The following is a 240902-nucleotide window of genomic DNA, read 5'->3' on the forward strand; positions in this document are numbered from 1 at the left end:
AGCCCCAGGATTGGCGCGCGCGCGCACACACACACACACACACGTGCACATACACACACGTGAACACACACACACACACACACACACACACACACAAAGCAACTGCAATGTTCAGGTTCTATCCTTGCCCAGTCTTCCATATCATCCAGCCAAAATTATCTCCACAAGATTTCCAAATAATCTTAACCTGAGTGGTTCTGGAACTGGATATAGTATCAGTTAGGGTGAGCTAAGATGTGCTGCAGTAGTATCAGTCTCAGATCTTAGTATTACTGATGGATGGTCATGGAGGTGAAGATCCCAGATTCCTGGCATCTCCAGCAAAAAATTGAATGAACACACACACACACACACACACACACACACACACACACACACACACACAGAGCAAAATGGCAAAGCAAGGCATTCAAGAGAGAAACTACACTACCAAAGGAAACAATATACTAAAAACTCAACATGGCTAAAAATTCAGTTTTCTAAGGTTTGGGAGTGTGGGAGGAGTTCATGGTCATGATAGTAGGGAAATTAGAGATCATGACTTTGGCAGATTTTTGAACAGGATCTGTGCATACACAAGACTGCTGTCCCACGGGTGTAAGCACATGTGTGAAATGCAATGCATATGCATGAAGCCTTACATAGGAATTTGCCATGCAAAGGTCAGGCCGAGGCTGCGAAGGCTTCCAATGGCACAGGTGTCTCAGACTGGCCAGGGCTAGCCAGGAGTATGGAACACGGAGATCTCTAACATTCTATTTCTCTCTTCCTTTCTTGCCTTCCCTCTAAAAAGTATCAGGGTGAGGAGGGACATGATTAGATACAAGATGGGGTTTATCAAGCTCAGGCAAAACGTGCCATTGAACCTGGAGCAAGGGACAAAACTTAACCTCAGAGTAGATAAAACACTGACTGAAGGGACTGGGAAGGTGGCTCAGTGGCAGAGCGCTTGCCTTGCATGCCTGAAGCCCTGGGTTCAAGTCCTCAGCACCACATAAGCAAAAAGAAAAAAGCTGGAAGTGGCACTGTGGCTCAAGTGGTAGAGCGCTAGCCTTGAGCTGAAGAGCTGAGGGACAGCGCCCAGGCCCAGAGTTCAGGCCCCATGACCTGACCCCAAAAAACAAACAACAACAACAAAACAACAACACTGACTGAATTGCAAAGTGCCAAGCCAAAAAACAAAATACCCTGAACCCTGGGAAGTTATTGAAAGCCATAAAGATCCCAGCTCTTGCAAGTGAGGCTGTTGGTGAGTGGAACTGAGAAAATCAATCCTGTTATGCTTCTCACCCAGATCAAAATACTTAGGTATTAGCCACCAAGTAAGAGCCGGATAATGTCCATTTCAGTCAATCACTGTCCTGGTTGATGCCATAGCCAGCCTGGAGTTTTAAAAACAGAAAAGCAGTTAATCAGAGTTTGGAGCCATTGTAGATTCTGAAGGATAATTACTCAGCACTGTGGCAGAAAAGAAGATGGGAGAAAGGATCCAGTGGAGGTCTGGGCCTATTTAAATGAATGCTTATTTCATAACTCCAAAGAACTCTCAGGTACAACAGGAGGGTGTTATTTTCAACCCATTCTTACTGTAGATTAAAACAATAATGACAACAAAAATCCTCTTAGTTTCATTTAGAATCAATTTATATGTCTTATACAACTGGTGGTGGTCCTATGTCCATGAGCAACTTTTTCTATAGCAAACAGAACCTCTGGTTTCTAACTAGGTTCATGCTAAGTAGAATAAAACTACATTTCCCAGGCTCCCTTCCAGCTGGATATAATCATGTGACTAAGATCCAGCTAATGGGAATGTATAGGGCTAGCATCCAGAATTTCATATGTTTCCATTCCTTTCACAGAGGGCTGGGATATAGAATTACACCAGTAAGATGGGAGGAACCTGGGATTTATTACACCATAAAGCCCCTATTCCAAACTTGGGCAGCTTATTCCTACCTACACTCTTGAAATTAGAGGAATAAAATTCGATCAATCGCCGTTATTCAGGAGTTCTTTGTTTCACCAGCCAATTTGTATCCTGGAATCATATGATTTGCATAGGCATTGCAAGACACACAGCACATAGTAGGTGCTCCTAATTCATCACTATACTGCTTAATTTTTACAGTACAAGCACCTGAGTGGTGATTCGCAGCGATAAGCCTTCAAGGAAGCTTCTTCATGGGGGTGGGAACAGTATTGGATTAAGATAGATCATTATGGGAAAATTTAATTTTTTTAATGAAAAAAAATCAGTAATACATTTGGTAAATTTGTACAGCTACATGAGGCAGATTGTATGACACATTGGGGATTTCAATGTGAATTTTAGCCCCAGCCAACGGAGGGGGAGTGGGACTCTCTAGGACTTTTGAGCTTAAAAGCGTCAGCCTCCTCTCTCTGCTGTATCTGATACTATAGCCCTCACCATGCCCTGTTTGCTCCTGATTAGAAGCTAGGAGATGCCATTTTGGTGACATTGACTTCGTTTTATCATGGGAGCTGATGGTTCACGAGACACTCAGCAGCATAAGAGGAGCCATGATAATGCTAAAAAGCCAGGGCAGGGGCTGGGATGATGCTGGGAAGCCATGGCAAAGAAACTGTTAGACCAACTGACAAAAGCCCCTAAAAAGAAGAACTTAGGACAGCAGGTAGTTTGTGGGCAGCCGATTTCTATTCTGAGTGGTGGGCCTGGAGCCTACATTTTTTTTTTCTGACAACCAGATATTTAGCTTCTGTATTCTGCTTCTGTATTTTGCTTGGCTTGCAAAGGAGAGTTGGAAAGAGTCCATTTACATGACACCCCCCCCTCCCATTTGGGGATATAAAACCTCTGCTTGTTGCTATTTAGGGCTTCTTCTGGGTTCTCGATACCTAGGAGTAGTCTCGGCTGGTTATAATTGGCTATTGACAAATTTCCTTTTACTAATACATTTCCATATAACCAAAATTCAGTTTTTAAGTTGGTGGTCTGTATCTTGGGGATTTTTCAACTCGTTGCAATGACAGAGCTTAGGTTTGCCTGATAGGTTCTGTTCCCTTTCCCCCAAGGGAAAGAACAAAGAATGGGCTTGAAATCCTGCAAGTACCTATGATGCTGCGTAGCTTTCAAATCAGCCAGTCCCTTATTACCTCCAGACCCAAGTCTTCTGTCCTGGGACCCATTGTGAGGGATAAAATCCCTGTCATCCAATTGGACCTGGCACCTTAAAGTTTCTTGACTCAGTGTCCCCTCTGAACTCCTAACTGCACGGGGTTTGATTTCAGGAAGATTTGAGCTCTGATCTGCTCTCTACAACATTCCTTCCAGGTCAGGGGATGTAGTTAAGTTGATTCAGTTGTTCAGGACTCAGTTTCATCATGGATCACAGAGGATTCTTACCCTCTTCATATCATGGTCATTCTGGGGCCACCCAGCCCTGGTTTGGAAGGAGGATGGCCCAAGATGGATCGACGTGCTCCTTGGAAACGAATGTGCAAGCTTGCTAAGGGAGAGCGGATGCAAGGTCTTGCCACGCTGCCTATCCTTCATTGATCTGCCCTGTGAGAAATCAGGCAGGAAAGGAGCTCTGGATTGACTATGTTGTTAATGCAATGTCTATATTCAAGGCATCCTTCACTTTCTCTGCTGGTCAGCAACAGTGGCCATCAAAGCAGGACTTGGCCAGGGGCCCGGAGTGAATCAGCACAGGCCAGAGGGGAAGGGGGATCTTAATCGGCAGTTTCTTCAAGCTTTGTGTGTGTGTGTACGTTTGCATCTGTACGTATGCTGGTCCTGAGGCTTGAACTCAGAGCTTGGGCACTCTCCCTAAGCTTTTGTGCTCAAGGGTAGTGCTCTACCACTTGAGCCATGATTTCACTTTTGGCTTTTGAGAGGTTCATTAGAGATAAGAGTCTCATGGACTTTCCTGCCCAGGCTGGCTTTGAACTTCCATCCTCAGATCTCAGTCCCCTGTGTAGCTAAGATTATAGGCATGAACCACCACCAGTACGCACATCTGATCTTTAAACATCAGAATTCTGGGCTCATCTGAGAATTGGAGGTTTCTTCCCCAAAGCCTTCAAATGCATGGGAGTTGTGGGGTCTTCTGGCCCATTCATGTTGAGAAGTTTTTTGGCAAGTGCCTTCTCTTAGTCCAGGACTGTGAAGACTGCTGGTTCTCCATCTGTGATCAATGAAGATAAGATCCCTGTCCACAAGAAGAGCAAATTCTAGCTGGCAAGGCTTCCAATAAACAAAGATGCAACAAATTAAGAGTGACAAATTCCAGGAAGGGAAATAGCAGGGAAGGTGAGAACAGGTTTTTTTTTTGGGAGGTGGGTAGGAATGGGATTGTTTTATTTAGACATTCATGAACAAGGAAGATGAGTGGGGGTGGGGGAAACACTTCTTAGAAAATGGAATCAAATATGCAAGTTCACGAAAGTTCAGGAATACTGGCAGATTCTAGGAGCTGAAAGGAGATTTTTGTGGGTGGAGGGGGTTTGTGGAGAGGTTTCTGCTTGATTCCTGTCCACCAGGTTGGAAAGATTCTGCTGTTTCCTTCCATAAGAAGACATTGTGGCTACAGCTGGCCTGTTTTCCTTTGCATTACCTGATAAAATGATGCTTGTTAATGTTTATCGAACATTGTATTATCCTACTGCTCTATTCGATCATTCTCTAAAGCTCAGCAAAGATTTTTTTATGAAATACACACTGCTCTCTCTCTCTCTCTCTCTCTCTCTCTCTCTCTCTCTCTCTCTCTGTGTGTGTGTGTGTGTGTGTGTGTGTGTGTGTGTGTGTGTGTGTGTGTCTGTCCTGAGGCTTTAAACTCAGGGTCTGGGCACTGTCCCTTAATTTTTTGCTCAAGGCTCGCACCCTACCACTTGAGCTACAGCTCCATTTCCAACTTTTTGGTGGTCAGTTGGAGACAAGAGTTTCAGGCTTTCTTGCCCGGACTGGCTTTGACCAGATCTCAGCTCTTGACTGGCTAGGATTATAGGTGGGAACCACGAGTTCACTGCTGTTTTGACTCCTATTTTGTCAGTGAGGAAATAGACCAAGAGAAACTTAACTTGCTCAAAACACCAAGTGGCTGGCCTGAGATTTGAATCCACGGAGCATGGGTAGCTGTGTTTGCCACTATAAACTTAGTGGGACCATTCCACCTCCCTTTGCCTATGCTAATACCAAACCGATTAGAGGAGCTCATATTTTCTAACTTCTCAAAGCTGAGAGCATAAAGAAGTTCTGTCTAATAGACGCCATCCACTCACCCTTGCTCACCCAAGATCCTTCACCCAGGAGCTCACAAAATGGTCCCTCCATGATATATTTGCTCCACATTTCTCCCCAGTGGCCATTTCTCATCAGCTTTTGTTGGGGCCCCTTGGACCATAGTAATTAGAAATCAAGACTGGGGTTTCCCGAGCTGTAATCCAAGACAACAAGCACAACGTCAGCGACCACAAATGGCATGTAACCAGTAGCAAATGCAGTCTCTCTACCCATGTAATTACTCTCTAGGTATGAACATTCATTCGAAAACATGGCAAGCAGCCTCAGTGAATATATCCATTAGGCAGATGAGAAAGCCAAGGTGCAGACAGTTGAGATCATGTGCTTAAGGAAAGAGAGAAGGCTGGTATATGAACCCCAAATCATCTCAACCATGGGGTAAAGGCAGTGCTGCATGCCTACCACCCGTCCTGAGCAAAGCCACATTGTGTGCTGTGCCCAAACCAGTCAGAGGCTTCTCTCTCCCTGCACGTGCTCTCCCCGCACCATCTCTGCAGGGGTGAGACCTCAAGCCCATGAGCTAAATAAACCTCTTTTCTTTATACCTCGCCCAGCATCAGGTATGCTGTTATGGCGACACACAAGGTGGGCAGAGTCGGTCCTTGAGCCCCCAGAACTGAGTTGATATTCCTTTTTCCACCCTCAGTTTATGTCAATCAACTCATTTGCCTGGATACTGGGTCTGTCTCCTCCCTCTCCATCACACCTGTAAAGCAGCCTCAGTTTCCCTTTTCTCAGTTCAGATTCCCCATTATATCCAAATTAAAAACTCCTAGAGGAAAAACCTGCCTACTTGGCTGGTCACCTTCTCTATGTCCTTTTTCTTTGCAGAAAGGAATATTTACCCCCAAATCTAAGATGCTCTCAATTTTGTCCACTTGGTTTTGTTGCATTTTTTTTTTCTCCCCAGAGGACACTGTTCAATTGAGGGCATCAGGGATTGACTTGAGAAGCCAAAATTATCTCCCAGGACCAATATCAATTTCATGCTACAAAAGACTTCTGAGAACAGCCACTCATTTTTTCCTCCTGGGGGAGGCAGAGGGGCAGGGCGGAGGCAGGCCATTCCCGGAGGTTCTCACCTGGAGGTCACCTGCTCCCAGGGTGAAGGCATTCAAACAAGAGCCAAGCGGTTCCTGGGGCAACGCAGGAGATAAAAGTCTTCAAGCTTCTCACAGATGCGGCAGGAGCTCAGACAGCCTCTGAGTCATGTCGCTCCTCATGGTAATAAAGATTGGAAACCTGAATCGAGGCCCAGCTTAGCAGGAGCTGAGATCGAGGGCTCTGAGGCCGGGGTTTCCAGACATCTAATGTTGGGGGTGATAACAGGTAGAGGATCACCAATGGGGGCCAGGATTAGCAGCTTTAAGTTGTTTTGTTAGCTGTGGGCTTTTGTTTTTCTTTCTGTTGTTGTTTAGTCTGTGTGTGTGTGTGTGTGTGTGTGTGTGTGTGTGTGTGCGCCTGTCCCAGGACTGGAACTCAGGGCCTAGGTGCTATCTCTGAGTTTTTTTTCTTCAAAGCTAGCATCCTACCACTTGAACCACAACTGCTCTTCTAGATTTTTTTTTTTGTGTGTGTGTGTGGTTAATTGGAGGTAAGAGTCTCATGGACTCTCCTGCCTAGCCTGGCTTTGAACCATGATCCTCAAATCACAGCCTCCAGAGTAGCTCATCCACTGGCACCTAGCTTGTTAGTTTGCTTCTTCGTGCCAGTATTGGGGCTTGAACTCAGGGCCTCAGATTTTCCCTTTACTTTTTCACTGAAAGCCGGCACTCTACCACTTGAGCCACACCTCTACTTCTGGCTTTGATGAACTTGATCATGGGAGAAGAGACACATTTTTGACCAATGTAAAGAGGAAAATAAAACTGAAGCCAAGCCGGATGCTAGTGGCTTACTCCTGTCATCCTAGCTACTCAGGAGGCTGAGATCTGAGGATCACAGTTTGAAGCCAGACCAGGTGAGGTAGTCTGTGACTCTTATGTCCAATAAACTACTCAGAAAAAGTCAGAAGTGGGGCTGTGGCTCCAGTAATAGAGCAATAACCTTGAGCAAAAAGACACAGGGATATCACCCAGGCTCTGAGTTCAAGACCCAGGTGTGTGTGTGTGTGTGTGTGTTTACTTGTCTATGAAATAGGCTTTCTCTAGAAGGACATACAAGATGTCAGTAATGGTGCTTCTCTCTGGGAAAGGGGCCAGGTTGACATGGTGGCTGGGGGTGGTTTTGCTGAACAGGTGCCCTTCCACTTGCTCTGGGATGATGCTTGACCAAGTCCATTGTAGAGCAATGATGTTGCGAAGTGGAGATGCATTCTGTCCCCTTTAAGCTCCTGCATATCGCAGCCCAGCAGTGTGGTGCACTGCCAAGCACCACAGGGTGGCCTAGCGAGAGCTACAACTTTGCTTCCAAGACCATCCAAGCATGCTGGGCTACAGATTTCCAGACTTGGGGGGAGTTCATTGGGAAGACCTTGACATCATTGTAAAGACCAAACAGAGCCACCTCTGCCCCCCCGGGGAGGGGGGGGGAGGGCGCAGGGGGGGCGTGGCTTTTGTGTTGACACTATGACGAAGAAACACAGGCAGAGCATTAGCACAGTTCACAGATGCAAGTCAGAGCAAGTCTTCCTCTTATACAAGAACTATATGAACACCTGCTGTCTGCGCTAACGGGTATGGGAGAGAGCTTTGTTCTGAGCGACTCTGCTGTTAAATCCGATCGTCTTTTGAAAGTAAAAATCAAATGTAGTATACAAGCTAGAACCACGTAGTACAAAGCTGTGTGCCACAGTGGGTCGCATACTTGTCATCATTTGTCAAAGTCCCCGAAGTCTCAGAGGGGGGGCCTGGAAAATTGAGCAAAACATTTCTCCCTATAGGGGAAATCTCTTTTCTGGATGCTTCTCCCTGACGGTGACAATTGCTCAGTTCTGCTCACACATATTTCAGAAGCAATGCAGACAAATAACGAAGCAGAAAGTGGGCCATCTTCCCCTTGGATGTTTGCTTGAGTCTCTCTGTGGGGTTGGGAGAATGTCTTAGCCTTCATATGTCTTTCCATCCCTCTACCGTTTGCCAGTCTTCCTGGAGGACCATGGGAGAATGGCTCATTTTAATAGTTACCTTTGACTTATGGCTTTGTCTGTTTCTATATTTCCTACAGTGATGTTGAATTAAAAAATTTTCCCTTCCAGTAAACTCCTACAAATAAGAATGGACGAAACAAGATTAAGTCAGCTCTAGTGTTGGGTTTGCATGGATATGATAGAATCGTGGATGAGATCCAGACGACAGAAAGCAAGAGCTGGCCATTCTAATAGATTCTGGGAAAATGCACCATGGGAATTCAGAGATTGAAAAGGTCAGAGGTTGGGGGGGGGGGGTGTCAATGCTTCCTGGAGGGAGGGGCTAAGCTGGACCTAGAACCTCAGAAAAGGCCAAAGGTGAACAGAGCCAGGAGAAATGTACTTCCAAAGGTGAGTGCAAACCAAGCAGGCTGCTTGTGGTCATCTTGGCACTGTGCTATGCCCATGCATTTAGATAGCCTGCTCTTGAGAAATCACCTGTGCCTCCTGAGGGTTTCGTCTCCTGTCGTCTCCTCTTAGACCTTGCTTTGACTTTTCCCTTCAGAACACTTATCATAGCTTATGATTCTGAATCTGTTTGTGGGGTAGTTGGGTTCATGTTCCATTCCACCCATACCACCTGCCCCCTTCCAACCCTCCATGGATTCACAAGAGCAGAAACTGTGCCTATTTTTGTTCCTGGAATATTGTAAGAGGCTGGACTTATGCTCGACGCACACTATTTTCCTGATCAGTCAATCCACCTGTCCATGTCGGTGTTTCACACTAGGTTGTCTAGCAGGGGCGGGATGGGGGGGGGGGGGGAGGAGAGGAGAGAGAACTGGGGTCCAAGGGCCTGAGTGCAAATCTCCCCACCGCAAGGATGAAATGTCATTGTGGCTTCTCTCTTATCTCCTCAGGATAATAGCAGGTGGTTTTCTGTACCATAATATATGTGTGTGTTTTCATTTGTCATGGTTTTCTATTACTCACTGGTGAGATAATTTAACTCCCCCCCCCCCCCGCCTTTTTAAAACATCTTCTGGCAAATTGACTTTCCAGGAAGATGCAGCCTCAACCCCTCCCCTCTGCATGCCCTATCTTGACAAACACATCCTTAGAGACCTGCTTCGTTTCTTAGCAGGTTTCTAGATCTGCCTACCAGTGCATGGCAGGGTGTGTGTGTGTGTGTGTGTGTGTGTGTGTGTGTGTGTGTGTGTAAAACAGGTTGCTTGGCTCAGTCTTACAATTCTGATTCTGATTCTGTAGGTTCACAGGGGGCCAAAGATGTTGCCTGCCTGCCTTCTTCCTTCCTTCCTTCCTTCCTTCCTTCCTTCCTTCCTTCCTTCCTTCCTTCCTTCTTTCCTTCCTTCCCTCCCTCCCTCGCTCCCTCTTTCTCTTCTTCCCTCCATTCCTTTCTCTTTCTTCTTTTCCTTTTCTTTCTTTGGTTATTATTATTATTTTTTGAAACAGAATCTCACTATGTAGTCCAGGCTGGTCTCAAACTCCAGATCCTACCTCAGCCTCCCAAATGCTAAGATTATCTAGCACTAGCATAGCTGGCAAGATGTTACATTTCCAATCATCCCCAGGCAACACTGATCGCTGGCCTGTTTAAGCTTCTGCTCACACATCATCTCATTTAATCCCTACAGTTCTCAAAAACAAAGCCTCCCCTCCCCAGCACCTATGTTTCAGAGGGAGACACCCCCTGGACAGATGAACAGCTAACAGGAGGTTAGACCAGGAGCTGAACCCAGGATGGATATTTTCTTGACACGTTTCCCCAGAGTAAGATCAAAGCATCCTGCTTATTAAAAACAAAATAAAACTACATTCATTCTCAAACCCAAACAGACAGCAGCAGACTGGCAGCAACAATGCCACTACTGGGCGGCCCTACTGCCTTCTTCTTGGTCTTCCTCTCAATGCAAGCCCTGTTCCCCAAGTTGCCTTCCTCCTCCCCCACCTCACCCCACCTCAACCGGAATCAGTGTCCATCCATCACCTCCCACACGTGGCAATAGATCCATCCTGGAAGTCTGATGGTAACTCCTGAGTTTCCTCTCCTGGGTACCTATGGAGGATATTCTGCTTGAAGATCACTCCCTTCTCATCTCTGAAAAGCCCCAGTCTCAGTGACAGTGTCCTGCTTTGCTCTGAGATATTTCCCTCCCTGCTGAATTCTGCAGCCCAAGGAGATCAGACCCAGAGGAAAGTTGGAAGGGGCCAAGTGAGAAGGCAGTGTCTAATTGTCTGGGTGGGCCGCTTGGAGAAATCCTGCCACTCCTGTTCATTACACTCGTCCTTCCTCCCTTCCCTTCTTCCTTTTGCTGAAATCAATAACAAATGGTTCCTAGCTAATTATGCATCCCTTTGAACTTAGGCTCATTGAGAAAGTCTCCTGCTGGGACCCACACAGCCAACATGGATAAAATCAATTGTCAGTCCCTCACCAACCTACTCCCCACCACCTGCCTTGACAAAAAAAAACAAAACCAAAAACCTCTTACATCTCTATGTTAGCAGAGCCTGTCCCCACATACACACTCCTAGCTCCCCAACCCTGGTTCTACTCAGATGGAAAACTGTGTTCTGCAGTTATAATCAATGAGGGATCTGAGAATCAGAGAGATCCTGAGTTCAAATTCCAGCTCCATTCCTGGCCTTCAGAGAAACCTTGGAAGTCTGTAAATGAGCATCTATGAGACTCAGTTTCTTCATCTTGAAAATGGGGTGATGGAAATGGAGCTGTGACTCATGTGGTAGAGCACTAATCGAGAGAGAGAGAGAGAGAGAGAGAGAGAGAGAGAGAGAGAGAGAGAGAGAGAGAGAGAGAGAGAGGCTCAGAGAGTGTGCCAGAACTGGCACAAAATAAGGGGTGCTATGACACTCAGGGCTGGTGAGGAGCCCACAGTGGATGCTGGTAGAAAGCCTGGCTCCTAGTTGGGGTTCAGGGGGGTCTCCTCATCTCCATAAAGCATTCCTCCCTGCTAGGGCTGATACATGCAGATATGAATAATGAGAGCTTAAAGTATTTACACTGTGACCTCTGCTTTTTGTGTGTGCATGCCTCTGTATGTGTGTGTGTGTGTGTGTGTGTATGCCAGACCTGGGACTTGAACTCAGGATCCAGGCTCTGGTGTGTGTGTGTGTGTGTGTGTGTGTGTGTGTGTGTGTGTGTGTGTGTGTGTGTGTGTGTGTATGCCAGTCCTGGGGACTTGAACTCAGGATCCAGGCTCTGTCCCTTAGCTTTTGCACTCAAAGCTGGCACGCTATCACTTAAGCTACAGCTCCACTTCCAGGGCTTTTGGTGATTCATTGGAGACAAGAGTCTTAGGGATTTTGCTTCCTGGGCTGGCTTCAACCTGTGATCCTCAGATCTCAGCCTCCAGAGTGGCGAGAATGATAGGCATGAGGCACTGGTGCCGAGTGAGTCCTGCTTTCAGATGTACTTTAGTTTTTATTTCCTCGTCAAATGCTCACAGCACCCTCACATTAACAGGTCCCCCAGGCCTGCTTTCAGAGGAGGGAATAAGTCTGGGGAAGTCAGCACTTGGCTGCATTACAGAGCCAGCTGATGGCGGAGACCAGTCCCTCCCCGGACCAGCATGCTCAAGAGCCCCTAGCCTGCCACTAAGTTGAGCTGTCAACACATTATCTTGCCTTGAGGTATTTGCTTCTTTATCCCACTCCCCCCCCCCCCGCCCCGTTCCACCCTGAAAGAAGCTCAAAGAAATGCCCTTTGAGAGGGATTTTGGTCCATAATGACTGGCTAGTGTGACCTGCTAAAGAAGAAAGAGACTCTACAGCATCACATGGCAGGCAGCAGTCCAGAGTGACCAAAGATGGGGTGAGGCGAGAATTGTTGATTTACCAGCTGGAAGGAGCCTGGGAGGGAAATTTCTTCCCTGCTGTGGTTGAAGACTAAACTTGAAAAGGACTCTGGCCGGCGGTGCTGGTGGCTCCTACCTGTAATCCTAGCTACTCCAGAGGCTGAGATCTGAGGATTGAGGTTTGAAGCCAGCGGGGGCAGGAAAGTCCATAAGACTCTTTTCTCCAATTAATAACCAGAAAACTCAGGAGTGGAGCTGTGGCTCAAAGTAGTAGAGCACTAGCTTTGAGTGAGTACAGCTTAAGGACAATGCCCCAGGCCCTGAGTTCAAGTCCCATGACTGACAAACTCTGGACCGTTTTGCAATCACTTGGCTCCTACACCTTGAGCCTTAGCAGCAACAGCCACAAGTTTCCTTGGAAGAGCTGCTCTTCCTCTTCCCAGTGCTTCTGGAATGTGGAGTGAAGGATCATATCCTACAACTCTTGGGCAGGACATAGCATCCTTCAGCACTGGGACATGGAGACTTCTGGACGGGGAGGGACTCTGAGGAGTGAGAAGTGACACCCCCCCCACACACACATACACAAAGGAACCACAACTTTTTCACTCCACTTTGAGGAGAGAAGGGAGGGAGGGGTGAGCTGGCAGTGACTGAGAGCTCCATCCAACATCAAGCATCGATCTAGCGCTCTTGTGTTGTCATGGCAACGGCTCCCCATGGAGAGAGATCAACTGGGTACCACGAGGCCTTCCCCAGGCCCCTGGTTCCCTGTCCATCCTCCCACCCCATAGTCACAGACACTGTGCCTTCTGCTCTTGACAGTGGTTCTCACCCCATCCTAATATGCCCCCTCCTCTCCATCAGCTTCCCCCTCCCCACAGCACGTCACTCAGTTCTCAGTACTTGACCATGTCCCATCTCCTACTCACAGAATACTCTGTGCCAGCATTCAGCCTTCATCACCGCCCCCCCCCCCCGCCCCCCCACCTCCAGCCAGCTATCTCCTGGGCATCACAGAGCAGAGCAGAAGGAATCTACCTGAGTCTGGATGCTCAAGGTAGCTTTCTCCTTCCAAGGAAGCCCTCCGTTCCCTGCTCCTCCGGCCACAGTTGCTTCTAGGCATGCATGTGCCTGATTTGTGTGTATGTGTGTGTGTGTGTGTGTGTGTGTGTGTGTGTGTGTGTGTGTGTGTGTGTGTGTGTAGCTCATTAAGTCGTCTTGTTTTCCTGAGAGAATCTGGAGAGACAGAGCTGTTCAGGCCTGGGTTCTTGTCTCTGTTCTGCTACTGAGTAACTACGTCTCCTGTGGCAAGGAACTTCTGACTCTCATTTTCTGCTCAAAAAGAAAGAAAATGAGAATACTTTGAGATTTCATCTAGTTTTGGCCAAGGCCACTAGGAATCTTGGATCCCAGATTTTGGCCTCAGGTTTGAGCTCTGGACCTACAGTAATGGGACAGCAGGAAACAGCCGCCCTGACACACAGTAGGCAGGCAGGCACACAGTAGGTAGTAAGGCAGTCAATTCATCAAATCATCATTACATCTCTAATCTGCACCAGGTGTTAGAAGTAGAATGGTGAATCAATCACATGATCTGTATTCTTGAAAACTGGGAGGAGGAGGAGATGGGAGACAGGCATGTGGCTAGGGCAGTGGGGTTCAAGGAGAAGATTCAGGACTCTGGAGATTTGAATGCAAATGGCCCCTCCCTCCCCACCTATCCCAGGGGGCTTTCCATGGTCTCTACCTTACAGAGTGGTTACAATGAGAAATAAAATAAGAAACGTCACACAAGCCAGCATGATGTGCAGGGCAGACAGACTAAGCATGGATTTTTGTTGTCTGCTCCATTATGCTGTGGCCCAGAGGGAGAAATGGTCGTTTCTGTTTGGTGAAGGGTTTTAGGAAGGTGGTGAGCCTCTTGCAGAATCTTGGATGAGTGTCTGTTTGCCAGGCTGTCTGGAAGAGGGCAGGTCATTTGAGGCAAAGATGGAGCTGAAGTAGAGAGAGGCCTCAGCCAGGCTGGTGTGTGTGTGTGTGTGTGTGTGTGTGTGTGTGTGTGTGTGTGTGTGTGTGTGTGTGTGTGTGTGTGTGTACATAGCATAAATAGAAATAGTCAACATCCACTTTCCATGGGCTTTTCACAGCTTTAGGCCAGGGGCTGGCTGACTTGGTGGCATGCGAGAAAGACCTGTAGAGATCTGGGTTCAAGCTGTTTTTATCTGAAAATTGAACTGCATCTCTGGGGATCCTTATTTAATTGGTCTGGGGTAACTGAGTGCTGGGTAAATATTTTTTTTCTCTATATAAACTCCTCAGATGATGCTGGCGTGGATGCAGGACAATGAAGCGCTGGGCCTAGGTGTTTTAAAAGATGAACTCATTTAATCTCCATGACAACTCCAAGACCCAGGCTCAAAGCTCACATAATAAGAAGGGAGCTCTAACTCCATGACCCTCTCTTTCCCTCTCTCAGGGCCACTAAGATGGAGACAAAGGCATTATTAGAAGAAAATCAGACACACCAAGACAGACAAGGTAGATGTCACATGAGGGCCACTCAGATTGCTGGCTTTGTGTCCTTGTCTTCTTCATCCATTGCCAAGCTTGGATGCATATTCCCCTACAAGCATTTCATGAGTGTGCTTCTAAAAACCAGGACCCAAACCATCTTGTCCCTGCTCCCAGGTTTCATTGACTCAACTTTCAACAGACTCCTCTGGAAAGCTTGGGGAAATGCAGAGATTCAGCCTCTATCTCTGAGTTCCTCACTCACGAGGTGTGCGCGGGACTTGAGAATGTGTCCCCCTAACACGCTCCCAGATGCCCTGTCACCATCACTCAGAGGATGGTATCTACATTTCTGTCACAACCCCTTAACTTCGTTAACCATGCCATTGTGGCAGATTCTCTGGCTTAGCTACCATCCCCATGAAAATGTTGCTCAGTATGGCATCTCTAGCTTCAAATCTTAGCCATGCCACTGCTAGCTTGTTAGAGACCCTGTCTGTGATGGATAGAAGGGAAAATCCTATTTGGATTTGTTGAAAATAGGGAGGATTTTTTTTGTCTTAATTGAACCAGAGCTAGTGTGGGAGGCCCTAGATGGCAGTTAATATTCCAGACTCTTAAATGGATGCTCTTCTCTCTTAAATATCCATGATTGCCTTCCATCATCAAGATGGCCTCATAGGCCCAGAATGAGCCCCCCCCAACACACACACACACATCACTCCCCTTCATGCTTATATTCCAGGAGAAGAGAGGGGCAAAAAGCAAAGGGCAAGCCTGCAGAGTTAGACCCTCTCTGAAAAAGATTTTCAAGAAGCTACTCCCAACAACTCCTGCCCACATCTCATTGGCCATAGTTGGGTCATGTGACCATTCCTCTCTGAAAGTGAGGCTAGGAAATGTAGTTTTATTTGTCCATGTATTCCTTGTGTGTGTGTGTGTGTGTGTGTGTGTGTGTGTGTGTGTGTGTGTGTGTGTGTGTGTGTGTTGCTGAGGATCAAACCCAGGGTTTTGTGTATTGCTAAGTAGGCATTCTACCTCTGAGCTACATCCATTTCATTTTCCAACCTGGGCATATGGCCACCAGCATCAAAATCTGGGTTCTTCTTATAAGGATAAAGAAGAGAAGGGCTTCTGCAATTATGATGCCCCGCTACCTGTTTTCTAGTCTTGGGCTCCAAATGTAAAATGAAGTTGAGCTTCATGATGAGTTTCCATGATTCGATAGCTGCGTGTATGGCTGATGACACTCAGCGGAAAGGAAAGCGGTCTGGCTATCGTCCTCATCGGTACCCCAAGGGTGCTCTGCCCAATGAATGTTTCCCATGATCATTTTTCCATTTATTGGGTCACCTATGAAAATATACAGCATTAACTACCTGCTAAGCACTAATGATACAGTGGTGAGTAACTCAGAAATGGTCCCTCCTCTCCCTGCCCTTTTTGAGTTTTCAGATTCACTGGGTAGACAGCCATTAACAGATAAGGCTGTGATTGTTCACCAAAATGCCATAACATATAAGGGTAAGTATTATTTAAACTGTTCTGTAAGTGCTTTCAGAAAGGTAGGGCAAGGCGCTGGTAGCACACACCTCTAATCTTAGCTACTCAGAGGGACTGAGATATGAGGATCATAGTTTAAAACCAACCCTGAGCAGGAAAGTTGGTGGGACTCTTATCTCTAATTAACCAGCAATAAAACCAGAAGGGCAGGTATGACTCAAGGCGCAGACATCAGCCTGGAGGGAAAAAAAAAATCTAAGGGACACAGTTCAGATCCTGAGTTCAAGCCCTATGGATTTACATTGAAGCTGAGAGTTGAAGGAGGGAGGAGTTTGCTATGCAAAGAGTTAGAGGAACTGAATTGCAGGTCGGGAGCAGCAAGTTCAGACTTAGGCCCCAAGGTACCAAAGAGCTAGGCTCATTCTTGGACATGAAAGATGGCCAGTGTGCCCAGACAGCATTGGTGAGGATGCCACTACCCATCCTTGTCTGGCCACCCAGCCTTCGTTTAACCATCCACCTACCCATCTGTCCATCCATTCTTTATCTAACTAGCCATCTACCCATTCACCCATCTATGCAACTATTGGCCTATCCATATACCTTTTGCCTACCTCCATCCACCCTTCCATCCATTTAATCACTCACCCACCCACCCATCTATCCATCTACCCCATATGGACCCATCCACCTCCCCATTTATTCACTCATCCCTCTCCATCCATGTATTGGTCTGCCCATTCAACATTTCTATGGTTTCTTTAAGTTCCAGCTCCTGCATTGCCCGTGTTAGAGGAATAATGGTTCATGTTCTAGAAGTGGACAAGTCAGAAGACAGACAGACAGACGGCTATAAATCATCACAGTCCAGCGCAGGCCACAGCAGCAGGAAGTTCCAAGAAGTAGGGGAAGAGACAGTGTGAACTGTTTGCTTAGTGTTGATGGAAAGCAAAAAGATGCCATTTATCACCCTGGCTGCCAAGAGCGAGGGCTCTTCTGGGCCACAGGGATCTGAGCCTGTTTGAAGACAAGTGGGAAGTGACAGCCTTGGAATTTAACTTGAAGATGGGGAGGGGGGGAGTTCCCAGGAGACTATGGGAAGTAGATGCACACACCCATTCAGAAGGGAAGAAGCTTTCTCATCTGTCTCTCCTCTGGGGTCCTTCAGCATGAGTTTGAAGACTTGTTGGCAGTGCACTGGTGATTTATGGGCTGGATTCCCGTGCCTGTCAGAGCAGAGTTTTCTGTCCGGGCAGAAAACTAACCACAACGGAGCAAGCTGGGGTTTGGGAGACAGACTTATTTCCAACTCTGCCCAGCTGTGTGTCCCTAGCTCCAGCTGCTTCAACTCTAAAGTCACACTGAGCTTTAGAAATCCTGGAAAAGGTGTTGGAGCCTTGTTTGCTTTGGGTTATTTTTTCAAATAGTGTCTCAAAATTTTTGCCCTGGGCCATCTTTGGACAACGATTTTTCTAGTTTCAGCCACTGGAGTCACTATGGGATCAAAGTCTTGTACCACCATACCTGATTTGTTCATTGAGATGGGCTCTCAATAACGTTTTATCCAAGCTGGCCTCAAACTGTGATCCTCTTGGTCTCCACCTCCAAATACCTGGGATTACAGATGTGAAACATCGTGCCTAATGAAAAGTGATGGGTGAATTCCCAAATCCTACTTGGTAATGACTATAATTCCTCCAACACGATCCTGGCAATTAGAAAGTTCCCAGTAACTGAGAGCTATGATGAAGGAAAGTAAACACTGGCTCAAAAACCATGGACTCAAAAAGAGTCAGTAAGTTCTTTGTCCCACCTCCCATTGTGTAGGGAGCCTTTCTGTCAGGGATGGGGGAGGGGGGGGAGGAGGTGGGCTGGGAAAGGAGAAGACCCAGGCAGCCTAGGTCTGGGCAAGCAGGGTTCTCTGTGGGGCTCAAGGCCCCTGCAGTCAGGGCCAGGCATCTCCTTCAGTGCTTGGCCGCTCCTCCAAAGAGTGGAGAAAGCCAAGGGGTTGAGAGTCATCCCCACTCCCCATGCACACAGGAACTCTACGACCTTGGGCAAGTCACATCTTCTGTCTGGGTATCTGTCTGCTCATCTGTAAAATGAAAGTTTTGGGTCGAGATGGGTTTTTAAGATCCCTTCCGGGCTCTCATAAGAATTCACACCACTGCCTTCTTTCTTTCTTCCATGGGTGCGTTCCCACAGTGCCCTCTACTGGCCGATCCATAGAGAACAAGCATAGCCCCGACCTCAGCGGCTGGCTGCTGGCCAGGGCTAAGGAAGCCAGTGGGCTAGGAGTCCCATCGAAATAAGCATGCAGGATCAGAGTCAGCAAACAAGACTTCTCAGAATCACAGTCTTGCAAGACTTCAAGACTATCGCCACAACAGTAATGTTCTATAACAGTTGTTCAGGACTAAAGGTTTCCCAAACACGGGTTCGACACTGTGTGTAAAGAGCTGAGTAGAAGAGACACAGGGCTGCCTGCCAGAGAGGGATCGCGTCTATGGAGACCTCCAGCATGAAGGCTTGTCTTGTGAGGATGCACTGGAAAGATTACAAGGGCAAAGGCCCAGCAAGAGGAAGAGGCATTCAAGGAGCCAAAGGCCTTGGAATCAGCCATGACTACTGGGACACTAAAGTATCTGGAAATGCCCAACTCATTATATCTGGCCAACGTGCCATCATCATGGAAAACTCTGTGCCAGTATTTCTAATACTATATATGCCTCTACCATCAGAAACAGGGGTGTGTGCTCGCTCAGATGGATGTATAAGAAACCAACATAGAAAGTGGAGGCAGAACCATTAGGAGTGCAAGTCATCTAGCTGTCTGCATGAGCTAGGTACACGATCCATGTCTTCTATGCCAATGTATCGTGCTGGGCATGGCCGCACACACCTGTAATCTCAGTTATTCATGAGATACCAATAGGAGGATTTTGGTCTGAGGTCAGCCCAGACAAAAGAAGGAAATCTTATCAAAGAAAAACCTAAAAGCAAAAGGACTGGGAGTATGGTTCAAGGGATAAAGCACCTGTTTAGCAAGTGCAAGGACTTGCATTCAATTCCAAGTACCAGCAATTTAGCAAGAACATTATGGCTACAATACAGTTATGTCACACTGGCCAAGGCCAGGAGACTCTCTCAGTTGCCCTGAGTTCCTGAAGGATGAAGAGAGATCAGCCAAGGAGCTGGTGACAGGGCCCCAGCCCAAAGCAATCCATCAAAGAGTCATCTTTCTGTGCTCTCAGTTTTCAAACCACCTCCCTGCCTGGCATTTCAGCACTAGAGGGGTAATTCTCCTGGCTTCGAAACCAACCAGGGGTGGGGGAGGGGGTCTGAGGCTAATTTGACTAGTGGGAATTTGTCTAGAAGTAGCCTCAGGCTGGGTAAACGAGGCCTGGACTAGGGCTGGAAGTTTGACATCCACAGTTTGTCGATGACAGAGTCATAGAGCTTCTAGCCTAGCAGCTGGGGCATCATTATGTTAATTTACAGAAGACTCGAGGGGAAGGGAAATGGTGTGTTTGAGCTCTCACATCGCATCAGACTGAAATATGAATTTCTTCGCTCCTGGCCCATTGCACTCTGGGTGTTGTTTCCCTGGGGACAGAGGAGAGGGCTAAATGATTTCATCTGTGAAGTTCTCTTCGTCTCCCAGGTCCAGTGACTTCTCTGAGCTGTGCTCAGGGTGGAAGGATCTCAAGGATGCTCAAGAAGAGTCATTTTATTATGCTTTCTTTCCCTTTATTTCATTTTCTTTTTACTGTCTTTTATTTATTTTTTGAGATAAGACTTGTTCTGTAGTGCGGGCTGCCTTTAGCCTCCTGAGTGCTGGGATTACAGGTGTGTGCTATGAACACTCAGGGAAGAATGCTTTGTTTTGTTTTGTTTTAGGCTATAGGGCTTGAACTCAGGGCCTGGGTGCTGTCCCTGAGCTTTTTTTTTTTTTTTTAGCTCAAGGCTAATGCTCTACCATTTTGAGCCACAGCTCCACTTCTGGTTTGTGGTGGTTAACTGGAGATGAGAGTCTCATGAACTTTCCTGTCTGGGCTAACTTTGAAGCACAATCTTCATATCTCAGCCTCCTGAGTGGCTAGGGTGACAGGTGTCAGCCACCAGTGCTGGGCTTGAAGAATGCTTTTTGATAGGATTTTCTCTTGGGGCAGTACTGGGATTTGAACTCAAGGCCTTGATCTTGCCAGGAAGATCCTCTACTGCTTGAGTATATCCCTAACCTGTAAGTGTGCTTTTAGTATCTTTCATCTTGACTGAAATTAACTAGAGACTGCCACTTCCCTCCTCCAACCTTACAAACATGTATATGCACAGGAACACATGTTCACACAAGCACACATAAGCTTGAAACAAAACCTGCTCTGTCTGCTTTAACCAACTTCCTGCCTTGTAATTCTTTAATGAACCCATACCACTAGGAGGTATGTGTAGGAGAAGGTAATATACACCTATATAGGTGTGTGTTGAAATAAGGAGACTAGGTTTAATTGGTGCCATCTTGGCCACACAGTGGGTGATAGAATATTGGGTTTAACAGGCATCATCTTGTCTTCATGGTAGGGGCAGGGAAGTTCCACCCCCAGGTGATGGGCATGCTTGAATTCCTAGAGGCAGGGGCAGGTACTTGGATGATAGGTTACTGGACTTGTCAGTCCTGTGCCTTGAACTTGGGAGACTCTGGAGTTGCCTGTGAGCCTGCCCCCTGGTGTTGACCCTATTTAAGCCTGGACCAGTTCAGACACCATGCCTCGTTCCTATGTCTCCTGGCTCCTGGCTCTCCAGCCTCAGCTCTCCATTGGAGTTGATCTGGTTTGTCGGTATTGGGTTTCTTTTTTTTTGGGGGGGGGGGTCCGGTCATGGGCTTGAACTCTGGGCCTGGGCGCTATCCCTCAACTATTCAGCTCAAGGCAAGCACGCCCCCACTTGAGCCATAGCGCCACTTCTGGCTTTTTTTTTCTGGTTATGTGGTGCTGAGGAATCGAACCCAGGACCTCAGCGCTCTACCACTGAGCCACCTTCCCAGCCCTCGGTATTGGGTTTCTGTTCTTTCTTTCCTCTCCTGCCCTCATGGCTCAGTTTTCTAAAACAGTGTCAAGTGTATTGGAGGGGCTGCAGGTCTTTCTGACAAGATAGCACCTGTGGTTGCCAGCTTTCCAATAAAGACTCCCTATTCAACCTCTCATAATGTGGCTTCTGTTTCTCACAACATACAACAATGTGCTCACACACATGCTCATACACACACACACACACACACACACACACACGCTTGGCACAAGTCTGAAGCACATTTTTAGACTGCTCATGTGAGAGGCGTGTGAGTACCTCTCATCTTTAAGTGATCCTGACTTCCATCCGTAGATTCTGTCACCTCCGTATGGTGCAGCCTTGAGTGAGTTTCCTAACCCTTCTGAATATCAAGTTCCTCAACTGTAAAGGGAGAAGTCAGAAGTGCTTGCCTTCCGTGGGCTAAATAAACAACAGGCATGCATTATCTGTATGCTGGGGAAGTTCTTTAAACCTCTCCGTGCCTCAGTTTCCTCCCCTGTAAATTGGAGTTTCTGTCTCAAAGGCTTCCAGGAAGACTGAATTAAAGAATCCATCAGGAAGTCTAAAATGTTTGACAGGTTGATTGGTCCGTACTGGGGGTTCATAAAGAATAATTCCATGTGTTGAAGGGAGAGGGAATTCCCATCCACAAGCCCCTGACAATATGACAGTTTTTAAGATTGGCTTTCTCTTAGAGTTTGGCTGCAGGTAGATAGAGATTTTTCAAATCGTGGACATAACACATAGTGGGCACACACAGCTTATCATGGAGCTTCTTCTTCCCATAATGCCTTGGATCCCCACTCAACCAATGGAAAGAGCCAGGGTGGTACACAGACAAGCCATTGAGCAATCAGGGCAAAAGCCACCATTGGATTCCTCTTTGGGGTGCCTTCTCTTAGGAGAGCCTCAGTACTTTCCTGTCACTTTGAAATAAACCTGTTGTGTCTGCTTTAAACACCTTCCTGCCTTGTAATTCTTTTAAGGAACCCATATGCCTGGAAGGCATATGTAGGAGGAACAGCTTTCGTCATTTAGTGGAGAAGAAATGAGTAAGGATGGTGGTAATAATGTTGGAATTATCGTCTGTACCAGCACCTCTCCACCCTCCCCCATCTCCTTTATTTCTCTAGCAAGCCTGTGGAGTTGTTTGGGGAGCAATTCTCTTTAGCACAAAAGGAAGGGGGAAAGTTGTACAATGGCACCTGGGGTCCAGGATCCAGAGATTGTACTCTTTAGAACTGAAGCTCCTCTCAGTGAACTAGAGCCGGGTTTAGACACCATCACAAAATCCATGCAAACAAGACACCCTCCCTCCACCTTCCCTACCAACCCAGTCAACCTGTAAGGTTCTTAAAATTAGAGGCTCCTAGAATCTAGCCTTTGGCTTGGTCTTCAAATAAATGTCCTATATTTGTGGTTCTGGTTCTTTGCCTGCTAGGCTTGGATTTTTAAAAAGGAAATCTCCCTTCTTGCCATTAAACAGTAACTGCTTGAGGATCTTTCCATTTGCCTTCCTCTTATGTACTGGTTCTATTACAAGCTTCTTCAGTGAAAACACACACACACACACACACACACACACACACACGCATACACACATACACACACATGTTCAGATTCCCAACCAACCAACCCTTCTTTCTTTCTTTCTTTTTTTTTTTTGTCCATTGTGGGGCTTGAACTCAGGGCTTGGGCGCTGTCCCTCAGCTCTTCAGCTCAAGGCAAGTGCTCTACCACTTGAGCCACAGCTCCACATCTGGTTTTCTAGTGGTTTATTGGAGATAAGAGTCTCACGGACTTTCCTGCCTGGGCTTTGAATCTCGATCCTCAGATCTCAACCTCCTGAGTAGCTAGGATTACAGGCGTGAGCCACCGGTGCCCGACTCAACCAATCTCTCTTGAAGCCACAGAAGCTGGAGACTAAAGGGGCAAGAACTCAGCCTTCTGTAAGACTGGCATGGGAATGCATGTCTGAGATCCAGCTCAGCATTCCTGCTTCATATTCGAACTTGGCCTGTATTTGTCCAAGTGAGAAACGCTCCTTTGCTCCTGACATTCAGCTATTCCTTTAGAACATGACAATACAGTTTAGGAGACCTGTTTGTTTGAGACCTGGCTATGGGGTCTGCCCTGTCATCTGTTTGGACTAGCTGACCCCAGTCACCTGGCTTCAAACAAATAGACTTGAGAAGCACTCTGATCTAAGCAGAGGACCAGAGCACCCTCCCTCTCCCTTGGGAAATCTGAATGTCAACCTGTGCTGGTTCTGTGTGTGTGTGTGTGTGTGTGTGTGTGTGTGTGTGTGTGTGTGTGTGTGTGTGTGTGTGTGTGTGTGTGTGTGTGTGCCTCTTCTGGGGCTTGAACTCAGGACCTAGGCACTGTCCCTGAGCTTTTGTGCTCAAGGCCAATGCTCTACCACTTAAGTCACAGCTTTACTTTTGGCTTTAGTTAGTTAGTTAGTTTTGGTGGTAGTTAATGGCAGCTAACAGTCTCACGGACTTGCCTGTCCAGGCTGGCTTTGAACTCTAATTCTCAAATCTCAGCTTCCTGAGTAGCTAGGATGACAGGCGTGAGCGATTGGTGCCTGTCTGGTTCTTAAATGAGAAGAGATGGGCAACTGGAATGTTCCTATTCAATCAAGGGATGAACAAGAAAGAAAAATAGCTCCGGAGAGATGAGCAGAGGTAGAGGTAATGGTTCCGGAAGAGTGACAGATGGAAAGGTAAACAAATGTGGGCGTCTCGTAGCCTCGGGGTGTTTTCTCCCATCCTCGATCTTCATGCTCGGTCTCCCTAGCATTGATTCCCCTTTGCTTCAGTTATTAAGAGTTTCTATTTCTCACAGCCAAGCGATCGCGTACCAAACAGGCTCCACAGCCAGGGATCCTGACCCTGCTTCCTGAGGCCATCTTGAGGGGTCTGCTGTTGGTGGCATCTTTGAGATTGCTGCCCAAACACAGGTCATCCAGGGAGATGACCACCCATCCCCCATGCTTTGTGCTAGGTCTGCACACCAGGATCCTTTTCTGCATCATTGACGGCCAGGACTCCTGATATAATAGCAGACTCTTGATATAATTAGCGGCGCAAGTGCACCGCTCTTACATGAAGAGCTGCTCCCTGGAGTCATGAAATCTCTACATCAAAATCAAGCCATTCCTCTGGCTTCCAGGTCCCCAGGGTAGCAGTGTGCATACTTCTAAGCCAATCACTGGTGTTGGATCGGAGGCAGGGAGCTAAGGGACCAGTCTTCCCTTTGAGAGTTCCCAAAGTGTCTCCTCTTAGCTGTTCCCATGGCGACTGGTGAGACCAGGATGGAAACGCATCAGAGGACACAGAGGCCAAGCAAGGGTCAATGTATGCGGTTCATCAGCAGCCAGGAGGGAAGACACGTGTAAAGGATCACCCCCACCACAACAGGACACATCTTTCTAGGAGTCATCAACCTACTCAATATTTCTAGGAAAGGCAGGAGCCACAGGATTTGCTTTCCAAGTCCCACAGATGAATGAGAAGAGGATACAGCCAGTCCAGAACCAGCTTCCACAATGAGGAAAACAAGACGTTCTCCTACATTAAAGGAAGTGAACACGCTCTTCTTTTCCCCCCAAACCTAGGCCAGGCTTGAGTCTGCCCCTGTAATGTGTGAGCAACCCAGCTGTGCTGAAAGTGAATGGTAGACATTGCTAGGAAGGGAAAAGCAAAGACTTCAAGGCCAGATGCCCTGCCAGGTTCTCAGAACAGCCAAACCAGGAGGACAGGCAGGAGGAGGCCAGGCCAGGCTGCCAGGAATCCTGAAATGCAAAAGACAGGACAGTCAGGAGTGGGGCTTTGGGACTTGGCAGCAAACATGAGTTTGGTTCATTGTCATTCTGCTGCACAGATGACAAAGACGACATCCTCACACATGATCTGGGTTACAAGGCAAGTGATATGGTAGAGGCAAAGCTATCCAATCACTAGCCACTTTTTCCACGTTGTACCAGGCATATAGGAAGGCAATTTTGTTTCCCCCAGTCTCCTTTCCAGGCCACATCTAGCCAATTAAATGTGAGTAGAAGTCACAGATGACATTTGAGGGCTGATCCTGCCTACTCCCTCAGCCACCATCCAGAATAAGAAAGCCAGGGATAAAGGAGTTTCCAGAAGTTACCAGAAGGGAGCAGGAGCCTGAGTTCTCAACAACTACATCAGAAATGCAGCCCCTCCTCCTCCCAATAAATCATATGTGTAAAAGCAGAGAGGACTTGGTGGTTGTTGGTTTTTGTTACAGCAGCTAGCATTACTTCTACTGGCCAACTCTAAAGAAGCCAGAAGACATTGGGTTAAAAAGTACTGCTACTGAGGCCCAAGTGCCTTAGAATCTTAGATCTATAACTAAGCTGGTCAGTGCCAAATAAGATTTTTTTAAAAACCAAGCAAGCAGTAACAACAACAAGAAAACTTTTACATGCCTTGGTTTCCCTATATGCAAAGCAGAAATATTAACAGAAACTGTTACTTTGCCGGAGTTTGTAAAGCTTAAAGGAGTAAAGCTATGTGAAATGTTTAGAACAGTGCCTAGCTTATAGTAGGCACTATCTATGTGTTGGTTTTGAAAAATAGGCTCTAAGATCATGCTGGGGTCATGCCTTATTTGTATCTCACAGTGTACTCAGTATACAGAAATGCAGCATTGGGTGATGATTGTGTTGTACTAGGGATTTTGAAGAAACACGTGGACCCTCTCCCATACTCCCAAATTTGAACTCAGGGCCTGGGCTCTGTCCCTTAGGTTTTCCACTCAAAGCTGGGGAGCTACCACTTGAGCCACAGCTCCACTGCCAACATCACTATCACCACCACCACCACCACCACCACCACCATCATCATCATCAACAACAACAACAACATCATCATTATTCCTGGTTAATTGGAGAAAAGAGTCTCATGGACTTTCCTGCCCAGACTGGCTTTGAAACACAATCCTTAGATCTTAGATTCTTGAGTAGCTAGGATTACTTGCAGAAGCTACAGGCTCCCAGGTGATATTCAATGATGTTTTTCTGAAACCTCAGAAGAGATTGAGGGAGATAGCAAATGATAGAGACCACGACTCCCTCTTGGGGTGATTTTCCTTCTTGTGGCCAGAAGGATCCAAGCAAAACCCACCCAAAAAATTAGTTGGTTAAACTCCACTGGTGGAAGAGTCCCCTGAGGGACTGGTAACACAAATGGGATTTAAGGTCTCTGACTTCAAGGTGTTTTTACTCTGTCCTCTGTCTTTTCATGAGCATGGTCTGAATGCTATTCTGCATACAGAGGATGTCTTGGATTCCTCTGGGAGATGTTTAGATGGCTGTCTAGCTAGATGGAAAGAAGTTCTTCATGTCTGAGTTCATTAATAGTGAACTTTTGGGTTGGGTAGTAGAATCTTAAAGCATGTTTTCTACTTTGTCCCAAATAGTTATCTTCTGTTTATCTGCCTGTTAAACCACATCATTTATCAAAACTCTTCAAAGCTAGGTAACAGAACCTCATGCCTACAATCCTGTCTACTGATGAGGGTGAGATCTGAGGATCAAAGAATGACAGCCTTGACCAAGCAAGCTAAAGGACAGTGCCCAGGTCCTGAGTTCAAACCTCAGTCCTGGCACACACGCGCGCGCACACACACACACACACACACACACACACATACACACACACACCTCTATTCAGATGTTACTGACCTGATCAAATTTTCTCTGGACCTTTTCCAATGTAGTTTGTTAGTGTTGCGTATACTTTTTCTGTACTATCTATCAGCTTCCCACTTGTTTGATCAAGTCATATCTCATTTTGGCAATGAACTGTTGCTCTCTCCATTTCCCTAGTGTTTGCCAATATCTGGTTCACTTTTTCTTTCATTTGGGTACTATCATTTCTTATGAACTTCTTCTAAACCCATGCTGATACTCACTCCTCCTTCCTACTCTGATAATAAAACCATCCAATGTTGACTGGCAGGTGGCCATCCAGGCTAATGATAACACTTTTCAGCATCCATAGTTGCCAGGTTTGGCCATGTGACTGTCTATGCACTGGTCATGGAAGAGGAAGTGGAGGTATGAGGTGCCAGTTTCCAGAATGTTCCTTAACGCTCATCAATCTCCAAGTTCCTCTGTCTTGTTGCCTAGATGAGAAGGCTGGCTTTCTGGCTGCCATCTTGGACCATAAAAATGGTGGCCACATCCTGCAGATGATGAAGGGGTATGCTGGAAAAAGCCTGGATCGCAGTCTTAATGGTGCCATTCCATTAGCCCTGGATTGTTTGTCTCTAAATTTCATTTTATGTACAAGAGAAATAAGCATTCAACCAATATTTAAGATAGTATTGTTAATACTGGTAATTTTCGATCATGCTGTCTTATTTCTAAATTAGCCTGTTCACTTGGATTTTCTGTTTCCACTGCAAATCATAAGCCGCGTGAGGGCAGGCACCTGATCTTACCATTGTACATTCAATACTTGAACAGTGCCTGATACAGCACAAGCAATATATTCTTGGTGTTCGGGGACTGTGCCCTCTGATCGACTGCAGAGCTAGTCTTGAGTCTGCGTTTAGCATCCATAGTTCCTAGTACAGGGCTTGGCACATAAGTGTGAACTGGGAAGGTTGAGAAGAGGAAGAGGAGAGAGCCAGGAGGATTCCAGGAAAGGCACGTACCTGCCATGCTAGGGGCTCCGCTCATGACGCCAAGGGTCTGGGCACCTGTGAAAGAGATTGCCGTGAGAATCCCCTAATGGTGCAGGGCAGTTGTAGCACTGGGGTTGTGACTACTCCAAAATTTCCTGTACCTAGTCATCACAACCCCTGGCAACCCACATGGTGGCCACCTCTGTTATTTGATAGTTGTATATTTGATAGTTAGTATTACTCTTTTTTTTTTTTTTTTTGCCAGTACCAGAGCTTGAATTCAGGGTCTTGCACAATCACTTGGCTGGCTGGCTTGACTGACTCTCTACTATTTTATTCACACCTTCAGTCTGGCTTTTTGCTGATTATTTTGGCGGACTTTTCTTCCAGGCTAACTCCAGATCTCAGCCTCCTGAGTAGCTTAGACTACAGGCATGAGCCACTGGTATCCAGCTTAACAGATGTCTTCCTAAATGCATTCCATGCATTTGATTTATTTATTTGTTGGTTGGTTTGTTTTTATGTTGCTAGTCCTGAAGCTTGAACTCTAGGCCTGTCGCTGTTCCTGAGCTCCTTTTGTTCAAGGCTAACATTCTACGCCTTGAGCCACAGCTCCACTTCTGGTTTTTTCTGAGATTCATTGGAGATAAGAGTCTCAGGGACGTTCCTGCCCTGGTTAGCTTTGAACCACGATCCTCAGATCTCAGACTCCTGAGTAGTTAGGATTACAGGCATGAACCATCAGTGCCTAGATTTTCCTGCATTTTAAATTTAGCCTTCCTTGTGAAGCAAGTATCTGCTTGCGCATCTGACTGATGAGAAGACCTAGGCAATGTTGAAGAACTTGCTAGGTGGACCTTCCCAGTCAGCACTGAGTTTTGAACCCTAGTATGTCCAGTTTCAAAGAGGAACTTGCTGGCTCCCATCCTCTCCTAGTAATCCTGTGACCCCACAGTTGAGGGGTCAATAAAGGTGCAGAACAACTTGGGGCAGTACCTCCTGTGTGAGCCAGACTATGGCTCCTGGAAAGGGGTTTGGTCCAATGTCAAACATAAAGATAACGTGGTTCTGTGACGATTAAACATTGCATTCTTTTTGGGTGTCTGGACTTCTCCATTCTAATGGAAATCAAAACCATGACAATCCCACGACCCCATTTGAAGGATGGATGATGGTCTGAAGCAACTGGAGAGAGGCCTCTAGGTTGTATCTCTGAAAGATTGTAGTTGCATTTTGGAAAATGCCATTACTTGTCAGAAAATCATGGTGTATTTATGCAGGGGTTGGGGTGTAGACTTCACCCACAGGCCCTGAGTTATAGGGACGGGGAGGAGGTGCAGTTAGAAGGCCCCATGCTTGGAATCAGACTGAGTGAGGTTCAATCCAAACTCTCATCATGCATGCCCAGGGTGGGGGTGGAGGGAATCTTAGCGGAGTCTTTTTTGCCTCAGTGAGTCTTGATTTCTCTTCTGTAAAATGGGCTCAGTTGTAGGAAGATTAACTAAGCCAGAAAATGGTGGGGCTCAGCCTAGTCTCTGGCATAAGGGAGGTCCCTGACAAATGGAAATGTAATTCTCCTTCATAATGGGATAGATTCACCACATGTGGCTAGACTAGAGGTAGAAAGCCCTGAGTAGCCAGGTGCTGGCAGCTCAGGACTGTAATCCTGGCTACTCAGGAGGCTGAGATCTGAGGGGTGACAGTTCAAAGCCAGCCCATGCAGAGAACCCTGAGAGATTCTGATCAACAACTAATCACCAAAAAGCCAGAAGTGGGAAGTGTGGCTCAAGTAAGTGGTAGAGCACCAGCCTTGAGCAAAAAAGCTAAAGGGGAGTGCCCAGGTCCTGAATTCAAGAGCCAGGACCTGAACACCCACATGCATACATGCACTTGCATGTGCATGTGTGCACATGCACACATACACACACATGTGTGGTTGGCATTGGTGGCCTCAGGCATCTGTGGCTGTTAGCTCTTGGACAGCTGGGCTAGTCACCAGGATGCAGACACATACCTGTCCTAGTGATGGGTCCCAAGTCTAGAACCTGGGCTAGGTCGATGGCCGCCACTTCACTCCGGAGTTGACTTCTTGAGCAGAACTGGGAGATTTAGAAAAACAAACAAAGATTCTCATATCAAGATTGAAATACACTCAGTTCAAGTACACACACACACACACACACACACATACACACGCACATGCACACACAAAGACGTAGATTCCTAAATGGACATCACTAATATTTGGAGGGAAGATGAGATCCAGAATAGCCCTTTCAAAAATTATGAAAAAGAGAAGAACTAAACCTCTAAATATTCATGTTACTTAGTACAATACAGTTATATCTAAGAGGGTTGGCTTACATAATAAGAAATTATATTAGAGAGTTCATATATGAAATAATGTTATTGCAATAGAAGACAAGATGTTTTAGGACTAAATTAGAACCAAAAAATGATGCTATTAGGAAGAATATCTTATTAGCTTGGCTGGCACAAGATCCCCAAAAGAAATTAGATTTTACACACTGAAGAATGGTCACTTTGCAATCTTTATAAACATAATGTAAATATCCTTATTCAAATGTTATTTTTCTTCCTAGTGAAGAGTTAAGTTAGAGTGACCCACCCCCTTGGAGCTTCTTTTCATGAGACTCTTTAAAACTCTATAGTGTTCTGAGGTTTCGCTAACTTCATAAATGTGGAACATAATGAGAGGAAAATTAAAATAAAAGCATGACTCAAAAGATTGAAATGCACGGTTCCTATGCAGACAGTGAGGTCATGGCCCCCTGGGCCTATGATTTGGGCCCATCCACCACAGCGGCCCACAGTCTGATGCTGTGATTTCCTTTTCTTTTCTCTCCTTCTCTTCTCTCTTTTTGTTTGTTTGTTTGTGCCAGTACTGGGGCTTGAATGCAAGGTCTGTCACTCTTGCTTGATTTTTTTTTCCTGAAGACTGATAGTCTTTCTACCACTTGAGCCATGCCTTCATCTCCAGCTTTTTGCTGGTCAATTGGGACATCAGAGCCTCTCAGGGATTTTTCTGGATGCTCCCAAATCCCAAACTTCTTTTTATTTTTTGAGACAGGCTTTCACTATGCTCAGGCTGACCTCAAACTCACTCGACAACCTAACTTGTTGGTTTTCCGGGCTCAGCCTCCTGAGTGCTGGGATCAAACGCTAGACATTTGGGGCTCAAAAAGTTTCCAACTTCAGACCCTTTGGGATTTTCAGATTTTTCTGGGGTCAGGAATGGTCAGCTTGTGTTATTATAATCATTCAGCAAAATGCCCGGTGCCATTGGCTCACGCCTGAAATGCTAGCTTCTGAGGAGTTGAGATCTAAGGATCATGGTTCAAAGTTAGCTTGGGCAGAAAAATCCATGAGACTCTTATTTCCAATTTATGACAAAAAAAAAAAAAAACTGGAAGCAGAGCTGTGGCTCAAGCAGTAAAGTCCCGACTTTGAATGAAAAAGCTAAGGTCAGCACCTAGGCCCTGAGTTCCAATACTGGCATGCGCACCATCCTCCCCCCTTCCCTCCCCCCCCTGCACACACACACAAATGTCTTGTGCCAAAGAAAACTGATCTACCTCCTGGAGACACAAGAAGTGCTCAATAAATGGGTTGTGGGGGAAAGAGGGTTTAAAATTTATCTATCCACCCTTCCTTCTCCTCTCCCTCTACCCTCACATAGTTCCATCCACCCATCTGTCTTCTCATCTCTTCCAGAATCCACCCAACCAACCAACATACCTCCTTCTATCTATCCATCCATTCATCCATCACCCATCCATCTTTCTCTCCATCTAAAATCCCATATAGAGAGAGAGAGGCGGGGGGAGGGAGGGGAAAGAGGGAGAGCTTCTTGGGTGCCAAGCCTCGTGCCAGGCTCAGAATAACCCAATCCAAAGAGATACTCACGGGCTGGCACTGTTCTTGGAGGGAATCGCAGAGGTGGACCTCACAATGCAGGTAAACAAGGTCGTGATTTCCAGCAAACATGAACATCTGGACGGAGAACCGGCTTTGCGCGGAAATGCCATTTTCCACCACGCTGATAGTGGAATCATGTTGATTTGGGCAGCTGGGAAGGTGGAAAGGTGAAGGTGTAACTTCCACAGCAACATCACTTTGGTGAGCCCTCATGAGCCACACTGCTGGGTAGCCTGTCATCATGGTAGAGTAGACTTTACTCCTCTGTGTCTATTTTGTCAGCCCACGTGCTGTAATGCTTTGAAGTTCCAGGCTAACCTAACCTAGCTAAGGGGGGTTTCTGGCAGGTTGATTAACCTGACTGAGCCTCCATGTTTCTTTTTTATTTTGTGTCAGTTTGAGGGCTCGAACTCAGGGCCTGAGCACTTGTCCCTGCGCATTTGTGTTCAAGGCAAGTGCTTTACCACTTGAGCCACAGCTCTACTTCCAGTTTTCTGGTGGTTCATTGGCAATAAGAGTCTCATAGACTTTCCTGCCTGGGCTGGCTTCAGAAATGCACTCCTCAGATCTCAATATCCTGAGTAGCTAGGATTACAGGCATGAGCCACTGGTGCCCAGCTCAAGCCTCAATATTCTTATCTGTAAAGTGAATACTCACCTTGCAGCATTGATGTGAGCATTTAATAAGACTCTGTGTATATTGCTTACCTACCACAGAGCTCAGCACACAGCAAAGCTCCATGATAAATATTATCCAGTGCTGTTACTATGATTTTAAGCATGATCTATAAATATGCATTTTCCTTTGTTTTTGTTAGTAAAGGTGTTAAAGTGATATCTGTACCATAAATATTTGTCATATCATTTTCATGTTGGTCAATGCTAATGCCCTGTAGAATAGCCCATCATTACTTAATTGAGCTGTATTTGAAACCTGATTGTATTGCCAAAGTTGTGGAGGACACTGAAAATGCCAATGCATATTCAGGTACATGCTTCTAATCTTAGCTACTCTGGAGGTAGAAATCAGAAGGAGCTCAGTTTGAAGAGAGTATGGGCAACAAAAGTTCACAAGGCCCCATCTTAACAGACAAAGCTGGTTCTCATGCAATGTGCACCTGTCATCTCAACTACTCAGGAAGTGTAAATATGAGGATCATGGTCTAGACTGACCAGGGAGAAATGCAAACAAACAAACAAACAAAAGACTGGTGGAATGGCTTGAGTGCCAGCTAGTAGCAAGCACAGGTCTGGAGTTCAAGTCCCAGTAGCACCTCCCACCAAATAGAATATCGAAATGAAAATAACTGACATTTCTTAACCCTGTTCACCTTACTTGAATGAATACATTGAGTTTAATGCGCCATTCCTGTGACATTCTTGGATCAAAAGGTATGGTTACAATATGAGGTAAGTCAGCTTAACCAACTGTCAGACATGGATGATATGAACATTTCCCCCCTCCCCCCAATTTTACTAAGGTCAAAAGCTAAGGCGGAGAGTCACCTGTTTCGGATAATGAAATACTTCACAGGGTCATCCTTGTCTTCTGTGGGAGTGGCATAGCAGTTCCTCAACAACAGGTTAAACCTGGAGGTGTCACCTTGCTCCAAGATGGCGCCCACGTATAGCATGGATTCCACTGGCAGCACCACTTTGATCCCTTCGTAAGGAACCATGTAGTTCTGGTCTTGGAAGAGAGCCATCCTGACTGTGAACTCTCCCGCCCCATCCACACTGACATTCAGGGAACTGAGACAGGGAAAGTACAAGAGGGGCACACGTCAGGTTTTGAGCAAAAGAAGAGCAACAGAAATCAAGTCCTATGCTTGTAGCAAGGCACACCTCTGCCCTTAAAGCAATTCGACCATCCATGCACACAGAGCATTTACCAGTTTCTAGGGGCTAAACCTGACAAACTGATGAGTCTTCCACTGATTTCCCCCCACAGGGCAGGTCACATCTATCCCTCACTCAAAGCCCAGGGGTTGAAGCATGTCACCACCATCTTATTATTGGGACCAATTCTAGGGATTTACAATTTTCAACCTCAAATCCCTTCTCTTCACCACATCATCTTCAATTAAAAGCCACATTTGAAGCTGGGCACCAATGGCTCAGGTCTCTCTAATCCAAGCTACTCAGGAGGTTGAGATCTAAGGATGGTGGTTCAAAGCTAGGCCAGGCAGGAAAGTTGGTTAGACTCTTATCTCCAATCAATCACCAAAAAGCTGGAAGTGGAGGTGTGGCTCAAGTGGTAGAGTGTTAGCCTTGAGCAAAAAAGCTCAGGAAGAACACACAATCCCTCAGTTCAAAAACCAACACACACACACACACACACACACACACACACACACACAGACGTCCATTTGAACAGGATGAGTGACTTTCATTTGGTCTTTATGAACTATGGATCCCAACAGGATACAATTTGAAAACCTCTAAACTCAGTCTAACTGATCTAACCCTTTTGATCCTGTCTTTCTGTATATCCAGGAGGTGGTGAGGGAATGGGACAGGCATTGTGGGTTTCTGACAGCTCAGAAAACTCCCCAGGCAAGCCTAGGAATGCCAGAGACCTGACTTCCATGGGCCTCCTTCCTGGCACAGGGGCTCACTGGTGAGTGAAATAGACAAAGGTCCCACCTAGATCAAATCTTACCCAAGGTGTTGCTTAGTTCTACTTCTAGTGTACTCAGTCAAAGGTGGTCTCCACTTAGACCTCAAGTCTGCTGCAACATCTCCCCAGCCTCCCACCTTCTCCACTCCATCAGATGAAGGCTGGGACATCGATACCCTCACTCAGTGCACACCATGTTTCTCCTACATAGCATGCACCTTGTTCATAAATCATTACTACTATAATTAGCGGTTGAATGCTTTTCTCTCTCAAGATGAACAAACTCAATCTGTGTTTTCTTATGAGTAATGCTTCCTTCTGCAGGACGACTTCCAGAATCTTAATCCCAAAGCATTCCACACGTGCTTTGGTTTACATGGACTGTCCTTCATGAACCATCCACAAATGTTTGTGGAATAAATAATGGAACAAGTAGACACTCTCAAATGAGATACAGGAGAAACTGTACTGGGAGTGTGACCGGGAGTTGGGGTATAGGTCAAAGGGCAAGGTCAACGCCATACCTCACAATGGGCTGAAGCGCAGTTTGGAGGCTGACCCTCATATCCAAGGGGTAGGCACACTGGAAGTTGATGTTGATGAAAAAGTCCCTGATGATAAAATCATTGGCCAAGGAGAGGGTGTTCTTGTAAATGGCATGGGTTCCATTTCTCTTTGGTATTAAAAAAAAAAAAAGAATGATGGGTGGGTAGATATCGAACTCAGATCTCTCTGATTCCAGAGGCAAATGCTGATAATCTTAGCTACTCTGGAGGTGGAAATCAGAAGGAGCTCAGTTTGAAGAGAGTCTGGGCAACAAAAGTTCACAAGGCCCCATCTTAACAGACAAAGCTGGTTCTCATGCAATGTGCACCTGTCATCTCAACTACTTAGGAAGTGTTAATAGGAGGATCATGGTCCAGACTGACCAGTGCAAGACACTTCCAGAGGGGGAAAAAAAAAAGCAGCCACCCTGCTTTCTGGAGGAGGAGATGAAGGAGACTTCTCCAGAATAAAACCAGGAGGAACCCAGAATAAAAATGAGAATAATAGATGACTGACCCTGGAGAGGAATCAAGGACCTCCATGATCACTTCTCTGTGTGCTCCTCCCACATCTTCCCTAAGTAAAGTTCATCAAAATCCCAGCTTACATTGATGGAGCTGCCATGTCAGATCCATCTTGGACTCTTCATATGCAGTACACCCAAAGAGGTTAAGTAACTGGCCCATGATCTCACAGCTACTAAGACAGGTTCCACTTGCCTGCCTCTGGCTCTTCTGGCAACGGTGGCATGAACAACCCTTACCTCCAGAATATTCCCACAGGCACTAGCCTGGACGGGGCTGGTGGTAGACACCCAGTTTCCATCCTCTGTCTGCATCACGCTGCTGCAGTTCCAGTCTTTCAGGTAGGCAATGATCTCCTCCCCAAAGCCCAGGGGTCCCAGCAAACACTTATCCAGCTTCACCTTGATCTCTTGAGCCCCACAGTCCAGCTGAGGCTGCAAATTGTGAACATCTGCAAAGCCAAGAGTTGGATCAAGTGGAGACATAGGACACAGCTTGTTTTCCTTGCCCTTTGGCAAAAACCACCACACCCACCAGGAGACTAAAAGGAACCTGAGACCCAGGAGGAATTTACACACAGCTTCTGCTCCAAGATTTCCCAAGCACCCTGTGTGCAGGCTTGGCTAATGTTCTTCTTGAACATTGAGGTATTAGAGTCAAAGCTAGGTGGCTCTTCTGCAGAGCCAGCATCCCTAGCCAGGTTGTTGACTGTTGTATTCATCCATACATTCATACATTCCCTCAATGTCCCTCCAATGAGTTCTTCATGGGCATCCTGTCCCGGTGGTCATAGATGAAGACTCTATAGATACTTGAACACCACTCTCAGACTTGTGGAGTTCTTGTCTTTTATTTCAGTGTTGCCCATTAGTTCCAGCCTGCTCCTCCCTGAACCATCTCCTGAAGCCGTGGTCCGGAGGCTGGCCTCTACCTTTCCTCTGCTCCTACCTTTTCTCATCTTTGCAAACCCACTGGCTTTGTGGCACTGTAGACTGGAGAACCTGTGGGATGTTCCCCATCCTCAGCTTTATTCCTCACCCCTGACTCAGACCCCTACCCTCCAAGACTCCCCTGTCCCTGCTGTGCCCACTCAAGAGAGGAGCCAGCAGCCCCCAGAACTGCTCACCAGAGTCACTGAGATCCTTTCTGCAGACACAGCTCCAGACGCCGTCTTGAGCCAGGCACTCTTCCTCAGGACGACACTCCTTCTCACATGAGCTCTGCACGGTGGAGGGATCTAGAGGATGAAGGATGAAGGAAGAGGGTCAGGATGGAGAGCGGGGTGGAGGTGAGATGCCCAGGTCCAAACTTCTCATTCCACTGGAGTGCAAGAGTTTTTCTAAGGGGGTGAAAGACCTTAAACTCAGTTTAAAGGCCAGGCCTTAAACTCAGATTATGGCTTCCAGCTTCTCAATCTGGGGTGAAGCTTTGGGCCCCCAAGCCACCACCTTTACAAGGCTTACCACACACCAAACCTTAGCTCGGCTGGTTCCCATGGTAATGGTGTGAGATGGTGCAGTACCATAGCAAAGCCCATCGAGGCCCAGAGTAGAGTGCCTGGGTTCAGATCCTCGCTTTACTACAGTAGGTGTCAGTCACTGTCATTGCTCACCTGTGCAGTATCTCAGGGCGCATTCAGGGGTGCCCTCCAACCGGTACACATGGTACCCTTCTGGGCAGGCCTTCACCAGCACCTCCGACTGCCAGAAACAGCAATTTTCGCTCCAGTGGGCACAGGCAGTGCGGTTGACAATGCCATCGCCCAGGACAGGGTGGGGCCCATCCAGCCACATGGGAGCGGCTGTCTGGCATCGATACACTGGGACGCAGGTCTCCGACATCCGGATTCCTCCTTCGCCCACAAAGCGGTACCAGCCATGCATGTCCCGATCACACAGTTCTAATTCTTCTGTGTTCTGTGTGCTGCGAGTCGGGTCATCCAGCAGGGTATAATTTTGGCAGGGGTCAAAACAGAGGTTGGCTTCTGGAGTGCCAGGGTCTCCACATACCAAGTCCACCTTATAGGAACTGGCTTCTCTGGGTTTTCTGTAATCTGAGAAATGGAAAGAAGTGTGCTTGAGAAGAGGTTATTAGGTGACTCGTAGCCTCTGGGATTTTTACACCCTATCCTTCCTCTTGTTTTAGATGTGCCAAGGACCAAATGATGCTAACAGACACAATATTCACTATTACACACCAGCGCCTGGGGACCAGATCATTTGTGAGGACTTTGTATGGTATTTAAATGCACTGAGGTCAGGGCCACTTCCCTGTCCAATGCTCCATTGCCCCTGATACCATGCAAGGCAGAACCACTTCTGTGTGTGTGTGTGTGTGTGTGTGTGTGTGTGTGTGTGTGTGTGTGTGTGCTCACACTCTCGCTTTGCTTTTTCACTCAAGGCTGGTGCTCTGCTACTTGAACCAGTCCTCCACTTCTGGTCTTTTGCTGGTCAACCAGAGCTAGAAGCCTCATGGGATTTTTCGGTTATTTTTTAGGATATTCAAGTCTCGGCCTCCTGAATAGCTAGGATTATAAGTGTGAGCCATTGGCGCCTACCTGCCCTGTTTGACCAATATGTGATTCCTGAAAGGTCCTGCAAGCCCCCTGGGAAAACCCTCAAGCATTATTTGAATAAATAAAGTAGAAATGAGAAGTTGTCCCAGAGCTTGCCTTGGAAGCACCGAAACTGAAATGAAGAAATCCTAAACCCCTCCCATTCCCAGAAACCTGAGACACGTCCCCAAATTCGCCGATACAGTTCTAACTCCAGATGTCTCAACCCTGCGCAGTTGGTGTGCCAGTGGGCCCTTCTTTCTGGTGGAGTCATCTTTACAACAGAACATAGAACATGTACCAGACTTCCTGGCCACCATCCAGCACTCCACCAGATGCCAGAAGCGGCCCCTACCCCCACCCCCAAGTTGGTTCCAGGCATTACCAAATGTCTATTGGGAGGCAAAGCCATCTGCAGTGGGGAAACACTGGTTGACTAGGACCATGTCTGATAGTTGATCTGTGATTGGTTCCTTGAGCACTTTAGGGGCTGTGATGTATAAAGAGGCAGGCAAGGGATGAAATGAGGTGGCCAGGCTGGTCCAAGGGTTTCATCCAGCTCTTCATCTGTCGTCCAGGAACCTTAGCAGGTCATGAGCTCTCCTGAGACTCACCTGCAAAAGCGCCCTGAGAACTAGTTTCCCACACCCCCATGCCTATGATTGATTGTGCCATTTCTAAACCTGGGTGTCTGCCTATCCTATTTATTGACTTACAAGGTTTCTTTCAAAGACTGTCTTTAAAAATTGGTTTTATCTTAAAAGAATGGTGTCAGTGACAACATAGGTATGGTGCACTAAATGATAGTATTTCATAGGTATGAAAACAAATAAACAAGTATTAAAAAATGGTGAACGTAGCTGGGTGCCAGCAGCTTGCACCTGTAACCCTAGCTATTCAAGAGGCTGAGAGCTGAGGATCAAGGTACAAAGCCAGCCTAGGCAGGATAGCCTGTGAAACTCTTTATCTCCAATTAGCCCCCCAAAAAGCCCAAACATAGGGCTATAGCTCAAGTTGTAGACTGACAGCCTTGAGTGAAAAAGTTCAGGGACAGCATCCAGATCCTAAGTTCAAATCCCAGGTGTGGTGCATGTATGTGGGTGCATGCACACACACACACACACACACACACACACACACACACATCGAAAGAGCTTGTCATGACTGGAGTCCTGTTGGTATGTGTACGCTGCATTTGAGAACTAAAGCCTTAAAGATTGCTAGGGGATGCATGCAGTGGGGTGACTAGTATAAAATGCCCAGTAGAACATATCCAAGGTAAGCCAGTTGACCCTAGTTCTGTTTATGTGGTTTGATTCTGGTGCCTTGAATGGACAAAGAAGGTCCGTGGGATCCCGTTCTTATGACACGTCACAGAAGCCTCTCAGAAAGCGATTTTCCCAGCTGTTTGGTTTAAGGAAACCAAAGGAAAATATGTTTGGCTTACGGTAACCAATGGCTACCTTTGTTAGTCTTGGATCACATCCCAAACACCTCTGTATCTTCTCATGGGAGGCTGGGAGCCGAGTTCTTCCAAAGCCTCCCTTCCCCCATACACACAGGGCTCACACGTGCTCTCTCTTTGGTCTAAATCCTTTCTTTGTCGGGTTACTAAGCTGCCCAGTTCATAGAGTGCTGAGAGATACCGGAGAGATGGATAAAGCTTTTCCACTCTGCCGATCAGCACTGCGATGCAGAGTTGGAGAGAATACTCGCCCAAACCAAGTAGCCTGGATGCTTGACCTCCTCAGCATCTCCAGCCTGGGACCCTACCAGACACAGGCACAGGAAACCATGGAAACTGTCTTCCCCTGCTTTCCCAGGGAATTTCCAACCGAACTCAGAGTGCCTGACGCCAGGTTCCCTTTCTGCTTTCCAAGTTCTCCTTGATCTCTATCTCTGAATCTTTGCCTTGGACCCGCCTCTTCCTCCTGCTGCCCTGAGACACCTTGTCTGTTCTTCTCCACCACCACCCCTGCCCACATCTTTGTGGGCACCCGAGATGCCAGGTGAGACTAGTACTCGCCTTGGAGCGCCTCAGATGCCAGGGTCAGAACGCAGGAGGCCAAGGCCAGCCACAGGAGGTCTGAGCCTATCATCGTTCTTTCCAAAAGGTGAGAGCTGTAGGTCACTTCAGCGCGTGCGCACTCCCCATGCAGCTGCACGAGAGGGAAACAAATGCTCTACAGAGGCAGGAGGCACATGCTCACCTTCCAGAGCAAGGGTCGGATGAGAACCCACAGCCTTCAGCACTGGCCCTGTGGCACATTTGCACCCAAGCTTCTAACCTACCTTGCAACAAGCAAGGCTCAGTGCCATCCTACAGAAAACATCTTCTAACCTCCTCACTCTAATGAGGCAAAGGTTCAAGAGTTCATGAATCCAGGCAAGATTTATCAGGCTACTTGGCTTTTATGTGTAAGCAAGCTGTTGTAGGTTAAATAGTTTGCTCAGGCCGGGCGCTGATAGCTCACACCTGTAATCCTAGCTACTCAGGAGGCTGACATCTGAGGATCATGGCTCAAAGCCAGCTGGGCAGGAAAGTTTGTGAGATTCTTATCTTCAATGAACTACTCAAAAAAAAGCCCCCAAGTGGCACTGTGGCTCAATTGGTAGAATGCTAGCCTTGAACACAAAGAAGCTCAGGGACAGAGCCCAGGCCCTGAGTTCAAGTCCTAAGACCACCAAAACACAAAGTTGTTTGCTTAAGCCCACATACCCCTGTTCTCAAAAATGGAGCCAAGGACTTCCTTCCTGAAGGGCTCCATTGCTTCAGAGCAGATATGACTTCCTTCAATGAGGTGGATCAACTACAGGAATAGGGGACTTACCAAGGGGAAGACGTTGACAGCAAGCAAAGCTGTAGAATGTTCTAGAAGGGTGTCAGGACTTCAGACGATCTGTTTCTGGAAGGGACATGGAAGACATGGCAGGAGAGAGCTGGGATGGGGGAGCACAGGGATCATACTTCCTAGAGATGTCGCCCCACCCCAGAGGAGAGCAGGTGTGTGAAACCAGGCTGAGTCCAGTCAGACAATGATTCCAGAAGTGCTCGACTGTGGCCAAGCCCCACACTCCTCCCTGGGTTCTGTTCTGTTTTCCAGAAACACACAGTCCTCCCGGATCCAGGGAGGTAAGGAGAGTCATCTCCCAAGGAGGAAGAAGAAGCTCACAGTAGCTCAGAATAGGACTTACCTTGGGGTAAGAACCCAGAACTTTCCTCTCTGTCCTGTGAGCTGTGAGAATACAGCCTGCTGTGGGCTTTTTATGGGAATTTTCCACCCATGTGGCCACTCGTGATTGGTGCTATGGTCGGACTCAGGTTAGATTCCCAGGAAAGATAAGCAATTTACCACAAAAGGTGGCGAAAGAAGGGCCCTACCCCCACCCCTCCCCTGCCCAAATCCATCCTACCCCATGTAAATGCTTCCAGAAGATTCTCCTTCATGCAAATGCTTCTCCATAAACAATCGCAATATACACAGACCGTTGAATTCATGGGACAGTGTCAATTTTCAGCCATTCCTTTTCACAGATCTAATCCTTATAATAAACCCTTGTGGTAAGTCCATGTATATTTGATTGGGGCAAATATTTATCCCTCCACCTCTGCCACCTGCCACCCGCAACCCAAATACTAATGAAAAGGAAGTTGCAATATGTAAAGGAAAGTGGTGAAAAAAATAAACAAGTACTTGTTTGCACAATGAGCTTTCAGAAGGATCATGTGTGCCAAGTTAATGACCCAACAGCCATTCTGGCCTTTATTAGCTTGGAGGCCCATGAGGGCAAGGGAATAAAGGAGGAAGAATGGATGGATGAGTGTTTCTTAGACTTGGCTCACAGAGTCTACCCAGATATTTAGTATGGAGACCTCTGCCAAGGGTCCATTTGGTCCATGGTGATTTGTCCAAAGGAAAATGGGAAGCCCCTGAACTTCCCAAGCTTTCCTCCAATCCCTGCACACAGTGCAAGACATAGAACTGATCTGAGAATGTGAATCTGCAGGCCTGACCCTAGGGTTGAACTTGTGGAGTTAATAAAGGAGTTAGAGCTTTGGTATATAACCAACAGCCTCTGTCTCTTCTCTGTTTCTCTGGGATGCGTGTGTGTGTGTATGTGTGTGTGTGAATGTGTGTGTGTGTGTGTGTGTGTGTGTGTGTGTTATATTCAGGTTTGAACTCAAGATCTGGGCTCTGTTTTTAGCTTTTCTTTTTTTTTGCTCAAGACTGATACTCTACCACTTGAACCACTTAGCTTTTTGGTGGTTAACTGAAGATCAGAGTCTCACAGATGTGCCTGCCTAAGCTGCTTTCAAACTCCAATTCTAGATCCTCAGCCCCCTGAGTAGCTGGGATTACAGGAGTGAACCACCAAGGCTGGGCTTTCTCCAGGATTCTTACAGAGCCAAGGTTATTGAGGGCTCTTGACTTTGGCAATACCTTCTAGCCAAATCTCAATCCAGAAGAGGAAAAGGTACAACAAGACACTTCTCTATGCCTTGGGCTGTTGAAGAATCCCCCCCCAAATGTGAGCTTAGGACCACTAGATCTATGACGTAGTCCATTACTCCATTCCATTTGTCCAGGTCCCACCCAGTCTCCCCAACAGTCAGTCTTAACCTCCTCTCTCCTTATACATAGGATTTGTGGCTGACTTTGTCCCTTCTCCTATTATAGAGATTTGCTTCCACCCCCACACGATCACCTTATATCAAACAGCACCATTTCTGCACTATGCTTCTTTCTTGGTTGTTTTTTAAAAAACAGTATTTTTGGGGCTGGGAAGGTGGCTCAGTAGTAGAGTGCTTGCCTTGCATGCATGAGGCCCTGGGTTCGATTCCTCAGCACCACATAAGCAAAAAGAAAAAAGCCAGAAGTGGTGCTGTGGCTCAAGTGGTAGAGCGCTAGCCTTGAGCTGAAGAGCAGGGGGACAGCACCCAGGCCCAGAGTTCAGGCCCCATGACCGGACCCAAAAAGAAACAAACAAAAAACCCAATATTTTCCACCATCTTTCACATTGCACACGGGTATTGTATAAATGTCTTTCCTCTTTTACATGTAAGTTCCTTACCAGAAAGGACTCTATTTTAATTACGTGCTGTTTCCTTGCTACCTATAAAAATGCCTGGTGAAGCTCACACCTGTAATCCTAGCTACTTGGGAGGCTGAGCTCTGAGGATCAAGGTTTGGAGCCAGCCTCGGGAAAGGAAAATCTGTGAGACTCTTATTTACATTCACCATTAAAAAGCAGGAAGTGGAGGTATGGTTCAAATGGTTACAGCACCAGCCTTGAGCAAAAAAAAAAAATCTAAGGAAGAACATAGAATCCTAAGTTCAAGCCCCAGTACCAGTGTGTGGGCATGTGTGTGCACACACACAGACTGGCATTGAACTTATGCCTCAAACCTCTGTTAGATAAACTGAGCTGAATACTAACAGATAGAAAACAAGAGAGGAAAAGAAAGGATCAGGAACAAAGAGACAAAATAATTCTGATGTGTTTTCTTCCCCCCACTCCACCCTCACCCACAGCAGTTGTTTTTTGGCCTTCAGCTTTCTTTTTCTTGGCCTAGATTCTTTTCTTTTCAGTTCAGTTGTGCCTAAGTCAAAGTCAGATGAGAGGATATCTCATCAGCTAAGTCCAGCTGACCACAGACTGACCATGGATCTGGCTTGGAACCAGCCTGGAGGCCTTTTATGTAAAGCTTTTATGGAGAGGCAGCAATTGTGCACACTGAGTGTGATAAGAAGCCCTGATTGTGAGATGGGCTGCCAGCCTGTTCTCATTTGCAGATACACACATGTGGTTTTCCCCAGGGTCCCAACGAGGCCTTGGCCTCTCCTGGAAGCCCAGAGTCCAGGGAAGCAGCTGGGCCAGGACAGAGAGTTCCCATCTAGATTCCTCTCTTTCCACCTGTTCGACAAAGACGTCCAAGGACCCTTGGGCTATCTGGGGCTCCTGGACTCAGAAACTCCATTGCTTCTGCTTTTGTCCATCCTGGAGGGCTGCCAGCAAGGCCTCTACCCGTGGGGAGATTGGACTCAATCTCCACTGTTGGTGTTTCCCTGGAAACAGACCCTCAGCTTCCAGACTGGGAGGGAGATATGCAATGGATGGAAGAATCCCAACACTGCAAGCTCACCGCTTCTCTCCGCTGATGATGAGAAGCCCCCACTTTTCCATCTCTGCTTCCCCAGTTCCCAGCACAGAGCCTGACACATCCGCGATCCTCAGAAATGTGTCTGGAAAATTCAATGAGCCCTACAAGGAGTGGGGATTTTTTTGTTTTGTTTTGTTTTGTGTCTTTTTTTTTTTTTTAATAAAAGCAGCCATTGCCTATGAAACACTGCACTTCCAAACATCTGGGCCTTGGAGTTACTTGCTCAAGTTCTCTCTTTCCAATCAGAAGAAGTGGAGTGGCCAGGGCTGTGTCTGACTTGTTCTCTGTGATAACAACTATATCCCAGCACCTAGCAATGTAGCAGTTCAGTAAAGATATTTTGGATGGATGGATGGATGGATGGATAAATGGATGGATAAATGGATGGATAAATGGACAGATGGAGAAATGGTTAAGTGAATGGGTGAGTAGATGGATAGCTAGGTGGGTGGGTGGATAGATGAATGCGTAGATGGATGGATAAGTGGATGGATGGGTGGATGTGTGAATGGATACATAGATGAGGCTCAGAAACATTGAGTATCTTATCTAAGGTCACACAGCATAATGTGGGTTGCCTTTGATTCTCTGAGCAGATACAAACTTCCTAAGGAAAGGGATAGGATCTATTTGTTTGGTTCTTCCACCCACAGCAAATATTTCTTGAATGAATGATTGACTCCAAAGGCCAGTCTTCTACCATTATTATTCTGCCGCACTCTTCAGGAGACAAGGACCTCAAGTACAGACATGTCACAAGTCCCATTAGGAGAAAGAGCATCAGTTAAAAGCAGGGCCGGTTTTCCGCAGTGAGGACTAGGGAGGGCTCAGAGCCGGCACGCAGGAGCCTCCGCCTCTTGTCTGTGGCTGAGCACTGGCTGCCTCTGCCATCCTGGCCGGCAGGGAGTGGGCTGGGAACCAGAGCCCAGGGTTTTCTGCTGCCCATCACTGAAATGACAGGGTCAAGGCAGCCGAGAGAAGCAGAGGCGGCAGGACCTTCAGGAACCCTGAAAGGAAAGCAATGGTAGGACCACCACTAGCACTAATGTGCTTTTATGCAAATTAGCAAGGCGCTTCCTGCAGATGGACGAATTAGGAAAGGATATCACCTCTGGGGTGACTGGTTAGAGAAAGGAAGCTTTGTTGTTTTTCTTTTTTTTTTCCTTCCTTCCTTCCTTCCTTCCTTTCCTTCCTTCCTTCCTTTCCTTCCTTCCTTCCTTCCTTCCTTCCTTCCTTCCTTCCTTCCTCCTTCCTTCCTTCCATCCTCTGTCTCTCTTTCTTTCTTTCTCTCTTTCTTTCTTTCTTTCTTTTTTTCTTTCATTCTGCCAGTACTGGGGTTTGAACTCAGGTTCTGGGAGTTGTCCCTGAGCTCTTTTTTTTTTTTTTTTTTTTTGCTCAAGGCTAGCACTCTACCAATTAAGCCACAGCTTAATTTGGGGGGGGGTGTAATTGGAGATAAGAGTCTCCTGGACTTTTCTGCTCTGGTTGGCTTCATACCACAATCCTCAGATCTCAGCCTCCTGAGTAACTAGGATTATAAACATGAGCCACTGGCCCCCAGTGCCTTTTCTTTTTCTTTCTCTGACCTAAAATTCAATTCAAAACAAGAAAATCTCCATCTGTCCATTCTGAATTTTTAAAAAATAGGAAAAAGTACCCTCCTGAGTGGACTTATTGACAATGTCTCTCTTCTGGCCCCCAGATTGATATCTCCTCAACAAGGTGGGGCCTATACATCCACCCTTGGTGACCACATGGGATATTTGCAGAGAGCAAACCCTATATGGAGCATCCTGACTCCTCAGTTCCAAGTTCACCGGGGCTGGATTGAACAAGTCCAGGTTGAACACTAGACTAGTGTCACAACCCCCTTGGATCCAGACACCAAAACCAAGACAGGCAAAGGCCAGACAGATTCTGTGCATTTCTAGAGTCTTCAGACAACTCCATAGCTGTGAAAAATCAAAGGCAAAAAAAAAAAAAAAGCGCCACCATTTCCTCTCCTTTGTGATCTGAGCTGTGAAGAAACCCCAGGACTCTGGTGCTCACCCCAGCACCCAGCATGCCTTCTGGAACCTAATGATTTTCAGCAAATATTTGTCAGCAATTCAGCAACTGAGCAGCTCCTGAACAGGTAGGTAAAGAAAAATGGGACGTCAGCGCTACAGGAAGCACCCAAGAGAACAGCCAAGGTGTGTGTGTGTGTGTGTGTGTGTGTGTGTGTGTGTGTGTGTGTGTGTGTGTGGTATACCTTGGGGGCACAGATATGCACTTAGTATGCTCATCTGAACTTGCATGCATGCAACTGCCACCACGTGTGCCTGAGAGTGCAGACCTGAATGTGCACATGTGGCCTCGTGTGTGCATGGTGAGCCTGTGTCCCTGCATGCCTCTGCGAGGTGGTGTGAGTGTGCATTCACATACAACCCCAGAGTCGGGCAGGCAGCTCTCCAGGAGCCTTTTGAAACTGGCTGCTGTGCAGAAAGGACCTGAACTTACCGACGCTGCTGGCAGCAGCCCTCGAGATGGAGGCCTGGACACCTGTAAGGGGAAAGAGAAGAAAGAGGAGTCTGGTGAGCAACCTGACCCAAGCCTCTTTGGCCAGTTCTTCTCACAGCCAGCTAAAGCCTAATCGGATCATGTGATTTCTCCATTTCAGACACCTTCCTCAGGTGGCCAAAGGACACCTGCTCAATGATGGGAAGGAGGAAGGGAGGGAGGGAGGGAGGGAGGGAGGGAGGGAGGGAGGGAGGGAGGGAGGGAAAAGGGAAAGAGGAAGGAGGGACAGAGGAAAGGAAGGGAAGTGAGAGGGAGAAGGGGGAAAGAACAAAGAAGGAGAGAGGGAAGAAGGAAAGGAAGGGAAGGGAAAGGGAAAGAAAAGGAAGGAAAGAAGAGAGAGAAGGAGGAAGAGAGTGAGGGAGGAAGAGAGAAGAAAGGAGGGGGAAAGGAGGGGGCGGTGCTCTAAAGAGAAGAGAGCTTGTTTCAGTCCTTGCTGTCCTGGCTGGAGAAGCAGTCCCTCTCATTCTTGGGTCCCCAGTGAGATCTGAGGTGCAAGCCCCGCTCCCCACCCCACCATCCTCTCTAGAGGGAATTCCCAGCTACAAACCACAAGGACTAAGTGGCTCTCTTACTTTGTCTCGTGATGGGGCCCAAGTTCAGTACACGGGATTTGTCTATGAAGCCCCCGCTTCGGTATCTGGTCCCAGTACAGGTCTGCGGAGAGAGGAAAACAGAGGGAAGTTTCCATGAAGGAGGGTACAGCCTTGACACTGGGGGTGGAGAGGGCTGCACCCTGAGCCGGGAGATCACGTCTTGGCCTACCACTCCTTATGACAGCAGCAAATTCACTTGATCTCTCTGACTGGTAACACCCCCCCCCCACACACACACACACAGAATTTCTGTGGAACATTAAGTTAAAAAAAAGAAAAATACAACATGGGCACAGAATTTTAAGAGTGCCAGCTTCTTCAGGGCACCAGTGGCTCACGCCTGGAATCCTAGCTACTCAGGAGGCTGAGCTTTGAGGATGGAGGTTTGAATTCAGTGTGATCAGGAAAGCCATTAAGACTCCTCTTATCTCCAATTAACACCAAGAAAGCCAGCAGGGAGCTGTGGCTCAAATGGTAAAACTCTAGCTTTGAGCAAAAGAAAAACAAAAACAAAAAACAAAATACTCAGGGACAGTGCCCAGGTCCTGAACTCCAGCCCCAGAACTGGCACGCACGCGCGCGCACACACACACACACACACACACACACACACACACACACACCAACCTCTTATTAAAAGACTCCTTCATAAACCACAGAGCTTACCAACCAGGTGTTCTCAGGTCACTGGGCCCTGTGGATTTCCCCACAGCTCAGGTGTCCCACCTGACCCCTCCCCTTGTTTCCTGGCTCTGGTCATACCTGGCTGGGGTCATCTGGTGATGGGAAGGGCTGTGGGAGGGGTGGAGACTCACCGGTTTGCACTTCTCCTTCACCGTGTCACACAGGTACACCTCACAGTGCAGGTACACCAGGTCATAGTTCCCAGCAAACCGGAACATCTGCACGGAAAACCGGCTCTGAGGGGATTCCCCGTTCTCCAGCACTTGAATGGTTTGGTCCTCTGTTTGTGGACATCTGGTGGGAAAGCAGGGTATGCAATAAGTTGTGGTGAGTTACATAAAGACTCTAAAGACAGAATCTGGAATTAAAACCACACCACCAGTACTTGTTGGCAGTGTGATGGTGTGTGTGTGTGTGTGTGTGTGTGTGTGTGTGTGTGTTGGGGGTGGGTAGCTGCTCCAAGGTTCATTACTAGAGCCCATGAGAAAAGAAAGCTATGAAGCTGGGCGCTGGTGGCTCACGCCTGTCACCTTAGCTGCTCAGGAGGCTGAGATCTGAGGATCATGGTTTGAAGCCAGTCCCAGGAGGAAAGTCCTGGAGACTCTCCAATTAACCATCAAAAAGCTAGAAGTGGAGGCGTGTCTCAGGTGGTAGAGTGCCAGTGTTGAGCAAAAAAATAAAAAGGGACAGGCCCTGAGTTAAAGCCCCAGGACACACACACACACACACACACACACACACACATACACATACACAGAAAAAAAAAGATAGTTGGAAGGATATTGTTTGTGTGTGTGTGTAGCAGTCCTAGGAACTGAACTCAGGGTCTAGCATGGCAGGCAAGTGCTTTATGACTTGAACCATGCACCCAACTCTTCTGTTTGTACTTGATTTTTGCTATAAGCACTTGCTAATTTTTCCCAGGCTGGTCTGAGATTAGAGATTTTTTTTCTCTAATAGCTATGGTCACAGACATGCCCCACTACTCCCAGCTTAAATTTTAAACTAAAAAAAAAAAAAATTGAAACACTGCCTGTGGCAACCACAGTTGATGCTAAAGCAAGAAAAAGAAAAAGAAAAAAAAATCATCAAGGCAGAGTGGATGAAAGAACATTCTGGATACCCAGGAAATGCATGCAGGAGTCAAAAAATTAGCCACCGTGCGCTAACTCCTATGGATCATCAGAGACCTGTGTTACCTTGTTGTAACAACAGAAATGGGGACCCCTGTTGTGTGGTTGTGTACATGCACCCAACAGCACCAACGCACAGCACAAAGAGAAACTTAGAACAGCCACATGCATGCTAGACTGTGTCTGGAGACCCAGGATCTCTGGGCAGGTGAAGTGGACATTGCTCAGCTATTTCACTTTGTGGTGTATGTGTGTGTGTGTGTGTGTGTGTGTGTGTGTGTGTGTATACACACGCATGTGCTTGCATGCACAATCCTGGGACTTAAACTCAGGGCCTGGGCACTGTCCCTCAGCTCTTCTGCTCAAGGCTAACATTCTACCACTTGAGCCACAGCTCCACTTCTGGTTTTTTAGTATTACTTGGTAAGTCTTAATTAATAAGAGTCCCATGGACTTCCTTGCGCAGGCTAGTGTTAAGCCATACACCTCAGAACTCAATCTCCTGAGCAGCCAGGATGACAGGCATGAGTCACTGCCAGGTGCTTCTGTAGCTTTTTGCTGTATACTCATGATGAGTGCTAAATTTCCTCCATCCAAGCTGAAAGACAATCCTCCTCTCCCCCACCTCCCAAATCCCTCCATGGTCCCCCACTTAGAGATTGCTGCCTTACCTGTCCTGGATGATGAAGTATTTCACTGGGTCTGTGGCATTGCTGCTGGGGGTGGCATAGCAGTTGGTCATCAGTACTGCAAACCGGGACAGGTCTCCGCCATCCAATATGGTACCCACGTAGAGGAAGGCCTCCGTGGACAGGGCCACTGTGGGGCCTTGGTAGGGTTGCGTGTAGGAAGGGTTCTGGAAAAGCGCCATCCGCAAGGTGAACATGCCGGTCCCCCCCACACTGATGTTCAAGACACTGCAGGGGGGAAAAGGGCTGGTGAGAGGACCAAATGGGGAACATGCCAAAAGAGGGACCTTTTTCTGCTTCATGCTCCTGGACAGAGCTTGAGATTTGTGTGCCTGGGTGAGGGGTGTGTGTGTGTGTGTGTGTGTGTGTGTGTTGAGAATCAACTACACAAACACTGAGCTACATCCCCAGCCATGAAATGAACAGATTCTTAATAGAGTCACCTCAATTCCTTCTTCCTTCTCAAGGTTAATTCCTTCCTCCTTCAAAAGGTTAAAAGGGGACAAGTTGTGGACCCCATAGACCAGCACAGTAGTCTATGTTAGAAAACTAATCCAGTCCACGTTAGAAAAGACTTTGTAACTGGATTGTTTTAAAAGCATAATTAAAGCAGCTACACAGTGAGGACTGCCCTTGGCTGACCCCTCACAGGACCTCACAAGGCTGAGATCACATGAAATAAAACCCATCAGAAATCCCAGCGACCGGGACATCCACTTCAGAGGCTTCAGAGGTGAGACCCGGATCCTCAGCTCTGATAGGAGTGAGGTTTCCAGCTCAACCTGAGAGATCTGCTCACAGACAATTGCTTTTTGACCTAAGGGAGGGCCACCAGACGCCAGAGCACTGCTTGGCCAAGTAATATTCCAACCAAACACCTGCCATGAGCAACCTCTTCCTCCATGCTGTCCAATCAGCAACCAGCTCAGAGCCCCATTGGCTAAGTCTGGTGGAAGTCATGATAGAACCTGGGAGCAGGGGGAGGTGTTGGAATCCCAGCACTGCCACTTCAATAGCCCTTTAGTAATGTCTATTACAGTCCCTTGTTGGAGTCTATTGTATTCTGTTTGTAAACAAAATACAAACCAAGGACAAAGTTCCTCAAACTTCTCTGAGCCTCAGTTTCCACCTTTGTCTAAAGGGAATGGTGATCATAAATCTCCTGGGGCATAACTGTGAAGATTTTTAGTGAGATATTCCATGCAAATCACTTTGTGAAATGCCCACCACACACTCAATAAACTGCTATTCAGGATTATGGTCTACCATTTTGTCCAATGCCAGCATCACTGGCCTGTGACATCCTATTCAAAGACTTTTTCTGTGGTCTTTAACAACAGTGTCCTTTATTTTAAAATGTCATACAAATCTCATGTGGTACCAAGGATGGGGAGAACTTCTCCAATGCATCCCTGCACGCAAGTACCCACCCCATCCCGGCAAACTCTGTAATCAGACCTCTTCCCGTTGACAAGAGGAGTTTCTAAATTCCTCATTGCATGAATTAATTTAAGGCCTCTCATCCTTCAGTCCCTCTTTCCTACCCTGCCCCTCTGAAACTCTCACATGTTCATTCACAGCTGCAGAACACAGCTGCCACATGCAGAAGACTGACAGCCAGAGAAGAGTTAGCCATCTCCCAAACCACTCTAACTAGCATGGGATGGAGCCTGGATCCTGGGTTCCAAGATCCCCTAACTCAGTTTCTCCACTGAACCATCCTAGCTCTCAGATGCCTCACTTAGCTCCCTATGGGAGGCAGGTGACAGGGAAGCTGGAGACCTCGTGGTTATGGAACTGCAAGGCAGAGCTGCCTGGGAGCCCTGGAGATCCTCGCTGACCGCACCTGACCATTGGCTGCAGGGAGGTTTTCAGGCTGACTTTCATGTCCAGCGGGTAGGAGCAGGCAAAGTTGATTTTGATGTTAACATCACGGATGATAATCTCATTGGCAAGGTAGAGGGTGTTGCTGTATGTGGCATGGGTTTCGTTCCTCTGTGTTGGAGGGAGCAGAGGAAAAAAATGGAGAATAAGAATCTGTGCAGGACAATGAAACCAGAGCCGTTTGTCTCTGGCCACCTGTATGTGCACGTGCACGCACACACACACACACACACACACACACACACACACACACACACGCTGACTTCCTGGCCTCCATGAGGACAAATTGTCAGCAGCAGGAGCCATCTCTGAGCAGGTGTCATGTAGCTGAGCTAAATGCTCCGCCTACCTCATTGCAGACATCCTTCCTCCAATGACCCTAAAAGGCAAGGCTGTTACATTCTTGCTTCCTGGAGGGGACACGGGTCCCCCATAACTGAATGACTGACTGATTCTCTCTGCTGCCTGGAAGCTAAGAAGCATGGGTCTTTTCTATCACCACATTCTTCCTTTTTTAAAGACTCTCGTCCACATGCTAAGTCTCCACTCAGGAGATTTCATGCTCTAGCCTTAGAAAGTAATCATTGCTTCTTCTTTTTGGCAAAAGTAGACAGAGTAAGTTTATTTAAAAGAGAAAGGAAAGTAGGGAAATAGAATCTCTGTAGAAAGGGGGTCCCAAAGATCAGAATCCAACAATGTCTTCCTTTCTTTTGAATCTTTTCTTTTTATTTCCTGGCATAAGAGGTGCAGGAAGGCTGGATGCTGGAGACTTACCACTTGTCATCTTAGCTGCTCAGGAGGCTGAGGTCTAAGGATGGCAATTGGAAACCAGCTGGGCAGAAAAACCTCCAATTTACTACCAAAAGAAAGCCAAGCCGGGGAGGGTGCTGGTAGCTCACACCTGTAATCCTAGCTACTCAGGAGGCTGAGATCAGAGGATCGCGGTTCAAAGCCAGCCCAGGCAGGAAAGTCTGTGAGACTCTTCTCTCCAATAAAACCACTAGAAAACCGGAAGTGGCGCTGTGGCTCAAGTGGTAGAGCGCTCACCTTGAGCTGAAGAGTTCAGGGACAGTGCCCGAGCCTGGAGTTCAAGCCCCATGATCAACAACAACAACAAAAAAGTGATAGACAACAATCTTGAGAGAAAAAGAAAAACCAAGTAAAAGTGCAAGGCCCTGAGTTCAAGCCCCAGTACCAGGACAAAAGAGAGGGCACAATGCTTCCCTTACACAAATACTTGGGGTTCCCTAAAATAAATATGGTCCCTTCTGCAGAGGCCTCTACAGGCAAACTACTGCTCCAAACATGAGTAATTCGGAAACAGGTGAAATAACTCATGCAACCCCATACAATTTCTGTAGAACCTGGGGCTGAACCTGTGAACGCTCTGACCCCTGCCCTCCAGCTGCCCGGACATACTGTCAGCACTGTCCCACAGGGACCATCTCGGGTCGGAGTCACCACAGACATCCAGTCCTGCTCCCGTCTCTCACTGAAGCCTGAGCAGTGGCTGTCCCGCAGGTACATGAAGACCTTCTTGAAGCCCAGGCTCTGTAGCTGGCACTTGCTCAGGGACATCTTGATGTCATTGGCCCCACAGATCAGCCTTTGATCCAAAAGTGAAACATCTGAAATAAGCAAGAAAGGGGCACAATGTGGAGCCTGTCTGAACCTCAAGAGCTCAGTATGCACCCCACAATCAGAAAACAGGGAGAATTCTCCAGACTGGCCACTCGCTGGGGGTTCTCAACTCTCAGAAGAGGGGAGCACAAGAATGGACTGTACACATTGCAGGATGGATCCACTAGCCAACCTTCCAGAGCCCCCCCCCCACAGACCCCTAAGAACCAACTCTACCCCAATTTCATGGCAGTGTTTGGATCTTTCACTAGCCCAGAATTAAATAGTATGGAATCCCAATTTTATAAAGGGAAAGGAAGCCAGGTGCTGGTGGCTCACACCTGTAATTCTAGCTACTGAGGGAGGCTGAGATCTGAGAATTGTGGTTCAAAGCCAGCCCAGGCAAGAAAGTCTATGAGGCACTTATCTCCAATTTACCACCAGAAAACTAGAATCAAGCTGTGGTTCAAAGTGATCGAGTGCTAGCCTTGAGCAAAAGATATCTAAGGGACAGCACCCAGGCCCTGATTTCAAGCCCCATATCCAACAACAACCAAAAAAAGGAAAGTTAACTACAATTTCTTTTCATCTATTTTGGGGTGACAGACCTAATTTGTCTTTAATGTCGTTAAGGCAACACATGCTTATTCTTTCCTCTTAAACAGAAAATTTGGGGGCAGATGTTAGCAACCAGATTTATTTTTGTAAAAGGATTTTTTAAAGTTATTTTTTAGTACTTATTATTTTAATGTTTTTAGGACATAGCTACTAGGATTATTATAATAATCTTTCTGCTGTATTTACTGTGACCTTCTAAGATATGTGTTAGCTTGCTGCAGACAAACCCAGCAGTGAACATCGACATCTCAAATTAACCTGAAAGAAGAGATTTGGGGCTGGAGGTGTGGCTCAGGTGGCAGAGCACTTTCCTAGCAACCCAGAGGCCTTGAGTTCAAACCCTAGGATGGCCAAAATCAATCAACCAACAAGTACCAATCACAGAAGGGAATTCAGTCAATTCAGAGAGCAACCAGTTAATTGTACAGTTGGAATTAGAGGAGGGGCTTGAATATAGCAACGTTGTCCAAGTGGCAGAAGATGACTGAAATCGTGACTGAAGTCTAGAAAACACTATCCACCTCCAAGGAGTGTAGACGGGGGCAAACACAGGCTCAGAGACGGCCAGTGCCCTGCCTTGCATCTACAGCGGATCAGTAATTCAGCAGGTCGGGGGGAGGAGGGAGTAGTGTTCCATAGTCTGATGCTGGCATTATTCTGTGTACCCACTGCAGTGTAGGGCGGGGGGGTGTTAAAGTAAGTTCTGGGCATAAAGTTGACCCCTGATCACCAGGAGTTTTGGAGTCAACTAAGGGGAGAACCAGGAAACACCCCCCCCCAGAGTTCTTCTTGACTAAAAGAGGTGCTAGTGAACCTTCCAACTGTGGGGGGCTTTGTATTCCTGAGTGTCTTTCTCGTCCTCTCATGTCTGCATCTCTCTCTCTCTCTCTCTCTCTCTCTCAGATTTTAAGTTTCTAGTTTGTAGTTATTTATGATTTTAATGTTTTTAGGGCATAGAGCCTGGAAGTATGATGATCATCTTTCCATTGTACTTACTTTGACCTGAGAGAGAGAGAGAGAGAGAGAGAGAGAGAGAATGCTTTCCCTGCCACTGACCACTTTGTCAACAAACAAATCAATTCCCCTCCACCGATCCCCTTCTGCCCCCCTCACCCGTGACATTGATGTCCTGTTTGCATTGGCACCGCCACATGCCATTATCTGATATGCAGTCCTCGTCAATTCCGCACTCCTCACACGTCCCCTCCACCGAGGTGGGATCTGCAGGGGCAGAAGTTCAGTCACCGTCGATCCGCCTTGACCCCCCCCCCATGGTGCCCACCAGGGGGCGTGGGAAGGAGGGGGTGGCCCCCAGCTCACCTGTGCAGTACGCCAGATTGCACTCAGGGGGCGCTGTCAGGTTGTAGACGTAGTAGCCTCTGGCACAGGCCTTTACCTGGACAGGTGTGTCCCACAGGCAGCAGTGGCCGCTCCAGTGCGCGCAGGCCGTGCGGTTCACGATGCCCTCGTTGCTGGAGGGGTGCGTGCCGTTGAGCCACAAGGGCGCGGCCGTGTTACAGCGCAGGACTGGCACACAGGTCTCTGCCATGCGGACGCCACCCTGGCCCTCGAAACGGTACCAGCCTCGCAAGTTGGTATCACAGGAGTAGCCAGAGCCATACTGAGCGCTGCGCCAGTACTCATGCAGCGTGTGGTACGCCTGGCACGGGTCAGCACACACGAGCTCACCACCGTGACCCAGGGGCAGGCAGTCCAGTCCTGGCCCACAGGATCCGGGGGTACACTCGCAGTGCCATCCATCCCCCACATAGCCCTGGGGGCACACGCAGGAGTAGTTGCCCTCCACGTTGACGCAGGTGGCCAGGGAGTGGCAGAGGGTCCCCTCTGGCTCCAGGCACTCATCCACATCGAGGCAGCCCAACCCGGGCACCAGGTAGAAGCCATCGGGACAGACGCACTCGTAGGAGCCCAGTGTGTTCACGCAGCTGGTGTTGGCCGAGCAGTTGTACTCCTCGGGAATGGCACACTCGTCTACATCCTCACACACCAGCCCGTCGCCGGTGAAGCCCTCCTGGCAGGAGCACGTGGTGACCACCCCATCCATCATGCAGGTGGCATTGCTGTGACATTCTGAGCATCTTCCTGCAGACAAGCCAGCCCAACCCAGAACACGGGCAGTCAGGGGCCAATAGCTTCGCAAAATCCCCCCACTTCCCTGAGGGAGGGATCTAAGACTCAGCTCTGTAGTCCATTCCATCCAGCACAAGCCAACCAAGGCCCTGACCCGCACCTGCCGAAGGCCACGCTTCCGACATGTATTCCATGGTAAGCATTGCCTTTAAGTTTTATCTTCTTTGGTGGTTGTTTTTTTAAAATCAATATTCTCCCATCCAGAAGAATAATTCCCAGATTCTTGATTCTTTGTTAGGATTTATGGTGAACCTGTGACCCCCCTTCCCAGCCTGTGTGTGTGTGTGTGTGTGTGTGTGTGTGTGTGTGTGTGTGTGTGTGTGTGTGTGTGTGTGTGTGTGCCAGTCCAGGGGCTTGAACTCAGGACCTGGGCACTGTCCCTGAGCTGCTTTTGCTCAAGGCTAGCATTCTGCCACTTGAACCACAGTGCCACTTCCAGCTTTTTTCTGTGTATGTGGTACTGAGGAATCGAACCCAGGGCTTCATGCATGCTAGGCAAGCGCTCTACCACTGAGCCACACTCTCAGCCACCTTTGTCTATTTTGTGGTTTCTGTGTCCAAGTCCCTTCCCCTGCCTGGTTGAGCCTTCATCAGTACATGCATGGTGTCACCTGCTCTCTGAAAACTTCCCCAAGGCCACCTTTTTGTTTGCCCACACAGCTAGTTTATGCCTGTAATCCTAGCTACTCAAAGGGCTGTGATCTGAGGATTGCAGTTCAAAGCCAGCCCAGGCAGAAAAAGTCTATGAGACTTTTATCTCCAGTTAACTACCAAAAAGCCAGAAGTAGAGCTGTGGCTTGAATGGTAGAGCAGTAACCTTGAGAAAATCAGCTCAGGGACAGCTTCTGGGCCCTGAGTTCAAGCCCCAGGACTTCCAAAAAAAAAAAGGCTTAGAATAAACACTTTGTAAATCCTAAGTGTAATAGAAAAAGAGTTAAGACTTTCCCTACAAAGGGCCATTGTTCCTGGCACACATATACACAAGCATCACACTTACTAGCTTCCAAAGAGGAGTCATTGGCTGCCACTACGATGAACCACGAGGTCATTGCCATTACCAACAGCATCCAGGGCAGGGAGAGCAGCAGCCGCCCCATCCTTTCTGCTCTCCTGCTCTTCTGTGAATACCTGCTCCAAGACAAGTGTGATTCCCTCCCTGCTGTGTTGGGATCCCAAAGTCCTGAGAACAGAAATGGGGAGGGGAAGATGCATGCTCTAATTCTCCTCCCCATGGGGAAGGATGGTTGGGGTTGCACACTGCCCCCATGGCAGTACAGCTGGGGTGCAAAACCCATGCAATACTGAGGCTCTGCAGGTGGTGGGCTTCTCTCTCCTAGGCAACAGTTATTCCCACCCATGACTCTCCACATCTCAGGACACAGCATATTCTGCCAAGTCTCTCCTTTGGGAACAGGAAGTAGGAAGATAGAGAAGTATCTTCCTGGAGATAGCCTTGGACACAGTAGATGATGGAAAGTGATTGGATGCATGAGGATACTGTAGCTATTATTAGGAAAGCTTGGGATCCATGACTAGGAAGCTGGCTTGCCAAGAATCGTGAAGCCAAGAATCATCAGACCAGAGTAGTGACTCATGGGCAACTCTGACTCCAGCGTGCAAACACCTAACTTCCTCTCCCACCTCCCTCTGGTAGATCGGGAGCCAGCGGAAGACTAGACAGAGAAGGAGGAATAGGGAAAACCACCCCAGGATAGCCTTTACCTGAAACCAGAACGGAGGACTGCTTCCCTCCCAAGTACGTGCCTCTTATAAATACACGTACACGAGCCCCTGGCTGCCAATCTCACCCCCAATTATTTCCTGTGTCTTGAGATTGTTTCCTTAGAGGGGGGCGGGCAGATATTTTCTTTTACTTTTTTTTTCTGCATAATACATGTTTGCCTTTTCCAAGCTGTGAATTTGTTGCTCCTTCCCCTACACCACCCCCTCTCCCTCTGCCACCACCAAGAGAGACACCAAATCATTGATATTGTGGGTCACACCTGTGCCCGGAAATGCAAGGTCTCTGTTTTGCACTCTTGGGCAGCAAGAGATTCCTTAGTTAGGCATTAACTGGCAAAGTGGTGCCAAGATGCTGGGTCTTTTTCTTCGTCACTGAGGAGGATGAGGTGGGCCCATGGGGCCAGGTAGCAGCTAGTATCTATAGGTAGGCTGCAGTAAAACAAAAAGGAGGTGCCTGTTGACCCTGGGGGGAGGGTCATCTATCTTGGAGAGTACCCTTTTTTTTTTTTTGTCAGTCATGGGGCCTGAACTCTGGGCCTGAGCACTGTCCCTCAGCTCTTCAGCTCAAGGCTAGTGCCCTACCACTTGAGCCAAAGCGCCACTTCCAGCTTTTTCTGCTTATGTGGTGCTGAGGAATCGAACCCAGGGCCTCATGCATGCAAGGCAAGCACTCTACCACTGAGCCACCTTCCCAGCCCCTTTTGAAGCAACCCTGTCCTCACCATGGGAGTGCCTCCTTCTTTCTATCCCCAGACACAAGCTAGAGGGGAACTGAGCAGGGCCAGAGGCCAAGCATGCAGACATGGGGAATTCAATCTACTCAGCCAAACCCATCTGAGGTTTACTAGGCTCAAGACCCTTAGAGGGTTGAATGACTCTGTGATCGAATCATCTGGCTTGGCCGTGGGCAAATCTAATCCTGGCCCTGACATATTGTGCCTAGTAGACTCCTCTCTTCACCTTCCCGATGCCATCTTCCTCAACTGCAAAACAAAATTGCTCCTCTCCCTGAGAGGCTGTGACCGTTCAACAGAGAAGATGGGAGAAAAGACACACACTCGGGGGCGATTTTATTCGGAGGAATTTTGCAAACGCTGCTTGGTTGCTGTCCAGTCACATCGAGGCAAGGAAATGCCAGGGGCCAAGTTCGAAGCCATGTTGTGGGGGAAAATGTGTGTAGCCAGGCGCTGGTGGCTCACGCCTGTCATCTTAGCTACTCAGGAGGCTGAGATCTGAGGATCACGGTTCAAAGCCAGCCCAGGCAGGAAAAGTCCATGGGACTCTTATCTCCAATAAACCATTCAGAAAACTCGAAATGGCACTGTGGCTCAAGTGGTAGAGCGCGCGCCTTGAGCTAAAGAGCTGAGGGACAGTGCCCAGGCCCAAGTTTAAGCCCTGCGACTGACCCCCCCACACACACACACACAAAAAAAGTGCATGTGAATTTAGACTGAGCAGCAAAAATAACCATGAACCCAATGTCAACATTCCTCCTCATCATTTCAGAACCAAATTTCTTGGGGTGAAGGGCAGTGGGGTGGGGGAAATCTCTGTGCTGGGCATGCCTTTAGAATAGCCAGGCTGGCTGGAGCTGTTCATCATGACTTTCAAAGGCGCTCCTGTTCCCAAAGACATTTTGAGACTTTCCTTATTAGCTTCATGGCAGTGCCCAATCAATATTTGGTTTTTTTGGTCCTTTTTTTTTTTTAAAGGACACTCAGTCACTTGAAAAGACCTTCTGTCTTCACTCCTAACAAAGGCAGGAGACTTGACAGGAGAGCTTTCACATACATCTGCGTTTCCACCTCCACTGTGTCAAAACAGGGAAACCATGGCAACAAGGGAGAAGACAAGTTCAGAGAGGTTGAGGAACTTCCTCAAGATCACACACTGCTCCACTAGGGCTAACTCCAGATTGAAGACCCAAGTCTTGCTCAGATTTGCCCCTCCAATGTACTTGAGGTATAGAGCATTCCAAGGTTTTGGGGGGAAGTGGGGAGGGTGGGGATAGAACTAAGGGATGGGGTTATTGGAGGGAAATCAGATTTGTTGGAAAGTTGCAGAAGACCCTCCCTGTCGAGGGCTATCACTCGGCCTGTCTCCCGGGGCTCCCTTCCCCACTCACGCCCCTTCCCCTGGAGATTTTGTAGGAGGCCTAGCTGTTCCCTGGACGATGGTTTTGTTCCATGTGATTCTCAGCACCCCCCCTCCGCCAACCCTACCTCCCACCTTGAGGTGGAAGCAGGTGAGCCTTGCACACGTGTCTTGAATACTAACTCCTGGCCCCTTGCTGAGCCATTGAGCTCCCGTGAGTTCCAGGGCCCCAGGGAAGGCAGGGTGGGGGAACTAGACATCTGAGCAAGCACAATGTTGGCCTTATGTGATGTGTGGCACAGGGAATAGTCCAAAAAAATTATTTAAAAGCCCTTTGTCCCAAGTCCCAGTAGCACCTGCTTGAAACACAGCTGATAAATCAGTAGTGTAACCATAAGGGACCCCCCCAAGTATGCCTATCCCCTATGCCTAGTCCCTGGAACCCATGACCAGTACCTTATAGAACAAAAAGGACTGTGCAGGTGTGGCGAAGGTGAGGAGCTTGAGAGGTGGCAATGAAGACACGTGCACGTGACCACCTTGGCTTGTGGCTCAGTCCTGGGAGATCACTTTGGCCACGTGTCTTCATTGACTTACTGCAATGTAGCATGCTGGGGACAGCTTTGGGGATGGATGTCTTTCTATGCCAATATGCAGCATAAGCCAATCCATTCAACCTGATTTGAAAGGTTTAGCCAAACCTGGGTCCCCACAACGTAGAAGGAGACAGTACATGATGCTCACAGTCCCTCAAGCCAAGACTGCAAAGGATGTAGCTCAACAGCCCCAGCTAGGTGATCACTGTACCTTGATTTTCCTACCCGTACATGGGAACAAAAACAAAGCAAAATAAAAACCAAAATGCAGCCACCAGTCATGTTACAGAACTAGAGGAAGACCCTACAGAGAGTAAACACTCTTTCAAGGTCGCCATCATGACCTCCACAGCAGCCTTGGCTGAATTCCAGGCCAAACAGCTCTCCTAAGGCAACACCAAGCAGGAAAAGGAGCTCATGGGAGGAAAACAAGGCAGGAGACATTCACGGGGTTTATTAGCCTACCCCCACTCGCCCCACCACAACAATATATAGTATTATTGGAATAAATCCATGCAGGGAATGAAAGGGCCTAGGAGATGGGCCCCCTTCTCTCCTGGCTTTGAAGAAGCTAAAGTTCTTCCTTGACTTTCGGTTTCTTCTCCTGTCTTGGAGGTCCCTTTGGCTTAGCTACCTCCTCCTTCTCCTCCTTAGCTGTTTTCTGTTGTCCTGCTGATATTTCCAGCTTGGTCATGTTCTTCAGCTCAGGGACTTTCTGCTCAGGCAACGTCTGCTCAGGTAACTCTTCCTCCTCTTGGTCCTCCACTATAACCTCCTCTTCCAGCTCTTCATTTTGTTCAAAGGGTAATAGCTATTAAGGAAAAGGGTAAAGGGAAGAGAGAGCAAGAGGGGAAACATATCACATAATTAGGTGTCCTAATTGTGCACTGTCAGGCTCTTTTTCTAGATGTGTCTAGAGAGACGGTCTTCATAGTTGAAGCAAGGTGGTACAATAGTGCCTAACTATGACACTGCTCTGGGACCATTCTTCTATTCTAAGTCCACAAGAGTGTCTGTTAAATCCCCATCTACAGGCTCAGCTACTGAGATCCTTGTCCAGGATATTTTCTGCAAATGCTAAGTCGTAGTTTGGAGCTGTAGGGTCATCTTGGGCCTCCAGGGAGTATACATGCCAGACATTCTACCAGCTACATGGAATGAATTTCCGTCGTTGCTGAAACAGTGGAATAGTGTCTTTGACCTTTACAATCGAAAGAGAATCCATACAAATGGAACCTTCCAGAAGATGGTCTCATGAGACACCCAGAGGGGACAAAGACCTTGTGGTTCCTGGAGAATAAAGGCAGAAGGTGGAAACCCCATCCAGGAACCTGGTTTGTTTACCGTTTCTGGAAAGTGGACTCTGGGTAGCAGCCTTGGGAGTTTCGTTACCTCGAAGGTTTCATTCTTCCTAGCATTTCTAAAGCCTCCCATTGCCACTCCCACGCCATCAACACCCTTGAAAGGAAGCCCAGAAAGTTCCCTTAAACTGGGGGAGGGTAGGGGTTGTCTCAGCCATCTCCAGAGAACACAAGAGCATGGAATTCTGGACACACTTTTTTTCCCCTGTGGAGTTCTTAATAATTTTGAGAGTGGGAGAAAATTGCTGTTTTCCCCGTACCTCATCCTCAATCTGAACCTTGACTTGGCTTTCCAGGAAGTCAGAAAATCCTTCCAGAGTATGCTCTCCTTGATAAAGAACAGCCTGGGAAGAGAACAAAGCAAGAGTAAAAGCATGGGTACCACTTCCTCAGCCAGTTGTGTATGAATTGCTCCTGAGTTACCTGGGTTCAAATTCCTAACAGTCTACATGATGTTGAATGGGTGCCATCATTCACATGAGTCTCTCAAAGAGAGGTAGTATTTCTCCATGTTGTCATAGTAGCATGGTAGGTGTCACAGCACAGATGTGTGTGTGTGTGTGTGTGTGTGTGTGTGTGTGTGTGTGTGTGTGTTAGTCCTAGAGCTTGAATTCAAGGCCAGGGTGCTGTCTGTGAACTTTTTTTTTTCAAGACTAGTTAGTGCTCGACAACGTGAGCCACAGCTCCACTTCTGGCTTTTTAGTGGTTAATTGGAGATAAGAGTCTCATGGACTTTCCTGCTCAAGCTTACTTCAAACCATGATCCTTAGGCCTCAGCCTCCTGAGTAGCTAGGATTACAAGCATGAACTGCTGGTTCCCGGCCCTCTTTTAGTCTTTAAGAAGGTCAAGAAGCCATTCCCTGCCACTGGTTGACTGTATTCTCTTTCAGGTAACTCAGATCATTCGCTGACTCTTCGTCTCACACTCTCCACCCAGACACATTTGCCACGATTTCCCCACTTTCATCGTCTGCACCAGAAGGGCATCATCATGACAGGTGTTCAGGTTACCTTCCTGCCCATCTCTTCATTCATACCATGTGTCCTACCTATAGATCATGGACCTGGTATGGTAACTGGTATGGTAGAAGGCAGAGCTGGAGAGAAAGGGAAGTCAACCCCCTGATGATAAACAGGGCAGCATTCCCCATTATGTTGGGTGGGAGGTCCCCCAGGGCCTTTCACCTGTTCAGAGTTGGTGGGGAAGAGCCTGAAGAATGGGTACCGGTCCGGGTTGGAGAGTTGGATGTCATTGGCTGTGATGTCGATCTTGGCAATGGTGATTGTGGTGTGGTTTTGATACTTGATGCCCAACGTCTCCAGCAGCGGGAACAGAGCTCTGCACTTCGTAGACCAGGGTGCATCTAGAAAAGAAAAGAAAGGTTGCTAGCCAGGCCTTGTAATCCTAGCTATTCAGGAGGCTAAGATCTGAGGATTGCAGTTTGAATCCAGTCTTGGCAGGAAAGTCCACAAGACTCATCTCCGGAAGCGGAACTGTGGCTCAAGGTGGTAGAGCTCTAGCCTTTAGCAAAAGAGCTCAGGGGTAGTGCCCATGTGCTGAGTTCAAGTCCTATAACTATGCCATCACTGTGTTCTTTTTACGATGGGGATGCTATGCAAATTGTATTTTTTTCTCATATACCACCTTATTTTTACAGCTCAGGTCTTAATCATTATTAAATAAACTGAAGGGGGGAAAATGACCCTAGTACCTTCTCCACCCAAGATATCAACACTTCACATGTGTTAACGTTTTTTTCTTTGTTATGTTTTCAAAATTCCTTCTTTTCTAATGTTCCACTCCAGTTGGAGGAGAAACAAGGAAAATATTTATGTTGTACCTTCTGCCATAAAGTGTGTGTGTGTGTGTGTGTGTGTGTGTGTGTGTGTATGTGTGTGTGTGGTACAATACAGGGATTTTTCAGACAGAGGCTAAGTTACTTAGCCAAGATCATCCTGTAGTTAGAGGATATCGAAGCCGTGTCACTTCAACTTAGAAAGATTTACTACTGCTGGGTATGGTGATCATGCTTATCATCCTAGCTATTCAAGAGACTTGAGATCTGAGGATCATGGCTTGAAGACAACCTGGGTAGAAAAGCCCATGAGATTCTCCTCTCCACTTATAACCAGCAATAGCCAGAAGTGGAAGGGTGGCTCAAATGGTAGAGCACCAGCTTTGAATGAAAAAGCCAAGCAAGAACAGGAGAGGCCCTGAGTTCAAGCCTCTGGACTTACTTGTGGAAAGTCCTTTAATCTCTGCATGGGGTGGGGAGAGGAGAGTGCATTGGGAAAAAAAAAAACAACAACAACAAGCCTCCATCCTTCTTTTAAAGCTCCAGGTTTCTGGCTGTGTTGGAGGAATGGTCCCCAAAGCCCCCACACTACATCATCACTTCCTTATTTCTGATCTAAGTGCCTCCATGGCCAGGCTCTCTGCCAGCAGCACCCCGGGAGCTCCACATGCCCTGGGTGGGAACAGGAAGGGGGCATAATGGCTACTGCCCCAGGGAGCCAGCCTGACAGGCTTGCTTCCAAGAAAATGAAGGTACTTTGCCTTTTAGAGAAACAATGAAGGTTCTCAGAACTCCAGGTGTCAGGACGTAGAGAAAGGCCGCCCTGGACTGTCATTGAAAGGCAGTAAATTACCCTGATTTAACTACACAGACCTCAAACACCCAGCTCTGCGGACAAGACTATGGGGCATGATTGTAAAAGGTCCATCAGACGCAATCAGTCCAGTGGCAGCACAGCCTTCCTGCTGGACCTTTGCCCTTCCTCCTTCCGGTGTGACTTTGGGTAAGGTGATGAACCTCCCTGAGGCTGGACTCCCTCAACCTGTGTCACAAAGAAAGCCACCGTCCCCAGGCACTGACTAACCACAAACATTTTGCCAAGCACCTGCCTGACGCATTGGTCAGTGACCATTCAGTAACTCTCCCTGACAAAATAAAAGATGACAGTTGAAGTTATTTCAGAGTCATCTCTATTCTCACAGGCTCTTCATCTGCCAAGCAGAAACTGTAGGAAAGGGTAATGGCCCTTAGGTGAGCTCTAGAAATAATTCTAATATAGTAATAGTCATATTAGTAGTAACGATGATGATGATGATGATAAATAGCTGTTGTTTGACAAGTGTAAACGTGGTAAATGGGAAGGTCCCCACATCAACTGGGCCACTGGATAAGTTATGTAAAAAGACCAAGGCTAAAGGAACTCTAGACACAAGAGTAGGTTTAAGTCCTCCCTCCGGCACTTATGAGCTGTGTCATACTAGAAGCGTCTGCTCCAAGAGATTCTGTGTAATGAATGGTCCATAGAAGGGAGGAGACAGCATCAAGATGATGAAATGACAGAAGATAGGCGATGCTTCCAATAAGGGACAGCCAGCCAAGCCATATGAGCTCTCCAGCATTACTATGTTTATAAATTTCCACAGACCTGGATTATCTGGGCAGCATGCCATTGTATTCTAAGAACTCACTTGGCCAGAGGAAGCGGGGTCCTGGAAAATAGCATTGTGATCCAACCTCTTGGGATTGTGGGTTCCGCCCCCCCCTTCCCCCTGGGACCATTGTTACAGTGGTACATGGTGGATTGGGGAGATGGCATTGCTTAAGAACTCAGGAATGACACTTGAACCCAAAGTCAGCTTGGGGATCCTGTGCTCTCCACCGCCCCTGGGACCCGATGCTCACAGAACATCACGAACACGTCCCTCTCCTTGTCGAAGACAACGATGTTGAAGTTCTTCCCCACTAGCTGCTTCACCGGACCCTGGTTCCAATATTTCGGGATGTTTTCACTGGGTTCGTGTTTCTAGGAAGCAAACCCCACAAGGCCCAACCATATCTCATCAGAGAACCAACACCACATGTCCCATTATTCTAGAGACAGAGACCTACACCTGAAAGGCCACCCCAGATCCACTCACCCTTCCTGGCCCTGTTAACCCAAATTTACCCTTGAGAATGATCTCAAGAGAAAATGTCTTTGATGCTCTCCAGCCCCTACCCAGGGCAGCTGAGGCCCTGTTCCTTTATCATGTAGAGTTGCTTTTCTGTCCATCTCATTCAGAGTGACTCGATCCCATGAGATGGAATGTCACAAAGGACTTCAATCATTGAGAATCCACTACCCAGTACATAATAGGACCTCAATAAATGCTTTGCCGATGGATAAGTGAGAGAATGAACTCAGCTCTTCTGTTCAAAGCAAGAGTTGAAGGTCTCAGAACGTGTTTTGTTCTCTCCTCCCACTGCCTCCTCACTATCTCTTACATCCACTCCTTTCCTGCCATTGGCCTCCTAGCTCCCCACAGCCCTGGTGGTTCCCATCAGTCCCAAAAGGGCCCTGGAGCAGATTCCTAGTTCTCTCTTCACAACGCTACCAATCCTCACCATATTTTCTACACAAAGGGGCTTTCTTTGGAATCAGGCAGATCTGGCTTCCTGTGGGGGCATAGCATGCCCAATCCACCTTAAGGTGCACATTTATGGAGCCCTTGCAATTTGGGCCTCTGTTGTAACTTCCCAGCTTTTACATTTATCAGCCATCCCTCCTCCCAGCCCAGCTAGACCGCCAGCAGAATGGCAGAGGAAGACAGGTGCATCGGAGAATACCTTCCATTTGACAAGGCCACAGCGTCCTGGGAGATGGGGAGGAAGGGCCAGACAGAAGGGAATGGAAACACTCCAGAGGTCACCATAGAGTCTGGGTGAATAATACTATGAAGAACAGCCCTGCTTTTTTCCCAAAGGCATGCCAGTTTGGAATATAAATAATATGGGTCCCTTGCTCAGGAGAGCAGTGCTGAACCAACAGAGGTGACTAGCTTGCCTGGGGCTTTCCCTCCTCTTTGCAACAGAGTCTGTTTGTCACCATTAGTTGTCTCTAAGGCCTTGGAGGCAAATCCTGATTGTTCCCTGGGCATTAACCTTTCACCTCCCCAATCCAAACATCTACCCTTGGGCCAAGTAAGTCTTTTAGGTTAGAGACATAGGGGGAGGGGAGGGGTTAGAGACGCTATCCAGATTAATTAGCTCTGCAGAATGTCTGCAGTTCTAGTCCTTTATCTCCAATAAATCAGAAAAGCCTAGAAGTAGAGTTGTGGCTCAAGTAATAGAGCATCAACCCGGGGAGAGGGGAGTTAAGGGATAACACTCAGGTTCTGAGTTCAAGCCTCAGTACCAGCACACACAAAAAAAGCCATTATGGGGCTGGGAAGGTGGCTCAGTGGTGGAGCTCTTGCCTTGCATGCATGAGGCCCTGGGTTCGATTCCTCAGCACCACATAAGCAAAAAGAAAAAAAGCCAGAAGTGGCGCCGTGGCTCAAGTGGTAGAGCACTAGCCTTGAGCTGAAGAGCTGAGGGACAGCGCCCAGGCCCAGAGTTCAAGCCCCACAACCGGACCCCAAAAAAAAAAAAAGCCATTATTACAACTAAAGACACAATGTTGATAGGATAGGCTCAGGAGAAGCCAAAAAGCTGGACAGAATCAAGATGAAGAACTAGAAAGAATTTCCCCACATTAAGCCATGAGCTATATCCTACATCTGACCAAAGCTAGTTTAAAAAAAAATACAAGGAATAATCTTGAAGTTCTGTATAAAACTTAACTAAGAACAAGCTTACCTTGGCATTTTTATTCAGGAAACTGCGGCCAAATTTCTTGAGGTTTTCATAGGTTATGTCATCTGTAGGCATTTTGTACCTGGCATCAGAGCTTAAGTTTAGGATTTGGACAGATGGAGTGTCGACTTCTGTGATCCGGAAGTACTCAAAGACAAATTTGTTTTTGGGTTCATCTGAATCCACAAGGATAAAAAGGATCTGCCAAGTAAAATAAAAAATCTTGTCTTTCAGGACCTTGTCTTTCAGAGGAGTTGTAACTAACAAGATGCGAAGCATAGGGTCTATGGAGCACCAATGACTTAATGAACGTTTCTTGCCCAAACTCCTAGGCGGGCAGCAGCCATTAGTACTTGGCTGTCATAGTTCTTAGAGAAATAAAGAGGGGTCAGACTCTGGTGGCTCACACCTGCAATCCTAACTACTCAGGAGGTGGAGATCTGAGGACTGAGGTTCAAAGCCAGCCAAGGCAGGAAAGTCCTGGAGACTCATCTCTAATTAATCACCAAAAAGCCAGAAGTGGAGCTGTGGCTCAAGCCATACAGTGTTATCTTTGAGTGAAAAAACTAAGGGATAGAACCCAGGCCCCAAGTGTGAGCACCATTACTGGCACACACACATGCACATGTACACACACACACACACACACATAAATAAATAAATTGATAAATAAAAATAAAGAGAATAAGAAGTGAATAGCCTGATAGTGCCAGTGGTGTCAGAACACTACATATAGGCACAGAGCTTAGGAAAAAAAGATTTGTTTCTAATGATGATAATGTCAGTAATATCCATAAACCTTATGAATTTGCTTTTGCTCATTGTTGTATGTGAAGATATTCTTCTTCTTTCTATTACTACTACTACTACATAGCCCAGACTGGTCTGAATTAACAATCAATCCTAACTCCGTCTCCAGGATGGCAGGATTTAGATTTTCTAGTTCTTACAATGCTGTTTTGTGCATGAGCAGTCTGGAGCCTTGAGGTCAAGAAGCTCTCCATATAGTTTGTAAAAGGAAGACAAACTTGAGGCTGGGAAGGTGGCTCAGTGGTAGAGTGCTTGCCTTGCATGCATGAGGCCCTGGGTTCAATTCCTCAGCACCACATAAGCAGAAAAAGCTGGAAGTGGCACTATGGCTCAAGGGGTAGAGCACTAGCCTTGAGCTGAAGAGCTGAGGGACAGTGCCCAGGCCCAGAGTTCAGGCCCATGACTGACAAAAAAGGAGGAGGAGGAGGAGGAGGAGGAGGAACTTGAATTCAACTCTGTGTGGTATGAGGGTCCAGGATGCCAGTGGAGACATCTGTGCTTCAGACTGCTCATATTCCTTGACCGCAGACAAGTGTGGTCGTCCTTGACCCTCACCTCTGCTACCATCCTGCCATTGCCCCCTGCCAGCAATGGGGACCTGCCGGAAACACAGCCAGCCATTACATTCCCAAAGTAGACTTGTTAAAAAAGGCACAGGAATGAAAAGTTAAAGGCTTGGCCACAAAAGGAAGAGAGGAAGGCAGCAGATGGATTTAAAAGAAAACTAGCAAATACTATAATAGCATTGATGTGCAGATCAGAAAAATAGCTATATAAATACACCTGCAGAGAAGAATGATAGGATGACACTGATCCAGAGGCGTTGCTCTCAAGTGGAAATCCCTTTGTACAACTACCTAAAAATAATTTTTTAAATTTAAATTACATATAGCTATATGTTACATAATGTTATACGTAACATATAACATAATGCATTACAAAATATACTTTTGTTATATATGTAATATATACTATGTGTATATAAGTAATATATAATATATAATTATATAACATGTAATATATTATATGACATATGCTATAGTCGTATATATTATATGTACATATAATGCATATGTATTATAAAGTATAATGCATTAGGTTATTCTATTATGTTATTTTATACATGCTATATTATATATTATGTTATATTATATTATACTATAACATATTACTGTGTATATCATATATCATATTATATACATGCAAATAAGCAGAGCAGGATAAATGGCCTTCCGGTCTGCAGGACTTATGCCCCCCAACCAGGATCCCCCAAGAGTGATGGCACACTCCACAAACCTTATTTTGGAATTCCTTTGATGCCAGTCTATAATGCTGAGTTATGGTCTCAAATGACTCAGACTTTCTGGAGACAAAGAGCAACATGTGGCTTAAGATGCGTAATTCGTAAATTAGATCCCGGTTCTGCAATTACAAGGAATACAGGTCATCCCGAGAGCGCACATGCCACCGCCCCAGCTGTCCTCCCGGGAACCCCGGGCCTGCTCACCTCAGCATTGTATTCAATCACAAAATCAGTAAGGTGCTGCTTGATGACTTGATTGAGGTCATATTTGTTGGTACTGTCATTGATAAGCTCTCGGCGTTTCACCAAATTTCCCTTGGACAAAAAGAAAGAAAAGCATTGAAGGGAAGCTTCGGCAATACGTACAATAAGCATGAGCAGCGCATACAATAAATAGCATGTACAATAAATATAAATAGCACAATTTTTCCCTGGAGGAAAGTAAAACAGTAAGGACGTTGACAGATGTAAAACATAGTCCAGGTACCTGGTCATTATAAATGCTGCGCAAATGATCATATGGGTAATTATGGCTATGTGGTAACTGTGAAATCTCAGGTTTCGAATGCCATGGTCATCTCTTAATTGACCAACATCCCCCAACTGCTATGCTCTGAAACACACTGACATATTTATGCTGAGGTTGTGTCACATGCCTGCCACCCAATGGCTGAGGGCATCAAGGAAACCAAGGCAAGCCCCTTTCTGGGAGATTCAGACCCTCTCCGATAGGCAACGCTGATGGACTTCCTTCAAAATGAACTACAATTGAAGTCCCATCCATCCATCTCCCTTCCTCCCAACATATCATCATGGTCTAACGGCTCTCTAAGTCTTCTCAACCTCTTTGCTTCCTGTCTGAGACATTTCCCCTAATAAATATTCTTACTATCCTTAAATCTTGCTAGGTAACTGCTTCTCAGAGGGATGTGGATTGCCCGAGAGAATGAAAGGATTCTTATGGCAAAATCTGTAAGGAAGAGAAGAAGTTATCTTTTCATTTCTAGCCCATTTTCTCCCTGACCCTCAACCATCCCACATTGCTGCACCCATCTCTCATCTGGGCTCTTGCAATGTTCTTCCACAGCCTTCCCATTTCCCCTGGCTTCCCTTCCAACCCACCTCCTACACTACATTCCTGCAGGGTGCTGGTGGCTGGTGCCTGTAATCCTAACTACTCAGGAGGCTGAGATCTGAGGATCCTAGTTCAAAGCCAGCCCTGGGCAGGAAGTCCATGAGACTCTTATCTCTAATTAAGTACTACAAAAGCTGGAAGCAGAGGTGTGACTCCAGTGCACCTTGAGTAAAAGAAAACTCATCCAGGCCCTGAGTTCAAGCCCCAAGACCAGCACAATATATGTACTTTTCTTGATGGTGGGTGCAATACATAATTCAGGTATCCTAAATACCTGTTCTCCACATTTGCTCTTTGGTTTTTAGGGTAGGGCTTATTCTGCAGAATAATAGGAGACAGGGAGAAAGGGATGGTTTAAGGGGCACTTTGGAGATATAATCAATAGGACTGGGATGGTATATTGGCTAGAGGGGGTGGAGAATGGTGTGTTGATGCCTAGGGCTTCTGGCTTGCTTTTCTAGATGGGAGAGAGGGTTGCACCATCCACTGTGTGAATGAGAACTCTAGGAAGGATTCAGACAGCCCATTTCCTCTGAGGGCTTAGCCACGCTGAGATGGGAGATGAGAGCTATGTCATTGATGTACGACGGTGGCGGTTGGTGGTAGGGGCTTGGGGAAACATGGACCAGCAGGAAAGAGCTACTTGGAGGTGAGCCTCAGTGAATGACACTAACTGGCTAAAGAAAGGAGGAGGTGCTCCCAAAGGCAGACAGCTGGAAATAGTAATAATAAACAATAAGGGCTGGGAAGGTAGCTCAGTGGTAGAGTGCTTGCCTTGCATGCATGAGGCCCTGGGGTCGATTCCTCAGCACCACATAAGCAAAAAGAAAAAAGCTGGAAGTGGCACTGTGGTTCAAGTGGTAGAGCACTTGAGCTGAAGAGCTGAGGGACAGCGCCCAGGCCTAGAGTTCAGGCCCCACGATCAGATAAAAAAATAAACAATAAAAACCCACCAGGAAACAGATTTCACACGAGTTGAGTGGCACGTGAGTGGTTAGAGCCAAAGTTTGTTCAGAGCTCGTACCTCTTCCTACTAACTTTGAACCAGAGCACACCGCCCTTCCTCATCCTCCACCAGCTGCAGGACTGTCTTACCTTTTTGAACACCAGGACGCTGTCCAAGACAACATGAAAACGTCCAAAGGCATTCCGGATCGCTATCACCCCAAACGTCAGCTCTGGGAAATCCTTGATCACATCGTAGAACAATTCTGCTACTTCTTCCTCTAAGTCCTGTTTGGAAAAGCATGTTGGGTAAGGCTTTGGTAAAAAGCTTATTTAAGCTTGTTTTGGTTTCTTTTGCTTGTTTCTTTGGTCAGTTGTGGGTCTTCAATACAGAGCTTGGGCACTGTCCCTGAGCTCTTTCACTCAAGGCTAGGATTCTATCACTTTGAGCCACAGCTTCGCTTCCGATTTTCTGATGGTTCATCAAAAATAAGAGTCTCACAGACTTTCTTACCCATGCTGGCTTTGAACTGTGATCCTCAGATCTCAACCTCCTAAGTAGCTAGGATTACAGGCATGAACTACTGGTGCCTAGCTTTTATTTAAGCTTATCTGGTTGAATTAAGAAGATAGAAATGGTAGACAATCTATAACCTTCCTTTTTCCAAATCCTGGGGTTTCCTTCTGCTGTCTCCCAAAAACATATGGATTCTACTTCCTATTCTAACTGCTTCTCTACCTATGGATAAAGTCCACACAGGCAAATTCTCAGAGACCAGTGGAAAGAGCTATCTTCATCTTTTCCAATTATTAACAATAAAGGTTTTTTGAGAATCATCAATAAAATAGATGAGATTCATATATAATTAAAGCCTGTCCTAACCCAAGGATTGAGAATTTTAACATTAATTCCTTAATCCTTAATTACTTTCAGAAGATGCAATGGAGTTGAACAGGTAGAAAACCAAATATGAACTTGCCATTCAAGATACAGCTAGAATTTCTGCTTTCGTTCATTAGCTTGAGAGAAAATTGGGGCCAAAAGTAGTCTAGGAGGATGAAAGTGGGGATGAGGAGGAGGAAGAGAAGAAGCACATTTTCTCCCCATTTTCTTTCCACATAAGATGTTAAAATTCTGACCTACTGGAGAGGGGGTGGTCATCCATTTAAATTAGTTAAGATTTATGAGAAGCTCATTTTTCTAAAAAGCAAATGAATTTTGTCTTTCTAAATACAAAATCTATAAATTCTAAATATTAAAAAAAAACAACGAAATCACTAGACTGTTACCCCAGGTTATTTCATAGTCATATTTAGGTTCTCCAAACACTTTCACCAACATCTGCCCTCGCTCCACCTGTGATGAGGGCTGGGGTAGTTTTCAAATGGTTGCATGCTTATAAAGCCCTAAAGGTTTTCCTTTCTAAAGATGCTTGGAAAGTCTTCAGGATGGAGCTTGGCTTGGCCAAAGCAGGCTGGCAGCTGCAATTCAGATTCATAGAAAGCTGTGGTTCCCAAACTCGAAAATGAAGGCATTCCTCCATTCTATGATGTTCTAAATGAGAATCCCCAAGACCAATTCAATAAATACATCTATCTCTTCATTCTTCCTTTCCCACCTACCATTCTACCATCTCTTAACAGTTCAACTCTCATGGCTCCGTTGTTCTTTTGACCTCAAGTAAAACCAGCTGACTGGATAGGGAAAATGGGGCTCGGAACAACCCCACCCACTTTTAGACAGAGCACTCCTCAACTGGAAAAATCATCTCCCACCTCCAGCCCCCCCACAGCCCCTCCCCCATCCCCATCCCTACCTCCACCTCCCCCCCACACACACCCCTCCCACACCCCCATACCTGGAAGAAACCCACGATGACCAGGGGCCTCGATTTCACGAAGTCTGCCACCTGCTGGCTGCTGTTGAACAAAAATGCTTTCTGGCTAATTTGTCTTCTCAACCAAACTACCAAAGCTGCAGATTCAACCACTCCTGGAGAGAGAGAGAAAGAGAAAGAGCCATAGAGAGTTTGAGAGAGAGTTAAATATACCTAACCAAGGTTTCCTCCTGAACTAGCAGCCAACCCTATCTTGTCTTGGTACCCAGCCTTGAAAGACCAAGGTCAAGACCAAGGTCACCATTTCCTCCACCCATCTAAACTATGAATGCTCACAGCAGTTCATTCCATCACTGAACCAAGGTCAAGAAAGATGCTGTACTGAGAGCTGCATTTCCATGAAATCTGCACATCAACGGCATAGTATAAGATATGCTTATTCTTCCCATTGGAGGAACAAAGACACCAATATTTAATTTGCTCCCAACCAATCAGCAAGCAGATCTGAGGATTCAGTTTAGGAGGCAGAAGCAGTCCCAACCTTCTGTCCTTAGGCACCCTCCAAGGTGACAATAAACGGATGTGATCTTGTTAAATGATCAATTAAAAGACCAGATATCATTCTGTAACCTGAGAGGAAATCCCTGTTATGTCTCTGTGACCCTAAATTCCCCCCCACACACACACACCAATCCCCTAAGAATCATAAAATCCTGATCTCCATTTCTCAGTTACACAAAAGTCTTTACTTCTAAACTGAGGGCATGCATCCCCTTCCCTGGAGAGATGCAATGGTGTGTCAGAATATATACAAGGTTACCTAGGAAGGAGACATGTTTTTTCTAGGAAGAGCCATTTCACATAATGGTCAGTGACATCAATTATGATTTTTTTTTCTCTTGATGTCTGTGGATGGGAGAGATGGGAACTTTCTTATGAGATAAATCAACGTTGGTTGTTGGATAGCTTGGGAAACCCCTCCTAGACTGCCCGTTCCTCCCTTCCTTCCCTTCTTCACATGCTTGACCAATACATCCTGCATGCCTGTTAAGTAATCAAGCACTGTCCTTTAGTCCTGGAAGTATAATGTGGAGTAGAAGCACATGCCTTCCCACCACTTCACAGCGCTCTTTGTATTGAGGAAGATGATCACCAAATCATTGCTCAAACATGTGTTGAAAAGCAATGTGCTAAGGGCCGGCCAGGCCTTCCTGGAGATGGTGATATACGAACTGCTTTTCTCACTACATTTAGCACTCTGTGAAATTGCTACACTTTTTTGTGGATCTATATCCAGGATGAAAGACGAAAGCAAATGAGCCACCAGGAACTTGATCGCAGCCCATCTTTGCACACAGTTTTTCCACCTTAGGATCCAGTTGAACCAAGGTAGCTGTGAGTTTGACCACGTTGACTGCCTGCCTTGAGAGAACTGCCCTTGCTGGCCACCGTGGTGCTGGGCTCTGATCCAGGCGGCAAGGTGACAACTGAGGTGTGAACGCTGTGTCAATGATTGACTGGGCCTGGCTCCAGGCTGCCTGTTTCCAGGCACAAATTGTGATCTCATTAATACCTCGAGACAAATCTGAGTCTCCTTCTCTGGAGAGGTGGCCAAGGCCGTCTTCTACCACCAATCCTTGGAGCTTAGAGGACAGTGGGTCTGAACTTTGGTCCAGCAAGGACGAACTTCCACCTGTCTCTGAAGAGGAGTTTTATAACAGCCATATTGCAAGACGTGTGCACAGCTCCGTCCCCTGTCAAGCAGGCAGAGCTGCCATTACTCATCCTGTCTAGAAAATGAAAAATGGGACACCCAGGTCTGCAAGACTTGTTCAAGTCTCTGTACCTCATGCATGTCCTAAACTTCAGGTGTCCTAAGTTTCTTCCATTCAAACTCAAAAACAATTTTTTTAATTCTAAATTCCAAGCACTGGTCTAGGGCCAGGGAACCAAGTCTGATCATTATACAAAGCCCATCTGCCATGCATTTAGTGAATGACACAATGGAGAGCCAGGGCTCAACAAACTAAATCTGGCCCGCTGTTTGATTTGTATAAATAAAGTTTTATTGGAACACAGCCACACCCATTCATTGACATATGGCTGCTTTTACAGTGTACCCACAGACTGGTTGGTTATGACAGAATTCCTGGCTTTTAAGGCCTAAGATATCTATCATGTAGCTCTTTGCCCAAAGCTTTGTGGTGACTCTACCGCTTGCTAGCTGAGGTGCTTTGAGGAAATTATTCCACATTTCTGTGCCTCAGTTTCTCCATGTTCCATATAAGAAGGACCTAGTCAGTTCCAGAAGGGGTGTGTGTGTTCCTTACAAACCTTGTTTTATGTTCACTGCAGCCCCAGGAGGTAGCTCTAGCTATCAGATGAGGAAACTGAGGTTGGACAAGAGGAAGCCATTGTTCCCCAGGCAGTAGTGAGGATTTAGGTTCTGCTGCCTCTTTGCTAGGCCCAGTAATGAAGGTGGCTTTGGCTCTTGCTGTTGTGCTGCTCTCCCTGCAAGGAGAGGGGCTGGATGGTGAGGGGGGGCACTCTGGAAACACAGAAAGAGGATGGGACTCTCTACCCCGGACAGTCCTGGACAGACTTTCCAGAGGAGGTGAGGATGAAACCGCCCAGATGGCAGAGGAGGCCCCGGACACTGACTTGGACCACGAAGGAGTCTGGGGAGAATCATGTGACAACCTCACATGATTGTGCCACGTGGTGGCCTTGTTGGGGCTCTGTGGATTCAGTGTCTCCTGTCCTTCAGGAGGGAGGCACAGCCAGCTGCTGGCCAGTCCATGAGCAGAAATAGCCTCTCGGTTTTTGTTTTTGTGTTGCGTTTTGGTTTTGTTTTGCCCTGAAGACAGCACACCACCAGGAGCTTCTTACTTGGGATCCGTAGATCCCACTGTTGAGAGTCAGTCCTCAGACTTTCCCCCCACCTTCCCCTTTTCTCACTCCCCTTTCTCCTTTTTCCAGGCCCACCCTGTTCCTCCCTTCCACTGACCTTGCCAGCTGTTAGGTAACTGAACTCTGTCTGCCCTATCAGCCATCCTGGGTTTCTCCTGGCCCCCTGGTGGCCATTACAGGAACTACAGTGCATCTTGCAATCCAGGTCTGAGACTCTTCCTCCTCCCTTACCTACCTACCTTGGTCTGGTTAGAAACATAGTCCCTTCCCCTCCCCCTGATGCACCCCTGCAGGAAGATTCTTTGGCCTGCTGAGCTCCTAGGCCTTTCTTGTGCTCACCGTACAGATGTGTCAGACCCAACGAAAGGCAGTCTCATTTGCCTGAGTCTTCTACAAGCATCGCAGGGCGGCCTGTTGATCAGCTTCATTACATGCATCTGTCCATCCATCCATCCATCCATCCATCCATCCATCCATCCATCCATCCATCCATCCTCTCCACCACTCCACTCTGTGTCCATTTATCCATTCACATGTGTAACTCTTTTGTTTAAAAAAATGTGCTTGCATATCATTCCAAAGCTCAAAATTCTTCAAGCATCTTCAATGTCAAGATAAAATTTGAGGGGCTGGGAAGGTGGCTCAGTAGTAGAGCGCTTGCCTTGCATTCATGAGGCCCTGGGTCTGATTCCTCAGCACCAAATAAGCAAAAAGAAAAAAGCCGGAAGTGGCACTGTGGCTCAAGTGGTAGAGCACTAGCCTTGAAGAGCTGAGACACAGCGCCCAGGCCCAGAGTTCAGGCCCCATGACCGGCCCCCCCCCCCCAAAAAAAAAGATAAAATTTGATGCATTACAGGTTGTCAAAGGGTGGGGGGGTGGGAAATGTTGCCTAAATGAATGAGTCCATGAATAAATTAAATAAGATCTGGGCCCAGTGGTACACATTTGCAATCTCAGCGCCTTAGAAGGTAGAAGTCAGGATTATGGTTCGGGAGTCTGCCTGAGCAAAAGAAGTTAATAAGACTACCACCCCACCATCTCCACAAACATACTGGACATGGTGGATCATTCCTATAATCTAACCTACACAAAGGAAGCGTAAGTAAGATGACTGCAGTACTAGGCCAGCCTAGGAAAAAAAATGAGACTTTATCCAAAGTATATAAGTAAACCCCCCAAAAAGGGGCTAGGGAGCATGGCTCAAAAGTTCAGTGCCAGGACAGGGGCTGGTAGCTCAAGCCTATAATCCTAGCTATTCAAGTGGCTGAGATCTGAGAATCATGATTTAAAGCCAGCCCAGGCAGACAAATCCAAAAGACTCCTCCACTTAATCAGCAAAAAAAGCCAGAAGTGGAGGTATGGCTCAAGTGGTAGAGCACCAGGCTTGAGTAAAAAAAAGACTCAAGGAAGAATGTGAGTCCCTGAGTTCAAACTCTCTTATGGGAAAAAAAAAAACAACAACAGTGTCTTCCTAGAAAGTGTGAGTGTGATCTCAGACTACCAACGAATCCACAAATAAATAATAGCATCTGATAGACACTCCATTCCAACCCTCTTTTGACCCATCATTTTCTGGGCTCTTTTTTTTTTCTTACAAATACTCCCTGAACCTAGGGATCCTGTCAAAATCAATCTAAAGTAGAACACCACAGAGTAAAGAGAGGAATTAGGAACTTAGTCTCTGGTGTGTTAGTTTACCAGCCCCGCACCCACACTCTGTCTCTTGCTCTCCTGGGCCCCCTTTGCTGATACGCAATCTGAGGTAGAGGCACCAAATAGCTATGGAAACCTAGTTTCCTCATGGATGCAACTGAGAGTGTTCGCACTCACAATATGGCTCTACAACTAGAAGTGATGTTTGCCACTTCTGTGAACACCACCTCGGGCCATCTCCTGCCTCCTCACTCTGGCTGCCGGCTGGGTACAGAGGAAAGAGCGGGCTGCTCCAAGATTTTAAGGGAAAGCAGGAGTGGAATGGGGGCGTCATAAGCTAGAAAGAGCTGACACATCAAAGCCTCACACCTCGGGCTGCCAACTGCGCACAAAAATCATCTCAGCGCTTTACTTCACCTGCGCACAAAATCATCACAGCACCCCAGCCCCATTACCTTTGCAGGCGATGGGCTCTGACCTGTTGCCCTCAAAGAACAGCTTCAAGTCTGGAGTCTTCTTGATGTTAAACTCCTGCTTCAGCTCCTTCTCCACAGAGATGTCAACCTTGCCGAAGCCAATCCCATTTTTGCCTTTGCCCAGGATGTCCACAGCTTTGCCCAGCTCCTTGGCCAAACTCCTGGATTGCTTTGACATGGAATTGTCTGGAAAGAACAGACACGAAAACAGAACTAGCCAGGGCCTCTCTCTGTCCTGCCCAAGGTGGACTGCTGAGTTCCTGGCTTGCTTTGTGCTCAGAAGGAGTGAGCACAAGATTACATCCTGGGTTACACCAGGATGTAACCCAATGAGTCGTGAAATGGGGCTGTTGAAGAGACGTACTCAAAAAAGGCCCTTTGGGCTCAGTAACACTGACAATATGCAAATTAATCTTTCTAAGCTGTGCTTTTCTCCTTATAGAACAGATAGCGGCCACTTCATGGAGTGAAATGAGATTTGCCAGTTAATTCCATACAGTTTATTGTCTTGTAAGAGTTCACACTCACACTTTCTAGGGTCTAGGCATGGTTTTTTGCCATGGGGGTAGATCTTATTATGACTATGTCAATTTCATACATAGGGAAACTGAGGCACAATAAAATGACCCACTTGCTCATGGTCTTATGTCGATGAGAGTCATTGCCAGGACAGAGATTAGAGAGTCTCTTCCCTCTGTTCTTCTCTGGGTGCATGCAATCACTTTGTTTAATGCCTGGTTTAGGTGAATAAATAACACTTCATAATTGCTACTACTCTTGTAAAAATTCTGTTCTTATAACAGTCAAGGCATTTGCTTCTCTGAAGGTCACTTTAGGAGGCCTGCCAGTGTTTGAGAACTCCTTTTGAATTCAACCAGGTACTGGCAGGAATCAATGACTGCCGAGTGATGAGTTTAATTGAGTGTCTTTTCCAATCTCAGCCAGTGTGGAGAGACAGCATGCCTGCACTTTCAAATGGCATGTTATCCAGGGCAATTAAGGAATATAAAACCAGGACTGGGGATGTCGCTCAGCCTTAGAGTTCAATCTCTAACTACCACTCAAGAAAGTGGGGAAGAGGACAAATCAGTTGGCTCCATCTCTCGTCCCAGATCCCTACGTCATTCAAGAGCCAGGGTTCCTTGAAAAATCCAAAACAACTTCCATATTTATAGGATACCACAGCTCGGGGAACACACACACACACACACACACACACACACAACCAAAGGGAGGAATGTCAGAATTGCAAGGAAGGATCAGCTCCTTGAGCCTGAATCGGGGAGACATTTCATGACACCCTACAAAGCCGAGACAGTGTGCCAGCCCGCCAGCACCTGGCACCAAGCTAAACCTGAGATTCCTAGAATTTGGGAGCAACACCCCATCGACATTAATACACTTTTAACATCCACCGCATGTTCTCATGTGTTTAGCAGTCGATGAAGGAGGGGGGTGTTCTTCTCCCACCTCCCCCCTTCTCCCCACTCCCATTCCCCCCCCCCCCCAAGCCAGACACTCACAGAAAAGCACCATGAGAAAGCGGGTCTGGTTCAGCGCCTGGGTCAGGCCGGCTGGGGTCAGCACCATCAGGTTGCCCTCTTGTACGATGTGCAAAGGCTTGGAAAAGTTGATGTTGGTGTCTCTGGCATCCATCTCCCGGTGACTGTGGACCACCCAGACCCTAGCAGCCAGCAACAGCAGCCCCAGTGAGGGCATCTGGCACAGTACCATGGCTGTCCTGCAGAGGGCAGCAGAGAAGACAGGGCCCGGCTCAATGCTCAAGATAGGAAGCAGGGAGCAGGCGGGGAAGGGCTTATCCCATGGTCTCCCTTCAGGGATCTTTGACAAGGCCTCACCGAAGGATTCTCAATCCATCCGTGAGGTCTCAGGACCCCTGTTAATCTGCCCAGGCTTGGATCTTGTACCTGCAAGGCTTTCTGTTAAGCAGATGATCTCCTTCTCTCCTTCCCTCCTTTCCTCCTTCCCTCCCTTTCTTTGTGCTGGTCTCTAGGACTTAAATTCAAAGCCTGGGCACTGTCCTGAGCTAAGCACTGTACCACTTGAGCCACAGCTTCACTTCTGGCCTTTTGGCAGTTGATTGGAGGTAAGAAGCTCATGGACTTCCTTGCCTAGGCTGACCTTGATCTGTGATCCTCAGATCTCAGCCTCCTGAGATTACAGGCATGAGTCACTAGTGTCCAGCCTCCTGGCTGTCTTGATCCCAATGCTGTCTTAGCCTTGGTACACTCACCAGCCCTCTCTCTTTGTCACCTGGAAGGGAATCACCTCATCTCCACGCTTGCTCCTCTGGCTAGCAGGCCCTGGGCGCTGTCCCTCAGCTCTTCAGCTCAAGGCGAGCGCTCTACCACTTGAGCTACAGCACCACTTCTGGTTTTCTGGTGGTTCATTGGAGATAGGAGTCTCACAGTCTTTCCTGCCTGGGCTGACTTTGAACCACAATCCTCAGATCTCAGCCTCCTGAGTAGCTAGGATTACAGGCGTGAGCCACTGGGGCCAGGCGGAAAGTAGCTTTGATGGGAAACTTCCACCATAACAGTAGCTGACAAGTTGCCATATCATCAGCCCAGTTTGGGCTGAGTCCTCTCTTCCCATATCCCACCAAGACTGCCATCCAAATCTGTGAACTCCTGGCAGTTCCCTCTGTCTCTACTCTTCCCCCATGGCACTAGAGATCCTCTTTACAAACATGAATTCCATCCTGTTTCTCCTCTTACCAAAAAGTCTCCCATCTTGCAAGCCCTAACCTTGGCACTGTGAACTCACAGGTCCTCATCTAATACCCACCTTCCTATCTCACCTTCCTCCCCTCCTTCTCTCTCTCTCCCCTCATAAGCTCTGGACAGCCCATCCTGGGCTCCTTCCCTTCCTTTGCCTCTGCCTACTTCGTGTTTTCTCTATGTCTTCATCTCTGCTGGTCATCAGAGGGATCTTCTCTGACTCTTTGGCTTTGCCCAATGTGCTCAGAACATTCTGCTTTGCCACGAATGTCTGCTTCCTCTTCTGTATTGTTGTTTCTGCCTTACATGTATGTAAAGACCAGATCTGACTATGTCGCCTGGGCTGTCCTCAAACCCATGACTCTCCTGCCTCTGTCATGAGCACTAAGCGTACAAAAGTGAGTAGCCCCAAGCCTGCCTGTTAAAGTTTTAAACATAAGCATGATTATCTGTAGCTCCTAGAATAGTCTGCAGATCTGATTTGGGAATCAAATCTCTTGTGGGAGTTTGGTAAAAATTAAGACTGATTCTTGATCCCAAACCTAGTAGGTTGTAATTTCACTGGTTTGGGCAGGGTTAGTTTGAGCGCCATTTTTTTTTTCCTTAAGGCCCTGTGGTTAGTGCTAATGTAAGTAGCCATCTTCAGTTAATGGTGCTGGATAGAGAAAAGGCTGCCAGGGCAGACCTGGAATTTACCTGGAGGACCGAGCTGGTGAGACAGCAAACTGCACCACTGTAGTGACCTGAACAGCAGCCTCTGGGCTTCTCCTGAGTTTTCCAATGACACTGAAAGTGGCAGAAACACAGCCCCTTTCCTAGGCACACAGAGGCCACTGCAGCCACCCACAGCAATGTTCTGAGTTCTGAGGCTCTGGAGGGCCTGGGGGGTCCTACAGAAGAATGGGCCATTGTTGAGTAAGAGGGGGCCCCTCCCAAGAGGCCTTGCCAGTGGGCACCAGGAGCAGAGTCGACAGAGTGGAGGAGTGGGGACAGAAGCAAAATGTTCTGTGGGACACAGGGTGCCTGTGGATCAGAGTCTGGAGCCCAGCTCTGTCCTAACCTGTGTGACCCTGAGCTGTCAATTACTTTGTTCAGGGGCACAGTTTCATCTCCTGTACAAAGACACACAACTCTCATGGGTGTGTAAGGGCTAGACAAGGTGGTAGGTGCAGAGGGAGAAATGGAGAAACTGGAAGGCAGTAGTACTGCTGTTGCTTAATGCCATTTCTCTTCCTTCCTTCCTTCCCTCCCTCCTTCCTTCCTTCCTTCCTCCCTCCCTCCTGTCCTCCCTTCCTTCCTTCTTCCCTCCTTCCCTCCCTCCTCTCCTTCCTTCCTTCCTTCTCTCTCCCCCTTCCTTCCTTTTCCTCTCTCTCTTTCTTCTTCTCTTTCTTTCTCTCCTCCTCCCACCTTCTCTTTCTCTCTTTCTTCTTTTCCCACCATTCTGGGAATCAAACACAGGGCCTTACACATGCTAAGCAAGCACTCTACCACTGAGGACTCTCTTTGCTCACACATTGGCCTCTTTGCCAGACCTCAAATAAAGCAGTCATAGACCTACCTCAGGGCCTTTGCACTTGCAGTTTCTGCCAGGAAGCTCTTCAGCCACGTGTAATCAATGTTCATCTTCCTGATTCCTTCAGGTCTTTGCTCACACATCATCTTTTCCTCCATCAGCCTTTTCCTGACTACTTTGTTTAAAGGAATAACAACCCATCCCCCTCTTAGACATTAACCACCTTGTAAATTTCTTCTCATTTCCTTTGCCTAGCAGATAATAGGTGTCCAATAAATATTGGTTGAGTGAACGAATGAACAGCTACTAATGTTAGTATCATGATTATTATGACCAGAGTTTGCATCCCTCAGCTCTTTGCCTCCCACCTTTTACCAAACGTGAATGGGGGGCGTGGTTAGTAATATTCACATCAGATTGCTTGAGGAAAGTGCATCCATCCACTTGAGAACAGAGATTGTGTCTTTCCGGAGATTCGGAGCAAGGACCTTGTCAATGGCTCAGCAGAAAACCTTGAAGAAGGAGCGAGCTGCCCCCATGGTGTAGGTCCCACTAATCTGAGTGGGAACTAGAGACAAGAGGCCCAGGGGAGTTGGACACAGGGAGGGGACCCTCAGCACAAGGCTGGCAGCCATTCCTGACTTTCTCTACAAGAGGACCCATGGCTGGGGCTGGGAAGGTGGCTCTGTGGGAGAATGCATGGCTATCACGCAGGAGGCCCTGGGTTCGATTCCTTGATACCACATAAATCATACACACATACACACACACACACACACACACACACACACACACCATATTCAGTCATGGGGCCTGAACTGTGGGCCTGGGCACTGTCCCTCAGCTCTTCAGCTCAAGGCTAGCGCTCTACTACTTGAGCCACAGTGCCACTTCCGGCTTTTTTCTGCTTATGTGGTGCTGAGGAGTTGAACCCAGAGCCTCATGCATGCAAGGCAAACACTCTACCACTGAGCTACCTTCCCAGCCCCCCAAAAAATATTTTTTAAAAGAGCACCCATCGCCCTTCTCATCTGACAGGACTGCTTCAATCTTAGGAATCAGGAAAATGAAGTTCCCACAGCTTCCCACAAATTGGGAATGTCACCAGATTTTTTATCAACTCAGGGAGACGGGGGAGGTATTCCAAAAGCAAAGAACACATCATACACACCCACACACACACGCACACACACACACACACACACACACACACACACACACTTTGTACCAGGAATCACTTTGTACCCAGCACAGTGCCTGACAGATAGAGAACATTGAATAAATATTTACTTGGCATAGATTCAACAAATACCCAACTCTCCCAAAGCAAAGTACTGTTCTCAATCCTCTGAGTGCCATAGGTCAGGAAGCACTAGAGCCCTGGAGATGACCTCTCTCAAGGAAGCAGGCAGGTTAAAGCTTCATAAGCTTTGGGCCCTGGTGGCTCAGGCCTGTAATCCTAGCTCCTCTGGAGGCAGAGATCTGAGGATCACAGTTCAAAGCAAGCCCAGGCAGGAAACTCTATGAGCTCCAATTAACCACCGGAAAACCAGAAGTGGTGCTGTGACTCAAAGTGGTAGAGTGCTAGCCTTGAGCAAAAAGGGCTCAGGGACAGTGCCCAGGCCCCAAGTCCAAACCCTACAACCAACCAAAAAAAAAAGCCTCACCAGCTTGAAGATTGCTCATGACAATAGTCAACACTTACAAATACATCGACAAAAGCTATTTTCACCAGCATGTCTTTTACTGCAATCATTTCCCAACAGCATCCAGTGAACCCAAACCCCAGAGGAAACAACCAGGAGACCAGTGTGGCTGGAACAGAGTGAGCTGGAAGGTGGGAGGAGAACAGAGATGACAGAAATGCTGTGTGCCATCTTTCATGCTATTGTCCTGACTTTGGCCTTGCCTCAGCAATGGGAAGCTGTAGAAAGAATTTCTGTTTCAACTGCTATTTAGACAGGGTACAATGGCTATGGTTATAATTATTTTCAGCACATTTACAGAGTGACACCGCCAGAAACACCATTTACATGTAGAACAATTCCATCTCCACAAGGATGCCTTGTGACTTTCCAAGGTCACTCTTGGCTCACCAACAACCATTTGTTCACTTTGTAACTTTATATAGTAGAAGAAATTTGAGCAGGCAATAGACAAGATCTGACTTACATTTGTTTCACTATAAAATTCCTCCTGTTAGGTCAGAATAAAGCACCCATTCTCTTTCATCCACATTTCCAGGAAACACTTCCATCCACTGGGAGCTGCCGTGTCTAACACAAGAACTGGGGTTTAATCCTACAAGTTCTGTGAGCTAAAGAAAAGCCTGGCCCAGCGGCTCACACCTGCAACTCTAGCTATTCAGAAGGTTGAGATCTGAGGAAAGTCAGCCTGGTCAGGAAAGTGCATGAGACTCTTATCTCCAATTAACCAGAAAAAGAAAAAAAGAAAACAGAAGAGCTGTGACTCATGTGATAGAGCCCAGCCTTGAATGAAAAAGCTCAGGGACAGTACCCATGCCCTGAGTTCAAGTTCCAGGGTCAGCATGAAAAGAAGGACAGGAGGGAGGGAGGGAGGGAGGGAAGGAGGGAGGGAGGGAGGGATAGAGGGAAGAAAGAAGGGAGGGAAGAGGGAGGGAGAGAGGAAGGAAGGAAGGAAGGAGAAGGGAGAAGGGAGAAAGAAAGGAAAGAAGAAAAAGAGAAAAGAAAAATAAAGAAAAGAAGGAAGGAAGAAGGAAGAAAGAAAGAAAGAAAGAGAGAGAGATGAAGGAAGGAAGGAAGGAAGGAGAAGGGAGAAAGAAAGGAAAGAAGAAAGAAAAAGAGAGAAAAGAAAAATAAAGGAAAGAAGGAAGGAAGAAAGAAAGAAAGAGAAAGAGAGAGAGGAAGGAAGGAAGGAAGGAGAAGGGAGAAGGGAGAAAGAAAGGAAAGAAGAAAGAAAAAGAGAAAAGAAAAATAAAGGAAGAAGGAAGGAAGAAGGAAGAAAGAAAGAGAAAGGAAGAGAGAGATGAAGGAAGGAAGGAAGGAAGGAAGGAGAAAGAAAGGAAAGAAGAAAGAAAAAGAGAGAAAAGAAAAATAAAGGAAGAAAGAAAGAGAGAGAGAGGAAGGAAGGAAGGAAAGAAGGAAGGAAGGAAGACAAAGAGGAAGGAAAAAGGAAAGAAGAAAAAAAGAAGAGAGAAGAAAAGAAGGAGGAAGGATATCTTGGCAGGCAGGCACTCTTGCTTACGCAAGAGTTCCCTGACCAGTGGAAAGGTTACGATGGCCTCTGGCAATGATGTGTTTTGGCAGTGATCGGGGCCAAAGTTCCCTCTGAGAGCTGGAATCAACAGCTTCCCCTCCTCAGTGTCCTGAGAAAACCTAGACAACTCTTGTGCTGAAGCGGAAGACAGATGCCTTTTTACATTTCCTGGCTTTAAGAACAAGGTAAGGGGGGGGGGGGGGGGTTGGTAAAATCTTTCAGTGGCAGGTGCCGCTGATTAGGAGGGCATGAAATGGTCCTGGGAGACAAAGAGAAAAACTGCGGGGGAATCTAGTTAACGGATGTCAAGAGATCCAGGCGTGGGAGGGCAAGGAAAAGGCTCGAGCAGAGTTTGTGGGCCATGAGGAGGAGAGAGAGGAATTGGGGGAGGGAGATCACAGCCTCAGCCAGGGCCTAGACATGCCTGGGAGATGAAACACAGAAGCCACTTCCCCCTGCCATAGGCCTTCCTGTGTCTATTAGCAAACTGGAGAAAATAGCATTGGCAACATGGAGAAGTCATATAGCTTTAATGAAATCATGTTGCTACAGTGCTTTCCACGTGTTGTTACCCAGTAACCCTTCACAAAGACAGGAGTTGTGATGTTTTTGGGTTTTTTCTTGTGGCAAGACTTTATCATCACCATTGCATTTATTATTGTTGTTATTGTTACTGTTATAGAGAATTTGGCCAAGGGAGCTCTACTTAGGGGCAGCTCTTAGATCACTACTCTTGAACTTGATAGACATGTAGGATCATGTAAAGCGTCTCATGTTCTGCACAAATTCTGCTTCCCGTCCCTAGGTCACAACTCTGAGCAGCAAGATACCAAATCAGCGATAGGTCCAACTTGACACAGGATCCTAAAAGACTCATCTTGTTTCAAGGACTTAGTGCAAAACAACAACAACAGCAAAAAAAAAAAAAAACAGTGCCTAGTTGTTTCTTCAATCATTTCTTTTCCTACAGAATCCATGTTGAAATGATAGTGCTATTTGCATACTGGTTAAATAAGATGTGTTGTTATCATTAAAGTCAGTCATTGCTTCTTGTTTGTTTTTTCTTTTCTGCATGAAGATGTGAGAAAATTCTAAGCTGCATATACAGCTCACATTTTGATTGCACAGGTCAGGGATACCCAAGGACTTCATCCCTGTTTCACCAGGACAGTTCAGAATTCACCAAAAATGTTAGAGAAAATCATTTAGCAGACAGAATTTTGAGTGTTGTGAACAGACACAAGTGATGTGTTGGAGGTGGCAGATATTTAATTACCCTGATCCTATCACAACACATCACTACAAGTGCCACTACCTCCCCACCCCCAGAAATATAGGCAATTCCCATGGGTTAGTTAAAGTTTCAAATAAGTATGTTACTTTACTTTTCTTGAAATGATTAACATGCCTTCTACTCACAGGAGATCATAAAAATCAAATTGAAATGACAAGATTCTCAGAAAAAAAAATAATCCAGTCTGCTGAAAATGCTTACCTAACTAGGTCTACTGTCCACTGACATGGATTTTCTTCACTGAGACTTGTTGTATGCCTGTGGCAATGGCACGAGACAGGCCTGCCCCCCACAGCAGGTGCACTCAATCCCACATCGTTGCCTTGCCCCCCTTCAAATTCAACCCCCTTTCCTTTAAAAAAAAAGTTACAGCGTAAGTTATGGGTTTCACCATGATATTTATACATATGCATATCATGTACTTTGGCTACATTCACTCTTTCTATATTACTTTTTCTTTAACCTGACTTTTCTCCCCCTACTTTTTAATCATTTTAGCAGGTTTCATTATGGTAGGTAGATGACAGATAGATAGATAGATAGATAGATAGATAGATAGATAGATAGATAGATAGATAGATATTTGTACCATATTCATTTCTCATTATTCTCTCTTTTCCTCCCTTCCAGTTTCTCCCACAACCCTTGCCCTATAGCAATCATATTCAATTTTTTTTTCTTTTCTTTTCTTTGTTTTTGTTTTGTTTTGAGTGAGAACAGGACTCAAACTCACAACTGACACTTTTATTCACTGGCTGGCATTCTACCATCTATGCCCTGCTTCCGACCCCTGAAATGTATTTTTTTAATTCTTTAAAATGTAACAAGAAAATTAGTGATGCTGGAGGGATTATCTTCCAAGGATGGGTACCTTGGCAGGGAGAGTTGGGAGAGCTGGACCTCAGTGCCACCAGGCAGAGCTGAGTCCATAGGGGCTCCGGCCACCTTGGGGGTTCTTCCCAATCCCCCAAAACCCAGCCTTCAGGACAACGGTCTCTCTTCTCTCTTTGGTGACAGTCAACAGGCAGCGAACACCATGAAGCTGTGGTTGAAAGGCCTGGCCCTGCGGGCACTGAGGAGCCCCTGGGGTGTCTGTGGGGTTCATGGGCAGCCCCCACCTCCACCTGCCCCTGAGATTACGGCCACCTGGGAGGCCATCAACCTTGGGAGGCAGCCTGTGCCTGAGTACTTCAACTTTGCACATGATGTGCTGGATGTGTGGAGTCGGCTGGAAAAGGTAAAGTTGAGCCTGCCTACTTGGGCGTCACAGAGAGACTCGAGACTATAGACAACTTATATGGCTGGGTGCTGGTGGCTCGCACCTGTAAATCCTGGCCACTCAGAAGGCTTGAGATCTGAGGATCACAGTTTGAAGCCAGCCTGGGCAGTAAAGTTCGTGAGACTCTTATTTCCAATTAACCACCAATAAACTGGAAGTGGAGCTGTGGTTTGTGTAGTAGAGTGCTAGCTTGAGAGAGAGAAAAAAAAACTCAGGGACTGCACACCTAAGCCCTGAGTTGAAGCCCTATGACTGATATCAGAAAAAAAAGACAACATTTGAGCATTTTTACTGGAGAACTTTGCATGTTAGCATTAAAGACTGGTGGAGGCGTGGCTAGGATCTAGTGCTAGGCGGCATGCATATCTTGCGGGATTGTGAGGTGTCTCTTATCCTGAGCCCCAACCTCACCACAAAATATGAAGCCCTCTCTTCATTCCCTCTCAACCCATCCCCTTAAATGCAGGGGAAAAAATTTGTTTTTTGCTGCTATCCTGTCTGCACTACTTTAGTGGTGCTCATGTACTTCACTTCTAAACAAGGAGGGAGCAGAGCCCCGAGTAAAGCTTCACAGGTCACAGTGGATAAACAGGTTGGCACTGAACAAACTAAGTCTGATTTTTCTATGTCTCTGTGTGGTTTTTTCCCCTCCTTTATCTATGCCTGCTGTGTGCGTGCATGTGTGTTGTATCCATGTGACATGATAGTCCTCTTTTGTTGATAATAAGGGAATGCGAAGTCCTATTTCAAATGCACTTAATGATGTCAAACTGATGATAAAGTTGTTTAAAAAGTTGTCTACTATTGCCAGAAGCTACAGTAATAACCTACAAAGCCAATGAAGCCCGTGTGAAGAGGAAGAAGACTTAAAGCAGCCTTGACAATGTACATTGGTCCCAAGTGTCCTAGATCTCAGATGCTGGGTGATCCAACATCTGTCTGCCATGTGGAACTGTGAGAGACGGGTGGAAGTGTGTGAGATGTAGAATCAGGATGCTTCTTTTTGCCATACAAGGGGACCTTTTCTTTTTCTTTTCTTTTTTTTTTTCTTTTGTTTTGCAGCAGTAAGAACAGAAGCCAAGGACTCATATGTACTAGACCAGCTCCAAAGGAAAAGTTAGTGCCAGCAAGATGTTCCACTGAGCTGAGCCTTGGAGTCTCCCTGTGTAGACTAAGCCTCCCAAGTGATGGAATTACAGGCATGAACCACCACAGTAGGCCTAAGGAACATTTTTCAGAAAACTTCTCCTCATCAGCAAAAAATGATGGGTTAAAGATTATCACCCTTTTTTTTTCTGCTTCAAAAAAGCAACAATGACAGCAACAACCCCGTAAAAGTTATGAGTAGTTTTGTTAATTTTGTTGTTGTTGCTGCTGCTGTTTGTAGAACTCTGGAAACTACCCAGAGGCTGCAGTAACCTAGAAAGTGTTTAATTAGCATTACTGGTAGGATCTCAGTAAGTACAAAGAGCTTGGTGACATGTTAACATCTTTGGTTCCAGTGCCCAGTTCCCAGATACCCCACAGCCTTGGGAAACAGTACCCCCTCATTCATTCCCACTGAAGCTGGTGGCCACAGAGGGAACACAATGGAGCCTTTGCAAAGCCTTATTTTCAAGCAGTTATGGTTTGACTGTGACCCCATTTATAAGTTATATGGATGTGGCCTAACTCAGAACTTAATCAGGAAGTAACCAAATGGCCCCAGTCATTTCCCTAAGGGCTGTGTGTGCCAATACTAGGGCTTGAACTCAGGGCCTGAGTGCTGGCCCTTAGCTGTTTGGCTCAAGTTTGGAGCTCTACCACTTGGGCCACAGTCCCGCTTCCAGCTTTTTGGTGGTTAGTTGGGACGTAAGAGTCTCACAGACTTGTCTGCCAGAGCTGGCTTTGAACTGTGATCCTCAGATCTCAGCCTCCTGAGTATCTAGGATGACAGGCGCGAGCTACCAGCAACCCAGCCAGAAACCATTTTAAGTCATTGTTTTAACTTTGTGGCTACATGAGCTGCTGGATTAGACAAACAACATACAAACAGTGACATGTAAAAACAGACTTACGTTTGTTTAAGGGACCTGAAGGAGGATATGCAGGAAACTAATAAAATTACTAGTCGCTTAGGCAAGTCAGATGAAGAGTCAGGGCATCACTCTTTATCAATCTCATTTTCTTTATCAATCTCATTTTCAAACACTATGAATTTACACCAGCATATTAACTATTGTGAAAAACAGTATTTTAAAAATCAGCAAGCAAAAAATCCTCCACAAGTGGCTTCTATTTCTTTTCTGCCTACCCCTCTGTCTAGGCTGGGCACCGGCCCTCGAACCCAGCTTTCTGGTGGGTAGGTGGCACGGGAAAGGAGATCAAGTGGAGCTTTGAAGAGCTGGGCAAACAATCCAGGAAGGCAGCCAATGTCCTGGAGAGCGCGTGCGGCCTACAGTCTGGGGACAGAATGATGGTCGTACTACCACGGCTTCCGGAGTGGTGGCTGGTCACCGTGGCTTGTATGCGGGCAGGTCAGTGAGTCGGGGCTGGAGTTCCTAGTTAGGGAGCTTTGCGATTTCCATGAGGTTCAGAGGACCAAGCGAAGTGAATCCTGGATGCCATTTTCGCTTCATCCCTTGTGCCCAGAACTTACAAGGTTGGTTGTACCTCAGGGGCCCATCAGTGATGTAATAGACAGAACTAGACCCCAGGGCATTAGGATGAAATGAAACAGAGCCTAATGTGTGTACATTCTTCCCATGTATTTTCTCAATTCCGTGAGCAATGCATCTTTCAGACCTAGCTGTCCAGCTCTCTCCAGCTCACGCTCAGATCTGATGTCTGCCCTTTCTGCATTCACCTCAGGCATCATCATGATCCCAGGTATCTCCCAGCTGACAGAGAAGGACCTCAGGTACCGACTGCAGGCATCCAGGGCCAAGTCCATCATCACCAGTGATGCCCTGGTTCCACAGGTTGATGCCATCTGCCATGACTGCCCCTCCCTCCAAACCAAGCTACTGGTGTCGGACAACAGCCATCCAGGTTGGATGAACTTCAGGGAACTCCTGCAGTGAGTTGAAGTTCTCCAGGACAATCATAACAAGAAGGAAGTCAGGGCCTTTTCCCCTTTAGGGAACAAGCCATGCAATGCATTTTGGGTTGCCCTATGGGGGAAAATGGTAATGGGAGAGTAATACTCACTGTGGGAGCTAGGCTGGCCTGGGGTCCCCAAGACTCCTCCATGCTCACAGTCACTCATTCATTCAAGATGGGATGTGTCACTCTCTTCTGGGTGCCCCACTGGTCTCTATAATGGTGACATTTGTTATATGTTTTGTTTTGTTGTCAGTCCTGGGGCTTGAACTCTGGGCCTGGGCCCTGGCCTTGAGCTTCTTTTGTCCAAGGCTAGTGCTCTACCATGTGAGCCACAACTCCACTTCTGCCTTTTTCTGAATAGTTCACCGGAGAGATGAATCTCACAGACTTTCCTGTCTAAGCTGGCTTCAAACCACAATCCTCAGATCTCAGCTACCTGAGTAGCTAAGAATTATAGGCATGAGTCACCGGCACCCAGCTTGTTATTATGGCTATTAACCAGGCTATGTGAGATAACCTATAGAAGGCATTTAATACATAGTAGGAACTCTTCCCAATGGCATCTTAGGCATGCTATTTGTTGAAATTGTAGGAGCTTTGCTGTTAAAATACTACTGGTTGGCCAGGCGCCGGTGGCTCACGCCTGTCATCCTAGCTACTCAGGAGTCTGAGGTCTGAGCATCGCAGTTCAAAGCCAGCTCAAGCAGGAAAAGCTGTGAAACTCTTATCTCCAATGAACCACCAGAAAACCGGAAGTGGCGCTGTAGCTCAAGTGATAGAGCGCTCGCCTTGAACTGAAGAGCTGAGGGACAGTGCTGAGGCCCAGAGTTCAAGCCCCACGACCAACAAAAGAAAAAAGAATACTACTGGTAGTATTCACTGGTTTGGCTGTTAAGAGTTGTTACCAGCTTAGTTGTTGCTTTTGTTTTGTTTTGTTTCTGCATTTTCCAGAAAGGCATCTTCAAAGCACAACTGTGTGAGGACCAAGAGCCAAGATCCCCTGTCCATTTACTTCACCAGTGGAACTACAGGGAACCCCAAGATGGTGGAGCATTCCCACAGCAGCTATGGTCTGGGTTTTGTGGCCAGTGGAAGGTACTGGGGACACTTGTCTAGGAGAGAGACAAACTTGGAGTAGAGCAGTAAAGAAGGAATAAACTACCAGGCACTAGTGGCTCACATGCCTATAATCCTAGCTATTCAGGAGGCTGAGATCTGAGGATCACAGTTCAAAGCCAGACAGGACAGGAAAGTCTATGAGACTGTTATCTCCAGTTGACCACTAGAAAACTGGAAATGGAGCTGTGTCTCAAAATGGTAGAGCACTAGCCTTGAATGAAAAAAATCAGGGACAGCACAGTACCCAGACCCTAAGTTCAAGCCCCATGTCTGAGAAGGAATGAACTTATGGGATAGAAAGATAGATGATAGATAGATAGATAGATAGATAGATAGATAGATAGATAGATAGATAGATAGATAGAGAGATAGATAGATAGATAGATATTCTAGAATCATGCTGAGTGACAAAAACCAATCCCACAAAGCTAAGCACTATGTGTAACCATTTATACATTGTTGTTGTTGTTACTATAAATTTTATCTACTTTTTATTACCTTTGAATAATTACACAAAATGGTTTCAAGTCTACATATCAATTAATGAGTACAATGCATCCTGATCAATGTCACCCCTCCCATCATCCTCCCTCCCCCCACCCCCATCTTTTCCAACCCTACCTACACTGTCAAGTTGTCTGCTTCCAGTTTCACACGTGGACCTTGATTACAGTGACCATTCACCCACCTTCCCTCTCTCCATTTCTCTGTTCCTCCTCCATGTAAACCATTCTTAAGTGCATCATCCAGTATCTTTTCATTACTATCGTCATTGTCCTACAACCAGCGCTGCCGTTATCTCTTGAACTTTAGGGGGAAAGAAAATCTTCCCAAACAGAAATGACACAATAACTCTCTAGCTCCCTCTCCATTTCCCTTGAGTGAAAAAGCTAAAGGCCCTAAGTTCAAGCCCCAGGGCCAACAACAACAAAAGCTTTAAACCCTATAATCAATAAATACCTTGGAGAGTAGTTGAGTTGATAGGTCTTGTGTCATTTAGGCAGGCATTAAGGGAGTACTCCATGTGGTCAGAGTTGAAGGTAAGGGGCACCGACAATATGATCCTTCTTAAAGTTAGAGGTGTTCTTTTCTCTCATTTTTTGGGGCAGGCACTGGGTAGCCTTGACTGAATCATCAATCTTCTGGAACACAACTGACACTGGTTGGGTGAAGGCAGCCTGGACTTACTTCTCTGCCTGGTCCAATGGATCTTGTATTTTTGTTCATGAGCTTCCTCGAGTGGATACCAAACTTATCCTGAATGTAAGAGACTAAAACGCCTCTCCCAGGTTGGGTGTGAATGAGATGAATGATGCAGAGGCTCCAAGGCTGCAGGAGAAAAGGCCTAGATTGGTAATCCTTAGCTCCTCCATACTTATACCAACCCAAAAGGCACCAGAGCTTCCCATAATCTAGTTCCTGCCTCAAATCTGAGGTGTAGCTTTCACAGTCAATTGTTCATCAACTTTTGGCCAGAGTTCCAGTCCTTCATGGGTACACTCATCAAGAGGACAGCTTGAGTGTCCTCACAATATGGCCACTTGTCTCCTCCCAGCGTGAGTAGAGCAAGAGAGGGAGAAAAGTCAAGAGTCATCGTCTCCATCTAACCTAATCTCACAAACGAGAGCATCACCTCCACCCCACACTATGATACAGGAACTAACCATGGTGCAGTGAGGGAATGGACCCCCACAAGGGCACTAATGTACCAGGAGATGGAGGTCACTGGACGCCATCTTGGAGGCTGAATACCATCTATGCATTGTCTTCCACTTCCCTCCTTTGAAAATGGACTCAGTTCACACTATTTCCATGAAATCCCATCCCAAAGACTCTAAGTAAAGTTCTTTTGTTGTCTGTAGACTCTCTCCAGGTTCCCAATAACCTCACTCTGCTGTGTCCCTACCCTCTTCCGGCTGCTGGTGCAGGAGGACCTGACCAGGTACCACTCATCCATTTTGTGCTTTGAGGGCCCATGTGTGTGAATGTGTGCTCTGGGATCCCACATGCAGACCCACTCTCTAACTACAACTTGATCTCTCTGCCTCTCTGCTTCTGTCTGTGTGTGCGGGCTTGCGCGAGCATGCATACATACATGCGCATGGGTGTACACACACCAGTCCTAGGGCTTGAACTCAGGGTCTAAGCTCTGTTCCTGAGCTTCTTTTGCTCAAGGCTAGTGCTCTACCACTTAAGCTGTATCCCCACTTCTGGCTTCTTTTGGTGATTAATTGGCATAAGAATCTCACGGACTTTCCTGCCTGAGTTGGTGTTAAACCATGATCTTCAGATCTCAGCCTCTTGAGTAGCTAGGATAACAGGCATGAGCCATTGGCACCTGGTTTGTCTCTGTATTCTTATGCTTTTCTTTCTCTGCCCAGCTCTCTCCGTCTTTATGTCTGTCTGTCTGGTGTCTCCTACACATGCACACAAAAGCATACATATACTTGTAGACACCCCTCAAAGATAGTTTTCAGGCCCCTAAGAATTCACACTTCACTTTAATTGCATAGATTTGACTTAAGGCCATCTGCAGTGTCAACACTGAAGTGGGCATTCTCCCTGCCACACACCCCTGGGCTAGCCCCACAAAAATGTGATGATTGCATCTATGCAATTGTGAAATGAGAAACTATGGGATTGCAACTAGCCAGTTACAAAAGGGAATTCATCACCCCTTGGACTAACAAGCCTGGCACAACAGATGTGCCATCTCCTACCTCAGACTAACCTGAGCCAGCCAATCTCTGTGTGCTTGCCTCTGGGGATGAATGAGAAGGTGATGTCACATTGGATGACTTACCTCTATGAGCCAAAGTCTTCTGTTAGCTGCGCAGGTACTGGAATGATTGTCAACATGGCTCAGGAGTCTATGGACCCTAAACTAGGCCCTTTTCTGTCCTTTCCCAAAGCATAGGGAAGTTGTCCTCATACGCCTCATCTTTTCTAAGCTGTCTTTGACCATGGAGTGCCTTTTTTAAAAGAGGGACTTCTTACATGACTCAAGGGATTAAATTACTCTGTAGGGAGAAATTCCATTCATCCCCCTTCCTGTAACCATCTCTGAATAATTCGTTCAATGGTACTTGTCCATACGGTAACTCAGCCCAACCAATTTGATCCCAAGGTACAGAAAAAAATGATTAAAAGTAAATTTGCACTCACTGATTTTTTTTTTCTTTTACACCTTGAATAATTTGTCACCCCCAAAGTTCAACAAAATAATTTGAATAGCTTGTCGAGACAACACAGTTTTACTGCTTATTTAATATCTTTAGGAATTTTGTTGGACAATTTATTAGAATTGGAAATTCTTTTTTATGATCTTTTATTGTAAAAATACTGTACAGAGGAGTTGCAGCTACATGAGTAAGGTAGTGAGTGCATTTCCTATGGAGCATTGTTACCTCCTCCTTTGTTTTTCCCCTACCTTCTCTTCCCTTCCCACCTCCCTAGCTCCTCCCTCCCCCCCCCCCAAGTTGTAAAGTTTGTTTGCAACGTAGTGTCTTGTATATCTCATTGTTACAATGGGTCAACCTGTATCCTTATTTATTTCCCTTCCCCTCCCCAAATTAGAAAAATGTATATACAAGATACAGGGCACCAGAATCAAATACAGTGAAACACAGGTTATACCTTTGGAAAAGAACATACAAAAGAAACAAACAAAAGAAATCACATAGTACATTTTAAATACATTAAAAACAATAACAAGAAAGAAAAAAAACTGCTTGTGTCCCTATCTTGGGGTTCATTTCACTTAACATCATCTTATATGGAAATTCTTAGAGGGCTAATCAAATTATCTCAAATTTTTAAATCTTCTTTTTCAATCCGATCTCCACAAATTTATAATCAGTCAGTCAGTTTGCAGATAAATTATTTTGGATCAATTGACCTGGAACTTACCAGGCCAGGCCAAAACCTACTACATGAGGTTCAATTTTATTTCAAACTCAGACAGGACTGGTTCTTTTTAACAAACCATCTGGTCTGCCCCTAAGGATCATGCCTGCGAAGTCAGAGGAGGAGGAGCCCAGGGCAGACTGGGAAGCAGGAAGTGCACTCTCTGCTGCTGTCTGGAGCGTCTGGACCCAGGCAGCAGCAGTACAGAGCGAGTAGGGTTGGGGCCCTATCTCAGGTGCTCTTGTCTTCTCCTCTGAGAAAGGTATCAGTTCCCCAGCCTGAGGCACTGTGTGACGGGAGGAGAGGCCCTCAACCCTGATGTGAGGGAACGGTGGAAGAGCCAGACCGGCCTGGAGCTGCATGAAGGCTATGGGCAGTCAGAAACTGTGAGTGCTGTGTCCAGGGACACTACACTTGAGCCCTCCGCCCTGCAGAGAGAGTCATTGCCCACCCTACCCTATCCCCTGCTGGCGCCTCTGGCCTTTCAGACTTCCCAGTCCCTGACACCTGTGAAGGATCTCCCTGCCCCAAAGGGGAAATGCTCATCATGAAACTCCACCAGTCTTTCTTCCTTTTGGCTTAAAAGTAGTTTAGCAGCCAGGCACCAGGCTCACACCTGTAATCCTGAGATCTGAGGATCATGGTTCAAAGCCAGCCTGGGTAGGAAAGTTCATGAGAGTCTTATCTCTAATTAGCTACCAGAAAACCAGGAGGGGTGCTATGGCTCACATGGTAGAGTGCTAGCCTTGAGCACAAAACTCTGGAACAGTGCCCAGGCCTGGAGTTCAAGCCCTATGACCCCCCCCCCCCACCACCACCATCACACACACACAAAGTAGTTCAGTAATTTCACAATCACATTATGACGAGCAAAGCAGCTCTCTTGGCTAAAGAGGCTGTTTTCCTCTACCAGAACAGCACAGATTTATTCCTAGTAGAACCTCAAATCTTAAGCAGTGTCCCTTATAGCTATCTGAGCAGAGATGTGGGGATCAACTACGTCTTTTGGCTTAGCGATATGTTCTGCTGATGGTGTATAAGTCTCCATTAGTGTACTAACACATGTTTACTGACTGTAGGAAGCAGAGAAGAAGCAAGGTAAAGAAGGAGGAAGGAAAGAAGGAAGGAAGGAAGGAAGGAAGGAAGGGAGAGAGGGAGGGAGGGAGGGAGGACGGAAGGAAGGAAAGAAGGAAGAGAGGGAGGGAGGGAGGAAGAAAGGGAGGGAGGGAGGAAAGGAGGGAGGGAAGGAAGGAGGGAAGGAGAACAAGGGGAAGTAGAAAAAGAAGAGAATAAAAAAATAAAGAATGAAAAAGAATAGAAAAAAAAGAGAATGAGGAAGAAAGAAAAGAAGAAGAAAGCCATTAGAAAGGAAGAGAGGGGAGTAAAGAGAAGAAAGCATCCAATGGCAAGTGAGGGAAAGGAGTGGACCAGGAAAGCAGCTACAAGGAAGAGGCTTCTCCTAATGGGTACTTGTTTTTCTCCAGGTTGTAATCTGTGCCAACCAAAAAGACATGATGATCAAGACCGGATCCATGGGGAAAGCATTTCCACCTTATGATGTGCAGGTAGGAGGCTGTGGGTGTCGTTGTGGGTACCACTGTGAGTGAGCACAGCATGGCTAGTGGCTCCAACGTCATCCTGTGATCTGTTCGTCAGATTGTGGACGATCAGGGCAATGTCCTGCCTCCTGGAGAACAGGGGAATGTTGCTGTGCGCATCAAACCCACCCGGCCATTCTGTTTCTTCCATCGCTATGTGGTAAGTGGCAGAGCGTGGGTGGTTCCACAGGCCTTCCTACATGCCAAGTCTTGGCATGCAAAGTCTATGTGAGTAGCCTATGCAGTGGCTGCATGAGGTTGGTTAGTGCTATTATTGGTAAGGTGCTATTATTGATCAATGATTAGCAACCGTTACTAATGCTTTCACGCTACCTCTGTCTCATTAAACCAGAATTTAAGGTGATGCAGGTTTACTCCTCAAGTAAGAAACGCTGATTTGTAGAAATTCTGCATCATATGTGTTCTAAGCTATCGTCTGCCACACTATGGGAAATAGCAGATAAAAACCAGCCCATTTGGATTTGGAATGATGTATTTTAGCAGAGAACTAATCTTTTGTTTTATTTTATTTAAATTCACAAACACTGTAACAAAACCTATGAGAACCCCACCACCACCACCATCAACAACACAGAAATCACACTCAGCAAGAATACTGTTAAAAATTTTTAGTTTATTTAGCCAGGTGCTGGTGGCTCGTGCTAGAATCCTAACTACTCAGAAGACTGAGATCTCAGAATTCCTGTTCAAAGCCAGCTAAAGCAGGAAAGCCCATGAGACTCTTATCTCCAATTAACCACCAAAAAGCTGCAAGTGGAACTGTGGTTCAAGTGGTAGAGTGCTAGCCTTGAACAAAAAAAAAGCTTAAGGGCAAGGCCCATGCCCTGAGTTCAAGCCCCATGACCAGCACCAAACATAAATAAATAAATGTATTTCCTTCTAATAAGATAAGCAATAATTGACATAATTCTAGGTATATAGCATAACTCATGGAACTTGCATCAGACCTCCTTGGGGGTCTGATTATTCCAAAAAGCTGGTACTAAAGTAATTTGTGAAGTTATTTTCTGGACAAGAATATGTGCTGACATCACCCTTCTCCCTTTCTATCACCAGTATCAAGAGAAAAACATCAGATCACTGTGTGAAGATTATGGGATGTAGGAAAGTTAATAGAGCCATCTGTGGAAGATGATTGGTCAGGAGATGTGATAAACTCGTACCGTTCCCCGCCCCCCTCCCCTGACAATAAGTAGGCATGTTTCACATTCACATCGGGGCATTTCCAAAACAGCTGAAACCTCTCCTGCCAATTAAATTAATCTACCCACGCCAACTTTATATCCAATGTAAGATTTCATGTCTTCTCTTAGAGAAGTGAACTATCAAACAAATGCATGGATGTGGACTGCAGCATTCTTTGTAGACAGATCAGAAAGACAGACTTTTTGTGCTTTATAGAGCAGGTGCCTCCCCCAAGTTTTCCATTCTTTCCAATTATCCATGTTCTTAGTCTTTTGTTTCTTGTTCATATACATTTTTGGAATCGATGTGGCCAGTTCCACAAGAACTTTTTGTTTTCACATTTCAATTGGAGCTCTACTGCATCTATAAATCAACTCAGACAGAATCAACCTTCTTAGTCATCCTCTTTTTCCATTTATTTTTATATTTGTTAATATTCTAAGAGTGACATGTCAGTTTTCTGGGAACATAGCTTACAGATTTTGTGTTAGATATACTACCAGGCACTAAGAGCTTACCTTTTCTTTTTACTTTTGTTTGTTCCTCTGAATGTATTTTTTTAATGGAAAGACGATTTCCCCCACTAAATCACACCCCTGCTAAATGCATAGGTCAACAATTTTTGACAAATGTATACACCACCATTAAAAGAGAGAACATTGCTATCACCCCACCTCCAAGAGATCTCTGTACCCCCTGGTAGCCAACTCTACTACCACAGACCCCCCCACAAACAAATTGATCAAATTTTCCCACTATCTGTTGATTGCTTTCTTCCAAAAACAACTTCATGTAAATGGAACATAAATACCCACTTTCCCATGCATGGGCTTGGCAGTCATCTGGATAGGGGCACCTTTAAATTTATTTATCTTTCATTGTTATTAGAAAGGTACAGAGTAGTTACCATTACGTAAAGTCAGGTAATCGATACATTTCTTTTTGGACAATGTCACCCCTTCTCTCGCTCTTTCCCCATCTTTAATTTTTTTAGCCTCACAGTTTGACCTTTGGGTTGTTTTTTTTTTTGTTTTGTTTTCATTTTTCCTCTATTCCTTGCCTGCCACCAATGGGCCTTTCAGTACCCCTCAATTTCTACCTTCTGAGGTCAGTGCCTTCTTTTTATCCGGAGCCAATGCCCCCCACATGACCCCCTTTCCCATTCAGCCTTCCTTCCTAGGAGCCCTTCTAAGGATGGGCGTGGGTGGCCACCCTGATTCCTTCTGTCATTTCCTTTCTAATTAAGCACAAATGTACAAGACTGTGGCTGCCTGTTCAGCCGGGAAGACAGAGAAGACATCGTGTTGAAGCCTCTCCAGCCTCCTGTATGACACTCCCTAGGCAGTGACCGGCCCACAGCTGTTCCCAGCTGTTCCTTCTCAGGCTTTCTGTGTCTTTCAGGACAATCCTGAGAAGACAGCTGCGTCAGAACAAGGAGACTTTTACATCACAGGGGACCGAGCCTTCATGGACAAGGATGGCTACTTTTGGTTCTTGGGGAGGAGTGACGATGTGATCAACTCCTCAAGGTCAAGACCTCGAGCTCTTCTTCCCTTTGAAGTTCTCAGGAGGACAGGAGAGGGGGAAGAAAGCCACCTGAAAGAATCTGGTTTTCTTTTCCAGCTACCGGATCGGGCCCGTCGAGGTAGAGAGTGTCCTTGCTGAGCACCCAGCTGTCCTGGAGTGTGCTGTGGTCAGCAGCCCAGACCCCATCCGGGGAGAGGTAACCAGTCCAGCCCAGGGCTATGCCTATTAGCAACCAACAGATCCTATAGGAAGCTCCAGAATCCCCGTATATCTCCCTCTTCTCCAGTGCTACCAAGTTGGACTGCCACAGTGAACACACATTTCTTTTCGTTACACTCTATTCGCCTGCCTTGCAAGGTATGAATGTTCTCTAGAGGCACGTAATGGACAAATAACCAACTTTAAATGATCCTCATGAGGCTGCCCAATGGGTAGGAGATCTCAGTGACAGACACAGATACAGATATAGATACAGAAGCAGATGCAGATGCAGATACAGACACAGATGCAGATATAAATGAAGTACAGATACAGATATAGATACAGACATGGATGCAGATACAGATGCAGATGCAGACGCAGATGCTCTGCCATACACTCTGTCCAGTCAAAGTCCTTGCTAACTTGCAGGGGAGATATAAGGAGCTCACTAGTCATGGTCACTCATGGTTCTAACTGAGGAGGGATAGTTAACCCGAGGGAATTGCCAACTATGTAAATCTACCCCGCCCCCTTATGAAATGACCTGGAAATGCCAGGGAAAAAAGGGACCAAATGTAACACGTCGAGTTTTTATAGGAGATATTTCAGCAGAGGAGACACAAGAGGAAGTTCTACTTCTAGAGAGACCTCTACATTTTTCTCTGGCTGTACATACAACATAATCCAAAAACATGAAGTTGTTATCTTGTGGAAGTTAGGGCCACATACATTTTGTATGCATAGATTCTCAGAATCTGGTCCCCGGGCTGTTCTTAGCTGTACCAGCCTACATTGTAGGTTGGTAGACTGAAGTCAGAGCTACTGAATCAGACCAGATTATGAGGGTGCACACTAAACTCTTATCCAGCAGCCCCTTGTGGAGGGGGGTTTTACTCTGGTAAAAATTGAGTGAACTATGATAGAACAAGGTGGTGTGATGCTCATCTGTGTGTTAGAGAAATCACACCGGGGGAAGTGCAACTGAATTAACCAGAGTTGGAGCCATGACCACCTGCACTCTGCTTAAAGCAGACAGCCTGTCACATAATGAGTACTCAATAAACATCTGGGGATTTTCACAGTCAAGGAAGAGCTTCTTGAAAACTAGATTCGTGTGAACACAAACTCACAGTGAGATAGTGACCCTCCCACTTCTAAAAAGTACACAAGGACAGTGAACTACACCTGAACAAGATCTTGTGGGCAAGTTTTACTGTCAGCATGAACCAACAACCAAACAAGCCCCTTGTGTGTTGGTGCTACTGGGGGTTGAACTCAGATTACTAGATTACTAGACCCATAAGTGCTCTATCACTTGAACCATGCCCCCAATCCTTTCAACTTGAGTTGGCTTTTTCAGATAGGGTCTCCTACTCACTAGCCTCAAAACAAGATTCTCCTTCTTCCACCTCCTATGGAGCTTGAATAACAAATCAACCCCTGGCTTGCCTTTGAAATACAAGTCTTGCTAACTTTGTCCAAATTGGCCTCAAACAGTGATCCTCCTTTTCCCACCTCAGAAGCTGGTATTGTAGGTTTGTACCTCCATGCTGACTTTTGATATCTATCAGAAGGTATCTTCTGTTGAGAATGAGTCTAGGACTCTTCTTCCAAGGCAGGGGGTAGCCTGCAAAAGGAGCATAGGCAGAAAAAGGTGCAGAATGTCCCTAGGATGCCTAGGACAGAAGAAAGCCACTCTATGCTTGCTAACTGCAAACATTACTTTAAAAGACCCAGCTGCCTTCAGAAGTGGTGGTGTTGTCCTCAATCTTGTCTCTCTGAACCCATATCCAATCTGGAAAAAACAGAAGGAAATGGTCAGCGGAGTGTATGAATCTCCTTTCTCCAACGTGCTTGCTTGTTAAGACAAACAACTTTGACTTCCTCCCCCCCCCAAAAAAAGTGACAGAACAAGTATAGGGAATAGAGTGGGAAATAGGTCAGGCTCTTAAATCATTCCATTAAAAAGCCAATGTTTTGCCAGGTACCAGTGGCTCATACCCATAATCCTAGCTACTCAGGAGGCTGAGATATGAGGATCATAATTCAAATCAACCCCAAGCAGGAAAGTCTGCAAGATTCTTGTGTCCAATTAATTATCGAAAGAAGCCAAAAGTGGAGATGTGGCTTAAGTGGTAGAGTACTAGCCTTGAGCACAAAGGCTCCGGGTCAGCACTCAAGCCCAGAGCTCAAGCCCCACAACTGGCATGTGCGCGTGTGCGTGTGCGTGCACGTGCGCACACACACACACACACACACACACCTCATATACAGAGAGAAAGAGAGAGACAGAGAGAGGGAGAAAGAGAGAGAGGCTAATGTTTCCAGTTGTTGGTCCTGGACAGACAAGAGAAAAATAATGTTGTCCACTTCATCGATTAGACCCAAGGACCTGGTAGATGATCATGACAGAGTGGTAGATAGATGTGAACACTTACTCACTGAGCTAGCTAAAAGGAAAATAAATGCATGGCTACCAAAGGTTTGAGCCTTTCTGGGCTTTTCTCTCTGCAGGTGGTGAAGGCGTTTATAGTCCTTACTCCTGCCTATAGCTCACACGAACCAGAGGCGCTGACAAGGGAACTCCAGGAGCATGTGAAAAAGACAACTGCCCCATACAAATACCCCAGGAAGGTAAACATCTGGAATTCTGGGACATAGAACCTGAGGAAAACAGTTGGGTACATGCTACCTACGCCCTCCTAAAGGGCCAGGCTCTGTGCCAGATCCTGGGGAGATGGAGACCCACACCAACCCTACCCACTCCATTGTTGCTTAAGTCTTCTGTTTCTTCACCAGGCTTTCCCCATAGCTCATTTTGTTCTGACTGTTAGAAGCGACAGAGAGTTGATGGGCAAAGGTAGTTGGACCACATGCTCCAGGCTCTGGCTGTCTTGATTTATTTTTTTGTCTTCTCTTATGGAAAACCCTAGAATCATGGAAGCTGTCCAATTAAGTGGACCAAGGTAGTGAGTCTGTCAAGACCGAAGGGAGGAAAAAGTCTTTCTGGGAAATGATGGTTTCTAAGTGTTTTTGCTTTTGTGGTCATTAGGTGGAGTTTATTTCAGAACTGCCCAAGACAGTTTCTGGAAAGATCCAAAGGGGTAAACTGAGAAACCAAGAATGGGGGAGATGAAGAACAACCCTAGGAAGGCTCCATCATGCCCTGAAGAGTCTAAGAGGAGGAGCCCACAGACATCGCTTCCAAATTCACATCTCCAGAGTCACAGGATGACCCTGGAAAGTTCTGGAAGAGCATGGTGGACCCAGGGCACACAGACAACTGCAGTCTAGAAAATGCTGTCTAGAAGTGTCCTCAATGTCTTCCTTTGGGTTCTATTAAGAGCTTTCAGCTGTTTCTAAGAAAAACAAGACACCATAACCCTGGTGCCCCTTACTAGCACTGGACGATTCAAAGCTTGACTCCTGGGAATGAAATCATTGGGTTATACCATCCAGGCTGTAAAATTGGCAATATTCTTTAGCTTAGACATCCCCTCTCTGAAAATCACCTCAACAGAAATGATTCAAACTGTAAAAATTGGCGCACAAAAACATTCACTGCATTAGCCAGGTGTTGGTGGCTCATGCCTATAATCCTAGCTACTCAGGAGGCTGAGATCTGAGGATCAGGGTTCGAAGCCAGCCCAGGCAGGAAAGTCCATGAGCCTCTAATCTCCAATTAATCACAGAAACAGCCATATGGTGCTGTGGTTCAAGTGGCAGAGTGCTAGCCTTGAGCAAAAGAGCTGAAAAACAGCACCCAGGCCCAGAGTTCAAGCTCAGGACTAGAAAAAAAATTCACTGCAGCATTGTTTAAATTTCTTTTTAAAAAATCAATGTCAACACAATAAGAAAAAGACTAACCAAGTGAACTAACTCAATAGCCTACATATTATACAGCTATAAAAATGTGTAAGGGAAGTTTATCATGTCTTAGAATTTTTTTTAAAAAAGCTATTTTTATGCTCAAAAACTAGTATGAAATGATTTGCACAGAACTGTGAAAAAATAAAGGAAAAGATGTAGTTGGAAAAACAACAGAAAGGAAACACACTAAATTATTAGTAGTAATGTTCCTGGGAATTGAGGAAGGAAGAAATACCAGGAGATCAATTTTCAGTTATTCTGATCAAAGCACAATTTACGCATGCATGGAAATACCACAGCGAAACTTTCTTGTACAATTAAAATATACTAATTAATAAAAAGGAAAAGTTATCTGAAAGAAAGAATCTTCCAAAACCACACTCTCTACTTTGTGATTGTCTCTCCATTCCTGGACCCATACTTCATCCTCAGAAGCTGGTGGGTTGTGAATTAAGCTGAAAGGACACAAAGACCTAGAGCCAGGTCTCAGGCCTTGAAACTAAAAGGCAAGGCTCAAGATGTCTGAGAAGAGCCAGGTAGAAGCTAACAGAAACCCAAAGCAACCCAGTACACTACCCAACCACCAGCACCAACCCTCACTTTCTAGTGAACATGTGTTGAGTGGCTACTTGGGATTGGGTCTACTAAGCAAAACCAACCCAGTCCCCACCTGTATGAGTTCTGGGGGAGGGGCTGCAGTGACCTGGAATCACCAGCCAGGGGGCCCCAGCAACAAAGGTTTGTTTCCTCAGAGTTCCAGAGGCTTGAGTCTGTGTAGTCAAGGTGTTGGCAGGTTGGTTCCATTCTCAAGTCTCCCTTACACTGCAAATGGCTGTCTCCTTCTGTTGTCTTCACGCCAGCTCTTTCCTTTTTATCTTTAAGGACACCTGTCTTGTGCTGATGAGTTAAGGCCCACCCTCAGGACCTTCAACTCAACCACCTTTTTAAAGACTCACTCTGCGAATGCAGCCACATTCTGAGTGTGTTATACCCAAGTCCCAGAGACCTTCTGATGACCACCGAGAGACCAGGCAACCCGAATTGCAAAATGCAAGGTTTATTTAACAAGCCAAGGCTCTGGCCTCGTCCTGTACCCCCAGAAACAGCAGAGGAAGGGAGGGGGTCCCCGAGCAACAATATAGCTGGGCTTATAAAGGCAAAAACCACAAAATTACAGCAATGCTATGGTTTAGGGACAAGTTCGATTCTAATTGGTCAGGGACCAGGTGTCTGCTTGACCATTGAGGCTGACATCTCCTGTGGTTAATCTTCTGCTGACTGGGTCTCCAAACCATCCTGTTCTGGGGTGTTCTGCAATCTTTAAATAACAGTTCCCAAAATTTTTGGACAGACATGTTATTGTTTAACTCATTTTTGCAACCTTTGCAGCATTAACTCAGAACAAGAATTAGGGATTGGCACAAGTTAACTGTTAGAAGCTGTCACAAAACGGCTTTAGTTTGGTTCTTACACTGAGGTCTTGGAATCCAACACTTCAACAAATGACTGGGCACTGGTAGCTCACGCCTGTAATCCTAGCTACTCAAGAGGCTGAGATTTCAGGATTGCAGGTCAAAGCCAGCCCAGGGAAGGAAAGCCTGGGAGACTCTGACCTACAATTGACCACCAAAAGGCTGGACGTGGAGATGTGGTACAAGTAGCAACCTTGAAAAAAAAACAAAATCAAAAAACTAAGATATAGCACTCAGGTCCTGAGTTCACGGACCAGCACTGGCACACACACACACGCGCACACACACACACACACACACACACACACACGCACACACACACCTCCAACATAAACATTTGGTTTATGGTGAGGGTGTGACACAATTACTACCATAATTAACCCAGTAGAGAGATTAAGGATATTATTCATCACAGAATACAAGAAAATGGAAATGAGTGTGATAAATGCCACAAAGGAAAGATTGTGGGGGTCTGAGAGGATCTTGGGGTGTCAGGGAAGATGTCTCTATAAGAAGTCTCTGGTAAGCTTGGGTTGAAGGGAAGTGGGCTTAGCTGAAAGAGAGGGGTGTATTGTCTGGATTCGGGAGGTGACAGGACAGACCAGTCTCAGAACAGCTCACCCTCTGACAACACCAGCCAAGGCCATGCGCATGCTCTGTATCTGGGCCCTCAACTTCACACATAGGTCCTCAAAGCTGGAATTCATGCTGCTAGGGACTCACCCAGAATCCAACCGGGGCTGCGCGCAGGGTGGCTGCGCGCTCCCCTTCTCCCAAATAACCCGGGATGGCCCCGCTGGTAAATGCTGCCCACCCATAAACAGAATGTTTAAACATTCCTTTAGGAAAATCACATCTACCAAAGCAATGTGGTGGTGGCTGTTTTTCTTTTTCTTTATACACTTCAGCTTTCTAGCCTTCATTTGGGCTGGGCAAATTCTCTTTTTCTATTTTTAAAGGTTAGACTTAGGTTTTGATGCTTTGTCTAAAGAGCCAACAGCAGGGGACGCCAGAGGGAATGGAGTGGGATGCAGGTGAGCTCGAATGAATGGAGCTAGATTCCTGAGTCATCCCCAAAAGAGAGAGATGGGGAGGAGGAAGAGGAGGGGGAGGAAGAGGGGGAAGAGAAAGAGGGAAAGGGAGAGGGAAGGGAAGGGAGGACGGGGAAGGAGGGAGGGAGAGGATGGATTAGAGAGTCAGAGATTCCCTCCTATTTTGCCTTGTTTCCTGGAAGCCAGCAGCTTGGAATAGAAGAGGGGGGTGGAGGTAGGGGGGAGGTGGGGGGGGCAGGGGGAGTGTTATGTGTCCTCATGGGGTCACCCTGGGTATATGGTGTCTCTGGATTCCCCCCTGATCCTTCTCCAAGAAGAAGGTGCTCCTATTTGGCTACTTGATGGTTGAAGACAGACATTTCCTGAATGGGTAAGGCTCCATAGCTTGTCTTCTGGAGCTTGTTCTAGAAGAAGCCCCAGACCAAGTGGGTCTGGTTATCCTCTTCTGTATTTCTGAGAAGACAAATGATTTCTCCCTGAGCCTCCTTCCATTGTGCAACCTTGAAATCACTCAACAAGCCAGCGTGAGCCTTGGGCCTGCACCCACCTGTCACCAGATGGAGGTGAGGTTTAGTGATGGTCCCCTTTACAAATAGGAACTCTTCACTTGGGGTCCTTGACTTTGATCTCAGAATGAGAATTTCTGGACAAATCACCGTGATAAGAAAACTTGGCGGAGCTTTATTAAATAAACAAGCAGGCAAGCAGACAAACAGACGAAAAGCAGACAAACACTCAGAAGGGTAAGGGAACACTCTAGCAGAGTGTGGGTGGTTGGTCTCACAGGGAGGGGAGAGAGAGAGCGCGCGCTCCTTGGGCTGTTGGAGCATTTATAGGGTAAAGGCAGGGGGATCCGGCTTCAAAGTTGGGTAAAGATAGTTAGTTAGGTGCTTTGTCTTTGCTGGAGTCACACCTGGTGTTACTGTCTGAGTTTGCAGATAAGAATACACCGTGCCACAAAACATCCTTATCCTTGAGATAAGTAGAGGTAGCTTAAGTTTGGGGACCCATGGTTTTCTTTCCCCTTGGGAATGCATACATGCTGTCAGACAAGTGTTCATTCTCGGAGTGAGGAACACATCCCTCAGGATGCAATGTATCCTCTTGTCTTTCTTTAAAGTCAAGCGGGCACTCCTATGTTTCTAAATACCATATTTCTGAGTTGTCTTCACCAGGCCTCATTTTCCTCAGGTTATCCTGTTTCATTTTCCCCTAAATGACTTTGTTCCCTTAAATCTTAAGGGGAAGTGCATGAAGGGATATCCTCTGTATTTGCTGTAAGTTTTCCCATTCCTCATTTTCCCTAGTCTATCCGGGCTTCACACCCATGTGTGAGTCAGGATCCCTCCGACACTCTCCTATTTGAAACTATTCATGTCAGCGATTGAGGGCAGGCAAGGTGTCAGGCACTTGTTTTAAATCTTCACTCATTTACTCTTAAAATAAACAACTTGGGTTTGAGTTGTTAAGTTTAAAAGAAAAAAAAAATACTTTGGACTAGGTCAAAGTTGAACTAGCGTCTCTGTGCATAAACATTTGAGCTTAGCAGGGATTTGAGGTGAAGAACTGAGAATTATATGCACCCATTTTGCAGTCACTAACTGCTGACTTCGCTTCTGTAACTTGCTTTTGCTAACGTTAAAGTATAAAGATAGGTCTGTGTCAACAAACTCTAAAGAATGTAACCACCGTGATAGATAATGCTGACCTCAAGCCCCAGACATTCCCAGAGTCTGGAACAATGGCTAACACATATTCCGGATCTTCCTCCGGGAACTGGACCCCGAGATAATGACCACCTATGAGAATTCCCCTAACCCTTATCATCCAAAGCAACCAGCCCCCTTGAGTCACCCCGCGCCAATCATTTTACAAAGAGTGTTACAAAATTTCCCGCGTGGCATAGTGATTTGCTGTGAGTGTCTACTGGGGCCCTGCCCCTACCTTAAAATGTATAAAAGGTGCTGTAACCCTTTGTTCAGGGCCTCTTGCTAACACCCCTACAACGGTGTGCATGAGGTCCGTGCTCGCGAGTTCGTTAATAAACGACTCTTTGCCACTTGCGTTGTCCAAGGTCTCTGGTGGTCTACAGGGGGCTCCAAGACTCTGGGTACTACAGAGGCTTGGGGGGGTTGTTTTGCTTTGTTTTTTTGCTATATGTGGTGGGGGCTCATGTGTTAGTCCTGGGGTTTGAACTCAGAGCCTAGGTGCTGTCCCTGAGCTCTTTTTTTTTTTTTTTAACCAAAAGCTAGTACTATATCACTCAAGCCACCACTCCACTTTTAACTTTTTGGTAGTTAATTGAAGAGTCTCACAGACTTTTCTTCCCCAGGCTGGCTTCAAACCTGGATTCTCAGATCTCAGGCCCCTGAATAGCTAGGTTTATAGGTGTGAGCCACAGGCCCCGACTTATTTGGTTTTTGTTGTGTTGTTTTTCTTGAGTTTTTTGTTTGGTTTGTTTGGTTTTTTACTGTTGGGAATCAAACTCAAGGCCTCATGCATGCTAGGCAAGTGTTGTGTAGCTAGCTACAACCCAGCCCTGAGGTTAGTGGTTTGGAGAACATCATATAGAGCTATTATAGGCATCTTTGTGATGGTGTTTTTACACATAGCATCAAGTTCAATGCTCACCGGAAGAAGAGGTATCTTAGAATCTTCTGCCACGTTCTAGATGAGGAGGCTGGGGATAAGGAAAGAAACTCCTCAGAGCACATAGCTCAATAGCAGGAAAGCCAAAGTCAAACTATAGATGGAGGAAAAAAAGAATAAACAACTGTGGGGGAGGAAAAGAAAAGCCTAAAGATGGATGGTTGAAAAGTGGTTGTTGTGGCTCACATATACTAATGGGGAGAAGGAAAGGAGAAAAAATGTCAAGTAAATAAAAAAGCAAGAGGAACAAAAATACCTAAAACATATATGCAAAAAAAAAATAAGATCAAAAAGACAAAGGCAAAAAGAAAAGGTAACTTATTTGCTCTCAGGAGACATTTATTCATATATGCTCTCTCTCCCTCTCCCTCCTCCCTCCCTCGCCCCCCCCACCTCTAAATCTTAACTGGTTCTTCTAGTTTGGAGCCCAGGCTGGTTCACAGGCATATCAACTTAAATTCTAATTATAGAGAGTGTAAATGAACTCCACAGTTCCCAACAACTACCCACTTCTCATGTGTCCCCCTCGCAGGATCTTGTCCACTCTCAGTCTATTGTTATGTATGCGGGTGCCTTTCTGTTCCCAGTTTAGAAACTACTGTGCTGTGCTCTGAATCTGCTGGCACCCCTCTGGCTTGTGTCATTGTGTGTGTGTGTGTGTGTGTGTGTGTGTGTGCTGGCACTGGGGCTTGAATTCAGGGCCTGAGCAACATCTCCCTGAGCTTCTGTGCTCTACCACTAGAGCCACAGCACTATTTTCTCAGTGATGGGAGATAAGACTTTCCTGCCCCAGGCTGGCTTCAACCTGGATCCTCAGATCTCAGCCTCCTGAGTAATGAGGATCACAGGTGTGAGCTGGGCTGTGCCGTTTAGATTCACACCACAGAGACTTTCCGAAAGGAGCTGTGACCAGTAGTAAAATCCTGCCCTACTCAGGGGTCTCTTTCTTGTCTATTGGGGGCAGGGTGGGGGACGGGGGCTTTGAAGGAGTTGCTGTGGTTTTCTCTGTTCCCATCATGGACTTTGACTGACTGGGGCAGAGATCTCTGCCACATGCAGCTCTTCTCACTCAGCTCTGTCTCTACCACTTTCAAAGCCTAAGGGGTCCACTCCACTCAGACTGTGCGCTGGGGCCCACGTGTGCCCACCACCACAGCCATACGCGACTCACCAGGTACGCATGCAAGCTGGTGGATGCACTAACTGGAGTACAAATAGCTAATCAGGGAGGTGAGTCGCCTTAGAAGAGCCCGTGCAGTGGGGAAAGAAAGAGAAGCATCCTAGAATATTGGTAGGGAGGGAAAAGGGTATATTATGAAAAGTTTAACTATACTGATTCTTCGGATACATGAATCAAGTGACCATTTCTATTCACTTGTGTCTTCTTTCATGTCTTTCATTAGTTTATAGCTTTTGCTATAGTTAAATGTATTCCTAATTTATCTGATTTTTTAGCATAATTTCATGGTTATGAGAGGTTATCATTTCATAAGTCAGGTAAGGAGTGTGTTTGTTTTTTGGACAATGTTACCCCTTCCTTCATTTCCTCTCAGTTCCGCCCTCCCATTACTGCCCACAAGTTACACAGTTCGTGTTCTATGTAGTGTATACTGAATAGCATGATTGTATTTGTTCACCCCTACTCCCTCCCTTTCCGCACCCCCCACTGACTTCCTTAAAAAGAAAAAAACAAACAAACAAACTCCAACAGCATCAACAACAACAAAAAATAACATGTTTCCATTTCCTGGAATTCATTTTGGTATGATTTTAGTTTTTAACTATTATGTATGGGAATACATTCCTGGATCTCTCTTTTTTTGATAGCTAATTGTATGTAGAAACGCTACTGATTTTTATAGGTTAGTTTTGCATCCTGCAGCTACAGTTTACTAAATTTGTCTTATCAGTTTTAACAGGAGTATGTGTGTGTATGTGTGTGTGTCTGTCTGTCTGTATGTATGTGTGGATGTGTGTTGAAGTCTTTAAGGTTTTCCATAAAAGCAATCAAGTCACCTGGAAGCAAAGCTAATTTACTTTAGACACCTTTTATTGTTCTCTCTCTCTCCCCCTCCCCCCCCCCCCAGTCTCTTACTAGGATTTCCACTCCTCTGTTGAGCAGGAGCCATGAGAATAGGCATCTTTGTTTCCGTCCTAGAGAAGAAGTTTTCCCAGCTTGTTTGCTTCGGGCCATGTCATCTGGTGGGTTTTCGTACTTCTCACTGAAGATGAGTCTTCAAATTCTCCTTCAGGTGATTGATTCGTGTGTCTCCAATTCTTCAGTGCTAGCTTGCTTGTGCCTCATTAATTGTCTTTGGTGGTGTCCACTTAGCCTGATTCTTGGTTATTTGTGCAGCCTTGCACTGATGTCTGTGCATTCGACAGAACTAGTACAAACTGATTTTTTTTTCTGGTTAAGGTCATCCGTTAGATCTGCTTTGAGACCCACTTGGGGATCACTGTTGATAAACCTGTGGCCAGGGGCTCCAAGTGGGGTGAGTCCTATCTGGTTCCTAAGACCAAAGCCAGGATGGAAGGGGCAGGGGGTGGGGGTGGGATAAAGGCCCACTTGGAGGCACACAGAGCTCAGGTCTGTTCCCTCATTTGCAGATGCATGCACCTTCTTCTAGGTCACTGGGAAGGAATTTTTGTCTAGGGATTGACATAATCTGAGTCTGACAGGGGTTGGAACCAAGTTGAGGGGTTGTTGCTTCTATGCCTAAGGCAGTGGCCTGTCAGTGGCACCAGGTCTCCTTATGGGCTCCTGGCCAGGCAGCTCTTTCTCCCCACAGGTGACAGGGAGTCAAGCTGAGATTCAAGGCTGTTCCAGTTCCCTTGTGCAACCAAGGCTGTCAACTCTTTCCTGAGGACTCTTGATGGCTATTTCTCTCAGCTTGTCCCTAACTAAGCAGAATGTTCCTCCCAGACTAACCATAGTTTGGGAGTTGAGTTTCAGCGGTGCCTTTATAATCTCCAGTGCAACTGAGTTTTGTGACTGTGTCTTCGAGTCACAAATAAGCCAGTCTCCCAGCAATTCCCTGCGCAGGAAGGCTTTGTTCTGGAGCTGGGAGGGAAATCCAGGAGCCTTTCAGAATCTACCACGGTGCTGAGGTTGACATCCCCGCCATAGGAATTAAGACAGGTAACCTCTGTTTGGAGGGGTGAGGGTCTATGTATAGCTATGACTAATGCAGCCCTGTGGCTAAGATAGACTGGAGGTGAGTTTAAGGGTCTGTGATTGAAACCAAGAAGGATAGGCCTTGTTTCCTAAAGTACTCATGGGTGGGACAGCCCGATCCTCTTGGGGAAGGGGATCTGGCTCTTTCTAGATCTGGAATCTGGGTCATAGGTAAGAAATCTGGCCTTGGAGTAAAGGATCATTTTCTCAGAACAACCCTTCCACAGGGCACTGGTGGCTCACACCTGTAATCCTAACTACTCAGGAGGCTGAGATCTGAGGATAGTGGTCCACAACCAACCCGGGCAAGAAACTCCATGCGATTCCTATCTCCTCTTTCCAATTAAACACCAAAAAAAGTCAAAGTGGAGCTGTGGCTCAAGTGGTAGAACACTAGCCTTGAGTAAAAAAGCTCAAAAACAGCACCAAGGCCCTGAGTTCAAGCCCCACAACCAAGACATACACACACACACATACACACACACACACACACACACACACACACCAAAATAACAAACAAAAACTCTAATGTCTTAGGATCTCTGGCTTTCATAAACTCCTCTTGAATACCAAGATTTCCACAAAAGATTGTTTTTTATCTGTGGTCTGTGGGTAGCTGAGAAATTATTGTTGTTGTGAGGGGAAGAGAGTCGGAGCAGTACCTAATCCGTCACCTTGCTAAACTTACTCCTCTCTCCCTTTGTCTTTCAGATGTCTGCTCTAACCTGTCTGCTTTCACAATTTCCTCTTCATTTTTTTTTGACCTAAGCAAATTTGTTTTGACCTAAGCAAATTTGTTTATGATATGCCTAACTATTATGATTCTCTTTTTTGTATTTCTCCTGTTTGAGACTTTCTGATATTCTAAGATATTCTAAGAGCTGTAAATTTATGTTCTTCACCAAACTCTCGAAAACTTCTGCTCATTTTTTGTGTTCTTTCTGTTCACCTGAGTTTCCCTTACTATTTTTCCATGTGTTCCCTCTGTTCTTCTGACTCGGCTCTTTTGCTCTAATTTCAAGTTCACTGACTTTCTTTGGTCATGTCCAATGTGCAAAAAAAAAAAAAAAAAAAAAAAGTCTATTCAATTAATTTTTAACTTAAGGCAATGGATTTTTTTCAGTTAATGATTCCCAATTAATCCTTTGTTTTTCCCTGCTTCATGTCTCTATTTGTTTAATTAGAGTTTATTTTTCCTTTGGTCTTCAAACATAATCATTGTAGTATAGAATACTTACCCTAGTCTACTAATTCCAACATCAGAGTCGTGAGTTTTCTTGGTAGATGACTTGCTATGGGGAGATGAGCAAATAGAACCCGGATTCAAATCCTGTCCCTGCTTTATGTTGCCTCTGTGACTTGGGAACGTTCTAGAGTCTCTTCCGCATCATTTTCTTTATATAACATAAATTGTGATCTACCATGCACTTCGCTGAAGCAGCCAAATGTCTGACTCATCCTTTCCTTCTTCTCTTTTATTATTCCCTATCGAAACCAACAGCATATGCTCCCAATTATCACTCAAAACCTCTCGTTCACCCACTTCTCTTCATCCCAGTGCGTTATTCTTGCTGCCTAACTGTACTCCTAGCCTGTAGGAGGCTGAGGCAGGAGGATGGGGAGTTCTTTCGTCTATAGGAGTTCAGGTCACAGTGATTCAGCTAGGCTGCCTTTCAGCTGTAGGTGAATATATCGTAGTGAAGTTCTGGGAAATGGGGAGCAGCACAGTCGCAGAGAACTAAATGAGGGCACGCCATTGGATTTGTTTCTTTCTTTGTGCATTTTTATTGTTGTTATAAAGGTGATATACAGAGGGGTTACAGTTACGTAATGATGCCGCCCCTTCCCTCGCTCTCTCTCTCTCTCTCTCTCTCTCTCTCTCGGGTTTTCCTTCCCATCCCCTCTCACAAGTTGTATAGTTCACTGTCAACATAGTGTCTAGTGAGCACCACTGCTGCATTTGTTCACCCTTTGTCCCTCCATTTCTGTGTCCTCCCTTACCCTCCCAAAGACAGATAAACAGACAAGACAAAAGAAAAAGAAAAGAAAAAAAAAGAAAGAAAATCCAAAATAAAAAATAAAAAAGAAAGAAAATCCCTCATTTCCATTTCCCAGAGTTCATTTCAATAAATATTATTTTATCTGATCAGATGCATATAAGCATTATGCCTTTGTGTTCCCCTCCTAAGAATATCTTTCTTTGGTCTCACCGTGTGTGAATGCCTAGATTCCAGTATTATTTATCATGCCTATTTGATTTTGACTCCAAACCATCTCATAAGAATTGGAGATGAGGGCTGGGAAGGTGGCTTGCCTTGCATGCATGAGGCCCTGGGTTTGATCCCTCAGCACCACATAAGCCGGAAGTGACGCTGTGGCTCAAGTGGTAGAGTGCTAACCTTGAGCTGAAGAGCTGAGGAACAGTGCCCAGGCCCAGAGTTCAGGCCCCACAACTGGACTCAAAAAAAAAAAAAAAAAAAAAGAATTGGCGATGACTTCATAGTGACAGCTTGTTAGGTTTTGGGGTTTTTTTTAACTGATTAATCTCCCCTTGGAGGCCTATGATAATTTTCTGATCAATTCTACCAAGCATCTCCTCCCCCCCTGCTTAATCATGCAATTCCTAACCGTTGTCTGCCCAAGGTTTCCCCAGCCAGGAGCTCAATTCTGCTTTGTCCACATTCCTGGAAAGAACCCGAGCTCAAAGAACGGACTTTGCAAAGCTTTCTGTCCTACCCCACAATATCTGGAACAGGATCAGGTAAGACAGAGGTAAATGTCAGCTTCTTTTAAGTGTGTCTGACTGTGGATTGTTGTGTGTGTGTGCATCTAACACCAATAACAAAAAGCTCTAAATGTAACCCAGTTTCAAGCTGTGGCGGTGCCATTTACCAGTTAGATTATGAGAAGCAGATCACTTCCCTTCTCTAACACTTCGTGTTCTTGGCTGCAATGTGAGGGTATTGTTATCAGGTGTGCAGAATGTCTGAGACAGAGCCATGCCATGCATGTGGTGGTATGATTGGTTGACTCACAAAAAGTGACTGATTCACACTTAGACAACTCTCAATGGGTTGTGGGTGGACGGTAGAGGAAATACAATACCAAAGGTAAAAAAAAACTTCCCATGAAGAAGTTGGTGCACTTTCTGTAAAGTTGTGTGTGTGTGTGTGTGTGTGTGTGTGTGTGTGTACATGTGCACCCATGCACATGCTGGGGCTTGGACTCAGAACCTGAGCACTCTCCCTAAGCTTTTTCTTTTCTCTCAAGACTAGTGCTCTACCACTTGAGCTACAGTTTTACTTCTGGTGTGTGTGTGTGTGTGTGTGTGTGTGTGTGTGTGTGTGTGATATTAATTGGAAATAAGAGTCTCACAGACTTTCCTCCCCCACCTTGCTTTGAACCACAGTCTTCACATCTCAGCCTCCTGAGTAGCTAGGATTACAGGCATGAGCCACCAGCACCTGGCAATGTCTTTTATTAAATTGAAAAGAAAACAAAACCATCAGATGAGGAGGGGGAACTGCTGGGGGCTGAGGGATGGCTGGACATCCATTGAGCCTTGCTGTAGACTAGTCTTAATGCTGGCAAGTCACTTACGTGACTTGTCTCACTCATGAGAATCTGGGTGTTATTGTTGTGTCCCCTTGTACAGACATGAGCTCTGCCCAAGATTGTCCAGATGGCAAATCAAGGAACCAAAAGTCAAACTCTGGGTCCATAATTCTGCCATCCTCATGCGGCTCCATCAAATAGCTTTGAGTCCGAAGGCCAGAATTTGACTGCAAGAACATTTCATGACCCCATGTACCTGTACCAAGCATGCAGTTCTGACCCCAGCAAACTCGAAAACCCATAATGCTTTGCTTTCAGAAGACACTTGAAAACACCTCAAAACAGTGCACTTTTAAACAATTTCATAGGAAGTCCTTGGACTCTATGCCCCAGGAGAGGCAAACAATCTTCCAGTCTGCTCTCTGATACTGTGTAAAAGCACACATAGCCCCTCCAACCAATTTTTGAGAAATGAAGCATCAGTTTTTTCTGTACTTCACATATCCTGTGGCCACAGTGCCTTTTTTCTCCTGGATTTTCATCTGTCTGTTTTCTGAAATTATGACAAAAAAAAGGGAAGAATCTATTTTTGATGAGTACCTACTGGATCAGAAATCTATGAAGAAAATATACATATGGATTTAGATTTAGATACAATGCAGGTGTATTTATTGATCTTTAACAATAGAATTACACTCCATTTGTTTTTTTTAGTACAAACACAGAAGCAGATATAGCTATAAAGATAAATTAACATAGGGAGTGTATATACCAAGAATATATACATATGTATAGATATAGATATAGATATATATCAACAAAGGTGAGGTGGGGTTCCTACATCTGTATATATCAGAGCAAAAACTGGACCTGTTATTTCCATGTCTAGGAATTTGTTGCAACTTCTCCTCAGGCAGTATTCCAAAGATTACAAAACCATTTCAGCTGGTCAGGCTGCATTGCTCAATGAGAGTTTCCACACAAGAAAACAGTTCAGTACCTATAGCTTCTATTTCTAAAGCAGGTATCTGTTTTCAGCTGGTGTTCTATAATTTCTACCTGTTACCACAGGTCCAAAGCAATCAGTGCTGCCAACGTTTCTGTTTGAGAGGGAGATTAAGTCAATAGCCCCAGGGTACACAGATGGAGAATTAAAGGACTAGAATCTCAACCTGCACTGTGTGAGTCCATCTCGGCTGAGCACTGCAGCCCCTTGAGCAGGAAAGAACTCAAACATATTTAGAAGATTGCTCCATAGTCATTCCTTCCCTATTTGATCACAAGAGATATCTGAATTCACTAGGGCTGCCATAGAAAATTAGAACAGAACTTCCACAGAAGTTCATTTTCTCACAGTCCTGGAGACTGAAAGTCCAAAATCTTTCTCCTCAACTTGTAGATGCCTTGGCTGTGTTCATGTGGAACTGGCATTTTCCTCTACATGAGTCAGTATCTTAATCTCCTTTTTTTTTTTCTTTTTGTTTTAATGCTGTTCCTGGGGCTTGAACTCGGGGCCTGGGTGCTTGCTGTCACAGAGCTTTTTTGCTCAAGGCTAGTGCTCTCCCACTTGAGCCACAGATCCCACTTCTGGATTCTTGCTGGCTACTTGGAGATAAGAGTCTCAGTGACTTTTCCTGCCTGGGCCAGCTTCTGTGGTCCTCAGACAGCCTCCTGAGTAGCTAGGATTACAGGTGTATGACATTAGTGCAATGCTTCTAATCTACCTTTCTTACAGGAAGAACTGTCATATTGCATTAGGGCCAACCTTAGTGACCTCATTTTTTAACTTGATTGCCTTTTTAAAGACCCCATCTCCAAATAAAATCCTATTCAGAGTGTTGGAGGCTGGGACTTCAAACAATGCACCTAGGAGAACGTAATCTAAAATATTAATAGATTTCTTCATTATAACCCTCTGTTTTGGTCTGTAGCTACTTGTTTCAGTGCCAGGGATTGAATCCAGAGCTTTCTGTATGCTAGGCAAAAGCTGTACCATTGTGTGCGTCCCAATCCTTTTAGTCAATTGCGTGTGTGTGTGTGTGTGTGTGTGTGTGTGTGTGTGTGTGTGTGTGTGTGCGCGTGCCCATCCTGAGGCTTGAGCTCAGGGCCTGGGTGCTATCCCAGAGTTTTTTTTGCTAGTGTTCTACCACTTGAGCCACAACTCCACTTCCAGCTTTTTTGGTAGTTCATTGGAGATAAGAGTTTCATGAGCCGGGCGCCGGTGGCTCATACCTGTAATCCTACTACTCAGGAGCCTGAGATCTGAGAATCAAGGTTCAAAGCCAGCCTGGGCAGGAAAGTCCGGGAAACTCTTATCTCCAATAAACCACCAGAAAACCAGAAGTGGCTTGTAGCTCAAGTGGTAGAGTGCTAGCCTTGAGCTGAAGAGCTGAGGGACAGCACCCAGGCCCAGAATTCAAGCCCCACGACCAACCAAAAAAAAAAAAAGAGTTTCATGAACTTTCCTGCTCAAGCTGGTTTCAAGCTATGATCTTTAGGTCTCAGCCTCCTGAATCATAGCTGTGATTACAGGTGTGAGCCACCAACACTCTGCCTTTCGTAGACACTTAAAAATTAGGCTGTTTGTATTGCCTTTGGAGAACTATTTAAGGAAGATCTTAACATTATAGGTAGACCCACATAAAAAAATTAGCAACTGAGTCTGGTGAGTTCCCACAAAATCAACTATGGAGGGAGACGGATCTAGGAAAATTCGAGTAGTAAGCTTCAAGAAGAACTCTGCTAGTTTAAATGTCAACAGGGAAGAAGCAGTAATTAAAGGCACACAGGTATGACAAAATAGGGAGAAGGGAAAACTGTCAGGCTGAAGGAATCCCATATATAAGACGTAGACAGGCATCAGCTCCAGCTGTCCGTGCTAATTTAAAATAAAGGCCGAGTGATGTTGGCTATTATTAGTTTTATTGATCTATTCTATACATCTATCGTCAAGCCTGTTCACAAAGTGCCTTTCTTCAGCTAACGTTTTCTTGTATACATCAAAAAAAATCACCTGGTACCCCATAAATACACAAACTTATTATGTGCCCATTAAAATTAATAATAATAAATCTAGGCATTCATGGCTCACTCTTGTAATCCCACCTACTTAGGGGGCTGAGATCTGAGGATCACGGTTAGAAGCCAGCCTAGGTAGGAACGGTTAGAAGCCAGCCTAGGTAGGAAAATCTGTGAGATTCTTATCTCCAGTGAACAAGCAAAAAGAAAAAAAAAATCAGAAGTGAAGCTATAGTTCAAGTGGTAGAGCGCTAGCCCTGAATGAAAAAGCTAAGACATAGTGACCAGGCCCTGAGTTCAAGCCCCAATATTGGCACAAAAAAAAAGAGAGAAAGAGAGCTGGGCTATGACTCCAGAGTAAGCATAACTTGGAGTATAGAACTTCCAAATAATCCATTCCAGAACAAGGATGATAGCCATAGGCCTGCCATCCTGGACTTAGATGAGAGAGAGTGGGAGGAGATATCCAGGAATGTGTACCAACCTTATGTTATAGCTACAAACCCTCCTTTCCCCTGGCAGTTTGTGCCTATAATCCCTTAGTGAGGGAGGTCAATCACCATTGAAACCAATGAGGCACGCCTTCAGATTCTGGTATGCTGACACAAAGCTATCATGACCACAATAAGAAACCAGGGAAGGACATGCATCCATCCTGCAGAGGACATACCTATTGCAGGGCCAACCTTCTTAAGGCAAATGGTGACTCTTTGTCCAATTCCTCAGGACCACAATGCAGTGCTTGGGGAGAGGCCGGGTTCTCTGGGGCGTCTTCAAATCCAACCACAGCCTCAATCTTGCCCCTCAGCAATTGCACCACCAGCATGTATCAGGAGTTGGAGCCTCAAGGTGGAACGACCAGGAAAAACCTGAAGGATTTAACTTTGCAAGCCACGTGCTAGACTACTGGGCTCAAATGGAGAAGGTAAGTCGTGGAGAAGGCTAGACATTCTCTTGGGCCTTTTCTGGCCTTTTGATTCCAGAGTCCGGTGTGCATGCTCCGCCTCTCCCCTAATTGTGCTATTTACATGGCCACTGATAAATGTCTTCATCTTCCTAAAAACCTCGATCTTTCTTCTTCTGAACAACTTCTGATTCTATATTGCGTTCTTCTGTCTCATAATCTATTTTTCCTAGCCTAGAGTTTTCACATACCAGTTTCCTTTGCTGCCGAAGAAGATTGTTTACTGGTGTCAAGAGTTCCCACAACCATTTGATTATTCTGTTGTATATTTGATGTTTTATGAAGTAAATAAGGGTCTAGACCTTCCTAGACCACTTTATTTTAACCCAAACTCTAGGAGCACCTTAATTTAAAAACCAAATGTTAAATGTTGAAAGGGATGACACTGATCAAGTTATATTGTGTTCATAGACTGCTTTGTTAAATGGCAACTCCTTTGCACAACTACTTAAAGATAATAATAAAGAATTAAACATTAAAAAAAATAATAATAAGTTAAAACCAAGCCAATGGCCCATACCTGTAACCCTAGCTACTCAGGAGGCTGAGATCTGAGGATTGCAGTTCAAAGCCAGCTGGGGTAGAAAAGTCCATGGGATTCTTAGTGACAATTAACCACCAGAAAACCAGAAGTAGAGCTGTGGCTCAAAGTGGTAGAGCACTAGCCATAAAAGAAAAAGCTCGAGCCAGGCGCTGGTAGCTCACGCCTGTAATCCTAACTATTCAGGAGGTTGAGATCTGAGAATCACGGTTCAAAGCCAGCCAGGGCAGGAAAGTCTATGAGACTATCATCTCCGATAAACCACTAGAAAACTGGAGGTGGAGCTGTGGCTCAAGTGGTAGAGAGCTCACCTAGAGCTGAAGAGTACAGGGGCAGTGCCCAGGCCCAGAGGTCAAGCCCCATGACCGGCAAAAAAAAAAAAAAAAAAAGCAGAAGAAAGAAAGAAAGAAGGAAGGAAGGAAGGAAGGAAAGAAAGAAAAAGAAAGAAAGAAAGAAAGAGAGAGAGAGAGAAAGAAAAAGCTCAGGAACAATGCCCAGGCCCTGAGATCAAACCCCTTAACTGACTAAATAAATAAATAAATACCAAGTGTTTAGCAGTTATATTGGCCTTTTTGTTTCTATTTATTTTACTTACATTTATTTTTTGATTTACTTATTTATTGTCTTCTTCGTTTTACTATTACAGTAGTAATTATTATAATATTTAATTAATATTTTTGAGCAACTGCTCTATGCAGATGAAGACATTATCGTATGTGCTTTTGCTCATGAAATAACTCCTTTAAGCACTACTATCTTCTAGGTAATATTAATGGCCCCATTTCACAGACGAGAAACAGAGAGGAACCCATGGGTTAGATGGAGTTAAGACAGAACTTGAAGTCTTCCTTAAGAGACATGAAGTCTATTCATGTCCTATAGGGTTGGGGGAGGGGGAATGTTGATGCGGCCCCATCTCACTCCCCAAGCGCTTTTAAAACTATAGATGTTGTCGATGAAATCTCAGTCCCGGGGCTGTGCTCACTGCTGGAACATTAGCATGGCCCTGGGTCCTTCAGAGAAGTGCCCTTTTCTTTGGAAACAGGTACTAACACATCGTCTACATTCTTGCCTAGGAAGGCAAGAGAGGTCCAGAACCCGCCCTCTGGTGGGTGAATGGCCAAGGCAATGAAGTAAAGTGGAGCTTCAGAGCAATGTCAGACTTAACTCAACGTACAGCCAACATCCTCACGCAGAACTGTGGCCTGCAGCAGGGTGACCATCTGGCCTTGGTGCTACCTCGAGTACCTGAGTGGTGGCTGGTGACCATGGGCTGTATCCGAACAGGTCAGTGACTGAAGGGTCCCAGGGGCCCTTGGAGCTGGCCCACCCAGTCCTGTGATGTTGGGTGCTATGCCCTCCCGCCTGGCACTGATACCATTTTGAGACGTCTGTCCAGAACACTTTTTCTTCCTGATACCTTCCTTCTGTCTTTCTGCTTCTCATGCTCTCTCATAAACACTTCTGTTTCTTCTCTCCTTCACACTGACATGCACACACACACACACACACACACACATACTTTCCCTTGTACAGTATTCTCAAACCTTTCCACTTTTATTTTCTTAAAAAGATTTTCCATTAGTATTTTCCTGCATTTGAGCTCTCTCTCTTCTCTCTTTCTCTCTCTCTCAAATAAGATTCCTTTATGTACATGGTGATATTTACAAATACCTATAAACACAGGAGCATATGAACCTGTTACACTCCAGATGTTGCCTTTATGTAGTCTTAAGGAATTGCCACACACAAGATATTGAGTGAGGTCTTTCCATTTCTTTACAAATGGTACAAATATAGTGTGTATATTTGTACACACACATGCATATCACATTTTCTTGGTCCATTCACCCATTGATCATCTCTTTTATGCCAACGTTCTCTATTTATATATTATCTGTCTATCTGTCTAGCGATCCACTTACATATCTAAACTATCTGCCTATCCACTTACATCCCTACCTGTCTATCTCTATCTCTCTTCATATTCTCTAACAAAATAGTCAGTTGACTCAACAAGATCTCGTGCAATTAACAATTAACAGCAAGGCCAAAGGACTGTAGAGAAAGAAAGCCATGTCACTCATACAGCTAAGAGATGGTGTGTGCTGATCCCTGGGAGATGAGCAGGAGGAAAGAGGCTTCAAAGCAAAGGCAGAGCAATCCAAGCCTAGGCCTGGCGTATGCAAAAGCTTCCGAGTCAGGAGCCCCTTGGTGAGGCGTGTTCATTTTGAAGTGCACCCTTGAGCTGTGAAAGAGAGAGAAGGAGAAAAGGAGCAAATGGCATCCTGGACCTTCAGGTTAGGAGTGTGATGTATTCCTGTGGCAGAAAGGTCGGTCTCGATGAATCTTGGATAGCAGGAGGATTCAGAGGAGGCATGGTGGAGGCTGCCAAAGGCTGGGGCTCACTGTTCGTGATGGGGATGGAACAGAAGGGAAGCAAGCTTAGAGAACATGGTGACTTACCTCGGTAGGAGAAGAAGATTCAAGACGACCTCAAGGGGCTGAGGGAAATGGAGGACTAGGCTCCATCTAGTCATGACACCATCCTCCCAGCTCTATTCCCAAATCTTATGTAAATTTGGCCAAAGCAAGGCCAAATTTGTCCCCGAGATGGGTGTCTCTCAAGTGAAAAGGGTAAGGCAGGAATTTCCTTTTTTTTTAATGATTTTTTAAAATTGTTTTTATAAAGGTGATGTACAGAGAGGTTACCATTTCATAAGTCAGGAAATAAACACATTTCTTTTAGGGCTTTCCTTTTTTATTTTTTTATTTTTTTTGTGCTGGTCCTGGGGCTTGAACTCAGTGCCTGGACACTGTCCCTAAGCTTCTTTGTTCCAGGCTAGTGCTTTTCCACGTAAGCCACAGCACCACTTCTGGCTTTTCTGAGTAGTTTATTGAAAATAAGAGTCTTTTTTTGGGGGGGGGGGGGTTGTCCAGTCGTGGGGCCTGAACTCTGGGCTCTTCAGCTCTTCAACTCCCTCAGCTCTTCAGCTCAAGGCTAGCGCTCTACCACTTGAGACACAGCGCCACTTCCGGCTTTTTTCTTTTTGCTTATGTGGTGCTGGGGAATCGAACCCAGGGCCTTAGGCATGCGAGGCAAGCGCTCTACCACTGAGCCACCTTCCCAGCCCCAACAATAAGAGTCTTACAGACTTTTCCTGCCCAGGCTGGCTTTGAACCCGCATCTTCAGATCTCATCCTCCTGAGTTGCTAGGGTTACAGGCATGAGCCAAGCCACCAGTGTCTGGTTTAGGGCTTTCCATTTTTTTTTAACATAGACAGGCATCACCTGGAAATCTTGTTAAGATGCAGCTGCAGTTGATTTGGCCTTGGGTGTGGGATTCTGCCTGTATGGAGCATCCTTTGGCTATCAAGTAGTTAGGGGATTTGTCTACAGGCGAGCCAGGCCCCAAACCCATGGCTGTAAACAGGATATGAAAACACACAAGGTTTCCTTTCTCCTCAACAGGGGTCGTCTTCATGCCTGGGACCAGCCAGCTGAAAGCCAAGGACATTCACTACCGACTCCAAGAGTCGAAAGCCAAAGCCATTGTAACAACAGAGACCCTTGCCCCAGAGGTAGATGCTGTAGCTTCTGAGTGCCCTGCTCTGAAATCCAAGATCCTGGTGTCAGACCAAGGCCGTGAAGGGTGGCTGGACTTCCGGTCTCTGATTAAGTGAGTTTCTGCTCTGCTGAATGTGGTTCTCGGCTATGTCACTGACTGGCTGTGGGACCCTGGGCATTTTCCTTCCCTCCCTGATTCTTAGCGTTTGACATGTAACGTGAGAACGTTGGACATATGCATCCGTCATTAATATACACTCGGTACTGAAATGGCACAAAGAAAAAGTGTAAAGTAACCATGCATTCGATATGGAATATAATTTTTATATAAAAATATACCTGTGACTTGAGGCACTTAGGGTTCATACCTGTAATCCTAGCTTACTCAGGACGCTGATATCTGAGGATCCCAGTTCAAGACCAACCCCGGGCAGGAAAATCCATATGAGACTCTTATCTCCAATGAACCACTAGAAAACCAGATGTGGCATTGTGGCTCAAAGTAGTAGAGCACTAGCCTAGAGCAAAAGAGCTCAGGGTCAGCGCCCATACCCTGAGTTCAAGCCCCACAACTGACACAAAAGAAAAAGAAAAAGAGGCTGAGAGCCAAAGAAAAGTTCCTGAGACTCTTATTTCCAATTAACCAGCAAAAAAAATCAGAAGTGCAAGTGTGGCTCAAGTGGTAGAGTACCAGCCTTGAGCGAAAAAGCGAAGCAAGAGCCCAAGGCCCTGAGTTCAAACTGTACCAGCACCAAACTAAACAAGTGTAGTGATTATATAAATCTTCCTCGATTTGTCTTTCTCATCACCCCTCAACACCAAGGCCTTAGTGTTCAATTCCTCTCACTGTAGCTTGTGGGAAACTAAGCAAAAACAGCTTAACTATGTGATTAAGGGCAAGTACCACTATAGCTCAGACTGTGTGTGGGTTTGAATCTTGGTTCTGCCCCTTGCAGGCTAGGTGTCTTCGGGTAAATTACCTACCATCTCTGAGCCTCAACTTCTTTATCTGCAAAACAGGCATGATTAAAGTATGCATACTTCCTGGAGTTGATCTTGAAGACTGAATGAGCTCCTGTCAGTAAATCACCTAGAGCATCGCCCAGAAAGATTAAGTTAAAGTTAAACCTAAAGATTTAACTACTCTTCAGGTGGTTTTTTTAATCCATTATATTTCCACAGTTTTCCAATCCTAAAGACGTGTCAATCCACTCACCCTGACCGTCAGTGTGCAGCCTGATCCTGAGAGAACCTTCTAGACTTACACACCTCCGGATTCCCAATCCTATGTCTTAGCATTTTGTCCTTTGCTTCCCTTCCCTTAAGAGGGAAAAACAACAAGCATGACTTGTTTCTTTTTCCTTGTTCCCTGAATCTCTTTGTAGATCAGCGTCCCCGGAACATACCTGTGTCAGGTCAAAGGTAGAAGATCCCATGGTCGTCTTCTTCACCAGCGGCACCACAGGCCTCCCCAAGATGGTGAAGCACAATCAAGGACTTGCCTTGCGATCCTACCTCCCTTCGTGGTAGGAAGACAGCTGTGCCTTAGAGGTTGGGTTCCAGATCTGGGTGTGAGGATGGTAGGGCAGGGAACAGAGCTCCAAATGGAAGTCTCTCCATCCTCTTTCCCCTATCTGCTCTCTGATTCTACCTCTGAGGGGGTTGAGAATTAATGATGTGGAATCCCAAAGGTTTGCTCACAGAGGCCTCGAGAAAACAGAGATTTTTAGGGGTCCTACCAGATCTCCTTCACAAGAGGGAGCATCTTGCAGCCCAAACTCATATGTGACAGTGTGTTCCTTGGCTGTGATTCTCAGGTTTTGGTGGGAAAAGACAGAATATTCTAGCAAACCTGAGTCTTGATGAGGCCTCTTCCCCTTCATTATCTTGGGAAATAAGACTTCAGAGTTTCCCAATCATGAACTGCTAAGGGAAGAAACTGGGTAACACCAAATCTGCCTCACCCTTGATCAGAGAATACATGAAGGCTGATCATCAAGCCTTGGATTCATCCTTCAATCAATTATAAGTTAACATTCTCGTCCCTCCCCTTACCCTTCCTCCTGTTCAACTAGGAATGTTCAGAACAGGTCAAGTTCTATGTGTTTTCCAACTTATAAACCAGAACAAGAGCCAAGAGTTCTGTAGGCAGGAGGTATGAGTGCTAATGGACACAGTTGAGTAGTGAGCGACCCTGGTGGTGAGAAAAGAGAAAGGATCCTGGACCCTCGCTCTGCCAGGGTATTCTAATATTTATATAATTATTGCAATGATATATGCAAAGGAAAAAAAGACATACTAAGTGATGCGATAGAATTATAGAGTTTGGAGAAGAGTGTTGAGGGTGTAGGATGAAAGACCAAGAGGAAAATGTTGAGCCACATTTTACAAGATCTGGATGTAGAGTTTGGACCTTTGTAGGAAGACATTGGGGATATATTTTAAGGGCTTCAGTAAGGGAAGGAAACATGGTCAGATACGGATTTCTCAAAAGCCATCATGGTAGCTGGACATCCGTGGCTCACCTCTGTAATCCTAGCAGCTCAGCAAGCTGAGATCTGAGGATCTCAGCTCAAAAGCCAGCTCTGGCCGGAAAGTCTGTGTGACTCTCATCTCCAAAAAAAAAAAAAAAAAAAAAAAAAGCTTGAAGTGGAGCTGTAGCTCAAGGGGTAGAGAGCTAGCCTTGAGCAAAAAAAAAAAAAAGTGCTCAGGAAAAGCACCCCAGGCCCTGAGTTCAAGCTCCAAGTAAACACACACACACACACACACACACACACACACACACACACACACACACACACACACACACACACACCATTGTGGCTGCAGAATGGGGAAGGGACAGAGCCAGAATGGAGGAAGGGACAGCAGGTGTCACAACCTCTTCAGGGGCAAGAGAGTTGGTGTTCTGGAACAGGTGACTGAAATGTGGAGGTTTAACACCTTGAGACTTGGAGATGGAGTAGGAAGGACCTGCTAGCTAAATGTGGGGAATAAGGACTGGGGTGTAGGGTTACCTTCCAGTTGTGAGGTTTGGGCAGTGATGACATCCACGGGAAAGAACACTAGAGAGGAACAGGTTTCCAGAGAGGCCAGAAAGACTAAGATCTCTAGGCTTAGGGTGCCCGAGAGCTATCAAGAAATGGTGTTCAATGGGGAGTCGGGTCTGAAGCTAAAGAGACAGGACTTCTATGCTTGTTAGTGTCCTTGCCAAGGGGGGGATAGTAATTACATCTCTTCTCTCCCTTCCTCATTCTATTGCCTTGTTGCAAACAACAGAAAGCTCATTCAGACCCCATTCAAGCCCAAAAGCAAACAAGGAAATGTACTACTAGCTGTTGAACTAGAGCCGTGTGAAGTCTGACTTCACCTGTGGGCTCCAGGTTAGACTCCAATCTGCCCATCCCTCTCTCTGCTCTGTTGCGGCTCCAAAATAGCTGCCTGCCCTGCCTGGAACTGTCCATAACAGACGCAGGTGTTGCAGAACTAACCACACACTCTGTCCTTGGCTCTCCTAGCAAAGGCCTTCGGGGCCGATAGCACTAAGTCTGTTTCAGTCCCACATAACCGGGAAGTGAGTGGCAGGGCATCTTTGGGACCCCGGTGGGTTTTCCTCTGGAGATGGCAGGCATTACATGCACTGAGGGGGAGCTGCTGGTCCCCCAGCTGAAGACCAGTTTCCCCAGCCCTGCCCCACACCCTCCCATGGTAGCACCACTGAGGCCACTGTATCTTGGAGTTAGCAGGAAATTATTTCAGTTGAGGACGACGGATGTCTTATGGTGCATGTCAGACCCAGGCTGGATTCTGGCTACCATTGGATGCCTACTGGAACCATGGACAGCGGGGTCTACAGTCTTCATCCACCACCTGCCTCAATTTGATCCCCAGGTCATTATACAGGTAAGAAGAGCAACCTTCCAGTACCAAATAGCTCCCAGTATCAAATAGCATCAGTGGCTCATGCCTGTAATCCTAGCTACTCAGGAGGCTAAGATCTGAGGATCCTAGTTGAAGGCCAACCCAGGAAAGCAAATCTGAAAGGCTCTTATCTCCAAAGAACCACCAAAATAGCCAATTGTAGCGATGTGGCTCAACTGGTAGAGATCTCGCTTTAAGGGAAAAGTAAAAGAGAGTTCAGTGTCCTGAGTTCAAGCCCAAGTACTAGCACCAAAATAAATAAATAAACCTCCTAGAAGAAACTCATGTTCACAGTCCAAAACCAAACTCCTCCTCTAAGAAGATTTTGTTAAGCAAAGAAATCCATACGCTTAAAATAATCCTGTTTCTGGGATTCTCATAGTGTAGGATACTGAATTAATAATTATAGTATCAGACTCACATTTTAAAAAAACAGAGCCCTGTGTCAGTGGCTCATGCCTGTAGTCCTAACTACTCAGAAGACAGAGATCTGAGAATTATGATTCAAAGCCAGCACAGGCAGGAAAAGTCCATGAGATTCTTATCTCTAACTACAAAAACCCACAAGTGGATCTGTAGCTCAAGTGGTAGAGCACTTGCCTTGAGTAAAAGAGTTTAGGCACAGTGTCCAGGCCCTGAGTTCAAGCCCCAGTACTGGCACCAAAAATAAAATAAAATAAACCATAGCCTGGAAGAAAAGGCATATTTCTGGGCCATTCTCTAGACCTCATAGCTCAGACTTGGTGATTATGAAACCCAGAATATGCACTATGAGATATTAAAGCAATTCCAACAAGTTTGAGTCTTCTGAATCTTGGACCCTACTCTACTCAATCCTCCTTGACAGATCCATAGGGAGGGACTTTTCATAGGGGGTGCCCTGCCCCACCCCCAAAACCAGTAAGCACCAAGAGGAGTCACAGATTACAGACCGCTTGAGCTACTGAGCCTCAGGCTCTGGGAGAGGTTCAGAGGAGTGACCTCTAATTGATCCCTAATCCTTAACTTATTCTAGAGCTGTCAGCCACAGGAATCCACTTCAAAGGAGTTTAAATAGGAAAGGAATAGAGCACCTCCTTGATTTAAGATTAGGTCCTGATAAGCCCATTAAGCAACAGAAACACCCAAAGTTGAAAGTGCAGTTAATACACCTAGCTTGGCAACCCAGCCCATCCATTGTTTTCCCCTTGGTTGCCAGGCAACGGGGAACCTCAACCCACCTTTGCCATCCAGCAGTGTTAAGACAGGTTCTTAAGTACAAGGTTCACCCCGGAAATGATCAAAATGCAAACTTCTATACGTGTGCTATTTAATTTATATATTTTTCTCACCATCATCAAGTAAGAAAAACAAAACAAAAAGTCATCAAATCATACCACCATAAGCCAGGGACTACCAGGGTATAGGAGGGGTGAGGCGGGGTGGGGCATGACCATTGGAAGAAGAAGAAAACACTGAGCTCAGTGAGTATTTGAAACAATTGCAAGCTATCAGGAATCCAGGCAGCCTCTGCACCTCCCCTGCTTTTCTCTGGGTCTCTCTGCTCTCTTCTTTCTATTTGTAGACCCTACTTTTAGGTCTTAACATGACAAAGCTGACCAGAGTGACCACAGCATTTCTGGTGGAGATCCACATGACCGGGGCAGATGGACTAGATATTCTAAACAGCCACAGCCTAAGCCAATTCTCTGCTACCAAGCCATTAATTCCACCCCATCTGCCAGGGGCTGGGGTAGAGACACCTGCACAGCTAGTGTGGGAGAAAGAGGGGTGTGAGGATCTGGAACTGCACTCCTTCAGGTGGGAGTTGCAGGTGGGTTATGGGTCAAACCAAAGGTTGCAAGGAAAAGCCATGCACGGGTGGCACAGTCCTATAACCCTAACTCTTCTGGAGGCTGAGATCTGAGGATCATGGTCCAAAGCCAGCCCAGGCAAGAAAGTCCATGAGTCTGTGAACTCCAATTAACCACCGAAAAGCCAGAAGTGGAGCTGTGGCTCAGAGTGAGAGAGCATCGGCCTTGAGTAAAAAAATGCTAAGGGAGAGTGTCTAGGCCCTGAGTTCTAGCTGAATTTTGTGCTGGCAACACACAAAAAAGGACTGATTTACCATGAGGATATGAATGTGGGATTTTTGTTGCTGAGGCTGAAGCCAGAGGTTCGAAGCTGTCCAGGTCCAGGATGACTGTGGAACCAGAATGCACCCAGGGGTCTCACTATGCCCCAGAACGACTCTGCATGGAAAATATACAGATAGTTCCGCTTTGAATGCAGGAAACAGACTTGCAGAGAAATGAAGCAACGGGAAGTCAAGGCAGACCAGATGAACCCCGAAGTCTATATTCTCTCCTCTCTGCTGTTCCTCGCTCTTTTAGTCTACCCCCATCCCGATCTGAAATTCTGGAGACTGAATTCCAGACGAACTCCAACTAACTGGAGTCTTTCTAAGCCTACCTCTTGCTTCTCTTCCCTCTATGTACGTAAGTGGATTTTATTGGACTTCACGATCTTTTTCCTGCTAGAATCTATTCTATGTAAGGCCTAGAACATTCTCTCACTCTTCCTGCATTAACCTGACTTGGTGCCCCCTGTGAAATGCCAGCTTAGTAGGCAGATGTTGAACGAATTAAAGCAGGAGTAAATGCGGTCTCCTAGAGGGGAAATCAGGATTGAGATGGTAATGATTGGTGAGGTTTTTAGCTTCAACTATAATAACAAAGTTCTCCTCTCACTTTTCAGACATTATTCAAATATCCTGTCACTCAATGCCTTGCTGCACCCACTGTGTACCGAATGATTCTTCAGCAGAAAGAAGCCAAGTACGTGGCGATGGCTGGTGATAGCAATCTCTGGGTGGGATGTGAAGGAATTGATGTGTTGTGGTTTGATTCGTTTGCCTTGGATCTTTTAAGGGCAGTGATGTGTGTGTGTGTGTGTGTGTGTGTATTTGTGTGTAAGTGTGTGTATGTGTGTGTGGTATGATAATTATCAGTCTAAGTAGGTAAATCAAAACACAACCCAGAGACCCAGAGAGACACTCAATGAGTCTTGCATTATTCTAAAAATTATTCCAGAGTTGGAGACATGGCTCAGGTGGTAAAGCGCCAGTCAGTGAGCAAAAACCAATCAGATAGTGTGAGTCCCAGCCTCAGACAAAAACTAATTAATAAATAAATAACATATATGATTCCAATGTTTTCCTCATGAAAGAACTACATGCAAAGCACTATTGGAACCAGATGCTGGCGGCTCACACCTGTAATCCTACCTACTCAGGAGGCTGAAATCTAAGGATTGCAGTTCAAAGCCAGATTTGAGCAAAAAGGAAAAAGAAAAAGTTCAGAGACAGCACCCAGACCCTGAGGTTCACACACACACACACACACACACACACATATACACACACACACACACCATTCCCTCTTAGCCACATACGATGCTTCCTTGAGTTTGGGTAAACCTAGTTTTCTCTCTCTTATTGTCATCCAACTTTAATCCAGACTTCCTTGATTTAATTCAATCCCATCTCCATCTCTACCACTCACTCACCCCCTTCCAGAAGCGCTAACCCAGACTGACAGGAAGGGAGGGACGTACACTTGACTTTGACCATCGTTAGACTGACCAGAAGGTGATAAGAAAGATAGCAGAGGATGAATGACCCGACCGCAGAGCCCTGAGCATCTGCCTGCGCTCAAACCACAGCTTACGTATTTGCTCCCCCCTCCCCAAGCCTCAAGTTTCCAACCCTGGAGCACTGCTCTACCGGTGGAGAGACCCTGTTGCCTGAGGAGCAGGAGCAGTGGAAGAGCCGCACCGGCCTTCTGCTGCATGAGATCTACGGGCAGTCCGAAACGGTAAGCAACTGATGGGAGCATGGCTGCTGCCGGGGTCATTCTTACCACACAAGTGTACACACAAGCACTGTCCATGGCCAGCAGGGGTCACCAGAGCTCAGGGCTCATTTGTCCCAAGTCAGCTCTCAGAAAGGCAATTCACGTGGCTGGGAAGGTGGCTTAGTGATAGAGTACTTGCCTAGCATGCATGAAGCCCTGGGTTCGATTCCTCAGTACCACACAAACAGAAAAGGCTGGAAGTGGCATTGTGGCTCAACTGGTAGAGTGCTCGCCCTGAGCAAAAGAAGCTCAGGGACAGTGCCCAGGCCCTGGGTTCAAGCCCCATGACTGGCAAAAAGAAAGAAAGAAAGAAAATTTACAGTATATGGGGTGGGTGGGTGTGTTTATATATTAAATATTTAATGGTATGTATTTATGTTTGTTTATATTAATTTATATTATAAATATATTTTATATTTATTATATGTAACATGTATATTGTGTGTATATATACACATATATGCCAGTTTTGATCTTGTCACTGTGTCTCTGATTGTCAGCCCATTGGCTCATGGGACAGGAGGCTCTCTCCCGAGAAGGGAAACGAGGCCAATAGATACCATCAACCCACTGTCCCTTCCCAGGGTGGCGGCACAGAGGTAGCTGGGAGCTGGGGATCTGGGTGGTTCAGTGGACAATACATCAGTTTGACTGTATAATACTAGGGGTAAGTGAGGGAATGGGCTAGCTGTGTACAGCAAACACACATACACACATGCCCCCCCCCCCACATACACACAACTGGATCCCTGATCATGAGAAGATTAGGCAGGTCTTGGATCTGAATGGCTTTATCAGTGACAGGATGAGGAAGCTTCTCCCTACACCAGGTTCCATTGCTGATTTTGTCCAGACCTACTTTGCCCAACTTGTGTGTGTGTGTGTGTGTGTGTGTGTGTGTGTGTGTGTGTGTGTGTGTGTGTGCGCACATGCATACACACTGGTACAAGGACTTGAACTCCAAGACCGGATGCTGTCCCTGAGCAACTTTGCTCAAGGCCAACACTCAATCACTCAAGCCATACCTCTACTTGTGGATTTTTGATGAAAAATTGGAGCTAAAGGTCTCGTTTTTTCTGTCTGCACTGGCTTCAAACAAGGAGCCTCAGCTCTCAGCCTACTCAGTAGCTAGAATTACAGGAATGGGCTATCCACACATTTACATGACCCCTCTAGTTAACAGAAGTGTGTCTGCCATCTCCAACCCTATAACAACAGATGGACTATTTTAGTTCCAGTTCACATCATTGAATGGCCTTGTTATTTTCAAAGACAAAAAGTTCAGTGAACTGACAGTTCACACTTCTAATCCTAGCTCCTCAAGAGGTTAAGACTTGAAGAGCATGGTTCAAAGCCAGCCCAGGCAGAAAAGTCCATGTGGTTCTTGTTTCCAATTAACCAACAAAAATTAACCAGAAGTGGAGGTGTGGCTCAAGTGGTAGAGCACCAGTCTTGAATGAAAAAGCTAAACATAGGATCTTGACTTCAAGCTCCAGTACAAGAGAAAGGAAGGAAAGAAGGAAGGAAGGAAGGAAAGAAGGAAGGAAGGAAGAAAGGAAGGAAGGAAGGAAGGAAGGAAGGAAGGAAGGAAGGAAGGAAGGAAGGAAGGAAGGAAGGAAGGAAGGAAGGAAGGACGGAAGGAAGGAAGGGCAGTTAGTTCACTGAATTGATTGGCTTCCAGGCCTGAGAAGTGATAAGATAACAAGCCTCCTGTTGAATGTTCCTGTTTATATTTGGATAAAGAGGAAGTTGGTGAGAACAGCAGGCTTTACCCAAGGCTTCAGTCCCTTTGCATCAACTATTTGTGGCAAGTGGTGCTTTCTTTCTGTTCACTCATCCTTGCAGTAATACCTGCAGGAAAAAGGAAAAAGCCTCTTCTCCCAGGAGCTCAGGTCCAAGTCTTTGTCCTGTCCATCATAGAGTTCAGCCAGAACCCTCGTTCTAACCTTTCAATCTTGGTGACTCTTAGAGTTCCCATCTCTGAAGTGGAGAGGATAAGGTCAGTCTTTCAGGACTGTGATAGGTCAGTGACATATGTCAATCACTGTCCAGCCCACAGTACCCATGTGTGGTGAAGTTATGGTGGTGTCCATTGCTTTTGCTAGATACGGTGCTAGGTGCTTGGGGGGCAGACAGATATGGGACAATCCTGTTCTTAATTCTATAAGAGAAGGACTAGACAGGGGAATTACTGTAGAAGGAGAATGCTCAAATGACTTTTAAGGGATTCGTATTATCCATTCCCTAATCATTTGGTGTGCAGAGTTGCCACCCATTAGCAGGGTGCCGGTGGCTCACACCTGTCATCCTAGCTACTCAGGAGGTTGAGAGCTGAGAATCACAGTTCAAAACCAGAGAAGTCTGTGAGACTCTTATCTCCAGTTAATTAGCAAAAAGTTAGAAGTGGGGCTGTGGTTCAAGTGGTAGGACACCAACCTTGAATGGAAAAAAACCAAGCAAGAGCACAGCCCTGAGTTCAAAACACACACACACACACACACACACACACACACACACGTGCACAACACCAGAGAAATGTTGCTATTATCGCCTCCTTGGCAGAGTTGGAGATCAGCTAGCGTTAGCACACAGAATTGGTGGGCAGTCCCCTGTGTGCTGTAGAAAGGACAACAATGAGACTGTAAAGACGGGTTCAAGTTCACGGGGAAGACACAAGGGAGGGAATCAGGGGGGCCACACAGATAGGGTCATAGCCCAGCCTTGAGAAGAAGTTGAGGCAAGATTCGGGTCATCATCCAGAAGCCAGGTACAAGCATTTGTCCAATGATCTCCTGGCCTTCCTCTCTGGCTTATAGTGGACACTACATATCCCCCATGACTAGTCACCTCCACCAATATGACACTGACAGTCCTACACACACACCCAACCCAGCCCAGCTTAATAGAGTTGGGTCAGTGTCTTGAGCCTTCTTTATTTAGCAGTCAGCGCCATCGGTTCCTTTTGGGGTGGAGGGGAGTACTGCTTCTCACTATGTTGTGATCCGTCTAGAATCTTTGGCCAACCCCAATTCCTCTTTTCTTTGTAACCAGGGCATCACCTGTGGCGTTTCCCGGGGAATGAAGACCAAGCTGGGTTCCATGGGGAAAGCCATCGCACCCTTTGAAATCCAGGTCTGTTCCTGGAGGCCTTGGCAGGTAGCAATTAGGGCTCAGCTGAGCTGGAACCCTTCTTATGTGAGATGAGGTTGCTGAACCAGCCAGTTTTCCTTCCTTCCCTCTCCCTATTCTTTCTTCTTTTTCTCTGGAAGCTTTGAGTGAGAGCTGTACTATTGTGGGTACAAACACAGCTCAGATGGTTGCCAGAGACATCATAGCATGGGGAGGAAGAGGCACTGACAATTTTCTGTATCAAATAGTGCCTTTTTCTGTCAGTCATGGGGTTTGAACTCATGGCTTGGGCACTGTCCCTGAGCTCTTTTGCTCTCTACCATTTTGAGCCACAGTGCCATTTCTGATTTTCTGGTGTTTAATTGGAGATAAGAGTCTCATGAACTTTCTTGCCCAGGCTGGCTTTGAACCACGATCCTCAGATCTCAGCCTCCAGAGTAGCTAGGATGACTGGCACCTTTTCTTTTCTTGATCAGTGTTTTCCAGTTTGAAGACACATTGGGGACAGACGCACCACCATCCCTCTCCTACCCACTTCCCATTGAAGCAAGTAAACCTTTGACTTTTATGCTTTACCAGAATCCTGATCTCATTCTATAGTCTGACATAATTCCTCTATCATTGTCCTGGTGTGATCCTACTGGTGTCTCATGAACAAGCCAGGCAATGCTCTGGTGGCACAGAAGGTATGGGGAGGGGGTGGGGATTTCTTCACACAAGCTTCTCGCTCCAGATCATCGATGACAAGGGCAATGTCCTGCCTCCCGACACCGAAGGATACATTGGCATCAGGACAAAGCCTGTCAAGCCCGTGGGCATCTTTGAAGGCTATGAGGTAAGGGCACCGCGTCCACCGCCACCCTGGCTCCAAGGATTCCTGGGAGATGGCTGTGACAAACAAGACTCCCGCTATGGTGGGAATTTTATTCTCATGTAGTGGCAGACAAAAGTGTACTGTTATTACAAATGTCTCTAAAGTTGACTTATTATCCATCACTAATCAGTCAGTGGTATACATGGAACATTTCCATGTAATGAAAGAAGACTCAAAGGAATTACAAAACGTGCGTAGGTCCCAGGTTCCATCAGGGACAGATCACCGCCTTCAAAAAAAAAATGGCGGAGGTTAATTCTTGCTGGGAGCCACTGGCTCACGCCTGTAATCCTAGCAACTCAGATGGCTGAGATCTGAGGGTCACAGTTCAAAGCCCAGCCCAGACAGGAAAGTCTATGAGACTCTTGTCTCCAATTAACCACCAAAAAAACAAAAATAGAGTTGTGGCTCCAAGTGGTAGAGTGCTAGTGTTGAGCAAAAAAAGCTCAGCAATAGCACCCAGGCTCTGAGCTCAAGCCCCAGGACCAGCACACAAAAAGGGACTCATAAAACTTACGAAAACAAATACAGGGTCATATGCATATGTACACAAACACATTGACTAAAGTATAGTCTATGCAGCAGAGGATTGCAATGGTGTAACACCTTCATACAACTGACAGCGTCACCAAGCACCAGGAGGCTGAAGCATGCGTTGTCAGAAGTGGGGAGATCAAGGAGAGGGGTACAGAGGAATAGCGAGAGGAAGGGTAGACAAATGCAGGCATAATATTCAATATGCATATGTGGAAATGGAAGCAGGTCGCTTGAGGGGAGGGATGGGGTTGGGAGAGATGGGGGAGAAGATGGAAGAGGAGGCATGGATCAAGATGCATTGAATTCACAAGCTGACATGTTGAATGGAAACCCCTTTGTGCAACTGCTGAAGGGTAATTAACTAGTTAAAGATATGAGAGAGAGAGATTCTGTTCTCTTTGCAGAATAACCCAGAGAAGAATTCAGAAGTGCAATGTGGGGACTTTTACAATAGTGGGGACCTAGCGAAGATGGATTCGGAGGGCTACATCTGGTTCAAGGGGCGGGGAGACGATATCATCAATGCTTCTGGGTAGGTGCAACTCCCTCTGCCCTGTCTTCACACCCTGCCGTCTGACAGCCTGGCCTGCCTCTGTACCTTAGTGATAAGACCCTCAGCCTGACTCTAAGCAGTCAGCTCTGTGGTTCCTTGTTCCTTTGGTATCTGGCCATGTCCCCTCCCCTTGTCCAACAGAATCAACCAAAATGAAGTTTCAAAGGCTCTGGATATAGTCAGAAGGACTAAGGAAGGAGACTGTTGAGTTGGGGAAGTTTCCAGTGTGCTTGTGTTCCAGGGGAGACACAATAATAGTCATAAGCATAGCTGGCCTTGGCTGGCCACTGGTGGCACCTGCCTGTCATCCTAGCTGCTCGGGAGGCTGAGATCTGAGGATCACAGTTTGAAGTGAGCTTGGGCAGGAAAGTCCAATTAACCACTAAAAAGCCAGAAGTGGAGCTGTGGCTCAAGTGGTACAGCACTAGCCTTGAGAAAAACAGTCTCAGGGACAGCACTCGGCCCTGAGTTCAAGCCTCAGGACTGGCACAAAAAGAAAAAAAAATAGCTCATATTTAAGGAGCTCTTATGGTATGAAAATCTTTTCCTGGGGGCTTTGAGCACTCACCTCTTAACCTGCCAGTGAGATGCTACATTGAAATACAGAACACATTATTGTCTGCCCTGCTTTAAAGTTGAACAACCAGATCCATTCTTAGCTATTCAATCTCCAATATGCTGTTACCATTTGCACTGGGAATTCATTAAGAAAGTAGATTCAGAGAGCTCTTTCTTTTTTTTTTTTTTAATTTTGGTTTTGGGTCCAGTCGTGGGGCCTGAATTCTGGGCCTGGGCGTGGTCACTCAGCTCTTCAGCTCAAGGCTAGCGCTCTACCACTTGAGCCACAGCGCCACTGCCGGCTTTTTTCTTTTTGCTTATGTGGTGCTGAGGAATAGAACACAGGGCCTCATGCATGCAAGGCAAGCACTCTACCACTGAGCCAACTTCCCAGCCCTTCAGAGAGTTCTTTCTATACGTTAGGACTCTGCATAATCTACTGCTCCCCGTTCTGTGAGAGGATGGACTATGTTCATTTGTCTGACCACAGTATAATTTCACCATTATACTTAAAACATCACTTTGTACACTTAAAATATAGATGCCAACCAGGCACCGGTAGTTCGTGCCTATAATCCTAGTTAGGAGGCTGAGATCAGAGGATCATGGTTAGAAGTCGACCTAGGGCAGAGAAATCCAAGTCCAAGAGACTCTATCTCCAAAATCAAGCAAAAACATGGACTGGAGGCATGGTCAAGTGGTAGAACACCAGCTCTGGGCTAAACAAGCAAGTTTAAGGCCCTGAGTTCAAAACCTGATACTGCCAAATATATATACACACACCACACCACACACCAGGAAAAACCTGAGGCAGGAGTTTTTAGCACAGAATGTCCACATCTTCACGTTTTGAGCCCCAGACACCTCATCCTCTGCATCAAGCAGAGATTAAGACTTGGGGCACCCCAGCCCCGGCATCTGCCCCAGAGCCCGTGCCTCTCCAGGTACCGCATTGGACCGTCGGAGGTGGAGAATGCCTTGGCTGAGCACCCAGCGGTGGCAGAGTCTGCGGTAGTGAGCAGCCCGGACCCAAGGCGAGGGGAGGTGAGAAGAACTGGACTGATATGCCCACAGCTGGGCATGCAGATGCTCCCTGACCTTCCTTGTACCTTCGGGCCCCAGGTGGAGGAAAGGCAGGGTGCACTTACAAAATATGGTCACTAGGCGGCGCGGTGGGCTCAACTGCGGTTCTGAATGTGATGACCTTGACTTTAAATGGTGATGAAATTGGCTGGTGTTCAGAAGACACAAGCCCCAGTACCCAATCTCTCCATGCTCAAAGCCCAATAACTGGGCTGGGAAAGTGGCTCAGTGGTACAGTGATTGCTTTGCATGCATGAGGCCCTGGGTTCGATTCCTCAGCACCACATAAGCAGATAAAGCTGGAAGTGGCGCTGTGGCTCAAGTGGTAGAGTGCTAGCCTTGAACAAAAGAAGCTCAGGGACAGTGCCCAGGCCCTGAGTTCAAGCCTCACAACCAAAAAAACAAAAAAAAAAAGCAACAATAACTGTACCTGTCCTTATGCTTAAAGTAAGGGAAGTAAAAAGGGGATAAAAATTGACTAACAGAACATAGAATATAGAAGGACTGCATCTTCAGAGCTTGTATCCATTGATTCTACAAGTAGCATACCTTCTATGTGTGAGAACTTGTGCAAGCAAAGAGGGAGATAATATATAATATTATACATGTTATGAATTATTATATAATATATTCATATATTTTATATGATTATATTATATCTAATTTTATATCATATATAATATGAGCATATTATATAATATAATCCCTAATATATAATTTATAAATAAAACAATGTATCATGTATAATTAATATATAATATACAGTGATATTAACATATAGCTATGTTTATATATCATAAATATATGATATAATATCAAAGTGATAATGACAATGGTGACAGTAGTACTAATTTCAGCAGCTCAGATATTTAGCATGCTTTTGGGGTTTGGGGGTGTGGGATTTGGGGATGGTGAGGTTTTGGTGTTGTTTGTGCCAATCCTGGGCTTGAATTCATAGCCTGGGGGTTGTCCCTGAGCTCTTTGCTCAATGCTAGTTCTCTACCACTTGAGCCACAAGCTCCATTTATGGCTTCTTGGTGGTTAATTAGAGATATGAGTCTCACAGACTTTCTTGCTCAGGCTGGCTTTGAACCCTGATCCTCAGATTTCAGCCTCCTGAGTAGCTAGGATTGCACCCAGCTTCTGATACATTTTCCATGAAATGTGAACAGAATCCCCCTAGGAGGGATGAACTTTATTGTTCCCATTTCTCCAAAGAGGAAATGGAGACCAGGAGAAGTCAAGATGTTTTCTAGGTCATAGATTGGCAATGGGAAAGAAAAGGATTCGACTGACCATGATCCTCTCCTTCCTGGAAGACCTTCTGCCTTTGACCATTATAGGCTCAAGCATGCATTCACATTTATTTCTTAAGATCTAGATCTCATGGCTTGGCCCATACCTAAGGCTCTGGTCCTACTTCACCTACAGGTGGTAAAGGCTTTTGTGGTCCTGACTCCCAAGTTCCAGTCCCACGACCAGGAACAGCTCACCAAGGAGCTCCAGCAGCATGTGAAGTTGGTAACGGCGCCCTACAAGTACCCCAGGAAGGTAAGCAGGGGCAGGAGGGAGGATCTGGTCTGCTGAGTGGTCCAGGCGCTGGGGCTGCTCACTGGGAACAGACAAGCTTAACCAGCCAACCTCTTTTCCTCCACAAAACAAGCATTTTGGCTGAAGGATAGATTAGATAGAGTGCATCTTATCAGCCCTGGGTTCATTACCAAGCTACCTGGCCTACAGTTATTCAATACTCACTGCGTGTGCCGGGTCCCACACTCAGTGTTCTACATGCATTATAATCTTGGACACAAACGGACCTAGAACCAGAACTGTGATAGAGATCATAGTGAGACAGTCTGTGTGCAGACAGCAGAAAGAGCTGTAACTCCCACGCCTGTGTGACACATCAGAGCAATTAGGAGAGGGGAGATAGTGAAAGTTTATGACCGTGAAGGACACTGGCTCACGCTGTATGCCTGCTGAGCCTTTTCTGGGTCCTCTGTTCCACTTTTCCTCATCCTGGGGACAGGACAATGGAGTAGCTAGCTACCTCTTAGACATCTGCCTGGCGTTCTAATCAATGGAGGAGAAACCGCCCACTGTCCACGCACGCAGTCACTTCTGCCTGGAGAAAACAGACTTCCATTGGTCAAAGTGAGTCCTATGACCACAGCCGACCTTCAGGGGTGAGAAAAAGGCCTGCAAATACCCAGCGGAGTCCATTAAGGTCACCGCAGGCTCTCAGCCTGTACTCCGGGGTCATGTGCAGAGGCAAAGTGGAGCTGAGTGGATTTTTTTGTACATTTTTTATTGTAAAAAACACAGAGGTTACAGTTACATGAGCAAGGTAATGAGTATATTTCTTATCAAGCATTGTTGCCTCCTCCTTTGTTTTTCCCCTACCATCCCATCCATCCACAACTACCTCCCCTCCCCCCCCCCACACCCTGCCAAAGTTGTAAAGTTCATTTTCAACATAGTGTCTTGTCCATCTCATTGTTACAATGGGTCAATCTGTATGCCTATTTAAGCATTTTGTTTTTTCCCTTCCCCTCCCTGAATCAGAAAGAATGACATCACCCCATTTGTTAGGAAACGGAAAGACTTGGAAACAAATTATATTAAGTGAAGTAAGCCAGGCCCAAAGAAACATAGGTCCCATGGTTTCCCTTATTTGCAATAATAATACATGTGTAGGACAAGTAGAAAAGGTTAAAAACTATGTAAATATGACCATATAAAATGTTAAGTGAAATGAACCCCAAGATAGGGACACAAATTTTTTTCTTGCTTACTATTGTTTCTAACGTATTTATAATGTATCGTGATATTTTTGTTTCTTTGTATGTTCCTCCCCTGTGGAACTGTATTTGATGTCAATGCCCTGCATCTTGTATATACACTTCTCAGAGTGGATTTTTCCAAGGCAAGGTGGATTTACTTTCTCCTAAACCAGGTGGAGTTTGTTCCAGAGCTTCCCAAAACTGTCACTGGGAAAATTAGACGAAGTGAACTCAGGAGAAAGGAGTATGGCCTGAAGTAGTCAAGAATAAACCTACCATTTGCCCTGGGACCTGAATTCCAATCCATGGCTGCCTTCGTTTCCCACTATGGGGCCAGGGTGAGATGGCTTTGGCAAGAGTTGGTTAGAAGGGTCCCCCAAAATGTTGTTCCTTCCCATTGAGTCCCTACTTTTCTTGGATAGTCTTTCGGATAGTCCTGATCAGCACTTGGATTGGGATGTGCAGATAAATAAAAGACTGATCGCAATGCCAGAGCAGCCCTGTATTGTATGTTCATCTCTGAATTCATCTTGACAAAGTGCCTTCCCTCTGTAATAATAATCCCAAACTTCAATCTGAGCTATGCCCAGGCCAGACTCTCCCCTTGGTTCCAGGGTCTGGGCAGGTTCGAGAAGCCCCAAGTATCCACTAATGAGGGAGCCCCAAGTATCCGCTAAAGATCTAAGAGCCAGAGTGGCTGATGGACTATCTGTATGACTCTACCATCTGCCTCTGCCTGTCTCTGCGTACAGCCTACAGCAGGCCGAGGATGCAGGCAATGCTCAGGGATGTCAGCTCTGAGCTGGTAACATGTGGATACCAGAGCGTCCCTACCGTCACCTTCAATGGCCCTCTGCCTTTTTGTCTCTTCATAATGCCTCTGCTCCAGCAGTGCCAGCAGTGGCTGCTGTCTTCCAGCCGCAAGCCATCACGGTTGCATCCAGGCCCCAGCCTCTGTGGACCCAGGAGTCCTGCCAGTCTCCTCTAGGCCCATGCAGAGAACTAAGTGGAAACCGAATCCCACTCTTTCCTCCTCAGACACCCAGACACCTCTTTCTCCCCAGGGCCCCAGGAGCTCTGTCCATCTTTCTGTTCAAGCAATTCCACTCATTCTTCAGCAGCTCAGGACTTCTACTCCAGAACCTCCACCCCCTACCCCACCACAGGAACCCAGAGCCCTCCCCATCTACCCAGGCTCCTGTGAATGGACCATCAATACACAGGCCTGGCCAGGGAGACCAATGGCTAAGAAGAGCAAGAACAGGAAGATCTCTTCCTATGAGGAGGATGGAGGGGAAAAGCAAACTCTCTCTTTCCATCCCAACTCTAGGAGATCATCCTAAGAGAGTCCCTTCCATATGCGCATCATTCTGGGGTACACACCTGTATGTACTCTCAGACACCTCAAATCCTGAAGGGGAACACTCACAGAACCAGCTGCACCCACAAATAGGCTCTTCCTACTCCCACTCCACTCCAGTGCACAGTTGTTTTTACGTTTTTTGCTTTTTCTATTTTCTTTGAACTCACAGCCATAAATGCTGTTTTCTTGCCATCTCTGGCTGTGATAGAATGTTTTTCTATTATTTACCATAAAATGCTTAATGATAAGAGTGATGGAATTAACCAGGCACTGGGTGGCTCATGCCTGTAATCTTAGCTATTCAGAAGGCTGAGATCTGAGGCTCACAGTCCAAATCCAAGTCGAGGAAGGAAAGTCCATGAGACTCTTATCTCCAATTAACCACCCAAAAGTTGGAAGCAGAGGTGTGGCTCAAGTGGTAGAGTGCCAGCCTTGAGAGACAAAGCTGAGTGACCATGCCTGGGCCCTGAGCTCAAGCCCCAGGACTGTCTTACCACCAACTTGGGATGTTAATACCAGTTCCTGGCTTGCGTCCTTTAGTGGTAGGAATTGGATAGTATGTGATTATATCGGAAAGATGTTGTTCTCTTTGTAAATATAATTTTCCTTATTTAGTACCAATAGCCAGGATTAGAACTATTCAGGAAATCAAAGGTGAGACACCTTCAGATTGGTGACAGATTTTTCAGCCCTTCAACCCTGGCCTCTGATCATTAGTGACCAATGGAATGCGTAAAAGCCGTCGTTTGTACTGTGACCCTTCTGGTTGACTTTTAGTAACAAAGGCTGCTCCTGAAAAAAAAAAAAAATCTGTCCACCAGCCCTGAGATACCCCTTTCAAATACATTCTTTGGGAAATTTATACAAGGAAGTGTATACAAGGAAGTTGCTTGTTGATTTTTCCAAAGCAGAAGAAGTTGACATTCAGAGGAAAGTGAAAAAAAAAATTTAAAAAGCTCGTTTCCCAATGTCAGATTTACCTTATTGTTCTGTCTCTCTCATATTGGGTGTCTCAGCATATACTTGTGGGCTTTTATTCTTCCCATGAATTTTCTGGATCTGAGACTCTGCGCTCATCAGACATTTTGAGTGATATTGAATACAATTGTCTCCTTTCTTCTCACAGGGTCCCATAAGGTATTTCAAATTATTTTTATTATTATAACAGTGATGTACAGAGGGCTTACCATTTCATAAGTCAGGGAATGAGTACATCTTTTTGGACAATGTCACCCCTTCCCTCGCTCTCTTCCAGTTTTTCCCTTCCATCCCTACCCACCATAAGTTGTATAGTTCTTTTTAGTACCACTGCTGAACTTGTTCACCCTTTGTCCCTCCATTTCTTTGCCCTTTAGACCCCTCCAAAGATAAGACAAAATAAAATAAACATTCTTGTTCCCATTTCCTGCAGTTGGATGTTATATGATCAGAGAGACAAAGGCATTGTGCCTTTGTGTTTCTCCCCTAAGAGTGTCCATCTTTGGTCTGTGTGTGCATAAGGTGTTTTTGTGTTTTGTTTTGTTTTTACTTCACAGTTTCTCTAAAGCCAGTTAGAGTTCTTCCACTTCCTTTTTTTTTTTTTTAAAGTTCTGTTTCAGTAATTTGACTTTCCAAGAATTTGCAGCTCCCCCTTGGTCAAATGGATATTGGAAACACTCTGGTGAATTTTTTTTTTTCAGATCAGTTACTGACATCTTTAATCTCATCATTTCTAAGGAGTTCTGCTAAGGAAAATTTCAGTGGATGGATAAGTCTTCGTTTTCAATTTTTTCTTAGGCGTTTTTGTTCACAGATTGCATTTGTCAGTAGTGTCATTTTGAGGATGTATGGCTTCACTGGTTTTATTTTCTCTTTCCCCTATCATTTCCTTGAGTTCCTTTAGTATCATAGTCACCAGAAATCTATACCCTCAGGCCAGCCCTCCCCCCCCCCCCACAAGCCCGGAACTCCACCTTAGCAGTCAGACCCTGACATGTCCATGCTCAACAGTCCCTTCTCCCTGGAGGAGATGGGGTTTCCTACCAATAACACATCTCAAGCTGGTGTGACACGCACAATCCCCAGCAGTATCGGCCATGCTTCCACGGGTTGTGGGATTTCTAATACCCATTTTGTGGCCTGACTGTGGTTGTAAACTCCAGGTCTGGTGAGGGGAGAGAATTTCTAGTACCTCCTGGTTTATTATCACGAAGAGAGTTAGAAAATTACAAAGCCCTTGGGGCTGGGAAGGTGGCTCAGTGGTAGAGCGCTTGCCTTGCATGCCTGAGGCCCTGGGTTCGATTCCTCAGCACCACATAAGCAAAAAGAAAAAAGCTGGAAGTGATGCTGTGGCTCAAGAGGCAGAGCGCTAGTCTTGAGCTGAAGAGCTGAGGGACAGCGCCCAGGCCCAGAGTTCAGGCCTCACAACCGGACCCAAAAAAAAAAAAAAAAAAGAAAATTACAAAGCCCGTGTTATAATTGTGAAATTTAAGTCGAATATTACCTATTTACCCCAAAACAGTATCCAAGAACTTGTGCTGATCAACATTTTTATATCACCATCTTGTAAAAAAAAAAAAAAAATTCTAGAATCCTTGACCTATACACAAGTCTTCATTGCACAAGTTTTCTCCTGCATAGGCTGGTTGCTGCCGACTCTGGACCCTGGGTTGGAAACCTGAAGGCTGGATGGACAGGCTGGCTTGCTTTAGGGGGTCCCCCAAACACAGGTCATGGCCCCATCCTGAATGCATTCTGTGTTTGAGGCTTAGATCTTGCTTTTGACTGACCCCGTATCAAATGGGTAACTGAGGCCCAGAGACCTGGCACAGGGCTAATGGGAGATGGACTAGGAAAGCCAACGCAGCCTGCGGGCTCCCAACCCCACAGCCCAGAAGCCTCCTCTTCCCACCAGGCCACAGGCACTTACTTCGTCCAGCCCTTGAAAAGCCCTCTCCTGGGCTTGGTGCTCTTGACCTTCTTAACCGAGCGGGATGGGGGCTCCAGTTCACAAGCCAGGCGGAAGCTAAGCCATGGAGGGCAAAACAGTGAACACTACACCAGCACCCACTCTCTTCCTCCCTCCCAGGGCCTTACCGGGAAACCGCAGCCCAAGTGGCCAATTAACATCAGGTGACACTGATCCTGGGGCAGGTGTCTGTCTTCAGAGTTCAACTCCAGGTCCACGCCCTTCTCCATGCCCCAACCACTCTGCCCACCTCACCTCTCAGCCTCGCTGAGCCGGGGCAGGCCCTCGAACCAGGCCCGAAAGCGCTCATCAGGCTTGATGTTGATGAAATTGCACGAAGCCTGCAGGCGCTTGAGTTCAGAAATAATCTGGTATTGCTGAGCCAAAGAAAGGACGGGATGGTGAGCGGCCTGAGGGGCAGGGCCAGCAGCTGGGTCCCGCGGTTCTCTGGTGCTGTCCTGCGCTCTCAGAACCCTCCATGGCAAGAAGCCACACCTTCCATGAGCTCTCTGAGACCCAGCTGAGGCCCACGGCACCCAGGGGCCAGTCCATGTCCCTCTGCCCATCATCCCCATGCATTAAACACAGAGCTGACTGGATAGCCCATCTGCTCCTCACCACCCCCCTGATGGGTGAGGGAGGCCTTGGCTCACCTTCCTCAGTTTCTCCACGTTTATGACTCTCCCCTAGAGACCAAAGCGAAGACAGTTAGAAAGCGACTCTTCCACCATGAGGGGACCTGGCCAGGCCCAGAGGATCTCTGCCTGCACCACCAAGGGAGCCCGCCAAGTGACAGACACCCAGCCCGTGCCAGGGCAGGCTTCCCCATCCAGGACAGGCCACAAAGCCTCAGAAGCCTTGAGCCCAAAGCTCCCTGAGGACATCCCAGACTGAGCCCTGGTGAGGAGGTCCGGGCGCATGTGCGGCCTGACCGGGGGCGGAGCTCCACACTCATGCCCACAGTCACGCTGTGGTGGACCAGCCTCACCTGCTGCTCTGCCAGGAGGAAGCTTCTGGCCTCACCCCGCAGGGTGAGTGTACGGTTGGCACACTGGGTGAGGCTCTCAGGAAAGCTTCACCTCAGGGGGTCCACAGGGCTTCTCCCTTCAAATACCATAACCCAAACCCAGAACCCAGGCGCACTCACCTGGAAGTCTGGCATCTCCTTGTTCACCTTCTCCAGTTCAGCCAGGAAGGTGCCCAGGTAGGGGACGGTGCCCTGGAGGAATCCATGTGAGATCAGGTGATGGGGGACAGCCCAGAACCTGTGAACTGGAGGCTTCTCAGCCTGGCCCAGGGCCCTGCAGAGCTGCCTACCCACAGGGCTGGAGACCTTTGTCCACTTCTGTACACAGCAGCCCTCCTGCTCCCTCAACACTGACTGTCCTCTGCTGAGCCTCAGGCTGGCATGTGGGAGGGCCTGGAGATCTGCCTGCTCCGCCCAGCCCTGCCTCATCCCCTCTGCAGGCCCTGGCTCTAGGAACCCAGCAGATGGTCAGACAGGGAGCCATGGGGCTCAGTCTCAGTCTTTTTAGTGAATCTGGAAACAGAGCAGGTTGGGAGAGTCCCGGCCATCTTGCTTCTACAGAGTCGCCATGGCCTCGGGGAGCGTCTCCCATCGTCTCCTCCTCTGCCCTCTGCCTTCCCTTGCACTTGATCCTAGGCCAGCAAATGTAGAAGAGCCCCTGGCAGGAGTGTGGATGGAGTAGAAGTTTTTCTCCTCACACCATGGCTCTGACAGTGCAGTAACTGGGCTCCTGAAACCCCCCACCTCCTTTGCTGGTCAGGGCCAACACCTCTGCCACCCATCATAGGAGTTTTACATCAACTGCATACTCCTACCAGCGCTCCCTGGGTGGGGGGGGAGTGGGAGTGCAGGGGGGGGGGCTTCATGCTGGCCTGGCCTCTCCGCCTGCTCTTCATCTACACACTACGGACAAGCATGGGGCCAGGGAGCACTCAGTGCCTCTGGGCCACTGTGTGGGTGTGACCTGCGGAAAGGCCTGCTCAGAGCTCTCCCCTGGCCTGTGATCTCCCCTCCCCTCAGATCAGCATCCAGTTTACCATACCTCCATTTGCCAAATGGGAAAACTGACACACACTGACGTCTACAAGGCCCTGCAGATGCCCAAGTCCTCCAGCCCCTATCTGGACAGTGACCAGGCCTCTGTCCTTACACGCTGTGTGTGAGCCAGAGTTCTTTTCTCAGTTGAATCACAAGGGGAGAGAGACAGGGGCTCTGAGATCCCTGGCAACCCCTCTCCTCCTTGGAGACTGTCTCCAGGTGGCCTCAAGGCCTCCTCCAATGCCTCATATCTCCAGAGCCCCGCCAGGGCCACGTCCTGGCAGGAAGCTCTGCCTGGAGAAGCAGTGTCTGAGGCTTCCTCCTGGGCTGTGTCCACACTGACCATGCGCACAGCATCCATCTCTTGGCCATGCTCTCCCTTCACATTGCCCCCACCACCCCATCTGCCCTTCCTCCCCAGACCCTGGACTGGAAGTGTCCCCACCCCTCCAGCAGGCACTGCCAGCCCCAGCTGCCTCCCCTCCTTGCTTCCCATGCTCCCCACCTGGGGCAGCTGCTCTCTGTGCAGGGCGTGGTTTGATCCAGGAGAAAAGTTCTTTGACAGCCTCTCAAATTCGTAAAAGCTGTCCCTGCACAAGGGCACACAAGGGCATGAGTGCAAGGTTTGCCAATGACAAGACTCTGCATTTTCTGTCCTAATCAGAACTCCAAGGGCCTGGCCTAGAGGTTTGTCCAGTTGCACTGAGCCCTTGGTTTGCATGGGTGCAGAATGGGCATTTCAATTGGCAACACAAGGAACCAGCTCCATTGCCACCAGGAGAACTGTGTGGCTTTCATCTGGTCAGATTTCTGTCACTACAGCATGAGATTGTGAAAACCTCCCCAGTGGCTCCATCGGTGTCTCACAGAGAAGGGAGTCAGGCGTGCCTGGCACTGGCCCCAGCCCCTGCCCTCAGGGTGTGCGGCAGTGAGGGACAGTGCCAGCCCCCGCGCCCCTTGCACTCATGGGGACAGAAGCCTGCCCACCTGGAGACCTCTTTCCACGTCTTCTTTAGGCGCTGGATGGCTTTGCTCTGCAGAGCAGAGATGATGGCGTGGAGGGAGGACAAGTTCTTCAGGGTTTCACAGTGCTGGGAGGAGAACTGTGTGAGCCCCGGGGGGAGCTCCCCCTGGGCCTGCCTTCACCCCGGGATGGAGCTGCTACTCCTGAGATGGATGCTGGGCTCAGGCAGGACACCACTGGGCCCATGTGTGACCAGAGCAAGGTTTAACCTTCCCCAGTGGATTGTGTATCCCACCCCGGGCAGTCACTCCCCTCCATGGGGAGGGGAAAGGGGAGGAGGGAACAGGCCACAGGCAGCCAAGAAGCAGGGAGCTGGGGTGTCTGAGGGTCCCTGGCCACAGTCTCTGCCCTTCAGTGTCTGCCATTCACAGACACAGGCCTGACACATACCGTGGCCACTTTGATCCAGTGCTCGATCACGCGGGCCCTGTCTGGGGCCTTCATGCTCCGGTTCCCAAGACAGGTTGTGACCACACAGGACGACACTTTGTTGGACTGGGCGATGATGGCATGGATCGTGGGTGCAGGGTGCTCCTGACCCCTCTTGTCCTGGATGAATTCCAGGCTCTGGTAAGCCGCCATGTTCTTGAAAAACACCTGAGAGGGAGAAACAGTGGACCTGCTCCTGACCAGAACACAGCCACCAGGCCCAGGCCAGAGCCCAGTGGTAGCCACTGGGCTTGGGTGTCCCTGAAGCCTTGAAGAGAGCCATGGGATGATTGTGATGTCACTATGAGTCCCCAGTGACATCAACAAAGATGGCAAAGGGAGGGTGAAGGGCATCTGCTCTCATAAAGCCTCCAATTTGCCACAAAATCCCCTGCACAAATAAAGTGCACGATCTTCATCTCCAACACACCTCCCTCCTGTGTCCTGACCCCATGCACTGCTGCATCAACCAGGGTTTGCCCTCTCTCTGCAATGGGCTCAGTTTACTTCTGGTGCCTGGTGAGGGCTGATGAAGCTGATGCCGGTGCCGGTGTGCACCTCTGCCCCCATCCCTTCACAAGCACACAAGGCCAGGGTCCCTTACCCACAGCCTAGTGACGAAGTGCGGTTTGACGTTCAGAAATTTACTCTGCGTTCTCAAACGTTTGGCACTTCCAAGGGAGGTGGGGAGGGCAGGGGTGATGTTTGCATGTGATGTGCACCATTTCCCATGCAGGGGATGGCAAGACTGGGCAGAAGATAGCAAGAAAGACCCTCTCTGCCCTGCCCTGCCCTGCCCTGCCCTGCAAAGTCACTTACCATATCCATCCGCGTCAACTGCTCTGCCAGCAGGGCCCGAGGGAAAGCCAAGAAGCGAGATGTCTCATTGAACCCACGTCCTGTGTCCACACAGAAAAGCCTGAAAGGCTTGCCTGAAGGGTCCAGCACTGGACAGGGATCCAGCTCCTGAGTGTCACAGGAATTCCATTCTGGTTCTCCAACGTGCTCTAGAGCCAGCAGTGGAACCTCTGATAGAGCTGTGGGAGGAGGTAGAACTTCCACATGACTGGCTTGTCCTAGGCCTTTCCAGAAGCAGAGCAGTCTCCTGTCTGCCTGTAATCCCAGCCTGTAATCCCACCACAAAACTCTTCTGAACTGAAGCCCACTCTACCCTCTGGGACATCCCAGACTCGTCATTTTTCCCAGCACCAGGCCAGCCTTGGAATCTTCCCTCTCTGTGGAACCAATGCCCTCCCCCTCTCGTTTGGCCTGTGCTCAGCCTCACTTCGCTGCAGCGTCTCCAGCTGGTTCAAGAGATGTTGAGCCTGCAAGTCCAGGTCCGAGCCGGGCATGTTGAGATTCAAGTAAGCCAGCAGAAGCTTGAGGCACGGGAAATCCGGAGGCTGGCAGAAATCCTCTGCGTGCTGGTCCAGCCAGGAGGCCAGGATGATGGAGATGGCTCTGTAGCACAGATGGAGGCCCGCTGTCTCCTTCATGCTGGACCCCAGATGTCTCTGACGTGGTACCCCTTCCCACTCGATGCCATTCCAGAAACCTTGCCTGCCTACCTGGCAGCGACTGGGCTTGGCTGGCACCTCCACACATGACATGTGCTGTCCGGTGTCCACAAGCTGTGCGGAGGATGTCTCCCCACTCACACCCGAGGCCCCTCACTCCAATCCCCCACTCACCATATGCCTGAGCTGAGCTATGTCTCTGTGTTTGGAGGATGTATTGGGAAATTTTCGTAGGATGGTCTGAAGTGGGGAGGAATTCTCATAGGAACCACCTCTGACCCTCAGACTCCCCACTGCCCCCCCCAGTGCCCAGGACACCCCAGCTCTCTGCCTTCCCCGCCCCATATGTGCCTCATACCTCAGCCTTCGAGAATTACTCACAAGACCTGTGGACTCCATTTGCCCAGGCTGCCTCCAAACCCACTCCTGAATGTGGACCCACACTGGACTCCTTGCTGAAGCAGAGCCCACTCACGTTCTCAGTTGGTCCTTCGGCCCTCCGCAGTCACTGGAGAAGGGGAGGATGCAGCCATACCTACAGGAGGGGCCAGAGCGTCATCTCTCCCGCACCTGCTCAGGGCTCTCCGGTCACTGGCTGACCCCTTGCTGGGAGCCCAGGCCAGGACAGCAGCGCTGTGCATGCTCCTCTCCTGAGCCAGGCCGAGTGCATGACAGTGCCTCTGCACACGTAGGTGCTTCTGATCTCTTTGTGCAAGGAAAGTGCTCAGGCAGATTCTCCCCAGCTTCCTCAGTGATCCTGGTGCCCCAAGTCTGACCCCATTCAGGACAAGACCTCTGCCCCCAAAACACAGAGGGAGCCGCCATTACAAATGGTGGTTCTCAGACTAGGGAGGACCCAGACAGACAGCTTCCTCCACACACACAGTGGGCAGCTGACTGCAAAGGAAATCAGCTTTCCCATGACCAATCTTACCTAAGATACCCAAGGCAGTCCCAGGATCAGCCAGGGGTGGGGAGACTCTGGAGACCCAAAGGCTCTGTGTTGGAGGCCCTGGGTTTGAGCTCATGCTCACCTAGCAAACAGCAAGTCCAGCACCTGCTGGGTGGTAGCGAACTTCCGGTATACACACAGGAAAGTGGAGACGAAGTTGGGGTCCCCCAGCAGTAGGGACGGCACCAGGTGGTCCACCAACTTCTCCAGCTTGCCTGCCTTGAGGGTCCCCACCCTGCAGAGCTCCCCGAGAACAGGGATGCCGTCATGTTCATCCTGAATTCGGACCAGGGAGGGAAAGCTGAGATGTGAAAACAATGTGCTGCCTTAGGGTTCAGTGAAAACAATAGGATGAATTTTCCTGCACACACGCTCACACACACACACACACACACACATGATGGTATGCTGCTTGTCTTCAGCCATCCTGGGTTTCCCTAGGGGAGTGTTTGAGTCACCTTTGAGGTCCTCTGGGGAAACTTCCAGAATCGGCATGGGCCAGCACTGACCCAGTATCTCCAGGTGGGCAGGCGGCCTCCTCTCTGGCCTCTCCTGAAGCCTCTGGAAGAGGGGAAACAGAAAGAGAACATCCTCTTTCTCGCAAGGTCTCCGGACAAGTGAGCTGGATGAGGTTGCCTGGATACAGCGTTCCACACTGTTTGGCTCTTCTTGCAGGAAGTGAGGTCGTCTCTGCTGACCACCTCACCTGGGACTCCCCGGGGACTCAAGGACATCCTCCTCCGTGACCCCTGGGGATCTTCACCATCCCGCTGCCACCTGGGCCACACGGACAACAGGACACTGCCACCCCCGCACAGCCAGACCCCGATCTCTCCAGGCCAGCCTGTGTGTCACCAGCACCCAACCTTTGAGGAGGCAGAACCTGGATCAGATGAGGCCCACAGCCTCCCCCAGCCTCCCCCGCTCCCTGGAGTAACCCTAGCATCTGCTTCCTTGAGGACTTTCCATTGTGTGTGCCTCTGTGTTCCTGGATTCCCCCTGATACTCAAGGGCAGATGCTACGCGTCATTATGTAGGAAATTAGAGATGAGGCGGGGAAAAGACCAGGAATGAAGTGAGGATTTAGTGTGTCACCTGCAATCCCAGCACTGAGGAGGCTGTAAAGAAGGCGCCCCAAGTTCAAGGCCAATCTGGGCTGCCTATGTAGACACTTCTTCCAAACGAGCACAAACTCAGAACACAACACACACACACACACACACACACACACACACACACACACACACACACTAATTTTAATGAAATGCCCAGAGAGGACCCTTTCAATGGTAAATAAAAATTCTGAACTGAAACCAAGTTGACTAACAGAAAGAAGCTTGTCTGACAGAGGGAGAAAACTGGAGGTATGTGGAGGCCATGTATGGCATGATCCAGCCCAGGGTGGTTTGGGGGAGGCCTCCTCCTTGAACTGCCCCTTGGCCTCTGGGTGCTCTCCCAGGAAGCAGAAATGCCTAGGTAGACAGACCGGTGCTTCTAACTCAATGCACCCCACTATTGCCTGCCTGTGGCTCTTAGCCACCAGCCAGAGACTCTGTCCAGGGTCCTGATCTCAGCTTCTACCTCTTCCACAGGGCATGGCCTCCTCCAAGCAGATGTCACACACTGGAGGCCTCATAGCTCACATAAAGGGTGGCAGGCTAGCTCTGGGGTCAAGCAGGAGCAGCCTAGCTCTCCATCAGCTCTGGACCTTTGTGTTGCCACTTGCTGTTTTTCCTGGTCATGGAGATACTGTCCATACTCAGGCACCATACCTGCCAGTGGTGCCTCTGCAATGCCCTTGGTCATTAAGTTGCACAGTTTGGGCTGTGTCCTGAGACCTCTACTGGTGCCCCATGCTGGCTACAGACTGAGTCCTCTCTTGATGCCCTGTGCTGACCATGGACTGAGTCCTCTACTGATTCAGGTCTGTGCTGGCCCACAGACCTGGTCCTTGCAAGATGAGAGGCTTTCCTTCCTTCCCAGCTCACAGGCCAGGCAGACCTGGCTGATTCTCCATGTCCTCCCTGCCCCCACCCCCAGAGTCCTTTAGACCATGGGCTTAAAATTAGTCCCTCAGAAACAACCTAGATGCTCCACTACAGATGAGAGGATCCATAAATTATGGTACCTATATACAATGGAATATTACGTAGCCATTAGAAAGAACAAAATAACATCATTCACAGGGAAATGGATGGAGCCAGAACAAATCATGTTGAGTGAAATAAGCCAAGATCAGAGAGACAAATGGCACATATGATATGCAGAGGTTAAAGTCAAAATGCAACAAGATATGACCAAGTAAACAGGACTCAAGAAACAAAGGACCTCTTCCTAATTTGTCATATTGTTTTTAGGTGACTCTGTGTTCTTGACCCTACATATGGTACATACATGTGCATTTATGAGGGAAATTAGGAGGAGGGTACAGAATCAGAGGGAAATGGGTGAAAAAATACAGCAGAGGGATCCATCAGCTGGACACTGATGAAAGTGAACTAAGCAGTGATGGAGGGAATGAAAGAGGGAGCAGCTTAAAATAAGCAAAAGGAAAGAAATGTACATATCACCCAATGTGGTAGAAATAGTTGTATTGTTAAAGTTTGTAGAGTTCACATGCTTTATAGACCATGATAGTGACAATTTGCCTTGTGAAGGTTAGAATGTGTGACTTTGGCTAAGTATCACTATCCCACACTATTGTGAAATGTATGTAATCACTTAATAAAGAATTTTAAAAAATAGTCTCTCGGAATGTCCCAAACATTCAGGAGTGGGTTTGGAGGCAGCCTGGGCAAATCCAGACTCCACAGGTCATGTGAATGATTCCAGAAGGCTGAGGAGTAAGGCAGCTGTGGGGACCAGGAAGGCAGAGAGCTGGGGGTATCCTCAGGAAGAGCTAGAGTACACTGAGCACAGGGAGCATGGGGAGGCTGCAGTCTCTAAGAGAATCCCTACGAGAATCCCACCCCACCTCAAGTGACTGTGAAGGTTCAGAGATGGGGACAGAGGTGCAGCCAGGCACCAGGGTCAGCTTTATCAATCAGGAGGAAAAGCCCAGCCTCAGCCCTCACCAGGCACCAGCTGTGAACTGAGCCCATTGCAGAGAGAGGGCAAACCCTGGTGGAGGCAGTAGTGTATGGAGTCAGGACACAGGAGGAAGGTGTGTTGGAGATGAAGATCGTGCACCTTTCTTGTGCAGACCTGGGGATTGTGTGGCACCACTGGGGGCTGTGGTAGAGCAAATACCCTTCACCCACCCCTTGCCATCTTTGTTGATGTCACTGGGGACTCATAGTGACATCACAATCATCCTATTGCTCTCTTCAAGGCTCCAGGGACACCCAAGCCCAGTGGCTACCACTGGGCTCTGGCCTGGGCCTGGTGGCTGTGTTCTGGTCAGGAGCAGGTCCACTGTTTCTCCCTCTCAGGTGTTTTTCAAGAACATGGCGGCTTACCAGAGCCTGGAATTCATCCAGGACAAGAAGGGTCAGGAGCACCCTGCACCCACGATCCACGCCATCATCGCCCAGTCCAACAAAGTGTCGTCCTGTGTGGTCACAACCTGTCTTGGGAACCGGAGCATGAAGGCCCCAGACAGGGCCCGCGTGATCGAGCACTGGATCAAAGTGGCCACGGTATGTGTCAGGCCTGTGTCTGTGAATGGCATACACTGAAGGGCAGAGACTGTGACCAGGGACCCTCAGACACCCCAGCTCCCTGCTTCTTGGCTGCCTGTGGCCCGTTCCCTCCTCCCCTCTCCCCTCCCCGTGGAGGGGAGTGACTGCCCGGGGTGGGATACACAATCCACTGGGGAAGGTTAAACCCTGCTCTGGTCACACATGGGCCCAGTGGTGTCCTGCCTGAGCCCAGCATCCATCTCAGGAGTAGCAGCTCCATCCCGGGGTGAAGGCAGGCCCAGGGGGAGCTCCCCCCGGGGCTCACACAGTTCTCCTCCCAGCACTGTGAAACCCTGAAGAACTTGTCCTCCCTCCACGCCATCATCTCTGCTCTGCAGAGCAAAGCCATCCAGCGCCTAAAGAAGACGTGGAAAGAGGTCTCCAGGTGGGCAGGCTTCTGTCCCCATGAGTGCAAGGGGCGCGGGGGCTGGCACTGTCCCTCACTGCCGCACACCCTGAGGGCAGGGGCTGGGGCCAGTGCCAGGCACGCCTGACTCCCTTCTCTGTGAGACACCGATAGAGCCACTGGGGAGGTTTTCACAGTCTCATGCTGTAGTGACAGAAATCTGACCAGATGAAAGCCACACAGTTCTCCTGGTGGCAATGGAGCTGGTTCCTTGTGTTGCCAATTGAAATGCCCATTCTGCACCCATGCAAACCAAGGGCTCAGTGCAACTGGACAAACCTCTAGGCCAGGCCCTTGGAGTTCTGATTAGGACAGAAAATGCAGAGTCTTGTCATTGGCAAACCTTGCACTCATGCCCTTGTGTGCCCTTGTGCAGGGACAGCTTTTACGAATTTGAGAGGCTGTCAAAGAACTCTTCTCCTGGATCAAACCACGCCCTGCACAGAGAAGAGCTGCCCCAGGTGGGGGAGCATGGGAAGCAAGGAGGGGAGGCAGCTGGGGCTGGCAGTGCCTGCTGGAGGGGTGGGGACACTTCCAGTCCAGGGTCTGGGGAGGAAGGGCAGATGGGGTGGTGGGGGCAATGTGAAGGGAGAGCATGGCCAAGAGATGGATGCTGTGCGCATGGTCAGTGTGGACACAGCCCAGGAGGAAGCCTCAGACACTGCTTCTCCAGGCAGAGCTTCCTGCCAGGACGTGGCCCTGGCGGGGCTCTGGAGATGTGAGGCATTGGAGGAGGCCTTGAGGCCACCTGGAGACAGTCTCCAAGGAGGAGAGGGGTTGCCAGGGATCCCAGAGCCCCTGTCTCTCTCCCCTTGTGATTCAACTGAGAAAAGAACTCTGGCTCACACACAGCGTGTAAGGACAGAGGCCTGGTCACTGTCCAGATAGGGGCTGGAGGACTTGGGCATCTGCAGGGCCTCGCAGACGTCAGTGTGTGCCTGTTTTCACATTGGGCAAATGGAGGTATGGTAAACTGGATGCTGACCTGAGGGGAGGGGAGATCATAGGCCAGGGGAGAGCTCTGAGCAGGCCTTTCCGCAGGCCACACCCACACAGTGGCCCAGAGGCACTGAGTGCTCCCTGGCCCCATGCTTGTCCCTAGTATGCAGATGAGGAGCAGGCGGAGAGGCCAGGCCAGCATGAAGCCCCCCCCCCCTGCACTCCCACTCCCCCCCCCCACCCAGGGAGCGCTGGTAGGAGTATGCAGTTGATGTAAAATTCCTATGATGGGTGGCAGAGGTGTTGGCCCTGACCAGCAAAGGAGGTGGGGGGTTTCAGGAGCCCAGTTACTGCACTGTCAGAGCCATGGTGTGAGGAGAAAAACTTCTACTCCATCCACACTCCTGCCAGGGGCTCTTCTACATTTGCTGGCCTAGGATCAAGTGCAAGGGAAGACAGAGGGCAGAGGAGGAGACGATGGGAGACGCTCCCCGAGGCCATGGCGACTCTGTAGAAGCAAGATGGCCGGGACTCTCCCAACCTGTTCTGTTTCCAGATTCACTAAAAAGACTGAGACTGAGCCCCATGGCTCCCTGTCTGACCATCTGCTGGGCTCTTAGAGCCAGGGCCTGCAGAGGGGATGAGGCAGCGGCTGGGCGGAGCAGGCAGATCTCCAGGCCCTCCCACATGCCAGCCTGAGGCTCAGCAGAGGACAGTCAGTGTTGAGGGAGCAGGAGGGCTGCTGTGTACAGAAGTGGACAAAGGTCTCCAGCCCTGTGGGTAGGCAGCTCTGCAGGGCCCTGGGCCAGGCTGAGAAGCATCCAGTTCACAGGTTCTGGGCTGTCCCCCATCACCTGATCTCACATGGATTCCTCCAGGGCACCGTCCCCTACCTGGGCACCTTCCTGGCTGAACTGGAGAAGGTGAACAAGGAGATGCCAGACATCCAGTGTGTGAGTGCGCCTGGGCTCTGGGTTTGGGTTGTGGTATTTGAAGGGAGAAACCCTGGGGACCCCCTGAGCTGAAGCTTTCCTGAGAGCCTCACCCAGTGTGCCAACTGTACACTCACCCTACGGGGTGAGGCGAGAAGCTTCCTCCTGGCAGAGCAGCAGGTGAGGCCGGTCCACCACAGCGTGACTGTGGGCATGAGTGTGGAGCTCCGCCCCCGGTCAGGCCGCACATGCGCCCGGACCTCCTCACCAGGGCTCAGTCTGGGATGTCCTCAGGGAGCATTGGGCTCAAGGCTTCTGAGGCTTTGTGGCCTGTCCTGGATGGGGAAGCCTGCCCTGGCACGGGCTGGGTGTCTGTCACTTGGCGGGCTCCCTTGGTGGTGCAGGCAGAGATCCTCTGGGCCTGGCCAGGTCCCTCATGGTGAAAGGGTCGCTTTCTAATGGCCTTGGCTTTGGTCTTTTAGGGGAGAATCAACATGGAGAAGATGAGGAAGGTGAGCCGAGGCCTCCCTCACCCATCAGGGGGGTGGTGAGGAGCAGATGGGCTGTCCAGTCAGCTCTGTGTTTAGTTTAATGCATGGGGATGATGGGCAGAGGGACATGGACTGGCCCTGGGTGCCGTGGGCCTCAGCTGGGTCTCAGAGAGCTCATGGAAGGTGTGGCTTCTTGCCATGGAGGGTTCTGAGTACGCAGGACAGCACCAGAGAACCGCGGGACCCAGCTGCTGGCCCTGCCCCTCAGGCCGCTCACCATCCCATCCTTCCTTTGGCTCAGCAATTCCAGATTATTTCTGAAATCGAGCGCCTGCAGGCTTCGTGCAACTTTGTCAACATCAAGCCTGATGAGCGCTTTCAGGCCTGGTTCGAGGGCCTGCCCCGGCTCAGCGAGGCTGAGAGGTGAGGTGGGCAGAGTGGTTGGGGCATGGAGAAGGGCGTGGACCTGGAGTTGAACTCTGAAGACAGACACCTGCGCCCGGGATCGGTGTCACTTGGTGTCAATTGGTCGCCACTTGGGCTCTGGTTTCCAGGCAAGTTCCTGGGTTTGAGGAAGAGCGTGGATGCTGATGTAGTGTTCACTGTTTTGTCCCCCATGGCTTAGCTACCGCCTGGCCTGTGAACTGGAGCCCCCATCCCGCTCGGTTAAGAAGGGCAAGAGCACCAAGCGCAAGAGTGGGAATTCCAAAGGCGTGAGGAAGTAAGTGTCTGTGCGAGGAAGGGGGGGAAGGTATAACAGAGGGGGTGGGTTGGGGGTCCAGAGGTAGCTTCTGATCTGGGGGAATGGGAGCCAGCATGGTCAGTTCAGGTTCCTAGCCCACCTCCAACCAACCAGCCTCGTAAGGAGAGTGACCTCAGGTCTCTGGGCTTCAGCCTGTTGATATGGGGTCAAATTGGATATGGAGAAGTGATCAAAAGCAAGATCTGAGCCTCAACCACAGAGTGCACTCGGGGTGGGGCTGTGATGTTTTCTTGGGGGACTCGTGAAGGAATCTAGCCTCTCCATCCAGCCGCCAGGCTTCCAACCCAGGGGCTAGCACCCCCAGAAGCTCCCAGTCCCCGGAAGGGAAGACTTGTGCAGAGACCACGGATGTTTGAGTATTTGGACAAAAAAAAAAAAAATCCAGTAAAATTGTTGTTTGCCGTGACTTTATATTGATTTGGCACAAATAGCAATTGTTTGCCTTAAATAAAATCGTATTGCAATTATACCATAGCCTTTTTCTTAATGTCTTCTAGAATACACAACTCTATGCTCTCTATTCATGATCATAAATCAGGAGGTGCTAGAAACTCACACCCTTCATCAGACCCGATTGTCATCCACACACAGACTACAAAATGGGGATTCGAATCCCCATAGCCTGTGGAAGCATGGCCTACACTTGCTGGGGAGTTTGAGTACCAGCCCAGCTTGGGATGTGTGCACCGTCTCCCTGTCTTCAGGGCTCCTTGTCCAGGGAAAACCCTGTGTCGTTGGTAGGAAACCCTATCTCCAACACCTCCAGGGAGAAGGGACTGTTGAGTATGGACATGCCAGGGTCTGACGGCTGAAGGGAAAGTGGGGCGGGGGGAGCTGTGGAAAGGAACAGATTTCCTAAGACAATACTATGAAAGTCCATGAGTTGAAACATTCACTAAAGAAACACCGCGGCTGACTGGCACCCCTTAGAAATGACGTCAGTCACCACGCTGAAAAGTGCACCACAGAGACTCCAGGGCCTGTTGGACCAAAAAGTTGAAACAGGACATTCCTGGGAAGTCTCAAATTACTGAAGCTGAACCCAAGGTGGGAAAACCAAGAGGAACATAGAAGAACACTGAGGGCCATTAGAGAAATTGCCAGGAGCTAGTGGCTCACACCTGTCATCCTAACTACTCAGGAGGCTGAGATCTGAGGACCACCAGCCCAGGCAGGAAAGACTCTGAAACTCTTGACTCCCAAAAAAATACTCACAAAAGCCAGAATTAGAGGTTTAGCTCAAGTAGTAGAGCACTAGACAAGCACAAAAGCTCAAGGACAATGCCCAAGCCCTGAGTTCAAGCCCCAGGACCAGAAAAAAAACAAAAAACAAAATAAAAACTCCTTATGGAACTCTCTGAGAAATAAGAGGCAAAGTATTGAAGAGTCGTACCCTATCACATGACTCAAACATTTCCCCAATCTCAGCATAAAAATGGACATAGAAATTCAAAAGGCACAAGGGAACCAATCAGGTTCAATCTCATGAACGCTAACAAAATTATTGATCTCATAGAGAACTCTGTGCACGCTGTTGCAGTTCCCAGGTGAAGATTTAAATATAGCTGGAGAAAATGGCAGACCAATCTCTCCTGGGCTATGATCAGGTTTCTCTGTAGTAGCTCTGCAGGCTAGGAGAGAAGTTCAAAGTACTGAAATGAACCAGCAGGCCAGGTGCCAGTGGCTTATGCCTGTAATCCTTGCTTCTCAAGAAGCTGAGCTCTGAAGATTCCAGTACCCGGGCAGGAAAGCCAGTGAGTCTAAGAATTTCCAATTAGTGGGGCAGGGAAGGGTTGGGGAAGAAAAGTGAGTGGGTAACATGCTTGGCAAGAAATATACTCATTACCTTACTAATGTAACTGTAACCTCTATGTACAACATCTTTACAATTAAAAAAAAAAAAATCTCCAGTTAGGCAGAAAAAGGTTGAAAGTGGATCTGTGGCTCAAGTTGGAGAGTGCTAGCCTTGAGCAAAAACAAAAAAATCTCACAGATAGTACTCAGGCCCTGAGATCAAGTCTCACTCAATATGTTCTCCCATGATTGCCTCTTTCCTACCCTGGTTAGTGAACAGACATGCCAAAACTATCTTCTGTAGCTGCCCAGGTTGTGGTATGTATCAGGTGGTGAGCTTATTAGGACGTTGGTTCTGTACCACATTACCTACCAATCCAGACGTGAGTGACCTTCCTGACACCTTTCCCCAGGTAATGCCCTGTGAATTGACGTGCCTAGTTCCAGGCCAGTGTCTCAATGAATGAAGATACTTCTATTCATAAGATTCTCCAAGACCAAGGAAGGACAGAGCGACAAATCTGCATTTCTGGATGGTCTTTGTCATTCTTTCCTTTCTCCCACAGCTATTGAGTATGAGAGTAGCTCTCACTGCTATAACCACGACTTGAACTTGTTACCTGATGCTTTCACTTGATGATTGGCTGGTGCTCTACCAACTAAGCCACACCTCTAACCCCCTCCCTTGACTAACAAGGCCATGGTCCCAGTCAGGAAGCACTGGCTGTAAACCAGGTTGTAGTTAGATATTCTCTGTGCTCTCTCACATTGGTCTGCTAACTGATTTCCTGCACCAAAAGAAACTGTTAAATGCAATGAAGTTCCGAAGAGTGTACTTTACTGCAGTATGGTGTCTCTACTCGGGTTAGGGTCTCTTTCCTTCACTTCTCTCCACTCTGAAGGTTCGAGACTTCCGGAGAGTTTCAGAAATTCTATCGGAATTCAAGAGAAGCCAAAATGAAGGTTGGTGAAGAAATATTGTGCTTAAGAGTTTTATTTATTTATTTTTTTTGCCAGTCCTGGAGCTTGGACTTGGGGCCTGGTTGCTGCCCTTGAGTATCTTTGTGCCCAAGGCTAGTGCTCTACCACTTGAGCCACAGCACCACTTCCAGATTTTTCTGAGTAGTGGAGATAAGAATCTCATGGACTTGCCAGGCGCCGGTGGCTCACACCTGTAATCCTAGCTACTCAGGAGTCTGAGATCTGAGGATTGCAGTTCAAAGACAGCCCAGGCAGGAAAGTCCGTGAGACTCTTATCACCAATAAAAACCACTGAAAAACCTGAAGTGGTGCTGTGGCTCAAGCGGTAGAGCCCTAGCCTTGAGCTGAAAAGCGCAGGGACAGCGCCCAGGCCCAGAGTTCAAGCCCCACAACCAACAAAAAAATAAATAGCAATAAGAATTAAGGAGTTTCAGACACTGGATTTAATTTGCCTGATTTCATTACTTAGATAGATGATGTGATAAAATTATGAAAAGGACAAAATTTTTCAATTGTTTTACCTTCAACTGTTTCTTCAACTTTTAGACAATTGAGATCTGTGATAAAGATAATATTATTAAGTATACCAAATATGTATACAAAGTATTGTTATTAAACCATTAAATTTTTCCTTGAAAATAATTTTCATAATCTGACATTCAATAAGACTAAGGTAAGAGAAATTCCTGCTCAGTGTGGTACAGGATGTCTCTCATGCAATTAAATGATTCTACATGCCAGCTACTCATCAGATCATGGATTAGTATCCTGAAAATATGAAAGAACTCCCCAAATTACACAACAAACAAATGAACAATCTAGCCAGGCACTGGTGGTTCACACCTGTAATTCCAGCTACTCAGGAGGCTGAGATCTAAGGACTGTGATTTGAAGCCAGCCCAGGCTGGAAAGCCCATGAGACTCTTATCTCTAATGAACTACACACACACACACACACACAAAAAAAAAAAAAAAAACAGAAGTGAAACTGTGCCTCAAATGGTAGAGCACCAGCCTTGTTCAAAAAAAAGTTCAGGGACAATGCCCAGGCCTTGAGCTCAAGCCCCAGGACTCACTCTCTCTCTCTCTCTCTCTCCCTCTCTCTCTCTCTCTCTCTCTCTCTCTCTCACACACACACACACACACACACACACACACACACGCCAGTCAGAACTGTGGCTCAGTAGTAGAGTACCATCCTTGGGCAAAAAAGCTATGGGACAATGCCTGAGTTCTAGCTTTAGTACTGGGAAAGAAAGGAAGAAAGGAAGAAAAGAAAGGAAAGCAGGCAGGAAGGAAGACACAAAAAGTACAAACCACAAAAACAAAAGCAGAATCAGCAAAGGAAGTAAATAATGAGATGCAGCTCAATGCACTGTAGCACATTTTGGGTATTGTCCTACCTGAGCACACTCTTGCATTTTGGCCACCAGAATGTAAAAATGAACAGTGTCTCCACTTCTCTCTCCAGTGGCAGATCGTTCCTGTCTTTATCCTTGACTTTTACTTAAGCCAGTCCTCATTTCCAATGTTACACTTTTCCTTTCTTACTTTTTCTCAGTTCCTTGATTTAGGAAATGGTCAAGTTGGAGCTTATTCTTTTCAGCTTCCTATGTTTAAGAAAAAGCATTTAGTTAAGCATCCTTGTCAGGGACCTTTTTTTTTCTGCCAGTACTAAAACTTTCAGAATCTATCTACATTTGTGCCCAGATTTGAAGCTAAACTATCCATGAGACTCTTATCTCTAACTATCACTAAAAAGCCAGAGGTAGAGCTGTAGCTCAAGTGGTAGACAATCGAGTGAAAAAGCCAAAGGAGAGCTTGAGGCCATAAGTTCAAGTCCCAATACCAACACCCAAAGAAAGACTTGCTCTTTTTGGTTAGGAAACCTTACTTTTCATTCCAGATTACTGTGTTTGATAAGAATATGATGCTCTATCAATATATTCATATTGTGTTTTAAAACCATGTGGTGTAATAGACAGATAGCAAGATGATAGGTAGGTAGTTAATGGATATATAAATAGATAATAGGGGCTGGGAAGGTGGCTCAATGGTAGAGTGCTTGCTTTGCATGCATGAGGCCCTGGGTTCGATTCCTCGGGACCACATAAACAGAAAAGGCCAGAAGTGGCACTGTGGCTCAAGTGGTAGCGTGCTAGCCTTGAACTGAAGAGCTGAGGGACAGTGCCCAGGCCCAGAGTTCAAGACCATGACCACCAAAAGATAGATAGATAGATAGATAGATAGATAGATAGATAGATAGATAGATAGATAGATAGATAGATAATAGATAATAGATAAATAGATAGATACAAGTAGATAATGGAGAGATGAGATACAGATGAAAGATAGATAGATAATAGGTAATAATGATGGATAGATAATAGATGATAGATATAAAGAAATATAGATAGATAATAGATATAGATAAATAACAGATAGAGAGGATGGAAGGAGGGGGAGAGGGAGGGATAAAGAAAGATCTGCTTATTTATCAGGTTACAATTACCCAAAGTCCCTTCTAGATATTCCCCTCCCTCATCATGACACCTGTACCTGCAATGCCTGCTTCAATTGTTCCTGAAGGTTTTTGTTTTCCATTTTCAAAGCATCTGCTTCTTTCTAGGAAGTAATAAGAGAAGAAAAATATCCATATTGTTTTGTCCCTTTTAATTTATTTCTATGGTTATCATTCTTCTAAATGCCATAGGCAGCCAAGATGACTTACACACACACACACACACACACACACACACACACACACACACACACTCCTAACTGCAGCTTTCTCAGCAACAAGCTAAAGGCCCTGTTCTCTACTCTTTGCAGAAAACAAGTCGGATTCTGGCTTTGCAAGCGCTGGTGGAGTCTATTACAAATGGGATTGTCTCAAGGAATTCTCCAGCTTGAGAGTCATCTCTAAAGTCCCCAGAGCTGGGTACCAGTGGTTCACATCTGTCATCCTAGCTACTCAGGAGGCTGAGATCTGAAGACTGCGGTTCAAAGCCTGCCTGAGGAGGAAAGTCCGTGAGGCTATCTCCAATATACTATTCAGAAAAAGCCAGAAGTGTTGCTGTGGCTCAAGTGATTAGAGTGATAGCCTTGGACACAAAGAAGCTGAGGGACAGTGCCCAGGCCCTGAGTTCAAGCCCCAGTACCTGCAATCAATCAATCAATCAATCAATCAAGTCCCCAAATATGTTTCTGACAGTTGTCACAGAAGATTCCTACTGGGGGAAAAAGTGAAACAATATCACACAAACAATCATTGAGGGCTGGGGATATGGCTTAATGATAGAGTGTTTGCCTAGCAGGCATGAGGCCCTGGGTTCAATTCCTTCGAACCACCTGAACAAAAAGATTCTGGACGGATGACAAATGTGAACACAGGTAACACTTGGAAGAAGAGAAGAATCCTACGTAAGATTCTTGCTTTCATGGCTTTGACAGCGAGGCCTATCTGGGCTACATGGCATATGTTGTAGTAGATTGGAGGGCAGAGCTCCAAACCACCATCGCCTCTGTAACGGTTTCAGGGAAAGTCACACAAAGAAGAAAACCATAGATAGAGAACCCCAAATTCTTCGTATGGGTTCCTCACATCTCTCTCCGACCTCTGACTGCGTATGCATGGGGTGGACCCTAAACAGCTTGGGGTTCTCCTTCTGAGTAGCTAGGGTGACAGACGTGAGCCACTGGTGCCCAGAAACACAGTTCCTCTTTTATACGTGCACTTATTATGTTGGAAATCTTTGGAGATACTATGTCTCCAGTGTGTGTCAACATAATACATTTTAGGTTCAAATTTCCTCGTTTTCTTCCTTTGGATGGGGGAGGAACTGGAGGTTGAATTCAAGACCTTGTACTTGAAAGGCTCATGCTCTACCTCTTGAGCCGCACTTCCTGCCCTTTTTGTTTTAGCTGTTTTTAAGGGAGGGTCTCATACTTGAGGACAAGCCTCAGACTATATCCTTATCGCTCTGGCTGAGATCATCAAAAGTACCACCACATTGTCCCAGCCAGCATCTTTCTTAGGGCCAAGTATGGCCGCCATCATATACCACTAGAACAAGCTCATTGAAAAATACATCCAGTGAAATTCTGTTCAGAGACCTAGAAGGGAGTGGGGCTCACTCTCCCTTTAAGACTGGCCAAAGACACCTAGGATTCTTTAGCTTTCCATTTCCCCATTTTCTTCTCTCTTAATTCTTTCTTTCTCGGCTTACTTACCATCATCTTTGGAAATTTCTTGGCTTCTACTGTTTCTACCCCATCAGCCTCGCTGCTATTGTAGTGGATAGCCTGGGTAGCACTGGTTTTCTCTTTTTTTAATATTATATTCTATATCTCATTCATTGCTACTTGTTGCTATAACTTAGTTTTCCCCTTACTACCATACTCCTTAATAATTATTTAAAAGGAAAAAAAAAAAAAAACAGAGACTTACAGACAGTGTGTCTACTTGGGCTTGAAGAAGATTTTCTCTGACTGGAGATACTCTTCTGTAATTAAAAATATTTTAAGATTTAAAAATTGCTTGCTCAAGGTAGGACTTTAAACCATTATGAAAATATGAAAAGGAGTTGGGAATGTGGCTTAGTGGTAGAGTGCTTGGCTAGCATGCATGAGGCCCTGGGTTCAATTCCTTGGTACCACATAAAAAATAAATAATTTTAAACAATAAAATTAAAATATGAGAAGATTCTAAGAATTCAATTCTAAAGCAAATAAATCATATGGCTTAAATGATATATGACTGAATAACAATTTCTCAAGCTGAATTCTCATGGCTATGATTTAATGTGAGATGACTAAGATTTTCAAAGCAAATTGGTTAAGGCTGGGCTGTGAGCTCAGTGGTACAGCATTTGTCTAGCTTGTTTGTACAAGGTCCTGGGTCCAAACCCCAGCATCACTTTTTTATAAATGTCAAAATAAAATTTCCCCCTTCTTTGATCATTTTCCTCTCTAAGTGAAAGGTCAAGCCATTTGTCCAGCATTGAAGCACACTATAAAAATTGAGTTTGTAGTTGGGTTTTTTTCCCCAATATTTTATCTTTAAGTAGTTATACAAAGGACTTTTAATGTGGGCTGGGAAGGTGGCTCAGTGGTAGAGCGCTTGCCTTGCATGCCTGAGGCCCTGGGTTCGATTCCTCAGCACCACATAAGCAGAAGAAAAAAAAAAAAAGCTGGAAGTGGCACTGTGGCTCAAGTGGTAGAGCACTAGGCTTGAGCTGAAGAGCTGAGGGATAGCGCCCAGGCCTAGAGTTCAGGCCCCATGACCAGACCAAAAAAAACAAACAAACAAACAAAGGACTTTTAATGTAATAAATGAGTTTGTAAATACAATGCATCTTGATGAATATCATACCGTCTATCATATCTGTTTATTTTGTGCCACTTGGAGGGCTGAACTCGGGGGTGCAGTCCCCAAGCTTTTTTGCTCAAGGCTGATGCTCTACCACTTGATTCATAGCTTTCTCCACAACCACATATTAAACTGCTTACATAACTATGAAATTGCAGTCCTAGCTACTCAGGAGGTTGAAACCTGGAGGATCATTTTTTTCTGCTTAGGAATCTGAGTCTCCATCTCTAACTAATGAGCAAAAGCATAAGCTGGAGGCATGGCTCAGGTGTTAGAGCACCCTGAGTTCAAGTCCTAGGATTGGCACATACTCAGGCATGCATATACATGCACACACACACACATATGTTTATGTTTTTTTAAGAAAAACTTAATGAGGCATGAGTATATGGCCAATTCATAAATAATGGGTGAAATAAGAAGAAATTAAAAGATAACCATGTATCTTTATGCTCTACCCTCCTAAGTCTTCAGCTTTTCCCTTCTCTTTTTTCTTCTCTGTTTTTCCAGTTTTCTTTGTTCGATCTCCTTTGTTTGTCGGCTTTCGCTGTGTGATTTTACATATGCCAGAAACAAAACGTTAAGGACACAATCAATTATTAAGAAGTGGAGAACAATACACATTTCTAATTTCCATCTTATTCTGAGTCACTCTGATATGTTTCAAGGGAAACAATCTGAATGGAAACAAAACAAAAATAAATGATGAAGCCAGGGACCAGGGGCTCATGCCTGTAACCTTAGCCACTCTGAGAATTGTGGTTCAAAACCAGCCCAGGCTAAAACAGTCTGTGAAACTCTTATCCCCAATTAACCACGGTTCAGGAACAGCGCCTAGGCCCTGAGTTCAAGCTCTAGTACCAGCAAATGCAAGTGCGCACACGCATGTGCATGTGTGCGCACACATACACACACACAAATCAATGATGCACTTTACAGTGTTGTAATGGCAGGCAAGACAACCTGCAGGATGGATGGAAAATGGTTTCCAAGCACACTACATAAACCATTACTAAATTTATTGGGTGTTTGAGCACTGGTTCAGGAATAAATGAGATCAATGAACCAGAATAGAAGGTTCAGAAACAAATCTTCATTTTATCTTCTAGCAACTACCTACTAAGGCAGATTCCATTTAGGAAGATACTGTATATCACTACATAATCACAGAAATGAAATGAAATCAATCAAGAGTTAGCAAACTGTAAGCCAAATCTGTCTTGCTACCAATTTTTTAAATAAAGTTTTATTGAGACACAATCGTGCTCACACATTTGCCTATTAGCTATGATTGCTTTCAGGCTACAGAAGCTGACTCAACCATTGCCACAGAAACAGAATGGCCTGCAAAGTCTGAAATGCAGCTCTAGTCCTTTAAAGAAAACATCTGTTAGTAGAAGGAATAAGAAAATGGAAAGAATAATTTATAGAAACTCCTGTCTCCCTTGATGGACTAACTTTAATTGTCTCCGGGTTAAATTTAAAGTTTTAAATTCAAAAATTCAGTTTCCTTTTCTACTAAGGGGATCTTCACTAGATCAAAGAGTATTTTCCCTGATACGGTGCATGTTTCCAAGTGGTTACTAAAAGTTCACTTGTAAATTGTGGGACTTTTCTCTGTAGTTTGAATGTATAAGCTATGTAGAAATGGCAATAAAAACATGTGAGAAGAAACAGATGTTTCTTTATTCCTGGAAGTTCTGTGTGCTCTGCTTCATATGGTCAAGTGGAATGTTTAATTGTAGATAAGCCTAAAAACTGCATTGGAAGGCCTAATTTGCAGGCAATTTCATGAAGTTAGATGTGTGTTCCAGAAACATCATTCAGAACAATTGTATATCTCTTTCTTGTGGTCTTGACAGTTGATGTGCTAAATTTAGGTATAATGTAACATTTATAAGCATACAACTAGAAGACAGTAATAGTATGACCAAGGTACAGCTAGTATAAGTCATTAATATTGACAAGAACATTATGAAACATTTAAATATAACTTCCAATGAGATCTTAAACTAAGCAAGGTTTCTGAACACCATTTTCCAGACACGAAAATTTTACTAACCTCTGCATCTTTCAGCTTTAGTAGTTCATTTTCTAGCACTGATTTCTCTTCTGTTAAGAGTTTAAGATCACCTTCTATCTGTTTGTATTTCTAAAAGAAAATGTTGCTATAATTGTAGCAATAAGGAAGGAAACATCTTTTAATACAAAAGCTACTTGGATACCTAGTTATAAGAGTAAGAAACTCTTCTTTAACAAAAGAAGGCACCACTGCTATTCATCTGCATAGCAAAGCTATTACTGCGTTGACAGTAGACAGGAGAATTGGGCTCAGTTCAGTAGCTCACCCCTGAAATCCCAAGCCACTCAGATAGCTGAAATCTGAGGATCCCAGCTCAAAACCAACCCAGGCAGGAAAGTCTGTAAGACTCTTAACTCCAATTAACCACCAAAAAGCCAAATGTGGAGGTGTGGCTCAAGTGATAGCATGCCAGCCTTGAGTGAAAAAGTCAAGCAAGGGACTGGGGCTGTGGCTGCAAGTGGTAGAGCATTAGCTTGAGTAAAAAGCTCAGGACAGTGCTCAGGAACTGAGTTCAAGCCCCACAACCAACAAAAGAGAAAAAAAAAAAAAAAACAAGCAAGAGTACTAAGCCCTGAGTGATCAAACCACAGTACCAGCGTGCATGTGTGCGCACACACACACATATACACAAAAAAACAATAACTGATAATTAATGAAACTCTTCAGAGCTCTGTGAGATATTATTACAGTTACTATTTCAAAAGTGAAGTGCCAGACAGAAGCTGGTGGCCTGTCATCCTAACTACTCAGGAGGCTGAGATCTGAAGATCGAGGTTTGAAGCCAGCCTGGACAAGAAAGTCCGTGAGACTCTTATCTCCGATTAATAACCCCCCACACACAAAAAAAAGCAGGAAGTCGGCCTATGGCTCAAGTGGTAGAGCACTAGCCTTGAGCAAAAGAATCTCAAGGACAGTGACCAGGCCCTGAGTTCAAGCCCCAGGACTGGCAAAAAAAAAAAAGTGAAGTGCTTTCTAGTGACAAGAAAGTCTAGGAATGTTGAAAGAACACACAATTTTCCAGAATGCATACACACACAGAGAAGTCTCATGAATAAACTAGGCAATCACCAACTCTCTGAGGATTATGTAAAATGACAATTCTAGACGCAAGAACAAAGACAAGGTGCAATCCCCCCAATGAAAGTGTTCTACTTACAGCTTGTAACAAATCTTGATCATTTAAAGCTCTGAAAAAGAGAGTAAAATATCTGAGTTATCATGATTTACATTTACATCTTATTTATATAACACACACTTTCTTTGTAAAGACTTTAAATGAATACAAATATAAGTTAGAGTACCTAACCATGTTGACCATGATTACAAAAAGCCAGTGTTCTCCAAAGAAATATTTTTGGTTGCTGTTATCTTTCTAGAATATTCTTGTGCATTTACATACTATGACAAGCATCTGTTTGATATAAGTTTGTGTCTCTGTGTGTCTGTGTGTCCTAGAGCTTGAACTCAGGGCCTGGGTGCTATCCCTGAGCTTTTCTACTCAAGGCTAGTATTCTATCACTTGAGTCACAGCTTCACTTCTGGCTTTTTGGTGGTTAACTAGAGATAAGAGTCTCACAGCCATTTTCTGCCTGGGTCTGGCTTTGAACTGTGATCCTCAGATCTCAGCCTCCTAAGAAGCTAGGATGACAGGCATGAGCCACTGGTTCCTGACTGTACTTCTAGTATTTCTACAGTAAGTATGCTCTCAATTTTATAACTAGGAAAAAAATAGAACCATTAATTTAAAAGCTTACCTCTCTAACATGCTTGACTTGTTTTCAAACATTTTGATTATCACATTCAACCGATTCATCATTGAGTAAGGAGATACTATGAGAAAAAATAAATCAATGTAAAGACTTTACAGTGGTTGCCATTAAAGATCTCTATCAAGGACCTCATTGCTACAGCCATGCAAACTAAACAAGGACAAGAGGAAAACAGGACAGTCACATGAGGACCAAGAACAAAATAGGTCGTTTCATTAAACACTATGAGCAAGCCACAGGCTAAGTCCTCACATTCTCTTCATCCTTAATATAACTCCAAAACCAACACACAGTCGCCATTTTGAAAGTTAAGCTCAGAGACATACTTACTATAACTTGTAGGTTGACTGCTGCGCAGTCAGTGTATTGTTTTTTGTTGTTGTTTTTAAGGTAAAAACAGGGTACGTTTATTTGGAAGGGAAAGGAAAGCTATAAAAGAAAGTAGCAAGACTCACCATCCAGGGCCTGGGAATATGGCTCAATGGTAGAGTGCTTGCCTAGCATGCATGAAGCCCTGGGTTCCATTCCTCAGTACCACATAAACAAAAAAAGGCCAGAAGTCACACTGTGGCTCAAGTGGTAGAGTGCTAGCCTTGAGCAAAAGAAGCTCAGCGACAATGCCCAGGCCTTGAGTTCAAGCCCAGGACTGGCAAAAAAAAAAAAAAGATTCATCATCCAGAGAGGGGCCCAAAGGGAATTTTTGTAAGTAACAAACTTTCCTGAGGTGACCTGCAGTGTGTGCCAGCCACCAGTGGCCCAGCCTAGCAGAAGACTACAAGATAGCAAGAGAGACTGCTTTGCCTCCTTAATTTACCACTCCTTCCAACTACATCCCAAGGCCCAGAATCTCAGAAGCTACTTAAGGGAAAAGCAAGGAATGCTGAGGAGCCATAATGATAACAACTTGGGCTGGGGGCAACCATGTGTTTCCACCAAGTGACATCACTGAAATGGGCGAACAAGACACTACTCATGCAGAAAGAACAGGAATAGGAGATGAGATGGAAGCATCTGGCAGGTCCTAAACCAAACTGTGTAATTCCTACTCCAGGTGCTTATACCAGAGTGGGGATATAATAAATGTTTAGCTATTGATAAGCTGAACCCTAAAGAATGTGTGTGATTTCATTACAAAGGAAAGGTAAGAGCCGGGCCTCGGCAGCTCGCACTTATAATCCTAGCTACCCAGGAAGCTGAGATCTGAGAATCAGGGTTCAAAGCCAGCCCAGCCAGATGAATCTGAGAGATTTTTGTCTTCAATTAATCAGCAAAAAACAAAAACACAGTAGATGTGTAGCTCTGGCTCAAGTGGTAGAGCACCAGCATGAACTGGGGGGTAGGAAGGAACAAGAAAGAGCATGAGGCTTTGTGTTCAAACCCAGTACCAGCACACACAGAAACACACACACACACCATAGATAGATTAGATAGATAGATAGATAGATAGATAGATAGATAGATAGATAGATAGATAGATAGATAGATAGATAGATAGATAGACCAGACAGATAGACAGCTAGATAGACAAGCAAATAAATATAAAAGAAATCTTAAGTGATTGGCTAAAAAATATTAGAAGCAAAAATACCCTCCCCCAAAAAAATCTCAAAATCTACCACTCATGTCCTACACTTTGCAGTGTACCATCTCCAAGGCCTGACCATACTTCAGGTATATATGCTAATCTCAACTCACAGCCTCCATCCATCCAGAGGCCTAATATGGTCTTCTGCAAAAATGAGTCCATTTTGGTCTCTGGCTGTCTTTATTAGGAATTTGGTCCTCATATGGCAGCTGCTCAGGGGCTCTGAGCGCCCACCCCCCCCCCACACACACACACACACACGCCACCCATCATCATTTCTCCCACTATACAAGCCAGCGCCCTCCCCAGTAGCGAGCAACACTTGGACACTCACGGGACTCGGATGCAGAAGTTTCTAGGGACTCTTTAGTCCTGTTGGCTTTTATGAATTCTGAAATAATCACAAGTCTCCATTATGATACATTCCAAAGAGCAATTATATGTACTGAGTTTAGCAATTACGATTTTACCTTCATAACTCACTCAAGAGAAATAAAATTAATAGCTGCCAACACAGACTCCTCCCAACCCAAACAACCCATGTTGTATCCCAAAGAATGTATTGATGAATGGTTCTGAACGTGTCACTTTCTCACTGAAACTCGCTTTTTGTCTTTCTTTCTTTCTTTTTTAGTCTCAGTGATGGAGATCCAATCCCAGTACTTTGCACGTACTAAACAAGTGCTCTACCAGTGCAGGATGCTCCCAACCCTTGCTCTTACCATCTTTTTTATTAGTTATGATACCATCACAATCTAATATCCTTTCCTTCTTTCTTTTTTTTTTCTTGTGCCTGTTCTAGGGCTTGAATTCGGGGCCTGGGCACTGTCCCTGAGCTTTTTTGCTCAAGGCTAGCACCCTACTACCTGAGCCACAACTCCATTTCTGGTGGATAATTGGAGATGAGGAGTCTCAGGGACTTTCCTGCTTGACCAGCCTTGGAATCATGATCTTCAGATCTCAGCCTCCTGAGTAGCTAGAATTGCATTACAAGAGGGAGCCACCAGTGCCCATCTCTAACTTCCTTTTCTTTAATATTCAATCACTAGGTTTTGCCAATCACATCAAATATTTTTATTTTATTTTTGTATATATACATATATATATGTATATGTGTATGTATGTGTATGTATATATATGTATATATATATACATATACATATATATAAGCCAGTATTGAGGGCTTGAACTCAGGGCCTGTGTTCTTCCTTGGCTCTTTTGCTCCAAGTTAGCACTCTGCCCCCTGAGTTACAACACCCCTTTTAGCTTTTTCCTGGTTAATTGGGTATGAGTCTCATAGATGTTTCTGCTCAAGCTGGCCTCACATCAAACTCTTCATAGATGCCTGTCTTCAAATACTTCTTAAGATTATCCCTTTTCTCTTATTTCCCAGTGTACTAATGTTGGTATTCCTCACATATCCATGATACAATTCTTTTTTTGCCAGTCCTGGGGCTTGAACTCGGGGCCTAGGCACTGTCCCTGAGCTTCTTTTGCTCAAGGCTAGCACTCTATCCCTTGAGTCACAGCGCCACTTCCAGCTTTTTCTGTGTATGTGGTACTGAGGAGTCGAACCCAGGGGTTCACGCATGCTAGACAAGCACTCTACCACTAAGCCATTCTCAGCCCCACAATTATTTTTAATTTTCTTTCCTGGCTAGATGCCAGTGGCTCATGCCTATAATCCTAGCTACTCAGGAGACTGAGATCTGAAAGACCACGATCAGCCAAGGAAGAGACACATCATTCCAAAATAACCAGAATAAAACTTGGCTGGAGACATGACTCAAGTGGCAGAGCACCAGCTGCGCAAGCAGACCAAATCTATGGCCTGAGTTCAAACCTAACTATAAAAAATGTGATCCATTTTGAAAGAATTAACCTCCTCTCTGGGATTATTATTCATTATCAATTTCTACTCCACACATTTACCTTTCTATTTGAATAATTTTAAACAGCATATTGATATGCATATGCTACTATATCACGTATAAGTTGATATATAACATATATAAGTTGATATATAATATATATGATATATATAATATATATGATTATATATATAATATATATGATATAATAATATATGATATATAATATATATGATATTATAATATATGATATATAATATATATGATATAATATCCAAGACAGTACCAATATAAAGCTTAACATTTAAGACTTTAAAATTTAAACTACAAGTGTTCATTTATCTTGGAAACACTAAAATTATTAAATTATCTATAAAGCATTTATTTTAGAAATGTATATATTTAAATATTTATATATGTATATTATTTTATATTTCTAATACATTTACATTTAAATAAGTTTTTAATATTCACAAAATGTTCTCACCTTCAATCTTATCCTTTACAGCTTCATAACTTTTCACTGTTGATGAATTCTCTGTCTCCCTGCTAAATGTTCAATAAATAAGACATAATTTAATAGCTGTTTAAATTACACATCAGAAGAAGTAGAATGTACAGGCTAGACAAGAGAAATTAGTAAAATAAAAAAAAGTTACCATGTTCCTTTAACCAATCTTTATTGTCATTAGGGTAAATTAACTGCTGATCAACAATACAAAGTGAAGGACCAAACTATGCAATTCTGTGGAGTTTTGTGTCTTCCAAGAATATATGACACCAACCATTAAAACACGAAAAAATAACAAGAAACACACTGACAGAAACATGAGGTTTTTTTCTTTGCCAACGTATTGCTATCAATGCCGTAATGACGAAGAACCCAAGTTGTAGCCTAAGCTACTGGGTCTGGGTATCATCCTTGACTTCTCTGAGTTTCAGTTTCATTCTGGACTGAAACTTGGATAGAGTAATAACATTCTCAGAGAGTAGTTACAAGCAGAGTCTACATGTCAAGTTTTACTAGAAAGATAACCTAGCACACAGCAGATACTCCAGGGCCAAGGATATAAATATTTGCACACATTCTGAGACTAGTCGTATCTAAGAGAATATACTTGAACCTTTGACACAGAGTCTCATTACACAACTCCCCATGACAGCCAAATCAAGGAATATTCTTTTCAGCCCTTGGGTCTGGTTACTGGCACACGAACACTTAGTGAAGTCATTGCATGTTAAATAGTAGCCAGTGGCTCATGGCTGTCATCCTACCTACTCACAGGACTGAGATTTGAGGACTACAGTTCAAAGTTAGTCTAGGACAAGAGACTCTTATCTCCAATTAACTAGCAAATAGCCAGAAGTACAGCTGTGGCTCAAATGGTAGAAGGCCAGCCTTGAATATAAAACCAAGCAAGAACACAAGACCCAGAATTCAAATCCCAATACTGGCACAAATATATATATATATACATATATATATATAATCTCTCTATATATAGAGAGACACACAAACAACATATATATATATATATACACACACCAGAAGTCTGTATATAGTGTAGAAGTATATATAATATAGTATAGAAGTATATATATATATATATATGTACATATATATACCTGTAAGTCCATATATATATGTAGAAGTCCATACATATATATATTTCATAGATGGATGTCCACATATATACATATATAACCTTACATACATAGCATGCACAAACTCTTGACATAAATGAAAGTTAGTTGCATCATTGTTAATATGGATACTCATGAACAGAGCAGTATTTCATTAGGCCTTATGTCATTTTTTTCTTTGTTATTGGGAGTCTCCTGGTCAAATAGGGAGATGAGCTAATGAGGCACCTATATTTCAAGGCCATCAATGTCCAATAGAGCTTTTTCATAGTAACCACATCTAGCTACTCAGCACTTGGAATGCTTTCCTGTGGCCACGAAACTGAATGGAACAGAATTTGGGTTTTAAAAGCCACATGTGTAGATGACTACTGCATGAGATCACACCATCTCAGACTAATTCTGATTGGATTTAGAAGCTCTTCTGATAGCAATTATATCTGATCTATGACTTTTTATCTGCCATTAGCTATGTGCCTCCATGCTATTGTTGCTAATTCAGCTAATATTTACATTTTACTTACACGGGTGCCAATTCTTTCAACTGTCTGGGTTCCTGTTTTAAGCGACTCCTTAGATCTTCAAGCTTTTTGACCAGCTTTGTATGTGCCATGCTTATTTTTTGAGTTGAAGTATTTTCTTCTGGAGCTTGATCTTTACTTATCTAAAATAATAAAATTAACTAATTACCTAGGAAATACCTAATTCTTGCTCCCACTCCTCACAGGCATTTTAGTATTTCCTCTGGCAAATCTAAGTAACTTTCAGACTATTACTCTTCGCAATAGCTATAGTCTAATACCAGTATGGTATTTCATAATATTTACACGGGTAGCTATCAATAGAACTGTAGTTCATGGGGGGATTTTCACATGTCAAACTGACTTCAACTCTTTGGTTTGCTATTATAAATGAACAGAGATTTCATAGCAAGTCCAATAACAATCAATACCACTCAAATATTTACCAGAAAACCTGGGTACTGGTGGCTCACACCTGTAATCCTAGCTCCTCAGGAGGCTGAGATTGCAGGAAAGCCAGCAGGAAAATGCATGGTACTTATTTCTAAGTAAACACCAGAAAACCAGAACTGGCACTATGGCTCAAGGGGGTAGAGTACTAGCCTTAAGCAAAAGAGCTCAGGGACAGTGCCAGGCCCTGAGTTCAAGCCCTATGACCAACAAAAGAAAAAGAAAAATATTACCAGAATAATTCTAATTTGCTTTGCCTCAATGCCTTCCACAAATACCCTTACAAGTATTACAGGAACAATTGCCTTGCTCTAGGAAGGACTGGTGGTATATTAAACATTAGGAGTAGGTAAGAGCAAGTTGGCAGGAATGGTAACTCCAGTTCTGTTTTGCTCACCTGAATAAATGGCCTCCTCTTTCCAATCACTTATGCTTCACTAAGGGGAAGAACATTAGAAAAGGAGTATGAAATTTTGACCCACTGGACTGGAGATAGAACAAATATGGAGTTCAAAGGACCATTTCGAGAAAGAGATGTACGTTCCTAAATTGCCTATAGGAAGATCCCCATTTTATGGAGTGAAAAACCTGGATGAGATTGTTCAGAAGGAAAGTTTGGAGGAGAAAAAAAAAAGTCATTAAAAAAAATCTTGATGTATTTTTCTCATTGACTCTGAGAAGGAGATAGGCCAAAGGTAAAACCACAGATGGAATCACAAAACTCAAAGGAACAATGATGCATGAATGAGAGGGTAATGGGTCTGCTAACTATGTCTGTACCGCAGAAACAGTGTTTGATCAGTGTGAATGCCAAGCCAAAGGAATGCTAGAATAAGTCTAGAAACCACTAAAGCTTCTCTGGAAATCACTCTTTTACATCAGTGGCACCTATAATGCCCCTTTCCAAAATACAGTCAAAAGTTATCCCATTGTCTTAGGAAAGCATTGAAAAGTGAGAATCATGAAAAAGGCTAGTCCTGGAAACATCATTTTAACTAAAATTAAATAAAACACTATGCTACATGAATAGGCCAACCAATGAACAGAATCAAAGATCTGGGAACAGACACAGAGAAATATACAACTCCAAAATACAAGGATGATGGGATCACTGGGATAGAAATGTTATTGAAACAAATGGTGTCATTACTGGACCAAGACCAGTATTAGCTTTAAATTTTATTTTAAAGTAATGTTGGGTGCCAGTGGCTCATACCTGTAATCCTAGCTAATCAAGAAGCTGAGATCTGAGGACTGAAGTTTGAAGCCAGCCTGTAGACAAACCCATGAGATTCTTATCTCCAGCTAACTAGCAAAAAGCTAGACTAGAGGCATGGTCCAAGGGGTAGAATATCAGCCATGAGTAAAAAAGCCAAGCAAGAGCTCAAGACCCTGAGTTCAAGCCTCAGTACTAACATACAAAGAGCACTATTCAAATAAAATGATAAAGACAACTTGCCCATGAAGGTAAGAATGTGTCTGTGACTTGAACTAAGTATCACTATCTCACAATACTGTGAAATTTGTGAAAGTTATGTAATCACTTAATCACAATTTTAAAAATGCAAAAAAAGAAAAAAAGAAAAGAAACCACCTGGTACTTAAATACTATTTTTAAGGAGATAATAATCAAAATAAAACAAAGGAGTGATTAAAATAAAATAAAATATTAAGCATAAAGTCCATTACAGATTTATGTGTATGCTTATATTGCACATGATTTTCAAGTATATGAGAAAATTTTAATTGATAAACATCTCTGTTATCACTTACTCATAGTTAAGAAAAGAAAAATAGCTAAATTTCTATTATTCAATGCAAAAGAAAATATATCAGTTAAACTTGAAATATGCTAGATATTCAGGAACATTTTATGTAAATCACTGAGAAACACCTGTGGTTCCACTCACTAATTCCTCCTCTTCTTACATCAAAACAATAACTTGATAACCAACAATTACTTAAAACGGTTAATTTACATTTACCTCAAAGTGCATTTCAGGTAAGTCAATATATTAACGAACAACTAAGAAATATTAAATTTTACCTCCTCTATCTGATTGACTTGTTGCTGAAACCACTTTAAAAAGAAAAAAGAATAGTTCGTATCAAATTGAAATCAAATGTAATGACAGCTTAAATTAAGTAACATTACATTAGTAACAACAAGATCAATTATGAATTCATGAGTATCTGTTAGTTTTCACCATAGTTCTTGACCCCCTGACCCTAACCCTAACCCAGGATTAGAATGAAAATGGAAAGAACGGAGTAGGAAGTAAGAAAGGTAGGAGTTCTTCCTCAAACTTACAAAGTTCTTTTTCACTAATATGCATTCCTCTATTACGTCTTAGTAATTTTGAACTGCAATGCACTAAGCATACCTTATAAAGAGAATCCAAAATCTGGAAAATAAAGAGGCAATTAGTATATTTTGAAGTAAAATTCTTCAGAATGTGTGCTATATTACTACCTAACTGAAGCCTCATGACTTGCAATTGTAAAAGTCACTAATAATGAGCTCATGATTGGTGGCTCATGCTTGTCATACTAGCTACTCAGGAGGCTGGGATTTGAGGATCACCATTCAAAGCCAGCCCCTACAGGAAAGTCTATGAGACTCTTATCTCCAATTAACTACAGAAAAGCTGGAAGTGGAACTGTGGCTCAGTGGTAGAGTACTAGCTTTGAGCAAAAAAGCTCAGAGACAGTGCCCAGGCCTTGAGTTCAAGCCTCAGGACCAGTACAAAAAATAAAAATAAAAAAATGGGGGGTACAGGTGGACCCATTGCAACAATGAGATATACAAGTCGTTATTATGTTGAAAACGAACTTTACAACTTTGGTGCAGGGGGGGCGGAAGTGGGGAGGATTGGGTGGGGGGGGGGCGGGGGGAGGATGAGAAGGGATGGGAAGGGGAAACAAAGGAGGAGGCTACAATGCTTGATAAGAAATGTACTCATTATCTTGCCCATGTAATTGTAACCCCTCTGTACAGTATTTTCACAATAAAAAAATAAAAAATGGGGGGAGTGAGTAGGTAGGTGGGCGTACACATACACACACATATACACAAACACACATGCACATATATATGTATATTAGAAGAAAACATGCTTACAATGTAACCTTATGATAAGGTTTTCTCTGACTAAAATTTCATATGGAAGACATTGTACCTTTTTAAACTGCTGGTCCAGATGCTTGAACTCAGGGCCTGGGTGCTGTCCCTGAGCCGCTTTGTACTCAAGGATAGGACTCAACCACTTGAGCCATGACACCACTTCTGGCTTTTTCTAAGAAGTTCACTGCAGATAAGAGTTCACAGACTTTTCTGTCCAGGCTGGCCTCAAACAATGATCCTTAGATCTCAGCCTCCTGAGTAACTAGGATTACAGGCATGAGCCACCAGGGTCCAGCCTAGATTGGTACATTTTTCATAGCTAAAACTGATACTTTTGACAAATGGATAATTCGTAGCGGAAGGAAGAATAGGCAAGGAAGGAAGAAGAGAGTGAAGAGGAAGAGGGTGGAAATAAGAACGACCTTTAACCAAAAGTGTTACATGCAAGTCAAAAAGACATATGAAAACATACATTGCAAATAGAAGTCAATGTCACTTAATATGCTAAGAATTGAGGAAAAGAGAGGAAAATCTGGAAAAGCCTGTAGAGGATGCCTGTGAACTTGGCCGGTCATACAGAATACATACATTGCGTTCTTCCTTAATTGCGTCTTCTAGTTGAGCTGCAAATTGTGAACAATATATCAAGAATGTATTCATACCAGTCCCAGCCTTTCAAAAAGGATAACAAAGCACATAGTTACTTTTATTTCAGAACCTACTTTATCGGCCTCTTTCTTAGTATATTTAACTACCTCGAAAATATTTAAGCTTTTGTGTGATGTATGCACCTTTGAACACATAAGCCAAGTCTCTATTCTTCAAACATGGTACCAGTAAATCTTCCCACTCTCTGTGACTCTAGTAACTCATTTAAAGTATATTGTTGCTGGGTATGGGTGGCTCATGCCTATAATCTTAAGCATCTCACAGCCTTTCCTGTCCAGACTGGCTTCAAATTGTGATCCTCAGATCTCAGCCTCCCGAGTAACTAGGATTGCAGCATGAGCCACTGGCACCTGGCAAGGTACCTTCTTGACATGAGAGAATGCAGAACTCAAACCACAGTCAATATCGTGCTTAAAAATTAAACAGGAGAGGCATTATTATTCATAGAATCTTAGCCCCACAACAGTGGCTCACATCTATAATCCTAGCTATCCAGGAGGCTGAGGTCTGAGGATGTAGTTCAAAACCAATTTATACTGATGAGTGTGAGTCCATGAGACTCTTATCTCCAATTAACCACCAGAAAACCGAAATGGTGCTGTGGCTCAAAGTAGTAGAACATAGTCTTGAGCAAAAGAGCTCAAGGGCAGTTCCCAGGACCTGAGTTCCAGCCCCACAACCGACAAAAAAAAAAGTAGATTTTTTTTAACTTTTAGAAAGGGGCTGACAATGGGGAAAGAAACTTGGTATGCTACTGTAAATTTCCTAAGGGGATCATTTGTATGGATGGAAAGGTAATGCTGACAATACAATGTGTAAATTCAGAAGGCAAATCCCTAACCCTTCTGGGAGTTACCTGCCCTCCATTAGGGTGATGTCCACTTACATATTCATATCCATCTATGTCTTCTTGCTCGGGTTTCATTTCTACTATGGGTTCATTATCAACACCAAGTCCATAGAGGTCTACCAACATAGTAATAGCCTAGGGGGTTAGGGGAGAGAAAGAAAACTAAGTGCTTTCATAGTTTCAAAGGAATCTTATTAAACAGAAAACGTAAATGTGGAAACAATTATAGCAGGATCTTTCCAACAATCAAGGTTTACTTCTGCCAGTGCTAGCCACTTAAAACTTTCTATTAACTGGGCACCAGTAGCTCCATGCCTATAATCCTAGCTAGTCAGGAGGCAGAGATCTGAGGATTGAGATTCAAAGCCAGCCTGATAAGGAAAGTCTGTGTGACCTCCAATCAACCAGCAAAGAAGTCAGATGTGGAGCTGTGTCTCCAGAGATATTGAAGAGTACTCACCTTGAGCAAAAAAAAAAAAAAATAGCTCAAGGACAGAGCCCAGGCTCCAATTTCAAGCTCCAGATCTGGGACACACACACGCACGCATACACACACACACACACACTAAAACTTTCCATCATTTTCCACAATATGTGTCATCAAAAAGAAGCTATAAACAAATGATCTAGGAGTGCACTGCCCAGAAATGGAAAGCTGCCCATGAATGTAAGGTCATGATCTCCTGCAAGAGAAAACTTATGCCAGGATGAGTGGAAAGAAGATCAATTCTGTCTTGACTTCTCCTCCGAAGACTGCAGGGAAATTAGAAATATGGAAACCGAAAAAGCACGGAAGTTTTTAGAGGAAATCCTTGGAGCTTAATCTTTCAAACTTTTCACGAGGGGCTGTGAAGGTGGCTCAGTGGTAGAGTGCTTGCCTTGCATGCATGAGGCCCTGGGTTCGATTCCTCAGCGCCACATAAGCAGAAAAAGCCGTAAGTGGCACTGTGGCTCAAGTGGTAGAGCGCTCCCCTTGAGCTGAAGAGCTGAGGGACAGTGCCCAGGCCCCATGGCCAAAAAAAAGAAAACTAAACTTTCAGCAAATTTGTGTTTCAGACAATTGATGAAATAGTATCTCATGATTCTCAATGTCTTGTGTATTTCTAACTCAATTCTGGGTGGTTATGTAAAAGAAAAAGAAGCTCCAAGTAAATAAATTTTTCCAACATGAAAAAGTAAAGTTTCTATGGTGAAGAGAGGAGTAGATCTATCAGATATGACACTTAGAAAGACCTCTCCTTAGAAAGTTGTGTCAGAGGCTCATGTCTATAATCCTAGCTATCCAGGAGGCTGAAATCTGAGGATCACAATTTGAAGCCAGTTTAGGCAGAAAAATCTGTGAAACTCCTCACCAATTAACTAGCAAAAAGCTGGAAGCAGAGATATGATTCAAGTGGTAGAGTACCAGCCTTAAAGCAAAAGGAAAGTTAGGGAACAACACCCCTCCTAAGTTCAAACCCTAGTATCAGCACATGATAGAAAAGGAAGGAAGGAACGAATGAACAAACAAAGGAAGGAAGGAATGAAGTTGATCTTAGACTGACATCGGAGGTCTGTTCCATTCACAGGAATGGCTCGTATCCCTAAACTGTTTGTACACATAATGAGTTTCCTGCTAAATACCACCTTCTCGGTGAGAGTCTGAAATCGTGTCACATGCTTGGCAGAAGGTATCTAGGTGAACAACCCACAGTAAAACCCTGGGCACAGAGTTTCTAATGACTTGCCCTCAGTAGATATTTCACTTGTGGGCGATTACCAGAGGAATGAGGATGTCCTGGGTGATTCTCAAGGGATACGATTCTTGGGATCTTGGATCTGGTTTTCTCCAGACTTCCTTCCCCAGGCCTGCTGCCATAAAATCTCCCATTAGTGGAACTGTGGGCTGACTTCTGGGCTCAGCCAACAGGCTGGTTAGCCTATTGCCACCACAGGAATGTCTCCAACCAGAGAACCATGCAAGTCTCTTACCTTATCCAGGTGTCTGGTAATCTTCCTGATGAATATTTCATCCTCTTCTACTTCTTCTTCTTCTTCTTTTTCATCTTCTTCTGAGTCCATTGCCCTACTAGATGGAAGGGGCAAAGCATAATGTAGAAGAGATTCTCCTGTGGGTGGAGATCTGAGGACCATTGGCTCTATCCTGTCACGTGTTTTCTCTTTGGGCTTGAAAAAATCAAGGCCAATGCTATAATTTGAGTATTTGTTATTCCCAGAGGATCCATGCTTTGTTGATCTCATTTTGTTACTGACTCTGCTTCCAAAGTATAGATGAAAAGTTTAATTCTTCCCTGTGAAGAAAACATGGGCATTTTAGAAGAAAGCCCCACCCACAAAAATGAAGGTAGTCTCATTAAAGTCACATAATATGTCTGGTTTCTTTTATTATTATTGTCATGGTACTTAACAATTTATTCAAAAGACATTGTCATGGTTTGACTATGAGATAGCTCCCATAGTTCTATGTGGAATATCTGGTGTTCACCCAGCAGGGCAATTGGGTGAGGTGATAACTCTATGGGAGATGGGGCCTAGTTGAAGGAAGTAAGTCACTGATGACTAGCAATATTGTCAGGTGTCTCCACCCCTTCCCTCTCCCCCTCCCTCCCTTTCTCTCTGGTTCCTGTCCACCATGAGGTGAAGAAACTCCTCTACCACAGGCGCTAGTCACCCTGGTGTTCTTCCTCCCCGTGAACCCAGCCCTCATCATCCCTGGTTTGTGTCGGCTATCTTGTCACTGGGCATCACAAGCAACATCTGGAGTCTACAATTGTACTCTTGGCCCTGTTGACTTACACTGGCTGAAACCAAAGAAAGAGCCTGGCACTGGTTGCTCATATCTATAATCCTAACTACCCAGGAGGCTGAGATCTGAGGATTGTGGTTCAAAGCCAGCCCAGGCAGAAAAGTCCCCAGGAGACTCTTCTCTCCAATAAACTACTCAAAAAAGCTGAAAGTGGCTCTATGGCTCAAGTGGCAGAACATTAGCCTTGAGAACAAAGAGGCTCAGGGACAGCATCCAGGCTCTGACCTCAAGCCCCAGGACCAGCAAAAAAAGAAGGAAGGAAGGAAGGAAGGAAGGAAGGAAGGAAGGAAGGAAGGAAGGAAGGAAGGAAGGAAGGAAGGAAGGAAGGAAGGAAGAAAGGGAGGGAGGGAGGGAGGGAGGGAGGGAGGGAGGGAGGGAGGAAAAAAGGAAGGAGGGAGGGAGGGAGGAAGGAAGGAAGGAAAAGAAAAAAGAAGAAAAGAAAAAGAAAAAATGAATGACAAGAAAGCAAAACACGCTGTACAACAAACCTGTTGAAATTGTTTCAAGAAGGAGACAAAGGAGACCAGGAAAAGTGGCAAAGGGAAAATTTGATGGAGACACAGCATGTGTCTGTATGTATGTAAATTTCACAATGGAGCCTCCCATTGTACAACCAATATATACTAATAACAATTTTTTAGAAAAATCTTTGGGAGGAGCCAAGATAGTGATTTAGAAGTAGGCAGAACTTCCCAGCTACTCAACAAAACGATGAAAGTGCTTCTTAGCAAGAGTTGCTTCAACTTAGCAATTCTTAGAGCAGGTCACACAATGCTCTAAATCCCACCAGCATCCCACATTCTTGCTGGTCAGGGAACCATGCAGCAAAGACCTGCAAGAGAGTCTGCAAGCTGCAGACCACAGGCACAGCAACTGCACCCAAGACTCCACCAGGGAGACAAAAGATGAAGCATGGAATGGTGGGAGGGCAGGTGAGTGAGCATCATATCCAGTCAGCTCCATACAGGAAATGACAGCAGGAGCCTGGAGAGAGGCAGCAGGATGGGCAAGTGCCCAGAGGAATGGCAGAACACAACAGACTGCATTTGTGATCAACGATGTCACACAGTAAGTAGAAAGTGAGCAAGAGGTGGGAAAGCCAGGGGTGTCTACAATCTACAGGCGCTCACTGGAGCCTTGAATTACAACTCTAAGCTCTTGTCTCTGTTGGAAACTCACCATGGCAGTGAGTGGAGCCTGGAACTATACTGCCACCTGCTGTACACAGGGATACAATAACAGCTGAGAACTGAAACTTTTACTATTTCTTTATGCTGTCTTTTATTAGATTTCTTTTTTTATCTATATTTTCTTTTCTTTTTGCCAGTCCTGGAGCTTGAACTCAGGGCCTGTGTGCACTGTCCCTGAGCTTCCTTTGCTCAAGGCTAGCACTCTACCACTTGAGGCACAGTGCCACTTCCGGTTTTCTGGTAGTTTATTGGAGATTAGAATTTCATGGACTTTCCTGCCCAGGCTGGCTTTGAACTGTGATCTTCAGATCTCAGCCTCCTGAGTAGATAGGATCACAAGCATGAGCCACCAGCACCTGACCATTTTCAGCTTTTTTTATGTTTAATTAGAGCTAAGAGTCTCACAAATTTTTCTATCTGGCTTCAGATTGTGATCCTCAGATCTTAGCCTCCTGAGTAGCTGGGATTCCAGGTGTGAGCCACCAGTGCCTGGTATCTTTTTGCCTATATACACTTAGCCAGTAGCTAGATTGGGAGATCTGGTTTTGCTTATCTGTTTGTTTGTCTGTGTATCCTTCTTTTAGTTTCTTTTGCCTTTTTTCCCTCCTAATACATAATCAACTAGACTTTTATTTTTGATTGGTTGTGGGGCTTGAACTCGGGGCCTGGGTGCTATCCCTGAGCCTCTTTGTGCTCAAGGCTAGTGCTCTACCATTTGAACTACAATACCACTTCTGGTTTTTGAGTGGTTAAAAAAGTCCTGGAGACATTTCTGTTTGGTTTCAAACTGCAATTCTAAGATCTCAACCTTCTGAGTAGCTAGGATTACGGGCATGATCAACTAGACCTTTTATACCTACTATACTCTCATTATCCTTCATTTAGCCACAGCTACCACTGCTTCTGGCCTGGTAATGGCATAAACCATAAGCTAATCCTCAGGATACCCTCCCAGTCTCCACCCTGTCACCACCCTTATTACCTCCAGTCCCCCTATTCCACAAAGCATCATCTTTGCCCCTTAATATTCCCAAGATACCCAATAAATATGTGTGCAGATGCAGCAATGAAATCTCTCCACCACCACCACCGCCTCCCCCATATAACTAATATATGCCAATAAAAAATAACCAATCCTGCTGGGTGTGGATGATTAATGCCTGACATCCTAGCTACTCAGGAGGCTGGGATCTGAGGTCCCAGGTTCATAGCCAGGTCAAGCAGAAGACTGTGAGACTTTAATCTCCAATTAACCAGCAAAAAACTGGAATTAACTGTAGTTCAAGTGGTAGAGCACTAGCTTTGAAGGGGAAAAAAAGAGCTCAAGGACAGTGCCCAGGCCCTGAGTTCAAGCCCTAGGATGAGCACACACACACACATGCACACACACACACACATGCACACAGCTCTCCTAATACATTCACCCATGTAGCTGCATACCTATAAAAAATAATAGCCCCATGCAATGAATACTTGAATTAACAATAAAATAGTGATTTTTTTTCTTTTTACAAATATACAACACTTAACCCTCTTCTAGAACCCTGCGGGGCAGGTAGATAGAATTTCATCATTCCTTTGCCCACATCTGCCACTTCCCCACTGCTTGGACATATTTTTTGTGGATTTCCCCTTGAAGGGTGAACTGGGTCGCAAACTCGTTGCCAGACTTTCAGTGATGCAGGTGGGAAGATTTCAGGAGAAGCAGTGTCCGGGCAGAGGAGTTAGGGGCCTGGGGTCCGCCTTCTCCTTCCCTCCCAGAGTACCTGAGGATCCGTGGGTTGGGCCAGCTGACTTGGCTTTGGAAAGGCTGGGCCTTTCCTGGGCAATTACTTTGCTGGAAACGTCGAGACTTCTAGATTTCCCTGAAGAAGGAAGCCCACAAACTCCCTGCACTGTAGCCCTGCCCTTGGACGCACTGACATTTGAGCTGAAAGGAACGATGGACGTTTGGCGTCGTGTTGGAGGTTGGGAGGGAGGGGGACAGCAACGACCCCGCAGAGGGGCGCGAGCTGCCTACTTCATCCCGACGCCCTGGTGGCGGGGAGGGGGGCGGGGGGTGGAGAGGGAGACGGCCCAGCCCCAGCAAGGACTACAGGAGGCACGCGCAGCGCGCGCCCTGGTCCGCCCCCAACGCCCCGGCGCACCAGCCCAGGCACGCGCCCCTGTGGTCCATCGGAATGTTTTCTCGTGGGAGGCCGCAGCGACAATATCTCAGGTCCCCCTCTGCCACTTTTGCGCCCTGGGACACGAGTAGTGACCACCACGGGGGCCACGCAGTCGTTCTCCCCGAGGAAGAGGCCAGCAAAGGGCACATCGGACGGTGTTGGAATGAACTCTACTTGAGCCATCACCAACCGGCTCTCCCACTCCTCCTATGGCTCACTGGCCCTTGGCTGCTGTCCTTGGTGCTGAAAGTCAGATAGCAAGTGAGACGTGTGCAAAGAACCAACCTGAACACTCCAGAGAGAGAGAGAGAGCTCCGGGAGATCATCTCTCTCTCTTAATGCCTCACTTTCCTAATGCCCTTTCCTCTTTTTTCTGCCCAATCGCCACATCTCCCTGAGCATCCACCTTCTTCAACCCATTTATCCTGCCTGATTTTTTTTTTAACGTGGATTAACTAACCCCATCTACATTTGTCTACTTGATTTGCTTGCGCTCTGCTAGCATACCATCTCCTCGAGATGAAGAATAGTATCAGCCTTGTAGTTCTTTGAATCTAGCACCTACTAAGACCCTGACACATAATAGCTGCTCATTGAATCTTCCTTTGCAGAACAATTGGTTTCAGCATCACAAGAAATAAGGCCACGGGAAGCAGAGGCTCCACCCTTAACCCTGCTCTCTCAGGTACCACAGGTTCCTCCACCTGGATATAGGAGGAATGGCTTCCTGGACACCTAGAAGACAGAAATCACATGACCTCCAGTCTAGCCAATCAACATTGGCCTGGTGGGTTAAGCCCTGAATATGTGGCCCTGAATATGAGTTGGAACCCTGAGGAAGGAGGTTTTTTTGATTTTTCGTTTTTCTGTTAAATGGCTGAAAAATGATGCATATCTTTTCATCTTGAAGGTAGACCTCTCAGAAGAATGACACCATCAGAAAGGACAGTAAGAACCAGGAGCTCAGGAGAGGTGGATTTTAGTTTCATCTTCTAGCGCCCAATTACAGCCTTGCCTGGTACCATCCAACACTGAACTTATTAATTTAATGGACCATTCTTCCTGCTTTGTTCTTCTTGTCTGAGGCGCTTTGGGAGGATTTTTCTAATCTTCTTTTAACACTTTTATTAGCATGCATTCATTACATAAAGAGATTTCATTGTGACATTTATACATGCATATGATTTACTTTGATCAAATTCATCCATCTTTCTTAACCCCTCTTCCCTCTCCCTTTTTGTTTGTTTGTTTGTTTGTTTTTCTGGTCCTGAGTCTTGAACTCTGGGCCTGGGAGCTGTCCTTGTGCCTCTTTGTGCTCAAGGCTAGGGCTCTACCACTTGAGCCACAGCGACACTTCTGACTTTTTCTGAGTAGTTTATTGGACATGAGAGTCTCACAGACTTTCCTGCCTGGCTGGCTTCAAACTATTATTTTCATATCTCAGTCTCTTGGGTAGCTAGGATTACAGACACCAGCGCCCAGCTCCCTCTCCCTTTTAATAATTTTATCTGAGTTTCATTATACTGCTTTTATACATATGCACAATGTACTTCTGTCCTCCTCTACTACTGGCTTTTGTGTATGTATGAGAGAGAAGCGGGGGAGGGAGGGAGGGAGGCAGGGATGGGGAGAGAGAGAGAACAGGTCCTGGGGCTTGAACTCAGGGGCCTGGGCACTGTCCCTTATCTTTCCTGCTCAAGACAGATGCTTTATTACTTGAGCCACAACTCCACTATTGGTGGTTAACTGGAGATAAGAGTCTCATGGACTTTCCTGCCAGGGTGGGCGGGCTTCCGATCTCAAGCCTCAGATCTCAGCTTCCTGTGAATCTTTCCCATGATGCTCCATTTTCCTGCCTTGAAGAGCTCCCACCTAAAGCATCTGTTTCTCTCACTTTCTTGGCAAGAAAGTGCTCGTGTGACTTTACAGCCTTCCATTCCCAGGATGTGAGATGCACACTGGACTTTTGTGGCAAGACTGGATGCCCAGGGAAAAGGTTCCAGGACCCTGGGCTTCCACAGGGTCCAAATGGGTGGTGTAATGGACTGAAAAGTAAACAGTAAAAATGTCAGATATGGACACATGCGACAGCTGGTCAGGTGCTGCTCCAGGGGACTGCAAATCACCTCACTCTACCCAGGGGGAAACTGAGGCTCTGGCAGAGTCCCTTGCCGCAGCTCACACAATCCATAGTGTAGGAGCAGCTACCATAGGGGGTGGAATCTTGGCTCCCTCCTCCTCCTTCCTGGATAAGAGATCTGTAAACCAAATCCAGGGTACAGAGGGAGGACTTGTACTGGTCTCAGAGATCTAGAACAGTGATCCTGAGATCTATACATTGCAGGAATCTGGACTAAGCAGTCACAGGTGGCCAGCGGGGACCTCAGCCTGTCACCTCTTTGTCCATGGAGGACAATGAAATCCAACCCAATGTGACCTGGTCAGCCTGTGCCTCCACTGTGCCACTTCCCCTCTGTCACGGCCCTCCTTCCCCATCCCTTACTCTCTGGCATGTGCCCAAGTTTTTCCCTGTCCTAGAAAATAGTCCTGAGTCACCTTGTGATTTAAATGAACAGCCTCAGAAGGGAACAAACTCTACCTCTGAGGAGCAGGGATACAGAGCCACCATGACCCCTTGGTGTGGCAGGTTACAGGGATCCTTTGTGGGTCAAGTGCTGTTCACAGGAGACATTGCCCCAAGGAAAAAGTCTGCTGGTGGTAGGACCTAAAGGACAATCCCTGTGGGGCCCAGACTTGTATCATTGAATCCAGAACTGGAAATGCCTTCCACCCACTGCACCACTGCACCTAATTGATGTACTCCAGCCTCCTCACCCCGCCCCTTCACTGTTAGGACACACCCATCAGCCCTCAGGCCACGCCCTCTCCATTAGCCCCACTTGAGCCCTCTGGATTTCTCAGAACAGACCCTTGCAGTCTAAAACAAAAATCCTTCTGTTTTAAGGCAGTGAGACTGGCCTGGCCCTAGATCCACCCAAAAACTCTAAAGTAGGGGTCTGGAAGAACAGGTGTCCCTACCTGGGAAGTGACAGGAGGAGGCTTGGACAGGGAGGCGAGCCAGCTGATGCTGTCCCTTCAGGTCTGAGGAGGTGAAGATTAAGAGCAAGGGGTTCTATCTGAAATACAGGAGATGAGCTGGGTAGTTCCCAAGACCCTTTTCAACTCTGTAAAGTACTGCCATACTCCTGAGAGTCTCGGGAGTGAGGGGGTGGGAGGAGGCATTATTCTGTGGTTGAAAAGCCTGGATTATTGTTCAAGATGGGTTAGCTAAGGTAAGGGGATTGAAGTATGGAGACCATAGACCTACAGCCAGACGAACAGACCTGCAACAACTTTTTTTTTAGGTACACCGGTCACAGGACCACAATTTCTGGAAGGTTTTTCTCACTCTTTCTTTTTTTCTGCCTCTGCCACTCCCCACCCCTGTTCCAGCACTTTCTCTCCTATGATAGTACTGCCCAGTACTGCTTACCTTTACTGTAAAGAATTCATTCTCCAAGGTCTCAGCTAAAAAGGATTGAAGGAAAACAGACCAACAGCCTTCACAAAAGCAAGGACAGTAGAAAAAGAGCCAGAAGTTTAGCAAAAAACCAGTCTTGGTCTTTATTGGGGTGTCACTGTAAAGTAATGCCATAATGAAACACATAAAACACACAGAGACAGGGTTTAGGGGTGTTGGAGAGTTGAAGAGCTAGGAGAAGGTGATGCCTAATTTGGATGCTCCCGAGATTTCAGGAAGGTCTTGTAGTTGTCCAGGAAAGGGCTGCTCAGAGACTTCAGCTCCTGTTGAAGTTCCTTCAGAGCTGTATCTTGCTCCTGAGGCTCTCCTACAACATGCTTGCTGTAATAATTGATGTAGATGTTCATCCAGTCATTCACCACTCTTTCCATGTCATCCTCAGACACAAGAGGATCCTCGAAGACCTGCGGTAGGAGGGAGGGAGTTGGCAAGGGGAAATGTGGTGAGTAATTTGATTCAGGAATGCCAGAATAGGCTGGGTACTGGTGGCCCATTGCTGATGACTGGGCTCGGGCCTCTGTAATCCTAACTATTCAGGAAGCTGTGATCTGAGGATCACAGTTCAAAGCCAGCCCAGGCAGAAAAGTCTGTGAGAAGCTTATCTCCAATTAAGCAGCAAAAAGCTCAAAGTGCAGGTGTGGCTCAAGTGGTAGAGTATCCACCTTGGGCATAAAAGCCAAGTGTGAGGCCCTGAGTTCAAGCCCCAGTACCAAGCAGAAAGAGGAGGAGGAGGAGGAGGAGGAGGAGGAGGAGGAGGAAAGAAAGAAAGAAAGAAAGGAGGAAGGGAAAAAGGGAGGGAGGGAAGGATAGAAGGAAGGAAGGAAGGAAGAGAAGAGCAAGTTCCACAGATTCTCACATCCTCCTTTCTCTGCTTTGAATTCGCTGTCTCTAGCTTCTCCTCAATGTCACCATTACCCTTGCAGCATCATATTCAAAGAAGAATCATTTTCTACTGTCCTCACCCAACACACACTCTCTCCAGCCCTGCCTTTTGGAACAGAGAATCCAAGCTTACCTGCTGATTCAGCAGAACACTGAATTCCTTCACTCCTTTAGAAATGAGGTCCTTATTGGCTGGGAGCAGGGCCATCATCCTGGTTAGAGAAAGAGGTGGGATGTAATTATCCTGTCCCCTCACCCTTGAGTATTTTCCCTCGCCCCCTTTTAAAGGCCCTTTGTTTCCTGCAAGAATCTTACCTCCCAAACCTCTGCTCTGCTCTGAGATTCTCCCATGGAGCGCTCACCTTCAAATCCAGCAGTGTCCTGTCCGTCTCACACACGCCAGTCAGGGTCTGGATGTGTGCTGTGTGGAGCTAGATGTGGGCAAGGAGTCAATTGTCAGCTTAAGAAGGAAACGCCCTACATCTGGGCGCTGGGTGAGTGTGATAGGTCAACCTGGAGTGGAGAAAGAGGGTGGTGAGGCTCCTGGAACTAGAAAGATAGAGAGACCGCAAGATACAGATAAACGCAAGAACCAAACCAGGAGCAGCTTGCCCGCCACCACCAAATGCAAAAGAAACATTTACTGAGCCGCTGGGCCACAATGCAATGACAGTCATTCTCCAAATCCACATGAAACAGCAGTACAAGTGACATCAGAAGTCCAAGACCAGGCCAGGCTGCATAGGAAGACCCTGTATCCAAAAAAAGGAGGGGGGGGAAGGGGGAAGCAACTTTCGTTCATGTATGTCAGGTACTGTTGTCAAGTGTGTATCCTCATAAGTATGTTTTGCAGATGAAGTCTGTAAGAGGAGAGAACAGGGCTCGACCAGATGTGCTCCATAATGTACATGCCTGTAACCCCAGCACTGGAGAGGCTGAGGAAGGAAGATCTTAAGTATGAGGCCAGCCTGGCCTGCAACATGAGACTGTATCTCAAAACAAAAACAAAAACAAAAAAGAAGTCAGGCATTGTTGGCTCTTGCCGGTAATTCTAGCTCCTCAAGAGGCTGAGATCTGAGGATCACATCCAGCAAAAAGCTGGAAATGTTGGTGTGGCTCAAGTGGTAGAGCACCAGCAAAAAGGCTAAGGGACAGCACCCAAGCCCTGAGTTCAAGCCTCAGTACTAGCACTTACACACACACATACACACACACACACACACAGCAAATATGAATTGATTCAAACATATTATCAATATGAACAGAAATGCAACAATGAAATCCTTTTCCATATAACTAAAGAAAGGTAATTTTTAAAAAGCAAATATAAGCTGGCTTCAAGTAGCATATTAATAGCTAAATAAATGCTACACTGACTGAAAAAACTTGAGGCCAAAGAAATAAGTTACCCCCAGCTTGCAGTTATAACCATGAACAGAACCTACAAGCAGGGGCCTTCAGATGGAATTCATTCACAAAAATTCATTCATTCAGCCAGGTGCTGGTGGTTCACACTTGCAATCCCAGCTACTCAGGTGGCTGAGATCTGAGGATCACAGTTCAAAGCCAGCCCAGACAGGAAAGTCTATGAGACTCTTATCTCCAATTAACCACCGGAAAACTAGAAGTATTGCTGTGGCTCAAAATGGTAAAGCACTAGCCTTGAACAAAAGAGCTGTTGAACAAAAGAGTTCAGAGACAGTGCCCACCCAGGCCTGAGTTCAAGCCTCATGACTAACAAAAAAAAAAAAAAACAAAAGGTTGGTGTCAGAGTTTAGTACACTCACAGAGGCTAACAGTTAAATTGTAACACAATTTTATTACCTTTTTATTTTTCACTCTACCAGGAAACTCAAAATTTCAAAAAAATTTTAAGTAAAATATTCTTTATCTCAGGCCCAAAGACTCCTTGTAAGTATCAGATAAGGTAAGGATGGCAAGAAAGGGAGTTCCCAGCTGATGTTCCTGAGAAAAGTGATAGTTTGGGAGAATCAGAAACTTCAAGTATCGAGTTGTCAGCTGGGGCCACATGGGTCAGAGAAGATGAAGAATGTCAAGCTAAAAACTAAGATAATTTTATTTGCTGGTTTAAAAAGGCCACGGAGGGAAGTCAAGCATTGGTGATTCACACACCTGTCATCCTAGCTACTCAGCAGGCTGGGACCTGGTAGCTCGTAGTTTCAAGTCAGCACAAGCAGAAAAGTCTAAGACACTCCATCTCCAAAGTAACCATCAAAAAAAACAGAATGGAAATGTGGCTCAAGTGGTAGAGCACCAACAGAACAAGCCAGCCTAGCAAATGGAAGACCCTGAGTTCAAAGCTCCAGTAGTCAGATCCATGATACTCTCATCTTCAACCACCAAAAAGCCAAAAGTGGGGATGTGGCTCAAGTGGTAGTATGCCAGTCTTGGGCAAAAAAGCTAAGGGACAGCACCTCCCCCCCCCCAAAAAAAAGAAGGAAGAGGAGGTCTTGTGGAACTCAGGAGTGTGAAAGGGCTTTATATGGAGGAAAAGGAGGAACAGCAGGGAAATGATAGGTATTCTTAGGTATTCTTATATTGGTGTTTTCACCCTTGGAGAGGAAGAGGAACGTTAGACATATTTAGGTCCAATCAACCTTCGATAGAACCTTTGTTAAGTCCTGAATAACATGCAAAGTTTTCAGCCTTGTCTTAATCATCTTGCAGACAACTGTAAACCTAAGAGTTAGTACTTTCAGCAAAAGTGAACTTCAAGACTCTAAAACGTAATTTAGGTAGACATTATCACCCTAATGCCCACATCAGAGGTGGTATCTACAGAAAAGCTAATGGGAAACTAATATTGCTCAGCTCTATGACCTCCCAAATTAGTAAAATTTTTTGTACCAGTCCTGGGACTTGAACTCATGGCCTGGGTGCTGTTTCATTCAAGGTTAGCCCTCTTCCATTTGAGCCACTGCTCCACTTCCAGCATTTTGGGGGTTAATTGGAGATAAGAGTTTCATGGACTTTCCTGCCTGGGCTGCCTTGGAATGGCCATCTTCAGATCTCAGCCTCCTGAGTAGCTTGGATTACAGGTGTGAGCCACCAGTACATGGCCCAAATTAGTAATTTTTAATGTCAGCTAAAAGCAAGTGAAGCTAGGCGGCTTATTTAGGTTTTACCTTAACAGGCCTCCAGGATTAACTTGACCAATTTCTTCCCATCATGTATTCATTTAGTCTACATCTGTGCACTCCTACCACGAATCAGGTAGTACTAGGAATAAAGAGTAAAAATAAACTGGGCCTAGTGGCATACACCTGTAATCCTAACCCTCAGAAGCCAGAAGCAGGAAGATGGAGAGTTCTCTGCCTGCCTGCTCTCCATCACAAGTACCAGACTAACCTGGGCCTACCTAAGAGGAAAGACCATCCAAAATAAGACAAAGTAAAAATAAATATATTATCCCTGGCCCCATAGCTAGGAAGGAACCTCAGATGAAACTTAGGTGGTCCAATGAGATCTCAAATACAACTATTCTCCCTAAAGACGCCTTTTTTCCTTCTCTGGAAAGCTGTTACTGGAAGCTGTAGGTGGTGTCTTGATAAGACCCTCATTGCTACCAAATGTTACAAAGAACTTCTTTTCTAAGTCTACAGTATCGCAGGGATGTCGGAAGAGGGGCAGGAGCCCCGGGGGATGCTGTGACCAGCTCTCCCGGCTGGACAAGGGGCAGCACAGAGGCGAGCGTCCGTGTGGCGGGAGAGGATTGTCCCCCCGCGGTCGCCATACCCGGGGCCGGAAGTGCACACGATTGGCCCCCTGCGGTCGCCGTCGCCGGGCCGGAAGTGCACTTCCGTGTCGCCGCCGCCGCCGCCACGCGTCGAGTGGCCGGGAGGAGCGCCACGATGGCGGACGGGGCTGGCGTTGGGGACCCGCTGTGCTCCGAGAAGTTCGGGTCGGGAGCCGCGCGGGGCTGCCGCGCCGCCGCGGACGGCCGCCTGCAGTGGGAGGCGGCGGGCTGGCGCTGGGGGCGGCCGCCCGGGGCGACGGCGCCCGCCGCCCCCGCGGGCCCGAGCGGGGCCGCGCACGGGGCTCCCGGGCCCGCCGCGCCGCCCCTGGCCGGCCTCGGGGCCGTGTTTCTGCCGCAGGGCTTCCCCGACAGCGTCAGCGCGGACTACCTGCCCTACCAGTTGTGGGACTCGGTGCAGGTGGGGGCCAGCGCGGAGCCCCGCACCCGCCGCCCCTTCGGGCCCTCGCCCGCCCCCGGCCGCCCCAGACCCTCGCCCCCCCCCTGGCCGCCCCAGACCCTCGCCCCCCCCCCGGCCGTCCCAGACCCTCCCCCCCCCCGGCCGCCCCAGACCCTCGCCCACCGCCCCCTCCCTGGCCGCCCCAGACCCTCGCCCCTCCCTGGCCGCCCCAGACCCTCGCCCCCCCCCTGGCCGCCCCAGACCCTCGCCCCCCCCCCCTGGCCGCCCCAGACCCTCCCCCACCCCCCCCGGCCGCCCCAGACCCTCGCCCCCCCCCTCCCTGGCCGCCCCAGACCCTCGCCCCCCCCTCCCTGGCCGCCCCAGACCCTCGCCCCCACCCTCCCTGGCCGCCCCAGACCCTCGCCCCCCCCCCTCCCTGGCCGCCCCAGACCCTCGCCCCCCCCCTCCCTGGCCGCCCCAGACCCTCCCCCACCTCCCTGGCCGCCCCAGACCCTCCCCCACCTCCCTGGCCGCCCCAGACCCTCGCCCCCCCCCCGGCCGCCCCAGACCCTCGCCCCCCCCTGGCCGCCCCAGACCCTCGCCCACCCCCCCTCCCTGGCCGCCCCAGACACTCCCCCACCCCCCCTCCCTGGCCGCCCCAGACCCTCCCCCACCCCACTTCCCTGGCCGCCCCAGACCCTCGACCCCCCCCCCCCCCCCCGGCCGCCCCAGACCCTCGCCCTCCCTGGCCGCCCCAGACCCTCTCCCACCCTCCTTCCCTGCAAACCCTCACCACCACCTCCACCACCACCCCCCCTCTTTTTCTCCAGGCCTTTGCTTCCAGCCTCTCGGGCTCCCTGGCCACCCAGGCCGTCTTGCTGGGTCTGGGGGTGGGGAACGCGAAAGCCTCGGTGTCAGCCGCCACCGCCACCTGGCTGGTAAAAGGTGAGCTGGCAACCTGGGGGGGGGGGCCACCTGTGGATCGGGGCCCTGGCCTCTTTTTTTTTTTTTTTTCCCTAACCAGCAGCAGCAGCGATGTGGCCTCCAGCTCTGCGCCCTGATGGAAATACAGGAGCAAGTCTTCTTCTCCTCAGCCCATCCTTAGAATAGAATTTTTGTGCAAGTTCATGAGCTAAAACTGTTAGCCAGATGATTAGGTTGCAGGGAATTCGAGGATGGAGTTGGTCCTGAGTAGGAGAAAGGAGGTTCTGGAGGCCATGAAAAATGACTCTATCCACATACAGAGAGTCTGCATCCAGAATTGTAACGATGCTGTAAATAAGCATAGCGACCATTCACTGAGTATATGCAGCTTTTTTGAAAATTTGCATAGCTAATGCCTGTAATCCTAGTTACTCAGGAGGCTGAGATCTGAGGATTATACTTTGAAGCCAGCACAGGCAGGAAAATCCCTGAGACTCTTAATTCTAATTAATCAGCAAAAAGCTTGGAAGTAGAGGTTCACTACCACTTGAGCCACACCTCCAGCCATCATTTATCAGAGGGGGGGTCTCATACATAATGCCCAACTGGCATCAGATCAAAACCTTTCTATAACTCCTATGTAACTAGGATTACAGAGGAAGAATCACCACATCTGGCTTGCTTGTTAAGATGTGATCTTGCAAACTTTTTTCCTGGTCTGGCCTCAACTCCAGTGTCACAATATGCACCTCCCATGTAGCTACCACAAACATCCTCCCTATCCACCCTTACCTACCACACTCTGGCACTGAATATAATTTGTAGCTAGCTGATTTGTTAGTAAGATTCAAAAGTTTGTAGGTCCTACTCTTTGATCATTGTGTGGCAGAGGAATTGTTTCCTATTCTGATGGGCAATGCAACTTTGAGATAGTAGAGGGTATGTGTCAGTGCAGCCTAGTGTCAACCTCCAGATTCTCACAAGGGCCCTGCAGACTGCCTCAAAGATCCACAGGTGGCCCCAACACATCTGGTTGGATATATAAGTGTGCCACCAAAGGCAAGAATAATGGAGTCTGGTCCAGTGGGCTCCCACTAAGCAGTAAAAGCAATCTTCATGTGTTCGAAGTCACTAGTTGATCTACTGTTAAGTAAAGCAATGAGAACTTTATTTAGAATATAATGTGCATGGAGAGAAGAGGTTAGGTGAGTGACAGGAAGTGGGCCTATAAAGCCCCAGGACCTCACAGGATAGAGATGGAGGAGAGCTGGCTGTCTGGGAGCTTGTATACATGCCCCTTTTAGTGATGATGGTGAGGTAAGGCAAACCCAGTGTTGCCACATCCCCCTAGTCTTCCCAAGAAGCTGGAGGTTCCAATTTTCTTACAGATGTCCCCATTTTATCCATCTCTTGTCTTTGAAATTCAGCTGACTTGTCTATGAAAGAGAACAGTCCCTCTTGAGACTGAAAATCAGAAGGAAAAGGTATTCCAGGTGTCTAGCTAAGTTCTTAGTCATCTCCCTTGAGTCCAGCTTGGTTAAGCATGTCATAGGAGGCCTGAGTGCCCAAGAGCAGAGCTCAGTGCCAGGGTCTGCCAGGCACTGTCTCCCTTGTCCTTACCAGGACCTTCTCTTCCACAGATTCAGCTGGCATGCTGGGCCGCATCGTCTTTGCCTGGTGGAAGGGGTGAGTCTTCCCAGTCAGCCAGCTTCTGGCAGTATGCCCATAGGAATGATTTAAAAACTACTATCGGCATGGGACACTGGTGGCTCATGCTTATAATCCTAGCTACTCAGGAGGCTGAGATCTGAGGATTGTGGTTTGAAGCCAGTCGGAGCAGACAAGTCCCCATGGAACTCATCTCCAGTTAACCACTCAAACACTTTGAGCCACGCACAGTGGTAGAGCACTACCCTTGAGCCAAAGAGCTTAGAAACAGCTTCCAGACCCTGAGTTTAAGCCCACAACTAACAGTGTGTGTGTGTGTGTGTGTGTGTGTGTGTGTATCCACATTTCATTGTAAGTTCACATTTCATTTCAAGTTCACTGAGAGAGTTGGCAGCTTGCTTAGTGCGTTGCATGGTAGTAAGTACTCAATAAACGAGCTCCAGCTGTGTTCCACAGCATTCTATACTGTGTCTAACCACTGCCACAGTTTTACAGGGTGGGATTGGCTGTACATTTTAAAGTTGTGAAACACACTAAAAAGAGGAGAATTTACTTGCCCAAGCCCCTTGACCTGGAAATTGCTACCTGGCACAGAGACAGAAGTGGCTATCTGCAGGGTTATGTAGCTGAATATCCCACGCCTGAATGTTGGGGTCCAGCTCTTTGTCTTGGCCTCCCCCACCCCACTGTCCACAGGAGCCCAGGGAGCATTGGCTGGTTATCTGTAATGTGCGGGGTTATACCCAGTTTAGTGTTAAGTTTGTCTGTCCCAAGACTATGGACTTTTTTGGTGGGAACCCTCAATGAAATAGGAGGAAGAGAGGCTAGCGCATCCCAGGGGGAGAGTACCAGAGCAGAGAGAGCAGCCACCAAACATCGGTTTAGTAAGTTGTGTATTAGTAAGGGGGAAACACTCAAAACACTCAAGGGTCACTGCATCCTCCCAGCCAGTGGACGCATTTCAGGCAGTGACAGTGTATGAGGACAGGTGTCTGGCTGGAGTTATGTGTCTTTCCCCACACAGTGCCTGTACATGTTTCCTTCACTCTAAATTATAACAAGCTCTTGTCCCCACAGGAGCAAATTGGACTGTAATGCAAAGCAGTGGAGGTGAGCAGATGCTGGGATGAAGGGAAGGGAGGACAGCTCTCTCTTGTGAAAATCTCTTGTCTCTGACCTCTAACCCCTGGTTCTTCCCCAGGCTCTTTGCTGACATCCTCAATGATATAGCCATGTTCCTGGAGATTATGGCTCCCATCTACCCAATCTGCTTCACAATGACTGTCAGCACCAGCAACCTGGCCAAGGTACCCACCTTTGGAGCACCCCATGCTGAGATACTTGCCCTGATGGTGCACCCCTGGGCTCCATACTCAGGGCACTTGTAAAAGAATGGGAAAGTTTAGGTGTATCTCCGAGGCCTCAGCCAGCCCTCAGCAGTGTGCCTGCCGTCATGGATGGAGAGGGTGGTGTGAGTCCTGTGTCCACATTTGGGGACTAGCTTCCTGGCTAGGTCTCAGACTTTGAGAAAAAGAACATGTTTGGATAGAACACAGTTCCCCTCTCCCATCTGTGAAAGGATGCCACACAGGTACTTATGGAATGGCAGCTACAAGTATCCCAACTCAGACTATGATCCTAGCTACTCAGGATGCTGAGATCTGAGGATCACAGTTCGAAGCTAACCCAGTCAGGAGAGTCTGTGAGGCTTACCTCCCATTAACCACCAAAAAGCTGGAAGTGGAGGTGTAGCTCAAATGGAGAGTGCTAGCATGGAATGAAAAAAGCTAAGGGACAACACCTAGGCCTTGAGTTCTAGCCCCTATACCAGCACAGACACACACAAAGATCTTATCAAGTCTGCACATGGACAGGACATGCCAGTCACTCCAGCCTCATTTTGTACCACTTTCCTCTTGACTGAGCAAGCTAGTTCCTCCCCCTATCCATAAATTTTATGAGGGCAGGGCCCCTGTCTGACTTGTACTACCACACCCTAACCTGTCAAGCATCTGAAAGAGGCTTGATGAAAACTGCATGCACATAGCAATGAGTGACCCTCATAGGTGAGCTTTCCCACCAGAGATCTCAGGGAGAGATTCCCAGGGCTTGTATTGCTATAGCACATGGCCCACCCACCCTCACCCTCCCTCTCTCCCCACAGTGCATTGTGAGCGTGGCTGGTGGGGCCACAAGGGCTGCGCTGACTGTGCACCAGGCCCGGAGAAACAACATGGCTGATGTGTCGGCCAAGGACAGCAGCCAGGTAAGCAGCTGGGACCAAGGATGGTATGTAAGAGGGGAAAAGTGGGGAGGAGGGGACAGGACAGGCCACAATGGGGGATATGAAGGAAAATATCGTAAATGCTCCTGGGAAAGGGCAAGAAGAAGCATAAGTGTCCCCTGTTGTGACCTCCAGAATATGAGGTTAGGTCTATTGGCATGGTTCTGGTGGCAGAAAATCCATGTCACCCCCTTCCCATTGCTAGGATGGCCCAGAAAAGGCTCTGTAGGCCATAGCCCTACCCTGGGGGCTGAGGACTCCGACCACATGAGACCCTTGTGGGCAGGTGCATGGTACTTGGCTGTGGGTCACTGGCCAGAAGCCTCCACTTATCAGTGTAGCAGGCCTTGTGCCTCGCCCCTCCACCTGACCCAACAAGCCTGGAACAGGACATCTCTAAGACTGAACTGTGCAGTAACCACTCCCCAAACCCCTGTGCTGAGTGCTTGTGTGAGAGACACCCTGTAACTCACCCTAACCCTGTCAGGTAGAGATGCTTTAGAGATGAGAGTGAGGCCCTGGGAATGGGAGGTTTTCTCTGACACTAAAGCAGCTTCAAATCCTCTATCCTAGCTAGTCCTGCCTTCCAGTCTTCTTTTATTCTTTCTTAATAATAATAATAATAACAACGAAGCAAATATTGGTCAAGCATGTGACGTCATGCCAACTATTTCTGTGAGCTCATCCAGTGCTTACAGCATGACAGGAGATCTAAAGCACGGAGAAGTCCAGGCCACCAGAGTGCCTCAGGCATGTGCCTTCTCTCCAAAACTACTTCTGTCCCAAGGTCTCTCCCAGCTTGAGATTCACAGTGTGCAAAGTGGGAGTAATATGTATAATCCAGGCCCTTGTCTTTAGCGCCCCCTCTCACTGGTGTCAGCCCTGTTCCCCACCACCAACACACACACACACACACACAGACCTCCTACTTCCCAGTTTCGGATCCCAAAGCCCCAGGGCTTCCCCAGTGAGGCAGGAACAGGGCAGCCTGGCCAGGACGACTTTCCTCCTGAGCTCCCGAGGCCCTTGATTCTTGCCTTGATTCCCATAGCCTACCCAGTCCGGTCATCAGAGGGTTGCAGTGGCATTGATTCACACAGGAAGAGGTTTGGGTCTGTTGCTTTTCCTCCCAGGTGGTTCCTAGGCCCCCCCTTGCAGTTGTTTGCCAGTTAATGAGTACCAAGAGATAGGAGACAGGCCCCTGTTTGAACCATTGTTGAAAACTAGCTACCCACATGGAGTTCTGAGTATGGGCTTCCCTGGTCCCTTTTGCAAGCCAAAGAAGACTTGTCCTAAGGAGCTGTGTCTACCTAGGCAAAGGAAGATATAGCAGTCTTTTAATGGCAGCTCACTCACCTAAAACACTAAAAGTTATTTAACATCCCATCAGTTAGGAAGCATCTGGAAAGTTGTGGAGGGGAGCCCTCCAACTCTGGACCTGTGTGCCATTTTCTAGGAGACACTGGTGAACCTAGCAGGACTCCTGGTGAGCCTGTTGATGCTACCTCTGGTGTCGGGTTGCCCTAGGTAAGCCCAGGAGCATGGCGGGTGAAGAGGCCACCAGCTGGGCCTCTTCCCTGGCTACCTACTGTCTTGTCCCAGCCTCAGCCTCGGATGTTTCTTCCTCCTCACGGCCCTCCACATCTATGCCAACTACCGGGCAGTCCGGGCCCTTGTCATGGAGACCTTGAATGAAAACCGGCTCTGGCTGGTCCTGAAGCACTTCCTTCAGAAGGGAGAGATACTTGACCCAGCTTCAGCCAATCAGATGGAGCCACTGTGGACAGGTGACCCAGCCCCTTGGTGTCATTTCCTATGTCTCCTCAATTTCTCCATGCCTGGGCCTCCTGACTCCAGCCTCCCACAGGTTTCGGGCCATCTCTGTCTCTGTCCCTGGGGGTTCCCTTACATTGCTTGGTTTCCAGGTGAGTGGCCCAGAGCCTCCCACTCCTTCCTGCCTCCCTTAGTAGCCCCCCTCACCAACCCCCATCTCCCTATTTGAGATACAAACTTGGGGGACAGCATGAGTACTTGAGGGATGCAGGGGGCATCAAATGCAGAGCATAAGTAAGGGGTTGGATGAAGGAAGGTTGGTGGGTGGTCATGGATGACTGTATATAGGAAGAAGGGAAGGATGGATGTGGGGGTTCCCGCAATATCTAAGGAACCGCTGGGGTATGTGAACAGTTAGGGTTAACAGCTTGGCCAGGTGGGTCCTTCTGCCTTGTTTCCCCTGCCCACTGCAATCTTCTCCCTGCCAGTGTGTCTGAGCTGCAGCAGCTGGTAGAAGGGCACCAGGAGCCCTACCTCCTTCGCTGGACTCCATCACGACGTGAGTAAATCCACATTCTCCCAGCCTGAGACCCCCTCCAGCTCCAGGGCCCAAGTTCAGGGGACAGTTTGAAGGCTGCTGTAGACTACACTGACCCACCCAAGTTACATGCTGCCTGCCCCAGTGAAATTCACTGCACCTGTTTCACAATAGCTGCCTTATTACCTGAGATAATGTCCTGGGATTGTGTGCAAACACTCTCCATTGGGACACATTCAAATTACACTGAGGTTGGCTGTCGGTGAGGGGGGACTCTGCTCTCCCATCCTGAGTTGTTTTGCCATGGCATGTTGAAAGGCGTTCATTCTCACCAGCAGAAGCCCTCTGCCGTGTGCTGGTAGAAAGTTATATTTAGAAATTGAATATTTCAGTTTGGCTAGAGAGATGAGAAGCAGCAGGAGAAGCTGGAAAGGAGAAATGGGGAAAGGACCTTGCATTCCTCACTAAGGCCTTGGGGCAGATAGGTAAAACAGAGCGCAAGGGCTGAGTATTGAGGACATGGGTCTTCCCTGCTATTTATCTGCCCTCGGGTCTCTCCAGACCAGGTACAGGTGGTTCTGAGCCAGATGGCAGGCCCTGAGACTGTCCTAAGGGCTGCTACACATGGTTTGGTGCTTGGAGCTCTGCAGGAAGATGGACCCCTTCCAGGAGAGCTGGAGGAGCTGAGAAGTCAAGTTCAGGCAGGTAAGAGCCTCATGTCCACACTGTGGGGTGGAGGGAAGATGAGCTGGCTGTCCCACTGAAGACACCAGAGCTGATTCTGCACCCACCCCTGACAGGTCCTGAGAAAGATGGCGGTGCCATTGTCAGGGAGACATACCAAGTGCTGGACAAGCTATTCCCAGAGTTTTTGAAAGGTAACATCAGCCCTACAACTTCACAGCCCTGAGCCCTTCAGGCTGCAGCCCTGTCTTTATTCTGTGCTTTCACCTGGGAGATGAGTGACCTGGATGAAATCTGGGACTGTTTTCCTGTATAGATTAAGGAAGTTAGACCGATCTCTTGAGGCTATGTTAGCTTTGATACGTAATCCAAGTTGGCATTTAGGAGTTCGAGTTACTGAGAATGACCTCTCCCTTCCCCTTTTGTGCTGATACTCAGCTTGAACTCAGAGCCTGGGCACTATCCCTTAGCTTTATCTCTCAAGGCTGGTGTTCTACCACTCGAGTCACAGCTCCAGTTATGGCTTTTTGCTGGCTCAAGGGAGATAAGCGTCTCAACTGAGTTTCCTGACTGGGCTGGCTCCAAACCACAATCTTCAGATCTCAAGCTTCTAAGTAGCTAGTATTACAGGCGTGAGCCACTAGCTCCCAGTTTGAAAATGACCTTTCATGTTTCTCTAGTCCACCCCCTATCCATGTGCAATCTCTAGATTTTGGCTGCAACCAGATGAGGTTTCAACCTTACATTTTGTCAGAGATTACCCAGCAGAGGAGCCAAGAAGGGCCCCATCCCCTTCCCCCAGCCTGTAACTCTACATACCTACCCCAATTCACCCCTACTCCTGCTAGCCCAGGCTCTTGTGTAGCATCAGACACCCCTTGCCCTCTCCCCAGGATTGCAGGCTGCAGGCTGGAAGACTGAGAAGCACCATCTGGAGGTGGATGAGTGGAGGGCCACATGGCTCCCGTCTCTGGAAAAGAAGGTCTTGTGAGCAGTCCATGGCCACAGCAGGATGGAGGAAAGACAACTTTATTTTTGCTCATGCACATTACTGTGGCCAGTTGGCCACTCACCTCATGAGAAGTGACTGCCAATGAGCTGGATTGGACCCCAGGCAGACAGAAGGGAACCTGGGCCCTTCCCACCCTTCCTCTGCCCCTTCCCCTTTTCTGGGAACCACTGCCAGCTGCCTCACATCCCCACGTTTTACAAGGCACAGCCTTTTTAATGCCCTGCTTGTGTGGTTCATGGTGTCCAACACATTTGAACTCATGCATAAAATCCCCAGAGGAACACGGCCACTGTCATCATGAGCAGGGCGTTGAGGTTGACCACACGGGCCCATCTAGGGTCCTCACTGATGTCCTCCAGCCGCCTGGCTGCTGCCGCCACCTCCTCCTCCGTCGGGGGTGGAGGGCCCCCTGCCCCACCCCTGCTCATGCCACAGAACCAGAGCAGGCACCGGCGGAAGGGGCCCGGGGCTGGCAACTGAGGCTCTGAGAGAAACCAAGGCCAGCAGTTAGTCTGGAGGGAGTGGGCCCCGGGACTTCCCGGGCCCCCTGCTTGGGCAGCACCTTACCCTCCATCTCCACGGCATGCTCTGGGCATCCGTTCTGTACAGGAGGAGAAGCTGGGCCTTGGGGCTCATCAGCATCCAGGTCCTCCCGCTCCTCCTTGCTGTGCCGGAGACTGAAAACCAGGCGGTGGAGCTGGGAAGGGGTGGGAGCAGGGGCCAAGTGGGAGTTCTGCTGTCCCGCCCCACGCCACAGGCCCCTTAGTTTCCATGGGCACGCCAGCCCTGTCCATTCCCTCCTAAGCTGCCCCGCATCCAGTCTGCACACCCAGCCTGACCCAGCTCACCCAGACTTCACCAGCCAGGGCAGCCTATGATTTGAGTTCCAGAGACTATGCCAAGAGCTGACTTTGGGGGGCATTCATCACCCACCCTCTAAAACATTCCATGTATCTCCTCCTAAACCATTTCAAACAAATGTCATTTAAATAAAAAAAATGGCCTTGCTGTGTAAATGCAGCTTCAAGAGAGACCCCTGACCTGCTCCTACCCACCCTCAAATACAGACTTTCAGGCTCACTGCGCATGCCTTGAAGCAGGGCGGCAGGGGCAGTTGGTGCAGTCCATGCCCGCTCACCCAGACTGCCCATCCAGAGGTCAGCACTTACGTGCTTTTGTGGGATGGGTGCAGTGCACAAGGAGATGATGAGGATGAGGAGGCCAGAGCAGATGAAGAGGATGATGGCGAAGTAGAGGTAGTGGACCCGGCAGAGGAGTGCAGGGCATGCTGAGGGCTTCACACAGCTACCCGAACCGAAGGAGAACTCGGGAATGAGGCGAGCTAGGCCCATCACCAGGCCCCCAATTAGTCCCCAGAAGGCACCCTGCAGGGGAAATGGTGTCAGCCTGCTCAGGATGCTGGAGCCTGGGGCCAAGCTTGCAAATATCCACCCTGCTCACCTTTTCATTAACTCGGGGCACAAAGAGCGCAAGCACAAACACAGCTGACACGGGCGGTGCCAAGTAGCTGGAGACCGATTGGATGTAATCGAACAGCTGGCCGCCCTGGGCAGCCTGAACAACTGGGAGCCAGGCCACTGACACTGCTACGATGAACACCACCCAGAGCCTGTGGTTTGGAGAACAAGAGGTTTTCTATCCAATGATCGATGCCCTTCCTCAGGCTCCTGTGGGTTTGAGTACCAGGACTACGGTTTGAACTCAAGAGACTGGGCACTGTCACTTAGTTTTTTGGCTAAGAGGTAAGGCTAGCATTCTACCACTTGAGCCTCAGCTCCACTTCTGGCTTTTTTGGTGCTTAATCAGAGATGAGTCTCAGGGACTTTTCCTTCCCAGGCTGGCTTCAAGCCACAATCTTCAGATCTCAGCCTCTTGAATAGCTAGCATTACTGGCATGAGCCACTTGGCCCTGGCTCTTACCCAAGTTCTTTTGGCTTTGGTTTTAGTTTTGGTTTTTTGTCAATTATGGGGCTTGAACTCAGGGCTTGGACGCTGTCCCTGAGCTCTTTTGCTCAAGACTAGGGCTCTACTACTTTGAACCACAGCTCTACTTCCAGTTTTTGGACATACTTGTTGATAAGAGTCTCATGGGGACTTTTCTGCCAAAGCTGGCTTCAAACTGCAATCCTCAGATCTCAGCCTCCTGAGTAGCTAGGATTGCAGGTGCAAGCCACCAGCGCCCAGCTCCTACCCAGGTTCTTTGGTGGAGCAGGATGGAGGCCTGGGGCACACCTGCCAACTACCAGCAGCTCCGCATCGCTCGCACGAGGCCGCAGGCGCGTGTAGATGTCCATGGTGAAAAGCGTGCTGCTGCTATTAAAGATGGAAGCCAGTGAGGACATGAGCGCCGCCAGCATGACAGCCAGCATGAGTCCACGCAGACCTGTGGCCAACGGGAGCCGTGAGGCTGCAGCCCTTCCCCCCCCCCCCGAAGGAGGGAGGGGGTGCCAGGCAGGTGTGGGCATTGCAAGGGTGACCCTCCATTGGCAGTCTGCAGCTGCCCAGCCCAGCAGGGTGTGGACCCGCCCTCACCATTCGGCATGAGCTTCACCACGAGCCTCGGGTAGGCAATGTTGGAGCAGCCCACCTCCGTGCCACACACCCGCTTACACACCTCAGGCACCACGCACGCCACTTCATCTACAAGAAAGCAGCCAAAGGCAGCTAGGACAGAGCTGGGTCTGGGAATTGGGGTTGGTGGGGAACCCCAGAAGGAGAACGATGGGACCCCTGGAGGGAAAGGCGGGGCCAAGTACCAAATTCTGGAAGGTCTGTGAGGGGGACAAGGCGCCAGCCTGGGGCTGACTTTACCTGGGTAAAGGATGCGGCTGATCATCCCAGGCATGACCATGAGGAACATGGGTGTGAGCTTCAGGTAGCCGCACAAGATGCAACCTGCCTTGATGTGCGTCAGGTTCTTTCCAGCCAGGCAGCGTTGCACGATGACCTGTGATGGGCAACCTACTACTGGGGGAGCCATGCTCAGGCCGACCCCTCCCGCTCAGGCCTGGCCACCCCTTCCCATCCCCACTCCAGTGGGTGTCCATCCTCTGGCTCTGCAGTGCATCTTGAACATTTCCACCACCAGGTACTAGCTCCATGTGTTTAAGCCCCACCCTCACCGAGTTCCACACCGTCTGACCACACGTTGGAAGACTGGTGGTCAGCTCATCTCTGCTCCATCCAGGGAGGGAGGACCCCCAGCCCTGGCTGCACACCTGGTCACTACACCAATACCAGCCCGAGACGATGGTGAGCCCCAGGAGCAGTGCGGGCCACGGCAGATCCCCTGTCACAGGGTCCCGAAGCAGGTGGTATGAGTCAGGCCTTGGCCGATAGCAGGAGCTGGAGATGTTGCCCACAACCGGATCCTCGGACACGGTGAGTGAAGTCACTGCTCCCAGGTATTTGTCGAAGAGCCCAGAGTACCCGCCCACCTCGTGGAAAGCTGCGTGGGCAAGGTCGTCAAGAGAGGACCCGGCATCAGTGCTAAGGCCCAGGGCCTCACCTGCCGGAGATGATCATGCCCGTCCTCTGCTGGCCCAGCCCCCTACCATAACCGGTGAGGATGAAGGCCCCCGCAAGAATGACGAAGGTCTGCACGGTGTCAGTGTACATCAGCGCCGCCAGCCCCCCTGCAACAGGCCTGAGTCAGTGGAGACAGCCCCAGTTCCTGATCCCCAGCATAGTGAAAAGTACCCCACCTCAGAGAGCAGATTGTTAAATGGAGGTCCATTTATACCTTTGGGCAGCAAGAAGCAAAGGCTTAGGAGAGTTTTAACCTCTATGGTGCCCTCTTGGCAGACACACCAGCAGAATCTTCCCCCCCCCCCCACTGTGGGGCCCCTACATCTGACTTGGACAAGATGATTTTCAGGGGTTCAAGTCTCCATCTTGGAGGCCATCTTGGCAACAAGCTCACCAATACTGTTGGACATGTTTTCTGGGAATCACCCTGAGGGTCTTGGAGCTATACTGGGTTTGAACAGAGATCTTGCAGACTGGCCAAGTCCATTCTTTTTCCCATTTCTCCTTGTTTCCCACCCTGAAACCCAGCACGAGATGGGCACCTAGGCTTCTGCATAGGAAGACAGTAGGGAGACAGTGAGGTTGTGGGAGGTGTGGATAGTGAAGCACTATAGCTCAAAATGGTAGAGCACAAGCCTTGAACAAAAAAGCTTAGGGACAGCACCCAGGCCCAGAGTTCAAGCTCAGTTGACCCCACACTTCCAAACTTGACCACCCCATGTAGCAACCCTAAATGACACCATCGCTTTCAATACCAGCCCAGACCAGCCCCCCATACCACACTGGTGCTGGGCCCACCTGTCACAGTGTAAATCATGGTGATGCCCAGGAGCGCGATGACAGAAGCATAGATGTTCCAACCCAGGGCCTGCTGAATGAATACTGCCCCCGAGAACATGTCCACCTTGGGGGGAAAAAAGCAGGGGCACAAAGGTCAGGGCCCAGGGTCAAGGGACAGTGATCCAGGTCCAAATCCTAGCCAGGCAATCAACTTACCTGCTCACACTTCAAAAGTGCAAACACCATTCACCTTCCCAGATCTCACCCACTGTGCCCACGTCTCCCGTCGGATTGGTAGAACAATTTCTCAGGAAGACCTCCCTCCACTCTACTCTCCTGCCCCACCCTTCTTGGAGACCATCCATCCCCCCCCTCCCTGCGCATGCGCACCGAGATCTTGGTGAAGATGTACAGAAAGAGGGAGAGCACAGACAGGTAGAGGCGGATGCGATGGCCCCCAAAGCGCTTGCGCAGGTACTGCGGCATGGTGATGACCCCTGCGGTCAGGTACACAGGCACAAAGAGCCAGCCGAGCAGCAGCACTACAAACAGCGCCTGTTGGAAACAGCGTGACCATGTACATCCCACCAGGAGTCTGTCCTCACCCCCAGAGGATCTGAGAAATCTTGTCTATGAACCGTGGTTCATAGAGCAAGTGGTTCTGGGAAGTTCGAATCTGAGCCCAGAGGACATTTGCAAGAGATAAGCCTGAGCACCTTGACATTCTCTTAGGCCCTTAACTAGAGCTTTTGTCCTTCCATAGACCCTGGCCCCTCTTGAGCACTTGTTTCTAGCAAGGATGTCAGCCTCTGTCAGCCAGAGCTGCCTCTCTCTCTTCTCCACACAAACCTGTAGTCCCTCAAAGGCCTTCTCTTCCAGCAAGCCCTGTGCTCAAAACCCTCTGACAGTGCCTGTAATCCTAGCTGACTCAGGAGGCTGAGATCTGAGAAAAGTCTGTGAGACTCTTATCTCCAATTAACCACCAAACCACTAGAAATGGAGCTGTGGCTCAACTGGTAAAGCGTTAGCCTCAAAGTTAAGGGACAGCTCCTGGACCCTGAGTTCAAATCTCATACTGGCAAACACACAATCACACATGCACACACACACACACACACACACCCCTTCCTAGGTGAGCCTCACCCCAAGCTGTGTCCTCCTGTGCTATAATTGGATTAAGAGATCCTCATAGACACAACTTTGGAAAGCATCAAAATAGGAACTACTCCATCTTTGAGCTGCCTGCCCCATGTCAGAGAGGAGTACACCACGGCTCACAGTGGGGAGGTACTAGCTGGTGGTGCCAATTCACAAAGCAATCAGAAACAGGACCTATCCTATTCCTGAAACTCAGCACCTCCTTCTGCCTCCAAGCTGGGGCTCCACTCCAGCCCAGTCTTTCTACAACTGGTATACCCCAACTCTAATCTCATATCCCTTCTGCAAGGAGCTTTCCCAGTGTGTGACCTTCCTAGGGGTTCCCACTGGGGGTGGGGTGATTGTTGATTTTATAAAAGGCCTTACATTCCACTCAAATCCAGCCACCGCCAAGCCATTTGCTGCACCAGTCCCTGCCAGGCCCACAAAGTGGCCACTGCCAATGTTGCTGGCGAAGAGAGATGCTCCAACCTGGGTGGTCCAGAAATGGGAGGGGGTGAGTTGGGCTCAGTCCTCTAGAGCCCCTCCCACTCCATGGGCCCAAGCCCTTCTCACCGGCCACCACACCATGCTTCGTCCTGCCAGGAAGTAGCCACCAACAGTACCTCTATTGGTTCTGCACATAGACTAGGGGAGAGAAGTGGGGGGTGGGGGTTTGGAGAGCTTGGGTTCGGGGGCACATCTTTGGACTTCATTAGCCTCCTCAACACATTCCTCAGCCTTGTTTCAGGCTGAAGATTAACCAGCAGTCGACTCCCCTGATTACACCCCAACCCCCAATCTTCTCCCTTCAGCCAGAGTCACCTAGGTGCTCATCCCAGCATCCAACTACTCGAGCCTGAGAGAGGGTGACCTCAGAATCAATCCTTGGCTAGTTACTGCTAGTGGAAGTAATGTGAACAGAGACTTCATCTATAAGGCTGAGCTTAATGAAAACCCACTGCCCACCCACCCCCGGCCCCCAATCAACAAAATCCAAAGGAATTCATGCTCATTGGGCCTCTCTGAAGCCCTAAAGAGATCTGCTTTGTTTCTTCAATCCTGGGATTCTCCTTGAGAAATCCAAGCATCTTTCCCATACCCCTCACTGGGACTTGTCAAAGATTGTTTTCTTCCCCTCTAGGCCCCAGAAGCCCAAGCCAGCCCCTAGTCAAAGCCCCGCAAATTCTCACCCACAAGCCAACACCAATGACCAGAAGGAAGTAGGCGGCAATGACCAAGATGTCGGCAAGGTTGTCAATGAGGGCTTTCTGGTCCCCTAGCCCTGCTTCAGAGCCTGCCTTGGTGCGGTCTTCCATTCTGCCCACAATCTGCCCCTCAAAGGACCAGCTCCCTGGCTTCCCCCGGAGGAAGGATTAATGGTTACCTCAGGGGCAGTGAGCCGACAAGTCCCCCAGGTCCCGTTCCCCCTCTCCCCAGCTTTATTTAGCTGAATCAGGTCATATCAAGGCCGAAGGCTGGTTCTGGGGTGCTGGGCCCTCTGGGATCAGGATCACTCCTTCTTTGACATTAGTCTCCATTCTCTCCACAAGGTCCCAAACTCAAAATCAACTCTTTCATTCCCTATGTATTCTCTTCAAACTAGATTAGGGAGCCTGGCTGAGCCAAAGGCAAATCTGACAGTGTCACTCCATTGCTCAGAAATCCTCCATAGCTCACTTACCAGAAAACTCAAAAAGAAATCTAGCTGGGCACCTGTGACTCATACCTGTAATCCCAGCCCCTCAGGAGGCTGAGATCTGAGGATCACTGTTTGTAGTCAGCCCAGGCAGGAAAGTCTGTGAGACTCTTATCTCCAAAGAACCACCAAAAAGCTGGAAATTGGAGCTATGGCTCAAGCACTAGAGCACTAGTCTAAAGCACAAAAGCTCAGGGACAGTGATCAGGCCCTGAGTACAAGCTTCACAACTGAACTGCCAAACAGAGAGAGAGAGAGAGAGAGAAAGAGAGAGAGAGAGAGAGAAAGAGAGAGAGAGAGAGAGGAAATCCAAGCACAGCATCCTGATCTTCCAGGCCAACCATGCCTTGGCTCCTGCCCATCTATCTGCTCTGTTTTCCTGCACCAAATCTGGGGTCTTCACCCACCCAGCCCAGATAAATTCTCTTTTCTTTTTTTTCCTGACCTCTCAACTGACAGTCCTCTTTAGCCTTCAGTATCTGGTCTAGTTACCTCCTCAAGAATGGGCCAAAGAGAGTATCAGGAGGATTGAGGTTTGAGGCGAGGCCAGGCTGAAGAGTTAGTGAGACTCCCCATTCCCATCTCAACGAATAAGCTGGGAGTGGTAGTACACATCTGTCAACAAGGTCAAAGGCTGGCAAGACTTTTTTTCAGCAAAAGAGGACTGGGGGAAGGCTCAAGTGGTAGAACACCAGGCTAGCAAGTATTAGATCCTGAGTTTAAACCCCAGTAATGAAAAAAGGAGAGAGGGAAGTCTTTTGCTATGATTCCGTACATGTTGTGGTATCTATCTCACCAACAAAGACTCTTCAAGAGCAGGGGCTGATGTGGTCAAGCTCTGGAGACCCATTGCTCAGCACAGGACTGGGGACAGAAAGGGATGTTGAATAGGGGCACCTCTGCCTTTCTAGAACTGAACAGGTTGGCAAGTCAGAAAATCATCTCCTGTGTCAGGGGTCTCCTGCCCGGATGACAATATCTATGAGTATCTTTGAGATCACCAATTGAAAAGTATTTTAGGGAAAGCATATGAGCTTTATTTGAGATATGCTTTACTGTAGGCTCCTTCAAAAGCTGACCTTGAGATGAGAAGGGGGGGGAGGAATCTAGGAACAGAATAAAGGGCAGGAGGAGGAGCAAGCTAAGCACTTATTTCAAGGTTACAGGGAGCTAAAGAGGAAGGCATGGGGATGGCCAACCAACAAACATCTGGTGAATGAATGAGTAGAGGCTGGAGATCACCAATATACCAACCCTTGAGAGACAGAGGCAGTTACACCCAGGATGGACAGCATTCCCCCAGGAAGAGAGAAAAACTGAGATGAGTCAGGAAGCATAGGGTGGAGAAGATGAGATTGGTAGGGAGGCAAAGGCAGAGAGCTTCTTGCTGTCTGTGGTCCATCCACTCCCATCCTTGGCTGCTTTTAATGATCAACACAAGCCTGGGAATGATCCATTATTTCCAACACCAAAGGAGTTGTGGAGATCCTGGAGTTTAGACTCGGGGATCCTACACCCTCCCTTAAGGAACTTTCGGTCCAAGATGAAGGTTCTGAGCCTCATAAAGGTCCCTAGGGTTTTGAGGACTTAGATGGAGCCTGAACTTCTCCAGACTTGAGTCTCTGGCCCTATCCTTCTTTGTTATGACTTAACTGAAGTGTTAACTCCTCCAGGAAGCATCCCTTGACTTCCAGTCTGGCAGCCCCCAAACCCCCAGCCATTGCCCTGGCCACACCAAATGTTAACTTCTGCCTCAGGAGCCGTCTCCTTCACCAGCTGCCCAGGGCTCTCCAGGACAAGGACTGCCAAGCCATGACTCATCTCTGTGGATCCAGTACCACCCAGCACAAGGCTGAGTCAGGAAAATCCTCAGGGAGTTACTAACCCAACACAAGAAGGAAAGTAAATGTCTGAACACACAGACTTCACCGGCTAAGACAACAGAGAGAGAAAAGGGACCGAATTTATAAGTATTGGAACCTCAGGAGCTAGGAAGATGTAAACTGTGATTAGTGCCCAGCTCCAAAATGTGGGCATAAATGGGCACTTCTGGAGGGGGCCCACCTCTGAGATTCAAAGGGAACGTAAAACCTCAGAACCAAATGAAGGTAGGGCAAGGGTTGCAGATGAAACCCTTGTTTCAAGGACACTGGGGGCTGCAGAGGGAAACACCGAGGCAGGAAGCCTGGTGGATGGAGCCCCAGCTTGTGCTCCTGTCTTGCAAACCTGACTCCCCTTTCAACCTGGGGCTCACCTGATGGTTGGAATCTACAAGTGCCCACCTGCCAGAGCTGAGACTGCTGGGGTCTGGGGGGGTCTGAAGGCCCAGTTCTTCTGCACCAAGACACAACACCAGTGAGTTGTGGAATGTGTGTTTATGTTTGTAGAAAAAAAAGTGCACAAAACAGGAGCGGGCAGTAGGGACATCCTTGGCCAGGTCTCTGATGAGTTGTAATGAATTGCGGGGCCCCTCTTTTATTGTGTATGTGGGAGGGCTCCCTCCAGGATGGGAATCGTGTGGGACCTCCCTTCTGTGGAAGATCACTGTGGGGGGAGGGGGAGTGCGAGGGTCAGGATGGACGGGGCCTCTTCTGAACTTGACCTTGGAGAACGTGGAGTACCTGAGGGGAGCGTCTCCCCAGTGGGTGGGCCGCACAAAGCACGGGGTGACTCTCGCAGCCCCCGAGCTCCAAGACCATAGGCTGGCGCGTACGGGTCGGGCCGATCAGCCGAAGAGCTTGAGGAAGCAGGGCTGGCAGTAGGGCTTGCCGGCGCGCTCCTGGAAGGAGCCCTTGGTGAGCGCGCGCAGGCAGAAGGTGCAGGTGAAGTGGTCCGGGTGGAAGCGGCGGCCCAGGGCCGACACGCAGCGGCCGGTCACCGGGAGGCCGCACGTGGCGCACAGCGAACCGCGCCGCGCGTGGAAATGATTTTCGCACAGCGGACGACCCTCGTGCTCGAAAAAGCTGCCTCCGGAGAAAGGCGCGAAGCATTCCTGGGGAAAGGAGGCCGCGAAAGAACCGGTCGGCCGACCAAGCTCAGGCCAGAGACCACCCGACCGCCCTCCTGCAGCCAGGCACCCGAGCGAGGCCCCGCCCACTACACTCGCTCCGCCCAGACTCCGCCCCGAGTCTCCGCCCCCGTGACTCCTCCCTCCCAAGCCACGCCTCCCGAGAGCCCCCCCAGACCACGCCCCCACAAGCCACACTCCTAAAGCTCGCCTCCAGGCTCCTTTCAGCCCACGATGCTCGCTCCGCCCATGCCCCGCCCCCCGTAACTCCTCCCTCCAAGGCCCCGCCCCTGCTGTTTCCCTTCCAGGCTCCGCCCCCGTAACTCCTCCCTCCAGAACCACGCCCCCAGAACGCACCCTGCAGACGAAGCAGTCTGGGTGCCAGAGCGCGCTGAGCGCTGAGATATAGTTATCCAGAATGGGGCCTTGGCAGCCCTGGCAGCGCGGGGCAAAGAGCTGCAGGAAGTCCCGGCGACAGTAGGGGCGGCCCTCACGCTCGTGGAAACCTAGGAACAGGTACCGAGGGGGCTGAAAACAAACAGCACGCAGGCAAGACTGGGATGCTACAAGGATCGAGGCTGCAGGAAGGCCATGAGTTGAAGGGAGGGAGCAATGGGGTCGGGGACCTGGGCAAAGCAGGAGGGGATGGGATGGGCACCCATGAATGGGAGAAGAGCAGGGCCAGAAGGGAACAGGGAAAACGCTCGTCCAGAAGCGGGAGGTGGCAGGTGGGAACGTATGCAGAGTGCACCTGTGGTTGTTATCGGGTGTGGTGGACTCACCCTCATCTCCAAAGGGCTCCCCGCAGCTGACGCAGCAGAAATGCTCTGGATGCCAGTGGGTGCCCAGGGCGGTAACCATCTTCTGCAGAAAATAAAAGAGGACAGTCTTATCCCTTCTTCCCTCCTGCCTCTACCTGGAACCTAAGCCACAAGGCTGAGGTATATGTCTGTAAGGCAGAAGATCTAACAAGGAATTTGGGATTGAAAGAGAGCTGAGGGCCTTGGGTGTTGCTAAGGTGGGTAGGTGAGACCAGTGTGGATGATGCCCATCACACACAGGTGATCTGAGAGAGTCAGAAGCAGAATCCACAAGGCTTGGTGGACTTACATGTCGGATGGGTTGGTTGCAGAAACCACATCGTGGGGAGAAGCGCTCAAAGTAGCACTCAGGGCAGAAGGGGCCTCCATCCTTCTCGAAGAAACTGCTGCCTCCCAGGGTCATGGAACAGCCACCACAAACAAAGTGCTCGGGGTGCCAGGCACGGCCCAACGCTGTCACTACCTTCAAGTTGGGGGGAGGTCTGGGTCAGAGCGGCCCTAAGACTATATACAACACTTTCCCAAAACATTTGTGTGTGTGTGTGATACCAGTATTGGACTTCGCAGCTTTGCTTGGCTTTTTCACTCAAGGCTGGTGCTCTGCCACTTGAGCCACACCTCCACATCCAGCATTTTGCTTGTTAACTGGAGAAAAAAATCATGTGGACTTTTCTGCCTGAGCTGGCTTCAAACCTTGATCCTCAGATCTGAGCCTCCTGAGTAGCTAGGATAATAGGTATTAGCCACCAGCACCCAGCCTTTTATCTCTGAGAGATAGGAATGAAAAAATGTAATGTTCCAGATTGCTCAACCTGTGTGTGATAGAGATTTTTTTGAAAGTTATGGAGATTTAACTCAGGTCTTTCAACTTTGTTCCTTACTGTTGACTTATCCATGAAGATCAGTGCATAGGAACACAGTACTTCTTGGGGAGGTGAGGGGTGGCATGGAAAAGTTTTAATTTCTCTTAAAGTCAGAAGGGAAAAAAATGAACAAGAAAAAGATGACTTAATATCTAATATCAGTATATTTAATTTCATACCAACACATATATAATTTATTTGGGGGTGGCTGGGAAGTTGGCTTAGTGGTAGAGTGCTTGCCTTGCATGCATGAGGCCCTGGGTTCGATTCCTCAGCGCTGGAAGTGGCACTGTGGCTTAAGTGGTAGAGTGCTAGCCTTGAGCTGAAGACCTGAGGGACAGCGCCCAGGCCTAGAGTTCAAGCCCAGGACTGGCAAAATATTTTTTTTCTGTCACTTTTCTGCCCAGGCTGGCTTTGAACCACGATCCTCAGATCTCAGCCTCTTGAGTAGCTAGGATTACAGGCATGAGCCACTAGCACCCGGCTATAATTTCTTTTAATAAAGAAAAAAGTACCTAGAGCTGATGGAAATCATGATACCACCATGCTTTGCTGAGACTGGCAATTCTGGAATGGGGCTCAAGCACTTTATCTAGCAGAAGGTTCTAGCTCAACCATTGGGCACAGCTGTTATCAATCACATCTGCTCAGACCATAAGTCAAGGACCAAAGCTCCCAGACCAGCCTCTCAATGGGGAAAAATCTTTGTGATACCCAGGAGAAGCAGCCAACAGGTTTTGTTTTTAAAGACTAAATAAATGAGAACTTGAAACACTCTCATGGTAAGGCAAATACTGTGTGCCACAAAGTAGGGCCACAACAAGGTTGGAATCTGCACCCTACCACCTACTTGCTCTGGTGTCTCAGAGCATTATTTTCCTTATAAATAAAACATAAATGGTGGGCTGGGGGTGTAGATCATGGAAAAGCCTATGCTTAGCGTATCCAAGGTTCTGTGTTTGATTCCCAGTGTGCACACACGCACAAAATTAATTTAAAAAGTATTAGGCAGGTGCCCATGGCTCAAGCCTGTAATCCGAGCTACTCAGGAGGCTGAGATCTGAGGATCCCAGTTCAAAGCCAGCCCAGGCAGGAAAGTCTGTGAGACTCTTATCTCCAAAGTAACCACCAAAAAGCCAGAAGTGGAACTATAGTTCAGAAGTGGTATAGCACTAGCCTGGAGCATAAAAAGGTCAGAGCCCAGGTCCTGACCTCAAGCACCAAGACTGACACACGCTAAAAAAATGATAAAAATACAATTATCATGTCCACTTTGCAGAGTTATTCATTGAAAGAGGATATCGCCAAGCCTGGTTGTTGGTGAAGATGGTAAACAAGTAAGCTCCACTTACTTGCCCAGCAATAGGTTTATTGCAAGAGCCACAGAGGCCCTTGGCCTGAGTAGGAACACCACGGCGGCTAAGGTCGGACTGCAGCAACCCCAGCATGGTATCTAGGCTGCCCTTGCCAGTCTGCTCTGGTGGAGATGGCGACCGCTCATTTGTGGAGTTTACCACTGGTGGCTGGCTTGGCCCAGAGGCTGGAAGCTACAGCAGAGAGGACATAAGATTGAATCAACAAGTCAAAAGATGTAGAAGGGATCTAAAATAGGTTGGGGAGCCATGAGCTGACACCTTGCCCACACCCTGCCTGACTCACGTGATTCTGGACACGGAAGTCTGAGAGCGAGGCCATCAGTCTATCCAGCTCCATTGTGGCCGAGGTAGCCGAAGGCTTTGGGAGGACAGGAGCTGGACTGGGAGGACTTAGGAAGAAAACAGCTTGTATTGTCTCAGAGCATCTCAGCTCAACAATCCCTCTAGTAACATCCAAGAACCTAGCATCTCTCTCCAGCCCTGCCAGCCAAGCCAAACTCACTGGCTGCTCTTGTCTTCAGATTGGTCCTCCTTCTGGCCCCCTGCTGTCACCTTGCTAGATGGGAACTGAGACATTATTTCATCTAGAGAGACAAGAGAAAAGCACTGGACATGGGGCCATGTTCGATCCATCCTCTCAGTTAAAAGTTTTGTGTCGTTTTCACTTCTCTTCTGGGAAGTCTGTGTCCCTTAGTCTCTTCCCTTTCCCAGCTTCCCCCCTCTCCCCTGCCACCCTATTCGGGCCTGTCATTTTAGTAACCCTGGTACCTGTAATGTTGAACTGGGTGGCATTCAGTTCCTGAAGCAAACGATCTAGCTCACAGAGCCCAGTGCCCAAGACACCACTGGAAGAGGAGAATGGAGGAGCCGCAGGGGCTGCAGGCTTTGGAGACCGAGGCTTGCATACCGTACTGAGAAACAGGATGAAAGCCTGGACTCAGACTGAGGACTCCAAGCCTTCTCACCTGAGCTTCGATCAGCTTCAACCATCCCATGCCCCTCACCTGTATAGATGGTCCTTGTCCCCAGAGGTTCTCGAAGATTCCCCAGACCCTGTCTACAGAGAGAAGACACATGTGTCTAGAATGACACACCTGTACTGTGACACCACCCAGGTTCAGATTCCCCTAGCCCAAGCCAACCCTGGCCTTCACAGCTCCCCAGGCCTTAGTATCTGCTCTCACCTGTGGCTGGTGGCCATAGGGTGGGGGAGGTGTGAGTGGCTCTGAGGGACGCTCTTTTGGAGCCCCTGACCTTGGCATGTGTGAGGTGGTGGTCTCCAGGTCAGAGAGCAGAGCATCTGCAAGGAGAGGCCCTTGGAGTGAGACTTAGGGGATCAACGTTAGGGCAGAGATAGGGCCTGAAGAGATTAGAGGGTCATGGTTTCCAGTGCAAAGGTCGGAAGCTAAGATAGTAAGAGAGACATCAAGAAGCTTAAAGAATCACACGGCCGGATTAAGCCCAGAGAGGTGGGATGATAGCGAGAAAATATTTATGACCAGACATCCCCACGGGCTTATTCTGGAAGTCAGTCAAGTCCAAACCCAAGCACCTGACTTTTTTCTTTTTAATTCACTCCATCTTTCCCGATATACAATCGAAATGGGCTCTTTATTGAAGCCAATGTTATATCCACTTCAAATTGCTCAATTGGCTGTGTGCCTGGCACCCAGCTTCCTGATTGGATGCTGTCTCTGCCACACTCACTAATTCCTCCCTCTCTCTAAACAGGCTCTGGCCAGGCCTGGCCCACTTCCCAGACCCACTGAGTCCCACCCTGTATTCCTCCCGGGTGAGTCTGCCAGCCCTTGGCCTTCTGATTAGCTTCTTTCCCCCAGGGTCCCAGCGCCAGGTACCCTTGCTGACGAGCGCCCCCTGCTGCAGGGCGCCGGAACCTCTTCTGTCCAAGTCCAAGTTCAGCCTAGGCCCTCCTTCTCCCCCTCCCTCCCCACCCCAGGGCCTTGAACCCTTTCTCTCCCAGAACCTCTTGTCTCTGAGCATCTTGGTGGAGCCCGTTACCTCTCCCTGGCATCTTGGCACTCCTTATTATAGTCTCTTTCCTGCCCCCCAGGACTAGGCTTCCACTCTACCTGGACCTTTTAACTCTTTCATTCCCCACCCCTGGGCCCCAGCCCCAGCCCCAAAACTTGATGCCATAAACTCTCTCCACTTTGGGCTAGTAGCCCAATTGCCCGATCTAAGGCCCCTTTAACCCTTCCCTTCCCAAAGCCTCGGAACCCAAGCGCCCAGGGGGGTGGGGGTGGGGGGACCTCTGCCAAAGCCAAGGCTGGAGGAGCGATGGAGGAGACGAAGGGAAGGAACGGCCGGCTCAGGAAAGGCAGGAAAGGAGAGGCAGGAAGGGGGGACGTGGATTCGGGAGAGGAGGCAGAGACAGAAGCAGGGGTCCGGGATGGGGAGGCGTGGGGGAAGTGGTGAGGGTCTGGGGGGACCCGCGGGCCGGGCCCCACTCACCCAGGTCCTCCATGGCGGGGCGCGGGCGGGCTGCGCGCGGGGCGAGCAGGGCGGGGGCCGTGTCCGGCGGGGCGGGGGCGGGGGACGTCCGGGAGCTGGGAGCCGGGGCCGTGACCATGTATGGAAGCGGGGACCCGCTGGGATGGGATGGGGTGGGGTGGGGGTGGGGGATGAACGAAGGAACCCGGGGGTGGGGGCGTGGAAGAAAGAGAGTACCAGGGCCCACCCCAAACCTAGCTCGCTTGCTGCTGGCTTGCCCAGTGGCGGCCACACCCCGGCCTGCGCTGCAAGGAGCCCCAAGAGGCCAGAGCCAGAGTCTGTTATGGCTTTCCCAGGCCCAGCTCCAGAGCCCCTCCCTGCCTGTGAGCGCCCCCCCTGTCCCCCATACCAAAAAAAAAAACAAAACTCCTCCAATCCTAGACAGAGCCCTGTCCCACCCAGGCCATTCTTGAGAGAGGCAGTGTCCCTGATTTTTTTTTTAATGTTGGGGACAGGAGAGACTGTTCCAAGGAATTGTCATGTCCCAGATTCAAAGCCTGTGGGCTGGAGACCCTGGCAGACAACCAGAGAGAAATCCCCAGAGGGAGTACATAGTAGACACAAAGGCATCTCTCCCAGACAGACTGGACAGACATGGTGAACCTACCCACCCACTCTAAGATCTGGACATTCACACAACTAGAACAAGGACAGCAAAGCCCAGGCCCAAGCCCCAGGCAGACAGCAGTCCCAGGCAGCCAAACCCCAGCCAGCCCAGGAAACAAAGCCTTTCCCCACCACCGAGACAGCCCAAGAGAGTTCCATAATAGTTTTATTCAGCAAACTGAGCGGAGAGAAGAAAGCCAGACAGGGATCCAGCCATAGTAACAAACCACTCTGAGAAATCAGGGTGAAAACATGACATTCTGAGATGGGCAGAGACAAACATATGCTCACTCTGGTAGACAGATTTGAGCCCTCAGCTGTGGGACCCCAACAGGAATGTCCGTAATGTGGGCAGCTTTTTTAATTTATTTTGTGCCAGTCTTAGGGCTCAAACTCAGGACCTACGCACTATCCCTGAGTTTTTGTCCTCAAGGCTAGCACTCTACCACTTGAGTCACAGCTCCACTTCTGGCTTTTTGGTGACCAATTGGAGATAAAGAGTTTCACAGACTTTCCTGCCTGGGCTGGCTTCAAAACATGATCCTCAGACCTCAGTCTCCTGAGTAGCTAGAATTACAGATGTGAGCCACTGTCACCTGGCAAGCTCTTTTTTTTTTTTTTTTTTTTAATTACTGAAGCCCAGGATATCCCCCAGTCCATCAGGAGTTTTTAAGACAGTGGCAGCAAGTGCCAACTTTTGTTCCCCAACATAGACCCTGGCAAGTTCCAGGACTCTTCCTCAAAGTCAGACTGCTACCTGAGCGATCAAGGAGGCCAGGTGAGGTAGACCTGCTTTGGAGATCAAAGCTATGTGAGCCTTTCCTTTACCTGAAGGCTGGCAAGGGCTATGGCTCTCTCTGGATTTGACTAAGACAGGCCCTTTGAGCCTCCAAGGAATGTATCAAGTCCTCCCTCAGACCGACAGCATTAAGAAACATGGCCCCAGAGGGGTACAGGACAGAAGAGCAAGGCGTCAGCTACACATCCCTAACACTCAGTAGTCCTCTCATTCCTGACCAAGGCTGTGTCCTGCTGAGTGGCTGTGGGTAGGAAGGAGACTTCCCCCCAGGACCCAAGGGAGAAGCCTGGGACCTCCACCCCACCCCAGGGCTCCAGGAACCAATGGACAAGTACTTATTAAACTCACATGCCAAGGCTGCCCTGTATGGATAAATCCCTGCCTGGCTGGGGAGAGGTGAGAGGACTCCCACAGGGAAGAAGTCAGAAACATCACACACCAGGGACAGCCAACTCCAAGGGTTTTAATTTCAATTCCATAGAGCTGGGTTAGGCCAAGTACCTGGAGCCCTGTGCTGTTCTTCTCCACTGCCCCCTGCCCAGACCCTGGAGGCCTTGACATTGTAGTATTAAAGTCTTCAGACTATCACCCTGGGATCCAGTTCTGTCTCTTTTCATTCCTTGAAGGTGACATCCGTGCAGCTTCTGAATGGGTTTCATAACCAGCCTGTTCTAGGGCCCTCTTCAGAGGAACACTGACAATCAAGGGTGGGACCCTTGCTCCCTGACTCGGTCCCCATCACCACGGCCAAAAAAGCCTCCGTTAGGGGCCCAGCCTCTTCACCCACTGCTTCCACCAGCCCCACAAGAGCCAGGGCCCGCTTCCTCGGACACTGCCCTGGCCCCAGGGTCCAGCGCACACAGTGGACTGCCAGTCGGGGCCGGCCCAGGCGGAACACTTCACCCACTGACTCTGGGTCACTCTGGGGACCTAGATGGATGCGGCCAACAGCCTCTTCCAGCTCCTCCTCCAGCCCAGGCAGCAAGAAACGGCCAGCGGCCTCCAGGGCCTCCTCAGCCTCTGAGCCCAAGAGGGGCTGGCCTGGTGGGGGCACGGGCCCCAAGGCAGCCCCACAGCCCCGACATCCATGTAAATGATGCAGGACGGGCCAGGCTGCACCGGGAGACAGGCCTCGCAGTGGCACCAGGTCCATCTGGGCTTCAGCAAAACTGCCAGATAGCAGGGCCCGGAAGAAAGGGGAGGCGGTGGCCGAGGCAGCGCGCTGAGCAGGGAGCCGGAGGCCGGAGTCCAGGAGGAAATGCAGGTCAGGCCCCGGGTTGGGAGCTGGGCCCAACAGAGGCTTATAGTGGCAAGGGGAGGGTGAGTCCTGGTCCACGGCGACTGTAGGGGGAGAGACTGGGCTCATCACGGGAGACACCAGGCCTTGTAGGCAGGAAAGGGAGTCTGCAGCAAAGAAGAGGAAAAGCGGGTGTGGGGCTGGCCGAGTGAGGGCCATGAGTAGGAGACGGAGGCCACCCTGGTCCAGAAGGAGCCGGCGCCACAGAGCGGGTTTCCTACAAGGGAAAGGAACCTGTCAGCAGAAGCCGAGAGCGAGCAGTGGAGTATCAACCTTGCCCGCCTGGCCTCCCCTCCACAAGGCCACCCTCATCCCCCTCACCGGCAGATGAAGGGCAGGGTCAGTGCGCAGGCGACACGGTCCTCAGGGCTCCCAGACAGTAACAGGTGGGTAAGAGCGCCAACCCCAAAGGGCGACTCGGCCTGTACGGTCAGGTTCTGCAGCAGCATCTCACCTGTGCGATGGGTCAGAGCAGGTCAGCTTGGGAGCTGGGATGGGGAGCACAGGCTATTTGACTTTTACAAAGAAAGGGGGGTGGGGGTTAAACCTCAGGGCAAGGAACAAAGGCCCAGAAAGTAGGGGTGACTGCCAGGCCTGGAAGGATGGGGCTAGGATTCTAGGAACCAGAGATCAAGAGCTGGAGTTAGGAAGGTCAGGTGCACCTCCAGGGACCTCCCATTCCATCCAGGAGTAGAAACAGTACTGTAGGCAGGGGACAAAAACACAGGGCAGAAATGCCCAACGTGGTTTAAGGCCTGGAAGGGCAGGGTGTCTGGGTTAAGGTACCCAGAATGGTAGCCAGGACAATGTAGAACAAGAGTACAGTGGGTAAAAAAAACATGCAGACAGCTAGATGCTGGTGGCTCACACTCAGAATCCTAGCTATTCAGGAGGCTGAGATCTGAGGATCATGGTTCGAAGCCAGCTTAGACAGGAAAGTCTGTGAGACTTTTATCTCCAATTAACCACCAAAAAGCCAGAAGTGGAGCTGTGGCTCCAATGCACACTAGCACAAAATCTGAGGACATACACACACACACACACACACCAGGCAGACAGGCAGAACTCTAGATTTGGACAAAGGATAAAGAACAATTCTCTCTGCATGCTGAGTTAGTGAGCAGAAAAGAGTTCCTGACCCAACACCCCATGACTTGAATTCCTTAGTGTTCTGGAGGGCAAGGTGAACAGGAAGTCAGGCCAGGTGAACAGGATATCAAGAATCTAGACCCATAGAAGGCACAGGAAAAAGATGCCCATTCTTGCATAGCCATGTACCTAGTTCTCGGTGCTGGCTTCTGCGCACAGTCCGGGAACGGGGCGAAGGCCAGTCATCTGGTGCCACACCCAGCACCAGCCAGGCACGCAGCAGCGCCGCACCATAGCTGCGCACAAAGGCCTCAAGGCAGGCAGGGTTGCAGGTGAGGCGGGCCAGGATGCGCAATGCACGTGGGCTCGGCGGGCCTGGTGCACCTGTCACATAGGCCAGCAGGCCACATAACGCTGGCCCGGTCACTAGTGCTCCACTCGGGTCTGGAGCCTGGGAGAAGCGTGACAACAGCAAAAGCGCTGGCCCCTCTCGGCCCCAAGGCTCTTCGGCTGCAGCCACAGGGCTGCGGCCCGGTGTGCGCAATGTGCGTGGTGTACGCAGTGTGCGGGGCGTGCAGGTTGAGTTGGAGGCTGGGCTAGGGGTGGCGCTGGTCTGCTCCCGGGCCTCCGGCAGCGTACAATGCTCTGGAGACCAGTCTGGAGAGATGTCACCAGGCCCCGAAGTGTAGCCTTCAGAAATCAGCCAGGACCTGCAGAGAGTACAAACAGAGGATAGATATAGGGCAGATAGGGAAAAACCTAAGTGAGGGACAGAGAAACGGAAGGTGTTTGATTTTTCCTTTTTTGGCAATACTGGGATTTGAACTTGGAGCCTCACACTTGCTTAAGCAGGTGCTCTCCTGCTGAGTCATGCCTCCAGCCCTTTGAGAGTTGAAGTGGGGTTTTTGGTTGTTGCTGTTTGTGCCAGTCCTAGGGCTTGAATTCAGAGCCTGAGGCTGTCTCTGAGCCTTTTTTTGGTTTTTTTTGCTCAAGGCTGGCACTCAACTGCTCAAGCCACAATTCTACCTCCAGCTTTTTGCTGGTTAATTGGAGATAAGAGTCTCAGAGATTTTCCTGCTCAGGCTGGCAATCCTCAGATCAGATCTCAGCCTCCTGAGTAGCTAGGATTACAGGTGTGACCCATCAGCACCTGGCCTGAGAGTTTAAACAGGGCGCTGATCAAAGCCCTCACTGTGACTGGAAGAGCACCACATAAGCAAAAAGAAAAAAAAAAGCCGGAAGTGGCACTGTGGCTCAAGTGGTAGAGTGCTAGCCTTGAGCTGAAGAGCTGAGGGACAGCACCCAGGCCCAGAGTTCAGGCCCCCAACCGGACCCTCCAAAAAAAAAGTTTCTCCTGAACTTGTCTAGAGCCCAGAGGTCAAGGTTGAGGGGGCAGAGGCAACGTCAACAGACAGACCAAGCCGATCACCGGTGGCTCACACCTGTAATCCTAGCTACTCAGGAGGCTGAGATCTGAGGATCGTGGTTCAAAGCCAGCCCAGGCAGAAAAGCCCATGAGACTCTTATCTCCAATGAACCACCAGAAAACCGGAAGTGGTGCTGTGGCTCAAGTGATGGAGTGCTCGCCTTGAGCTGAAGAGCTCAAGAGTTCAAGCCCCACAACCAGCCAAAAATAGGCAGACCAGAGGGAGGGTAAGTTATGTGTAAGGGGGGACTAGAAAGTGGAAAAAGAAGGAATCAGGACTTAGAGTTAATTAGTCTCAGTAAGTCATAATACAGGGGGTGGGTAGGGAAGAGCATCAGAGCAGACAGAATCCCCAAAGTTCACCCTACCCTCCCAGACTCTAAGGCAAGGACATACCTGAGACTGAGAAAGCTTCCTGCTTCCGCCCGCTCAGGCGTCCGTTCCTCAGGAAAGTCCCAGGAAGCTGCTTCTCTCCCTTCTTCTTCCTCATCTCCACCCTCACCACACAGCTGTCCAGCCAAAAGAGGTACAAGTCCCAGAGCCTGCAGCCTGCCTAGGGCCCCAGTGTCGTAAAGGAAGCCCACAAGGGCGGCCACAACGCGTGGATGCCAGGCGCTGGCACGAGGGTCCCGCAGCAGACCCATCAGCAGCTCTAAACCTCCAGCATCCCGCAGCCGGGCCCGGTTGATGGCCTCCCGACACAGGAGACATACAGCTCGCACCAAAGGCTGCTGGGAAGCTGGGTTGGCCCCAGTAGGGCTCCGGCGCCGTCGGAGTTCACCAAGTAACACCTCCACCCCACCGGCATTGCCCAAAGCAGGCCGTACTAGGCCCTGGGCACACAGGTTGGCGAGGATCAAGATGGCTGCCTCACGTATTGCCCGTTTGGGATGAGAAGCCAGGTTGACAAGGGGACCCAGTCCTCCACCCAGGCTGAGCTGCTCGGCACAGGCCCGTGAACAACCTCGGCTGAGTTCCAAGAGGGCGCGGACCAGGCCCCAGGTCAGGGCAGGATCCGGAGCAGCAGCCAGGAGTTCAGCCAGTGGGCGGATGGCTCCTTGCTGTGCCAGGGCCAGGCGGTGCTGGGGGGAGTCTGCCAGGTTGCGGAGGGCACGCACCACACTCTGCAGGCATTGTGAGTCCTGGCAGGCTGTCAGACTCTCAACGAGTAAGGGAACAGCACCTGGAGAGGAAAGGGAAGGACAGAGAGTAAGCAAGGGCATACGGAAGCCCTCCTCCCATCTCAAGCCCATGCTCATGGCCTTCTTACCGGCAGAGTGGATGTCCCCACAGCTCTCGGGTTCCATGGCTAAGTTCCCCAGTGCACGAGCAGTTCGATTCTGGATGCTGTCTGTCTTCACGCACTGAAGAATGGTCACTGCAAGAGGAGTTTAGTCTCTTAAGGGTTCTAAACCCCGCCCCCCCTTATAAATCACCTCAAGAATATACCTAGAGGGGCAGGAATGGCTTTCAGAAAATGCTAACCTGTGAGCAGGGTCTAGCTGCTCAGCAGGTGGGTGATTTGCTAGAAGGATGATAGGTAGGGATGTTAACCAGGAATTGGAGGCAGTCTTTGCAAAAACTTTGCAAAAGGGAATGCCTCCTCTGACCTTAGGAAGGGCCTCAAATGCCTGACCAAGGGGTAAAGAGTTAAATGTGAAAGCACATAGGGTTTTTGTTTGCATTTGTTTTTGTTTTTGCCGGTCTTGGGGTTTGAACTCTGGGCCTGGGAACTGTCCCATTTGCTCAAGATAAGCACTCTACCACTTGAGCCACAGCACTACTTACAGTTTTGTTTTTTTGTTTTTTTGAGTAGTTTATTGGAAATAAGAGTTTCATGGAGTTTCCTGCCCAGGTTGGATTCAAACCTTGACCCTCAGATCTCAGCCTCCTGAGTAGCTAGGATTACAGGCATGAGCCACCAGTGCCTGGCTCACACGGGGCTTTAAAAAGGGAATAAGGCCAGGGCCATGTGCAGGTGGCTCACACCTGTAATTCTAGCTACTCCGGAGGCTGAGATCTGATGATCTCACTTTGAAGCCAACCTAGGCAGAAAAGTCCATGGGACTCTTATCTCCAATTAAAAAAAAAATTTTTTTTAAGTCAGAAGCGGAGGTATGGCTCAAATGTAGAGCATCAGCCTTGAGCAAAAAAGCCAAGTGAGAGCCTAAGGCCCTGAGTTCAAGCCCCATTACACACACACACACACACACACACACACACACACACACACACACACACAGAATGAGGTTGGTTAAACACAAGTAAAACCATAATTTAAAGCCAGGTCCCAATAGTTCATACCTATAATCCTAGCTACTCAGGAGGCTGAGATCCAAGGACCATGGTTCAACCTGGGCAGGAAAGTCTCTTATCTCTACTTAACTACCAAAAAGCCAGAAGTAGAGCTATGGCTCAAGTGATAGAGTCTTGAGCAAAAGAAGCTCAGAGACAGCACCAAGGCCCTGAATTCAAGTCCCAGAGGGGTACAAAAAATTATTATTGACTTGGAAATGTGCCAAATATAGTTCAGATGTATTTTAATGTAAAGTGTTAAATATGTTCATATTTCATTTAAGGTTTTTTTTCAAAATGCATAATTTCAGAGGGCAGGCAATGTACTGGGAATCAATTTTTGATAGGCAATTTTGTGTGCACTGGTCCTGGGGCTTGAAGTCTGGGCCTGGGCACTGTCCCTGAGCTTTTGTGCTCAAGGCTATCATTCTACCACTTGAGCCACAGCTGCACTTGCTTTTTGGTTGTTAGTTGGAGATCAGAGTCTCATGGACTTTCCTACCCTAGCTGGCTTGGAACACTGATCCTCAGATCATACACTCCCGAGTAACTAGAATTGCAGGTGTGAGCCACCAATGCCCCGCTAAAAATTGGAATTTGTCCTTACTGTGCAAGTTTTTCAGTAACTCAAAATTTCCAGCTCTCTGCTTAGAATTTGTGCGTGCTCTATTTGTATTTTATTTTAGCCCCATTCCAATTTTGCAACGTTGCTAGTATTATCTCATTTCATAAGGGATTCTATCTTGGAGGGATATAGCCCACAGCATCATTATCTGAACTTTTTGAAACTACTACACTCCCTGGCCTGCAGCTCATCCAAGTGGAGTTTTGCACAGATCTATATAAAAAGCAGGCATTGAGTGTCTGCTTATGAACATCATAATAGGGGTTAAGGATCCGAAAGTTCATCAAACAGCCCTGTGAGCTCTACCTGCCCAGATACAAGGAGGTGCCAATACCTAGATAATGGCTGTAGTGATCTGGATGGGGAAGGCTTGGACAGTAGTGACGTCATGGGGAGTGTGCCGCCCTGAGAGGTGGCTGCACATTGCCGTCACCACGCTCGCTCGAGATCCCAGACGATGACAAAGAACTCCCAGACAGATCCAGCCCGGGAGGGAGGGGCGGGCATGGAACCTTTCTAGGAATGGGGGCGGAGCACTTACCCAAAGGGAGAATGCCTCCGAGTCTGCGCACTTCAGCTCGGCACGCCCCTTCCGTGCAGCAGTTGGCTAGGATGCTGAGCGCCAAGTCCAGAGTCTTGCGCAGGCGCACTGGCGGCGAAGGCGTCGACGAGGACATAGCGGAGTGGGCGGGGCCAGAGGAAGGGGCGGGACCAGCAGCAACAGCGGCCTCCGTCGGCGAGGGGGCGGAGCCGGGTTCTGCCGGGGACGGGGCGTGGTCCGCGGCCGCCGCTCGCCGTAGCAGCGCGAGAAGTGGGCGGAGCCCGCCGCGCGCCCGGAAGTGCTCGATTCCCCCGGCTGACTTGATGTGGCGCGTGCGAAGAGCTAAGAGCGCGCGGCCCAGGGGCGTCTCGTTGGTAGTGGAGTCCTTGGCCCGACCCGGACCCTCCCCGGCGGCCGCTGTGAGCTGCGCGAGGCAGAACGAGAGCGAGTCGGTGAGGGTTGGTTTCGCCGCCGCCATCTTGGCTCGGGCCTCCGGCTCCGCCCCGCGCCCCGGCCGCTTCTCTGTGAGGATGCGGAACTGGAGCGGAGGGGAGTGGCCTGGCGGCTTCTAGCGGTTGCTTCTTCTTAAATAGCGCCGCCGCTGTCAGCCCTGGATCCCGGAACTTTGAATGGTCCTTATCTAGTCGTTGTGCAAGCCTAAGGTGGGATTATGTAGTCAGCATCCGGCCTAACACGCCTAAATTGTTAGGACGGGTGGGAAACTTCCCAGGGCCTCGACGTGGACTGACGCCTCCCAAGGCCCGACCAGGCCGTCGGCCTGCGGTGCTGCTTCGGATGACTTGCCTGTTCCGCCCCCCATCTAGCCCTTTCCTCTTCCAGTCAAGCGTGGCTATTCCCCCAAGGGATGATGGGGAGGTCCCCGAAGTCCAGGCCGACAGACAGACTCCCAGAAGCCTAGGCCTGAAAACTGGCAAGTTCCCTAACAGCAGCTGCTGATAAAGAACTCTCAGAATGACAGGGTTGAACCTACTGAAAACGGTCGCCGCTACTTTCTAGAACGGCAGGGGTTTGAGGACCTTTCCGTTTCCGGTGCTAACCTCTTGGTCCAAGTGTGTCCCTCGTCCTGTCTATACTTGAGAACTTGAGTAGCTGGTATCTAGGAAGCGAGGTTCTCTCCAGTCGTGGCAGAAGTAACTGGGAAAGCATCCCTGACAGGGGCAGAGCTGCGAGAAAAAGAGACATCAGGATTTCCAAGAGTCTCCAGCTCGTCCCTGGATTGTAAAGTTGTGCCACCTGAGTGGTGTGGCCTTCTAAGTATAGCACCGGCCGGCCAGCCTCCCAGGAAGTACTGCCAAAGCTTACAGCATCTATGTAGGCCCCAGCCAAGACCAGCTATCCTGCAGTCCCCAGAGTCTTCCATGTGCTGGAATTGTGGGCTAACTATACAGCCTGTCTCCCAGACTTCATCTACCATCAAAGCAACTGCAGTGAGGCCAATTCTTAACCATTGCTCAAAGTCTGACATAGGTCTGGCTAAGCACCATCAGGTACACACTGGTGAAAGACCCTTCCCAAAATGGGTCTTGCTTCAACCTTAGCTCCAAATCTCATCCAACCTCATGAGTGCATCAAGTATGGGGAGGCCTGTGGCCACAGCTCTGCAGCTGTGGCTGACTTGGTTAAATGTCAGCTGGTGCACACCAGCAAGAAGCCTGACCGCTGTGGGAACTGTGGCAAGAGTTTAACCTTAGCCCTAATCTGTTGAAGCACCTGTGTTTGCACAGATGTGAGAAGCCTCCTTATCTCTGTGCTTGGTGGGGACAGCTTTGAGCACAACTGCTACCTACTCCAGTACTAGTGTTCCCACACTGGTGAGAAGCCCTGTGATTGCTGCCAATGTGTCAAGAACTTCAAAAGTTCACACTAGCTGTGGTATTAGCGTATCCACAATGGAACACTGGCCCTTCAGAGGTCCTAAATATTGTCCTAGCTTTAGTGAGCCCGAATACCAGGGCATCCACCTGGGTGAACAACCCTGAATGTGAGCAAAGCTTCTACCATAGCCTCAGACTCCTTAAACACCAATATTTACACATGGATGGGAAGCCCACTGATGCCCTGACTGCAACAGGAGTTTTGTGGGCAGTTCAAATCTGCTGCACTACTAATATTCACACAGGCCAGAAGACTTACATTAGCAGCAAATATGACAAGTCTCAGCCAGAGTTTTTACCTGCTTATCCATAAGGTGATCCAAAGTAGCAAACCCCAGGTCTGCCTTTACAGTGTACCCTTTGCCCACAGCCCTAACCTGGGCCAGCACCAATGGACACACCAGGGTGTCAGTGTCTGCTAATATCCCTGGTTTCAGTATTAGATCAAGTTTCAGTTCCACTTTTGATCCAGTCCTCAAGAGGACCAGGATCTCTAAGCAAACCTCCTTTCTGGTCCCCTCTCCTCTGGGGCTGTTGATTTAGAATGATGTTGGGATGCTGGAAGGCCTCTGCATCTTTCCCAGGCAGGACTCAACACTAAATCTATGATCACTGCTTTGAAATTCCAGATTTTTTTTTTAAAGCCTGTACGGTGAGGCTATAGCACGTGTCTGCCAGCTGCAGAGTTTGCTGATGGTTAGAGGCATCCACTCTTGGCGTAGGGGATGTGGGACATCTGCAACTGATAAGCAAGTGTCTTCATAGCCTAGAGCAACAGCTGTTTCTTGCTGGAGAAATGAGATTAGAGCCCATGGGTTCTTGTGAGGCCCGCAGAGGCAGGAGGCTGGAGGTGGGCATTCCTGACATTCAGAGGGGACAGCAAGGAAGCAATGCCCTGGCAGAGGGTAGCAGAGTATTTGAACTTGGGCTTATCATGGAAGTTGTCAAGATGGCCCCATCTCTACTGTTGAAGCTAAGATGATGGAACGCAGGGCCAAAGCAAAGGACCAGGAGCCTGGTCTGCTGAGCTCAGGAAACACTTTACGGCATTTCTAGACAGAGCAGAAGCCTAAGACTTGTCATCTGCCCTTTGTCTCTTCTCTCACAGTGTCCCTCCCCAGTTTTTGGTTTTTTTCCTGTCAATACAGTAAAGAATGACTATTAGGGTCTGAACAGGGCCCTTCAGTCTGGAGGAGGGCTATCCACCCAATGTGTTTCTACTGGTGAAACCTCGTATATGTGGGAACCATGGAGAGACTTCCCAAAACACCACTTAATCTTTGAGAATAGAGGCCAAGGTATGAGGCTATGCCACACACTTGTCTGTGTGATTGAAAGAGGCACAGACTAGCCCTTTTGAGGCTGAAGAGTGAGTTGTCTGAAGGACAGTCCTTCACCATTAATCCATTTTGTTCTTTGGGCCTCCCCCTGGCCCTATTTGGCCATTTTTCCTCAGGCTTACTGTACCTGTAATACACCCCCACAAAGTTGAGGCTGAAGAGGAATATCAAGTGTTCCAACCTCAGCTTCCAGGAGTGTCCAGACTTGTCTCTTCCTAGCTGTGTGACCTTTGCCTCTTCTGGGCCTCAGGTTTCATCTGTAAATGGACGTAAGCTACCTCACCAGGCTGTGGCAAAGACCCCATGGATACACCTGTCTTCCTGAAGCATCTGAATTGGGGGTGACTGCAAACCTCATTTCCTCTCTTCCTCAGGTCTAGAAGGCCTGTGATGGTAGTTTCAGAAAGCACTGTGGCAACTCATGCACCAGCTCCTCTGAGGTTAGAGCCCTGGGGTAGCTTGTCCTGTGAAAGTGATGGACTCAGGACCAGTAACCGTGAATGATGCTGGCATTGGAAAAGAGGTCTCATCTGGTGACATCTAATGCACTCGTCTCCTAAAACTGAGGAGCAGCAAATGCCCCTGGGCATTCCTTCATTGACAAGGAAAGGGCTCCTGATAGGCTCCTATCAACAGCACTTTAAAGAAACAACCCAATTTTGAGTTGGAAGCCACAGCCCAGCATGTAAAGTCAGCACTCAATAAATAATGGCTATAATCAGATCTTGTTTTTCTGCTTACTCGTGGTCCCATCGAGTCAATACAGAGTGTTATCACTCCTGCAAAATCTGAAACTGCAAATGGGTGTTACATAGGTGGTACAGGTGGACTTGGGAGTCACATAGGTTTGCACAGTTACTTTAAAGAGATGGATGCTAACCTCTCCCATTAGAACAGGAATGCCTGGGCTCTATCTCCTCTCCAATTGCAGAAAATAGATCCTGACCAGAAGGGAAGCAGAAGGGAGGGGTTTGACCAGCAGGTGTTTGCCCAGCCTTCCCTGTGCCCTGAGCTGCGAGCAGAGGCAGCCTCACTGTCCAAGCCTGTGAACAGTCATTAGGCCTGAGACAGCACACTGAGAAAGTGAGGTGCGAGAGCACCAAGGTGGGTTGTATTAGGTTTTTCCTTCCTGTGACAAAATACCTGAGTTAAAAATCTTTAGGGAGGGGGCTGGGGAGGTGGCTCAGTGGTAGAGCGCTTGCCTTGCATGCCTGAGGCCCTGGGTTCAATTCCTCAGCACCACATAAGCAAAAAGAAAAAAGCCGGAAGTGGCGCTGTGGCTCAAGTGGTAGAGCGCTAGCCTTGAGCTGAAGAGCTGAGGGACAGCGCCCAGAGTTCAGGCCCCACGACCAAACCCCCCCAAAAAAAATCTTTAGGGAGGGCAGGCACCGGTGGCTCACGCCTATAATCCTAGCTACTCAGGAGGCTGAGATCTGAGGATCACGATTCAAAGCCAGCCCGGGCAGGAAAACCACTCGAAAACCAGAAGTGGCACTGTGGCTCAAGTAGGAGGGCACTTGCCTTGAGCTGAAGAGCACAGGGTCAGCACCCAAATCTAGAGTTCAAGCCCCACGACCGACCCAAAAAAAAAAATCTTGAAGGAGGAAAGACCTTTTTTCTTCTTCTTCTTCTTACATCCAACATCATAGGGAAGGCGTAGCAGCGCAGTAACAGCTCATATCCAGGTAGCCAGGAAGCAGAGGACGAGAAGGGGCTGAGGACAAGATATAGCATTCCAGGACACACCCCAAGTGACCTATTCCAGCAGGCTACCTCCTTCCCTTCATCACCTCTCACCATCATATCATAAACCCATCCAGGGGTTAATCCATTCATTGGGTGAGAGCCCTCAGGACCTATCACTTCCCAAAAGAACTTCAGGGCTTTGTGTTCCCTAAACAGGTGCTCTACCACTTTACAAACAAGCCCCCAATACAGGAGACTCTCATGAACATTCTATATTCAAATCGTAGCATGATTATTTCCACTCTGGAGCTATTATGAATAGTGCTAAGAATATTCACGTACAAGTTTTTTGGTGGAATATGTATTTTCCATCAACTTTCCATTTTCCTGAAGTGTCTGCAGACAAACAGCTCAAGAATGGATGGTTGGGGCTGGGAATGGGCTTAGTGGTAGATTTCTTGCCTTGCCTGCATGAAGCTCTGGGTTCAATTCCTCAATACCACATAAACAAAAAAGACTGGAAGTGGTGCTGTGGCTCAAGGTGTAAAGCACTACTAGCTTTGAGCAAAAGAAGCTCAGGAACAGTGCTCAGGCCCTAAGTTCAAGACCCAGGACTGGCAAAAAAAAAAAAAAAGGTGGTTGTTCCCTTCCATTCAGTGGCCTAGACAGTGGGAACTTCAGACCAGTCCAGTGGCAGGCTGGGTACTGTAATCTTCAGGAGGAAACAGCTGGATAGGCACTTAGAGTTCCTGCACCCCTTCCAACCTGGAGTATGTTTTTTGTTTTTTAACTTCTCTTGAGTATATAGGAGTGAAAAGACTGGAATGTGTTAACTGTGTTTAACCATTTGAAGAATTTTAAAGGATGTTTGATTTTTGAATCTTACAGAAATAGAATTGACTAAACATCTTCTGTTCTTGTTTCTATGACAGTATTTGCAAGGTTTTCCCCAGCACCTGCATGTGGCTGGAGCAATTTGTTTTTTAGTGTCATATAGTATTCCACTGTTTCAATATTCTGTGTTATTTTGTTCCACCCTGTGAAAATTGCTTTTTTTAATATCATATGGTTGAATTCCTAATTTTACAAGGCCAGCTGAGTTCAGAGAGGGACGTAAATGGCCCAAAGCTACTTGGAGCTGGTGGCAAAACTCGGCTCTCTCCAGATGTGGTCTGCTTCCCGTGCCAGGGCAAAAGTGTGGCTGGCAGAGCTGGGACGGGGTGAGGCACTCATCTCTAGTGCAAAACTTCAGAGGACACCAGATTACTCCGCAGTCGTGATAATGTGATGCTGTGTGTGTGTGTGTGTGTGTGTGTGTGTGTTCTTAAATTCTGTGCCAGAAGTTAGGGCCTTTCCACCTAAGCTTCCTTTTCCCACGCTTTCCACCTGGGAACGCGCACGGCCTCCGGCCGTTAGGGGGCAGAGTCGTCCGGCTCTCAGCGGGTCCCTTTGTTTCAGTCCGGTTTCCAGCGCAGCAAGAATCCACTAGTGTAGAGAAAGGAGGCGGGACATGCGCATGCGCGGACTGTACCCTTCAGCCCGGCCCGCCCTGCCCCACCCCGCAGAGTTGTCACTCTTGCGGGTGATGCAACTGGATCCAGGCGGCGGGGCAAGCCTTCACCGACGTGGAGCAGTCACGGGGTGCGCTCAGAGCTAACCCTTTCCCGGGTGTCAGGACTGGGGGCGCTCGCTGCTCTGACCACCTCGCCCCTTGGAGGGAGGGAATCGGAGTGGTGAGGGCGGCTTGGGGGAGGGGACTGGGGGGGGGAGGTGAAAGGGGATGAATCAATCAGCAGGGCGGGCCGGAAATGGAGCTCCTCATAACTGAGGCTGGCGTGGATGCCTGGCGAGCTCCTGCGTGATTGGCCTCCAATAAACAGTTAAAAGTTTTTCTCTTACAGATCTGTTGGACAGATGACACCTAGAATAATGATGTGCTGTCCGCCATAATAAGTTCCTAAGTTGTTCCCAGAGCAGAGGGATAAGCCTGTCATCATGGCTGGCTCCTCCGAATCCTCTCTGAATCTCCAGTCCGCACGGCCTTTACCATCATGGAATTGTCTTGGGATAGTTCCAATCTCAGATGTTCATTCTGTCCTAGTGGGACTCATAAACAAACTTTACAGTTAATAGGCTACTCGATGTGATTGCCATTTGCTTTGGGCAATGTGGTCATAGTATATAATATATCAAGGAAGAAGCAGAGAGAAACACACGGAGTGGTCTGTCTACAGCATGTCTGAAAAGCTTGGCTTACTGCACACTAGTGGGTTTGTTCTTCAGTTTTCCCATAGTAAAGAACAAACTGAGCTTCTAGAAACCCGAAGCTTTTCCAGCAATTCAACTAGCTAACTGTGAAAGAAAGAGCTTATTAAAACAGTGATAGGAAATGGTAAACCTCTCTACAACACCTTAATAATAACAATAGAATTATATTTTTAAAAAACTGTGCTGGGTACAAAGACTGCACTGTCTCTACACAGAGGGAATTAAGACAAAACCAAGCCTGGCATGGTTCTATACCCGAGTAAGCTCCACATTTCAGAGGCTGAGGCAGGAGGGTCTATCAAGACCCTGACAAGGGAGGTAGCTTAGTGCTTGCCTAGCATGGGTTGAACCTCATTGCAGGAAAAATAAAAAAACCACCACAATCAGCTTAGAAAGGTACAGATGACCTGAGTGAAAGGTTCTGGGTGCATGAGCAAGTGCTTCAGTCACTGGGAATAGAGACTTAAATAAGATAGTTAACCCACAACTATTAAAAATAATTGCCAAGTGTACTTTAAATATTCCCCTACTGGAATAAAAGGCACAGTGCAGTGTTTCTGGAGAGGACCTCCCGCTAGCCAGGCCCCATTTTAAATATAGAACATATCCCCCTCCCCCTAAAAATAGCCATCCACATGGTGCACTCAGCAGGTGATTGGCTCAAGAAGGAGGGGGGCGGGGGGAGGCGAGGTCTGGGTGAAGGAGAGCAAAAGGGCAGAGATCCATCATAGCTTCTCCACCGCAATGGCTCTGCCTCTGAGGTCGTTGAGCCGAGGCCTGGCGAGCGCAGCCAAGGGCGACCATGGCGGGGCTGGAGGTGAGTGAGGGCTGGGGATCGATCCTGTGACTCACTGGCTTTGTCTATCTGTTCCCTCACTCCTCTTTGCCTTCCCATGAGTGTGGCCCCCTCACACACTGGCAAGTCCCCTCTGTCCTAGCTGGGTGCCAGTGGCTCACTCGTGTGATCCTACTCAGTGGGCTGAGATCTGAGCCAGCCGGAGTAGAAGAATCCCTGGGGCTCTTGTTCCCAATTAACCACCAAATAGATAAATTAATAAATAACATCAGAAGCGGAACTGTGTGGCTCCAGCGGTAGAGTGCCAGCCCGTCTTGAGCACAGAAGCTCAGGGACAGCGGCCCCAGACCCCGAGTTCAGGCCCAGGACCGGCGCATGCGCGCACACAGTCCTGCAGACCGATGGTTGCCAACTTCTCCCTTGCCTTTCCTCCCGCGCAGCCAATACCTGGCGCTTCCTGACCTTCCTGCTGGCACTGCCCAGTGTGGCCCTGTGTTCCCTCAACTGCTGGCTGCACGGGGGCCACCACGGGCGCCCCGAGTTCATCCCCTACCACCACCTGCGCATCCGCACCAAGGTACGGGCGCGCGCGCGGGGACGCGCGGGGATGGGGCGCAGGGGCGGGGCGCGGGGACACACGGGGGTGGGGCGCGGGGACGGGGCGCGCGGGCGGGGCGCGGGGACGCGCGGGGCGGGGGCGCGGGGACGCGCGGGGGCGGGGCGCGGGGGCGGGGCGCGGGGACGGGGCGCGGGGACGCGCGGGGGCGGGGCGCGGGGACGCGCGGGGGCGGGGCGCGGGGGCGGGGCGCGGGGACGGGGCGCGGGGACGCGCGGGGACGGGGCGCGGGGACGCGCGGGGGCGGGGCGCGGGGGCGGGGCGCGGGGACGGGGCGCGGGGACGCGCGGGGACGGGGCGCGCGGGCGGGGCGCGGGGACGGGGCGCGCGGGCGGGGCGCGGGGACGCGCGGGGGCGGGGCGCGGGGGCGGGGCGCGGGGGCGGGGCGCGGGGACGCGCGGGGACGGGGCGCGCGGGCGGGGCGCGGGGACGGGGCGCGGGGGCGGGGCGCGGGGACGCGCGGGGGCGGGGCGCGGGGACGCGCGGGGCGCGGGGGGCGCGGGGGCGGGGCGCGGGGGCGGGGCGCGGGGACGCGCGGGGCGGGGCGCGGGGACGCGCGGGGGCGGGGCGCGGGGGCGGGGCGCGGGGGCGGGGCGCGGGGGCGGGGCGCGGGGACGCGCGGGGCGGGGCGCGGGGACGCGCGGGCAGGTGGGTGCGGAGCTCGGGTTGCGGATAGATGAGCGCTGACCCCTCGCTGTCCGTCTCCCTTCTCCGCAGCGCTACGCCTGGGGAGACGGCAACCACACGCTCTTCCACAACCCCCGTGTCAACCCCTTGCCCACCGGCTACGAGTATCCCTGAGCTCCCGCCGCCAGTCTCCAGCCCAATAAAGAGGTGGACGCTTCGTGCGCTCTGGCGCCTCCCAGGGGTCGGGCGGGGCCCGGCGCGGAGCGGCGCATGCGCGCGGCGCATGCGCGCGGGGCGGGGGCACCGAGCCCGTCTCCTCCAGGCGGGGATGTGGAGGGGCGGACCCCCGGCCGGTGGGCGGGCCTGGCTCCCTCGGTTAACAATGGACTCTCCCCTGGGCTTTCACCGACGCTGAGTCACTTAAGCCTGTCAGTTCCTGAGAAATCTCAGAGTCCTCCTCCAGAGAAGTAGCAAGACTTCATAGGCCTATACCTATGACTCTATTAGTTTGGAAATCACCAGCTCTTTTCTAAAAGCCTGGTTCTCCTGCCTGGCTTCTGGGAGCCTCATTTAATCTGGGCGCCAGTGGCTCATGCCCGTAAACCCAGCTACTCAAGAAGGAGACTAGACCTGAGGATCTAGCTTCAAAGCCAGCCCAGACAGAAACGTCTGTGAAACTTATTTGCACTTAACCAGCAAAAAAGCCAGAAGTGCAGCTGTGGCTCAAGCGGCAGAGCACTAGCTTTGCATGGAAAAGCTAAGGGACAGCACCCAAGCCCCAGTACTGGCATAAGAAAA

General features: G+C 47.6%; 11 protein-coding genes across 18 annotated transcripts; 4 read left to right on the forward strand and 7 right to left on the reverse strand.

Moving 5' to 3' along the window:
- Nucleotides 1-24620: 24620 nt before the first annotated feature.
- Gp2 (glycoprotein 2) lies at nt 24621-41347 on the reverse strand. 2 transcript variants are annotated; one of them, XM_042666881.1, is made up of 12 exons: nt 41316-41347; nt 40952-41026; nt 40147-40279; nt 37179-37619; nt 36693-36803; nt 35806-36017; nt 35021-35169; nt 33383-33628; nt 31865-32027; nt 29952-30036; nt 27968-28012; nt 24621-25073 (listed from the first exon to the last, which is right to left on the reverse strand). In XM_042666881.1, the coding sequence occupies exons 3-12, from the start codon at nt 40217-40219 to the stop codon at nt 25015-25017; spliced, it is 1584 nt and encodes a 527-aa protein (XP_042522815.1). In that variant the 5' UTR covers nt 40220-40279; nt 40952-41026; nt 41316-41347; the 3' UTR covers nt 24621-25014. The 2 variants fall into 2 exon arrangements, with proteins under 2 accessions (XP_042522815.1, XP_042522814.1); XM_042666880.1 differs by having other exon boundaries at nt 24621-25076.
- A 3623-nt stretch (nt 41348-44970) lies between these two features.
- Umod (uromodulin) lies at nt 44971-57394 on the reverse strand. Its single transcript, XM_042666645.1, has 10 exons — nt 57212-57394; nt 55384-56166; nt 55177-55284; nt 53245-53453; nt 51788-51936; nt 49924-50169; nt 48251-48413; nt 47415-47496; nt 46783-46824; nt 44971-45290 (listed from the first exon to the last, which is right to left on the reverse strand). The coding sequence occupies exons 1-10, from the start codon at nt 57309-57311 to the stop codon at nt 45229-45231; spliced, it is 1944 nt and encodes a 647-aa protein (XP_042522579.1). The 5' UTR covers nt 57312-57394; the 3' UTR covers nt 44971-45228.
- A 3536-nt stretch (nt 57395-60930) lies between these two features.
- Nucleotides 60931-83072, reverse strand: Pdilt (protein disulfide isomerase like, testis expressed). Its single transcript, XM_042666639.1, has 12 exons — nt 83008-83072; nt 80232-80449; nt 78688-78894; nt 73691-73824; nt 71982-72119; nt 69956-70066; nt 69745-69870; nt 67642-67839; nt 65707-65827; nt 63194-63372; nt 62269-62352; nt 60931-61458 (listed from the first exon to the last, which is right to left on the reverse strand). Exons 1-12 carry the CDS (start codon nt 83070-83072, stop codon nt 61219-61221), a joined length of 1821 nt encoding a protein of 606 aa, XP_042522573.1. The 3' UTR covers nt 60931-61218.
- Nucleotides 83073-86264: 3192 nt separating this feature from the next.
- Acsm5 (acyl-CoA synthetase medium chain family member 5) lies at nt 86265-114016 on the forward strand. Of its 3 annotated transcripts, XR_006145270.1 has the most exons (15): nt 86265-86386; nt 88513-88730; nt 91078-91288; nt 91623-91830; nt 92808-92951; nt 94085-94238; nt 94838-94917; nt 97144-97267; nt 98366-98446; nt 98538-98639; nt 101087-101214; nt 101309-101408; nt 103928-104047; nt 104466-104715; nt 114006-114016. XR_006145270.1 is itself a non-coding variant. In XM_042666648.1 (14 exons), the coding sequence occupies exons 2-14, from the start codon at nt 88530-88532 to the stop codon at nt 104547-104549; spliced, it is 1737 nt and encodes a 578-aa protein (XP_042522582.1). In that variant the 5' UTR covers nt 86265-86384; nt 88511-88529; the 3' UTR covers nt 104550-105053. The 3 variants fall into 3 exon arrangements, 2 of the variants coding, with proteins under 2 accessions (XP_042522582.1, XP_042522583.1); XM_042666648.1 differs by lacking the exon at nt 114006-114016 and having other exon boundaries at nt 86265-86384; nt 88511-88730; nt 104466-105053; XM_042666649.1 differs by lacking the exons at nt 92808-92951; nt 94085-94238; nt 94838-94917; ... (6 more) ...; nt 104466-104715; nt 114006-114016 and having other exon boundaries at nt 91623-91834.
- Nucleotides 114017-116247: 2231 nt separating this feature from the next.
- On the forward strand, nt 116248-143103 carry LOC122096209 (acyl-coenzyme A synthetase ACSM1, mitochondrial-like). 2 transcript variants are annotated; one of them, XM_042666646.1, is made up of 14 exons: nt 116248-116406; nt 120934-121132; nt 122789-122999; nt 125185-125392; nt 126666-126806; nt 129024-129183; nt 131938-132017; nt 132932-133055; nt 136146-136226; nt 136957-137058; nt 138039-138166; nt 139690-139789; nt 141260-141379; nt 142785-143103. In XM_042666646.1, the coding sequence occupies exons 1-14, from the start codon at nt 116249-116251 to the stop codon at nt 142869-142871; spliced, it is 1899 nt and encodes a 632-aa protein (XP_042522580.1). In that variant the 5' UTR covers nt 116248; the 3' UTR covers nt 142872-143103. The 2 variants fall into 2 exon arrangements, with proteins under 2 accessions (XP_042522580.1, XP_042522581.1); XM_042666647.1 differs by having other exon boundaries at nt 116298-116395.
- A 49491-nt stretch (nt 143104-192594) lies between these two features.
- LOC122096254 (alpha hemoglobin stabilizing protein) lies at nt 192595-193887 on the reverse strand. The gene is made up of 3 exons (XM_042666730.1): nt 193781-193887; nt 193552-193630; nt 192595-192940 (listed from the first exon to the last, which is right to left on the reverse strand). Exons 2-3 carry the CDS (start codon nt 193627-193629, stop codon nt 192725-192727), a joined length of 294 nt encoding a protein of 97 aa, XP_042522664.1. The 5' UTR covers nt 193630; nt 193781-193887; the 3' UTR covers nt 192595-192724.
- Nucleotides 193888-197279: 3392 nt separating this feature from the next.
- On the forward strand, nt 197280-206441 carry Rusf1 (RUS family member 1). Its single transcript, XM_042666727.1, has 13 exons — nt 197280-197593; nt 198403-198517; nt 200137-200182; nt 201242-201274; nt 201366-201471; nt 202329-202430; nt 203905-203975; nt 204051-204235; nt 204316-204373; nt 204710-204780; nt 205321-205464; nt 205560-205637; nt 206337-206441. The coding sequence occupies exons 1-13, from the start codon at nt 197291-197293 to the stop codon at nt 206432-206434; spliced, it is 1410 nt and encodes a 469-aa protein (XP_042522661.1). The 5' UTR covers nt 197280-197290; the 3' UTR covers nt 206435-206441.
- Nucleotides 206442-206458: 17 nt separating this feature from the next.
- Slc5a2 (solute carrier family 5 member 2) lies at nt 206459-213278 on the reverse strand. 2 transcript variants are annotated; one of them, XM_042666724.1, is made up of 14 exons: nt 213115-213278; nt 212498-212569; nt 212309-212413; nt 211175-211339; nt 210803-210908; nt 210031-210111; nt 209695-209924; nt 209288-209423; nt 209009-209116; nt 208709-208859; nt 207917-208085; nt 207625-207840; nt 207023-207152; nt 206459-206939 (listed from the first exon to the last, which is right to left on the reverse strand). In XM_042666724.1, exons 1-14 carry the CDS (start codon nt 213238-213240, stop codon nt 206713-206715), a joined length of 2022 nt encoding a protein of 673 aa, XP_042522658.1. In that variant the 5' UTR covers nt 213241-213278; the 3' UTR covers nt 206459-206712. The 2 variants fall into 2 exon arrangements, with proteins under 2 accessions (XP_042522658.1, XP_042522659.1); XM_042666725.1 differs by having other exon boundaries at nt 206459-206967; nt 207018-207152.
- Nucleotides 213279-215976: 2698 nt separating this feature from the next.
- Tgfb1i1 (transforming growth factor beta 1 induced transcript 1) lies at nt 215977-222192 on the reverse strand. 2 transcript variants are annotated; one of them, XM_042666728.1, is made up of 11 exons: nt 222160-222192; nt 220872-220987; nt 220692-220744; nt 220456-220598; nt 220190-220271; nt 219971-220076; nt 219664-219858; nt 217738-217911; nt 217410-217491; nt 216985-217133; nt 215977-216612 (listed from the first exon to the last, which is right to left on the reverse strand). In XM_042666728.1, the coding sequence occupies exons 1-11, from the start codon at nt 222170-222172 to the stop codon at nt 216346-216348; spliced, it is 1380 nt and encodes a 459-aa protein (XP_042522662.1). In that variant the 5' UTR covers nt 222173-222192; the 3' UTR covers nt 215977-216345. The 2 variants fall into 2 exon arrangements, with proteins under 2 accessions (XP_042522662.1, XP_042522663.1); XM_042666729.1 differs by lacking the exon at nt 222160-222192 and having other exon boundaries at nt 220456-220536; nt 220695-220744; nt 220872-220888.
- Nucleotides 222193-223419: 1227 nt separating this feature from the next.
- On the reverse strand, nt 223420-234811 carry Armc5 (armadillo repeat containing 5). The gene is made up of 6 exons (XM_042666723.1): nt 230877-234811; nt 228686-228793; nt 227812-228598; nt 226179-226699; nt 225222-225354; nt 223420-225117 (listed from the first exon to the last, which is right to left on the reverse strand). Exons 1-6 carry the CDS (start codon nt 231352-231354, stop codon nt 224259-224261), a joined length of 2886 nt encoding a protein of 961 aa, XP_042522657.1. The 5' UTR covers nt 231355-234811; the 3' UTR covers nt 223420-224258.
- A 2570-nt stretch (nt 234812-237381) lies between these two features.
- Nucleotides 237382-240321, forward strand: LOC122096278 (cytochrome c oxidase subunit 6A2, mitochondrial). 2 transcript variants are annotated; one of them, XM_042666789.1, is made up of 4 exons: nt 237382-237438; nt 237699-238882; nt 239302-239438; nt 240195-240321. In XM_042666789.1, the coding sequence occupies exons 2-4, from the start codon at nt 238810-238812 to the stop codon at nt 240276-240278; spliced, it is 294 nt and encodes a 97-aa protein (XP_042522723.1). In that variant the 5' UTR covers nt 237382-237438; nt 237699-238809; the 3' UTR covers nt 240279-240321. The 2 variants fall into 2 exon arrangements, with proteins under 2 accessions (XP_042522723.1, XP_042522725.1); XM_042666791.1 differs by lacking the exon at nt 237382-237438 and adding an exon at nt 237493-237530.
- Nucleotides 240322-240902: the final 581 nt, after the last annotated feature.

The sequence above is a fragment of the Dipodomys spectabilis genome, unplaced genomic scaffold, assembly GCF_019054845.1.
Source record: "Dipodomys spectabilis isolate Male_0828 unplaced genomic scaffold, ASM1905484v1 ptg000366l, whole genome shotgun sequence".
In the NCBI taxonomy this organism is placed as follows: Eukaryota; Metazoa; Chordata; class Mammalia; order Rodentia; family Heteromyidae; genus Dipodomys; species Dipodomys spectabilis.

Coding starts and splice junctions, on each gene's coding strand:
- Pdilt (XM_042666639.1), bottom strand. CDS start 83,072: ATGAACATTGATTACACGTGGCTGAAGAGCTTCCTGGCAGAAACTGCA. Junction 73,825..78,687: donor AGAGCCCATCGCCTGCAAAG/GTAATGGGGCTG, acceptor CTCTCTCTCCAG/GAGTGGTTGAATCTGCAGCT. Junction 63,373..65,706: donor GGACGTGTTCGTGATGTTCT/GTGAGCATCGGG, acceptor TTTCTTTTCTAG/ATGCACCCTGGTCTACGAAG.
- Rusf1 (XM_042666727.1), top strand. CDS start 197,291: ATGGCGGACGGGGCTGGCGTTGGGGACCCGCTGTGCTCCGAGAAGTTC. Junction 197,594..198,402: donor AGTTGTGGGACTCGGTGCAG/GTGGGGGCCAGC, acceptor CTTTTTCTCCAG/GCCTTTGCTTCCAGCCTCTC. Junction 201,275..201,365: donor TGTAATGCAAAGCAGTGGAG/GTGAGCAGATGC, acceptor GTTCTTCCCCAG/GCTCTTTGCTGACATCCTCA.
- Slc5a2 (XM_042666725.1), bottom strand. CDS start 213,240: ATGGAAGACCGCACCAAGGCAGGCTCTGAAGCAGGGCTAGGGGACCAG. Junction 210,909..211,174: donor ACATCTTCACCAAGATCTCG/GTGCGCATGCGC, acceptor TTTCCCCCCAAG/GTGGACATGTTCTCGGGGGC. Junction 209,117..209,287: donor CAGCCGCATCCTTTACCCAG/GTAAAGTCAGCC, acceptor GCTTTCTTGTAG/ATGAAGTGGCGTGCGTGGTG.
- LOC122096209 (XM_042666646.1), top strand. CDS start 116,249: ATGCAATTCCTAACCGTTGTCTGCCCAAGGTTTCCCCAGCCAGGAGCT. Junction 126,807..129,023: donor CGATCCTACCTCCCTTCGTG/GTAGGAAGACAG, acceptor TCTTGGAGTTAG/CAGGAAATTATTTCAGTTGA. Junction 136,227..136,956: donor TCGCACCCTTTGAAATCCAG/GTCTGTTCCTGG, acceptor TTCTCGCTCCAG/ATCATCGATGACAAGGGCAA.
- Acsm5 (XM_042666648.1), top strand. CDS start 88,530: ATGAAGCTGTGGTTGAAAGGCCTGGCCCTGCGGGCACTGAGGAGCCCC. Junction 88,731..91,077: donor TGTGGAGTCGGCTGGAAAAG/GTAAAGTTGAGC, acceptor CCCTCTGTCTAG/GCTGGGCACCGGCCCTCGAA. Junction 91,831..92,807: donor AACTTCAGGGAACTCCTGCA/GTGAGTTGAAGT, acceptor TGCATTTTCCAG/AAAGGCATCTTCAAAGCACA.
- LOC122096254 (XM_042666730.1), bottom strand. CDS start 193,629: ATGATGGCCCTGCTCCCAGCCAATAAGGACCTCATTTCTAAAGGAGTG. Junction 192,941..193,551: donor GTGTTCTGCTGAATCAGCAG/GTAAGCTTGGAT, acceptor CTCCTACCGCAG/GTCTTCGAGGATCCTCTTGT.
- Umod (XM_042666645.1), bottom strand. CDS start 57,311: ATGGGGCGGCTGCTGCTCTCCCTGCCCTGGATGCTGTTGGTAATGGCA. Junction 51,937..53,244: donor CCTGTGGGACAGTGCTGACA/GTATGTCCGGGC, acceptor CCTCCAACACAG/AGGAACGAAACCCATGCCAC. Junction 47,497..48,250: donor TGAAGGAGAAGTGCAAACCG/GTGAGTCTCCAC, acceptor CTCTCTCCGCAG/ACCTGTACTGGGACCAGATA.
- Armc5 (XM_042666723.1), bottom strand. CDS start 231,354: ATGGCGGCGGCGAAACCAACCCTCACCGACTCGCTCTCGTTCTGCCTC. Junction 228,794..230,876: donor CGGAGGCATTCTCCCTTTGG/GTAAGTGCTCCG, acceptor CTCCTCTTGCAG/TGACCATTCTTCAGTGCGTG. Junction 225,355..226,178: donor AAGCCAGCACCGAGAACTAG/GTACATGGCTAT, acceptor CCCATCGCACAG/GTGAGATGCTGCTGCAGAAC.
- Tgfb1i1 (XM_042666728.1), bottom strand. Junction 217,134..217,409: donor GGAGCCCTTTGGAGATGAGG/GTGAGTCCACCA, acceptor ACCTGTTCCTAG/GTTTCCACGAGCGTGAGGGC. Junction 216,613..216,984: donor CAGACTGCTTCGTCTGCAGG/GTGCGTTCTGGG, acceptor TCCTTTCCCCAG/GAATGCTTCGCGCCTTTCTC.
- LOC122096278 (XM_042666789.1), top strand. CDS start 238,810: ATGGCTCTGCCTCTGAGGTCGTTGAGCCGAGGCCTGGCGAGCGCAGCC. Junction 238,883..239,301: donor CGACCATGGCGGGGCTGGAG/GTGAGTGAGGGC, acceptor CCTCCCGCGCAG/CCAATACCTGGCGCTTCCTG. Junction 239,439..240,194: donor ACCTGCGCATCCGCACCAAG/GTACGGGCGCGC, acceptor CCTTCTCCGCAG/CGCTACGCCTGGGGAGACGG.
- Gp2 (XM_042666880.1), bottom strand. CDS start 40,219: ATGATAGGCTCAGACCTCCTGTGGCTGGCCTTGGCCTCCTGCGTTCTG. Junction 32,028..33,382: donor TATTTCATTATCCGAAACAG/GTGACTCTCCGC, acceptor CCACCTTCCCAG/CTGCCCAAATCAACATGATT. Junction 25,077..27,967: donor CGGAGCCCCTAGCATGGCAG/GTACGTGCCTTT, acceptor TCTTTTGCATTT/CAGGATTCCTGGCAGCCTGG.